This window comes from Lepisosteus oculatus, chromosome 6 (genome assembly GCF_040954835.1).
Source record: "Lepisosteus oculatus isolate fLepOcu1 chromosome 6, fLepOcu1.hap2, whole genome shotgun sequence".
NCBI classification, from domain to species: domain Eukaryota; kingdom Metazoa; phylum Chordata; class Actinopteri; order Semionotiformes; family Lepisosteidae; genus Lepisosteus; species Lepisosteus oculatus.
In genome coordinates this window covers 26,316,357-26,563,321 of record NC_090701.1, presented here as the reverse complement: position 1 = coordinate 26,563,321, position 246,965 = coordinate 26,316,357, and the positions used below count along the sequence as shown (strand labels likewise).

General features: G+C 41.1%; 5 protein-coding genes and 2 long non-coding RNA genes across 34 annotated transcripts; 5 read left to right on the top strand and 2 right to left on the bottom strand.

Moving 5' to 3' along the window:
• Positions 1 to 6,406: 6,406 nt before the first annotated feature.
• LOC102685868 (poly(U)-binding-splicing factor PUF60) lies at positions 6,407 to 32,819 on the top strand. 4 transcript variants are annotated; one of them, XM_015354414.2, is made up of 13 exons: positions 6,430 to 6,502; positions 8,242 to 8,332; positions 9,536 to 9,638; positions 11,547 to 11,642; positions 13,092 to 13,181; positions 14,596 to 14,646; positions 19,490 to 19,651; positions 20,763 to 20,855; positions 21,322 to 21,535; positions 21,927 to 22,117; positions 24,493 to 24,613; positions 31,062 to 31,303; positions 31,626 to 32,819. In XM_015354414.2, exons 4-13 carry the CDS (start codon positions 11,562 to 11,564, stop codon positions 31,923 to 31,925), a joined length of 1,545 nt encoding a protein of 514 aa, XP_015209900.1. In that variant the 5' UTR covers positions 6,430 to 6,502; positions 8,242 to 8,332; positions 9,536 to 9,638; positions 11,547 to 11,561; the 3' UTR covers positions 31,926 to 32,819. The 4 variants fall into 4 exon arrangements, with proteins under 4 accessions (XP_006634344.1, XP_015209902.1, XP_015209900.1 ...); XM_015354415.2 differs by lacking the exon at positions 9,536 to 9,638; XM_006634281.3 differs by lacking the exons at positions 8,242 to 8,332; positions 9,536 to 9,638 and having other exon boundaries at positions 6,407 to 6,502.
• Positions 32,820 to 35,353: 2,534 nt separating this feature from the next.
• scrib (scribble planar cell polarity protein) lies at positions 35,354 to 160,004 on the top strand. 22 transcript variants are annotated; one of them, XM_015354392.2, is made up of 47 exons: positions 35,354 to 36,615; positions 85,993 to 86,110; positions 86,519 to 86,597; positions 87,550 to 87,639; positions 89,079 to 89,135; positions 90,672 to 90,735; positions 91,125 to 91,199; positions 92,275 to 92,419; positions 93,574 to 93,692; positions 96,540 to 96,739; positions 96,913 to 97,079; positions 98,456 to 98,583; positions 98,700 to 98,825; positions 99,427 to 99,627; positions 101,472 to 101,825; positions 106,133 to 106,195; positions 111,605 to 111,694; positions 113,836 to 113,913; positions 114,415 to 114,732; positions 117,310 to 117,390; positions 123,409 to 123,690; positions 124,098 to 124,208; positions 124,768 to 124,944; positions 125,504 to 125,620; positions 125,730 to 125,918; positions 126,503 to 126,622; positions 128,144 to 128,200; positions 128,875 to 128,931; positions 129,706 to 129,786; positions 135,994 to 136,500; positions 138,887 to 138,958; positions 141,032 to 141,079; positions 142,062 to 142,187; positions 142,746 to 142,856; positions 143,472 to 143,555; positions 144,413 to 144,601; positions 145,169 to 145,331; positions 145,597 to 145,774; positions 146,234 to 146,326; positions 147,187 to 147,369; positions 148,443 to 148,568; positions 148,795 to 148,934; positions 149,313 to 149,350; positions 150,890 to 150,964; positions 153,990 to 154,044; positions 155,390 to 155,423; positions 157,919 to 158,008. In XM_015354392.2, exons 1-46 carry the CDS (start codon positions 36,457 to 36,459, stop codon positions 155,404 to 155,406), a joined length of 6,108 nt encoding a protein of 2,035 aa, XP_015209878.2. In that variant the 5' UTR covers positions 35,354 to 36,456; the 3' UTR covers positions 155,407 to 155,423; positions 157,919 to 158,008. The 22 variants fall into 22 exon arrangements, with proteins under 22 accessions (XP_015209878.2, XP_015209883.2, XP_015209879.2 ...); XM_015354397.2 differs by lacking the exon at positions 150,890 to 150,964; XM_015354384.2 differs by lacking the exon at positions 155,390 to 155,423 and having other exon boundaries at positions 35,355 to 36,615; positions 143,472 to 143,528; positions 157,919 to 160,004.
• A 423-nt stretch (positions 160,005 to 160,427) lies between these two features.
• kif9 (kinesin family member 9) lies at positions 160,428 to 184,180 on the bottom strand. Of its 2 annotated transcripts, XM_069191123.1 has the most exons (22): positions 184,073 to 184,180; positions 183,563 to 183,631; positions 183,157 to 183,258; positions 182,306 to 182,471; positions 181,537 to 181,643; positions 178,828 to 179,049; positions 176,680 to 176,763; positions 175,397 to 175,489; positions 174,866 to 175,013; positions 173,299 to 173,363; positions 172,851 to 172,928; positions 170,896 to 170,964; positions 170,464 to 170,568; positions 170,009 to 170,064; positions 168,047 to 168,137; positions 165,822 to 165,946; positions 164,543 to 164,725; positions 163,854 to 164,062; positions 163,214 to 163,393; positions 162,110 to 162,180; positions 161,423 to 161,527; positions 160,428 to 160,916 (listed from the first exon to the last, which is right to left on the bottom strand). In XM_069191123.1, the coding sequence occupies exons 3-22, from the start codon at positions 183,250 to 183,252 to the stop codon at positions 160,806 to 160,808; spliced, it is 2,364 nt and encodes a 787-aa protein (XP_069047224.1). In that variant the 5' UTR covers positions 183,253 to 183,258; positions 183,563 to 183,631; positions 184,073 to 184,180; the 3' UTR covers positions 160,428 to 160,805. The 2 variants fall into 2 exon arrangements, with proteins under 2 accessions (XP_069047224.1, XP_015209897.2); XM_015354411.2 differs by lacking the exon at positions 183,563 to 183,631.
• A 1,021-nt stretch (positions 184,181 to 185,201) lies between these two features.
• Positions 185,202 to 207,465, top strand: klhl18 (kelch-like family member 18). 2 transcript variants are annotated; one of them, XM_006634284.3, is made up of 10 exons: positions 185,202 to 185,389; positions 191,730 to 191,860; positions 193,852 to 193,992; positions 194,408 to 194,606; positions 197,658 to 197,818; positions 199,630 to 199,766; positions 201,053 to 201,275; positions 202,424 to 202,528; positions 203,150 to 203,261; positions 204,072 to 207,465. In XM_006634284.3, the coding sequence occupies exons 1-10, from the start codon at positions 185,255 to 185,257 to the stop codon at positions 204,456 to 204,458; spliced, it is 1,731 nt and encodes a 576-aa protein (XP_006634347.1). In that variant the 5' UTR covers positions 185,202 to 185,254; the 3' UTR covers positions 204,459 to 207,465. The 2 variants fall into 2 exon arrangements, with proteins under 2 accessions (XP_006634347.1, XP_015209898.1); XM_015354412.2 differs by having other exon boundaries at positions 201,038 to 201,275.
• Positions 186,652 to 187,775, top strand: LOC138239409 (uncharacterized). Its single transcript, XR_011189891.1, has 2 exons — positions 186,652 to 186,860; positions 187,437 to 187,775. It is a non-coding gene; the product is annotated as an uncharacterized lncRNA (long non-coding RNA).
• A 2,240-nt stretch (positions 207,466 to 209,705) lies between the features above and the next one.
• LOC107078252 (uncharacterized) lies at positions 209,706 to 238,485 on the top strand. 2 transcript variants are annotated; one of them, XM_069191121.1, is made up of 12 exons: positions 209,760 to 209,938; positions 218,094 to 218,189; positions 218,818 to 218,937; positions 221,518 to 221,571; positions 222,378 to 222,416; positions 223,106 to 223,153; positions 224,822 to 224,929; positions 232,365 to 232,418; positions 233,810 to 233,857; positions 235,565 to 235,666; positions 236,346 to 236,488; positions 237,608 to 238,485. In XM_069191121.1, the coding sequence occupies exons 1-11, from the start codon at positions 209,852 to 209,854 to the stop codon at positions 236,481 to 236,483; spliced, it is 894 nt and encodes a 297-aa protein (XP_069047222.1). In that variant the 5' UTR covers positions 209,760 to 209,851; the 3' UTR covers positions 236,484 to 236,488; positions 237,608 to 238,485. The 2 variants fall into 2 exon arrangements, with proteins under 2 accessions (XP_069047223.1, XP_069047222.1); XM_069191122.1 differs by lacking the exon at positions 236,346 to 236,488 and having other exon boundaries at positions 209,706 to 209,938.
• Positions 238,486 to 239,044: 559 nt separating this feature from the next.
• On the bottom strand, positions 239,045 to 245,615 carry LOC107078253 (uncharacterized). Its single transcript, XR_001479200.2, has 4 exons — positions 245,321 to 245,615; positions 240,610 to 240,714; positions 239,794 to 239,895; positions 239,045 to 239,611 (listed from the first exon to the last, which is right to left on the bottom strand). It is a non-coding gene; the product is annotated as an uncharacterized lncRNA (long non-coding RNA).
• Positions 245,616 to 246,965: the final 1,350 nt, after the last annotated feature.

Here is a 246,965-nt window from a genome sequence, read left to right as displayed (position 1 = left end):
AGATCTATTCTACAGACCCTCAACTAATAGTATATAACCAGATAGTAACGCCAGATAAACGTCTTTGCAAATGTTGCTCTAGTTTATAGGGGCACTTCTCGTTCCCGGTCTGGTGGTCTCACTCCCCTCCCAACCAAACAAAAATTTAAACAAACAGGAGAACAAAGGGCCCAATGCCTATTTGGGTTTGAAACTGTTAGAATTTTTTTTTTCAAATTTCTTGTCATCTATCCCAATATGGACAGACATACTAATGGGTAGATTACAGCAATAACCAAAAAACAGACCAAAAGCATATTGACAGGACTACATCAATTTCTGAGATTAATTTAAAAAATACTAAACAACTGTTTCTAAATTATGAAAAGGTTAGAATCGATGAATGTGTGGAAAGGTTAGGAATTCTTTACAAAGCACACGGAAGTGAATTCTGTGATAAAATAAGACTAAATCTGTCTAGAATAAGTAGGTTTCCTGCCCTTGTGGAAGAGGAGGAATGGAACAAGAAAAAGAAAATTCCACAACAGCTCAGGTGTTCATTCCAAAAACCCCCATCGGGACAATCTAAAATGTTTAGTCTAAATGATAAATGCAAAATCGATGGTCATCCAAATTATCACAACAAGCCATTTATCAATACATTCTCAGAAACGGGTCAGATTGGCAATCTTGATTGGGTCAATAAAACATGTAATGTAATCAATAATCCTGCTAGCTACTTTTCAATGTCCCAGATAGAAAAAAAAATATTATAATTTTTTACATGCAAAATTCATAGTTTGGAACACGGCCCATACAGTACATTAGACATCTACCTACCACTTTAATTATCATAAGTTACAATCCTCTCTGTCTAGTAGATTAATGTCTCACCATCTCCTCCATTGACAAAAAACAAATGTACAAAATTGCAGGTATTCTGCTTCATTTGAAAAACATCCCTTTTCTTTTAATGTTTAGGAGAAATGGGAATGACACTTGGTTCTCCAATGAAAATCATGATATAATCTACAGCTTTACAATGATCCAGAAAATCTAAGTGACTTGTCAGACAATTGTCACTACATATAATTTAATTGTATGTCTGTCTATATGAAAAGAGTATTTTATTTGGTGGAAATCACCTTGTTTGTGATACATTGACCATGCGACAGATTTTGACCAACAAATTGGCCACTGGTGTTGTTCTTAATATTTAGATCTTGCTTGTGTTCTTAATATTCCCTTATGTATTCCTTTACATTGTATGCCACAGATTTCGTTTTCATGTGCACTTTCAGAAAATGGCCTGATCTAAACAACAAACTGCTGGCGTTTACAGAGCACCCACCTCCAGACTGGGACCGTGCCGTGATGGTGCAGAGAGTGGTCTCACCCCCCTCCCGACCAAACCAATATTTGTACCTCTTCAAAAATACCTTTAATCTATTCTATAGACCCTCAGCTAATAGAAAATCATAATGTTTTTGTCAGATAGGTGTCTTTGCTAAAGTTACTGGGGTTTATAGAGCACCTCCCATTCCTAGACTGGGACCATGCAGGAATGGACAGAGAGCGGTCTCACCTCCCTCCCGACCAAACAAACATTTGTGCCTCTCCAAAAATACTTCAGATCTTCTCTACAGACCGTCAGCTAATAGTACTTAACCATGGTTTTGTCATATAAGTGTCTTTGCTAAAGTTGCTGGGGTTTATAAGACTACTTATAGGCCAGCAGCCATATCACCCTGCAACTCACAACTGGCAACCCACTGAAGCTAAGCAGGTGTGAGCCTGGTCAGTACCTGGATGGGAGACCTCCTGGGAAAACTTAGGTGTTAGTGGGGCCAGCAGGGGGCCACCGTGTGGGTCCTAATGCCCCAGTATAGTGACGGGGACACTATATTGTAAACAGGTGCCGTCCTTCGGATGAGACATAAAACTGAGGTCCTGACTCTCTGTGGTCATTAAAAATCCCAGGGTGTTTCTCGAAAAGAGTAGGGGTGTAACCCCGGCATCCTGGCCAAATTTCCCATTGGCCCTTACCAATCATGAATAATAATCCCCATCTATGAACTGGCTACATTACTCTGCTCTCCTCCCCACGGATGGCTGATGTGTGGTGAGCGTTCTGGCGCACTATGGCCGCTGTCGCATCATCCAGGTGGGTGCTGCACATTGGTGGTGGTGGAGGGGAGTCCCCATTACCTGTAAAGCACTTTGAGTGGAGTGTCCAGAAAAGTGCTATATAAGTGTAAGCAAGTATTATTAATTATTACTTGCTGTTCCCAGACTGGGACCGTCCAGTGATGGTGCAGGGAAAAGTGTAAACAACAACCGTGATCCCACCCAAAGTAATGCTGACACTGAAGATCAAAGTATTGCGACCAAAACCATTGCAAAACCAAATCTGTAAATTACCCAACAGACAAAAAAACAAAGGTGGAGTGTAATGCTTGCAATGAGAGGTTTAACTTTGTGTAGGTATTACACAGAATGACAAAGATATTGAATCTGTTGGGTTTCTGTGTTGCTCAGAAAAATGTGATGTTAAAGTCATGGCATTAAAAACTGGGTTTGGTTTCTTGAACAAATATGAAGCAATCAGCAGTGTAATACATAAGTCAGATGTAACAAAAAAAAGTAACATTGATGTATCACATGTCAGCATTGGTGTTCAAACAGCGCTGGATTATCTCATTTTTGGGGCTTATTGTGGTAAGTCAGACAATAAACAGATGTTTTCCCAGGATAGGGAGGTGAAGCTAAATGGTGACACAGAAGTGGAAAATAGTATTGCATATAGTGTATCCGTCACCCATGGAAATTGTTTCTCATGTTATTACTCCTGAAAGTAAAATGCACAGTATGGATGCCTGCAGAAGTGATGCCGATGGTATGAATCTAGATGGTAGCTGTTATGAGAACATGTGTTTGCAGCAAAAATCAATGAGACAAACCAATATTGTGTCATAATGTTTAAGTCATGCACTCAGGTTTAATACATCTGTATTATAAGTTGTTCTAGGAACCACTGTATCTGAAAATACATGGGTACTGTGGTCATAAGTCCTGTAAAATGAATTTTGTTATCACCCCTGAAACCCTGCAAAATCTACATTTTCAGGTAGTTTACAGAGGGCTGACAGAGCATCCTTGTGAGACTTTAAAACCAAGACCATCTAGTAAACATGAAAGACAGAAATTGGGAGAGGAAATGATAAATGTCAGGGTGTATAACTTATATAATGAGTTGCTAGGAAAGGTGCAAATTACGTCTGGGGTTGGGTGCAGCACATCCAGTCTGAGAAAAATTATATCTGAACATCAAGCCAATAAGCTACTTGATAGTGGCAAACCAGCTGCAGTTCGATTTTTGAAAGAGACACCTGAAAGTGGAGATAAAACTAGCAAATAAGTGAAAGGATTTATTCAAATTATACCATTCAGTCCTGTCCCACCATATATGACTGTGCCATCAATCAAACATTTTTAGTCTAAATGATAAATGCAAAATTGATGGTCGTCCAAATGATCACAACAAGCCATCTATCATTAAATTCTCAAAAACAGGTAAAAAAAGCCCTAAACAAGTGCTGGTCTAATTTTGTCATGTAGTGTGTTGCTAATATGAATGCAATACAGACGTAAATAAATATGGAATTCTATTCAAAAGATTTTAAGATTATGCCTGGCTGAATTTGGTCAAACCTGCCATCAACAATCCTAGCAGCCACTTTTCAAAGCCAGTGTCAGATGAGATATCTGAAGTGATATCTTCAATAGATTTCAAGAGAGAAATTGACCCAGCAGATTTAATAATTCCCCTTATGTCCTGGGTCGTTTGTGGCCAAGTAAACAGTACCTTTATTACTTTCCGTGTAGACTTTTGCTAGAACTGTAGTTTCTTGCATACCGAAATACGTGAAGTCAGTAATTTTTTGGTTGCACAGATAGCTAATTTTTAATGGGTTTATCTACCCTCATACATAAGTCTTTACTAGAAAACATAGTCATGCAGAATTGCTCAAAGTGTAAGCAAACAGTGGTCTGGAAGCAACAATTTAGCTCTTGTCCACAAACTATTGTGATTCAGATTTCCAGAGCACATTCCACTGCGAACTGCAGTTGAAATTGGAAGCTGTTGTTAAAGTGCAATGTACTATTAAATCAACAATATGCCATGAAGGAAAGTCTATAAGCAAAGGTGGACATTATTGGGCGGTACTTTCGTGCATTGAACAGAAATTTAGAATTAAAGCAAATGATCAAACCATCACAACACAGCCAACACATAGCATAGATTGTGTTTGTTTTCTAGAAATAAAGGAGGCATCGGACAGAGGCATATGTTGGTCAAACCATGTATTCACAGTTGTGAATGCCAATACTCATGAAACACAAAAAAACATGGAGCCACTGAACAGTTACATATCAATTCTACTGCATAGTAAAGAGGCACTGAAAGAGTCTTTGAATAGGTTGCAATCATTGACAAAGAAACAGACAGCGTTATCTGTAACAATACCCAAGACACTTATGGGATCTAAAGCCGTTCAGATTTCCAAAAACACCCATGATGCCGAACCAGGTCAAATTGACACAGAGTCCAATATTAGAGAATTTCTTGCAAAACATCTATGATCCAAAATTGGACTCCCAAGCCGTAGACTCCCTGAGGTTCATCACTCCACGGTCCTAGTCTGGGAATAGGAGGTGCTTTATAAACCCTAGCAGTTTTGACAGAGACACTTATGTGACAAAAACAAGGTGATTTTCTATTAGCTGTGGGTCTGAAGAATAGATTTAAGGTATATTTGAGTGGTAACAAATGTTTGATTGGTCGGGAGGGGAGTTAGACCACTACCTGCACCATCACTGCACGGTCCCAGTCTGGGATCAGCAAGTGGTCTTATAAACCTCAGCAACTTTAGCAAAGACACTTAAATGACAAAACCATAGTTATGTACTAGTAGCCGTGGGTCTGTAGAGAAGATTTGAGGTATTTTTGGAGAGGCACAAATGTTTGTTTGGTCAGGAGGGGGCTGAGACCGCTGAGACCGCTCCCTGCCCATCATCCCAATCTGGGAATGGGAGGTGCTCTATAAACCCCAGCAGTTTTGACATGGTTTTTGAGAAAACCATGGTGATTTTCTATTACCAGTGGGTGTGTAGAATACATTTGAACTACTTTTGGAGAGGCACAATTTTTGGGGGGTCAGGAATTAGACTTTTTCCTGTCTAGCAGTGCACAGCTGTGTCAATTTGGAAGGAGGAAGTGATATAAAAACACCAATAAGATTGCAAGAAAGCAAAAAATTAACGAAGAACGGCAATTTCCTATTACCTGTGGGTGTATTTATCACATTCCACCTGGTTTTGAGGATGTACAAATGTGTTGTTGTGCTATAAATGGGATTTTACCTGGTCCAGGATTATTTGTTCTGAGGTAAGTTTTAGGTGACTTTTATTTTGAAAGGTGCTGCCAAGCCAGCGTCGCTTAATGTCGCTTGCTTCACGCTACTGTACTGAGCCTAGTGAAGTTGTGGGGGGTGTTCTAGTTATGTGTAACCGGGTGGTTACGGAGTGGATATTTGAAATCTGACACTGAAATTGGTAGCTGCCGCTTTATGACACGCACTGTGAGTGACGTCAGTGCGCCAGTAATTGTGGGAGTGTACATCGTAAAATTGAGCGTGGTGTGTGGCTACGTGTGATGTGAATGCAGAGGGCGTGTTAAAAGAAGACTGACATTCTGTGCTTCTTGGATTAGACGATATTAAAGATGAAATTGCCACTACCGTATTTTTTTCTTTGTCTTTGTTATTTTAGTAGCACTTTGTGCATGGTGTGTATATCTCCATGTATATCTATGTGAATCTTTCGGGTTAAAGGTTATACTGCATCCAATCTTAGTTTTGTAACAGAAAATAATACAACCACTCATTTTTATAATTTCATGCAGATCCAGAATAAAAAAATCCCCATTTACGTTTATTGCAGTGCGGAGTTTTCTTTCCCGGGCTACATATGTATCTTGTATACCTCGGTGGTTATAGGTTATAGGACCAAAACCAAATGTAAATAATTTAACGTCTTTCAAAATAATACGGGGGGCTTGTTGAAGATTTGGATCTTCTGTATCCTCGCTTGAAATTCAATTCAGTCCAATAGTCTTAACGTCGGTATGAACTGTTTTGTTCTCTTTTTAAAATTTCGATGGTATTCTCATTGACATTTGGTTAAGATCATATTTTCTCTTCGTTATCAGTTCAAAATCAATCATATCTGTGGAAGTAGCTGTTACAGAGGAGTGGTATCTAACACTGAGCGTCCAGAACTATACATTGCGTCCAGTGTTCACGTATCGCGCAGGCGCAGGGAAGACTCCCGCGAGATGTCATCTAGAACGCATCCAGCGTGAAAGTAGACCCGCGAAGTCTCGCGAAATTTCGAGTTGCCATTCAAATCCTGTGTTGGCCTGCGAACGAAACTCCACTACATGGCGGTGGCAGTGACTGCGGTAAATATTGCAAATTATATTTGTATTTAGTTTTGGCTTAGGGTGTCTGCTTTAGTTTATTTTGGGTATTAATCGGAAAGGGTCATTAAAACTCACGAAATACTGTGAGGAAGGAAATCGGGAATGAGAAAATGAGTACTGCGGAAAAATTGCGTGACCCCGCTCTCCCTTTGTGTTGCATGTTGGTGAGAAGACGTGAAAATGCTTCGGATGAAGCGGCGAACTAACACATTTTGTCGTTGGCCGTCTTCAGCCACATGGCGGATTCCATTTAATTACATTTTCTTTTTAATTAGGTTTGTTATACCTTACTTTCGTTTTAGTGCAAAGACATGTAGTGTCACTCATGGTGGCCGATGTGTATGCTTGATTTTTGTTAGTCGTAACGGGAGATGTATAAATACACCTGTTATTTTATTTTCCACGTATGCACTTAAGTATTCCCTTTTTCTTTGTGGAATTGTTCGGTAAAATACTTAATCCAGTGTACTTGTGTACAACTGTGACGGAGGAGCTGTGTGGTACTAGGCCTCTGGTGTTCTGGGGTCTTCCTCATGAATGGTCTCGTCGGCTGTTCTGGAGCGTTTTTTTAAATTGCAAGGCGACTTAATAACCAGATTTAGTCCCCTCTCAGTTATATGTTTGGTTCTTTGATAAAACGGAACGAAAAAAACAAAGACTTGTGCTTGTAAAAAAGATCTGAGCTTTCGTCCGGCGCCTACTGAGAATGCTGCCGCTGGCGCTTTTCTGGAGTGATGAACTGGTGTCTGAAATTTAAATAAAGTCGGATAGGCTCGTGGTCTCCTGTTGATTCTTTAGTGTTCATTTTATTTATGCAATCGATGACACTCGTACACTGTCGCTAAGCTTAAATGAATGCGCTATAAAAAGATGGCTTTTAAAATCGAAATTGCTTTAGGAGTTGCAACACCCTTTTAGTGATTGAGGTCACTAATGAATATTTGTTGTAGCGTGCTTCTTTAATGTAACTGCGCTTAAAGCCAACAATCCCAGTCCTGGTAGCCCGGTGTGTCTGCAGGATTTCTAGTTCTTCAAAGCACCAGCTCCCTGAGAACTGGAAAAAGTAAAGAGGGTCCAGTTAGGGCCATAAGGAGCTGATTTCGATGGTTAAGAACCCAGCTGCACTGAACGCCTGCAGAGACACCAGCCCTCCAGCACCAAGACTGGGGACCCATAGACTTAAATAATTATCTAAGTCAAATAGCTTTCTTTACTTTCCACCTTTTGCCAACACCTGAGCACAAACAACAGTTTACAGAGAGGCTCAAGACCATACAGGTCTTAATGAAAGTGTGATGAATTGATACAGTTCAAACCCATGTTCCCAATTGGGGAGAAAAACCCACAGCAGTATCGTTGTGGGGAAACAAGGGAACTTCAGACCACAAAGTTTTGGTGATGGCTTTTGGAGTAATTCATGACATAATGATACATTCTTCTCAAAATACTGAGACTAGTGCTGTATAATGGACACAAGGAGGGATCTATAGACCGTCTAAACTGTTTAGCTTTAGTGTGCCATCTAGAGTTGAAATACAGAGTATGTAAGCTCCAATGATTGAAATCCACTTTATTTTTCTTCATATTCCCTATTTGAAATGCTGTAAGCAATTTGGGATTTCTTTTTAAAATCCATCATTGGAACTTTGGGGAAACTGTGCAGCCTGGATGATTTAACTGTTTTGACTCTGAATCTGAAAGGTTTCTCTTTCCCCTAGACTCTGTTTTGAACTGTAAAAGCTTCTCCCTATTAATTATCTTCCAACGGGTAACACATCTCAGGAGACTCAAGCGAAGATCAGGGAGTAGGTAAGGGACAAATTTTCCCCTCAAGCCCTTATCATTTGTATGTGAATAAAGCGGTGCATATATTTAGGAGGTTAAGGCTCTCCTTGAATGTCTGCTGTGCAACTTCTGCTCTTCCTTTTTTCTTTTTATTTAAGTGCGCTGTCCAACTAGAATGGAGCATTTCTGGTTACATAAAAGTGGCCAGCTCGTTTGACGGTAGGTTGAAACAGAAACAAGATTTAGATTGAGAACCTTTCCAGTCAGTGGTGGCATACCAGATCTTGGCCTAAGCCAAATATTAACTGAAGGGTCATTAAATCCCCACCTACTAAGCACCTCTCAGTTGCTGATTTAACACGGACAAGTCAGTGCATTTCAGAGCTTAGATGAGATGAAATCAGAACACAATCTGGAATGGTAGTACTGTATTTGTCAAGAAGTGGAGCTTGCTTTACTTTTTTCTTTCACCAAGATTTGCACTTCGGCAGCATTTGTGGATAATTTTTGAAGATGCCTTTCTGTCTGGCCTAACTGACCTTTATTTGCATTCCTGATGCTTTTACTTGCTAACATTCTTCAATGTCTGCTGTGTTTGAGTTTCTAAAGTGTTCACGCATTTTCTTTGTGGAAGCGACCGTATGATCTTGAAAGCCTGTGTATGAGTGTTGAAGGAGTCTAGTGAAATCTCTGTAAAACTGTTTGGTCTTATGCAAAGTCTCTGCACTGGGTTTTAAATTGACTGGTAATGGTGCCTTTTCTAAAACTTAGCATAACAGGTTTATATCACAATAGTATTACTCGGCTTAATCCTGACATGAGGAGACAGCTTCTAAGGGTTTTACAAGATGTGCCACACGATCATTCCCAAGCAAACTCTGTAGAATGTTTTATTGAAAATGCAAAAACTAGAGAATAGACAGTAGTAGGAAAAGTTATTCAATATGGGGTACTGTGGTAGGGCTCTGCATTATTCTTCTCCTGATAAGCATTTTGAGGCCAAAATGTCTTTTAGCACAAAAGTGCCTCCAGCTTCAGAAACTAGGTAGTCTGTCTGCTGAGGATATTTTTAAATATGCAGGCAGAGTATTTTTTCATCTTAAAAATTGTTGAACCCGCAAATCTGTGGGGATGTGTACAAATCTATTGTCTATCCAGTTTCTCTTTTGAATTCTTAAGTAGGTTTGTGTTTTTTTTTGTTTCTCTTTGTGCGTCTTTGTACTTTAGAGCGTATCTCTTGACTGTTCTAAATTTCCAAAGCCAATGGCAGAACTAATTGGCTTCAAACCTCTTTAAGGGGGGCAGTGCGTCATGGAGTTCATAACTAAAGGTACAAATGCTTTGCTTTGTCATAGTCTATAACATGACTATTATTTACTGTGGTTCCTTCTGTACACAGAGACCGATCATATGCTTAAGATTAAAATGTAAAAGTATTAAGACCCTTCCTAGAGTGTCCCATTTTGTGAAAATAGAAAATGATGCACACTGACCTTTTAAACTTAGTATTTTATTCAAAACCTGAATGCTGAAATTGAATACATGTAAGGGTAGGATAAATTATAGTAAAGGTAAGCATAAACTAAAGAGAAAAAATGGAAATGTTGATTGCATAAGTATTTCAGACATTGTGGAAATATCCTTTGCAGCAATTACAATTCTAAGAATTTTGCTGAAGCTCTCTCAATTTGCTTGAGAATTGCTTGTGAACAGGAGTTTACAGCAATTTTCCACAGATTCTTAATAGGGATCACATCAGTTTTTTGACTGGGACACTGAAGGAAATTTACTTTCTTATTCTGAAGCCACTGCAGGTAGCTTTACTTTTGTGCTTTTCATTTTTGTCCTTCTGAAAGGTTAATTTTTGTCCCAGTTTTAAGTCTGATGTAAGTTGTCCTTTAAGATGGTCTAGATAGCTTCATCTATATTGAAAAGCTTCCCAATCCCTGCTGATGAAAAGCAGAAATATCACATAATGTAAACACAGCCACTATGTTAGATTTGTCAGATTCAGTGATTATTTTGCATTTAAACCACAAAGGTTCAATTTAGTCTTTTCTGACCATAAAATATTTTATCACTTGTTTACTGTATCACTTAAATGCTTTGCTGCAAACTATGAGATTTGAGACATTTTTTCCATCCTGGGATACAGGCAAGTTTCGTGGAGTGAGTGGGATATTGATAAATTCTCAGCCATTGAACTCTTGAGTGTTTTAAGTCAAATGTGAGGCCCCATAGTGGTGTCTCTCACCAGTTTCCTCTGTGCCTGGCTGCTGAGTTACAGCTGCCAGATCTAAGCAGTCTGGGTTTTATAATTTATCACCCATTTTTTAATGATCCACTTCAAAGGAATATTTTTTTTTAATCTATACATCTTTTTTTCATCTATGCTTTTCTACAACTTGTATCTGAGTTTATACTTTAGGCTTTGTTTGAAATTCACTAAGAGGCTTTACAGAGACGGGTATATATATTATTGCATACAGAGGCCACTTAACTAATTGTACAGCTCATGAAGGTAAAGTTTATTTTGGTAAACCACAGCAAATGATTTGAATACTTCTGCAATCATTACTGTAAGTTACTAGACTTATGTTTTTTGTTTTTTGCTTTGACTTTATGGAGGAGATTGTGCATATAATAAATTAATGGATTTTTTAAAATGTCGTAAGTGCAAGTTTTAAAGCCAACAGAATGTGAAAATTTTGCATTGGTCTGAATACTTTTGTTAGGTAGTGTATTTTATGTTTGTGTGTGATCTATGTACAAATCACAGCCAAAGAATTGTCCATTTTCTTGTATTGAATTAGTTGATGTATATTTGTGTCATGTGCAAGAACTGCTCATCTCAATTTCTAGGAACGGGATCGCCAAGGAGCATTTTTGTATCTGCTAAAAATGCTCAAATGCTAATTGAAAACTGAAATGCTAAGAGTTTGTTACCTGACTATGAGTAGGACAAAAACTGCAGATGTGCACATATGTCTTGCATTGTACATTACATTTATCCAATTATATTGACTTGCATGCTTTTGGAGCAAGCTCAAAAATATTTTGGTAACAAGGTACATTCCTGGAAGCAAATAGGAAGGTGGAGTTGAAGGGTTATGCAATTCCAGGAAAAACAGTGACCTGAAACTTTCCTAGAGTTTTTTTCTATCATAGCGGAGTTCCCTGTTCTGTCCAGATGAAGGTAATCCTTGAAGGGGACTCATAGTGATGTCTGTGTTTGCAGGGAGCTGAAGCTCTGATGATGGAGAATGGACAGAGCACAGCCACAAAACTCGGCCTGCCTCCTCTCACCCCGGAGCAGCAGGAGGCACTGCAGAAGGTAAGGCTATTTTTATGGGCTGCTGTGCAAGACCATAGGCATCTCCGGGGCAGGAACACATTGCAGATTTTCACTGTCATTTTAAATCACACTCTGCTACTTTAGTTTAGCGTATAAATAGCATTTTGATTCAGCAAACCTTGAAAAGTAAATGCCTGTGCTGTATTTTTCCTAAAAACCAAATACAGCTCTGCTTTTGCTGGCAGCATTTTAAATACTCATTTTCTAAGGAGTTGAGTTAAAAGTAATTTGGGGCATAGATTATTAATAGTGGTGTATTTATACTGAAAATGATACAAACTCATACTGAAAATGATACAAAAGGCTATTAGCGTTTTTTTTGCAGGTCTGGTTTCTGGTTTTTGTTCCCCCTTCAGAGCTTAATGACTTGATAGGTCAACTGTTTTTCAGATGCTAATCGAAAGATGCAGCACATCTTTATTTTTTCCCACAAATCCCATGCTAGATGCAGTGGCACTTCCTATGGCTGAACATTATCAACATGTTCTTGCTACCTTCTTATAAAGTGAATCTTAATCTTTGTAGGCTATTTGTCCTTTATTGTTTGGTAGATAGGTTATCATATAGCTGTTTCTTGAAAGTCCCTGTACTTTAAACCTCCACAAAGCCTGTTCCAGATGCCCACAACTCTATGAATTAGCCTTCATTTCCTTATGGTGTATCTGGGAAAATGCCATGAGACCCTGGCAGTTTATTGGTGGTTAGCTGACCTATCCCTTTAAAATGTTAGTGTCAGTTCTGTTAATATAACAGTACTGATGAGGTTCCTTCATTAGAAGTTTCTTCTATTAAAATCTGTTAGAGATTTCTTTAGGATGTTTACTCTCTTGATGCTAATATGATTTTATCTACTAAACTTTCTTCCTGCCTTTGTAGTTTTTTTTTCTTTTTGGAGTACTGGAAAAAATGCTTTTGCATCCTTATTTGCCATTCGGGTTACCGTGTTGGTGAGAGAACTAGCCCTAATTAATCCCGTTTTACCATTAGTGGAGCCTCAGTCACTCGGTAATACTCATTTTCCTTTAACGAAGACTGAATTGTCAAAATGAGAACATTGTTTTTATGATCGTTAACTAGTCCACCTAAGTACAGTAACTAGCAGCATGTAATGTTGACGTTTTTTGCACATTTTAATGGTATGGAGAATTACTTTATTCTGTACATTTTGGACTATAGTGGGGCCTTTGTTGCACAAACGGTCTTTTTAGTGAAAATTCTGAAAAATCAATTGTTTGTATAGCGAATGTTGGGCATATTGCTTTTCTGCTTGGTCTTTACAACTTTTACAATGGCCTGTAGCTTGTCAAATTTAAAACTTATCATGTATTTACATTTAGAAAGGAGAAGACTTGAGCCTGGACTGGGAGATTTAGTGAGGCTTTCACAGTTTCTTTGATAATCAAGGTGTTTTTGGTATTTCCCTTGAAGGCGAAGAAGTATGCTATGGAGCAGAGCATCAAGAGTGTGCTGGTGAAACAGACTATCGCTCACCAGCAACAACAGCTCACCAACCTGCAGGTGAGAGAACGCAGTGTGAGGGAGAAACACCAGATCAACGCACTACAGCCTCATCCCACTGGCGTTCCCTAACGTCTCTCCTCATACTCTTAACTACAACCATGGGAACTCCTCCTGGACTCCTCCACAGGAATGAGAAGAAATTAATAGATAACTGGATGCACATTTCGTTTTGCACCTAAGATGTGCATTTTTTAATGGAATATGAAAGTGTTAAGCCTGATTTGAGAGCTAAACTCTTAATGCTGCCTCACAGTTTGAGTACATCGATTTACAGTTAATTCTGTAGGCACAGTTTAGATGCTAGATGAATGTGCATTACAGTGCTGTGTTAACATTTAATGTGCTTTGAAGAGGAGAAAGTGTCCATTTGACATTTCAGCACAATTTATCAGCGTTGATATATTTTTAAGCATTGGCTCTGTATGGTAGTTACAAAATTGTAGGTAGCAAAGGTATTCCTGGCTTTCAGATTATTTTGTTCCCGCTTAGTATATTTGTTCATTTATTCAAATTCTGTTTGAACTTCACCGTCCTACAAGTTAGCAGAACTAATTTATTCAAGTTTCAGAAATGGATATTGAATCATAAGTCAAGATATCTTTGGCTTTGATTTCCATATTTGTGATTTAGTAATGGGTTAAATGGTATTTATTTTATAGTTATAGAAATTTTAACATTCACAAAAACAGATGAGGTAGTTCACTTGATGCATATTCATGTAGAATCGAATGTGATTATCACATGCTGAATAAACAGCTTGAACAAAGTCAAGTTATTTTTTAAAACTAATACTTAAGGTTTCTGACTGCTTAAGGTAATAATTTGTGACAATGGATAGCATTCAAATTGACATGCAAGATAGTCTTCCTCATTATTCATGAGGAAAACTCAATAAAATCAAGGTCACAGTAATTGTATTTAAAGCGAGGTGGATTGACCTTTCTGGGTTGGTTAGTACAAGAAACACTGGACATTGACAAGCAGTGTGTTTTTTCATTACAAACCTCTTAGATTATTACAACTTTTGGCAGTAAAGCATGCCTCTTTTTCACAAGGCCTAGTCTGAATATTGTTTTCATTTTCAGTGTTATAGGCTTGCTTCTCTTATCTGTTTTTTTTTCAGCTGGAGAAGAACAGTCAGAAGACCATGAGAAATAAGGGCATTTGTATCTGTGCACCCAGAGAGCTTTTGATAATTTCAGTACTTGGGTTAGGAAGGGGAGGGGGCTCTGCAGTACTAATGGTATTGAGAACATTGATTCTGGGAGGGGGAATATAGCACCAGGTTTGAAGTTGTGTGTGTGTCTCTAGCTGATGTCTTCTAAGAACTTTCTTTAAAAAAACAGAAGAAAAAATATCTAACCTACTTTTCAGCTCCTGCAGACTGAATTCTATCTTTACTGTCTTTCAGATGGCAGCAGTGACAATGGGCTTTGGAGATCCTCTCTCACCTTTACAATCGGTCAATAGAAATATTAAATTTTTTTCTGTGCGCACTCCTGTTAAAGGGACTGTTACCCTCTTAAGTGGCCGGTGTGGCCCAAGTACCTACCTTACATACAAAAACAGAGTTAAAAACCCAAAATTTAAAAGTAGACATGGCGTTGTTTTTTGTGCTGCGAGCTCAGTTGGGTAACGAAAAACATGCAATCGAAACACGTTAAAATACATACAGCTGTATATGTCCAATGTGATCAATTTCTAAGTAAGACCATGCGAAATTGAGGTGTACTTGGTTACACTTGGTTAACCATTTCCCCCTCCTCTTGGAATCTGTTGCTGTTGTAAGAGCCCCCAGTCAGCCCCTCATATTTGACTTAGCTGTACTGTGAGCATAGTTTTATTTTATATTGCAAGCATGTATGCAGTAGTTCTGTAGTACGTGTTCCTGGGTACAGAAGGAAGGTGATGGTCTTCATCAGAGCTCTTAGACAATGTGTAATTAGGAATGTGCAAAGAACATTCAATGGCTACCTTTGGGGAATTGAAAAGTAGTGTTCTGCACTAAAATTGTTCAAGCATCCAGGTTTGTTTTCCAGAAACATTCCAGTATCTGTCTTCCCTAGATTTGCTTTGTAGATTTAACATCTGTGTCAGCATCTCCTGTTTTGCTTAAAGTGAAAGTTTGTCCTGTATATCTGGTGAATAATGAGCCTTGTGCTTCATTTTGTGCCAATTTATAAGATAGGAAGTTGTGTGCAAGTTTAGCATAATTGAAGGCCACTGAAGATGAGAAAGTGATCTGTGAATACTACCTGTGCCACACTCTTTGTCAATCAAATCCTGTGTCCTCTGACACTTTAATCTCGTTTCACATTTTTCTACTGTTGATGAAGCACTTCACACTGTTCAGAAAATTTGCTGGAGCTGAAATCTGTGCATTGTCTGATGAGTCTTCAAATTGTATAATAGTAAGATCATGTAAAACTATGACATCCATCACTTATTTTCTAATGGGAGTCTGAATGTGTGCTGTAATTGTCTTCTTGTTAAGCAGAGCTCAAGGAAAGCGTGATTGACAGGTGTGCACACTGTAAGCAAAACCTTTTTAGCGTGGAGCCATACGTACCACTGCCACAGTATATGGGGGATAACTTTTATGGTTACATCTTGGCTGTACTAAAGGCAGTAGCTGCTTAATTCAGTGACCAAAAAAGATTAGGCCTCTGGATCTGCGGATTAAGGTTCATTCTTGGCACCAGATCTAAGGCTGAGGTTCCCAGCCCTGGTCCTGGAAATCCCCATTCCAGTACATTTTATGGGATGCCCTAAACCACTTTTCTGTAAAAATTGTGAACACTTCCAATTTATTGTTTGGAGGTTATCGTACAAGAAATTTTGAATACTTTTCACTTCTGGTCCTGACGTTTTCCCTTTACCTTTGGTTGATCAAACTTTTTTGGTTCTGAGTCTATAGAGTTATTTCACTGACTAGTAAACCCTGCTGGATAAGGGTTCTCCAGAAGCATGGCTGACCTAAATTATAACATAAGATGTGTTTTGTAAAACTTCACCCTAGAGTTTCTGCCTGCCTTACTGGTTCTTTACTAAAGACGGCAGTAGGATTATTGAAAATGGTGCACCATACAAGGCAAAGCACTGGGCATTACAGGTAAACCAGGCTCTGGAGGTAGACTCCAATGAGCATGTTTGGCAATTTTGTACTATTCCCTGTGAAAGCATTCCAGTAAGAGGGTTAATACATTGACTTCTTGAAACAATCACTTGTCTTTAATTTCTAAGATTTAATGACAAGACTTCTAAGACAAGTTTAATTTGTACCAGCCTCATTGTTTTAAGTTGCTCTCAGACCACCCACCAAAGATCTTAATTGAATTGTCTGAAGTTTGCTGGTTTCTCTGCACACGCAAAAGCTATTGTATTTTCAGCACTGTGGCAAACATTTTGCCCTTTCTGCTCTGTATAAAACAGTGAAGCTTTGCACATCTGAGTTTTGCTGTTTGTGGTTTGGTTTTCGATGATTCCACTCTATGAGGTGATGTTGGCCTACTATAGGTAAGGAGGAAACGGTTAAACATGTGGAAAGTAGAATGACTTAAACAGAATTCAGTGTGTATCTCCAATGCCTGGACTTGAATAATTAAAATCACAGACACCTCTGCATTAAAGAGAGGCAGATTTCACAGCTGAATGTCAAAATATTTGTTTCGATTCCTTCAAAAGCTTTAACAGTGTTAATGTTTTGGAGGGGAGAGATGAGTGTTAAAGTACATAGAAACACACCATGTCTACTTTAAGTGCCAATCAGTTGGCAGAGTCTAGGTCAAAGCCAATCTGGGTTTGGGATTAAAGAGGGCCAGCAGTCACTTTACACAAACCTAAACAAGAAATTGATTCAGTCAGGGAAATTGTTAAAATGTGGTAGGAAGTCACCATTCTCCTTTTAAATTCTAGGACAGAAGACTTTTTGCACTGCAAATATTATAGGCTTAAACCAGAACAAAATGTCTGTACATTTAGTAAGAATGTTTAATTTTAATTTCAGAGTTTAACCATCCCTCCCCTTGGTATCAATTAACGTAAGCATAAAAGATAATGTTCTGATCAGGCTTTGCCTTGTTTTCCAACAGAAGTGTTGATTGGATTTGTGCTTTCAAGTTTGCAGTTGTGATTATTTCTGCGCTGATGGACTGTAGGTCATTTTCAGGAGCCAGATAAAATTATAAGGATGTGCAAGTTCACAATTTAGAATGTTTCACTTGGCACTTGGAAGCATTTGTAAATTGTAGCATTAATGGAAGCCCCATATACGCAAGGACACTTTTCTGTCTCTTTGTCTCTGTGTGCATATCTCTTTGATTGTTTAGAGATGCTTTTCAATTAGCTGCTGAGTTCATCCCCTTTGTATCTTGGATCTCGGGGACTGATCAAATGGAGTGAAAGCTTCACTATAAAATTGTATATTGCAAAAAATATTTTTGTGAGGTAGAGGTGTGCAGCTTAAACAAGTACTGTTTTTAAGCTTCTAACAAATTAGTTATCCAGTGGATTGCTGGCTTCATTATTGACATAGTCAAAGGATAATGTTGCTTTTAATTCATCTAGAAAGAAAGCCATGTGCTACAGTGCCGTGAAAAAGTATTTGCCCCGTTCCTGATTTTCCTCTATTATTGTAAATTTTTTACACTGAATATTTTCTGATTTTTTATCTTGAACCAAAATCTAATATGAGATAAAGGGAACCTGAGTGAACAAAACATTTATTTATTTCATGTATTTAATTAATAGTTAGCTGGCACTGTGGGGAAAAAGTAATTGTTAAATCAACCCAATTAAAGGGATGCTTAGAGTCAGATGATTGAACACAGCCAGGCTTGGGTACAGCCAGCCCTGCTCAATATAAACCTCACTTATTGTTTTGACCCTTACCATCAGAGTCAAGTTGCCAGCACAAAGATTCAACAAGCACATTATGTCACGATCAAAGGAAATTCTTGAAGAGATGAGAAATAAAGTTGTTGTTCCAGACTATCAGTCTGGAAAGGGTTACAGACCCATTCTAAGGCTCTGGGACTCCACTGAACAACAGTGAGAGCCATAATCCCCAAATGGAGAACACATGGATCAGTAGTGAATCTTCCCAGGAGTGGCCAGCCTACCAAAAGTTCTCCAAGGGCGCAGCATAAAATCATCCTGAAAGTCACAAAAGATGTTAAAGAAACATACAAAGACGTGCAGGCTTCTCTTGCCTCAGCTAACATCAGTGTTCATGACTCCACAGTCAGAAAGAGACTGGGCTAAAATGGGCTTCATGGGAGAGTAGCAAGGCGGAAACCACTGCTAACCAAGAAGAACATAAATGTTCGTCTCTCATTTGCCAAGAAGCACCTGGGTGATTCACAAACCTTTTGGGAGAATGTTCTATGGACAAATGAGTCAAAAGTGGTACTTCTTGTACGACATGGGTCCCATTATGTCTGGTGAAAAGCAAGCACATCATTCCACAGTAAAAACATCATACCAACAGTCATGTGATGGTGTGGGGATGCTTTGCCACCTCAGAACCTGGACGACTTGCCATAATTAAAGGAACCATGAATTCTGCTATGTATCAGAAAATTCTTAAGGAGAATGTCCGATCATCCATCTGTGAGCTGAAGCGTAGTTGGGTTATGCAGCAAGACAATGATCAAAAACATAAAAGCAAGTCCACATCTGAATGGCTGAAAAGAAGCAAAATTAAAGTTTTGGAGTGGCCTAGTTAAAGTCCAGCGCTAAACCCACTAGTGATGCTGTGGCAGGACCTGAAATGAGCAGTTTGTGCTCGAAAACCTCCCAGTGTTTCTGAATTGAAGCAGTTTTGCGAGGAAGAGTGGGCTAAAATTCCTCCACAGCGATGCAAAAGACTGACATTGAATTATAGGAAGCATTTGGTTGCAGTCATTGCAGCCAAAGGTGACACAACCTGCAATTACTTTTTCATACAGGGGATATGAGATAACCATTTATTAAATAAATGAAATAATAAAAAAGTGTTATTTGTTCACTCAGGATCCCTTTATCTAATATTAGATTTTGTCTAAAGATCTGAAAACACTCAGTGTGACAAATATGCAATAGAGGAAATCAGGATTTACTTTTTCACTGTACCTTTTTGTGATTTTTACTCAATCCATGGCCACCCCATGGTATATCTCTGAAATTGACCTTTAAGTCTGTTGTGGAAAAATGTATTAAAGTACTTAAAAGAGAAGATTTAAAAATAGAGGATGCATCCTGATTAAAAATAAGTGTTCTCTTTGATTAATTCCAGTAACCATCAGAGTGCGATTTCCTTGTTGCAGGTGGCAGCCCAGCGGCAGCGTGCGCTCGCCATCATGTGCCGGGTGTATGTGGGCTCCATCTACTACGAGCTGGGAGAGGACACTATCCGGCAAGCGTTTGCACCCTTTGGACCCATCAAGAGCATTGACATGTCCTGGGACTCCGTTACCATGAAGCACAAAGTGAGTTTTTTCTTCCCGTGTTTCTGGACTTATATACTGACTCTTGACTGAGTAATTCTTTACAGAAACATACTAGTGTGTAGTGCAATAGATTTTTTAAAACTTTTTTTTTACTTTAATTAAAAGTTTGCAGATTTGCAAAGGCCCCTCAACCTACCTGTCTCTTTTAGTTATTGGTATCTGATCTGAGGGTCTTGTCCAGCAATTTCTCAGAAAAAAGGACTGCTATTGGCTTTAACAGAACAGCTTAGTAGCCTGTTCCAGGCTCCCACTACCATTTGTGTAAAGATAATTTACACAAAGCCTCCAGTAATAAGATATTCTAACTGCTTTTCCCTTTATTTTTCACTTTTGACCTCTGGTTTGTTTTAATGTTGGCTTTTCATTTAGTTTGATTTTTGAAATGCAATTCATTTGAATTCAGTGGATTTTGAGTGTTTGAAGCAGGTCCTTGTATAATTTGTATAGTTTTGTACACAACAAAAAAGATTACATTTTTAGCATGCCAGAGTTGGACATTTCCTGGTAATGTATCTGTTCTTCTCTGGACTAATTCCAGACTAGCAACATCTTGTTTATATCTCTGTGCAATGTATATTTTAACAAAACTTCACCTAATTCCAATTCTACTCTTTTGACTATTAACATTTGTTTGCATTTTGGATTAATGAAATTCATTTTCTGTAGGTAAACAAAGTTAGTTTTAAATTTGGCTTCACGAAAGTTTTACACCTCCCACTCCTGGAGTTCCTGCTTTCTCAGCCAAGTTCATTATAAAGTGGCTCTCAAGCTTAGTCAGTGTTTTTACAGCTGGTTTCCTTATGGGTCTGTTTTCTATCTTGGCTACAGATATCCTTAAATATTTGTTCTTGGCCTTGTTTAATAAACTTTCGTCTCAAATATATTTCAAATTCCTCACATCTGCAATATACAGTTTTTAGCTTTTGTCTTTGGACAAGTTATGCTTTTGAAACTGCACTCCCCCTCCCTTGTCAGTAAATACAAATGTAGTTGTATTTTTAGCTTAAGTGAGAGCACCTTTGAGCAATTGAAAGGATGCTCTGTTATTGAGGACCAGCTCTTCAATGTTCTGTTGCCTGTTGCTTTGCAGGGCTTTGCCTTTGTGGAGTACGAAGTGCCTGAGGCAGCTCAGCTAGCTCTGGAACAGATGAACTCTGTCATGCTGGGTGGCCGGAACATCAAGGTAAGCTCCAGATAGATCATCCTAGCTGGGCTTCTGAAGAGTTTTGAAATGGCCAGTGTCTGCTGTGACAAGTAGACAGCAGGACGCACTCGCGATTTTTCGGGCTGACGCAAGCACATAGTCATTATGTCTGACTTAATTTTAAGCTCATGACAAATGATAGCTGGGGCCTGACTGAAAGAAAACTGTACATGTACATTCATTTAAATGCTTAAAAACATTGTGGTATAAAAATAATCGGTCTCGCTTTTCTGACATTTCTAAGCACATCCAAATGTTTTCTACCTAATCTTTGTGTAGAAAACTAAAAGCTTAGTGTTTCTGGTTTTCACTGAATGATTTGTTCCTTTATCGGATTACTGTTGTACGTTTACGTGTCATCCTGGCTTCCAAATATGTTCTTAAAAATGCAGATGCACATGTATGCTGATGAGCTGAATTTTTTCAAAATGGTTGTTTTTTCTAGGTTGGCCGGCCAAGCAACATTGGACAGGCACAGCCCATTATTGACCAGCTGGCAGAGGAAGCGCGATCTTTCAACAGGATTTATGTGGCATCTGTGCACCCCGACTTGTCTGATGAGGACATTAAAAGTGTCTTCGAGGCCTTTGGCAAAATCAAATCCTGTACACTAGCCAGAGACCCCACGACTGGCAAGCACAAAGGATATGGGTTTATTGGTATGGAAGAAATCCTTTCCATGACCTTTTCTGCAAATGTTACTTGGTAATTTTACTATAGAACAGTTTTAATGAAGTGTTTCTGTACATGAACTGCTGCAGGTCTCTTTGCCAAGTGAATTTACTACAGATTCCACCTTTTTTAGTTTTTGTGACATCAGAAGATGTTGATAGATTGTACACCCTTGGGCTTATTTCAAGACGATCAAACACCTCAGTTAAGTCATTGTTCTGGCTAAGGCAATCAGTTTTTCTATGATCTACGGGCATATGGCATCAAAACATTTTTGATAGTTAAACAACCTGATTACTTAGGTAGACAGTAATTTTTCACTGTTCAGTTAGTTTGGGTTCTCCCACCAACAGTTTGGACTTCTGTTTCTCTTGCCAGAATACGAGAAGGCTCAGTCGTCTCAGGATGCGGTTTCGTCCATGAACCTGTTTGACCTGGGTGGTCAGTACCTGCGGGTTGGGAAAGCTGTCACTCCTCCCATGCCTCTGCTGACGCCAGCGACCCCTGGAGGCTTACCCCCGGCTGCTGCAGTGGCTGCAGCAGCTGCAACCGCCAAGATCACTGCACAGGTATGCAAGCTTGTGGGCCAGGATTTCCCCTTCAAAGAAGTGAGGAGCACCAAGCTTCATATAAAGGTGTTCCTCGACAAACTCAGGTTCAATTTAACACGATCTTGGAAAACTCTGCATCTTGGAGCAAAAACTCAGTGTAATTCATAGGTGAGGGAGAAATGAGTGAATGTGATTGTCATTCTACCAGTATTAATTAATTATTAAAGGGTATTAATTAATGTACAGGTCTCAAAATTGGTGGTTAAAATTTATAATTGTGAGGTTCTTCTATGCCTAGTCATTTTTTCTTCCTGCTGTTTATACTTTTTCTTTTAGCACACATGCCCACATTTTAACTTTCCACTGTCAACATACACGTTGCATATATATAGCAAAAATAAAATCTTTATCAAAATTATCAAAAAGCAAAAAAAAAATTAATGTTGGGTTTTTTTAAAGTTGGGACTGGAATGCATTCTCCTTTTTAGATTGTTTTATGGGAAATTTGTCTGTTTGCTTTGACTTTTTTACACCACATCTATCCTGCTAGTCAAGTTACACCTGTACTTCAGAACATGCAAGACCCATGTTTTATTTAAAAGGGATTTAAAATACTATTTTCATATTTTGGGGTCAGAAAGAACCGGCATTGAGTACATGAAAGAAAACAATGAAAGTAAAATGTGCACAGTAACTTGTAAAGCCTCCAATCTACATCACAAAATGAAATGTCCAGGTACACGCAGCACCATATTCTGCCATTCAGAATGAGCCAACAAAGCTGCTGGTGATGTGAAGCTTCCCTATGAAATTATATACAAGCTGGCATATGAATGTATCTCTCTTAATCTATTCAAAGTCCAGAGCAATTTTTCTAGACAGTTTTGCCAACAATAACTACTTGTTAACTCGGCACACAGATCATTTTGGCATATTTCTGTGATAAAATGTCTGCTGCCCAACCTGTACTTATTGGCTCATCCACCACATTACATCAGTCATTATGGTGACTAGTGAGCAGGAAGGGCTGAATTCATGTTTCAGTTCGTGGGAACTCTCACTCACGCCTTTTGCAAGACCAGGGTTTGCAAAAACATTGTGACTTGCAGTACCTTCACAAGGTTAATGATTTTGTGCTTAATTCAAAATTTATAACTTTTTTCTATAGTGTAAATTTTTCTTGCCAAAACTTAATAACTGGTCTGAGAAATTGGGACTGCACTTCCCCTTTATGTTTCAGAATGTACATTCCTTAGGCATTTAAGTTTTGGGATTTTAATTATAAAAATTTCAACATCAAGGAGATTGCCAACACCATGTAATAACATCATAAACTTTGAAGTAATTGTTTCAAACTTGAATGGATCGGTTCTTGAGCATTTAATTTGCATTCCTTTAGTGCATCAAAAGGTTTGGATTGTCCACGACTCTTTGTTAGGATGTGAAGATGCCTTCCTCAGGGAAGCTAATAAGCCCTCTTACCTTCCAAAAGTAAATGTGAAAACATAGCTGAAATAATTCAGCTCAGAATTTGGGCAGACATAAACAAAATAAATTGTCTAACATGTGAAAAGCTAGAATGAACCCGACCTGCATATTAACTTGCCATCCTGTTGTGATTTGTACTGTAATGCTGATTCTTAGAATTGTTTTAAGTAGCTTTAATTGCCCTTTCCATTCTGTTTTGCTAACAGGATAACAGAGCTTAGCAAGCAATGTTTTTCCAGGTCCAAAATAACCACAAAGACAGCAATTGTTCTCTCTAGGCAGCTGTTACCACCGCTGCAGTTAAGCACTTAAATAATATGTCTCAAAGGAATAATTTTTCTAAAAAGCATGAGTAGCATCCTGGTCGGTAATGTGGTTTGCAGCAGCATTTTGAATGCAGGATTGAGAGCTAAAGAGCCACCCTCAACTTGATGAACATTGTAAAATCAATATGAAACAAAAACAAGATCTGCAAAATCTTTTTCAGTTTTGCATGCTAGGAACCTTACTGTTTTTTTGTGAGTGCTGCCTGTCTTCTAGGTTTTGTTCTTCTTGACCTCTGTTACTTAAGCGCTCTCTGTTGGAAATCTGGCTCTTTCCTCCAGACCCGAGTGTCTTATAGATCTTATAATCAATTGAATAAATTTTCTAAAACCTGCATTTTGTGCTGTTCATATAGTATCAATGTAAAACAGGTTGGAACGTAATATTATGTATTATTTGTTACTATATATTGGTTAATAGATAGACATCACTGCAAAGGAATCTAACATACATCTTCTATATACAAATGTGTTTCCAACCAATATATGATTCTATAATATTTGTGGCTTACTTTGGATATCATGGGCTTGCACACAATTATAGTTCCTTTCTTCTCATGTTGCTCCTTGATTTTATTTTAGGAGGCTGTAGCAGGAGCCACGGTGCTAGGTGCGCTAGCCTCGCCGGCACTCTCCCTGAGCCAACAGCTGGGAGGTCTGCCACAGGCGGTAATGGCGGCACAGGCACCTGGAGTTATCACAGGTATGGAGAGGGAATTTCATCCTGGGGGGTGGGCTGTGCATTCCTTCTTACTTACCTACTCTCGATGCATTAAGCGCTGCCCCTGGAGGGCATCTTGTCCAGTAGGGTTTACAAGATCACATTGTCATCAATTTCCAAAGCCCTAAAACAATCAAAATTATACTATGATCTGTTTCACATTTGATTTGTTTAAGTTAGAGATCATTTGGAACAAGAATCTGAAGATCCTTTAGCCCTCAAGGAACAGAACAGGACAAATTATCTGTTAACTTGATCAGTAATGTCCTTGTTTTTAAAGTGATGATAAGTAGGGTGATGTATTGGACTGGGGCTCTCCGGGAAACCCCTGCATTAAAAGCAAGCAATATTCAGTTTTGAGGCATTCTGTATGCCTCCATAAGGTACTCCTGCTTGGGGGGAATGTATTGTATTCCGAGGTATGGAAATGTTTGTCATCCATATCATATAGTTATTCTGCCTCCCAAGTTGTTTTTATACTGAATGTAAACCACAAGGGCTACCTGTTCCATTTGCTGAAAACTTTGTGCCATCAGTGACCTCTTGCAGTGTTCTGAATGATACCACAGCGGTAAACATTGTTACTTTATTTTTAGGGAGAACGTTATGGCAAGCCAAGCTCGTAATGACATTTTAAAGAAGAGTGGGGAAAAAAAACTTATCTTCCTGGACTACCCCCACTGTTTTCTCCATCTGGCCCATATGATGTGCAAATTAAATGTCATTTTTATAAGGTCCTTGTGACCTGGTTCGTTATACCTGTACTCAAACAAAGAGCATTACTGTCATAAATTATTATAGCATGCTGGACAAAAAATATGAAGGGTGGCAAAATCAGCAAAATCAGATTACAAGATCAATTTAGACATTTTTACTCGGCTTTTCCTCCATAAAACTGCTACAGAAAATTGGAAGGATATTTATATTAGTTTGAGTTTTGGTGCTAATCAGTAAGAGACAGTGTTTCTTCTGTTCGAGGTTTGGAGAATATTGGCCGTATACTGCTTCAGATTGTCAGGACACAAAACAATATCTTAATTTAACATTGACTCCTTGTATTATGGCATTTATCTTAATAAAGTATATCATATGGAGAAGTCATGCATTTAATGAACAACACATACTGTTACAATACTACATTTGTTTTGTTTTACTCATCAGATAACCCATATTAAAGAGACCATAATTCTGTGTTCTGTGCTTTTGTACTTAGTGTTGATAGCACATGTTTTACCAACACATTATTTTAAATCTGTGGGCAATTCAAGATGGTTGGTCTGATCTAAAATGTTGCTGTGGTAAGATCCATTTGAACAGTGTCATTGCAGAAATGACATTGTGGCTCTCTGTGCTATAGAGGCTCATCAGTGTATCACCTTGGCCATCTGCTCTTTGCACTGAGCCACAAGGAATTAGCAGAACTGAGTTCATTTGCATAGTATGTGCTGCTTATTCCATCAGATTACCTGTTAATCTGACAAAAGCACTATCCAAAATGCTTTGGTTGTTTTTTCCAAGGTTTGATGTTGGCAGCAGGATGCTAACACTTCTGTTCCCCTGTCATTTTTTTATACTGCTGAGAGATGCGCACCTCTCCTACCGTTTGTGCATGCTGTCAGAAGACGCGAGACTGCTCAGAATGCATGTGCTAGCATCATCTGCTTATGTCCCCTGTAGTGGTATAGTGAATGCTGTCTTTTATACACAGGGGAGCAGTGTGGCGACTGGGTAGGGTTCTGGGTTTGTAATTAGGGCTGGGCGATATGGCCAAAAACATTATCACGATAAAAATTTTCATATCAGTCTATATCGATAATTATCACAATAAATGTCAAATCATTATTTCTTTCAAGTTTAAAAGCAGATTTTTTCTCCTGGGTGAAAGTTAAAAAAACAGACAGTTTGGTAAATTAAACAACTTTTTATTTTAAGAACACAGCAAACACTTGTTAAACAGCAGAAACATTAAACTAATCTGTTACCTGCCCGGTCTGCAACATGCACGCGCACAAACGCACATGCGCATGCGCAGAGTATTTTGTGCGCATGCGCAAAGCATAAACATATATATCGAACATTTATAGAACTTTTGTTAAAATTATATCGCGATAATTATCGTTATCGAATTATCGCCCAGCTCTACATGTAATTAGAAGTTTTTTGTTCAAGTCCCAGTTGAGTCACTGTTGTTGTACCCTTGACCCTGCCTGAAATGTACCAGTAAAATCCCCAGCTGTTTAAATGGGTGCAAATGTACTTTTTTTTAAATAAGAGTCAGACAGATTAGTAGTAATATTGATCCTGAGGGTTAATATCTCTTGACATATTCATTTTTAATTATTTAGACAAAAGATATAATCCCATTATTGGAGGGGTTGTCTTTAGTTAAATTAACCTTTTTGCTGTGTGCACATTGAAGTGTTCCAGTAGTTATCTGGAGGAAAACCAATGGATGATAAGCAGCACTCCATGAGTGAAGTGCCCGGATTTCAAGTTTTATCCAAGCTTTTAAAATACCGCTTTGTTTTTAGATTGTGGCTTAAAGGCTATGAAGCATAGAACCCGATGTCTCTATTGTTTGTTTTTTTGGTGTTAAATCATTGTGCTTACACGTCCATTATTAATAACTCCTATTTCAGGACCTTTTTTGCAGGTTATCTTAGTTCATTTACAGTACGTTAAGATGACATTCGTTCCAGCACTACGTAACTAACAGCTTTCTTTTTTTGTCCTATTTTCTTTTCTCTCCTTGTCTCTCTCTCTCTGTCTCTCTACATTCCCCTCCCTTCTCTGATCTACAAATGCACCAACTGTGGCCACTAAATACCTTTCCCTTGCTGCACATTGACCTCCAAGTATGAAGAGGAGTTTCTCTCTCCAATTACTTATCCTTGCATAAATCTCAAATTCTGATTGGCCAGTGAGTTCTCCACCACTCATGTGTTTGTGCAGTTTAAACTCGAGATGTTGGTGTAAAATGGTACTGTGTGAAGAGATTAGCCCATGCTCTGTATTGAGACGTATTGGAGAGTTTCCTTCATTTTTACCTTTGTGCAGGGGAGAAGTTCAAAATCTTGACCAATTATCCAGGCTGTTTTCAAAATGTCTGATTCGATTACTATATTAAAAGTAAAACTTACCAGGAGATAGTGGTTAGTAGTATGCATATTGGATAACTGAACATTATCCAATTCAAGAATGCGTATAAATCTAGTGTAGATTTAAGCTCTGAGGATTCCTGTTGACTCAACCGATAAAGGCAATGTGGTATTTTATTTCAGACATTGCAAGCCAGTTTGTTTCAGGCCCTGACAGCCCTTTGGGGTTTCAGTTGCTCTGGATATCCTCGGTTTGCCTTCTGTGGCTTATTGAGTGCCCTTGAGCTTTCACTGTTACTCTTTTGTGTCTCTTCTGTGCAATATTAATTTTTTCATGTTTGAAAACTCCAAACCTACTTTAGTGTGAGCACGCAGTGCCTTCCAAAGGTACTGAAACAGCAAAGCCAAGCCTTATTCTCTTTACAGTTGGGAATTTGCATTTAAAATGATTAATATTAATATATTAATATGAATGATCTGTACAGAATGTCTTATTTGGGTAATTCCTTGGATACACGTGGTGATATCAGAATAGAAACACATGTTTGTGTTCAACATACAGTGCTGTGAAAAAGTAAGTGAAAAGGTGTGTGTTTTTCAACATAGTTGTATTCAAAGGTTTGGGCACCCCTGGCCAAATTACATGTTTTGTTTCGGCAAATAAAAAATTAAAATTTGCAGAAATATGTCAAGTTTGTTTGTTCGCTGCAGAGTGTTAACTTCTTTTCACTTAGAAAATCAGCAAAACGTAATTTGTCCAGGGGTGACCAAAATATTTGATCTTCATTTCAACAATATTGATAGATAAAGATTTAATTTAACAAATAACAATGAAAACAATTCTTTGCAATCATTTATTTAAAAAGTCAGAAATGCAATTGTCTGCTGTGGAAAAAATAAGTACACCTCCTAGCTGGTGTTGCCCCTTTAGCAGAAATCACTTCTTGTAGGCGTTTCTTGTAAATGTCTATCAGTCTCCTATATCGACTTGGAGAAATTTGAGAGCAGAGGCCTTTTCATTCCTGACCTTGCATGTTTGCAAAGTTGTGCAGTCTCTTTCAGATGGTTGTCTCATGCACTTTGACATTGACTGAGGCAAGACTTAACTGTAAATCCCTTGATGTTTTCCTGGGGTTCTTGGAGACTTCCTGCAGCAACCTTTGGGCAGCTCTTGGGCAGAATTTGGTGGGACGACCTGGCCTGGATAGATTGCCAGTGGTTTGAAATTGTCTCCTGTTTGTAGATCTTTCAGACAGTGGAGTGATTGATTACAAATTGCTTGGAAATGGCTTCCCACACTTAGGCATCAACAGTCTTTCTTCTGAGGGCCTCAGAGAGCTCTTTTGATCTTGGCATGATGTAGCCACACACCTTAATTGCTAAGACCAAACCACAGTTTTCTATGTATATATAAGGCAGTGCCCTCCCTCCAAAGTTACTCATTTGCAAACTCGTGTTCTAATCATTTGCACCTATTCTGGTGCACCTGATTCTAATTTGAGGCGTTTGATGCAGTGACAAAGGTAGGGGTGTACTATTTCCACACAAGGAAATTGCATTTCTGTTGATTTAAATAGTACAAATGAGTGTGAAGTGTGATTTTTTCAATATTATTTTTAAAAATTATATACCTTTATCAGTATTGTTGAAATGACGATCAAAAATCCTTTTGTCCAAAAATGTAAAAAAAAAAAGAAACCTTTTAATGGGGTGTAATTAGTTTTTCACACCACTGTAGTAGAGCATATACATTGGCAGAGTAAATGTTTCTGTTAATGTCAGTATTCGATGACTTATGAATGAAACGATGAGTGAACAAAATGTTTTTGTCCGTGGCCAGGCCATTGTCTCAGCCATGCTTCAGAATTTGCTAAGAATTGCATAGATGAACTTAAAAAGTACTGGAGCAGGGTTTTGTGGACATATGAGACTAAGATATCATATTCTTCACATTTAACCTACCTACCACTTTGAAAATGTGAAGAAAGAAAGGGACCACAGATTCAACCATAGGTAAAAAAAACACTTTTTGGGGGGCAGCATGGTAGAAGTAATGTCATGCATGGTTGCCTCTGGAACTGGCTTATTCATTATTGTCTTGGATAACAGAAAATGCTTCCATACTTGCTGGACAACACTTCACCAAGAAGAGTTAATTTAGTGAAAATAGAGGAAAATCTTAGACTGGACAATCCCCAAACTTTAAATCGAATTGAATAGAATTTTGTATGTTGAAAAAACTGAAGTTAGAAAAGCCTAGTAATAGAGAGTACTTGTGGCTCAGTGGATTGTAGACTTAATGCAATTATTGCTCCAAAGGGACATGCGACTATAGACTCCCACATTTACTGATTGTTTGCCAGTGGAACACAGGCAAGGATGCAGAAAAGAATTCAAATGATTACAAAAAGTTTCAGCTCAGATTTCATGCAGTTACTGCCTCAGTGAAATATGTAACCAAATACTTTTAGCCTCTGAAATGTACTTGAAATGAATCTAATTAATCCCAAAGCTTAAAACACAAAATCACTGAAGTGGACATAAATCTTTAGTTTTAATATGATTGTATGTATGAAATTACCTGAAAATAAAATGCATATTTTGATTTTTCAAATTAATGTCATGGTGGTGGATGTAAATTGCTTGACTGTGAAGGGAAGATAAGTTTTGGCTATGCTATACCACTACTTTTGGGTGTCACTATTGGGCACCTTGACCAAAAATATTTCTGGAAGTTTTTTGTTCAATTATCTCTTGTATATAGGTGCCCTTAAATGTCTGAATAGTCCCTTGGCATACCCCCCCCCCCCGCCTCCTCCCATTCATGCCTTGATGTGAACCGTATCTGAAACCTCCAGAAAGCTGACATTTCAGCTTTTTTCACACTTGAGTTAAACATGCCCTGGGTATCTTAACTTCTTAAGGACATTAGATTATCTCAATGATTTAAGTACAGTTTCTAAATGGATTTGTACTTGTGATAAGCAGTGAAATTTATTTAGCTTCTTCAGTCAAAGAAACATAAATAGAGGTCGAAAAGAAAACCCAAGCTCTTGCGATTCATATTTCTATATTTATAACTCAAACTGTTGCATCCTTGAAAGTTCCGTTAGGGCAGTTTTGGGCCGCAAGGTAGGAGCTGTGCTGGTAAAATGCCACTTCATCTCTGAACAGTGTTTGAAAGCATACTCAGTTTGCCACTATTGTTTGCTTATAGGGAAAAACCATACTCCTATGACCAAATCAACATGAAACTGCCTATAAGATCTCCCAAGTTATACAAGACAAATTCAAAACCTCTTTATCCACACAGCGTGCTTCTCTTTCCACAGGTGTGACCCCAGCCCGACCACCCCTCCCTGTGATCCCCCAGGTGGGCCTGGTGAACCCGGTGCTGGCCTCGCCACCTGTGCTTACCAGTGCTGCTGCGCAGGAGGCCAAGAAGGAGAAGGAGGAGGAAGAAGTGTCCCAGGACGGCGAGCGCACCGAGATGCTGAGCGAACAGGAGCACATGAGCATCTCGGGCAGTAGTGCTCGCCACATGGTCATGCAGAAGCTTCTGAGGAAACAGGAGGTGGGTACGCCCTGGAAAACAGGCGGGAAAGAGAGACCTTTAACATTCACTATGAGGTTTTCTTTTAAATCTGCACTGCAGTTATTTTTGGTTTAGGTGTTTGTGATGCATGTTCTGAGTAGGTGATTTGTATTTGCAAGAAAATTGCAGCCAGTTCATTCTTGCATGATTTTGCCAGCTGCAGATTTATTAAATAACGCAAGTGCTAGTTTGTCCTGTTATGTTTGTCAAGGTGCTGTTTAGCATTGAAGAGAATTTTGGAAGGAGTTTTATTTTAACAAAGCTAATCCTTGTCCCCCCACTTATCTGTGCGTGGATGCAGTCGACGGTGATGGTGCTGAGGAACATGGTGGGCCCCGAGGACATCGATGACGACCTGGAGGGCGAGGTGACGGAGGAGTGCGGGAAGTTCGGAGCCGTGAACCGAGTCATCATCTACCAGGAGAAGCAGGGCGAGGAGGAGGACGCTGAGGTCATAGTCAAGATCTTCGTGGAGTTCTCCATGGCTGCCGAGATGAACAAGGCCATTCAGGCGCTCAACAACCGCTGGTTCGGGGGGCGCAAGGTCATTGCCGAGGTGTACGACCAGGAGCGATTCGACAACAGTGACCTCTCTGCATAGACTTCTCCCCTTTCTCACATGTGCAGCTGGTGCCTATATTCTGGCGGCTCAAAGCGGCGCTTCTGTTTTTAACCTGTAATTATTTTTTATGTCAACAATATTAATATTATTGAAGATCCCTCTGAGCAATGCAGGAGAAAAAAGGAATTTATGTTCACCTCCTGTGAAGGACTGGACTGGATATACTATATATCTTGTGTATTGTTTTTCAAATGGGAAAAGTAGGTTATTATAAGTAATTTGTTTGCCCTTGTGTTTTATTTTTTTACTACCAGTGTCAGCTTTTCAGAGGACCTTCCAACAGCTCCAGAGCTGTTGATTCCAGTTCCCCAGAATAATAAAATCAAATGGAAAAAAAATTGTTTGTAATGAATGTTAACCATCAGTTCTGTTTAAAGAATAATAGGATTTTCCATCCATTTTGATAATATGGGATAAAGCCAGTTTTGGATTTCACTTTTAACTGCTGGATTGTATTGCAAGTTCTGTTGGTCTTTTTTTGCCTTGACCAAGTTATATTTGCATTTATTCCATAGTGGTGTGAGACAGTTGTTTACATTGAAGGATCAGACTTGTTGGCTGCTGTTAGGTTGAGCGCCAAAGATACTGATGCCTGGGCCATGAGTTAAACCAGATGGAGATGTACAACTGCATCAAGGATATCGGTTATGATTGTCGTGAAATGATTTTCCAGTCAGTGAAAGGTCATGGAAATTATCCAGTGGCAGGAGACCAAAATTAAGGGAAGAAAAACTCAAGTTCTGTTAATGCCTCTCTACATTTGCGTGTTGCTAATGCCACCCCACTGTTCTTAAACGGAAAAATGAGCTGGGAAGTTGAATTTCACCATAAACATATTAAATAGATTTCTATATATTTTTTACTCTTTAGAAATGTGTCCAGTTCCTTGGCTCCGTTTTCTCCATTTATATAAAGATAAAAGTAAAGTGGATAGATAAGTCAGCAGCTGGGTTGGTTTGGAATTTATGCGCCTTTAAAATGCAGGTTGGCATTATGTGCTTGTCTTTGGTTTCACAAGTCTTGAATGAGCGATGCCTGCAGATGTGATAAGATATGTGGTCTGTAATTTTTTCACTAGAGTTGAGGAATTTCATTTAGACCTTCTGCATCATGGTTATTTGAACTAGACTTGGGATATACCAGGGTTAACATAACTTTGTTCAAAATGTGACATCAGACCAGTGAGATACATCATGAATGTAAGATACATGAGTGCTCCATATTTGTATTGTAGAATTTAAGGGAGAATAGAAATGTTATACTCACTTTTTCAATTATCAGTTAGGGGTGTTCTCATTATCTATCAGTTTGTTTTTCTCAAATATCGAAACATCTTTAAAATAACTAAGTCTTTGGGCTTTCTCCATAAAACGAAATGTCTGGCAATTGTTACCAGTTATGCATCTTTCCTCTTGTGTAACCTTTCCAGTATGGGACAAAAACAGGACTCCTGTGCACTTCTTAGAATTTCCGTGTATTGATAAATTGGAAATAAGAGAATAAAATGGATAGGTACCTAGTTGCAAAACCAGTAATTTAAGAAAACTGTGGACTTGCAATCATTATACCGCTATTCAGACAGGTAGCATAAATTTAGATAGGATAGCTATTTATTCTGCATATCAGGCTAAAATGTAGGAATCTAGAGCATGTATACATGATGGTGGAGGGCAATGCAGAAAAAAGCCTGTAAAAAATTATTCATTGTATAGTCAATGTGGGGAAGTGACAAAAAGACATAATTGCTTGGATGAATAGTGAAAGATAAAATTAAATCAAGTGATGGTAAGTGTTATGGAACATTGATCATATTAATATCCCAATCAACACAGAGAAACTGGCACCTGATTCATTTCTAAATGAACTTTAGAGACCACTTATTGGGTCTCCCACATTCAACTGCTACACAGTTCTATATAGTAAATATAGAAGTGTAACTGCTGTGCAATGATCCCACTGAGTTCAATGAAGAGAGTTTCATAGGTTCCAGTCAAGTTCAGTCAAATATTTACATTAAGTTATGTTGATTCCCATTCCCCACCTGTCTATCCTACCATGATTAATAGATGTATGGTGGGAGGAGCACATCCTGCACAACTGAAGGATCATGGGACAATTTAAAGTTCCTTTGAGCTGTCAAACTCATTTAAGCTGGAAAGGAAAGCTGTATAGTTCATTTATGATTTTTGTCTATATAAATCAAATCATGGGTGACATATTTGCAGTTTAACAGGGTAATCTCAAAACAAGCTAATGCTGTTGGCTATCAATTCAGATTCAGTTAAGCTGCTGAAGGAGTACTTTTTTCTTGTTTCGTGTACTAAAAGGATTTTTAAAAGTTTGTTCATTTGTAGCATTTTTATTTCCCAAAGCACTTCTCAGGTAGGGACACGAAGTGCAGCACCAACTGGTGACACCGGACTACTATTGTGCACCAGCAACCCCATTACCTGAACCGATAAGGAGAACCTGTAGGAAAATAAGATTGTACAAGCCTGGACCCGTGTTTAACAAGGTTGCCAGCCCCAACACTCAAAATGCTGTGAGGACTTAAACGATCAGGTGGTTAGAACCTTAGTTTAACATTTCAATTGAGGGACTACACTTCCTTCAGCAGTGTTCCTGATCACTATACTCCTCTAGTACAGAGAAGAGTGCCACCTACTGATCCAGCAACACCTCTTGCAACATCAACCTGGTTTTCCTTGAGGGTTCCCCAACCCAGTATTAACCAGGCCAATCTCTTGCAGCTTCTGCTGTCTGATGGGATCAGGCTACACAAGGTAACACTGTACTTAGCTGCTAGTGGACAGCAGGCAAAAAGAAAACTACTGAGGAGCTTAAAAGTGTGCTATAAGATGTTCTTATAAAGCATTTTGAAAGAAGATACGATTTGTAAAGTCTAGAAATTGATTATTTTTCACTTTTAACCTTGGTGACACATAAAATACCAAATAACTTAGAAAAGAATGACCAACGTCAAAATATATGGATAGAGAGAGACAAAGGAGTTCCTTATTTCCTTTGTATTTATTTAAATAAGTCAACTGAGAACGAATTCGGATCTGCAAAGTTTATTTTACATTCTCGTTAGACCACATGGCATTTTGCTGTGTAATCTGAGCGACCTTGTGTATAACACTTTAATTCCGCCCTTGTTTTGAATCCACGATTAAATACCCTGTGGTTTAGAGGTGTTTGTAACGCAAATAAAGTGGATTTTTTTTTCCATTCTGTAGACTTTTTCGAGTCTCAACCTGGCAGAGCTGGACAGGTGGCGCTCTAGGCCGCCACAGTCAACCAGCCAGGCTCAGTGCTGTTAACCCTCCACTGCAGCAGGGCACGCTGTAGTTTGTGGTTTCTCGGCACTGAAAAGAAAGCAGTTCAGAGACAAGGGAGGAGGAGAGAGAGAGGGAGGTGAGCCATAGACAACAACAAGGCGGAGCTGAGCGGGCAAGCGAGAGCCGGGACAGAGTTGCGCTGTATACACCAAACGCAGACCCGGGCGAAACGACAGGAAACCCCGGTGGACTACCAGCGGACGTATCTATGTGGCTACCAGGAGTCGGAAGCAGAAATATTTTATCATATTAAAAGGGTCTTAAGCTGATCCCCTTTTTGGACTGTGGCCCGCACTTTCCTTTGAGTGGCAGCCCGGCAGAAAGAGACACACAACCGGCGACACCTTCTGCCCACTCCCCCACCCCCCCGGCCTGGCGCAAGGAAAGAAAGAAGCAAGCACCGTTGCAGATATTTTTCCCAGTTTGCGCCAAAACAGCTGTGTGGATTGCATTTTGTGGTGTATTGTTTTCTCAGATAGATGTTGGCTTGCTCTGTACATTTCTTCCTTTGGACGACACAATAGCTCAAGCAGAGGACCCGCTCGATCATTCCACCGCACGGTGAGCGCGACCAGTAGGTCTCTGCGTGGGGAGGCGTTGCGCTTGGAGCCCGTTGGGACAAGAGGAAGAAAAGCGGCGCCTGGGATTTGAATCGGATCTGGAATGAATCTGTCGCCTTTTGTTTTGATATTAGACCTTGTGGAAAGAGCTCAGACTTCACGAAAGACACTGAGCTTTGTCAGTAAGGTGTCCAAAGCTAACTAGTTTAACATTTTTGTAAGAATTTTTAGCTTTAAAAAATCTTTTAAATAGGAATTTTTATTTTACCGTGCTTTTCTTTAATTTGGTACATAACACAAGATCGATTGATAAGTTTTTCTTAATTCAAAAGCAAATTGCAAATTGAAATCCCTGGATAATTGCAACATTTTGTTCCGAGACAAGTGGAGACAATATCGTGCTTTTCTCCTTTGTTTTCTGGATCTCGGCATCTTTTCGGTGGATCGACATAGCAGATCTTGGATTTTGTGGATTCCCCCTCCTCCCCCTTTCTCGGTCGTGCTGGATACAGTTTTGGTTCTCCCTCCTCCTCCTCCCCCACACTCCCTCGCTCTCCGATGCGGAGTGCCTGATCAGCCCCGGTGTCCTCTACCCAGCGGCTGTCGGAGATGCTGAAGTGTATGCCGTTGTGGCGCTGCAATCGCCACGTCGAGTCGGTGGACAAACGGCACTGCTCTCTGCAGACGGTGCCCGAGGAGATATACCGCTACAACCGGAGTCTAGAGGAGCTGCTTCTGGATGCCAACCAACTAAGAGAACTGCCTAAGGTAAGTCAGGGGCTGGTTTGAATGCCGGGCACCAGTGAGCGCCCCCCTGGTGTACCTGAGACCCGCCAGTGTCCTCGCAGTCAGCCCGGAGCAGGATTTCACCCGACGCACACGAGTGGGAAGCCGTGACCGTGTCATCACCTTCTCAGACAGGAATGGAAATGGAAAGTTCGGTAGTGTGTGATGAGAGCGGAAGGGTGACTTTTAGTTGTGGGGGGAAATCAAATAGATTGAAGCGAAGCAGTGCCACGACCACTTGCACTGTAGTTTACTGTAGTGCATGAAATCTGGAGTCTGAGTTCGCACTTTCGACTGCTTTGGCAAGAAGTTTGAACCCTCTTAATCCAAGGATGACCTTCCTTTGTTTTAGTTAGATTTCCTTTCAACTTTTTTTTTTCATTCCTGAGTGACATAGGTTGCAAAGTCAAGATTTCTAATTTACAGAATAAATGGTGTTGCTGGTGTGGTCAGTGTGTTGGTGGACTCCACAAGCCGGGATATTCTGTACGTGACAGGCTGGTTTATCTGGTGCTCGAGCTTATTCAGATTAATACGTTAATGTGAGTGGTGCTTTCGCCTATTATCTGTAAAGTACAGCATGTCCCTTCCATTTCTTCGAAACGAATGGAAAATTTAGAGAAGGAAGCAAAGTCTTTTAGGGGTGTGAAGTATGGTTCGTGAGGTTCAGAGCGATTGGCGTAACGCGTTCCTGTTCTTCGTTATTTACAAAACCATGGGGAAGGACCCATGTACACTCCTAGCTCTTTAACAGCATTCCAGGTAGAGGAAAGAGATAAATTGAAAAGGGAATTTACTCTGGACAGATGTCTCTGATTTTAAATGCACATAGCAGCCTCTGCACTTTCAGGTGTTTGTAAAAATTATATTATCATTTCTCGACTTTTCCCTTTAATTCCCCTGGAGATTTTAGTTGACATACTATGACATAGTGGCATAGTGTATTTCCCTAGGTTGAAGCACCCTGGTGACTTAAATCCCCACAGAGTTGCAGTTATTGTGTTTTTAATCCCCTGTACCCTTCTAAAGGCTCTGGACTCTACGGAACCCTGAGAAAGACCTCCACATTTACTCCACATGTCAGAGCTTCTCAGTGCCCTCAGTAGTATTTGTGAACACTGACTCAAACATGCTGCAACGTGAGTTGTAATTGGCTCAAGAGCAAAGTGGCTGAGGAAAGTCACCAAACTAGACCGACATTGACCAGGAGGGCTGCAGTGAAGCAGAGAAGGCTATGTGAACCATCATAGAAGTGTAGTGGTTTGAGAGATCCCTCCTTTGGATGAGATATGAACAAGGAGTGGGTCTGTAACTCTTTGGCGGAGAGCTGGTAAGGAGTGGTCATCTGAATTGTCAGGTATCCATCTCTCTGTGTAAGGCTGAGCAAAGCTCCTAAGCTGTGTTTCACTTCGCCCATTGAATTTCCGCAGGATCTGGTTTTCCACCTGTAATCAGATCTGTACTCTGTAATGACAAGAGCATGAAGACTGAATTAGTAAGGTTCATCTTCATTGTGCCAAACCTTTGCCTTTATAGCGCTGCCTTCTTTTAGCCCTGTTTTTGTCAGTTGTAATTGTATTGTTGATGGCTCTCAGGCCCAGTGGCAGGTACACTTCATGCCCAGAATGTCAGTGGCATCCCTAACCCTGACGTTGCCAGGCTGAGAGGGTGTCGGTGTAAGCTGGGGTTTGGGGCATCAGTCTGCCATTGTGTGAGGGATGTGCCGTGTGCTGGAGAAGGGCAACTTGTTTGGGTTTTGAACATTTTCACTTCAGGCTCCTGTTTTTTTCCCCAAAAAAATAATTGTAGAGGGGCCAGGCTGAGAATAAGTCACACATTTTCCTTTAACTGAAGTGTAGTTTCCAAGTATCGGCCAGAGTTGTTTATCACGGCTTCAGAGAAGGTGGGGGACATTTTGTAGTGGCGTAAAAGGCTCCAGAAGGCTGTCCATTAACAAAAGCTGTCAGAGGTATAGCGTATGAGGTGAGAAATGAACCCTTTAGCATGAATACCAGAGGGTGAGCGATGGCTGGAGACACACCAGGTCAAACCTTCCCTGTCTGCGAACTGTTTTCCCATGGTTAGTTTGCTGCAGTTAAGGTCAGTTTCGTTTCATGCAACAGGTGCTTAGCATTTACAGAATCACATGATGGAAAGTCAATTGTTTTGATCTCAAATTCAAGCGGCCTTCTCTTTCAGCTCGCACCCATCCTTGGGAGGGTGTTCTGTCCCCACCTCAATAAGGGGTCTCTGCTAAACCTGTTCTCGCAGGGCTCACATAAAGGATCTAAGAGATGAAAATAAATAATGCACAATCCTTTGAAGTGCTGCTTTAAAATGGCCGTGTCTGTGTGGCACAGTGGGTGTGATTTGAACGGTATCGAATGCAGGAGATTAGCAGACTTGGCAGAGACACTTGGATAACCTAGAGTCTAAAGGGCACTTCAACAGTAACGTCCGCGGCGTGTTAATAGAATCATTTGCTTCTGCTATGCCTGGACCGAACAGCACTTCTGCCTCTTTTAAATTCCCCACCATGAGCTGAGTTTTGCAAGCTCCGCTCTTCATCTCACGGTGGCTAGCGAGTCTCACGGGTGTTGTTTGCAGGTGTGTTTCCCTGGCAGCCAGAGCAAGTCAGGGGAGCAAATGTTAGTTTAAGGAAGAGTGAGGCAGAGCTTTTTAAACAAGGATGTAACATGAAGCGCACTGCTGTGCTTGAGAAGATCTGGTGCAGAGTGGACAGTAGAGTTTGTCTGTGTGTGCATTGTAACAAAAGTGAATTTTAGAGAGGAGCTTAGTCAAGAGTGTGGAGTGAAGTTCTGGCCAGATGTGCTCATGAACGTTAAAGAGTTGTAAAACAAAATCCTTTCTTGTGCTTACTTAGTGTGCTGATCTAATTTTTTACCTTTTGTTTTAATTTGAGATTATTTACTAATCAGGTGGCCATACATTGATGCAATTGCAAAGGTGGTGAAATCTTTTCTTCAGTGACACTAGGGAATGAAAGTGCTACAAGGCTGTGCATTGGGCTGTAGCTGATGAAGACACAGAAGGTGACTTAGCTCCTCAAGCGGCTTCTCGCCTTGTCCTACATGATTATCCTTCAAGCCCTGGTAACAGTGCCGTTTGAGAGACATTGTAAAGCTTTGGGAGTAGTGGGGTCTCAGCCTCCCAGAAACGTTGACAACCACTGGACAGTTTGTCTCTCCTTATAAAAAGGCAACAGGACGCAGGCTGTACTCTGTAGAGTACAATGGAAGCATTTGTGTAATAATGTAAGTCTGGTCTACCTTGCTGGTAATTGATGGTCCCCCTGTATTGCAAGTTGAGTTCTGAACTGGTTTGGTTTATGATTATTTCCAGGTTTTCCACCTTTGTTAACACGGAAGTAATAGTCACTTCTGACCCCAGCTATGGAATTTCAGTATTTTATTGGTATCATTTGACTTCTCAGTGAAATTTAAAACCAGAAAAATTCTAGTCTTCATGATAAATTAAGTAATATTGACTGATAAAGTAATCAATTAATACTTTCAAGTGATAGGAGGTGCAGAAGTGGGAATACCCTCTGCCACTCCAGAGCTAGGTGTGAGCAGGGGCAGTGGTATAGAGCACACGGGCCCTAGGGAGAGGCTTTTCCTGTCTCCTGCTTCTGGGATGGGGGGCCTACAGTGTGTGCTCAGGTTGCCATGGAAACGTGTGGTGTAGAATTGATCATGGCGAAAAAGAACGGCATGAGAGATTGTGTATTGTTGGCATCCAAACTGGGTGTTAATTCAAGGGTGGTGTATCTTGAAATCTCCAGTTTCATTTCTGCAGTGAATGCAAAAAAAAAAATTTAACCACAAAACAGTCCTTTCAGGGCTAAATAAGGACTAGTGGAGAAGTATTTATATATACGTTTCCTGGAATAGTTAGCTGGCATCTACTGCCTCCGTAAAAAAAAGACAGACCAGGCACAGAGCACAGACAGGACATGTGATGTAGATGACACCGTAGCCAGGGAGGTACATCAGCAGTGAGGTGTATCAGTGGGAGGATCTCCCATCTGCTCAGACTGGCTGCCCAGGGCATTTATCGAAAAGAGTAGGGGTGTAACCCTGGCGTCCTGGCCAAATTTCCCATTGGCCCTTACCAATCATGGCCTCCTAATAATCTCCATCTATGAATTGGCTTCATTACTCTGCTCTCCTCCCCGCTGAAAGCTGATGTGTGGTGAGCGTTCTGGCGCACTATGGCTGCCGTCGCATCATCCAGGTGGATGTTGCACATTGGTGGTGGTGGAGGGGAGTCCCCATTACCTGTAAAGCACTTTGAGTGGAGTGTCCAGAAAAGCGCCATAAGTGTATGCAATTATTATTATTATTATTATTATTATTATTAGTATTATTACTGTCCTGCCCTTAAATCCATACAGCTCAAATTCAGAAAACCCACCACTGACTGAAGTCAGGAAAGTCCTATAATCACGGGCATGAAACAATACCATCAGATGGCAAGATTGGCTCACATGGAAAAAGAGGAAATGCAGTCATGAGTCAATAAGTTGCTCAGCCAATGGTTACAGTGTGGTCAGCATTCTATCACAACACAGCGCTGTGACTTTAAAAAGCATCATGACACCACAATACCCAGAAACACTTGTACACCCTCTGTGGCTAAGGATCTGCACTTGTGACTGGATGGTTGCCAGTTCAAATCCCACGGCTGGCAGAGGAATCCTACTCCCTGAGCAAGGCCCTTAACCCCAACTGCTCCAGGGGTGCTGTACAATGGCTGATCCTGCACTTGGACCCCAAGCTTCTCTCCCTGTCTGTGTGTCTCATGGACAGCAAATTGGGGTATGTGAAAAGACAAATTCCTAATTTGTATTGTATATGGCCAATAAAGTGATCCTACAACTTCTCCCTTCTCACAGTTCTCGCTGTCTCAGCTCTTGTCATGCCTCCAGGGCAACAGGGATAATACAACATTCACAATTAAAAACCAGCAAACACCTCTCACAAAAGCTGCCCCCAAGAGAGCCGCGTCGCCCTATCTGCCTTTGGCACAGACCACAGAGCCTGCAGGTCTGGCAGCACACAGGACCCTTCAGCACCATCACTCAAAACCACAGAGCAAGCAACTGGGACACAAGCTGCAGCTCTTCTCCAAGAGGCAATGCTGCTCTCCTTCTCAAGTCAAAATCTTTTCAAATGGAGACATTTTTCTGTCTTTGGGGGCTACACACATTTATTTGACCTTGAGTATGTACATAGGACATATGCCATACAAAAAACACCTGTGTATAGAAACAAAGACAGATTGGGCAAATGGACAGAAGGAATCCGAAAACACAATATATAGCTGGACAATGGAGGACACAGGTATTTAATTTACTTCCTGTCTTGTCATGACAATACCATACAAATGCATCTTCTAATGCTTTGAAACCACAGAAAGAGTTGACAGAGCCTCCTGATGCCAAGAGCCACACTACTACGTTACACTTCTGTTAAAGATGTTTAATCCAGGCGAGAAGGAAGCTGAAAGAGAAGGAATAAATTTGCAGTGTAGTATGGAAACAAAAAAATAAAAGGAAAGACTTGTGACTGACATTCTTCTCATTTCACAGGTACAAATGACCTTTTGTGGTATATAATTGTCAAACTGTGGTACATAATTGTTTTAAGAGACTGGGAAAAGGCAGAAGTTTGAGTGAGTGGGGCCCTGTCTACTCACCCTGTTTACTGAGAACTCTGCATTCTGGTTTAATATTTGATTAACTCATTTTCCTTCTCCTGCCAAATTGGTAATGGCTAAAGGACTGTGCCAATTTGAATGAACCACTTAGGAGTTAAACAAAGACCCTGTTTAGCAAACATGTTACAATGAGAAACGAGCAGGTGCTCCAGACCCTGCTCCTCTGCGTACGCTGTTAAGGATGAACTAGAGGTCTCCAACACCTGCCTTCAGTCTGATGACCTATAAAAAACATGTTTTACATAACTTGCATACACTTGTGATTCAGTTGCTCAGCTTTTTTTCTGATCTGGTTGTGGGTCCTTTGTGGAAAGTTTTTTGTTTAACGCTTAGATGAACTAATCTATTTCAATAAAACAACCAGACTGTGTGGTGGGATTCTAAACGCACTTGAACTCATGTTCCATCATGGTCTTTGTAGAGTTATTTATACACGATTTAGACCTTTTCACGTCTGAATAGTTTGGATTTATTGGGGATCGGAGGGTACGAGCTGACTGTTAGCAGATATCACTAGAGAGCTCAGGGGAGCATAATGAAATTTATCACCCTTCCCAACAATCTGTCAGAGGTACTTCCAGTCCTTTTGAAAAAGTCCAGAAGGGAAACGGTAAATAAGCAGTGAAGTGCTGTGCTGATAGTTATTCTGTCTGTATGGGTCCTATTCTCTTAACTCTTCAGCCTGCCAGTTTCTCTGCACTTCCAGTAAATGTCACTGAACAGGCAGCTCAGGAACCTTGAAGATTTTCTGAATCTTCTCCTTTCTAGTGGCATTTTAAAGACTCTAGGTGTGTCTGCATGTGTATTCTCAAAGGCTTTTTGATGGTTGCAGTGGTTCCCACTGAGCAGTTCACATTTGTTTAATCTCCTCCTGGAAAAGCAGGATTGTTCACTATTGGATCCTCTTACTCCTGGTGGTTGTACACTCCCTATCCAGGCTCTTATCCCTTAAGGCTGTCTTGCGTCCTGTAAGGAAATTCACTGGAACTGCCACTTTGAAGCTGCATCAACTTACAAATGAAAGAACGTGTAACAAATTGCCAAGATGAAAATGGATTACACGTAAACGGCAGCCTGAGTGAGCGGTTTTGGCCCTGTGGCCTGTGACAGGTCTGAAGGGGACAGGTATGAGCCAGGCTGATATCTGTGCAAAGGCCATGCAAGGTCTATGGGGATAGCCTTGCTTTTAAGGGTGTGTTTATTTTAATACGGCAGTGGGGGTATGAAGTGGTTACAGGATGTGGAAGAAAAACGTAGGGAGTAAAGAAGCAGAGAAATATCCGGTAGGAAAAGAAAGCTGTCAGGAATTATTTATTAGCGGAGAGGCTGGTAGTGGTTACTGGTAGTGTGCTCTCTGTTTGATGTGTACTAGTGCCATGGGGTCAAGAGGGAGGCTCCTTCTTTAGCAGGCCCGGGGGCCTGGGCATGAGAACAGGCTCCCATGGATTCATCCTCAGTTAGGAGAAACTGGAAGGTAAATAGAGAGTCCCGCAGCACAGGCTGGGAGCTTTGTTTCTAGGCAGAGGCTGCAGTGAAGACTGAGGGCAGAGCAGCTGGAGTGAAAGAGGGCAGTGATCCGCAGTGTTCATCTGTGCCCTCCGATGGGCCACACAGTCTGAGCAGGCCCTTCAGAGTAGAGGCTTCCTCCAGAGAAAACAGCATAGCGCTCTTTCAGCTTGTTGCATCGGGACGATTTGTATGTACATGCATTTGTGGGTAGCAGATTTCAGATGACAGAAAGATTGTTCAGGTTTTGAAAGTTGGAAAGAGGCTGTGGTGGGAGGAAAAGAAAGCTCTCGTGGAAATGCAGAGCTAAAATCCATTTAAAAAGTGCCCTGAAAAGTGTATGCAAGTAAAGACATTGGCAGGAGGTGGCTGAGTGCAGTCTGTTCGAGGAAGTTCTGGTACATCCAGCATGAACATAACCGTGTCAGGACAGTGCAACTTCTCACACAATGTCTCAGTGCCCTTTGCCACACAGCCCCAAAATAAATGGGGTGCAGTCAGTGCAGTACTGAATCCTCAGGGGTGGTAGAGGGTGCTGGGTTCATGTGGAGGTGACCCTGGAGTTGTGGTGATCCAGTTATCTAAATTCTCCAGAAGCAAGATGGCACGATGACTTGTCCGATACTTTCGTTTTGAAAATGGACAGTGTTGCTCCACTTAAGCTCCTTTTCATTCGTTTTCTGCATCAGTTCTTTTTTATAAAGAGGTCCTCTTTGCCCTTAGCAAAAACAAAAACATGCACTTCTATTGCGGAACATATACAGTTTCAAAATGCCCATGCGGTTATGTCTTCGCAGGATTTAAAATGGACACAATGGCTATATTCAGCGATTATATACTATATATTATATATACTGAAAGATCTGCATAATTTTCTATCACAGAATGGTTAGGGGTCGCTAAGGTCTTACGGCACTGCACATTACCAGGAGTTCTGAGCTATTTTAGCTTTGTTAAGCAGATTTGAGCCAGGTCCTGCAGTGCCATGTAACCAGAGGAACTTTCGATCTGGATGAAAAGAGATTGGATTGAGGTACTCATGCGGGACAAAGGATCCTATCAGCACTTAACAGAGAGTGTAAGTTGGAGCCTGTCAGCAAGGGGAATGATGTAGAACAGTGGTTCTAAAACCATGGTATGTGTACCACTGATGGTACGCAGAGCGCCTCCAGGTGTATCACCTGAAGTATTGAAAGTCCAGATAACCCTGGAAATTTGTTGTGTGCGCTGAAAAGTTGGGAATTCAAAATTGAATAATTAAAAATTATGTACATTTTTCATCTGTTATTTACTTAATCGATTTCAGAAAGATTGAGATGGGTTTCATATTTTCTAGTTTAACAAAATTAGTTTGTGTCAAATACACAGCCTATGTACTTAGCTACATTGATACAGCACGCTAATGAGTGTCCGTACTCCTCTTTCAGCTTTCAAAGACACAGCTTAGCGCCACATTTGCCAACAAAACAAGTGATCGAAAATAAATACCTCGCAAAAATCAAGTATTATGTCATGGCTGAAAGGAATAGATGCCAAGAATACTGATGCCAGCTCCGATAGATCACGCACACCCATTAAGAATGAGGAGGATTATACATCGGCCACTAGGATAACCCTATTTGAACATAAAAAAAAGAGGACACCCTGATTAACTTTCCTATTGCCTTATCTGGGAAGGGGGTGGGGATGGAGAGGCTTTTCAAAATGTCCCACGTTTTATGGTCATTGGTAAAGTAAGTGTGATGATGATTAAATGTGTGAAATGCATAAGTCCACTCTGCTGCAATAATAGCATTACAAAATCTGTTAATTTGGTTGACAAACCCTCACCTTGAATTGCCTTTTTGTGTTTGGGTCAACATGAGCTTGCAAGTCAAGTACATCTTTATTTGCCACGGAGATAAAAGTACCAGGCTTACATACCAAACATTCAGCTTCCCAGTCTTCTCTGCCACTTAGAAAATACGGAAATTAATTTTTTTGTTCTGCTGTGAATTTACACTTTTGCATTGGCATTGCGTTTGAGGGTAGGAAAATGATAAACAAAATAGGGAGCCTTTCGAGGAATGTTTCTGCACTGCAGTTTTGCTCTTTCATTACATAATCATACACGTACAGGACGAAAACTGAATGAGGACGTAGGTTGTGTGAAGCGAAAAAGAGAAGTTAAGAAATTCTCTCTCTCTTTCTAACTATCTTTAAAACTTTTGTTAATTATTCTTCATGGTGAAAATAATTGGGTCAAAATCCCAGACATTTTTGGATATTTGGAAATTCTCCCTGGACGGAGATATAAGGATCAAAATTGAGGACATGTCTGGGAAAATCCGGATGTATGGTAACCCTATTGGCCCCCTGACACTAGCTCTTCTTCTGTACCCAACACTGACAGCACTGCTAGTGTTAGCAAGCGTTGGAAAACGACTACGAGGCAATACGATCCAAATTAACTAAATCCTCAGTGGTATTTTTATTATATGTGTTTATGAGTGTGTGCTCCTGTTGGTCATTGAGATTTTCTGGGTTCCTATCAGAAGATGATTAGTACGTGGTACTTGGATGCTTTGGTTTGATCAGTGGTGGTACTTGGTCCACAAAGTTTGAGAACCACTGATATAGAACAACAGAAGGGTCGGTCGGTTTGGGTTTCTACATCCCCTTCCATCTGGGAAACCTGGAAAATGGCCCTCGGGTTTTTAGTGTTGAAAATTAGGGAAGACGTATGCATGGGAAAACTCACAGACTAGATCACTATTTTCAATACTGTGTACTCACACAGCTCTGACTCTTACCTCCCCACCTCCTTATTTCATTAAATTTTCCACATACAAGAGTGGACCCACGTCTTCCTCCGCTGAGGACGTCCACAGGGTTGACTTTCAGTGTTTCTGAGGATTGTGAATACGTGTATCAGGGCATTACCATTTTATTGTGCAGTATCATGTGCAAGTGTGTGCTTCCTCATGCCAGCTGTGATGGCTAGATGGTTCGATGTTCTTAATTGTGTGAGACTTTGCATGTCAGTTGCTTCGGAGTCTGGTCCGAGTACCAGACACATCGATGTGGAGAGGTGGGAGACACAGCTGTTCCAAGTCCCAGACACTTAAGGGCTCCCCAGTTTTCTTCACCCTTAGAACGTGAATTTTCCCTCCCTGTCCTTTTCAGTGATATGCAAGACTGCTTTCACTTACTCACTGCATCATTTATTGTTCTGTGTTTTCAAGCTCAGGCTGTTCTGCACAAACGTTCCCCTTCTTCCCTTTCATAAAGACAACGCAGCAAGCTTAAACTTAGAGTAATGTGTGTAACTGGAAGCTGAGCTACGTTATCAGCAGGGGAAACATTTTCGTTCTTGGGATGCTTGGGGAAACAGTGTTGTAGGCAGCTTTGGTTTGGAGGTCCACTGGGGTGTCTCAGATATCAGAGATGGGAGAATGTGGCCCCCTTGGCAGTAGAGGGGGGTGTGGGGGGCTAAAATAATGCTGAAGGAAACAAGAGGTACTCACTGAGAGGGGAAAAAAAGTTCACTTGTAGCAGCTTCTTTTAAATAAATAAAAACTTGTGCTGCTTTCATTAGTTAAAACTAGCTGTAATATTACCACAAGGAATCTTTGTGTAGGCCTAAACAGTAATGAAGTCCACCGTGATCAGGACATTGCAGCATTTATGCATTTTATCTAAGTTGTTGGTAAAAGGAAGAGTGACACAAACTGAAGAATACATTTGTATGAAAGATTGCGGGTAGTGTGTTGTGAACTGGTTGTGAACATGTAGTATGGTATTTGACGAGAACAGTGAGTGCACTGCTGAGGGGGTACCCACATTCTTGGAAGTCTTGCCTGCTGTCTTGGTTCGTTTTTCCAGTTGTCAAGCAGGCCAGTGTGCTCCATCGCCTATTTGTGCTGAGCAGAAATATAAAAAAAGCGTTCAGGAGCAGAATTGATGTGAATTAGTACAGATTACATTAAATAGAAGACTACACATAACACTCAATGTAACTTACACAAATGTAAAATATTTTGATAGCTTAAAGTTTTGCAAGTTTAAGGTATTTTGTATACTTTCGTTTATTTTGTAGTTCTCTTAATTTTGTAGTTTTGTTGATTTTCTGCAGATATTTATTATGCAGATATACAGATTTTTTGCAGATATTTATTATGATCCTATTATGTTAAATGCTGCAGGGTCCAGTGAAATAATCTGAATATGATAAATGCGTCTGTGCATAGCTGCTCTTTTATAACATCAGCTGCTAGTGATCTAGAGAAGGAAATGTTAAATAGGTCTGATTAACTCAATGATTAGTACTGTGAAGGTATCCTTAGGTCAGAGTGAACAAAAGTCAGACAACTGGAGTTGTGCAAAAGCTGAAGCTAGTAAAGCAGTTTGGATCTTCTGTTGGGTGTTGAGTTTCTTGATAGGCAAAAATTACATAAATCTCAGCATTATGTAAATCTGACAGAAGTGCAGCAGAGCAGAGCCTGTACTTGCAGCTTCTGTCTGTGCTTGCTGAAGTACACACAGTCTGTCTTTCCTTTAGATAAAGGAAGATCTATCCAAACTAACTGACAAAACTATCCTATTCTATCCTGTCCTATTCTCCTCCCCACATGTCCGGTTGCAGCCCGGGCTGGGCACCAATTCAATTCAATTCAAGGTGCTTTATTAGCATGACTGATGGGTACAATCATTGTTGCCAAAGGAAATAAAAATAATAAAATTAACATGGAACAAGACAAAAAATAGAAGTAAAATAAAATCTACAGACATGTTACAGACATTTACAACAAAGACATATTATAAAATATTGACATATACTGTAGGCGGCTGGCGCATTATTGGGAGACAGACTCACTGTTCCTCAGGCTGTGACAGGAGATCACATACTGGGCTGCCAGATCAACTGAGTTTCCTCTTCCCTCTCCCAGTAGGATTGGGACCTGTTGTGGTTTTGGCAGGTGTGGGAACTCTGGGATTAGATTTCTGAATTTCGGGAAGAATGTTTCTCTAATCCCAGAGTATCTGTCACAGTGCAGTAGGAAGTTCACCTCTGTCTCTATTTCTCCCCGCTGGCAGTGGGAGCACAGCCTGTCCTCTCTGGGCAGCCAGGTCTGCCTGTGTCGCCCAGTTTCTATGGCCAGGTTGTGGTCACTGAGCCTGTACTTCGTCAGGGTCTGTTTATGTTTGTTATTTTTTATTTTGGTCAAATATTCGGCTAGTGTGTATTGTCTGTTTAGGGTTCTGTAGCATTCCAGTTTATATTGTGTTTGTGTGTGTGTGTCCCAGTGTGTGAGATATTGCTGTTTGATCTGTGCTGTGATGTGCTTGGGTCTGAGTTGTGGTGCTCTAGCAGTGCTGTCCTGAGGCTGGTTAGTATCGGTGTGGCTCAGGTCAGTGAGCCTCAGGACCAGCTGGCTCAGGGGGCTCTGTTTTGGGCTCAGCTCTTGGCTCAGCAGGGCTTTGTGGTGGTAGGAATTTTGGTCGCTGTTTTTTAGGTGTAGCCAATACAATATTCTTTTCTGTATGTTTATCAATAGTGGGTACTGGCCTAATTCGGCCCTGCACCCGTTGTTAGGAGTTTTTCTCTGCACACGGAGGATGTTTCTGCAGATCTCCATGTGCAGAGTTTCTGTGGGGTGTTTGTCCCATTGGGTGTAATCCTGGTCTGTGAGGGGACCCCACACTTCACTGCCGTATAGGGCAATGGGTTGGATTACACTTTCAAATATTTGGAGCCAGATTCTTGTTGGTGGGTTGATGTTGAAGAGCCTCCTTCTTATTGTGTAGAAAGCCCTGAGTGCCTTCTCCCTCAGTGTCTTCACTGCCAGGTCAAAACTCCCGGAAAAGCTGATGGTGAGACCAAGATATGTGTAGCTGGATGTGTGCTCCAATGTGTTGTTGTTCAGTGTGAATTTGTACCTGTTTCCCTGAGGTCTGGCTTTCTTCTGGAAAACCATAAGTCTGGTCTTGTCCAGGTTGACTGTCAGTGCCCAGGTCTGACAGTACTGCTCCAGAAGTGCCAGGTTCTGCTGCAGCCCCTGTTCTGTGGGCGACAGCAGGACCAGGTCATCTGCGTAGAGCAGGAACTTGATTTCTGTGTCGTGTAGTGTGAGACCAGGAGCTGCAGACTGCTCCAACATTCCTGGTAATTCATTGATATAGATATTGAACAGTGTTGGGCTCAGGCTGCAGCCCTGTCTCACCCCACGGCCTTGGGTGAAGAATTTAGTCCTTTTGTTTCCAATTTTCACTGCACATTTGCTCTCTGAATACATTGATTTAATTATGTCGTACACTTTGCCCCCTCTGCCACTTTGGTGTAGTTTGGAGTAGTACACCATCTGAGTTGGATGCTGCATCACTGCCATGGATCCAAGAGGGACATCGTGGATATAGCTATTGTTTAGGAGGAATTTATTGGTCTACAGAGATCTGCATGGAGTACTAACACACAGAAGACATGATGGTTGGATGGATTAATACCCTCATCGTTTCCTTTTTTTAATTATATAATATTAGCATGCCCAAAGGGGTTGGGCAACCAGTTGACCTTGGACCCCTAGAGTTTTTTTCTCTCCTTACTAGGGAGTTTTTGGTTCCTCTCCTCCGTTGTCTTCTGGTCTTCTGTTCTATATTGACAAATTGTATCGGAAATTGCATTGTTAAGCACCTTGGTGCAACCTTGTTGTGAAAGGCGCTATATAAAAATAAATTGAATTGATCTCATCACTGCTTAAGTGGTATAAATACCTGTTACCTTCTGTGTTGAGCCAAGAAAATGCCTCTTTAAAAAACGCACTCCTTTGAAAACAGAGGAAGTTAGCGTTCAATCGAAACATCACCTTTCTGAGAAATACGGTTCTCAAGCCTAAATCTTCCTTTTGTAGCGAAGCAAAGTTCTGGTTTGCCTGGGAGGTGGTGACACTTTCCTTGTGGCCAGAGAGAAGAGTCGGGCTCAGTTCCAGCAGGTACACTGTGCATTGTTACCCAACATGCCCAGCTCAGACTGTGGATACCTGCCAGCTCTGTCAACCTGTGGGGATTTAATCATGATTAGCATGATTATTTTTCTTTGTGAGATTGTCTGGTTCAGTCCTTAAAAATCCAGTTTTGAATTTTTCAATCCTTGTGAAAAAATATTCAAACAGAAGCCATTTTAACCAGGGCAAAGCTGTATTTGTCGCACTTTTAATTCTGGTATAGCTGCTGAAAGATTAATACGATGCATGAATTTGCAAATATGTGTTCACTTTTATAAATGTCTTCCAGCACTGGTGACAACAGAACATTGTGAAGAGGGTTTTTTTTAAGCCTGTGGTGGTTTTAGTTTATAATTCGGGCTGTCTGCGTTAATCTTGTAGGCAAACGCCTTAGCTGATCGATTTATTGTTGTGGAGCTGTTTTTTAATTGTTATGATAGTGTGGAAAGAAAAATGATCCTCTTAATATCTGTGGTCCCACGGGTGCCTGCCTTGTGTCTCCCCATGTCTGAGTGATGGCAGGCGTTTCACACAGCACTGTGAACTCTTGTCCGACATCACATGCCTCATTCGCACAGACTGGAGAGAAATCTTAGAAACTAGCTATATCAGCTATATCAGTTTGCTTTCGTTAGATCTCTCCAACTGTGGAGTGTTGTGCACGGTCATTTTTTCTGTTTTAATTTTCGCTGAACAAACTCTAAATGTTCTATTAATCCCCAGTTTTCGAGAAAATATAACTACATGTGTTTTTTCTTTAACCATTTCCTAAAAGTAAAGATTGCGAAGTTTAAAGGTGTACATTTGATACAAACACATGTAGCAGCGACAAAGAGAAACACTTACAGAGTATCTATAGGATGGCACTGTACTGAGAAAGGGGGGAGCAGATTTACACCTGGAGGAAAATAAAAGCTCATGCTGTGCTGCTGGTGGTTAAGGGGGCCATAAGAAATCATGAAGAAATGTTGAGCGAGGAGAAGAAAGAGTGAGACTCTCGCATCTGTCTGGCTGCTGGGCTCTGCAGGCTGCTTCCTTTTTGGGCCCCATCTCCATTGTGTACCTGCTGAATGACGCACTGGGCAGACTGGAAGTGATGTACACAGCAGCTCTGCCAGGGACACAGCCCTACATGGAGCACTGAGGACACAAGGGAAGACAGCTGCTGTCTGTGCTTTAGAGAGAGCCAGAGGAGATCTGAGTCAAAGAGAAGACTTGTGTTCTTTAACTGTCGTTCTGTAGTGTTAGCATCCTGTCAAATGTCATAAAAAACTTCAGGAGTATTTGTTTGGTTCACTTCTAGCTCTCATTCGTTTCAAGAAGTACACTTGCACCTTAACACCTGTACTTTTCACCTGCAAAACCCTACCTGTTTCTTATCCTTCGCTGCCTCATGTAGGGTCACTCTAGGTCAGACTGAAGGACAGAGGAAGTGTACTTTCTGATGCTGGTAGCATTGAGTGTACCAAATATAAGCCCCTATGTATCAGTAGGAAGATAACTGAATGCCCCTCAAGAGTCCTGTACCTCTTGACTCATTATACACCCATTAGAAGCCTAAGCTCACATGATCTGGGGACTTTTTTTTCTCAAAGTATCCTTTGATGCCATCGATGCTTTGTAATCAGATATTCAGTGCGAACTGGCCAGAATGGAGTAGACAACTGTTTAGTGATTCTGCGTGATGACAGTGTAAACTGAACTAAATTGAACAAAAAGCTGTCAAATGTTTTTCAGAGTTTTTGAAGTTCGTCCTGTGGCTCTGATGGAGTAGTTACACACATAGGATGGTAGAGGCTCTGATGGGCTGAATGACTTGTTCCCTGCACCAAATATTTTTGTGTTCTTTGTTTGACATGAAAGGTTTTGCAGGAGCTCAGTAGGTCGGTTGTGTTGTGTGCTCTGGTTTTTCTCTGGCTCAGCAGTGAGGAAGTGTGCGTAGCAGTGTTATGTGTGAAAGGGCAGATCTAGGGCAAACTCGTACATGATGAGGTCGGGGGTTCTTTCGTCTCCAGCCGTGTTTCAGTCAGTGGTGTAACCTGAGGCTGGTAACTGGAGTAGCTGAGGCTATTGCTCCTGCCTTTTATACCTTCAGGTTGTGTGCTTTCTGTTGTCACTTTTGTTCCGCACGCTGACAGATTTGCAAAAACAGACTTCCATTTAGGAGTTACAAATGGGATGGCTCCTGCTGCACCTCAAAACATCTTATTAGAGGACTGAACATAGTAAATTATTTTAAAAGTGTTTCAGTCACATCTGTCTGGCCACTATTGCTCCTGCACTGCATTCCCTTGCCTGTCTCTGTGCTTAGCGTGTTGTCGAAAGCGCAGTGAAATGTTGAAGCCAGCCCTGGCCGCAACTGCCCTCTCGGGAGCAGCAGTTAAACCACTCTGCTCTCTGTACTAGCCCTCCCCGCAGGGCTTTTCCTCTGGGATCTGAGTGCGATTGTGACTCATTAAGTATCCTGAAGGGTACCAGCCAAGTCCAAAAAATAAATGAGGATGTGCCTTTCCTTAGCAGTTTTTAAAAATGACCACACTACGGTGTCCAGACCGAGATTCAGTATGGAAGACAGAGACGAGCGGTTATCCGTACATTGAGAACGTTGGGCCTACTAAATAAAGGTTGAAGGTCACAGCGCACCTTGTTCATACTGTTGTCAGTAATGGAACTTAACAATGTCAGTAGTACATTTCCTCTTCCCTGATTTAGAAACCTGCGTGTTTTAACAGTTGCAGTCAGAAACTTCTGCATAGGTCAGGTACTGTATGAACAGACGAGTAACTTCCTCCTTTTTTTTTGTTATCTTCCGAATTTTTGGCATCTGCACACTATAGAAGTATATTAAAGCTATAAAACACTATGCAACTAAACTACTGTTTTTTTTGTGAAGTTTAGTGTTTCCAGGGACGATGTTTGTCTTGAGGGAACCACAGAGGAAGAGAATTACAACATAAGAACACATTCTAGGTTCAAAGTTATTGAACGATTCTGCTAGCTATACCAGGCAGACTGTGGTAACTAGTGAGCAAGAGTGCTTTGTCCAGTGGTCCCCGTGAGGTTGACAGATTTTAAAGGTGCTCTCGCAAGAGAATGGATCAGGGGCAGTGTGCAGTAACGGACAGGTCAGGGTCCATGACCAGGAAGTTGATATAGCTGCTATTATGGACACTTGAGCAAAGTAACTTTGCAATGAATAATCCAGTCAGCCCAGGTTTATAAGTGAGTTTCAAGGTGTTCTTGGGGAGTAACCTAAGATGGACTAGTGACCCCTTAAGTAGCAGTCTTGTGATCTCTTTAATTTTGTAGGGAGCTTGAATTCCTGGAAAACCATACTGACTTAGCTTTAGTAGGTCTTATTGTTTGGTTTTCAGCAAATAAAGGATACCTTAAATCTTGCTTTGCACAGCAGTTTGAGCTCTTTGAGATTCTGGGAGCTAAAGGTACCTGTACAAATTTGTGTTATGTACAGGTAATACATGTGTGTTTCACTTCTCTCTCAGCGCAAATATTCTCACCATTGAAGCCTTCAGTCTCTGGAGTGTGTAGCAGCCTGCAGCCGGTAAGAGCACACAAGGATTGAGGAGGAGAAACAGGTGTTAGGTTTTCCTGGACAGAGGGTGCAGAGAACAGGATACCTGTGTGCTTCAAGTCTGGGAGAGCTGCCTTGAAGATATTTTTTGGTCTTGATTCTCACAGTTAACAGGAAGAGAAAATAATGAACTGAGTCATGGTATTGTTTTAGAACTGTTGCCAAATGTTTACCTCATCTTTACTGTAACGTCTTAGCTTTGAGTTAAGCAAAAAAGCAGCAGGGAGAAGTCCCTTCCTTCAACAAACTAATATTCACCTTGGTGGTATTTCACTATTAATAACATCTGTTGCTCAGAGTAGAAACTGGTTCTGCCCTCCCAAGAGAACTTTGTGGTGACCTGCAAAGAACTTCCTCCTTGGAGCATTTGTTGCGAGGTAACAACACTTTCACAGCAGGAAGTTTTCTTTATAATCTGTAACATTTTTATGGGAAGCAATTGTTTCTGTATAGGATAATATTGTTTCCCGCAGTTCTATTCAGTCCAGGCACACTGTCTAGCCAAACAAATGTGTGAATGCTGAGAAAATGTACAGAAGAATCCATATTGAAATACTCTCATTTGCCACTTTTGGTAAGTAAAGACATAGCTCTCAACTCTCACATCTGGGTCTGAAAAATCAATTCTTCTTGTCTGAGACAAGTTATATAAATGGGGTTTCTTATTTTCAGGGTAAAAATCAGACTATATTGATGCTTCCCAACTTTTTAATCTTTCATGCTGTACATTTGAACCTGAGTATGGTATGTCCTCATTGTAAAAAGCACCTTTCTAACTTGCAGTATGCACTAGTGGTAGTAAATGATACATGATGAAGTTGTGGTTGTATCAGTAAATGCAGACTGCACTATGTTGGGCTTGCTTGGACAGTCTTGTCTGTGGAGGCAACAGTCTTATAAGCGATCCTGTGGAACGACATGGTAGAGGAGAGATCGTGGACAATTGTTTTTCTCCCTCCCAGTTAGTGTTTCCATGCGGGTTCCCTTGTGGTTTGTGTTGCTGGCACAAGCAAGAAGCAGGGACAGGGCTAGGACTATGAAATCTCTACCTGTCTCTTGCCAGCTTGCCACTCCCAGGCTGTCAGCGCTGAAAGCAGTGTGGAGGTGACAAGAGCCACTGCAGGGACTTGATCCTGGGTGTTTGCAGGCTCTGAGCACACACAACGCCACTCCCTAGATGGTGGATAACTATGCTACCCCAGTAGAATTTCCGTGGGAGAGTTCTGCACTGTCTGACTTTCAGAGAGGGTGACATCACTCCTGTAACTGGCTCAAGACATGGAGTCAGAGGTGCGAGGTAGTAGAGTTTGAGGCCCAGGCCACCGGAGAGACGTACCCGAGGAAATCAAGGATGAATGTGGTTGAATCTAGCGAGAGGCAGGTGGAAGAGAATAAGGAGGACCAGGGCAGACTTGCATGAGGTGTTGGATTCTCTGCAGCCTTCTTGCTGTGTGCTGTTCTTGACCTTGGCATTATTTTGGATTTCGGAGCTGTTCTCTGTTTTGTAAGTCGTTTATATTTACTCGATCATTGATCACTAAATAAAATTCAGTTCCTTGGCAAGTTGCACAGTTCCCTGGTAAATAACTCCCTTTGTTGTCTTTGCAGAATTGCCTGTGGTAATCTTTTGTTTGCCCGGTCAAACCACTCTCTGCGGTCTCTGAATGTGATCTGTCCACCTCTTTCTGCCTTGATCCCCAGGTTTGGCACAGAGTTGAGAGACGGGCTAAAGGTTTTGTGCTAAGAGAATTACTTTTTCTTCATTTGTGCCGCCTCTTGGCCTTTTTCTCTCTCCTAAGTGCAGGCTAACCTAATCCCTGTCTCTGTGCTTATGAATGTAACTTTTGTGTTGAGCGATCATTGAGACTGCATATCACATTCGGCATAATTTTCTATTTTTCCAGCTGATTGTCCCCTGGGATTTAATTTTTGGTTTTCTTTTTTTGTCTGTTATTGTCATTAACACAGTGTATTGATTTTTTTATGTGTGGATAAATTAAGCTTATATAGCTAGGTATCGTTCACTGTATCTGTTACACAGCGGTGTGGTTTGGAGATGGTATACTTAGGCCTTGGTATTCCTCAGAGTATGATAGTAAGACAAAGTAAACAGGAAGATGCTGAGCTCACTGTAACACATTCCTCAAGTGAAACAGGCCTCTGCCATCTGTCAGTGTTTTGTTTTTCGTTAACTAGGATTAGATGCACAGCGTTTTGGTCATTTGAAATCGTGAACTTGGAGAGCTGACAAAGACAGTGAGAGACTGATAGGTAGAGAAAGGGGACCCAGAAGTACTTTGGTAGAACTACTGGTAACCGAAGTGATAGGAATTTACAGTATTTACCCATTTGGGATTGAATAACTGAATCAAATAACATACAATAAGACAATTCCACATATCCTTAGATTTGTGGTACTCAAATTCACAAGTGCTCTCTGTTTCAATTTACGTGAGAAAAACCTGAATGTGTTTTTTCTGGATGATATAAATGTCTGTTGAAATTATTATAGCCTTTCTGTTATCGGACATAGACTGTGAGGACACTATAGAGGAACTTGATTGCTAAAAACTTACACACAGCAGTGGTGGAGTGTGTGTGTTTGTGCATGGGTGACGGCTGTGTGTATTTGTAAGGCTGTGTGCATCTGAAAGATGAATGCGTGTGTGTGTGTTTTTCTGTATGAATGAAGGGTATCGTGCCTCTTTCTGACTTATAGCAGTGTGATCAGGGGAAACACAGGCATGCCGGGAATCTGACCCCCTCCTCCCCGACAAAAGTTCTTGGCCACAGACATTCCTGTCTGTCAGGAATGGCCACTCCTCTCCTGATCATACTACAGCATTGCACTGGGGGTGTGTGTGACAGTTTCCAATGGTAGAGACTTCAGATGCCCTGTCAGAATTTGGTCTGATTTCTACCACTGCAGCCTATGCACTAGTGAAGAGGGCTTAAAATTAGTGGTTCTTCCTCTGTTCTCAGAGGACTCTGCATCAGAGGACTTTGAAATGTCTGATGTTTCCCAGCTGCTGAAACCAGTGACAAGGATCTCCACTTTACCTGGTCTCTCTTGCCTTTTTTAAAATAGGGAAGGTGTGGCGAAGGGACCAGAATTGAACAAGTCTTTACAAATCCAGAACTTATTGCTCTCCACTTTTATTAATTATTTTGGTTTGTTCTGCTATTTTGTTTAGATCCTGAGAACAATGAAGTCCAACTGTGGTCTTCAGCACCAGTACTCTATCAGGAAACACAACTGGCTAAGACCTGGAGGACAAGGGTTAATGTGGTCCAGCTCAACAATTTAACGTAATGACTGGGAACTCATTAACAGCAGAGTGTCCACTCCATTTCAAAGGGCACTACGCCCTGCTGCAGATGGTGTAGTCAGTTCATGTTGCCCAGCCCAATCTGTGTGTTTAGCATGACTTGACCAAATCTCAGTAGATTTTGTAAGAAGTGTAAACTCTGGGTAGAGAACTGAAAGCAGATGACTTCAGATGATCAGTTAAGTTGACAACTAATGCAATTAGGTCTTTAAGAGTCGATGGAATGAAAACCAGAAGACTCTCTGACCACTGAGTGATGAGTACTTTAATAGTCCAGCTGTTGCCTAGTTGGCTCTATTAATCAGTATTCTGTACTACACTGAGGGCAGTACAGTCCAGCACCCAGCCCTGGACCTGAATTTACTGCAGTCACCTGTCAACAGACTAAAACAGGACATCTCTCATTACTTGAAGGATGTGGGGTTCTTTCATAGCAGCGAAGATCAAACTTCACAAAGTAGGCTTTCCAATCAGTGGTGTTTATTATGGGGGATATATGTACAGCAAAATCACATTTTATAAATAGTGAGTTTTACAACTGTTTACAATATAATTATTGTTGCTATTTATTATTATTAATTAACTATTGCTACTCTAAAGCATTATTGGCTTAGAGCAAAGATTGAAATAGGAAGAAATTCTCATCTTATTGCAGTTATAGTTTTTGTATTGAGTAGGAGCTATTAACATAGTGTAATATGCCTAGAGTGGTCTTCTCGCATTGCTTGGGGACCTCAATGGGTTACCAGCCACTCTGTAGCAGTGAAGGCCACCGAACAGAAGCCTCACTGGAAACTCCAAAGTGAAGAGCAGCTGATGAGAGCAAGCACAGCAGCCCGAGTGACTAGTAATCGCGGCTGGGCATTGGCTTAGGTTGGCGGCGTCTGTCTGTGCGGGAGATGTTGTAGCCAGTCTCACTGGTGATCTGCGTAGAGCAGGTGATTAACCAGTGTTGTAATTATGCTAACTTCATAATGGGAATGAACTGTTTTATCCCATAATCCTGATTAGTGGAATCCCGGGCTGGTGTTCTGCAGAATGCCGCTCTAATCCAGGAATTCTAACACTGAGCCGAAGTGGCAAGCTGGGCTCTCTGAGGTCTGTATTCTAGTATACTGGATTAGAACTAATGGGCCAGGAAAGATACTCGAAGGCACTGATTAGTAACAAAACCAGCCTACACTCATGTGGAGCATTTTTGTTTCCAAATGAAAGTATTTATGTAGTTGATTACTCAAAACAGTATCTACTTTAAAGGTATAAGTACCACTTCGACACCTCTCTACAAGTATTATGGTGGTTCAGGTAATTAAGAACATAATAGGTTACGAGCAAGAGGATACCATTCAGCCTGCCTAAGCCCTTTGAAGGTTAGGCGTTAATTGATCTGAGAATCTCATCCAGCCGTTTCTTGAATGAAGTCAAAGTATTGGCTTCAACCACATGGCTGGGTAGCTTGTTCCAAACTCCCACAACTCGTTTGGGTAAAGAACTGCCTCCTGTTTCCAGTTTTAAATGCACTTGTATGTTGTGTACAGTTTTTGTACAGTGTTTGTGTTTCACTGTTTGTTCTGAAGGAATCCCCTGTGTTAACTTTTGTCGTCGCCTTTGAGGATTTTAAATCTGTTCAGATTTGAATCAGAAGTTGTATCAGTTCCTCTTGTAATCCTCTCTGTTCAAAACTAAAAGGTTTAGTTCCTTCAGCCTGCTAATGTAAAAGACATTCCCATGAGACACTATATCTAGTTGCTCTTCTCTGGACAGATTCTAGAGCAGCAATATCTTTTCTGTAATGTGTGACCAAAATTGTATACAATATTCTTAAAGAAGCCTCACAGGTACTTTATACAATTTTAACATTGCTTGATTTAAATTCCAGGCTTTTTACTATTTTTCCTACAAATTAACAGATATGTAATTAAATAATTAGACCAAACATGTTCTGAGAACTCTGGTGGAATCACAGCAGAATATCCCAGGCCCAGCAGGAACATAGAGCCTCTGCTCTAATGATTGTTCATTAAATGATTGATCCCCCACTCAGGCAACACTCCAGTACAGTATGTCCCCCTCTCAGCAACTGCAGTGTCGGAAATCCTTCTGAGTGTCATCAGTTTAAGTGGATTTGTCAGCAATTGCACAGCCCTTACAGATTAAGTGAGCAGCTTTGATGCATAGATATTAATGTACTTGATACAACACCAAGCACAAAATTAAGTAGCTACTGCACCATATGTGATGTAGACCCATTTCAATATTATAGGGCTCCAGTAGATGTCTCTCATCTCTCATCAGATGTCTCGTCTGACGAGTGTTTGTTCCCCCTAGTGACTGGGGCAGCAGCTCAGACAGGCAGGGATGCGGACTGTTGCCTGGCAGCACAGCGGCTTACCTGTTTCCCATCGGTCCAGTGTTTGAGGTTCTCAGTGCAGACAGAGAAGGGGGTGCAGGGGTTTGGCATGTTTGAGCTGAGAGTGTTTACACAGGCTGACCCGCGGGCCAAACCATCTTCTGATCCCCCAGCCCGGACAGCCAGGCCTCTACAGTGGAGAGATGTGTACACAGGCCCAGCGTATTGCTCATCACTACGCTGCACATCTCCTAGGCAACAAGGCGCAGGCCCCAGCTCCTGTCTCCCTGGCACAGAGAGGTGAAAGCCTTTCCAGGGCTGTGTGCCTGTCACAGGAGTCTCTCTCACGCTTCCTGTTTGAATGTAAGGAAGTTAATCAAGCTTCTGCATTTTTCACCTTTGCTTGACCAGTTTTCTTTAATTCCTTTCTCAGGCTGTAACAGATACTTGTTGTGTGGTTTCTGTTTAATAATGAAAGAAGAACTATCTGTAAATGCCACGGCAGATTCCAGTTGCTCTCTTCCAGAGAGCTGTTACTCTTTTAGATAGATAAGACTTTATTGATCCTGAAGGGAAACTGATTAAATTGATTTTACTCATTCTGGAAGGATTTTATAGGTATAGGCAGAGTAGACATTGTGTTGCTGTCCTGCCTTTGGAATGTGTCAGTCAGATCTGGACTGAGAAGTGGGAGTGTTGGCCTGTTATTCTAAACTGAGGATGTAATCTGAAGAACAGTGTCTAGCACTGTCTTTTATGGTCCATGTTAGATTGGGTTGGTTCAGCCAGCTTTAAGGCCAAGTGGCTGAGAGGACCCTTCTGAGTTGAGCTTTTGGGTTTGATGGGCATTAAGCTAAAGCTGTACCTGCAAGATGAAGTTTCTGCAGACTGAGTGGACTCCAAAACCTAACTTCCATTTCGTGTATCAGGTTGGATAATGATCAAAGATTGTGGACCAAATTCTTATGAGTACTGTTTAATGTAGCTCTCATTTTAATGGTATAGCTCAGTGAGCTTTTCCTTTCACTGCAAGGTCACCAGATTGTCAGGTTGAGGCAGTTTAATTTGGGTTTCTCTTTAGGGTGGTATTAGCTTGCGGAAGACCTTGACTCCCTTGTAACTGTCTCCTCTATTTCATCGAAGCACAAACCACACACTCTGCTTCCCACTCCTGAGGAGGAGATTCAGTGAAGGCAATTTTGCTTTGTTGCTATTAAAAAAAAAACACTTAACACATGAATATTCTTATTACCTCTTATTGGTCAGAAACACTAGTGCTAACCAGATCGCTGCTGTGCGATGATTTTCATTTCAGCGCTGTGTTGATTATTGATCTTTCTCAATAAATGATGAAAGGGTTCAGTCCTGCTGAGGAATACCTTATAAGGTCTGTTAGTAGTCATACGAGCAGCATAACGTTGATTAATTCCCAGTCAGTAGAATGATATTGAAAATCCCTGCGGTTATTACAACAAAAATAATTCATAATAAGGTTGATCTTTTAGGAAAAGCCGGACATGGGGCGGACATCAGCGTCTGTTAGCAGTTTAAGATTTCCCACTTATTTCGTGATGGTGGAGGTGTTTTGCATGGGAGAGAACTTTGTAGGAAGAGTGAGAGTGCTAGTTAGGACATGCTTGACCAGTTGAGGAAGAGCACACCTCTCTTACAGCCTGTAGTTGTCTTCTAACTCACTGTTCTGTAATGTAGGTACACACTGCAGACACTGGATGAATTAATCAAAGCACTGCATTAAATTGTCTTGTGCTCTTGTGTGGTGTACTGTGTCAATGACAAAACTGAAGATTAAAGGTCATTTCTTGCCAGAGTGTTTTTCCCCCTACTTGAATGCTCATTTGTGTTAATGGAAAGCAGATATTTTACAGCAGCCATTAAAATCTATATATACATACCCTTGAAGGCCAAGGTTTAATTTCCTGCGTCAAGGGACGGAGGCAGCACAAGAAAGGTGCATTGTCAGCATTTGTGAAGCGAGATGGGCAGCTGTGTGCTGGGTTCTGTGGATGCTGGCTCAGCCTCAGGCCCCTGTCAGGAGCTGGCAAGGGAGGTCCTGTCCACTCCTATGCTTAGTATTTCACTGTCAGTATGGTGGGCTGTCTGGGAAGAAAGACAGTTTTCAGGCTGCATTAAAGTACAAATTCTGTAATGAAGACATTATCAAGTTCTCAGATCAGTTCGCTATTAAAAAGCTAGAGGGGACTGACTGACCTTCTCTTAATTAATTAATTTGTAAATTAATATATGAGGAGATAAGTGGCACTTCACTTCACTGTCCATTATTTTCCTTACTTTTGGGGAATAATGAGAGTGCTTTTGTGGGATCCATGGAAGGCCAGTGATCTGTCGCCTATCAGACGATGGTCTGAGAGTCATTAATTAAAGGATAGTGCTTGAACAATGCAGTGACACAAACAGGATTCAGAACATGAAAGAGAACAAGACGTTCCAGAGATTCCAAGCAAAACAAACTAAACAATCTTTTTGTAGCTTTATTTGTGAGAGTTTGTACTAGAGTGCTTGCAGCATGAGCCCTGTTCTCCTGAGAAAAACTCAAGTTACTTTGCAGTTACCCCCCTGCACACTTTTTAGCACCAAACTGATTAAGCTAGTCTGTCTCCCTCTGCCCTCTCTGTGTGTCAGTTCAATTCAAGGTGCTTTATTGGTATGATCGATGAGTACAATCAGTGTTGCCAAAGCAAAACAAATACAATTAACATAAAAAATCTACAGACATTTACAATAAAGACACAATCATAAAATATTTACATATAGAAATATGGAGCATTATTGGGAGATGGGCTCACTGCTCTTCAGGCTGTGACAGGAGAACACATACTGGGCTGCCAGTTCAGCCGAGTTCCCTCCTCTCTCCCCCAGTCGTATTGGGACCTATTGTGATTCTGGCAGGTTTGGGAATTCTGGGATTAGCTGTGTAAATTTGGGAAGAATGTTTCTCTAATCCCAGAATATTTGTCACAGTGAAGTAGGAAGTGTCTCCGTTTCTCTCTGCTGGCAGTGGGAGCACAGCCTGTCCTCTCTGAGCAGCCAGGTCTGCCTGTGTCTCCTAGTTTCTATGGCAAGGCTGTGGTCCTTGAGCCTGTACTTTGTGTGTCTGTTTTCCCTTTTTTGTTTGTCTCTCTCTAATTGTTCCTATCATCTTGCTCTGCTTTATTTTTCTCTCTCTATCCTTCCTGTCTGGATATCTTTTTAAACTGTTCAGCAATTCCAAGGACACTTCAGTCTACAAGTGCTGATGCTCAACCCAGGAAAGGAGAGAGTTATGCCTTCCCAGTTCAATTCCTAACTCTTAAGATTGCCGAGGTATATCAGACTGTCAAACAGGTGTGTGTGGAGTGCATCTGGCTGTTGAATCTCTCTTATTTGCATTGGATGTTGCTATGTGCAAATTCTGCTGATCTGAATAGGAAGTGCGCAGCCTTAGTAAAAGCCAGTCTGGCTGCGCAAAACAGGAGAAGAAAGAATGTGCTGACTTTGCTGTGTGATCTTGGTGCAGTAGCTACCTGTGAATAAGTGGTGTCCTATGCAGAAATTAATTTCTAACTTCATTGGGTTATGCTATGAATTTCTGTAAAATCCAGGATTTATCTCTGAATTAAGTTTGAGATGCAGATCAATTCAGTAGATAGTTCTGCCTTGCCTGAAAGGACTCGTCAAAGATATCTTCTATATTAACATTTCAAGGGCCTGAGGTGGGTCTGACACTGATGTCATTGCTGTACCAAATCCTACCGCATACCTCTTTGCCCTGCTGTGTTCCTGTATTTAACAAACAAACAAGTCATTAGTCTCTGAGGGGGAACACTGGTGGGATTAACACTATTTTTAAGAGTGTTGGAAGCTGTTTACATCATAATATGTTTTTCTTTTAATCACCAGCCCAGATCGCCTTGTTTCCTTAAACAGTACCTGTGACAATTTCCTCCCTCGCTGTAAACTTCAAAAACAAAATTTTCTTACGATAGGCTTTATTTGACTTCAGCTTTGCTGCCAAGCCCTAACTTTCTCTTCTTTCCTTATACAGTAGACACCCTGGACCTTGTACTTCATTTCTGGGTTATGATTCCTTCACCTTTAAATGTATTGGTCCTCGTACCAGGATTATTATAAAAAAAACAAATAAGAGAGTTGAGATTAATTTTCCATTTGCAACAAGTTTCATTTAACATGGAATTCTACTTGGGAAACCCAGGTGATCTGCCTTGAGGAAGGGTACAACAGCAGTGCCTCAGGAGTGCCAGGGCCCTGACCGCAATGCCCCACTGCTAGCCTAACCTAAATTCCAAAGTTAGGACATGTAGAGCTGACAGTGACCTTGTGCTGGGCGTGGGGACAGATGGTACATTGTCACTCATAACCCTGTGTCAAGAGCTCCCAGCATCACGTCTCCTGGCATGGCCACCTGAAAGGTGTCCGAAGAATCGCTTCTCGGTTTTTCTTAATGCCACGAGCTACGGAGACGAGCCCTGCTCCTGGCTTTGTGAGTGGGACCGCATTCTGCGGGTTTTCCGGTGTGAGAACCCCTGGCCTGAGCCTGCTTCTCCCGGTGAGCAGCAGGGCCAGCCTTGTACACATCACACTTCTGATCCTGCGCCATGCGCTTCCACCAAGTGTCACTTCTAATGACTCTGTTTTGCCTTTGATGATTCTGTGTGGTTTGACATGCTCTGGACCTGCACGAGGTCAGGAGCGATCTGTTGACGGAGGCAGGGAGAGAGCGCCTTTTTTATTACACTTGTGTGGAAGAATGCAAAACAAGCAGCACCACTCCCCTGTCAGATGGAAGTGTCCTCCCCCTGTACCCTTATCTCAAATATGCAAACTGAGGAAGCCTGATCCTTGCCTCCTGCCATTCTCTTAAAGGGGCAGGACCGGCGTTCCTGAGCGAGGAGTGCTGGGCGTGTGCTGCACGCTGCTTTTGCATGTGGCATCCTCCTGAGTGTGGCATCGAGTGTGGAGCCTTTCTGGTAACCAGTCCACATACCCCACAGTCTACATCGCACCCCATTTGGCCTTTTCCAGGGGAGTGCGATGCTGAGAAGGCTAGTGCAACCTATTTCACACATCTCGCAGGCAATGCGACTCTGTCATTCTGTGCCTTTGGTGAGAGTCTGCTTATCCCCACACTGGTCTGGACAGTGCTGGAAATGGCTGTTTATTTCGCCTCTGCTAATCCTCTTTCAGGATTTCCAATACTCAAAAAAGTGCATTACAGCGGGGAGGGAATGGGGGAAAGGGGGAGTAGCCAATGGGGATCTGTTGTGCTAGGACCCCCACAATCTCTAATATTGATATCAAAGTTCAAGAGGCCCCCAGTTTTAAGGTCACGGGGGTACACAGAGTTATGGCTTAAGTAGTACTGACTTCCAGTAATTGCCTGTAACTCATCAAGAAGATAGGAGAAAGCCATGTCAGATTCTCTTGGATGCCTGTCATCAGCATGTGTATTAGGCTCTTGAGGTTCCTATCCTGACTCTTAATCTTGCTGTTATTCTTTGGCTTTAGCCCTTGAACTGTAGAGTTGGGGTGAATGATTAGAGGTTGGGGGGTTCTATTGTGATCTGTGGGGCATTGTTTTGCCCTGGCTGGTTTTATTTTGTCCTTTGAAGTTGTGAGAGAGGCAGGCTAATAAACCAGGGAGCTGTGCACTCCACTGACCACATTAATTAACCTTGGGCTCTAACAGGCTTTGAGGTGTAATAAATAACTGCTGGTGCAGAGCAAGTGTCTTTTGTAATCTGGCGCTGATAGTATTCTCCTCTAAAAGTGGGCCTTCGTTGTTAACAGCCTTCTACCCATCGTTTGTATGTGACATGTCAGAAGGTTATTGTGAATTGTATTATAAAGCCATTCCCAATTACATATGTCTTGCGAACTGCATTTTGAGCTGCAGGAGAAGCAATTCTAGCTGTAAAAGTGCTTGAAATGTAACTTCTGCTCTGGCCCACATTGTTGCAACATGTGGCAAATTAAATTTGGCAAAATTAAATAAAAACACACTGCTTTGTGCAAAAGGTTGAACATTTGAAACTGCTGTCTTAAGTTCTGTACCAGTTTTATCAGAAGGAACCTTTAGGATTATGTTCTACTCTAAAGGCACAATTCATGATTCTGGTTTTGGGGAATAATATGTATTGGTAATGTTTAGGCTATAGTCTTCAGTATAAATCCCTTTAAGATATTGTAAACCAATAAGTTGTATAGGAAGTAATAAAGACTTCTTTCAAAAGGGGTACTTGTGTTTTCCTTTAGTTTCCATCTTAATATCTTTTCGGAAACAGCCAGTGATTAGGTTTGTGGAGATGTGCCCTATTGTTTTTACTAGTCGCCTGCAGTTTCACCCGTGAGACACAAACATGTTTTTTGTCTAATGGCCTTGATGAGATACTCTAATGTGGTTTTTGTTGATGGTTATTTCCTTGTGAAAGTTTTTTTTTTTGTCTTTTTAAAATGTCTGTTTTTAGTGCCTCTTAAAAATCAGTTATTTTGTTCTACAAAATAGGCAGCTTGTGTGTTAAATCCTATTAAAATAAATAACTGGGATAAAATAAATAACTCTTTCCAAAGTGTGCATGGAATTACTAACCTGTTCTGTTTTCTAACCCCAAAGTTGCCATTTTTGTGGAAGTTTTTTAAATGCCGCAAGTCAATTGTACATTTTCTGTGCTCTACCAAACCTGAATTTGCACCTCTCCACTGTTTGTGTCTGATATCTCCTGGAGAGCATGGCAAGGGTGCCAGTGACCAGAGCTGCACGTTTTCGTGGTGTAGTAATACAACTCGAGCCTTACGGACAGGGCCTCGGCGGGCATTTTGGCACGTACTCCTCCCACTGAGCGCTGCAGAGAAAAAGAGCACCTCCTCCTCCAATACTGTACAGACAGTGCTTTCCAGCGAGGCCGAGGGAGAGCAGGTTGCTAGCCAGCTGTCGCACTGACAGTGTGCTGTGTGCTGTCCTGCAGCTGGATGGTACAGTTCTCTGGGCTACACATTGAGGGTAGTTGTCATTTTTCTGCTATACTTGTGCGCAGTTCTCGCACTTCATCTGCTCTCATTAGAGCTCCCCACAGTAAATGTGACTGCAGCACATGGCTGTTGTTTTTGGGCTACGAGCACAGACAGAATGGCTATGTGATAGACAGACAGTTCATAGTGTAATGAGCACATCCGCTGGTGTGCCCGGCTTGTTTATTGAGAGGATTGTCTGCGTTTCCCACTGCCAACAGCACACTGCAGTCTCTTAACAGAAGTCTTCTTCAGCCGGGCTAAAAGAGATCTGTGTTGATGATCTGTGTCTTCAAAAGACAGATCTTATTGTGCTGCTCACAGCGGCATTGTTTCCTAATAGCCCTGGAGGGAGGGGGACTCTTGGTTGCTACTTGAGGGCAACAACTGAGATAGGCAGACCTGAGGCAGACCCAGATACGTGTGATAAGAAGGCCAGTGTGTTCCTTGTAACGTAGACACATTATTGTGGGTTTTGGGAGCTATCCAGCCATGTTGCTGAAGCTAATACTCTGGGTTTTTTTTTCAAGAAACAGCTGGACAAGATCCTTGTCTACTAACTACCAAATGGGCTTAATGGGCTGAATATTCTCCTCTCATTTGTAACTGTTCTTCTGCTCTTAAATACAGTGAACTAATGGCAGTCATTCTGGGAGTTGTTAGGACTTCCATGAGTCCCTTATTCCCTGTGAATGAACTGGAAGCTGTCAACCTTGTTACCCATCTTGAAGGAACAATTAAAGGTTTATTCAATGCTGAAAAGAAACACAATGTTTAGTCTGTGGACCCTTCTTCTGCTGTGTTTTTCTTTTCTTTTCAGCATGTAATAAACCTTTACTTGTTCCTTAGCAACCTACTCATGCTTACGCGGTTACTTACTTGAACTACTTGTTACCCATGTTGTTGACCTGTGATAGGATCTGACCCCAGTAGCTGAAATCCCACAAATATACAATGGTGAAACTTCATAACTGCCTTACATAACATAACATAACATAATTTTAGATACCAAATCATATAATACAAGATAATACAGTATATTGTTTTTTACTCTAGAACTAAATTCTAGAGCTGTCTCAATGAGATTATCTCAGTTACAATGAAAAGGGTTTGTTTCTATAAGGACAGGCACTGTGGAAAGATGTCACGAGGTCTGGGGTGACTTTGCATTTATTCCTGATTGTTTTATAGGTTCATTCTGTGATTACTTACATCACAGAGTTTGACTTTATTCTGATTTCAAAAAGGAAGTTGTGAAAACCCATAAGGGAGTTTGGGTTTTTGTTCGTTATATGGTTGTTGTTTTTTTTAAGTTGTTTGCTCTTTTTATATTTCTCTTTCATCCTTAGTTTTTGTTAGTCATGTTAAAATTTAAAACATTTCTTTAAAACACTTTTAAAAACCTACCTTTAAAGCATCAGCAATGTTAACATCTTCCATTTATAAAGAGTTCAGTATCAAAGAACAAAGATTATGGATCTCTGTTATTTCCAGGACATTCTTGTAAAAGAAATGGATGGATACCTGTCTTTTTTGTTCTGTGTTGCTTCTCATGGCTGCATCTAGAATGTGCCTGACAAACAGATTTCTGTGAGACTCAGTAAATGTAAGACAGTAGTTCAGGTGGGTAGCTGCGTCAGCAAGTGTAGGCTGCAAAGGAACAAGTAATAGATTTATTCTATGCTGAAAAGAGAAGAAAGAAGACAACGTTTTGGCTGTGGAGCCTTCTTCGGGTGTGAGAAGGACAGGGAAGACAACAAAGATTAAATAGCTTAGGAAAACAAAAGCTGGGAGAGTGGAGAAGGGAGCAAGGGTGAGACAGAGAGGCCACTCAGATGGTGCAAAGTGGGGAGGGGTGAAGAGAGATGTGAAGTCGAAATCTTCTTTATTCACATGCAGGTTTCGACTTCACAGTTGTGTTTTCTTTCTTCTCTTTTCAGCATGGAATAAACCTATTACTTGTTCCAAATGTAAGAAAGTGCAGTGTGTCGAATTGCACCAGGAATGAAAATAACCGGAAAACAAATGCTGTAATCTTTCAATGGCTTTAAACAAAGGACTCATTTTGATGCGTTTTAAATGTCAAGCATTATGGCAAAGTCCTAGTAAAATCTGCAGGAAGTTTTTAAAATCCAGGAGTTGGTTGTAGAATGATCCTGTTAGTGATGTGTGCTGTAAACGGATTTTTCTGATAAGCAAGAAACAGCTCAGTGAAGGGGGACTGTTGGTATGTTTTAAATTTCCATCTGGAGTGCTGTTGAAGCCAATGCGATCTTCCATAGGGTCTCCTGAAAAGGTTGTTGTTAATTATCGGGCACAGCTAAGACAAGGATCCCTCTTTTACAAGGGACTGAGCTTGATTAGCAGCGATTACTAGCAAATGGTTCCCTCTTTATTCATTAATGTAAAATTTCTTAATGTGTTACACGTTCTGCAACTCAGCCATTTTATGCTTTTTCACACCTTTTCATGGTGTGTGCCTCAAATAAATAGATTAGAAATTGACCATAAAGCTCAATAATTTCAGCTTTTTGTGATAGTTAAGGAGTAATGCAGAAACCAGGTGTTGGTTTTTCAGTATGACTGGAATGTCTGTTTTATTTTAAGTGACTGAAGAATTCTGGTCAAGAGCTTTACTGCAGTCAGGAGAACCCAGTGAAGACATTGAGTTTCACCTCAGTTAGGGGGACCTTGGAGGCATTGCCCTCACTTTAGAGGTGAACATGAAGTTCAGGGGTGCATTAAAGTTTTCTCCAGTACAGGAGCACATTGCAGGTATTCCCCCTTATTAGAAGGGTAAGTTTCCTGAGATAGAGACACTGTGAAGGCACCTCTTAAAATTAAACCCCCACCACTGAGTAAGGAGGCACTTTGGACTTTTCTGTATTGCAGAATTTGTAATTAAGCAATGAAGTTTTTCTTCTCTAAGATAGGTTAGCAATGCCACTGAAAGCTAATTCAAGCATCTCTACGCATGCATGTCCTTTCTGGTACACATATGTGCATCACACTAGTTGACACAGACTGCCGATGTGCACTGTCCACACACAGCCATGAGCCCTTGTACCCCCGTGGACAACAGCTGGAGTACTTCATGGATGGACATGATGAAGCCCACAGAACCCAGTTTATTCTCCTTGAATGCTTGTGTTTATCAGGAGTACTGACAGATACACACGTCCATTATGTAGTTTCCTGCTTGTTTGCAGGTGTGCCACCTGCTGTGCCGCACACTCGCACACTGAGTGCCAGCTGCCATCCGGGGGGAGTGTGAGCTCGGCCGAGCTGTCAGACGTGCCAATTATCCACGACTGCCCTCAAACCACAAGGAGAGCGGATGCGCTACCCTGTGCTCGGCTGTGATTAGGTCCTGTTTGGCTCATATAACAATTTATATCTCCTTTAGAACGACTTAAATAAACTAAAGGTGATATTTCAGAAGCTGTCACTGGCTGCCAGTTAGGACCTGCTGTCTTTTTTCATCCAAGTAGTCTGTGTTGCCGAAGCACTCTTCCCGAAGACAACTCTGACATTTCGACATCCCCGGCGTTTATTACTTCATGAGAAGAAGCTACGAGGTGAAAGATTCCTAAGGAGTGAATAACTCTGGGCTGCAGACCAGCCAAGCCTGTGGTTCTCGGGGAGTGTTGCAGCTGTGTGTGTGTGCACATGCGTGGGGGGTGCTCCTCCCAGGATAGTTGGACGTGTTTGTTCTCCGGACTGATCCAGCGTCCGCCTGCTCCCATCCCAGCTCTGCCCTGAACTCCCACCCCCCCCCCGTCTCCCGGCTTGTGGCCATGGCCGTGGCCATTGTACACTCTCTGTGACAAAGTGGAACAACTGGTTTCCAACTTCTGCCCACAGCTTCCGCTCTGCACTCAGTTGTTTTAATCTGGCACCAGTAAATTAAGCTCTCGTAGATGGGGAGGGGCAATTCCACAGGCGACGGCAAGTACTCATTGATGAGGAGCCCTGATGGCTGTCTTTGTGTATAAATAGAAAAGGTTTGACGGATTTAGTGCCGTTTGCAACACTTTTTTTATTCACAAGTTTCTGTCTGTAAATCTAGAGCTCGGTAAAAAAGGTGAGGGCTAGCAGTGTCACCTGCATCTGAGGGAAACAGGGCATGTGAATTTAGGACCAAATCTAGAAGGACAGTGCTAATCTGGACACCTGGTTGTCCCTGATGGAGTTTAATGGATTCGACCCTTTCAGAAATGAGTGAAAAGCACTCTACACTGCCTTGAAGAAGAATATCTTGTCTCTTGATCTTTTTCAAAAATAGGGATTATCAGTTTCTTTGCTTAATTGTGTAGTGAAGAAATCCTTCTTTTAAGATCAAGTTATGAAAAGATCAGAGTCCTTTACCTGTGTCCAATATAGAACTGTTTGAGTAAATGGAAACATTAGATTGTTTTAAGTCCTGGATGAAAATCTTTTAAAATATTTTTTTTTACACAAAATTAGTTTGAAACTAGTGCCCTAGGCTCTTGGGCTCTGAATTTGCTTTATAACAAAGTCATTTTCAGGAGTGTTCAAAGTGGAGGCGCCTGCCCAGATGTTTTACATGTCGTGTGATCTAAACCAGGCATCTGAATTGTGGCTTTAATCTGTATTGGCTGATCACTATTGATCAATTATGTTGCCTTATATGGCCTTTGTTTCCTTAATGTGCTACCAAAGAGAGCTCTGTCCTGCCCTGTCACCTACTCCAATTCCTTACAGATGCTGAGTGTCCTTAGGGCAGTACCCATGGTTTGCCAGACTGAGTTCCTGCAGGATGAGGGGATCTGTATCTGTGATTCTCTGGCTCGCTGTGGAGGCTGGTTCTCTGCCAGTGAGACTTCCCTTCGTTCTGGGCTTTAATTAGCCGCCGGACACTGAGAAACTGTCTGCCTGAGTGCGTCTTGGCTGAGCCGACTGGAGCTTTTCCCGTTCACTCCCTCTTTATTCCTCACCGTTTCTGTCCCTCAGCTCACCCTCAGCTTCTCAAAAGTCCCTGTCCCTCTCTTTAAGTTTGATTTCTAACTATTTCTAACTAAGCTTTTAACAGTCTGTTTGAATATAGAATTAAAAATAAGGAATAACATCCTCCAATATATCCCAACATTGTTTTCTGTTTTATTGTGTTCCCTCATTGTTTTTAAGATGTAAATGAGTGTAAAGTGAATAGAAGAACATAAAGAAGGATGCAAGTGAAGAAATGTATTTTTACCAGTTTCTTTAGGCTGTCCCTGTGTGCATAAGCAGGCAGTGCTGTAGCTTCAGGCCTGAGGCACAGATAGCATGGTGCTTGGAGGTGTGTAGAGCAAATGCCTGGGGGATTTTACTCCTCTGGGGAGATAGTCATTGTCTTCCATCCCAAACTTTAAAGACTAAGAGGCTTTTTAATAAGGATTTGAAAGGCGAGGGAAGTGAGTGAAACCAGTGAAAAGTGCAGTAATGCCAGAAGCAGTGTCTAGCGTAATCGCCTGTCGCTGGTAACCTTTGTTCTGCTCCTCAGGCCTCCTGAAAGATGTGAAAGCCTCCCGGTCACCTCATCCTCTCCCTCTGTGTCCCTCTCTCTGTGCTGGGTGATCCCCCAGCTTTGTTTGGGGGGCGGTTGTGCCCTGCTTCCTGATTGACAGGGCTTTGTGGGCCTGGGGACCGAGGGGCTCTTTTCTTTGTTGCCAGTGGGCCGGCCTGAAGGGGGTTGAGGGGTGATGCGGTGTGCTCGATGTGTCAATCTCTCTGTCTCGCTTTGGTGTGGGAGGGCGGGCCGGGCAGCGGGTTTGGCGGCAACAACAGAGAGAGCTAGAGCAGGACAATGTGTCCTTTCTTCGTGCTGGGAGGCGTTCAGTTTAGCATGAGACAGGGAGGCTGGAGAGCGGTCCACAGCTTTGCGAAATGGGGAAGCAGGGAAGAAGTGTTGCACTTTGTGGGTGCCCTACGCAACTGTACTCTGCATTTTGTGTCGACTCCCTCAGCAAGGTGCAGAGCTTTTTTACTAAGGGGTAAACAAAGAGAGGTGTGCGATTGTAGTAATAATGTTTTACTTTTTTCTTTCTCCCTCTGTGCTTCTCTAGGCTCCTTTTATCCCTCGTGGCTCTAATTGGCTGGGCCAGTGTGGCTGCTTCTCAGTCCTTGTTGCTCTGTGAGGAGCTGCGCCCGTTGTAGTGCTTTAAATGGGATCACTGTACCACTGTTCCTGTGCAGGCTGAATGTGACTTCTCTTGAATTCAGGCCTTTTTATTTTCTGAACTGTAGGCCCATGGCATTGTGTCTGGCCTATTTTTCCTCTGCTTCTGTCAGACCGAGACTGCTAAGGCTAGACATCCCCAATGGGTTTTCTTTAGTCTGGTGACACTGAAAAGAGAGGTGGCTGTCAAAGGAGGTTTGTTAGCAGTTTTAATGGTCGGGCTTGTTTGAAGCTGTGGATGAACAAGTCTTGAGTCAGTGAACTTGCACTGAGATGGGAGTGTGGAGGGGGGAATCAGGGACAGTTCAGGTCAATGGATGGGATTTCACTTGAGAGGGAGATGAACTGGCTTTGTACAGTGGGCTGTACAATGGTATACATTACCATGGATTGAATTTTTTTTCTGCAGTGCTGCGACTGACAAATTCACGGTTTACCAAGATTGCTACCCTTTTCAGTTGTTTTTTCTGGGAAAAAAAACACCATAATCAATACAAAATAGAAGTTAGGCTTAACTTTCGGTCTATGGCATTTTAAGATGAAAGCTACCTTATTATGTGTTTGTTCTCCTTTCTTTTGTTTAGCCATTACATGTCTTGCTGATAGTTGTCATGCTGACAAAGAATAATATCCCTGTATCCTGACTTGGAGAATGGAGGTAGAGAGAGCATGGAGGAGTGGAAAAGGGTCCCCACCCCCCTCTCCTGTTCTCCAGGGATGTGAGTGTGTCCTCACTGACCTGTCTGTGCAGCAGTCATCAGCGCTATGCTGAGGAAAGGCGTTGATCCAGCTACACTTTTACAGCATGTATCAATGCTCCCTCCTTCTCTTCCCTGATTCGGGTTCAAGCGTGATGACATACCCCAGCAAGCACAATATGGAATTCTGCTCCCTACAATCTTTCTCCGATCAGAAGGTGAATGACAGTATCACAGAGAGGGTTTACTCTGGTGATAGAAGCATCAGTCTTATTCCCCCTGGTATACCACTAAAGGTCAACATGAGCGTACGAAAAAAATTGATTTTGGAAGAAACACATTCACCTCTGTCTATTTGCTGTCAGTAGTAGGAAATATGATACCATTGTGCTTGAGGAATTTGGAACTGTAAATTCTTGTATAAGTTATACTGGTGAAGTAGAAACAAATTTTCATAACTTTTTATATTTGTTTTATACAAATATGCCCACAATAAGGTGCAGGCATGTTTATATACAAGTGCCTGTTTTGAAAAACTGTAGTGACTGTAACTGAAGTGCAGTGGGAGTCCTGTTCCTGGAATAAAAGGGATTGAATAAAGAAGAGGTGTGTAGAATGGTACATTGAGAGAAGGCAGACTATTGTTATGTTTTCCATGTGTCCTACAGAACTGCAAGAGCCATTTCTCTATAAAGCAATGTATAAAATAGAGAAATAAGAAAGAGATAGACCAGCAAAATTCATCAACAGATAGTGACAGAATTTGTGTTGAAGGAATGGCAGAGATTGCCTCGCTTTTAAAATAGCTGTTAAAAACATGCTCAAGAAAACATTTCCATGATGTGGAAAGCTGGGTTTTGGAGTCTTTGGGACAGCAGTCCCTTTCCTCGGTAACGTTCCATCAGGTTGAGTTGTAGGTGGTGATGTGTTTTATGTCCTGCTGGTATGGCAGCCCTGTCTGCAGACTAAGAGGCTTGATTGCCGAGCAGCTATGTGATAAAATAGTCACTTGAGTGGAACACAGAGCTCTCTCTGTCTGCCCACAGTGCGCTCCCCTAGGTCACCGTACTGCCAATCCCTTCCTCTGTCTTTCACTTTCTCCAGCTTAGGCTCCAGTTCTGTAAACTACTGGTTTGAGATGCTGCCTTGACTGCTCTGGGATCAGCAACAACATTGTCTTGTGACAATCTGCTGCTGCAAATAGCTTCATAGTTTCAGTGTGGTTTTCTCAATCTGAATTCATTCTTTATTTCAGCTCCTCATTGGTTTCTCTTTTCCACCACTATTGTCTCTCTCTCACTTTAGGTCTTGTCTAGTCTTACAGCCCAGCCTATTTCAGCATTCCACTCTCTGATATCTAATTGAGACAACAATGTAGCTAATTGTAGTCAGTATCAACACTATCCCCCCAAGTGGTTCCCACAGACATGGTGGTCTCTGCACCATGTTGGAACATTTGAACACTGAGTCAGAACCTTCCCAGGTCTGTAAGACCTGTGGTCCCGTGGCCCAGCATTGCACAGTCATTTGTACTACACATGCAGAATCCCGTGAGCAACATGAGGGTTCACTGCAGTCTGTAGCCAGGACTGGTTGCATGCACTCTTTTCATTGAATGGAGTTTTTTTCAGATTTCAAGATCAGTTTGGCAAAGTAGCTTGAGATTTTTTCTACCCTTGGGGTTTACCCCAGATCGCAGAAGGCGGATATTTTATGGCAGAAAAGCACCGTGGGTTTGATGGTAGGAACAGTTTGCCTCAGATGGTACACATTTAATCCAAGTATCTGCTACCAAGCAGAGGTAACAGCCCTTCCCCCCAAATTGGCCCGGTATTGTAAGGTTCCACAAAGTGATAAAAGGTTTGCCTGTGACAGTAGCGCCGTCTAACTGCGGGATTAGGGAATTGCCTTTTCTTTACTGCTTGCCAGTGAGCTGGTTACTCTTAAAATGCGTTTCTGCTGTGGGGGAGGTGTGCATTATACACAGTCCATTCCCCTCCCCCTGTTAATGAGCCTTACTCCTCCCCACCCCTGTCGCTCCTTTGTTCGGAGGTGACAGTTTTACTGGGGGGGTAGGCACGTGCGCCTCTCGTTAACAGAGTGATTACTTTTTTTCATCCTCACTGCTGCAGGGTATCTCCCGCTCTCATTTCCCTCTTTACAACAACAATAATAATAATAATAATAATAATAATAATAATAATAATAATAATAATAATAATAATGTTGCTTTATTAGCCCTATACAATTTCTTGCATTAGGAATTCGTCTTTTCTCATACCCCAGCTTGCTCTCCATGAGACACAGACACACAGACAGGGAGAGAAGCTTGGGGTCAGAGTGCAGCGTCAGCCATTGTACAACGCCCCTGGAGCAGTTGGAGTTAAGGGCCTTGCTCAGGGGCCCAACAGAGTAGGATTCCTCTGCCGGCTGCTGGATTTGATCTGGCAACCTTCCAGTCACAGGCACAGATCCTTAGCCACAGAGCCACCACTCCGCCCCACACACTCCATGTGCTATAAAACCTCCATCTTTGCTCCTGGGAAGAGTTTGCTGAGGAAGCCAGCAGGCACAGCTTTCTCCCCTCTTGGTCTGCTCTCCTGTGGTTTCTCTTTCAGCAGCGATGAAGACAGTAGCTACATGTATCTGAAGAACTGAAATAAAGTGGCAAAGAGCTAGTTCTTCCACTTTCAGTTTACAGCCATATTTCAAGTTATGTTTTGAAGATCACATGTATCAAAGATTGTTCCTTTCATTGGAAAAAAAACTCATTTAGAAGTCTTTGTGGTTTTATTGGAAATTTACAATTTTGAATTGAACATGCAGCATGCCTAATTTTCATTATGTAAATTATATGCCATATGTCAATACTGAATATACTCTACACTCATGTACACTGTATCGAACACTTGTGCAAAAATTTACATTGTGTAAAAATCACTTCTGTACATGACTTTATTGGCATTGGCATTAGCATTTGCCTCTTTTCTTTTTGATTTTCATGAGAAAGAACATGAGACATGTTCTAAACCTTTCAGTCCCTACAGCTTGTTTGGTAGGTAAGAGTTAATTGATCCAAGGCTCTTGACCAGCCGTTTCCTGAAAGAAGCCAGCTGGTATCAGCTTCAACACTTTGAGTTTCCACTTGTGTCCTGGTTCATGTTTCACTATTAAGAAGAAATACAGAATAAACCCTTATTGTTCCTTTACTGCATGCAACTCACTGCTCCACAGGTAAACCTCTTCTTTCACACTTGGAACAGTTTCAGTGGAAGCCTTTTAGTTAAGTGCAAGCTGGAGGCAAGTGAAAATCCTGGGCACTACAGGGTGATGAGAAAGTAGGAGGTGATTTCAGATGTTTGTACTGCCTGCTTAAGAGGACAGAAGAGCTGTATCAACTTCCACGCAATTGTAGACACAAGACACGGTTCAAACAGCATCTTCATTTCGGTTTGGGGAGATCTCTCTGCCTCTGACTGCTGCTGGCGTCTTGCCATTTGAATGTGAGGACACTTTCTCTTTTTATGAAGGAAATATGTGAAAATTTCTCCCTAAACACAAAAAAGTTAGAGGAGAACCCAGACACACAGCGAGGCCTCTGGTGCATCGGTGATAGCACTCCAAGCCGGTGCTGTCTCCTCACAGGCTCCACAGACATGACAGCGGACAGGCCCAGGTCCAGTGAGGCCAGGGAAGTGGAGACTCCACACAGTGCCAGCGGCTTTTTAGCTGCGGTCATGCTGTCAAGAGGACAGGTTGAAAATGGGGAATATCCTTTTTTGAAATCATGGCCAAAAAAGATGTGCTTCCAGACCTTAATCACCTCAGCATACCCCCAGAAAGACACTCTGTTCTCGAGGCAGAAGGGCAGAATACTCCTTACATTCAAACCTGAACTCGGATCTTTTGGTTTGTTTAATCATCTCTTTCAACTTGTGCATCATATTTTTGTATTATTTGGATTTATGTCTGCTTATTCTACTAAGTTAGTTGTTTTACACTGCTACACTGCTAAAGTAAATGACTTATCCCATTCCTCCTAACTGTTCTGATCATTCTTTACTCAGAATTGCACAGAGACATGAATTGGCACTGATAACAGCTCAGTTGTATTGTATTCTTACGATTTTCTAATAATATAATTTCAGTTTTGTCCTGCTAACATATATACTTGCAAGAACTCTATACGTATTTTGATTCAGCATTTTGCGGATGTGTTATAGATTGACTTTCTATCTGCAAATGACAGCAGTAAAACAAGTAAAGGTATATTCCATGCTGAAAAGAAAAGAAACAATGTTTTGGCTGTGGAGCCTTCTTTGGGTGTCAGAGTGCCATACTCAAAGAAGGCTCCACAGCCAAAACATTGTGTTTCTTTTCTTCGCTTTTCAGCATGAAATGAACCTTTACTTGTTCCTTTGCAGTCTACGCATGCTGACACAGCTACCTACTTTAAATTTATAATTTTCAGCAATTTTGTCCCCTACTCCCTCCCTCTTGGTATAAATGTATGGTGCTAAAGAATGTGCTTCTTTTCGTGTTGGGCTGGCCTATTTCTTTTCTCCCAGAATAGGTTATCCTTGTTTAAGGGCAAAAGAGAGAGTGGGATACAGTCACAAGAATTGTGTGACATTCTCATATGTTCTCATCTGAGTCCAGTTGAGTTACAGAGCTCATTGAGTCAAAGTGACAGTGTTGTCGAGCTTATTGCTTTGAACAGTTTCTCCCCAGGTTTAAGGAGGCACTGCGTTTTGGAGGAGGACATAGACCCTTGCAAAAACATGAGGTTAATCATAGGGCAGCTGGCACAGGAGCCAAGTCCACTAGCTGCACTGATAATCCGTGTGCCTAATGTTTTCTCTTTAAAGCAGCAGCTAATATCCCATATGCCTGGGATATGCCCATATGCCTCTCTCCTGTTATTTAATTTCATGTCCACAGACATTATTCTTCCATCTTTGTTGCGTGCCATTCAGGCTTAATGTAGGCATGGCTCAAAGTCCTGAGCCTAATATGGAAGTAAACAGCACAGATACAGTAGATTGTTACAGTTGCTGTTCATTGTCCGTGCTTAGTACACTCAGACAGCCAATTTGCAATATGTAGTATTGCTTTCTTCCTTATTTATGCTTTCTTTGTTATACGTATATCACATATGCTCAAGATAAATAGTTAATCTGTCAGTGTTTTATAATAGGTTTTTTACACCTATTGCTAAGAAACTGGATTGACTTCTGCACTGGAGCTGTAATATGTGTCTGCTGGATTTCACACCAAGAGTACAGCTAAAATGAAAGAACCAGAACTAGGAGGCCCGAGTATAGATTTGTTTTGAAAGCAAACACTGTTTTGAACACCATGCTGCTGAGTTGCGGCATCGAATGTCTAGAATACCCCTGAGAGTCAGACTGAGGGAGAATGAGTGCTTCTGTGCAGGTCTGCACCCAGAAACCCACAGCACACATCTCATTGCTTTCTTGTGAAACTGGAAAAGCTCCAGATATTGCCGGGCACATGCAAACGCACTTGAGGGTTTCCAGCCCTATGTAGACTTTGCACAATGAGAGAGGCATTAACAGTGCAACAAATGATATTGGCTCCATTGCTTGCGTTTAAGGTCCTTTCAGCGGAAATTAATTTCTTCCAGGTGTACCCCATAAACATGTTTAGAGAAGTCACTAGTGAAAATCTATTACTGTTTCCCTGATAATAATTTTGCCAATTTCCCTTTTATTTTTTGCTTCTTTCCTTTTAGAAAAGGATTTGGTGTGGCGTAGAATATTTTATATAGCAGTTTTCAAAGCTCATCGTTTCTCTGCACTTTCCAATACAACATAGCAAAAACATTAAAAATGCTTGAATACATATTTTAATACAGAAAACACAAGTTGGAGTATGAACGTACAAAGACTTGCAATAGCTAATATGGGCTGCAACATAGTATTTTGTATGTTGGACTTAGTGTTTTGGAACGGCACACTTATCAGTTGTCTAGAGTGCAGCTTCACTTGTCATACATGGTCTTCCAAGGTTTTGGGAACTGACAGAAGGCCATAGTGCACAAATGGCATGCACATGATTAGGGGGGTCGTGGGTCACAGATTGAAAGTGGGAAGCCATATTTCTGTAGCCTTTATCACTGGACCAGTTTCATTTTCTTGAAAGTACATTAATAGTGCTTGGAAATGAAATCACAAGGTTGTCTGACCCTCCTTCAGGAGTTGTTTTCTTCAAGGAATTGAAGAAATTCAAAATTGTAGAAAAGGGGGTCTAGGTTTGCTTTTTCCTTCTTTTGTAAGTTTTCAGTGCAGTTATTACAGGCTTTGTTGGGATTGTGTGAAGGCAGATAAGTGAACAGACAGGCCCATATCCCTTCATCTGCGTTCATTCTGATTCCTTTTTGAAATTTTCTGAAGTAAAGTTGGTTCTTGTATCAAGGGGATTGAGATGGAAAGGAGAAGGCTAGTTTTTCTCCAGAGCTCAACAAACTAAATTGTCACCTAGAGTGGATCTGTAAAGCATAATGGAGTCTTGAAGACTATTTAGCTGTGGGCCACATTTAGGAGAACTTAATCTATTGGGAAAACAAATCTGATTGAATCGACCTGTTGTTGTGAAATGTAATCATATACTTAGACATGTAAGTAAATCCTTCAACCTCCAGCACAAAACAAATGACTACATGATACGAAATGCTCAGTTCAAGGACATGCTGGCCAAACCACAAGGTCTAGTGTGTGACTTTTGTCATGATGGGGCATGAGAGGGCAAATTTTGTTGCTAGGTGAAGCAAAAACATATTCACATAATGCTATTCTAACAGTATTTACAGAGTTACTATGGAATGCAGTATTGGGAAGACAGTGCAAACAGTGTAAATGAATGCCATGATATCTATACGCTTAACTTACAGACAGCAGTATATAATACAGGAATACATTGTAGTGTGCTCTCATGAGGCACCAGTAATGTAGGGGTTTGGGCATTTACTGGGACAATTATTAATTGTGTCAGTAAATCACAAAATGATTCTTTTAATGATCTTAGAATACACGCACAGGTACTAATACACAAGAATACATTTATTAATACATAGAATATGCATGTAAACATAACAGATCTTATCGTGAGGGTTAAAATAATACAAAAGGTATATATTCAATCAGTTACGAAGAGTTACACATATCAAGAGGACATACGTTCAGTATATCATTCATTTAGACCGTTTCATAATTGAAGTTGGTTACAACTTCTACATTAGATACTGAAAACAAGTACATAACTCTTAGGAATTCAATTGATATCAACTGGTTGGGATAACAATTGAATTCTCGAGCGCTAATGCAGTGAAGTTGAATACTCATCCAATCTCTGGAGATTCAGATCTCCTGCAGGCACAAAGAGACAGTTGCAGGCTTGTTGCTGTCCAATCTGTGCTCTCTGGCTCGGTGCCAGGCTGTGCTGTTGCGGCTTGGTGGACACTCCTGAGGCACTGCTCTCTGAAGACCGGCTAGGTAGTGTTGGCTGAACTAGCAAAGTTTATGCACAGGAGAAAAGATGACTGTGGGTCCCAGCAGGTCAGGAAGAGGACCGGTTCATTCCTGATGAAGCTAGTTCTGAATACTGATTCAGCTGTCCACAGTTCCGTGCTGTTCACGAAGCTTGCTGCTGGTGGTAACCTTGGGTGGATCCTTTGGTTACTCGTGGCAACCTCCGCTCTCGACTCTTAGAACAAAGGAAAGTTCTGGCACTTGGACACACTGGCCGTTACGTGGTGGTCTGGGCTGAGTCTCAGGATGGTCAGGAGGCGCACTGGGTGAATGTCCTGCCCTTAGGAACTATTCTGGCCTGCGGGCCGTCCTGCCCTGGAATTGTCTCGCACCCTAGGAATTCTTCTAGGAGCTCTGTGTTGCCTGTTTTTACCTGGAGGAACTTCAGCTCGTTCATTGGCTGAAAGTTTCATGGGCATCAGAGACCCACATGGGTTACTCAGCCCTACCAGTCCCTGATTGGTTGATCAAGGTGAGATATGAGTCACTTACTCCTGACACTTAGGAATGCAGTCCAGATGTCCATCTGGCCCTCCCTAGACAGATAGGTGCCAATGGATGACCATTGATCATGATAGCCAGGCTTAGCTAAGTGCATCCCTATTTGGGGGCTGTCCCTTATCAAAAGAAAACCTTAAATCAGCCTGCATGAATAGTTTCTCTGTGGCTGCACCACAGAGATGAAGAGAGAGATGGGGCCTCACTGGCAAGGGAGCAGAAAACTTAATTCCTGTATTTAAATAAGCCTTGCCGCTACAACATTCTAGATTGAAAATACAACAATTAAACGGTTTAACACAGGTGTTTCAAATTCAGCAGCATCCAGTCACAAAAGTACAGGATTCCAAGGTAGCAGCCAGGCTCAAATCTTCCATGCCCAGACAGCACAGCCTGGATTTATGGCATTGGCTATCAGAGTGGCGGCAGAGAGCTGGTGTTGCTGGCATTGGGCACTGCGACACAGAGGTTGGGAGTGGATGGGGGTGGTTGAACTGCAGCATGTAGCGTACAGGTGGTGAAGTAAGCCGAGATCTGAACCAACAGTCCACCAGGGGATGAGGATGGGGCAGGGGCTTGCAGCAGACCTGTCAGAACTGGGGTTTGGGGTTTGAGTAGCTTGAGCTGTGTGCAGTAGATAGTGCTGAAATAAACCAGGTTAACAGCACTGGAAAAAAGATGATAAATAAATACTGCTTAAAAAACACTTAAAAACTATTGATAAAAAGCCATTAAAAAAAACAACTCTAAGAATGTTAGCATCCTCTATCAAATGGAATTTGAAAAGAAAATGAAAACTAATTACAGTGTGCCAATTTGTGTTATGTTTCTCGACCTGGAATGTTAACCAATGGAAATTTGTGTGCCCCCCCAGCATTCCAAGCTGAGAACAGTGTTTGTCCAATTATTTGAAAACTGTCGTGTTGCTCTAAGAGAAATGACAGAGGATAGGAGTGGGGGGTGCGGATTTGTCTGCTTGCAACAAACTGAGCTGGACAAAGGATTAAATCCCACTGCTGCTGTCTTTCTGCCGGAGCGCCTTTGTAATGCCATTGTAATGCCAGCTCAGGGTAGCTGTAGCCAAGGGGCGGGGCAGGTGGGGCCGTGGTGGGGGGGGGGGCAGTTGGCTGGCATCCAGAACCAGTCGAAAACATGATGGCAGGACCTCCCTTTCACTCTTCGACTTGCAGGCAGAGCGAGAAAATAAAAAATGCCTTCTTCATTAGAATGGCTCCCTTTGTCAAAGATCATAGTCAGCTGTTCAGCAGCCTGATTGCATTATACTGCCTCTCATCAGTATATACTGGTCTAGCCTTGGAAGAGAGAAAGGGCAAAGAAAGAAACATGAAAGGAATGAATGCAAGCTGCTTTGTACCAGCTTACAGTGGCTATTGACAGACCAGACTATGGCGGCTTGTGGAGAGACCTGTTGGGACTGCACTGCCAAGCCCTGCTTTCTCATGTTTCTCGCTGTCGTGTTTCTACGTTTCCCTCAAGCTAATTTATACTCTATGGGTGACGGGGCCTTCTTTTGCTATGGCCCAGAGCTCAGGAATTTTATCCCCAAGAATAAAAATAAGTCACTCACCCTCAGTGCATTTTAATATTAACTCAAAATCTTTCTGTTCAGAAAGACTTTTACTTAGTTAGTGTCTGTCTGCTCCATTTCCTAACTTCTGTTGTACTTCTAAAAGATTGAGTTTCTTATATAATAGTTATAATAATTGCTTACACTTATATAGCGCTTTTCTGGACACTCCACTCAAAGCGCTTTACAGGTAATGGGGAGTCCCCTCCACCACCACCAATGTGCAGCATCCACCTGGATGATGCGACGGTAGCCATAGTGCGCCAGAACGCTCACCATACATCAGCTATCAGTGGGAGGAGAGCAGAGTAATGAAGCCAATCCATAGATATGTAGGTAATTTGTCATTTGCTATCCTTATAACAGTTTTTCCCCCTTTTAAACCTGCTCTGAAGCTATTTTGAGTTTCTACTTTTAAAGGCACTTTTTAAAATAAAGTTTATTATTATAATTTCTCTTCCAAATTTATATCGTCTCCCACGTCATTGATAAATTGACAAAAAGGTCTGTGTAAGAACAAGTTGCTGATCCCTAGGACACTGGCGTTGCACTGGGTGACTAGTCAGCAAGAGCAGTAACCTGGGAGAATCTGTTGTTGTCTTGCAATAATCGTCATTATGTCAAGTGCTGTTTCCTGTGCAACAGTGCTGCTTCCTCTCTGCACTGTAGGTGAGACCTGGGCTGAATGTGAACAGGTGTGCTTCCCTAAGACTCTTGCCGCTGACGAGACTGCAGAGAAAGGCAGAGTGGAGTCAGAAACATGCACACCTTGACAATATTCAATAATCTAGTATTTGTGGGTTTTCTAGTTCCAGTCTTTTTTTTAAGAAATGAAGCTTCATTCAATTTATATACTTTAATCTTTGAGCAATTAAGCAATATCAATAATGGACGTCTTGGCGTGCCCTTCACCAGGCTGGTGCAGTTGTGAGAAGGCACCACTGTGCTTGTGAATAGAAATGTGTGTCTGCTTACAGCATATGCACATGAGTTCCTAAAATTCTAGAATACTTCTGCTTCAGTTTTTGGAAAGTTATGTGCTGTTCACCCAGGCCAAACTAATGGATTGTATTGCTGCACTACACTAATAAGCTTCCTTTTTTTTCCCAGTTCCGTGTTGATCTGCATCTTGTATTAGCTAGTACCTAATTTTATTAGAGCACTTCACAGGTGTCAGTTTAGAGTGCACTGGCCACTGTACACGGATCTTGGAGAATCTCCTAAAAATAGAAGCTCTTTACAGTGCGGAGTGATTCTTTGGTGATGAAATGTGCCTGCTTGCTCATAGTCTCCCAGCTGGGTCAAGAGCTGATCACCCATGTCCAGTTTCATGTCCACTATGTGCATGTGTAGCAACCAGAGAAATCCGACGTTTGGTGTCCAGTGTGTTATGAGTTAAGTACTTTTTGTTGTGGGGGTCATGTGAGTTCTGTCCCCTCTCATTGGGGAAGCTTGAGAAAAACACAGAAGTTTTAAAAAATGTGGTGCTCTTCGTGGACTTTGAAGAAACTGTTGTATGTCCCGATGTTCTCTGGGTGCCTAAATAAAAAGTTGTTGTATACAGTAATTAAAGGTGTTTGAGTAAGTGGGAGTAACACATTACAGAATACTTTCATCTGTAAGGGAGAGACTTTCCAAACACTAGATAAGGAGATTCTCATTCTGAGGCTGTGGAGAATAGAAAAAGAACTGTGCCAAGTCTACAGATGTTTGTTTGAGACTCAGGTCATTGCTCTCTTCAGAGTAATGAAACGAATGGACCCATTTGTTTCCATTAAGAATATGTTTTACTTTGAGTAGGCTATACAGACATTTTAGCCATTGGTGGTATGCATAGACAAGCTTCATTTCCAAAGATTCTTTTCACTAAACCCATACTGATATGCAATACAGTTTGCAATGTGATTGCTCATTTTAGACATACTTGTCAAATTCAGAGTTTCTTGGACTTATTTTAGAAAAACGTTAATGATATACCAAAAGGTAACTCTCACAGAGTGAAACATTTAGTTGCACTGCTCTGATGTGACATGACGTGTTCCAATCAGTGTGAGCTGAGATATTGTGTTGCTGTGACTGAAGCAGTTGTTTTGGGGGTAACAAGGCAGTGCTCGGATCCATAGGGTGTATTTCCAAAATTAGACCGGCAGAGGTATTGTTCAGTCCATTCTTACCCAGTTCAGACCCTCTGATACAGCCTGTCCTTTTTTTTGCTACTATGTTAAGTATTTAATGCAAAATGTTTTTTTTTTTAATTTCTCTTGTTTAGAAGTTCTCACAGTCTCTCTCCATCTCTCTCTACAGCCCTTCTTTCGGCTGTTGAACCTACGGAAGCTTGGCCTAAGCGACAATGAGATCCAGAGGCTGCCGCCTGAGGTGGCCAACTTCATGCAGCTGGTAGAGCTGGACATCTCCCGCAATGGTGAGGGCACTGAGTCAGCACTGCTGCTTACTGTGGTATCGTGGTACCGCTTCAGGACAACTGGGCTTCAGGCCACAGTGTTGGTCACTGGGCTTCAGGCCACAGTGTTGGTCACTGTTTTCGAAGTGGCAGAGTAGACTGGGACTTATGCATTTCACACAGTCGTAGGCTACGTATTTGACACATAAACAAATTTTATTAAAATAGAAAATATGAAAACCCGTCTCAAGCTTTCTGAAACCGATTGAGTAAATTACAGATGAAAAAGTTGCATAATTTTTGATTATTCAATTTTTAATTCCCAATTTTGTGCATGTTGTTAAAATGACAAACCTCTTTCCTCTCCCGCTTTCTGTGTCTCTGGTGGAATTGTTGACCATGCTGCTCGCTTCTCACTCTCCCCTGAAGACATTCCTGAGATCCCCGAGAGCATTAAGTTCTGCAAAGCACTAGAAATTGCAGACTTCAGTGGAAACCCCCTGTCAAGGTAAGCCAGTGGTTTAAACCATTTGTCCCTTTGCTGTAGGGAGGAAGATAGATGGACAGAACCACGTGTTGGGGGGGGATCAAAAGACAGCAAACAGGTTTAAAACAGGCTTACTCAATCTGTCGATATTGCTTTTCTCGAGGACAACTGCTTGAAATAAGTCATGTCAGGATTTATACATTCTTTTCTTTATTAAATTATACACAGGGTCAGCAGACTTGAAAAATAAAGTCTTGTGTGTTATTAAATGGTTGATGTGCTGTATTTGGAAAAATACTTTTTTATACAGAAAGGGTTTTTTTCAGGAAACTGAATTTCATAAGAATGTTGGTTCCTCTTCTCCACAATGTAGTACTGTAGACTACAAAGTTTATAACGTCAGCCACAGAGCAGGTTTCCCAGCCCTGTTTGCTGAGATAATACTCAGGAAGCTTTGTAAGCTCATAAGTCAACTTAAGATTTAGAAAAAAAATGTCTCTGTGAAGAAAAAATTTTATACTGAGTTTTCAAGTTATAGGCCATTGTTGTTTGTATGCTTATTACCGGGAAGAGAGCTTGTAAGGTCCTTAACATGGTTCCTATATTCATTCCTCCCCTGTGGTTAAGAGAATTAGAGAAGAGCTTAAAGTATATCTTAAAACCTTAAGTGAATGAATAGATCTTCAATTTTGGAAAGTACTAAATTTGTTTTAGAAGATTCAATGGCAGTGAATTCCATATATAAACAACTCTGGAAGCGCACCTTCTCTTTACCTTCTCTTTCCAGTAGAACCCTAGTGGGAAATCTCAGTTTATATGCACAAGCTCCATCTTGTCAGTGCCAGACAGTACAGTGAATCCTCAGGCAGACAGGGCTATGAGACTGTGCTTGAAGTCAGGAACAGGGGAAGAAAGCCGTTTTGTGAGAGGAGTCTTCTCTCTCGTTACACGTGTCCCTTGGTCTCTCTGCCAGGCTCCCTGACGGTTTCACCCAGTTGCGCAGTCTGGCACACCTGGCTCTCAATGACGTGTCTTTGCAAGCTCTGCCCAATGATATTGGCAAGTGAGTATACTACGCACTGTGGCCCCACCACCAATGCACAGGAGTGCAAGCAATCTGGAATCGGTCCAGAGAAGAGAAACCAGATACATTCCTGGGCTCAAAGGAATGTCCGAGACTCGCAGGCTAGAAGAATTGAACCTTTTAGTCTTGAACAGACAAGACTATTAGGGGACCTGACACAAAAATGGAAAAATCCTAAAAGACATCAACAAATTCAACACACTGGACTACTTCCCACTGTGAAACCTGAACCAGGCAACACAAGTAGGCATGCATTGAAAGAATAAAGATCATGCACAGCTTTACACAAAGGGTTGTGGGAGTATGGAACAGACTTTCTAACCAAGATGTCAAGTCAATGCTCTGGTATCTTCCAGGAAATGGATGGATGAGATTGTTAAAGCAGTTAGTGAACAACCAAATGAGCTAGATCAGTGGTTCTCAAACATTTTGGACCCAGTACCGCCCCTGATCAAACCAAAGCATCCAAGTACCACCTGCAAGTCATCTTCTCATAGGAACCACAGAAAATCTCAATGAGCAACATGAGCACGCGCACACACTTTAACACGCATACAATAAAAATAGCACTTAGTTAATTTGGATCATATCGCCTTGTAGCTGTTTTCCGACACTTGCTAACACTAGCAGTTTTGTCTGTGTCTGGTTCAGCAGAAGAGCTAGTGTCGGTGGCCAATAGGGTTACCATACATCCAGATTTTCCCGGCAATGTGTTTTCGAAGTGGCAGAGTAGACTGGGACTTATGCATTTCACACAGTCGTAGGCTACGTATTTGACACATAAACAAATTTTATTAAAATAGAAAATATGAAAACCCGTCTCAAGCTTTCTGAAACCGATTGAGTAAATTACAGATGAAAAAGTTGCATAATTTTTGATTATTCAATTTTTAATTCCCAATTTTTCAGTGCACACAACACATTTCCACGATCATCTGGCATACCACAGTTTGGCTCATTTGTAGCCCTTCTTGTGTTCTTAAATATAGATTGCACCACACAGTCACAAGGTACTGGCAAGGTTCAGTATTAAATAATTGACTCACATATGTTCAGACATGTAGACAGAGTCCCTATATCGTGCTCCCGTTGCCATCTTGCCAAAATATCTGTGGCTATAGGTCTGGCAGGGACAGAACTCGGCCAAGTGCTTGGATAACACTCATATGGCCCAGGTACTTGGGGCGCTGCCACACGCTGGAGCTTTCGTCACAAGACTGCAGATAGCCCCCTTCCAGCTGACTGACAGCCCTTTCTTCAGCCCTGCTCCGAAACTGCAGATCAACAGCAGCATCAACCTCATGACGTTACTGAAAGAGTTTTAATGGTGTGCCTCGTGCAGGACTGCTCCTGTCAGGAGGCTTATGTGGGAATGGAGGCCTTGGATCTGAAATTTTTTTTTTTCTTTTTCTGCACAGTTTAGCCAACCTGGTCACACTGGAACTGCGAGAGAACCTGCTCAAATCCCTGCCCACGTGAGTAGGATCTGCACTAGGAAATGAAGCGGAGCTCTTTCCCCAGCAGCCTGTGAACAGCAACAAAAACAGAAAAGCTGACATGTTTGTTACCCAGATTAACTAGTTTTAAAGCTTTCTGCTCCAGTGAGGAATGTGCTTGTGCAATTTTTCTTGTGGAAATTTAACTGTGTGGTGATGGCCATACGCATGCCATCATACACAGCTTGAGCCACTCAGAAGGCCAGCTTGCCATATCAAAACTGCAGATGCTTTTGGGGGAACACTGAGCTACCCCTCACCAGTGCATGAAAGATATGAGGTTTCCCAGCTTCCCTTGTAGCAATAAGCTTTGACATGTTTCTTTAGGTGCTCTTTGTTTGGGAGCTTTACAACTTCTAGTGGAATAAGGAATGAAAAAGAAAAAGTCTTAATGACTGTCAGTTTTCATTCTCATTCACCTGGCACCTCCCGCTGGATCAAGTTTCATTTCTCATTCTTGAAATGTAATTTGTGAAATCTTAGATAATGGTAGTTAGAAGCCTAGCCTGACAGAATCAATTTTCTCATTGTTTTCTTCATAGAATAATTAGTGTAAGTAATAAGTTTACTTTTTTACATTGTTAAGCTGGTTAAGAGTTACCACCCACCAGTAAGCTGGCACTGACAGATGTGCAGTGAGAGAATAATTCAGTTGTTTTTTCCTTCGGTGAATATTGTAGCGGGTGGAGAGCTGTCTTAGTACCAGGCTGTTGAATTTTCTGTGATTTGAGCGATATGGACTGTTTGTGCTCATGGTGCAAACAGTTGTGTTTTTAATATAGATGGGAATTTTATATTGGTTTTATATTATATTTTATATTGGTTTGTGTGCAGTGTAAGGGCTGATACAGTGCCTGATATTGTGCATATCGTGAAACATGTTTCAATTGTGGAACACTTGAGTATTGAGCTGTGAAGAGAAGAAAAGCTGAGGTGGAGTGGCTCTCACAGCAGGTGATGACAGGGTGCTGTTGTCTGGGGCTGAATACTCTCCACAGTTCCCACATATCTTTTCTTTTTTTTGTGTGAAGAGAATTAGAACCGCCAGATATTTTTGTCATACCGTCCCGAGTCGGAATAGTCAGTTCTGTTTTTAAGTCTCCTAACACATCACAGGCATCCTTGTTGTCATACCGGGGGAGCAGCACCTACTGGAGGAGAGGCAGGTCCCTCACTGACAACAGTACACCCAGGGGTGCTGTGTACCCGAGTTCTGAAAGCCACCAAAGAGAGCTGCCTGCCTAACATTGGACTGCTCTCAGCAGTGACACGAGCCAGGCTCGAACCTGCAGTTGTAGAGCTCAGCCTGAGCTCAGGAGAGCAGCTACACAGCTTGAGCCACTCAGAAGGTCAGCTTGCCATATTGGAACTGCAGACGTGTGCTTTTGGAGGAACACTGACTTGTTCTCACATATGTCTGAGTTCATGGTTTATGTGTCTGCAAGGCAGTTTGAATGTGAAATCCTTGTTGTGTATACAGTGTGTTAAATGCAAGCCTGTCCTGTGTCTTTCCAGGTCCCTGTCATTCCTAGTAAAGCTGGAACAGCTGGACCTGGGCAGCAATGAACTGGAAGTCTTGGTAAGAATCTCATCCTGCTCTGACCAGCTTATGCCCCATTCTCAACGGCATCTTCACTCCATCCACACACACTGAGGGTTAAAAAGAAGGTTACAAGTAAGAAGAGACATTCAGCTCCTCGTTGCCATTGTTACAGGACCTACAACATGAAATCATCTGCTTTAGGGCCTAGAACAAAAAACAGTTGTTCCTCTTAACCGCATAAGATCATTTGTACAGGGCAGTGAATAAACTTTAACACTGTAGAGAATGAGAAAATGTAATACCTGTGTTAAAGCATGATTGACGTTTCGAATATGCAATGAACATTTAAAATAACAAAGAGAGTCACAGACTCCTCCAGCGCTGGAAGAACGCCCATCACCACTTGTTCCCTTTCTCTTTCCTAGCCGGACACCCTGGGTGCTCTACCCAACCTGCGGGAGCTGTGGCTGGACCGCAATCACCTGTCCTCGCTGCCACCGGTAACTAAAGCCTCAGTGACTGCACGTTCACGAGAGAAGCACAGTTCTTTAGCGCCTGCGGTTTACCTCTGTTACACAGGAATGGGAGGCACAGGGCTGTGCTCAGCTCCGGAGGGGCAGAGCTCATCCCTGTCTGGCCTGGGCTGCTCTTGATCGGTGGTTTGCCTCCTGTGGTAGCTCGTCTCATCAAGTGGCAGGGGTTTGCATTCCACTTCCTGGAAGCCTGCTGTTTCTTCTGGTTTTCATTCCAGTTGAGCTCTCAATTGCTTAATTGAGCTAACAAATAAAAAGGCCTAATTAAGAAAATTGTTTTCAGGTTTTAAAAACTGTGGAGAGTGTTATTTTAAGGGTCAGTTTAAGTTGTCCAGGGGTCAGCTCTGATTAAAACCAGAAGAGGCAGTGGGGCTCCAGGAGCAGGACAGGCAGGAGCAGTAGAAGGTGAAGCCCAGACCAGAGACTCAGCGGGCCAGAGCTCATCCTCGCCTCTGTTGGACTACGGAGACTGCACACCAGCCCCTCTCTTGAAGTGGGACGCCAGAGGGACAGCCGTTTCTATCACCTCAGAAGGCATTTTATTTCTCGACTGGGTCATGGCAGACTATAATAAAGGAGGCCTGCACTCAGGACACATATCAGGATAGGACAGACATCACAGGGCACGTACACGCTCACATGAGGTCAGGTTAGAGGTAGTGAAGAACCTAGCCAGCAAGTCTTGGGAAGGTGGGAGCACCTGCCTTTTGTGTAGAAGGGCTTGTGTTCATTTTTTATAAGGACAGAAACATTTTTTTAAACCTTACCCTGGCATAGGTTTGTGTTGTTTTTACCGATGATATCTCTGTCCGTCCTGAGTTCATCTTTACTCCTGTTTTGCACTCCAGTGTTTTCATTTCTGAATGTCCAAAATTCGCATCTCTGCCTGTTTATTTTTTTGTGTGTTTGTGTTTTCTTGAAGTCTGTTTCTGTCTGCTGTGGCCATCCTACATTAGGTAAACCGGACTGTCTCTGAAATGGCTTATTAAACATTTGCACTTTGCCTCTTCCTCATGTTCCCTCCTGTTATTTCTCTGTCTAGGAGCTGGGTAACCTCCGCAGGCTGGTGTGTCTGGATGTGTCGGAAAACAGATTGGAGCAGCTGCCCTCAGAGCTGAGCGGTCTGTTGGCCCTCACTGACCTGTTACTGTCCCAGAACCTCCTGGAGACACTGCCGGACAGCATCGGTGAGAGAACTGAAGAAGATTTACAAACGAGAGGAGTATTTAATCAAGCAGTTCAGGAAATACAGTGGAGAAGTTCACAAGAGCCCCCAGTTATTCACCTCGCCCCCTCTGAGCAGCTGTTCCTATGAAACATGGTAGTTACCCATCCTAAGCAAGCACTGCTGATGATGATGACTTAAGAAGAGTTTCAGAAGAACATGGAGTTGTTTTGTCCTCTCTTAACTGTACAAAGACTACTCCCAGTGAAGACCCCATTAGGAGAGCCGCTGTTGTCCTGGAATGTGCCTGAAAGCTCCCCTTCATCTCTGTGATCAGCTCACAGTGCAGTACACCTGAAACCACCCCTGACCTGTAGAGGTGTCCTGGAGTCATCCTGCAACCCGCAGGCTCTGACTAAGGAGCTTCCCTGTGTGTCAGTAATATCCCAGTTTGCTCACTCAGGCAGCAGAAAGGGAGAGGACCTGGCTGCTTGGCTCTTGCTAAAGAGCCAGGCTTTTTATATAGTGTCCTCTAGCTGTTATGTCTGCTGCCCTCTTCTGGTGTCTTATTGTTCCTGCATCCAATTGTGACAGGTGAAGTCCCTGTTTATTAGTTATGCTGGAATTATAAAATAACATTGCTGACTTTTTTCTGTGAATTACAGCCCCACACGTTTATGCTTGCTGGGTAACTGGACAGTGTTGAAATCTGATAAGGAGATAATCCATCAGGACGCAGCAGGGTGAAATCTTCAGATCAGTGGCTAGATGGGCTCGAATGGCTTCCTCAGTTGTGACTCTTCTTATTTTGTGGTCTTTGAAAATCTAAGAGGGACAGCTTGCTGGGCAATGTGTTACAATATACAAATTATCTATGACGTGATGAAAAAAACAGACATAGTTTATTAGTACTTTTGATGAATTACAGATTTTCTAAATTGACAATATTTAATATGGGTTGTATTTTCATTCACCTTCTTATATCACAATATATAAAGGTACTAATAGCTATGAATGTGTGCATTTACTGCCAGAATACTCTGTGTAGCGTCTTGGAAAGCCTTCTAGTAACTAAAGAATTGCATTGACCTCTGTAATTGGCCAGACAGAAGCAGTTTGCTCAATGAAGACAACTGGCAGTTCTGTCTCATTTCCCTGTGTTGTTCATGTTGGCAGGATGCCTGAAGCAGCTGTCCATACTGAAGGTGGACCAGAACCGGCTCACCAGCCTGACGGATTCCATAGGGGAGTGTGAGAACCTCTCAGAACTGATGCTGACGGAGAACCTCCTACAGGTACGTCTGCCTGTGCCCATATCATCTTCCTGGGTCCTGGGTGACCTTCACAGTGCTCCTCCACTCCACCACCACCTGCATGAAGAGCAGCCCAGGCAGCTCAGTACAATGGTGTAATCTGCCACTTTGTGTCCTGCTGTGTGGCCTTGAATCCTGAGTTTACTGCAGACATCGGAAGAAGTTTGTGAAACCAGTGATTTTCCTGACCTGCCTGAGCACTGACCTGCTTCAATTGTTTCTCTTCTTCCTTCTTAACCTCTTCATGGAAGCTCCAGACACTCCTGTCTGTATGGGCTTTCAGCGCAGTTACAACAGCTAAATTTGCGCTGTGATAAAGACAGAATTTTTCAAACATTTTACAGAGCACTGCACATGCAAGTGATCTCCAGTATCCTTTAACTCCAACCCTTAAAATATTAACAGTAGTGATTAAAAAAAAAACTTACATATTAATAAAACTCCGGACAGACTGCAATAATAACATGGATCGCAAAAGAAACCACATTTCTATTACTGTCATTTTAACTAACTTTGAGAATCAAAATAAAAACACACAACACCAAACTACACATCATTAAAAATAAGATAAGCTCTCTTTTAACAGTGTATTTCAAATTCTAATTCACTGACACAATCATCTTATCTAAGAAAATCATATACATCATCTCTAAAGATCTAACCTGGACTGTGAACACTGACTCTATCATGAAGAAGGCTCAGCAGCACCTTTATTTCTTGAGGTGCCTCAAGCGATGGGGGATGCCAATACATGTGTTGGTGAACTTCTACCGCTGCACTATCGAGAGCGTCCTCACCAACGGGATCACCGTGTGGTATGGCAACACCTCTTCGCGAGAAAGAAAGGCAATGCAGAGAATGGTCAATATGACCCAGAAGATCATCGGCTGCGGTCTCACCGAGATTAAACAGCTCTATGAGGACCGCTGCCGTGGTAGAATTCTGGCCATCACAGAGGACAGTCACCACCCCGGGCATGAGCTCTTCACCCCACTGCCCTCAGGCAAGAGATATAAGAGCATACGAACACTTACCGCTAGATTCTTCAATAGCTTCTATCCACAAGCAGTGAGACTGGCGAACACATTTAGCCATCCCCCTTGGACCACACCTACACCATCACCATCTACCTCTTTATGATTTCTTATCTATTGCACATCTCCAGTCATTGTTTACACGTCTGTATTGTTTACATTCAAACTGTCTACATGTTTACTTGCACATTGTCTATTGTTTGTTTGTACATTGTCTTGATGCACTGTTTGCACTTTGTTTTGTTTTTTACACTTGTTTTACAATCGAGAGACTTTCTGTAAGTAAGAATTCCATTGTACCAGTACCGGTTACATATGGCAATCAAGTTCAAGTACTGCTAATTTAACATTATTACAGAAAACTATAATCATAAAAGCCAAGATTTGCCAAAATATAAGAAAACCCAACATCCTTACTGTGAAGTTGCAAAGAAATATGTCAAGTATTGCATCCAAACAAATATAGGAGCCATATCACACTGCAACCCACTGAAGCTAAGCAGGTGTGAGTCTGGTCAGTACCTGGATGGGAGACCTCCTGAGAAAAACTAAGGTTGCTGCCGGAAGAGGTGTTAGTGGGGCCAGCAGGGGGCTCCCACCCTGTGGTCCATGTGAGTCCTAATGCTCCAGTACAGTGATGGGAACTCTATACTGTAAACAGGCGCCGTCCTTCGGATGAGACGTAAAACCGAGGTCCTGACTCTCTGTGGTCATTAAAAATCCCGGGGCGTTTCTCGAAAAGAGTAGGGGTGTAACCCCGGCATCCTGGCCAAATTTCCCATTGGCTCTTACCTCCTAATAATCCCCCTCAATAAATTGGCTTCATTACTCTGCCCTCTTCCCCACTGATAGCTGATGTGTGGTGAGCGCTCTGGCGCACTATGGCTGCCGTTGCATCATCCAGGTGGCTGCTGCACATTGGTGGTGGTGGAGGGGAGTCCCCATTACCTGTAAAGCGCTTTGAGCAATTATTATTATGATTTTTTGTTTAAAAAATAAATTCACCTGGAATTCAACACAGAAGGACAAAAGAAACAGGGGTCCTCGTACTAAATTCAAACTGTGTGTTTAGCTTTTTGCCTCTGTGATACCTGAGATTAGCTGTCAATTAGTGAAATTTGATTTAGAGATTATGGGGAGGTTTATAGATGTTCAGAGTACATGCCACATTTCATTTGCTTTCATTTGTCTGTCTGCCTGTCAGTCACCTAAGGACCAAACAGACTCCAATGACTTTCTTATCTTTTTCAGTCCTGGAGTCACAATAGGCTCTTTTTTGTAGCCTAACCCACCATAAATAGTCTCACTAATATAGCTTTAATATTATTATTCATAATAATGGAACTTTTATTCCATTGAGAAAATTAAATCTTTGTTTTTTTCTTCTTTTTATTTTGCACATTTCTTTCTAGTGTACTGATTTAGAGATCTTAAAAATCTGATGTTTCATACTTGATGCCCAAGTGGCCTGTGCTGTTTATACTATATCCAAGATAATTCGGGTTTGTAAGTGTACACTCATTCCAGGCAGAAATGATTTTTGGGGGGCTTTCCCTTTCTCTCTTCCTTCTTTTCCTAGCCTCTTCAGGCCATCCCTCCCTTTCTCTCTGATCTTTTCTGGAACCATCTATTCCTATTTCGATTGACCTCCACCTCTCTCACCTACTGAATGCAATCAAGAGAGTTTTATTGGCAGTCTGTGCTAATTGTGTATTGCTACAGCACTGCATTGCAGGATATGATACAGTTAAGAGGTATAAGATACAGTACTCTCTTTCTCCCTCTCCCTCCTCAGACACTGCCTTGCTCTCTAGGGAAGCTGAAGAAGCTGACAAACCTCAATGTGGACAGGAACCGGCTCACCTGTCTGCCAGTGGAGCTGGGCGGCTGTACAGGCCTCAATGTCCTGTCTCTACGGGACAACCGTGTTGCCAAGCTGCCTGCTGAGCTTGCCAGTGCCACGGAGCTGCATGTGCTAGACGTGGCCGGGAACAGGTGCCTGAAACACTCTTATCTCGCTCACCATCGTACTCTTTGCTGCCCTTTCTGTGTTTTCCACTACTCTCCTGTAGCTCCCTCTGCTACTCTCGCTCTTCCACTCCTTGCCTGCACTTCTTTTTTACTTTTTCTCCACCTCTGTCTACCTACCAAATGTCAATCTCGCCCAGGCTGCAGAACCTGCCCTTCGCCCTGACCAACCTCAACCTGAAGGCCATGTGGCTGGCAGAGAACCAGTCCCAGCCCATGCTGAAGTTCCAGACAGAGGACGATGAGAAGACGGGGGAAAAGGTGCTGACCTGCTACCTGCTGCCTCAGCAGCCTTCGCCAAGCCTTGGTGAGCCTTGCTTTCCCCTCAGGGCACGTGATACTGTGGGCCGTGGGAAACTTCACACCCCTGAGGCTCAAGAGGAAGTCTTTACCCTGTCTGTAACCCCTACATCAGGGCCTGTGGAAGATTGTCATCTGTGCACTGCTAAGTAATTATAGTTCAAGAGCCCAGGTGAAGTTACACCCCATATTGCATATTGCCCAGTTAGCAATATACAGATGCGTTTGGCTTGCATACACAGGATAGCATTACGTGTGATGTTATAATCAAGGAAAATATAGATGTAAACTGCTTTTTTAATGAATGACGTTTTGACATACATCAGGCATTGTGCTATATTGTGGCTTCAGTGGTACATTACTAAGGTAAACTGGACTATAGAGAAGGTAGTTCAGCTGCCATGCTTATGGCCATATTAGTTCAAGAATCTAATGAAGATATATCTTTAAAGCATAACAGTTATTCAGCATCCATATACGAACCATAGCAGTTTGTAGCTAGTTTTAACCAGTAAAATCTCAGTGAGAATATGGTGTACAATATTAGTCATCGTGTTATAGATAGTGCTGCTCTGTTTACAGTAAATTCTAGGGCTTAAGAGAATATACGAATATAAGGGCTTTAAAAACTGAAAACAGGAAGCACATTTTTATTTTGAGTGGTGAGACTGTATGGAACTAGTTAACTAGCTATATTACCAAGCCAGGTTGCTGAATGGCCTCCTCTTGTTTATAACCTTTCTTATGTTCTTACCACCTGCACACTGAGGTTATCATCTTTGTACTCATCAGTTCACTCAGGTCAGCCCATTATGCTGTGATGCCTGCGATTATCCAAGTGGTACACTCTCTGCAAACGGGAACAGCTCAACGTTTAAAAGCTGCACACTGTTTCATATTTAGATTATTGTAGGATTCAAATCATGATCACGAATAACAGGAATCACGTTCTATTCAGCCAGTCAAAAACGTCAATCAGTTGCTCTTGTTAATTTTGTAGAAGGAGGTTATTGGAAAGTCTGGTACATGCTAAACTTTAACAGAGTTATCTGTTTGCACAGTGGCTCGGCCCATACAAATTACAGAAATTTCGAATAGGTCTGTCTACTCTATGTCTGTTTCTGTCACAACCTCTCCACTGTGGTGTCGTTGTCATAATATAAGTCTTTGAATATGAAATTACTGGACCATCACATTCAGGATAGCACAGGGATTCATAGCATCACATCCTGCTCTAGTGCTGCTGTGCCAGCTGTCTGCATGCCCATCCTCCTGGGACTTCAGAGCCAGGATCTGGGTGTGTGTTGTGACTGAGGAAGCCTGTTGTTACCCTGCTGTAGTGCTGTTGTGCCCTGAGACAGCTCGTCTGCTGTTGTCTTACAGAGAACCTCCTGCAGAACAGTGTGGACGACAGCTGGACTGACAGCAACCTGAACCGGGTGTCGGTCATCCAATTCCAGGAGGAGACCAAGCCAGAGGCAGAGGATGAGGACACCGCAGCTGAGCGCAGGGTAGGGGTGCTATTTCAGCACAGACGCATGAGGCTGCCCCATGCCGCACCTCTCTGGCGACCCGCTGAAGTGCCAACCTGAAGAGCAGTGTGTAACCCTGAGTGCTGGTGTTGCAGGGGCTGCAGCGCAGGGCCACTCCCCATCCCAGTGAGCTGAAGGTGATGAAGAAGGTGATCGAGGAGAGGAGGAATGAGGGCTTCACCGCCCGGCCAGATGGTGATGATGAGACTCCTGAAAGAGAGGTAGCTGCAGCACGAGAGGGCCAGCCTGATCTCCGGGCTTTCGTCCCCTTTGAGCACCCAGTTATTGACTGGAGCTGAAAGGGATCTGATAAGGCAGTAACAGCAGTGAGACCTTTAATGTTGACAAATGCAAAAACACTAAGCTGAAAGAAGCTAATAATGACAGAACACTTAAGTGGTTATAGTGACACGTTTACACCTAGGCAATGTGGTGATGTGATAAAAAGGTGAACTAAATCTTAGACTGTATAGTCAAATATATGTATGCAGACCCATGCACACAGTCACACCAGGGCCACATTTCCCAGAAGCCACTTATCCTACCAGTACGTTTTTGGGCTGTGGGAGGAAACTGGAGCACCCAGAAGAAACCCATGCAAATATGAGGAGAACATAGAAACTCCATGCAGAATGGCCCCAAGAAATGGAACCCAGGACCCCAGGGCTGTGCCACCGTGCCACCCTGTCAAATATATATAGATGTTAATCAAGGGATGTTATGTTAAAATTGTCAGTCAGGCCTCATTTAGAATATTGTGTACAAATGTGGTCATCACGAGGGATTGGGTTTTGCAGGTTTTTGACTCCTGACTGTTTTCAGGAGAAGCGTCTGAGCGGGCTATCCAGTCAGAGGAGCCAGGACTCCCAGGCTTCCAGTAGCACGGCCTCTGCCAGCTCCCAGGAGGAAAGGCAAGGACAGGCTGACGCTGTGGGGGTGCCAGGGGAGGAGTCTCCCAAGGGCCAGGCCGAGGAGCAGGAGGAGGAGGGCCTGGGCGACGAGATGGAGGTGGAGTATATTGAGGTGAGCAGGTGGTGGTCTCAGGATCTGGTGCTGGAGGGTATATGATTTTATTTAACTTTTTATTGATTAATCAAAACATTCACTTCATTAAAGGTACAGTTATGCAGAGTACACTTCAGAGCATGCTTACAAGTATTGCAACTTTTCCGTTAATTTGTTTATCTCTGTAATTGAAAGCTCAACAGAAGAAACACTAGAAGACATTCAACCCTCCATGAGTCTGACAGCCCTTCTCTAAAGTAAATTTGGAAGACCAATATATCAGTCCCATTTGGTAAAGGACATTTTTATACTTGGTCCTCTTTCAGCTTGCTTTGTAGGGAGTCATTTTACAATAAGTAACAAGCAAAACGTTATATAAAGGTTTTTCTTGATAAACGGCACGCTCCAGTTGTGTACAGACAGAATTAATTGAGTGTTTTTAAATGCAGTTAACAGGATGTTCAGAAATTCACGAACAGCAGAAACTCACAATGTTGTTCTGTCAGAACAGATGAAATGCTGTGGGTGGAAACATAATTCTCTTTGCAGAGCCTCACAGGAATTTAGAGACTAGACTGTAGTCTTTGAGCAAACTGCCTTTTCCTATAGAGAAGCTGGTTTATACTTTTTAACCTGATTATAGTGAAGAAAAAAGCTTTAGTATGCTGAATTATATTTTCATTCTGAGCTCATCTGTGCCGTTTTTTTGTACCAAAAAAGAGTTCTTGGGATGATTTAGTGAGCTTCCACTCAGAACCTATTGCTTTTGTAACTACCTGTGGTGCATTAAGGGCTCAATGCTCCTATTTCCCCTGATTCTTTCAGAATTCATTTCAGCAGCTATCACTCCAATAACAGTTGAGCAAGCATTTTTCCTTTACACCTCTCCCCAAGGATATATAAATCTCAATTTGCATGAATTCCACTTTATGTAAAAACGTCCCATGGGTCCTGAAATAAAATTTTCAAGCTGCAGAAAGGTTACGATAGATACATAAAGAGCACGTAGTGTGGCGAGTTCCTCCGTGGTTTATTAGTGTAGACTATGCATAATGCATTCATTACCAAGACTCACTTCCACTTTAAGTTTCACTTTGTTTTTACTTATGTCTGGCACCTTTTGTATCATTGTGCTTATTCAGTTAAAATTCAGAGAAACTCATGTTGAGATCAGGGAAGCACCCAAGTAATTTTATTTTATGATTTACTGAGTGTTTTAGTTTGTGTTTAATTACTGAACAGTTCGCAGTCGGTACAGTGCAGGTTAAGGAAATGTATAGAGTATAATTTATTTTTGTATTAATTTTCATGAAAAGGTAATTCTCTTTCTCCAATGTTTCATTTACCGTGGTGTACATATTTAAGGGTTGTTAATTATTGTAATTACAGATTTTTTAAATGCTTTTTTCATTCATTGTTATTTCGTTTCTCTCTTCATATATAAAGGGGAAAAGTTTTCTCTCTCAACCTCTTGCTCTCTTCATAATTTGCATACTCACACCTTAACTGTTTAAGAAACCCAAGGTAATAAACCCTGGCGGATCTGCAGTTCTGCTCTTCTGTCCCTCCTTCCTCGCTGGCCGGCACAACAAGGCAGATAAGGGATCTCTACAAGATCATGAGTGGTATTCCTCTATACTGCATGTGTTTACGCAGTGGCTGAGAAAGGGGCGCTTCTGACTTTTCTAAACTGGAGCCTAAGTTTAAGCGGGGGAGTGCGTGTACCTAATCAGACACATGTACTGTGTCGCACACTCTGGCAAAGCCATTGCCCACCACCCTTTCACAGAAATCCAGAGGAAGAGAGCTGGCCGCAGGGGCGCTCAACATGGCTCGCCCATCTTTTGGTTCTCTCTCTGCAGCCAACAGTGCACTTCGCCGAGGAGCCCATCATCCGGGGGGGCGAGGAGGAAGAGGAGGACGAGGAAGAGGATGGAGAGAGGAGCGGAGAGGAGGAGAGGCCGGCCTTCCCCATGGAGAAGCAGCGGCTGATTCGAAAGGACACACCACACTACAAGAAGCACTTCAAAATCACCAAGCTGCCCAAGCCCGAGGCTGTGGCTGCGCTGCTGCAGGGCCTGAGTGCTGAAGTGCTCCCTCCGGCTGAAGATGGCGAGGGGCCAGAAGTGGTTACGCAGCCCCTGCCAGGAGATGAGCTGGACTGGGGCGAGAGCAGGCTGAGTGACCGGGGCAGTGCATCCTTACAGCCTGTCAAGGTAAGGCACTGCGTCCGGGCTGGCGGCAGCTGGGGAAGACAGGAGGGCAAGAGGTTACAACTGTTCCATTCTCTCTCACTACCAGCCTAAACCTCGACTATGTTGGGCTCTTATAGGTTATGGCTTTTGTTTTTACATGCTGCTTATTTACAAGTCAATACACTGCGTATGTGCTGAAGACTCGGATCGCTCAACTCCCAAAATAAGATTCTAGATGTTGGAATTAGAGTGCTCTAGGAGAAGAAGAATTCACAAACTAGTTAAACTGCAGTGAAATTAATGTTTAGACTAGTTTTAGAGCTGATGTGTTCGTTTGGTGTTCATTAAAATGAGCATTAACAGCCTTCCTCTTCCTGTAGACAGATTAGCAATTTCTCTTGACTACAGTAGCTCATCCAGTTTTCTTCAGTGGTCATGAGGCTTCATCAGCAACATCCTCAGCAGACAGACAGCAGAGCACCATGATTGCCCACAATGTGGCTGTAACCCTTGTGAACCCTTGGTCTTCTGGCCAGCAATCAGATTTTAATGAAGGGTCCCAGTCATCACTATCCACTTCACAGCTCTAATCTGCATGCCTAGCTTGTGCACATTATCTGAAGTTGGTGTGATCAACACTGAAGGCTGTTTCCATATGGTCTCAAGTGGAATGGATAACCCCCCCCCGCTATCTGCTGCCTGCCTTACCTAGCGGCCTCCGAAGGAAGGAAAAATAAACAGAATATAATAAGTAAATCCCACATTAGTGTCAATCAACCCTTCGTCACCATTCTGAAGTCTGTCATTTTGTGCTGCTCATGGTCCACTAACCGTTTACAGGAGCCCAGAGGTATGGCAGGTGCAATCAGTTCCGGGTGCTTGTGGCCACATTTACAGATGAACATCTACTCTTCTTCTTCCTCTTACTCACACACTCACACACACGTGAGTGGACCTTACTCACACAGCCCGGCCAGGCGCAGGACACAGGATATCCATTATCGACAGTTCAACTTGGCACCAGGCTGTCTGGCTTTCTCCTGCCCCTCATCTGGAAGTGTGCTGCCCTGCTGGAGGGCCTGTCCTACCCAAGCCGTCAGCCTGCCACTGCTGCTAGTGCACCCCTGACCAAGCCATGCCCCTGTCTGCCACTGGGGCAGGTACAGCTGTCGAAATTGCTGTCAGACTGGTGCAGTGATGCTTCACACAGAAGAAGTTCATTACTTGTTCTGCTAGTTTCCCCACATAGTTTGGCGCCTGCACCCCTTTGACATCCACACTGGCACCAGACGCAGATTGGCTCTCAGTCTCTGGCCCTTGCCTGCGCACGCTGGGGGCCACATTTCTTCTTTCTGGTTGATGACATGTTGAGTAAATTTTTATTTTTTTCCACATTTTTGATCTACCTGCTCCCTCTCCCGTGGGCACAGCCTCTTGGGAATAATTCCTTGCTCGTAGGCTCAGTTGTCGAATGCGTTTTGCTTTTGCGTTATTTTTTTTTTGAGAATGTGTTGATTTTATTATTAATTAAATAAAAAGGCAATCTTTTTTTTTTATCTGAAGGATTCTTAACATGGGCTACAAACGCAGGCAAACCCCAGGATTCCCTGGTCTCACCCTCACTTCTCTTCTGTTCTGGCTCGGTTTAGCACTCGTTTGGCCATCGCTGATGCAACACCAGGGCTTCAGCTGGGTCCTCTCTGTACTCTGACTGAAGAATGCTCTCCTTAGCTCACGTGTGAATACATGATTCTTCATCAATGTATCAGCAGTCGTTTGCTGTCAGAAAGCAAAGTTGAGGCTTTGGTTATTAAAGGTAGTTGCAGCCAATGGTGTATAAGTTCATTTAATTTCCATTGAATAGTGATGAACTGTCCTAAGATGATTCATTGTCATTGAGCAATAGAGAATCCGTGTCATTGAGCAATAAGGTAAGGATAGGTCTTTGGCTTTAAGGTTAAGTCTTATCTGAATGGAAATCTAGCTGGAGAAATCATTCCCAATGTTTTTCTTTGCCAAAGGTAAAGGGATGTGCAGAGCAGAGTTAGTGATTTTATTACTATGGCACAATAAAAAAGTGAAATTACAAAAAGAACCATAGAATATAATTTTTATTTCTGCCAACACAAACAATCAGAGCAGACACGCAGAATTACTTTACAAAACAGTAATAACCTCACTTGTCTGGATTCAGAAAACTTTCATTTTAAACATGGAAGTTCAGAACATGTCAACATCTGTTTATTCCATAAGTTTAAATGGAAAGGTGTTTCACTCTGCCATGTTCCTAGGTTCCCCGATGCTGCAATGCATTCATCAAGCATGGGGCATTTCAAAATGATCACCAGGACCCCAGCAGCTGGCTTCACTTACTATTTAAAGCTGATTATTTTGTGATTGTACGGGAATCACAAACTGAATCATGTAATGGAAGTGAAAAGACCTGCCTAGATAATGGCCTTTGAGTTGAAACGTGAAGCATGCTGGCTCCCTGCTTTCAGGGGAGCAGCGTGGGAGGGAGTTCGGCGGCAGAGCTGTGTCTGAGCTGAGCCCTGCTGTTGCAGGGGGGGCGGTGTCTGAGCAGGGATGGCGAAGAAGGATTGAGCAGTGGTGGGCTGGGGACCCAGGGGCTGCTGCTCACCTGAGTGTGCAAGTGGCTGTGCTGGCTTCTGTGGGTTTGTGTCCCATTACATCGGTGTGTGATTGGACTGGGATGTGTGGCTTTACTGAGGAGTGTCTGTGTGGTGAGTAGGGGTGCACTGTGTGTGTGTTTGTGATATTGTGGTGAGGTGTGGCAGAGGTGGAAATGACCAAATGAGATATTCAGACCACTGCAAAGGACAGAGGAGGGGGGTAAAATTAGTCAGAAAAACCCATGTTGGTCATATGCAATAGAGTCTGGTTTCTAAAAGATTTTGTAGACAGGTTTTAAAAAGAAGAATTACAGTTTTTAGAAATGTGAATTCCCGTGTCCATCAAACAAGTAGATGAGGTGTGTTTTTCTTTCATTGTTGTTTTTTTCTCCTGTTAGTGCTGTGCTAAACATGGCTAATCCTGAAGATCTGCACTGGTGTTGCTTTTGATTTCTCCTGACCTCACGTTTATTTGTTGGAATTGATTATCTGGTAAATTGAGCATCAATTTAATGGTTGTTTCTGAGCAATAAGCAGATGGTGCTTTAAGCCTTCTGGTTCTTTGTCATCTAGGGCCAGAATTTGCTGATTGGAAGAAACTTACTCACTCACTCAGAAAACAAGGCAGGTGCCAATTAACAACGTAGACAGTTGTTCTTTTGTGAAGAGCCCACTGGTTACCCTGTTCTAGGTGTTTTTCCTGTGGTCATCAGAGGTGCTTTCAGCAACAGGCCAAGCCTAACCTGAGGGACACGATGCCTTCTGATCATTGTTTCATTGTAGTTGAAATAATCATCAGCCTGTATACCTACTGATCACAGTAATGTTTCAACTTATTGTATCTTTGTCCTTATTTGAGCAATTGAGGCATTTGTGCCACAGGGCACTGTAAATTAGTTTTGAAGACAAAAATGAAAATGTTTGTCCTGTTACTTTAGCAAATGGCATCTGTAATTTGTTAGTTTCTAAGAGTGCAAGTGATTAAGGATACTAGCTTATCACAGTTGGAGGAGGCTCTTAAAGACCCGAAGCACTGAGACCCTCTCGGTTAAATTGATTTTTTATCTTCAGTCTTCCTTTTTTAGGGAACAACTGATTTAACCCTGACACCTGTTTCCTGTGAGAGCAGGGTCAATGACTATTTTTTGAAGGCTGGAGGGAGCTTTAACATCTGAATTCCTTTCTGTGTTCTGCACCTCACCATCTTCTTTCTGGGAGTTTCTGACAGGGCAGCTCCGTTTAGCCAAACATTGTGTGGTCTGCCCTCTCTACGCCATGGGTCTGAAATTTCCGCCTCTGCCCCGGTTTGCATCTTCATCAGGAAGGCTGGGACACTGCTGGTGTGTGCTGGTGCTGTGCTCAGTTACAACTGCAGTGAGACACCTCTGGGAAAGTCTTTCATTTCAAGACGGTGCTACCAAAGCTTCTGGGAGTCACCAGCAACCTTTACTCTCACAGACTCACTCAAATGTCTTACAATTCCAAGCTGAAATGACTCGCTTTCCAGTGCCATGTGATTGTAATTGATTACACCACCCTCATGTGCTGTGCCCTGTGTGTCTGTCAGTTGTTCTGTATGCTTGTCTGTGTGGTGGGTTGGCAGTCTGTTGGTGTTTGGTGCGGTGAGCGTGTTGTTGGGGTTTTTTTTTTGGCTCCACTAATCCGCATGCTTCTCGCTGGTTCCTGTCCTAACAGGGGGTGTCATTTGATCAAGTCAATAATCTGCTGATTGAGCCTGCTCGAATTGAGGAGGAAGAGGTCTGTACCTACTCTCTTTCCCATTCGCTTTCCCTCAGTCTTGCTCTCTCTCACTCAACCTGTTCACTCACCTCTCTCACAAGAACACAGATCCACCATTAACCCAAGCCAATCGCCAGAAAAGCCAAGTTTGCAATGGTCAAAGCAGTGCAACCTGTCTGGAGGAAGAAACAAAAAGAGGAATCCAGTTTCAGTGCATTTTACATTACATCTTGTTTTTCCTATTAAGTCAGTCCTGTACACTCCAGGTATCTTATAAGTGCTTGAGCTTATCCCAGCTGTTAAAACTACAGTTTACTATAGTCTAACATGATTGGAGCCTGCAGTGTTCTGATAACATCTGTTGTAATTGCAACTGTCCAGCTATGATTATGGAACACAGGTTCCACCCAAATCTCCACAGAGGAAAATAATCAGTAGATCATGTAATTCCTCCAGGCGTTGAATCTCTGATTGTGGGGCTGGAGTTCCTATTGTTGCTCCTTTGCCAGTAGGTTCCACTGCACTCTTTCTTGTCCTCTCTCCTTCCTCTACCTCTCCATCCCCCTTTTCTTCGCTCAGGCTCTGTATGCTGTTCTGCTGGGGTCACTCAGTGTTGACCCTCAACACACAGTGCTGAGCACCAGTCATGTGACAGGGACTTGCAGCGCTGCCGCAGGAACTGAAAAGAGGCTGAGGCAGCAGAAAACTGGTTTATCTTTCAGATAAGAGAACAGCATCATTCTGAGGATCATAGGCTGTTGTATTTAGACTGTGGCAGGGAGAGGACTGGAAGAAACCTTCACTTAACCTTTGTGATTTGTACACTGAGCTATTTTGTCTCCCTTGTTTTCTCTAATTGCTCTAAATTAAACTGTAGCCTCTTCAAGTGAAGTTAAAACTTCTTGGATGGACATGGAGACCATCCTAAAGTGACAGAAGGTTCAGAGCATAGAGGAAGTAAAGATTATAGAGAAGTTTATAGCTCCAATTTAGTTTTATTATGCTCTTCTGAGTATTTGCTTTTGCTGATAATACAGTATTACGTTTGATGCAGTAAAGGTCTGGCCTTTTTAGTGCTAGAATATTTTGTTGCCAGATACTGTACCTTTATTTGAAATATATTTGCCTCACTTATGCTGAAAAATGTATTTCAATTCCAATAAATACAATTGGACAATTTTCTGATGGAACTGCACAGTATTCGGTTTCTAGTTTTTGCTTTTGCTAAACTGTTTGCATTCAATCTGTTCTTTCACGTTTTCTGATCCCAAAAACAGATATATCTGTAAGCCGCCTGCAATACATTCCTGTATTCCCTGGACACTGGACACAAGCCAAGAACTGAAATTTGTCTCATATGTGACAATTTGTATTACAGTTTGTGGTTTCTAGCAAACTTAGTTAAAAAGGTTTCTTTAGTCTTAACAGTGGTTTCTGGCAGTAGTCCTGCCTTTAAATAATTTGGTGTCCAGCATTACTCTTACAGTAGTAAACATTATTACTAGTATTAATGCCAGAACTGTGTATACTGTTAAACTGTGTTATGGAAAAGCATGGAGCTCTAAGTAACAGGCAAAAGAGGCCATTGCAATGCAGATTTAATGGAGATGAGTTCCCAATGATCCTAAGGATTGATATATGAAGGCAACATAGGGTTACCGGTAACAGCTCCAATACTATACTCCACAAATCATAACTGATTTAAAGCATTTTATAGAGAAAAACAGTAACAGTAGTTATTAGAAGCATTCACACTTACTCATTGCCTGGATATTTTTGGCACTATTATTGCACTCTTGTTTGAGACAAGTTGGATCCAAAGCGTTTTAAAAGTGCAAATAATATGGAAACAAAAAATCCAAACAAAGAACATTGGCAACTTTATACTCTAATTTTTTTGTGCTAAACATGCAAATATTAATCAATACATTTTCTCTCGGTTATTTCAACTTTAATATGGATTTTCTTTATTTTGCTTGCATTTTAAACATTTTGTAGATTTTTTCATTATTTGAACCAAATAATGCACCAAAACAATATGCCTTTAATGAGCAGCTTGAGATGGTGAAGAGGTGTTTTAGTTGTGTCTGCAGCACAGTAATGTGTTCAGATGTTCAGAGCGTGTCCTGTTAGACACAGGAGCCTAACTTCACTTGTTACCACTATTAACTCTGCTTAGTGTGATATGTCAGGAACCCGTGTTTAAAGATGTTAACTCATGCACTGCTGAAACATACATGGGAATCCTTATGTGTCTATTCTTTAAATAACATTTTATAGAGAGAAGAGTTTGAACTGGCTACTGCTTGTGCAAGGGCTAGGAGGCTGGGTGGTAACCATTGTTAGGATATTTATATAGTATTCTTTGTTCATCATTTCCAACTAATTCACCACGTTCATAGGCATATAAAGTTTTTTTTTTAGCCAAAGTAGAAACATCCTGAAGAACAGAACTTGCAAACCCTGGAGAAGATTGACAGTTTTAAAAAAAATGTCAGTTGAGTGGTTTTTATATCTCAGCTCAGAGCCCCAAACCCTGTGACCACACACGGGAGAATGAGGAAGTATAGGCAGAGTGTTCTGACCTGTCCACCATTGAGCCTCTTGTCTTTTAACACATCCAACAGAGTCCCCTGCTGGAAGCACAACTCCAACTGGAGGAGAGATGCATGCCTGCAAGAGCTAGGCATCTCTGAGAGAGACTGCTCAAATAATCCCACCCTGCACAGCTGTTTGATTGCCATCGCTTTAGGCATCCCAGTCCCAGTCAGTCCCAGGTGACATGACTCAGGCTCAAACGTGCGATCAGGCAAGCCACTTGGGAGGCTCTGGGATGCCTTTGTCCAAAGCACAGTCACCAGAAATGGAAGAAAATTGAGGGGCCCACCATTGGAGAAACAAGTTCTAGCCCAGTTTGCATGTGTTGAGAGAATTCCCATGTCACGCTGCTGATGCTCACTCACAACCCGTGGAAGGGCACGGATTATTACACGGGGCCACAGGGCTGTAAAGAAAAGGCTTTTTAAAGTTAATGAACGTCAGTCTCTAATATGTGGTAGATTTGATTGTCCTTTGTTACCTTTTATCCAGTGTGGAAGAAAGAGGTGTCTTATATATGTTCTCTGTGTAGATAACATCTTGTCTCTGAGAACAGGTTTCCTGTGACACCCATCACAGAACACCCCTCTGGTAATTTAAGGAAGGTCCACACAGGAATTGGACAGGTTTTTGCTTATAAAGCAGATTATTCAGTTTTAAGTCTTAATAGAAAAATGTGTACTTTTAGACTGAGTTGATGCCTAAACTTATATTAATTTCTTAATTCAGATGAATAAAATAATTGATGCTGCTTATGTGAGAGGCCTATCTACTGTTCATGCTCATTTTGCTAATTCTTCTTGATCTGATCTAGGGTTCTATCAAGCTGCTTTGACAAAAGTAAATAAGCATCTCCAGTATAGGCAGTCTAACTCACTAAATACAAATCAAAAGAAGTGCTACGAAGCAATTGCATCTTTTCTGCTTCCTTTATTTGTATCCCCCCTCTCCTGACACTGCTCTGTTTTTTAGGAGTTTCTTTCTAGTGTCATGCATACTAGGGACAATCTCTTGTTTAGGACTTCTGAAAGGGATCCACTCAGTAAAGCAGGTTGGATAGGGGGAGTTACTTTCTTCATTCATTCAGATTTTATTTCATTTTGCACACATTTGCACACACCCTGTTTATATTTGACTTTGTTTTTTTTGGTTTTTGACTTTGGTCAAAAGTTCAGGTACAAAAGTTCAGACTTTGGTTTTTCACTGACCTAATTGATAAGAGATCAGGGCACGGGTTCAATTCTGCAGCAGCAGCAGAGGAGTATGGCCTCTTGTAGTAGTTACACAGTGTCCTGAGGAAATGACAGGTTAAGCCTATTCAGGCAATCCTAATAATAGCCTGGAGTCACATGTCTGCAGCAGTAAAAGCTCCTAGCAGTAGGCTTTCTTGATAAATAAGCCATTTGACAGAGGAATCTTGTCACTTATATATTTAATTCCCAACTGGCTATGCAGTGTATTTTTGACGGCGTGTTTTGAAAACAAAGCAGGTACTGATGATTTGTGTATACAGACAGCTGAATTTGTACATAAATTAATTAAGGATCTTACCGTGACCTGTTTTCTTTCTCAATATGAAACGAAGCAGTATAGCAGTTTATTCAGACTGTATTCCTAGGAAAGGTGGTGCATGTCCCTTGTAAAGCTTTTAATTTGAGTCTGTAGGATTAAAGTCACATCTGGAGAGATCTTCTGCAAAGTGAACGGAATAGAATATTTGATTACTGTGACTGAACCAGGGGATAAAGAATTCAGCGAGCAGTTGAGCATCAAGAATTATGTCCTAAGTGCGATTATGTGCCATGTCACCCTGTGAAAGACATATATGTTCCTGATTTTGGAAGAGTAGATTAATTCTGGGAACAATCAACTTATTTCAGTCTGAGCTTTTACTCAATAGAAGAACAGTGTAAAGCCTGTGTAGTGATGTGTACCTCAGCTAGTTAGAGACCTGAGCGTCCCCAGCTTTTACTCTCCAACTAATACTAATCTTTCCCACTCATTTCCTTTCATGTCCATTATGCATGACCTGCTGGCAGTAACATTCAATCCAACTCAATCTGATTGTTTGGTAAAACAGGGGTGCAGTTAATTGGATTATTTTATTATATATCATAAGACAAACACAGCCCCAGTACTAGGTGTGTATTTTCCTTGTTATATATACAATATATATTTAAATTCTGCAAATCTGTGTTTTGTTGTTATTGTTGTTATTCTAGGTTCTCTTTTCATCTCCTCAAAATTGAAGGTGGTAAAACATCGCAAGCTGTTTGGCATCAGGGAAAAATGCTTTCTTGGCTGCAGGTCAATCAATATCGCAGGGTGTACATTAATTAAAAGACATTTTGAAAAATATACTAGGAGATGCAGCTTAGAGTTTTCTAAGTTGTTTTTTTATCAGAGCAGCATCAGAGGAGAATTGAAAGATGTGTTGCCAGTGGTCATTGTCCACATTGCCCCAGATTTGCTTTTCGCTCTGCATAGTGCTGATTGAATTGAGAACCTAGCCATGTAGCTGTCTGGCCATTACGGGCACAGCTTCGTTTTCTCTGGTGAATCTTTTAAGGAAGTTTCACAGACTAAACGCAACACAGCTTCTATAGTTTACTGTATATCAGTTAAACGCAGCAGCAGTTAGTACCAGAATGGATGTATTTTCATCATGTTGCTCATGAGTACTGTTTACTTCAGCTCTTATTTCTCGGCTTTGTTTTGTGGAGTTTTAGTGATGGGGATCTGTGATACTTCTTTCAGTTAAACCACCTCATTCTAACCCTGCGTCTTGTCCTTTTCCTGCTGCGTTTAACCCCTGTGTTCATCTTCCAGCTGACGCTAACTATCCTGCGGCAGACTGGGGGCTTGGGAATCAGTATTGCAGGGGGGAAAGGCTCCACACCCTACAAGGGGGATGACGAGGTAAGGGGAGCTCAGGGGGCTAGTGTCTACACCTTCTGGTCTAGCAGAGTACTTTTGTACTTTCGCCCAACGTGAGAGAGAATCCCATGGCCTTGTACTACTGATTGAGAGTCATGACTGCTGTGCTTTGAACACAGGTCATTCAGTATTTAAGCCAACAGTAAATTTTAAGAGTAAGACATTGAAGCATTAGCTGCTTTTGACATAATACAAACAGAATGTACAGGGGATGAAGATAACTGTGCAGGGTTATTTCATGCAAACGTCAGCTGCACTCAGGTTTATTTTCATTTTTTCCTGACTTGGCTCTGACTGAGCCTCTCTAACTGGCTGGAGTGCTCTTTCACTGCCAGGTGTGGTGGAGGCAGGAATCATCACATGGACAGGTTCCTAGTTTCAAGAACGTCTTTTTACAGGGTCCTCTCAGGGCTTTACACTTCCTAGTGCGCATTTCTTTTATTCACAGCTTCAAAACTTGACAGATTTTGTTCCCTTTCAGTTTCCTCTTGTGTTCTTGAACGCAAAGAAGCCAAACTATCGTGGCCTGGCAGTTTTTGGGCTAAGTTACAACAGCAGCAGTTCTTAGTCTGTCTCCTGTCGCAAGTATTTTTTGAATCACCCTGATGTTCAAAGCCCTCCAAAGGAGACCAATACACTGCACATGCACAAAAGTGTTTTGTTTAGCTGACAGTTGTTCACTACGCGACACCGGACCTGTGGGTTATTTAGAAAAGACTGACTCTACTGTTAACTGGTCATAATATGTCCAACTCCTGAACAGGTGAAACCCTAGTACTTTTCTCTTCCTGCCACTGGACTGATTTAGCAAGTTTATTTAATTCTGACAGCTCTGATACTAAAGGTGTACCTAATAGGCCACTATATGACACCAACAACCGCCATGTATCCATGTTAATCTACCATGTTCCAGTACACAGAGCACAGAGCTAAGTGCATTGCTGTCTGGGCAGAAGTTTCAATAAGCTAGAATGTAATGACTCCAAAATCCCTGAAACCTTTGACTCCAGAGGATTGGTAATTTAAGGATGTTGATTCAACTGGTTTTCATTAGCCTTGCCGTTAGGACTGTGACTTGTCATGCTATCCCAGTGAGCTCATTGTATGACAGTCTTTACTCTAAATTGGCAGTCTCAGTTTTTTCTAAGATTGGTATCTATGATGTCTGACCAAACAATTGCCACAAAGTGTTTATTCCTGTGACTAATGGAAAATAAGCGTCAGTACTATTGTTATAGTTGACGATTCTCCCACAGGGTGTAGCATTTCTGAGTTCACATTGTGATTAGAGAGAAACAGAAAATAAACTGTCTGTGCTAAGAGAAAGTGGAAACGCCTGCCTCATTTTACTTTTACAAACTTAAGAAATGCAGTCATTTTAATTTTTCAGCTATTCCCCCATGACTGCTGGATTTATAAAACATTTCAGTTAATCACACGTCTGCCAGCCTTTTGTACAGTGTCCTCTTATAGAGTGGTCAGACTATATCCCCCGTTTGGTATCACAGAGCCCAGTGAAAACTCCCAGGTGTACCTACTCATTCTGCCTGTTCTGGCTCATAAATCCATTAATGGTGCGTGAAAAGAAATGAGCTTTACTAAACACAGGCAGATCCCAATAAACAAAAATGACCAGCACTCAGCTGCTGTGAGTCCTCTCTGTGACCTCACTTGTTTCCAGCCCTATCACGCAAGCAGGTAGAACATTGCCGTGCCCTCAGGGTTTGTAGAGCTGTTCTTAGACCAGAGACATTCCGAATCAGGAGCTTCCTGATTTATTTTTATATTTGAACATCTAGGTAAGGTCAGGATTGAGTCATAGTGGAAGTAGTGACTGTCTTTAACAGATCACTGCCTGTCTTAAGGAAATCGGGTAGCAAAGAAATTGCTGAAAGAAATTACACTTCTAAGTTATCTTCAGTAACACCTACTATCTAGATGCTCAGAAATCAGATAAGAGATAGGTTAAGAAAAAAAAACGGACAGGGGTGGGATTTAGGTGTTTTATTTCAGCATTTTAGTACTGGGGCATCTGGTGTGGACAGCGTACCAGAGGTCCCCCTGGGGCTATATCGAAGGCGGCTGTGGTCACTGGACCAACGCCTGTGTATTTTTCTCTCCAGGGCATCTTCATCTCCAGGGTGTCTGAAGAGGGGCCTGCTGCTCGCGCTGGAGTCAAAGTGGGAGACAAGCTGTTAGAGGTACACACCTGCTTTAACCTAGCTTGTTTAGGCACTGTGGCCTAGAGGCTGGTGGAAGTGTGGCTGTATTTGTCTATATTTCTGCTTTTATCCTTCATTGAACACTTAGGAATCGGAATAGGACTTATCTCCAGTAAGATATGCCTGTGCAAATGCTTTTATTAATTTCAATATTAACTCTCAAGGTCTGTCCTCTAAATCGAAAAGCCATGTAGACATTCATTACATGCTTCAATAAATAGATTGAGAATAGAAAGTAATGGTCAATTTCCTACCAGTGTACCATTCTATCACAGAGTTTTTTTTTACAGACACAAGGAATTGTCTATTCCCTTACTGTATCCTATCTCCTTTCTCGGTCTTACATGTTTTCCGTGCCTGTCTGTTTCTCTCCGTTGTACTGCATGTACATCTCTCTACTCCTGCGCATCTCTGTACGCGTCACTCTGTCTGAGCCCGCGTCTCTGTACGTGTCACTCTGCGTGTCTCTGTCCACCCCAGGTGAATGGTGTTGACCTGCATGATGCCGAGCACCACAAGGCAGTGGAGGCATTGCGCAGCTCTGGCTCGGCGGTGTCCATGACGGTTCTTCGTGAGCGGATGGTGGAGCCCGAGAACGCCATCACCACGACGCCGCTGCGGCCCGAGGATGACTACTTCCCCCGCGAGCGCCGCAGTGGCCTGCCCTTCACCCCCAACAGCCCTGGCGCCTCAGGCCCCTGCCAGCGCCTCTCCACCTGCCTGGTGCGCAATGACAAGGGGCTGGGCTTCAGCATTGCCGGGGGCAAGGGCTCCACACCCTACCACACCGGAGACACGGTGAGTCTGACTGCAGGGTGTCTGTTCATGTTGTCCAACTTGAGATGAATATGAATATGCTAAACTAACAGAAATACTAACAGATTATATTACAGTACGCTGTTATTGAAAGATGACCCCTCAACTGCTCCTCTAGCTCAGATCTGGAGGAGCACAATTGGACTGTTACAATAGTTTGAGACAAAGATAATGGTATGGACAATGGTAGACTAATACTTTGTGATCAGGACAGGTTTGGGATGCCTTCTGAGTGGCTCAACGGTTACTGGAGTTCCTACGAGTGCACGCCCAGACAATGGCGCGCAATTGGATGAGCATGACTGAGTGGAATTAGTCGGCTAGGGCTGTCTTGACTCCCAGAGACACAGCAACCCCTGTTGCTTCCTTGGGCGCTGGCAAGCTTAGAGTGCTGTTGTTGAGGGACAGACCTCTCCTCTAATCAGCACGTTACAGGACTGTGGTGCTTGTGATTTGTTAAAAGACATTGACTCAGAGATGGGCTACTTTCTCATTATTAGATTTTCATAGCTGTAAGCTGAGATGTCAAAACCGTAAGGGTCAATTCCAAATTCCAAAAAACACTGGTGATTCTTGAAAGAAAAAAATCACAGGCTTATTGACTGCCAGCAAAATGACACTTTCAGTTCTGTGACAGGATGGAAGGTAGAGAGTGTTACTGCTGCAGTCAGCTTTGCACTCTGTCTTGTGCTGCTCACCTCCTTTTTCAGAGCCCAGGCCCCGTTTGGAAGGTTGCTATGGGGACAGGATTAAGTATAGAAGCTTGTGATACCTGATCGGTCCCACAATTTTGGGTGGTGTTGAGCTGAGGGGTATTTTTGAGCCACATAAACAGCACGCTGACCACATGTTAGCTGGAATACCGATCTCTCTCTCTCTCTCTCACTCACACACACACACACACACACACAGAGCTCTGGGGTTCAGTCAAGCGAGACACAGAGAACATTGAGTTTCTGCCTGTACTGTAAGTTCTTAGTTGTGTAGCTCTTCGACATGGAATTGATACAGTAATTTTGTTTACTTTTTCATTTAGGAATGCCTCTTATGCCTCTGTCACATAATTAAGAATGGTGTGTTTGTAAATAGCTGTATGTTGTTAAGATTAAAGGTTACCTTAACTGCAGCAAAACTGGTAAAGTGTGGGCACTCTTTTGTTTGTGTTTTGTTAATGTGCTATAGTTGGAACTCTCTAAAATATTGTTTGGCAGGGATAAGCTTGGAAACATGGAAGTTTGGTGGTCTTTGCTTGTGTTTCGTTCTGAACTGCAGGGCCGGTCAGGGATTTAGCAGAGCTGCATTCCTTCAGATGAGACTTATTGGGGTGATAGCGGTGTCATCTCATATGATCTGGAGAAGTGCTATGTCAGTGGGACTGGCTTGCTCTGGGAGTGCTCCCAGAGAAAGGATAGCCTTTCATTATTAATGTAAACATAATTATTTCTTAAATTAATAGCAATAATTTAGAAAAAGGAACAGAGCTTTATGTGTGCTTTTTAATGGTTTTGGAGTGTTTCTTATCTTTTGTGCACTACATTACTGAACTACGTGTGAATGGTTTATTTGTGGACCTAGAGCATGGGTACGTTTTTAACTCAACTGGAAAACAGGGCTGTGTAGTTGCTTTTTTTGTACAAACTGCACAGTCTTCAAGGGCAGTTCTATCAGCTGGGTCATCTGGTTTTGTGATATCTTTCCAATGTGAGGGCACATTGGTTTGTTATCAATACTGTCCTTCAATGATGGGATCACATGTTGCTGCACAAGCCTGTTATAGCAGTACATACCCCTATGTCAACACTTATCAATTGAGTTGTTTAAATTTATGAATGTTAAAGTAGTCTGTTCCCCGACCCCAGCTGGGCTGTTTTCTTAAACACTTAATGGAGTCTGAATTCGGATCTGAATTCCCATGTGTACAAAATCTGAGAGATTTCTTACTGATTTGTGGAATTCTTAAAAAGTTATTTTTACGAAAGTGCTCTTTTATGCTCTCCATTCTTCCCTGTATTTTTGAGGTTGGTCTGTAAAAAAGTTAGCACCACCCAAAAATATCATTTTTAAGACCTTGCATACATGCATGTCGGTATTGGTGAGAGACTTGAGCTAGTTGCCTGTAGCCTATCGATTTGAGAACCTGGTTCCAGTCCCAGGAAAGCTACAGCCAAGACTTCTCTTGCTGTCTGTTTCAATTCAACGTTGTACCCTAAGTACAGCATAATGGGAATATGATTGCTAACCAATACAGGAGGTCCTAATCAAGGTTTTGCAGAACGTAAGTCATCAATGTGTAAAAGCAAGTCATTTATTCTGTTAAGAAATTCAGCGATTGTTTGGATTGAAATCATAAACACCTCCTGCCAGCACCAGAGGTGCCCACTTCTAACTTAATTGAACAAATTACTGGCTGAACTGAACACACCCTTACATTTTTAAACATTTTTAACTAATGCCTCTTCAGAACCTTTATAACAGTTGTATATGTTATTTCTCTAAGAACCTGGTCAGGCTGTTTGCATTTGGGTTTGAATAACTGGTCTCCATGCTCTTTGATCGCAGGGAATCTTCATCTCTAGAATTGCGGAGGGAGGCGCTGCCCATCGAGACGGCACGCTGCATGTTGGCGACAGGGTGATCACTGTAAGTGCCACTGCTTTATTTCTTTCTGAAGATTTGTGTCTCCTATGTAATGAAGTGCTGTGCGTTCCTTCTTGCTCTCCCTTGACAGTGCCAGCTTTTTCAGAGGAGTCGTGAGCAACAGATCTAAGAGACTCTCCCATTTCTCTTTGCCTGCAGTCATCCCCTCACAATCATTCACCCAAGCACACTTTTCACTGTGAGAGTTTCCCTTCTATCTCCCTTTTTTTATTTAGAATCTCTCGTCATTTTATTATTCCCACCTAATTTGAAAGAGTCACTTGAGTGATTTTTTGGGCTCGCAGCTACGAACCCTGTAACCGCACACAGGGAAGAGTGAGAAAATGCGGGCGAACCACTCCAGCCCACCCACCTTCGAGCCTCTCATCTTTAGCACAGACTACACAGCTTTCTTTCATGGGAGGATCAATGCTGATTGGAGGAGAGGCACTCCCCCCCTCACCAGCAGCACCGCAGGCCTGCAAGCGCCCGGGTGGCAGCAGGAGAGCAAAGAGTATCTTTGAAAGTCCAATAATCCCATTTTACCCTAAATATCTAAAGTAAAGTATCTAAATACTGCCTAGGGAGACCCAGTCACAGCTGGCTGGCTATGTGACCCAACTCGAACATGCGATCACGGAGCTTAACATGCGCTCAGGCGGCTGCCTTAACCTGTTCAGCTACATAGCTATTATTTTTATTTTTCTCTCTCTTTACATATTTGGAATCTAGTTAATTCTGAAATTGATTACTACTCAATTTGTAATCAATTCATGATGCATTGGTTAACTGTAACCCTGCACTCCTGTGCTCACCTGTCAGAGTTGTTCAGAGCTTTTGATACAAGCTCCCCAGTGCCTTTATTAAAGTTAGCGCTCATCTCTTATTGACATCGCTGTAAGCTTGCAAGAGCCTGGCAGGTCCCAGGAGTCTGCTAACACTCACTCATGCCTGTTATTTTACTTCACCTCTTTTCTCATAATGTCATGAATTTCACACTTTTACCTAATGGTCTGGATCAGGCAAACTCGGGGTCTTTTTGATCCCATCTCTTAATTAATTAATACCCACTCTTAATTACTCTTAATTAATTTGATTTGACCCATCAGCTCAGTTTAACTCTTTTCTCTTTCTTGAGCCACTCACACATGGCATCACTTTACAGGTCATTTTTTGTCCAGTATACCATCGAGTACTCCCTGGCTGCTTTCTTCCTTTCCCTCTTAATGTTCCCTTCTCTCTTCTGTCTCACTCCCTGCTCCAACTCCATATGTCTGTCTTATTCCTGTCAATTAAAATGTATATACAGCTTATATATATATATGAAAGGATTATGAACAGGTGACCAATCTAAATGCAGAAAAGTTGAGATGATATGTAAAGATGAAGTGTAGATCTAAAAAAAATCCTTATGCTAGCAGCTGACCATCTTCTACTCTGGTTATTGTGCTGATATGCAGTGGCTTGTGGCTGTGTGCTGCTCACAGATTAACCCTCCTGTATGTTCTGTGTACCTGTTTCATTTCCTCGCACTGTGGAGACTCTGTTTTAAAGATGGTGATCTGTTCTTTTCGGAAGGTGGTGGTTGCTCCAGTCTTGCATGATCGGTTGCTGTATGTTCTCTCTCTCATGTCCTTTATCTGCACTGTGTGTGGTTGAGTAACATGGCAGTCTGACTGTGGCAACTCTGTTAATATTACTCCTGCTGATATTGAACAGTATATGCCAAACAACACTGCATCACCGGAGCCCTGGAGAGCCTCTCACTTTTTTGTTTGTTCAAAGTCTGCAAGGATTTCATATTAAATTTAATTTTAAATGTTTAATTTTCTTTTTTTAGCTCTTTTCTGCTATCATTATGATTTATATTTTTAAGTTTCCTTGGAAAACAACAGCAGCTTTGCTGTGGTGGTTCTAGGAAAGGAGAAATCATCTTGTCGATATGAGCTCCTGTTTGGTGTGATGGGAACAGCCCCCTTTGTGGCTGGACAGACCAGATCTGTTCTAGCACACCAGCTCCTCTGTATTCTGGATGCTAATCCATTGTCCCTCTCTCAACCCTCCATCCCCAAGGAGGGGTCTGGGGTTACTTTGGTGATTCCTCTGCCTCGGCCCTTCTTCCACTCTCTCCCCCCTCTGTTTCTTTTTTCTTTGGCCCTCTCTGCCTCACCCTCACTGTTTGGAATTTGCATGGCACAACTTTAATCCAGCCTCGTCTGTCTCCTTGCCTGCTGGTGGATGGTGGTGGTTTGGGGGAAGGGTGGGCAGCGCCTGAGAGCTAGCTGTCATGGTAACAGCATGCATTACCATAGCAGCTGCAACCTCAGCATATCAGCCAATGGTAAGAGCTGATACTGTGTGGTCAGTGCTGGCTTCTGTTTGTCTATATAAATTGACCTATGGAGCTCCAGTCTGTCAAACCTGTGTACAGGAGTGGTCTCCATGGGAAAGGTAAAAGCTTTCCCAACTGATAAACATTGTGATTAGTGAGTTATCCATTTATAATGTCATTATTGTGAAATTGTAAAGGCTTAAATTAAACTAAAATTATTTTAAAACTATTATTATAAATTAAAATGCACGAGGACAGTGGTTGTAATCTGTAACTTTCATATTATCTCATGCTAATGTGCTTCGTGAAGTAATATGGCTTTCCTGAACTTAACATTGTATAGTTTCCCCTAGGAAACCAGACAAAGTATAATTGTAATTGTAATGCTTCTTAATGAAAATTATAATCATGAATAAGAAAACTTATTTTCCAAGAACACTCTTCTGCAGGGCTCAGTGTTCATTGTAAATCAAACACAGGTTAGCAGATTCACATATTAGTCAGTATAAAACCCTAATAGACATCTCTTCTCTGTCAGATGTTTCAGTCTCGGGGAGAAATGCCCCTTTTTGTAGAATTTCAGCACTGACAAATAATAAAAGATAAAGATTCCCCTGAGTAGGACCTCATGGGTAGATGATCCTTGTGTAACAAGAAATAAACATGTTAGGTGCAAAAGTATAAATGTAAAATATAGGTCCTAGTTTTCAGAATGTTTTGTGTTCTGTGGGTTTTCTGATGATGTACTGTAGGGGGCAGCAGCTATCTGTCTGGGTTTGTGCAGTGTTTTGACATGAGGGGAGCAGCTGCCTCTGCAGCAGTCAGACATGGACTTCTCAACTCCACTGTGGGACAGACAGGTCTTCTAGAACAGTCAGAGGAGCACAGGCATGTGCAGTAGTCTGCATGCATAGACACAGGACTAGGCTTGATGGCGTCCTTTGGAACTGGTGTCTCTAGGATGTGGACAGGCAGATCTGAGGCAAATAAATACACACAAGAATAAACACGTGGAAGTCCTCTTAGCTTTCACTAACACAGAGAGTAGCAGAGCAGGAAGCCAAATGGAACACAGTCATATACCATTACAAAGCAGGAACTCTGTAGCACTTAGTATTTAATTTCTGTAACTGTCCCTTTGTGATTTAACATAAATGATTTTTAATTTTCTGAACATTCTTGCATAACAAAGAAGTGGTTAGGGCAAAAAATGAATTGTAGTGGAATATGCTAAGGCTGTCAATGCTGAGATAACTAATCACAGGTGTGTATTCATAGCGCACTAGAATATTTTGAATATATGACAGCCCTCATCAAATTGTACACACAAGAAGATAGCAACTGAAGTAGAGGCAGGCTATGTTTACAAAGAGAGGGTGTTATGTTAACAGTTTCTGTATTCTGCTGATCACAGCGTTTTGTTTGAAAAAGCCTTGCTGAGCTGAGCATTGGCACTGGCAGAACAGCCTGGAGATCAGAGCTGAGTTTTCTTAGAGTGACAGTGAGCAAAGCCCCAATAAAAGCTTTGCACCCAACCAAAAATATCAAGGAGACCAAGTGCCAGGTTAGACATTAACAAGACACAAGAGAGATCTTTATGAGCATCAGTGCAGCTGACTCTTCAGCTTTTGTATCTTAAAGCTGAGTTGAATGCATAGTCCTCCTGACACCTCCTGGTTTGTATTTCCTTGTGCTTAGATCTAAGGCACTGTCGTGTTTTACCCTCAAGGCTACTGGCTTTCCCACAAGCACAGAAATACATTTTATTTTGTAATGTTATATAGGCATCTATCACTGTGTCACACTGCTAAGTCACACATCACATCTGCCTTGTCCTCTTGCTATTCTGCTGTAGCAAAAGAAGCCTATGTCTGAGCTGGAAAGGGACGGTTTAATCTCCCTGCTTGCATTTGTGCATTGAAGATCAACCTTGAAGAGTGACTTGATCTTTTTCTTATTGTTAACAAGTGCAAGTATAACTCTGTTCTAGTGATTCCCAATAGAACACAATTGCTGTTTCTATATACTGCCTGGCAGAATGTGCAGCTTAATATAAATTTTAGAGAGCCAACTTCAGAAAACTGTCTGGTAAAGGTCTAGGAGGCTCAGAGACCTTGCAGTACCTATGCGAACTACACTTCCCATAAACCCGCTGGGTGACTTCCTGTAGTGTTTCTACGTCGCAGGTCGCCAAGATGCCTGTCAGTTCCGGGTCAGCATCTAAGTAGGTTCCTCAGTAATCACACTTGTCCCTGCATAATTATTTCTTCCTATTATTTGTTTCCCTGTTTGTCTGTCTTGGCTGAAGGCTTTTCTTCTTTGAACTTGAGCTCTTACTAACACTGTGACAGTCTGAATGTCTTGCTCTAAGTTTACCTAGCTGTGCACCAGGGTCACATTTTGCCTGCTGTTTTGCTAGAGAGAATTTGAATTTCCCAAGTTTGCATTTCCTCCAAGTATTGACGACTTGTCTGAATGTCTACATATCTATTTGTTATACTCACAAACATGGAAACCTTTTTTATTCATATTTATCTAGTAGGGAAATCTAAGCTATTACTTGGTTATTTAGTAAAAGGTAAAGGGTTGAAAAAACATTGTCACAGAAGGAGATGTCAGAAAAAGATAATGGAACTGTGAAAAACGTTCTTCACAAAAAACATCATGCTACATGATAAAAATATCTCAATTTGCTTTTTTGGGCAAAAAATATCTGTTTGCTTTTTTGGGCAAAAAAGATCTCAGTTTGCTTTTTTGAGTTTGCAGATAAAAGTGATTTTTTCTTTTTCTCTAAATCCATCTCACACTGTTAATGCTGTAAGGGCTTGTGTGAATATTGTGAATATGGGTTAAGGGTTTTGTGAGGTGTGACAGCAGTTCAGGAGGTTTGACACAGACAGACCCCAGACTCTCACACCAACCCTGCTGTTGTATCCTATGACCAGCCATATAAATGGCCGTATAGTGGAATTGCTATAGGAGCCAAATGAATTCTTATAAAGAAAAAGAGAGCCTTTTTATGGTAAATACAGTCATTTATTTTGAGAGACCATTGTATACCAAATTCTCTTAGTTAATATATATACTAAAGGAGCTCATATATATGGGTCTGTAGGTGCTTTCTCTCATATCCATTTTTTTGTGTTGTAATTCCAGTTCAGAATTATATTACAGCAATGCTTGGCTTTGGACTGCATTGAGCCTCATCTTACCAGGAAGTGGCAGCACTGACCTCACTAAGTTAGAAATACTTGTATGTATATAAACAAGACAAGATGTTGTGAAATTAACACAGCTCTGTCATTTTAACATCACTTTCAGATAGTGCCACTAACATCCCTCTGTCAGTAATTAAAACATTAATTGGGTTCTTAATAGAAATATAAGAGGGCCACCATACAGCAAAAGAAAACCCAACTTTCAGCTTCTGTCCTAATGAAAGGCAGACTCTCTGATGAGCTGGATTCCATATTATGAACAGGAGATGACGCTTCTGTTCATGATGCCTAATCCAGCTCATTTTGCAGACAAATGCTGGCTGTGTCAGAACCCCTGGTTGAGGGTTTTGTGCATAAACTGGAGCAGCTCTTGGGCAGTTTCTGGGAGAGGCCCCCTTCCACAGTGACAGAGGAACGCGGGTGGTCGGCAGGCATGGTGTGTCTGACAGCTGGCTTTGCGGGTTGTTTTAGATCAATGGTGTAGACATGACAGAGGCCAGGCATGATCAGGCAGTAACGCTCCTTACCGGCACCTCCCCCACCATCACCCTGCTGGTGGAGCGCGATGTGGGGGACCCTGCGGCAGACAGCGCCGGCCTTGGGGGCTCCCCGGCGCTGGCCCGCGCCCGGCCTCATTCCCCCCCACCCCCTGAGCCCTGCGACACCCCTGACCAGGAGGACATAAGCGAGGACAGGGCCTATCCACAGGACAACCACCTAAGCCGCCAGTTGGAAGACGAATACCCCATAGAGGTGAGAGAGGCCTGGGTTGTGACTGAGGCTGAGTGTGTTTGTGGGGTTGAGTGTGTTACTTCAGGGAAGTGAGCAGAGAGGGGGTGTGGGCTGTTGAAGTGTGTTCTGAGTTGTTTATTTGTGTATCTGAGGAAACAAGGGTCTGAGGAAGTTGTGGAGTGTCTGAACTGCTGTATGTTTGTGCTTCTTAGGAAGGATGCTATGGAAGTGAGCAGTTGTTGTAATGGTGGTTAATGATGTGCTAGAAGTATTGAGTAGACATGGGTAATATAAGTAACTCAAACAGGGCTGCAGCCAGCTCCTGAAGCTCTGGAGGTTTGATAAAGGAAATTGGAGGTAATGAAAAGTGGGTATGTGCCAAATTCGGCCCAGTCTGGCAAGTTAACATCCACATCCTGTCCTGACAGGAAGTAACGCTAATGAAGGCTGGTGGTCCCCTGGGGCTAAGTATTGTGGGAGGCAGTGACCATGCCAGCCACCCGTTTGGCATCAGTGAGCCAGGGGTCTTCATCTCCAAGGTAAGGCTGACTGGGAAACAAATAGTATCTGGGCAAACCTGGGTCTCAGTCTGCATTCTCTCAACCTTAATTACAAGATCTTTTTCTGCTTAGTGAATTAATTTAAGTATTTGGTTAAGCTTTACTCATAAAATGGGGTTAGACACACTTGCATCTCCACATAGGAGTAAGGAGTATGAATTTCTCCTGTTCGCTCTCGGAGGTGCCCCAGACAAGCTCCAGTTTACACAACTTTTAAAGTCAGATGCATAAAGGTAAATCTGTTGTTAATACAGTTATTTCAGTTTTGAAAAAAGTTGTTTTGCTGGGACAGTAGAAGTCTGTTTTTTTTATATCCTTCACATATAATAGGGATGAATAGTAGGTCTTAAATGTTTTTCCCCCAGCATGCTAATTTGATTCCATTCTCTAAAAACACTGTGTAATGTGTAAATAAACAGTAAGATGTACAGTAGCAGACATTTAAGTATCACCTGCACAGCTCTGGTGGTACTTCAGAAGGTGGTACATTGCCGAAGGGGTTGTATACAAATGCAAGACTCTGGCGCTGTGTGTCCAGGTGATTCCCCAGGGGCTGGCAGCTCAGAGTGGTCTTCGAGTGGGAGACAGGATCTTGGAGGTCAACTCCATCGACCTGCGGCATGCCACACACCAGGAGGCTGTCCGTGCCTTGCTCTCCAACAAGCAGGAAATCAGGATGCTAGTGCGCCGAGATCCTGCACCGCCTGGCATGCAGGTGAGCCCCCCCTCCCGTTTTCTGAGTCTCTAGCGCTTATCCGTCAAGCCAGTCCATGGAATTCTTGGGAGGAAGGTTGTATGGATTCCTGTGGTTATGGACCTCTTTTTAGTCTGTTAATGTTCGGCAAGGAATAATCCATATTCTGAGGCTGTTCCAAGGGTTCCAACCTTCTCTAACCTGCTTTTAAACATGCTGGGGTGTATGCAATAAAAACGCTTGTAGAAACAGAAATCCTTTCCAAAACACTTCTGAGTGAGGTCTCCTACACGTCCAGTGAATTCCCCATGATCTCCCTGTCAGGGCATGTGTTTTAAGAGCTGGAAGTGCGCTATATTTAGATCGGATGCTGCACATTGGTGGTGGTAGAGGGGAGTCCCCATTACCTGTAAACCGCTTTGAGTGGAGTGTCCAGAAAAGCGCTATATAAGTGTAAGCAATTATTATTATTATTATTATTATTATTATTATTATTATTATTATTATTATTATTATTATTATCCAGGATCCAGATGCCAGGACTTGTCGTGGAGTGACTGTGTGTCTGTTTCCTTGGCAGGACATTGTTATTGAGAAGCTGGCTGGTGAGAAGTTGGGCATCAGCATCCGGGGAGGAGCCAAAGGTCACGCGGGCAATCCCTTTGACCCTACTGATGAGGGCATCTTCATTTCCAAGGTACCCCTACGTCTCCCCCTCTCTCACACCCTTCACACCCTGTCGAAAGGGCTGGAGCGCGAGCAGATGTGTGGCTTGACCGCGAGGTGACAGCGCCCTCTCCCCTCAGGTGAGCTCCAGCGGCGCAGCGGCGCGGGATGGCCGCCTCCAGGTGGGCATGCGGATCTTGGAGGTGAATGGCCACAGCCTGCTGGGCATGACGCACACCGAGGCCGTCAGGACCCTGCGAGGCGTGGGCGACACGCTTGCCGTGCTGGTCTGCGATGGCTTCGACCCTAGAGATGCTGCCGCTGTAGAGGTGAGCTTCTGGGCTTCGTGATGCCATCCAGCTGCCTGAAAGGACAACCATCAACATGACCCATTTTAAAATGGGCTCAAAGGAATGTCCCACACAAACAGGATAAAAGATCTCCACCTTCTTAGTCTCGAGCAGAGCAGATTTCAAGGAGACCTGATTCAAATGTTGAGAGTCCTCAAAAGCTTTGACGGAGTCAACCCAGTGGTCATCTTCAGAATAGACAGCGAAACTCGAGTTCCCAAGAGGAAACCACAAAAAAGTGCAGTTGAAACTGCGAACAGGAGGCGCTTCTTTACACAGAAGGTTGTGGGAGTATGGATCAAGCCATGTTGAAGCTACATTATAAAAAATAAATGTTGCTAAATAATACATCACCAATATTAATGGACTTATGGTCAGAACCCATTTCTGTTTAGCAGTTCCAATTCTATGTCCAATTTCTTTTTTAAGTCATTTTCAGGTACAGGAACTAGAAAATGAGATAAATTTTCCTCAGTGGACTTGACTGCGTTCCTGTACTCTCTAAACGCAGGGTGGGTCTGGTCACTTGTCATCGTATTTTCATCCTCTGTTGTCTGTCTCAGGCCTCTCCAGGTGTCATTGCCAACCCCTTCGCTGCAGGCATCGGACGCAAGAACAGCATGGAGAGCATCTCCTCCATCGACAGGGAGCTGAGCCCAGAGGAGATGGACATCATCCAGAAGGTAGGTCTGGAAAGGAGAGGGAGTCCTGTGTGCTTTATTGCATTGCGAGGCGGTCCTCAACAACACATCTTGAGATCTCCTAGATGACGTCCTTCTGTGACTGAAGTTCAGATTTAGACTGATAAATTATCAATTCAGATAATTATGCTAATAAATACAGTTTAAAACCCGAATCATCTCCTGGAGTGGTAAATGATTCCACATAATTTTAAACAAAAGATGTGTACGTGGTTTCTATTTGCTGTCCCAAAGAAGTGTCTCTTTTTAATTGGACCAGGTTATTTCTGTTATACCCACCTCATGTGCAGTTGCCAGTAGTGTGTTTTTCACATCTTGGCTCACAGCTACAAACACCCTGGCTGCACATATACACGGGAATGAGGGGGTGTAGGCAGACTCCTACCACCCATACTGCTTCAGTCTGCTCATGTTTTAATACATCACAGACACACAACCCCCTTCCAGATATTCGGCACTGATCAGAAGAGAGCCACAAATGTGTACAGGCAGACCCCTAACTACAACCAGCCTGCCCACGTGATTCAATCTGCTTTTAGCAGGCACCACACCCCCATAAGGGATACACAGGCCTGCAAGCACGTGAGAAGCTGCAGGGGTTGCTGTGCCTCTTGGAGACAAGAGAGTCCTGGTTGACTAATCCTAACCTACCCCCAGGAGTCGGTGCTCAGCCGATTGTGTGCCGGGCTAGGCCAAAACCAATCACAGGTTGATAATGACATGACCCAGACTCGAACCCGTTATCATACAGTTCAACCTGTGATGGGGTTGAGCCACTATGTAGCAGTTCATAAGATTTTCTGGTTTTTGGGTCAAAAGATACAGTACGTACAATGGCTGTTTCTGTGTGTCCATCTTTCTGACCAATGTTTATGAAATTCAGTAGGAATAGGAGGCATTACTTGTGAGGACTATGCTGCTTCATGTGGGCCATGCAGGTCATTGGCCTTCTTGTTTTACACGCTCCAAATGTTTGGAACCATCAGTTGTTGTTTTTTATTTCTTGGCTTACAGTTTTAGACCCTATACCCGCATAGGAAGGAAGTACCATTTGTCTTTTGATATGCTACAGACTCTGTAGCAAAGCAACATCCAGCAAGCACATCACTGATACGATGAGAGGCATGCGGCTCACTTATATCACCACAAATTTGTGGCACCCATGAACTTGCAGAGTTTCCCCCTCCTTGCCGGGTGGCACTCTGTCGATTTGTATTGTCTCTTGGGTGTTCCCTGTCACAGTCAGGTAGTGACATGACATGATACAAATTCACAATTATGACAACAAGATCATAGAGCCAAATCCTTATTAGTAAATTTGGGAGCCCCATGTCTTTTGAGACAGTATTTTCCACCATTGTTATTTTTCTTTTTGCAAGAGGTATGAAAGAACTTTTTCACAAAAGGTGGGTCAAGAGTCACTGTAGTTCAGTTGTTCATATCAGCGCAGTGTGGCTATCTAACCTGTCTTCACAATCCCGTGTCCCGTCTCTCTGTGTCTAGGAGGTGGAGATGGTGCGTGAGGCCTCTCAGTGGGAGAGGGAGGAGATAGAGAAGGTGGTGAGTGGAACCTGTTTTCCTCATCTTGCCCAGAGAAGAGTCATCCAGTCAGAAGTCGGGCCTTGGGGAAACTTACTTTTGAGTACTGTGTTTGTTTTCGTATATTAGCTTGTATTTTGGGTATGTGTCAGCCAGACTTACTTAATTACCTGAACAAAGAGTCAGGACAGTGTGAGTAAACTTTTCAATATAACACTTTGAAAGCACCGTTTGAGCCTTCTGGAAGCTCTCGACAAAAAGGCAGCAGTGACATTCACTCCTTGTGGAGATGGCAGGGAAAGATGACCAGCTCAGAACCCGCTCCTAGTAACCGGAAGCTGCCTACTCTGTGTGCCTCACTCATTGCCTTGCTGGGCTTTTTTTTACTACAAAAACTGCCACAGCTAACCTCTCCCTTTCCTGCCATTGACTTGCTGTATTTCAAAAGGAATGAGCTCTTTTCTAACAGTGTGGAATCTGGTTCTCTCTCTCTCTCTCCCTCGTTCTCTCCTCTGGCTTCCTCTGGTGGGTGTCTGGGTTCTCTGTCTCATCTTCCTGTTCTTCCTCCAATACTTTAATCACACACACCCCTGCCCCCCACCTGTCTTCTTTCGCTCTTCCTGCCTGTGCTATGTGGCTGGTTGCCCCCCACTCCTCTCCGTGGTTGCTCTATCCGTGCTGCTGTGCTGCCGAAGGAGCGAATGCGCCTGGAGCGCGAGGAGGCAAACCGGTTGCTGGAGGAGGAGGCCGAGGTGAGGCGTTCATCTCTACACACTCCTCCCCCAGCCCCGTCACATAGGCTCAGCTAGCCTCCAGACATCTCAGGGGAATCTGTTTCTCACAGGAGCAGTTTTTATAAAGGGAGGCCAACCTAAATTGTCTGCATCTTGCCAGACAACAGTAGTCACATTCCATCGAAGGGAGACCGCTTTACTTTCTGTTTGAGTGGCGTTATAGTTGTGTGAAAAATGGCTGTCAAATTTGTAATTGGTTTGCCTTTATTTTAATTCTCACTTCCATAACCCTTTGTTTGAAGGTTTATAAAAATGACATTTAAAAAAATATATTTTTAAAGCAATGATGTGACTGCATAAATCATCCTAGAATTTCATTCTAGTGGTTTCTACATCTAGTGCGATGGGGACAATATACCTTGGTCTTGGTCTTGTACTAATTAATCCTACCAGTTCTTCAGGAACCCAGAGTACCAGGGAACTAAGGCAAACGTTTTTATGTAGCCAAAATGTATGCAGTAGTTGAAATCGTAGAAACACCCAGGCACACACTTTCTCTACTCCAAAATAACTTTTATGGGTTGCTAGAAGTACTTACTCCATTTTTCTCTTTTAGGTTGCCTTTTTGTAAGTAGTGGAAAAACAGTACCTGTGGGGTACCTTTAGTCAGGGTTCTGATTTCATGTTATTCTTTAAAATTGAAGCTTTGGTATTAAACGTACTGTAGAACGCCCAGTGCAAACAGTAATACCAGTCCAGCACAGTTGGTCACTGTTCTTTCTCTTGCTCCAGAACTTCAGCCCAGGACCTCTGAAACTGGACTACAAGACCCTAGCCGCTCTTCCCACCACAAGCCTGCAGAAAGTCACACGGGTGAGCAGAATCACAGGAACATTTTTTAGACTGGAATTTAGTGTTGGGTGATATTAACTATTCTAGATTGTCTGATTTCCAGAGAGCGCTGCCATTTAAAGTGGGTAATTCTGGTTTAGAGATCATATATAAGCAGCACTGCACCAGACATAGGGCTGACAAACACACCTGTATTTGGTTGCTTGATCTCATACATCGAGATACTTCTGTAGAAGGCACCTTTGTGACGGATGTGTTAAAGGAAAACTGTTATTCTACGTTTTAGGTTTGAGGGTAGTCATTCTAATCTATACCAGATTAGCTGCTAGCCACAACTAGTTTCACAAGAGATTGACTGGCTCATTGGTAAACAGACTCTTATGATTTCGCGAGAGAGCTGGTTTTCTTTTGTGGAAAGCACTTTTCTCTTTGACATTTATTTCTGTGACTGAAATAATAAGAGCAGAGCAGTAGCTCAAACTGGGAGTTAATAAACTACTTTGAAATCTGTAAAATTCCCGATCCTGTTAAATCAGTTCATGACTAAGGACACTGAAGTATTCTGCAGCAGATTACTGACTGAAATGATTATATGACAAATGATAGTGAGTGAACTAGTCTGTTGGCTAAAGAAAGTGTCTACAAACATAATTATATCAAATCTCACATGCTTGTTCTGTCTCTTTGGGACTCCTGCATGGTATCTATGACCTGACTTGTCGTTCATGAGAGAGTATACTGTATGTGCACCACAGTAACATCAGGCTCAAGTTCCAGCTTCCTGTTATTAGTTTTCAAACAAACTGGCTTATTTGAGTGAAATCTTCACTCTTTATGCTAGATTCTTAATTACTATTATTACAGCACAGCTAGTTACTAAGCACTTTGAGTTGGGGTTCAAAAGTGTGAAATGTTTATCACAAGCTGCATATTTTATTTTATTGTTGAAAACAAAAGAATACAATGCAGGTTCACGGACTTGTAGGCAGGATTTATGAAGGTTCTTCCTGTCTTGGAAGGCTTTGTTCTGTGCCAGCAGTGATTTCTAGTCCAGCTCAGAATAGCTGTCTCACCAGGGCAATGTGCTACATACGATTCCACCAGCCAGCCGTTCTGCGTTTATCCCTCAGGAATCTCCCACTTCAGCCTGTGAGCGCCACAGTCCTGACCTCTGACCCCGAGCAGGTGTTCTGAAAGGTGGAATTCCGCTTTCCTGGGTTCCACAGCGACAGTCGGTGTTCTGAATCCCAAGCCCTGTCATCTGGAATATAACGTTTCCTAAATCATTGTAGCCCATTCTCTGTTGCAAACATTCCTGTCCATCTCCATGACATTCCTGTTAAATTACCATTAAATCACAGACTTGAGCTTGTATGATGCAACTGTTGTGAAACCTGAACAAAATCAACTTGATTGAAAAGATTTAAATCAGTTCTAAAAAGGCAACTTAAACAGGACTGATAACAGTCAGAGCTGGGCACCCTGACTGCCCGAGCAATCGACTTGGCCTTTTCCATTGTTAGCCATTGCTGGAAAAGTATTTGGTGTTAGAAGAGGGTTGAAGTCATGACCTCTAGCCAGGAGCTGTACTGTCTGCTCTTGAAGAATGTGCCGAAAATAACTGGTCAGCTTACAATCGTTTGACTTTTAAGGCTATGCAATGCTGAAACTAGGAATAAAAAATGTTACAATGGTTCAGAGAAAGGGTTTTATAAAATATTTTCCTTTTTGTGCTTTTTTGTGTTTACAGATGTCTGTAAATATTGACTTTCCTTGGCCATCTTGTGCCCAGTGGGGCTCTGTCCTTTAAGGAAAAGTGTATCCAGTGCAGTGTCTGTATATGGCAGAGGCTGTCTTTGGTGAGCCACTGTCCTGCAGGAAGTTGAATGTTGTCTTTCCAGATAACATGCTAAGGCAGGAGTGGAAACCACAAGGCCCTCTGTAGATAAGAGTTTGCTGACACTGTAGGTTGATCTCTGTACCTAAACCTTGTTCCTGCAGGCTGGGTGTTTCTTTGGTAAGCTCAGTGTTATACTTTGGTATTAAACGTACAGTAGAACTACATCTTCTACAGTAAACATACATTTTCTACATCTTCAAGTAACCGTTGAAGAGCTGCGGGACGTAGGTAGATTGACCCATTTAAGTAACATGCTGTCTTAGGTCATTAGATGCTGAGTTGAAATGACAACCCGAGGAAACACCAGCCCCCCAGGACCAAGATTAGACTTTTCTGCTGCAGAACAGCCATTGCCAGGAGCAGTGACTAAGTCTTACATGATCGTGTTCTGCCTTAAAAGGTAAAGTCTGTAACTCTGATGGGAGTACTGGCCACTGGCCACAATATCACTGTAAAACTACCAGTTTCTCTTAAAAGAAATTAGTTCTGTGCCCTTTGGAGATTATACCTAAACTGTCTTTAGAAGTTGTATTGGAAATTAGTCCTGGTTAGACCTCATCCTAGACCTGGTGAAAAATAAAGTGCAGTTGTTTTGAATGACAACAATGTGGGAATATTTGAGGCGTGCCATGTCAAAAAAACTACCTAGTGTAGTATTGTGTTGGATGATTATAGTTTCAAGGGAGGTGTGGGCTCATTGAGCCTTTCAAGTTTCTTCATAGACACAACTTTGGACACATTTGCAGATAACAGGAAAATCATTAATGACAAAATTCTGATTCAAGCACAGTAAGAGGGCATAACGTTTTTGGCTCAAATCAACATCATTATATGTTTATATTCTTTCCCAAAATGACCAAGCGTTGCAGCTCCTTTCGGGCTGTTATTTGTGAAAATGAGGCAGACTTGTTTTTTTTTTTGTCTTTTCACTGTTGATCCTTTATCCCAGATCCTCATAAAGATGTGGTGCTTCCTCAGAGAGGATGAGGAGGCAGGAAAGGCAGTGTGTCAGATTCTGTTCAGGCTGTTCTGAGGGAGAGGGTATGAAGAATTTGGCAGGGGGGGGCGGGAACGCACAGCTGACGCCTCGAGGGGCACTTGTCAGGGGATATTTTTAGCGCTTGTGGGACAACGGGAGGGGACTGGAAGAGGGAGAAGGGAGGTGTGCGGGACAGAGCGAGGGAGTCAGAACGTGCGTAAATCAGGAGAGCCTCACCACTGCCTAATCCTGCTGCCGGCCACTGTGAGTCACCGGGACTGGGTTTCTACTGCCTTTCCACGATGGGGGTTTTTATAACTCGTCCCTTTCTTCTCTCTTTATCTTTTCTGTAGCTCTAGTTGCTGTAGTGAATGTGTGTTTTATTGAGTTTGCGTTTTGTGAATGTTTCTAGTCTCAGTTTCATAGTTGGGTCGTTCTGCTTGTCCAGGAATTTTATGGATATGACCGATGGTCCTGCTTTCTGGTCCTGCTTTCGACACAACTGTTTTCTCTCAGCCCCACTGCAGGCCGATAGGAGATGTTCTATACATGGAGAGTTAAAGTGCTGGAGTAATTCTGGCAGTTGTTTCAGAGATTCTGCTTCTAGAGGGCTGTCTGTGTGAACCTCCTAGCATCTTGACAAGCTACCCTTGGGTAGTGCTCTCAAATAGGAAATGCTTTTTGTGTCTGAGTAAGATATTAGAGAGTTCTGATGTGCTTCTGCTGAGAAATTGTAAAACAAGGACCTCCTCGATTCTCGGAGGAGCAGTCCTCTTTTTGGCCCTATTTGCTAGCCTGTCTAAAAAAACAGAATAGCAAACATAGCAAAGTCCCAGTAGAGTTTATGGCTGTAGATACTTGTATGTAATAGAAGAGGTTGAATGAAAGATTCTGAGATTTAAGTGTTTCAGTTCTTGAAAGTTTTTGTGATTCTGGCAAATGTTTTGATGATTCTGAGATTGTTAATGACATTTTTTCATTTTTAAATGTTGCACACTTTGCTTGTCGGGGCACTCTTGTAATGTTCAGTATACTAAGGTGCTCTGCATCACCATCTGTAGACCTGAGTATTCAAGAACTTTTGAATATGGGCATCAAACATGCTTTTATTTGTTATAGAATTCATACAAATTGCAAGGTCAACATAATGTGATGCTGTATTGCCTATACTAATATGCACTGAAGAGAGAGAAAGTGTGGTCTACTTTGTGTGAAGGATGTAACTGATTGTAAGGTTCACATGGTTGTGTTAGGTTGTGATTTGTAGAGTGCAGGTGAATTTGATTGTATAGGTTGTGTTGTAGTGCTGTGTATTTTTGTTTTGTTCAATAGAGAGAATGGTATGGTATGAGTATTTTTAATGTAATTTGTTATGTTTATTATTATAAGAAGTAGTGCAAACTTAGTTTTTTTTTTCCTGCAGTTAACCAACATGTTTCTGGAAGCCAAATTTAAGATTAGCAGCTGACTTTGGTCCCTTTTTAGTTCTGTCTAATGGTCAGAAGGACAGGGCCAGAGGAAGCTTTACAGAGGATAACTGTCACACCTCACCAGTTGATGATGTCAGGGTTGGCCAGCGTGCCACCTGTTCACACTTGTCACATAGAGTTCGGAGTCGTGGCTGGAGAACTGTAGGCTTCTTCCTCCTCCATACCTCTGAGCCTTCGTCTGTCTGTTGGAGTGAGGTGCAGGTCTGATCAATACACCAGCTCTAGCTAAATTTAGTGCGAATAAGTTTCGGAATGTAAATGTTTTAAATGGCCAGTCTTCTTGATAATCTTTGAGCAGATGCAGACAAAGTGCCATGACTTGGTGCACTTTCATGGTTTTTCTGCAAGGAGAATACAGGTCTCCTTTTGGCGAAGGTGAGACACAAGGACTTGTGCCCAAGTGATTGCTTTGAAACCCCATGAATAATAAAATCAGCAGTGACTTTAACAATGTGAGTTTGACTCACAGGCTCTCTCCACAAATGAAGCGCATTTAGCAGAAGAAGCCCTGCCTTTTAATCAGGGCTGTGGGCAGCTGTTGTGCTGTGCAATGCAAGTGTAATACATTTGGATGTCAGCAGCCAGCAGTACTGATGTTATGGTTATTTATGGTCATAGGCAGGGGATCTGGACAGTATCAGAATGAATCTAAGTGACACCGCTCACCACTGAGAGGATTAGCCTGTCAGGAGTTAAAATGGTCAAGGTCTTATCCTACAGAGTACTCCACCCACACTGGTTGCCATTTTAAGATGAAGCCAAGAAATAACTTGTACAGTGGTGATCCTTATGATGTGATGGTGGGTTATACGAGTGGGTTGGTGTAAGCTGTTGTGCAATCTGTTTATACTTAGTATTTATCAGTCTTATTATATTGTTCTGTTGTAAAAGTGGATGGATTTTCAAGCAGTGTAGGAGAGTTCCTCCGTCCAGCTCTTTACCAGGGAAGGATTGCAGAAAATGTCTGCATTACCCTAGTAATGTGGCAAGTAATGCCACATCACCCTAGCTAGTGATGAAGCCATACAGGCACAGTATCCCTAATCAAATGAGGCATTCGTTTTGAATATGAAAGTTGGCTTCATCCCTCTAAATTTGCTGTAATCTGTTATTGTGATGGGAGGGTATTTGGTGTGCTTTGTCCGTCTCACAGCTGGAGAGATACATCAGGCAAGAGAGGTTCTCTCTCCCAAGGCATTCGGGATACAGCTCCAGAAAGGATTTTCCTACCTTCACTGTAGGTTTCTTCCTCACTCTTCTGTCTCTGTCACTTTAGTGTAGCTCCTCTGGTGGCCTTTTAAAGGTATCAGATAAAGCAGAGTGATCTCTGAGTGTTTTCTTGGTTTGCTGTTTAAAATGGGGGTGTGGAGAGTTTAAGATGTGTGACTGGCTTGAAGAAGGTTAATGTCTCAGTATTTACTGTAAAGCTGAGAAGACAGATGTCTGAGGCCTAGATGATGTCCATCCCCTGTTGTGATTGAATATCTGATAAAGAGTGTGAAATGCCTACGCTTGCAGGCAGGGGTACAGAGTTTTTTGTTGATTTATGCTTTAAGAAGCACTCAAGACGTAAAAATCTTGAGAAATCAAAGTTAAATGGACCTCTTCAATTTTCAGCTTGATAAGGGAAGTCATCAAGGCATCTTCTTAAACTTTTGTTTTCTGTATGCTGTGCACTAGTGATGTTACCAGATTTGGCTTCTTCAGGTGGTCTTGTGGATGTCCAAAGCTACCATCTCTGATTCTTGCACCTCAGTCGTCCTCTAGCTTTGGGCAGACCTGTAGTGAGCCCAGCAGAGCTGTAATTCTGATCCCAGGTTCACTCTCTTTCTGTCTAACTCTCTCTTGCTTTCCTTCAGCTTGATCTCTGTGCCACTCACACTGATCTCATGGAGGCCTCCCTGCAGGTCCACGTTAACACACCCATTAAACCATTGGGGTTTAAGACTGGGGACCCCTCTGGAAGAGAGCGGAATCCTTTTCATATCGGGCCTGATGTCCTCATCACTGCTTCGCTCCCCTCTTGCCTGAGCGCGGAGAGTGATGCTAGGCCCATGCAGGCCAGACCACAGCCTGCTGAGAACAACCTTACAACCGTCCCATACGAGATGAGACCCCAGGCTCCCCAGGTTTCCCACAGTCCTTCACAGCAGATAATGCCGCCCGTTGTGAGACACGAAGCACCTCCTGCAGCAGAGGAAGCAGAGGAGAGCCTGGTGGACTCTCAGCCCATTTGTTTCAACGAGAATCCCTTCCTGGTGGCCAACCGAAACGGCAAGGGCAAGCCCCCAGGGGAGCGCGTCCTGTCGGGCCCACCAGTGGGCTACGGCAGGAAGGGCCAGCTCCAGACCAGCCTGTACTGCAAGGCAAGCCGGCACTTAGTGTCCTCTAGTGTGTGTGCACGTGTGGACCAATCTCAGCATGTTGTGGCCTGCTGCCCTGCTGACATGACACTGGTGCCTCCTCACAGCAGTCCTTGGCATGGTGTGTCTTTGTTGCCTGGTTGTATTGCTCGTGAGCTAATGTAGGTATTAAAGATCATTCCCCCATACGTACGTGTGCTCATGTATGTGTGTATGAGTCACTACATACACAAATATGTGTACATATACACAATCAGTGCAAATGGCTGTTTTTTCCTTGTATTGGTATAACACTCACAGTAGGACAGAATCCTCTTATGAAGACATTGTCATCGTGCAACTATTAATCACCCAAGATATGTTAATATTGTCCAAAATCTAATTTTTAGCTCTTACAAGCAGACAAGTCCCTCTTGAGGAAAAAAGTGTTAATGATAGAATGCAACATGAAAGAAGTATAAAAATGTAAGTGTTCCACATGTGGATAATTGGGATTATGTCCCAAATTTATTCTGGGCAAATAGTTGCCTCATTGTAAGATCTGCAGGGGGTTAACATCATTTTGATGCTTTATTTTCCCAAATTGTTTACAGTAGCACTGAAGCATGAACATGTAAGCATGTACCTTTTCATTGGAGTTGTATGCATTCCTGAAAGCTACAGCCTCTCCTGGATTTCTTCTTCACCTGATTTACAGCAGCAGGGTATCAGGTGGTTTAAGTATGAAACAGGTCAACTGTAGGTCAGAGGTTTTACCAGGAGAGCTTGGAGGAAAGGACAGCCAGCAGCCCTGAGGTCTGGGGTAAGCTTTGTGATTGGATGATGGGTGAGGTGGCAGGGCTGCTCAGCTCTCTCTTTCCACCCCCCCAAAGGTACAGGCCTCAGGATGTTGAGGAAGAGGACTTGTGATTGGATGGAGAGGGATCTGACTGTGTCCACATAGCTGTTTCAATGAATAATTCTTGACCTTAGCACTAGATTCAAGGTTCAAGGTTCTCGAAATGGTAAAATGATATAATCCCCTTCCCTAAGACTACATGTTTCCTGTGGATTGTTTAATTTGGAGGGGATGATATTTCTTCTTGAAACAGTGTAGGTGTAACTGTATTGGGCAGGCATATGATGTATTTTTAAATAATGTTAAAAGTGAATAAATAATTATACAGAAACTGACCAGCATGCTGGTATTGCGTACTTTCTGTGCTAGATTGTACTTAACGGTGGTTAAGTAGAGGTCTAACAGTTCATAATTTTCACAAAAATTGTTTTTTCAAATTTAGTGAACCATTGACTTCAAAATACTAAAAATGACATTTCTTTAACAATATTTGTATTGTGAAGTTCTACTACCCTACTATTCAGTTTGGTCCATGTTCATTGCAATTTTTGTGTCTGTCAAATTCCTGCCTGACACTGAGTTAAGAAGTAAAAGGTAGCTTTAATCTTAATTAAAACGCATTCCTGTGGAAAAACAAATATTTTGCGGAAATGTAGAGGATAACACTTGAAGGAACAGGACTTGTGCTTGGAAAACTGTGCGTTTTGCATCTAATCCAACACATATCCCACTGCCACAAATATCTGCTGAGGGCATGGAATTTATATGTTTTATTTTTTGCACTTGGGGCTAAGCTTGGGCACTAAATAGAGCATCTTGGTTCAAATGCCGGTCATGGCTGGCATTCCTCTGTGAAACGCCTTCTTCGGCAGCCGCTAATGTGGGACGATGTAAAGAACTCTGCCTTTCAGCAGGGTCTCCTTACATGGGAATCTCAGTGGGCCCTGATTAGACTGACGTGGCGCTCTCGATGTTGAGTTGCTAGTTAGCTGTGCTGCTTACAGTGACTCTTTGGAATATTAGCAAACTAGTTTTTATGCAACCTACGGGTTTAAATTGAGTGAAAAGGGAGATAAATGCAAAGACCGTAATTTAGTACGAAGCAGTTTGATGTTGACAAGCCTCTCATTGTTTTGTAATTTTTTGCTTGTCAGATGCCTTTATCTGGTCCTTCCTATCTCATTATAATAGATGCGACTCCGGGTAAGTGTGTGCTCAAAAAAGGCCTGTATAGGACTTGTTCTTATTATAACTAAGTAAAAAATTTAGTGTACAGTTATCCTCATTATCGTAATGCCTTGTTAAAAATATCAACGCCACAAGAATACATTGGCATCATGCAGTGTTGTAGGTCACATTTCTCCATTCAGGGATGTTTTAGAAGACTTGCACATCTAGGGAGATATATCGTATTTTGTCGCATGTCAGGGTGCTAACACTTTATCAGGTAGTGGATAGACAATTGTAATCTGGTTCGTGTACAGTCATCACCCAGAAAATCACCTCAGACTGGAGACGGTGGTTTTGATTCTATCCTTGTTTGATTTTCAGTCGTCCTCCTCTGAACCCATGGGGTTGAGCAGCCCCAGCAAAGATGCCCTGTACTCTCCGTCTTCACAGCCGGTGAGTGCAAACCTCACGCTCAACTCCGTGCTTCAGTACGGCATATGATGCACAGAGCTGCACTGACTTTACTACAACATGTTAAATCTCTGAGCGTTATTCACACACAGCTCTATTCCACTTTATAGCACTGCATATCGGCTAAGGGTTAGGGTCAGAAAAGATCAGTTTCCATTGGTCTGTTGGTATTTTCATTCCTAAACTGGAGTCCCATGTCTTCCTGTGTTATTCTTTATGTATTGTACATCTATTTGAGTATATGTTATATGTACAAGATTTAGTAGAGCCTCCGTTTACCTCAATACAAGAATTTCTTCGTCGTATCTATTGAGTTACAGTATTCTCTAATCTTCCTTGTATGTATCACTTACATTATGCCATGTCTGTTTTTTCCCTTCATTCCTAGCTTCAAACATTTAACATCATATAGCTTTAAAGAACAATTGGGCAACATTCATGGTTTAAAACATTTAAACTCTTTTAGAAGAGAGAAACCAAAACCTCTTTTTACACCTTTTATATACTCTTCCTTGATGCCTTGTCTTCTTTCCATTCCTTGTTCTTTCTCTCTTCCTCCCATGTCAGCGTGGCCCCCGGCAGGGAGACGCGCTTTGTAAGTGGCCTATGAGCCTGGTCTGACATGCCGGCCTGCAGCTTCTTACTGTACTGCCTGACGTGAACGGGCTAGGGGCAGTCTCTGGGGCACCCCTGGGGTTTCTGAGCAGTGAACTAGCAGGTCTAGTTGAAGGCCACCAATAATTTAGTTTAGTCAGAGTCATTGTGGCAGCATTCTAGCCTGTTTGGCCTACTTTTAAGGAACCTGGGCCAGAGAGAGGGTTTTCAGGAATCAGGCTGAGCAAAACTGCTCTAGGTCATGGGTGAAATCCATTCATACCCTCCACTCCAGTCTGAAAGAGATGGGTTTGCTTGTCATTCGGACTAAAACTGGTGTGAACCACAACACAGAAGTTGTGATTCACACCTGTTTTCATTTTCAACTAATTTTCATTTTTTGTGGTTTTAGTTGCTAGGAGAAATTCTAATGATGGGTTGTAGTTCATTGTGACTCGAAAAGTACTTCTAACTCCGTGTTCAGAGCTTAAACCTCCAGTTCCCCAAGTTCTTTCTGCAAGATCCCAACAACGTTAAACACCACCAGTGTCCATGACTGTCTCTTACACAGCTATTTATCCTTCTGCAGGGGTATTTCAGTTTTTATGAAGCCTTTCGTACCCGTAAGCGTTCTCAAACGTTCCCTGCTTTAAAATGAAATGAACTGTGTTTTTTAATATTAAAGACTGCAACAATGGTCATTACAGTTACAGATGTTGCAACAGCTTTTACACTTCAGTTGCAGCAGAAACTTTTAAACCTTGATCTGAGTCTCAGAGGAAATACTGGTCAGGTGATCTGTCTGACTTTGTCTGCCCACACTGTGACTTATTTCGAGTCATGTGAAAATATACTAGCAGTCTCCAGCCCAGCTTCATGTCTATTGTTTGGTATTGTAATACAGAAGATCCCAGTCCAGTCACCAGTTGTTCATTGCTCATTGTTTGCCCAGATACCTGCTCTGTATCTTGCAAGTCCTTTTTAGCTGGCAACTTCAAATAGAATTGGTTTGATGCAGATTGCACTTAACGAGTGGGAATTATTTTATATTTACCAGGACTTACACGTCTTATACTTCTCTGCTTTTACAGAAACATCCTTATTTATAATTTAATGATGCAAATGTGATGATTCAGACTGAATTAGAATGCAAAAAGTAGCAGAATCAACCCAGAATCCAGAGAAAACAGGTGTCTGTCTTGCTCAAGGTGTGTGCACCAGATGCCTTCATTGAGAGTGATGCAGAGAAGAGGAGCATTCTGTGGCCATAGTGTGCGCATAGACTAGTAACTTGTGACTAGTATCCCTGTTGTGTTCAACAGCCTCCTCTGGCCTTAAGGCCTCTGAGAGTAAGGTGTAGTCATCTATTTTGACTGTACTATTGGCTGTTCCTCATTACTTTTCCCTTCAGTCTTGATATCTCTGTATAAGAACACTTGTCTTTTTGTGTGTATGTTTCAGGCTAGTATTAATTTCCTCTCCAATGCAGCTCCCAAGGAAAACAAATCAGTGAGTATCTAGAAAACAGGCTGGGCTTTAGAAAAATGTCATCCTCTATAGGAGTGATTGCATTGGATAAGATCCTGATCCCTGTTTGCAAAGTCTGAGCTTATCAAGGCCTTTCTCAGTATGACTGATTCTAGTGCATTACAGTGATATAGTCTTCCATAGTAATTATTTCTGTGAACTGCTCCTGGTTTTATATCCCAACTCTGTACTTGATGAGTTAGTAACTGCATGGTGACAGACATGCACTGGAAAGACAGCTGAGCTAGTGTAGGATTTTCTAATGCACTGTTAGAGTTTGATATATTGCAATCATGTTGTCTTTCTGGTGCATGTCTGTCACCATGCAGTTACTAGCTCTGGATGTAACACCAGGGACAGTTCACACAAATCATGCCCCCAAGCTCTGGAACTCTCTCCCCAAGGATACCAGAGAGTCACCTTCTCTAAACTCCTTCAAATCCAGACTCAAAACCTTCTTCTTTAGAAAAGCCTTTACTTAACTGGTTCCATTCTTTACCCCTCTGCTGCTACAATACTTAGCAGCTTATCACCATCCACAGTCTCCTCTGTGTATTGTAATTGTGTTTTATCTTGTGTATTATTTTTATTTATTGTTGTCATTCTGTAAAGCTATTTGATAAGCCTCCTTTAAAGATGCTATATAAAATAAAGTTTATTGTTATATTATTATACAACAGACTGAAATATTAGACTTTATGTGATTCACATTTAATTCAGTTAATGTATTCATGATATAAGACTGCTTTCTCAATTTAGGGGCACCCCTGCTTCTTGAACTGGTGGCTTCCAGCTCTTCCTCTCAGCTTTCTCTTTTCTCCCTGCCTGATTGGTGCAGCTAAGGAATTTTATTTACAGATTCATTGTTGATAGATCTTAGCACTGACATTGGCAAAAAAGAAAAAGGAAAGATTGGGACTTTTCCTTCTCTTCTTGTTGTAATTTCTGCCTTTATGTTTTCCAGACCAAACCTGGCGTGATACAGCCTCTCTCTAGGCTGTGGCAGAACGCCCCGCCTGCCAGTCAAGATGGCCAAAGCAGTCCCAGCTCTTTCCAGCGTGGCCTCCCTCTCACAGAGTCCCACACTTCTGTAAGTGTGCCTCAGTACTGTAAAAATGACTAGTAAACCACAGTGTGACTCCTACTGAGCACCTGGAATATACACAGGGGAAAGGCATATTCAAATTCTCTATGGGAGTATTTCCTAACTACAGACCTGTCCAGGTTGATCAAATCACCAATTAATCGTTAAATGTTTTCAGTGCCGACCAGTGTAATTAAAACTTTTGTTTTGTGGAGCCTGAACAAACTTTTCATAGTGCACCTAATGTGCACAACGGTCTTTGTGCTGTAGACAAAATCAGACTGGACTGTTCACAGGTCTTGAATTCTCGGATTAGAGAATCCTGAAGGTTCAGAAGGACCACAGGCCCACGTGTGTGTTTTTGTGTTACTTGGCTGGTTGCACAGGGTTTTCTTTCTCTGCGTTGCCTTTGCCCTCACCTCTCTCCATAGGAAGAGGGGGACCCGCATGCTGTCCCTTTTCCTCCCGCACTCTTCTTCCCGAACTTTGTTTTCCTATCTGACTCATCCTGCCCCTTTCTATTTGTCTTCTCTCTCCTTCCTCCTGCCTTTCTCCTCCTTGCAGCCATGCGCCCCCACCCCCCTCTCGCCTGACGAGTTCCCCGTTAACGTCAAACAGGCCTACAAGGCCTTTGCGGCTGTGCCCAGTGCCCACGCGGTGCTGGAGCTGCGGCAGGTAGGCTGGATCGGCCTGCTGTCACAAGAGCCTGGTGTCCATGCTGGCAAGGGCACATACCTGTCGTGGGGTGCAGTTAGGGGAGCTGATAACTCACTGTGGTTGGTTTCACATTTATAGTGTGAACAAACTGCGCTTGGTTTATCAGGAAGGTTGTGCTTATGGCTGTGAAGAGCATATTTTGCTCATGATAGTAGCATCAAGGTATCTGCACTCCTGAGTTCTGTTTCTGATTCTAAGTGTAATATTGAAATGTCTCAAACTGGGTAGCTGTTGTTAAGTAAAATGTCAATATTAAATAGAAGGCTGTAGGAAATGGTTTTAAACTGAGTGCTACATGAGTGCTACATGAATATATTTTGCAAGGGAAACAAAATCTAGCATTTCTTCTGGGTGAAGAGATCTACAATCTCCCTTTATTTGCAGCACTTTTAAAATAAGTGTGTTTTGTTTAATTAGCTCTTTTCTTACCCTAGTTTGCTTCTATTTTGAGTTGATATTTTTTCTGCTTTTGGAAATTTTTAGCTGTGTGGGGAAATCTTGTCCCAGCAGGCCTGTCTCTCACTCTCCTGTATCCATTGCTCTTTCATCCTCTGTCTCTGTGTTTGTCTACAGGAGCCCTTTGTCCAGACCCGGAAGACCAATGCTCTGCCCCTCCAACCTTCCCCAGAGGTCAGACCCTTACCATCTCCTGCTCAGGTCTCATTTTCAATAAATATAGTGCCTTTTCATGGCGGGGGACACAAGGGTTCTCCGCTGTTGGACAGAAGCGTCTCTAGCAGGCCAGCTGCCACATGAGATCCAGAATCGGATCCGATTAAACCCTTTTGCCAGTTAGTAGTTATCCAAGGATCTCATCCAGACCTTTCTTGATAGAAGCCAGCATATCAACTTCAACAACATTTTTTAATGTTGATGTTTTTTATTGTTGTTACCAGTGTTTGCCATTTTTCATGATGGAACTTGATCTTTGTTCCTTCTGTAAAATCAGAGTAAAATGCATTAATTATTTTTCTGTGGAGTATTTCTAAGAGGTTTGAACTGAACATGAACTGGACATTACTAGTTTCTTTTCCAGAATAAAGCTTCTGCATTTGCACTGATTAGAATTGTCAAGATGCCCCTTCAAACACTTCTATGAAGAGGCAGCGCTGTGAACACATGGAATTTTACATATGGGAAATCTGATCTTTCTTTGTTTTTACTGAGAAAGAGATGTCTCTGCTGAAGTGTTTTGGCTACTAGGTCAATTTTAACATAACCTTGGTAACATCGTTAAGGTAGCCTGGACCAAAATATTTGAACAGCTAACAAGAACACATCGAGTGAGTGCGCATAGGCAGGAGACCAGCTGGCAGTGATATACCAGGACCATGCAGGTGGTCTGCACCAGTCTGGCCCTACTGTGAAGCCAGGGGTTCGAGCCAATGAACCAGTCTGGCCCTACTGTGAACCAAGGGGTTCGCAAAGGACAAGAGACAAGCTGGCAGTGGTCTGACCCAGTCTTGTCCTGCTGTCGAGGTGGGGGGCTGAGCCCTGTGTTGTGGTCCTTGCAGCCGGAGCTGGAAAATGAGGTGTTTGTGCCAGAGGAGGAGGGAAGGGGAGAGGGGGAGGGGGCGGCCGCAGCCCCCTCCACAGCCCAACGCCCCCTGGCCTCGGACAGCGGGGACCCTTCCTCTCACCGCCAGGACTATCTTAGCCTGGCCGCAGTGCCGCGCATCACCAGGCCCTCCCTGGAGCTGCAGGTACCCGCGCCCATGCCGCGCTGGCACCGAGCAGGATGAGTTGCTGGCCGGGAAGCTGCAGGCAGTATTTGTGGGGTTCTAGCCCTGGCTGTGATCTCTTGGCTTCTGGGCGCAGTGGTGATGTGGTGACGGGCAGGGAGCTTTCCTCGTTGTGGTGGTTGCCATGGTCCTGTGGCGCTGGGATTGGGACCCTCCCTCTCCGTGGTGCCACCCCATTTCAAAGCAGCACATTTTTTTCTTTGCTGGTGTGGCTTGATATAAACTAGCAGTGTAGAAGGAATTTGTAATGTACATGCTTCTGGAATACTAAAGAAATCCAACAATGTAACTATTTTCTCCCTTATCTTGCTCTAACACTGTTTCATTGGCTTCTTGGTTGAGTACATTTTGTCTGTTATTGTGTTATGTTGGGACAACAAAGTTTGAATTGAATAACAATGTAATGGACCCAGCAGTTACCAGCATTGATGGTACCCACATTGCTTTCCCTGAGCTCCTCCGCACACACAGGGTTGAATTGCAAATACAGGCTGTCCTGTCTGACCAGGGATCCCCAACCCTCCGCAGGTTCCCACCTCGAGTGGGTTGGAAAGCCCGGAGCAGCGCTCCTTCCGGGACAGACAAAAGTACTTCGAGATCGACATGAAGCAGCAGACGCTGGACAGCAAGCCCAAGCCACGCGTCTCACTGGTTGGAGAAGACGACCTGAAGAAGATGAAGGAGGAGGAAGGTGAGCCATCACTGCTAAAGCGATTCATTCAGATTTACCAGGAACATACTGGACCCATTATTCTTAATTGATATAAACATTTAAGTTTTCGATTAGATTAGTTTTAGGTTGTTAATTAATACAATCCTACTTTGGTCTTTGCACAGCACTTAGATAAACTCATAAGGTTTGTGTTCAGTACTGGAACACAGAACCAGACTGTCCTCCTTTCCCATGACAGAGAGTTACAGGCCTGTCTTTCTGTGTGTGTGTGTGTGTGTTCCAGTGAGGAAAATGGAACAGCGGGCCCAGGAGCTCCTTCTGGATGAGGAAGACGAGGAGGAGGAGGAGGACCTGGCCAAGCAGATGGCGGAGATGAAGGCCCAGGGGAAGGTGGTGATTGACGGGGTGGAGTACAAGATTGAGAGAGTGGATGGCCACAGCTCCACCTCCCCCACCACAGGGTACTGTACTGCAAGGGTCTCTGACTTAGCGGCCACCTGTGCACCAAGGCTGTAGGCCAAAGCCAGCTCCCTCAGAAGAATGCTCTGTGAATGTGTTGCAGTGCTGTTTCTCATTTAACGCTGTGGTTTTAGTTCTGTTCATCTATAAGCTGATGAAAATGTTGTATGTTTTGTTGAGTTAAACATTTCTGTTTGGGCCACCACCAGCTCATCACTGACAGCAACACGGTGCAGGAACAATTTCCATTAAAATAAATAATTTTAGTTATTTTATCTAAGAATGTAGCTTAGCATTTGTGGAGTGGCTCTGGACTGTAACGTCTGAACTATAGGAAGTGTTTATTTAGACCAACTGAGAATTCTGCAATGTTTTTGTCAGATTGATCCTTACTAATTCACTGCAGATGAGCGACCGTAGGCCAAGCCTGTTGAACCGTCTGTCCCCCTCTGTGTTCCCAGGCTCCCTCAGTCAGGAGACAGGAGAGGAGACTCACTGAGGAACTCTCTGGAGGATGACTTCAGGCCCGAGCAGAGACCCAACTCCATGACTGGGTAGAAAGACCTGGCTCCTCCTTCTCCCCTTGCTTCATTCCTGACACCAGCGCCTTTTACTTCTGGGGCTGGAGATCCACCAACCAGTAACAACAGGCTTTCACAGCAGTCATGTAGTTTTTATTTTCATAATAAGAGACTCATACATGTTCACAAAAGGGGAGTATTTTAGATGTGAAGTAAAGCAGAAACTATTTTAAAATAAAATTCTAGTTGGAGGTTGGATGGGATGACTGGACTGTTGTTGGAGCTTCAAGGTTGGAGTTGGAGGGTGATTATTATGCTTTACTGAAGACTCTGGATGATTTAAGATGTTTTTTCAGAATATGGAACAGCAGCATTTTCTCATTTCAATGAAGAAATTGCATTTAACAGAATTGGTACCTTTCAAACCCAGCCTTAGATAACCACATTTTATATCCCAGTCAAACTGTGATGTTATGTTTAACCTTTATACTAAATACTGATTGAAGTTAAGATTCTTTAGTGACAGGTTTTTTCCACCTATAAAACAGAACACAGGTTACAAGCAAGAGGCCATTCAGGCCATCTAGTCCACTTGGTAGTTAGTAGTTGATCCGGGGATCTTATCCAGATATTTTCTGAAAGAAGCCAGGGTTTCAACTTCAATAACATGGCTGCTTAGCTTGTCCATACCCCCACAACCCTTTGTGTAAAGGATTCCCCCTGACTAGAGTAGGACAGTAGAGTAGGACATCTCCTTAAGCCCCAGAATATACATGGGTGCTAATTGTAAGAGTTGAAACTTTGCAGGACTGGGAGCTGAGAGCACCTCTCTTGAATTCCCCCTGGTTCAGTGTGAGGTCTGTGGTCATTGGAGATTGTTTCTGTGTGCTCAGCCTCAGCCCAGTCTACCCCAGTGAGCCTAGCGCTCCGATCCGCACAGCCAAGGCGGAACGCCGGCACCAGGAGAGGTTGCGCATGCAGAGCCCGGAGCTGCTGGTTGGCCAGGACAAGGAGCTTTCGCCCGCAGAGAAACGCGCCTTGGAAGCCGAGAAGCGGGCCATGTGGAGAGCCGCACGGTATGCGCACAACCCACTGGGACTCTGACCGAAATATAAATTTCATTTACTTATGATGCTATTCTACTAGCTGGAAAAGATCCAGATGCCATTTAGTCTGACCCCAGCATTATACCTCTCCCGTTTTGCTGTGATTCTGTGGCCTTTTTCCCTTAGGTCATAGGTCATTGGTCAGCGAGGGCTCGAAGGGAGCTTTTGAAAGCATGCTTATAGAAAGCAGACTGGTGATTGTGGGGTTGACCATTGGGGAATTGTGGGTGGATGTGCGCTCACATGAATCATTTCCAACAGGCAAAGACATAAAGGCCCAGTAGCCCAATGAGTACATTTTTCCTCCTGGTCTGTCTGTTGCATCTGTCTTTTCCCATGTTTACTTTTGTGAGAAACCATTAGAGGCAAGCTGCATTTCCATTGAAGAGAGACTCTTTATGATATGCATATAAAAAAGTACAACAGGTATCTGGAGTAATCAGATTCATTTTTACCTCTAAAAAAACATTAAAGTACTTTACGAAGAGATGTTGCAATTGGGCAGTGCTGAAGAAGACTCTCTTCCTCTTAATGTGAGCACTGAGGTCAAATAACCTTTTCGGTAGCAGCTGACTGTCCCAGACAGATCTGTGAAGGATAGGCAGGTTGGTCTGTGTTCAGAACTGGTTTGAGCGGGGAGCTAAAAAATAAGTAGCGATTAGTTTCTAGCTGAAAGGTAGAAAGGCAAAAAAACTATGTTTTGGCAGTAAAATGTGAAGGAAGCCAAAATGTAGTTTTTCCATCTTGCTACTTTTCAGCACGGAATTAATTGTGTTCAGAATTGTGTGGACTAGAAGAGATTGTGAAGCTGTGATCCCTCGCTGTGCAATCTTCTGTCTTCCTCAGTTTTTGATTTCTGTTCCTGGTAGGTGTTGCATCCCCCCCCCACTTCCTGTACTTTTTGGTGTTTTACTTCCCATTTCTCTGTTTTTTCCAACCTTTCTCTTTCTCTGTGTCTTGTGTCTCTGTTCTTCTCTTCTGTTGGGCCTCTCTCTCCTATCTGTGCTTGAATGTGCCCCCTCTGCCCCTCCTGTCCTGCTCAGACCCCGGGGGCTGGAGGAAGATCTTAGGCAGTATGAACAGGACCTGGCCAAGAGGCTGTACCAGTCTCGACAGAGGGCATCGCAGGGCACTGCCGCCAGCCCCCTGCCCATCGCCTCCCAGCACAGGTCTGCCCACTGACCTGCATGGGTTCCGAGAGGTGGGGGGAGGGGACGGGGAGGTCTGGATTTGTGTATATTTGTACACGCGTACCCCTGATGTCAGTAAGGAGGCACTCTCTTTTCACCCTCTCCTCATATTTGTCTCCCTCTTTGGCACTCTTTCTCACTGGCTTCTCTCTCCTTGTCTCTCCAGTCCAACTCCCTCTTATTAGGGCCTCTCTATATCTTCCAGGATGAAATCTCTGGAGCAGGATGCTCTGAAGGCCCAGATGGTCATTGCCAAGTCAAAGGAGGGGAAGAAACGCAACACTCTGGACCAGCTGGCGGAGTCACCCTCTCCTGCCCCCACACCTTCGCCCACACCCCTGGAAGGTCAGGCCTGCAGCACAGTATCTGTAGCAGCCCCAGCAGTATGGTTCTGATCTTTATGTGACACTGGTTTCCTTTACTTGCTCCTCTCTTCTGCCGTGACAAATGAGCAGAATTCTGAACTGTTAGTGTAAATCATTTTTAATTTCGTAGCACTTATTTTCATTGTGTTATCTAGTGAAAAATGAAGCATAGATTAGTATCGGTTTGGGCATCAGTGACACCATGTATTTGGACAGTACACTTAAATTGCAGGACATATGGTTTATTAGTAGTTCTAAAACTACTGCCTTAATATTTATTGCTAGAAAATGTATTTGGTATATTGCTGTGTCTGTTCGAGAGCTCAGTGGCCTGTTGCTCTGTTCTTTTCCATTCTAGATTACAGCCCCAGAAGCGTGACGTCGCCGGGGAGACTGGTAAGATGCTCTAGAACCTTTGTGTGACAATGTAGCTGAGCCAGAGTGTCTCAGTTCTGTCAAGAAGATGGTCTTTTATATTATTTCCCTCTTCTGGCTTTACTGTATGCCATTATTTTTATACCTTATTGTTGATTTTGTTGATATAAAAAGTTAGCTCCACTTTAATCTGGGATTGCAGGAAGAGTTTATTTCCGAATGTTCCCATTCTTGACGTAGCAGAATTGGAGCGATCATATTAAACCATGTTTTCTCCTTAAGATATTCAAGTTGATATCAGATGACTTTAGTAAATTGTTTTCTTCCTTCAGTAGTAGCTTTCCTTTTTTCACAGGGCATCTGTTCTCTTCTCACTCCACTGTGAGTGTGCAGAGAGAGAGGGAAGGAGGGCGGGGCCTTTCGTAAAGTCAGCCCTAGTCATCCCCTTGGCCCCTGACCTTTGTTTATTACTATATCCCTGTCTGCAAGCGGCTTGCCTTATATCCATGAACTTCCCATCAGAATGAGCCAGACCTAGCTAAAGAGGAGAAGAAAATGAAAGTTACTGTTGCTCACCGCAACCTAGCAGTGCATGTTTTCCTGTGCCCTCATATAGATAATGTCTCAGTCTCGGCGATGCTGCTTCTGTAACCGAACAGCAACACAACAGGTCAGACCAACATCATCACTGCCATCAGACTCGCTCTAACAACAAGACCTCTGCTTCTCATCATCACTCCCATTTTCATTTCCACACAACACGTTTTGCCCTTGTCAAGTCTCTCTCAGGAACCTCAACACAAGACACACAGACACCAGGTAGCTTTAGCTCCATCTCAGTCTGTGGTTCCTGAGCTCAGAGTAAAATATATCTTTGTCACTTGAGACCTCTCCTACAGTCCGGTAGTACAATAGTCTTACACCTTTATGGGATAAATGATAATGCAACCCAAAGAACCATTGTTCTTTCTTGTTGTTTATATTAGAAAAAAGTAAATAATTTACTTTTTATTGAAAAGTAATCTACATACTCCTAAGCTACAAAAGACCATCTCTATCAATGTTTGTAAAAACAAAAAAAAATAATCGACCTGTTTGAGCATGGCCATGGTGGTCACCACTGCCTTGCACCCCTGGCCCTGCGTTCCACCCAGGTGCACCTTTCTGTGTGGAGTTAACATGTTCTCCCCATATTCAGATGGGCTTCGGTTTCTTCCAACTTCTCAAAGCCGTGCGTGTTTGATTTGACTATGCTAAATTGTCCCAGAGGGTGCCTGGGCTCCCCATTTCTTTACCCCAGGAGATGCCTCAGACTCTGAAAGAATTCAGTGTTGAGCAAGTGTATGTAATATTATCCTAACATTTTAAAATAAGGAGCAGTAGACACTATATTTCACACTAGCCCATGTAAAGCCATGTATATGAAAACCAGTCTCTCAAACCCATCCCAACCGGTGACACACTCCAGGGCCATTGACAAGTCCAGGAAAAACACACACCTTCACTGTGGTAGCATTCTATCCCTCCTCCTCTCTCACTCCTCTCTGCTGTCCCTTCTAGTCCCTGTCGGAAAAGAAGTTTGACTACCGACAGTTTGCTGCAATTCCTTCTTCCAAACCTGTATACGACATCCAGGTATCACCTGCATGATAAGCTCCCAGAGCTCAACACCCCTTCTTCTCTGCAAAACCCCCACCTATTATTTCTTGTTACATCTCAACCCTCTACCCCAAACCTACTAATGCCTACACCCCAACATGCTGTGTGTCTAGGTAAAGAAATCCGGGCAACAGCACCAGATTGAATCACCTCCTCACTTGTGCCCTGTCAGCTCTCATTATTAAGGTGATGAGCTGAGTATATCAAGGTCATCATGAATGATCAATTAATGAAAATTCCACAAAAAAACATTTAACTAATATCCAAAGTCTGCATATTATTCTAAAACCACCCATTTGTATGGATGTAAATAAATAACCCTGGGTTTAAAAACCTTTTGTTGGAGCACATTTGCTGTCTGAGATGATTTACACATTACTAGATCTTGGGGTGAATTGGCTTTAATTTCTGGGGACCCCGTGGACAGAGTCTGCTTCCCCAGATGAAAACTATTGCTCTGAAGTATAGCTTTGAACTGAGATGCTCAAAGAAGGTGCTTCTGGGTTGACATCAGTTTCATCTTGTATTTAGATTACTTTCAATTTGATATTTTGCTTAATTTCTTGGTAATGATAAAGGTTTACAACCCAGATTTGAGGACCAGACTATAAAGACTGCTGATGTCTTCGAAGCCACCAAAACAACTGTGCTATATTTTGACCTGGTATTTAAATATAGAACATTCTGCTGATTAGAACAGCTGCAGAAGCTTTAAAAAGCAGAGTTACATGACATGACATGACATGACATGACATTCAGTAGTGATACAACTTAAATATTTACCCAAGAAAAGAAACTTCATAATGATCTCACAATGGAAGAAGGTCCTGGGACATTGTTTACATTTGTTCTGGATCAGCATCTGATATTCATTACCTGATTTCCCATTACACATAAATGGAAAAATCTTCGTAACAATCACTAGGAAAGAAACCTCCACTAACTACCACACTCTCCCCTTTCCTGAGACCAGGTAAAAGTTGGACCCCTTCCACTCCACCCTCACCATTCTCTACCACTCAGCTCTCTCACCAAGTGCAAAGGCTCATGGGACTGATTTCAGACTCTTCAGTCACTCCACTAACCAGTTGTCTTCAGTAACAACTCCACTGTCTCCTCCTCTACTTTGTTCACCCTGTGTGTCCTCTAAAGGGACCAGCGTCGTTAAACAAGGGGGTTTTGAGATGCTGAGAGAGCAGGAGAAGCCTGCTGTTCTGTTTCAGCTGCTGATGGATTGTCTGTGCTCCCGTCTCTGTGTCTTAACCCTGTGGGACTGGGGGTTGGGGGGCAGTATTGAGTTTCCTAATTGTTATTGTGTATTTTGAGTTCATTAAAGACTGTCATTCCACACTAATAGGCCACCAGATGGATTCAAATCTATATGCAGCTAAGCATCAAAATAATTTCCCCTCATCTTCAGTACCACAAGATTGTCTGTGAAGAATGTGGTTTTGAAAAATATACATAGTTGTGTGTTCATTCATCTTTTGGTATGAAAATTCAACTCTCCAAATTAAAAAAATAACCAGACCTAAATAACCCTTAAGTAAGTTACATTCAAAAGATAAATGATGTTTTGAGTGTATTTCCCCTACATTTTTATCTATACAGTGCAGTATTGATTGAGGGCTTTTTTGGCTCTTTTGGCTCTTTGATTACGTTCTGAAAAACACACTTGGAGGGGAAACCACTGTACATGGTTCTTTGAAAAGCTCTTACTTTGGGGGACTGGTGGACCTCTGAGAGGGGAATGAAGTGACAGTGTTTGTGTGTATTAATCTGCGTGAGTAACACACGGGCGGCACTCTTGGCCTTCTCCTGGAGCCCTGGGATGAGCTCTTGCTCTCGCAGGAGGAGAGCTCTGGGCGCCGTGTGAGCCTCAGCGGAGAGCAGGTGCCTCTGTTCTCCCATGGGCGCTTTCCATAGATGGGACATCCTGACATGGGCTCGGGGAAGCGTGGAGAGTGCTGCCGCTGGAACACAAGGCTGGACTCTGTTTCGTGTCAACTTGAGGGAAGCATGTCCACAGTAGAGTTGGGGGGGGCTTGTTGTCTTGTACGCTGTGGATTAAGGATGTGTCTGGTAATATGAAGTGTGTGGAGTGAGCGCTCTCGTCCAATGGTGTCTGTACTGGAGTCTGGTCTGCACTGTGTTGTATTTCTGCATGGGTGACAGAATGCCACGCATGATATGCTGACCCCCCCAGTGCATGTGACCCCCACCCCCAAGACTTTCCAGGCCTTACAGTTACACAGATACCCAAAAATCCCTGAACCAACTTCTCACCCTTTCCTGCCCCCATGACATCACTGTGCCACATTTACTGTTAGTAGGGCCCCTAGAAGTCCAGCAGTCCTCCATTCTCTGGGACCTTGAATTGCTTGTCCTGTTTGGATGCAAGTGGTGTCCACCATAGTGCCTGTATCTCTGCAGGCTGGTTTGCAGATACAGTTGTATCTTTTGTGCTATGGACTGTATACTGATTGATCTGACTCAGGGGGCACAGCCTCTTGTTCTTCTGCAGAATCAGTACAGGATCAAGAACCTTTCCTGTTAAGTTCTTTATCCTCTAAACTCTGTCACTCTGTCTTTCTGTGGTGACGTGAATATTTTCTACACAGAAAATAGTGGATTTAGCAGAATGAGCGATGAAGATATTTGAGTGCCTTTTGCTCGTAAAAATACTTTTTTATGGTTTTTACATTAATGGAGTTAATGAATTGGCAGTGGCCAACACCCTGAAACAGATTAGGAAACCATAATGATAAAGAAACAAAGCGTGACCCAGTGAAGTGTTCTGTCCTCTGTGCTTCATGCCAAGTTATTTTTTATCTGATGTCTGAGAGGTAGACAGAAGTTCAGCCAACCCCCAACCCACCTTCCTGTGAATCCTGCCCTGGTGAGATGGTGGTGGTTCAGGGATGAGGGATTTTCTCAGTGGAGGGTCTGTTATTCCTGTCTTGTCTGTCTTCTGTTCTCACCCTCTGTTCTTCTCTTTTAGTCTCCGGACATCAGCGGAGACATTCATTTCATAGACGACAATTCTAACAGTCCAGGTGAGTTTGTGTGCTCTCTTGCCTCTGTTGCACAGAGGTCTGAGTTAACCAGGGGTTTTAGGACCATGCTGGTCTGTTACGTGACTGGTAAAAGTACTTGGAAAAAATATTTTTTTATATTTTCTATGCCTTGCGCACTGGACATGCGACTGAAAAAGGACATTTAGAAATAATTAATACTCTCCAATAAAACTTCATTTAGCACCAGTTGTCAGACAAATCTTTTATGGGGACATAGTGTAGTTTAATTAAATAACTAACTTGCTGTTTTATTGCCATATTGTTTATCAAGTGTTTACAATACAATGTCTACTTGACAAAACAAAGTCTTGATTTTGATAACAAGCACTATTTACCTTAAATACAACCACTATAAGAGTCAGTTTTTCTCTTGGAGATGGTTTCTCCCTCAAAGTCAGGTGTCAACTAATGTTAATGCTGTTTATAAACACAAGAGAAACAAGCATTCACTTGCATATACAGTATCCTAGAGAAAAGTTTGTCAACATAACACAGCTACAGTACATATAACTGGAAGGCTTTGGGTTAAACTCCTAGACCAAGCACTGCTCTTGTATCCTTGAGCAGTGTACTTCGATATAGATGTTATTCAATTTGGATAACAGCAGCAGCTCAACAAATTAATAGTAGTTTGTTCAGTAGACTGCAGTACAGGGATGCAGGAGGTAGTGCTTCTTCAAGTAGAACCCATGCCAAGCACACAGCATGTTTCCCTTTGTTGCAACAATACCAAAATTCGTTTGATTGTATGGGGTCTTCTGAGGAGTTTTATCATACAAGTGCGATAGGAATGTTGTATAAGAAGTGCAGTATTCCACTTTTCTAGCTGTCTAGTTATTTTTCCTTTTAGAGTCAGCTGAATTGCCATTTCAGTTTCAGGTTCCTATCTAAAGGCTTGAAAGCTGTGCGCACAGCTGGCAGTATTCAGCTACCTGGAGCTGGAAACTGCCAGTTTAACTATTTATCTTTGTGCCTTTCAACAGTGGCATAAACAGCATATTTAAGCATATCCTGGGTTCAGAGTTGATTGTTTTAGCAAACATAATATACTTTTCAAAGAGATTGTGGAAGTGGGATTTTTGGTGAAATGTGCTCATGGTCTTGAATTGCTTTTCAAATTTTAATTTAGCTCACAGAGAGCCCTTGGCTGAGGCGAAATGGAGAACCTCAAACAGCATAGGAAAAAGAGCATTACTGAACATTCACTGTCTCTCTTAAGACTAGGAAGCATAAACTATACTGGATTTTATCAGACATTTTTTGATTTGTGCTTTTCTTCAGTTTCTCGTTTACTGATGGCAGCCTAATTATTCCCCTGATTCAGGTGGATTCCTGGGATAAGCGGCTGTGAGATTTTGGTAGGATTTGAGTCTCTCTCTGTCACGATGATGATTTTATTCCTCCTTTCTGTTTGCTTCTCTTCATGTCAGTCTGCTGCTGCCGGCATGAAATCCTGGAAGGAGGGTGGGAGGGGTTTTACTATCAGGGCCCATTAACACCTTCCACAATGTTTTCAGCACAAAAGATGTTTTGCAGTGGTGCTTTATTCCTCCCTTTTTCTACTCTGCTTCAGGTGTGCAGTGTAATGGCAGTGCTGTTGATTTAAAAGATATATTAATGCATCCCTTGACACTGTGACATCCTTAACGTCATCTGATGGGATGATTTTTAGAATGAGTTGCTTGTGATGTTCGTGTTCTTCAGTATTGTTTAGTTCCCAACTCTGTTATCTCAGCATTTCATGGAGTATCACTGTGTGACAGCTGGGCCCTGACTCACCAAACCAGCAAGTGCTTCTCCTAAGTAGGGATTATATTTCTTTTTCATTGCCGTTTATTTTCCTTTAATTTCACTGGGAAGCCTTGGATTACCTAAACGTGAAGTCAGTGGTCTCAAAAAAGAAGTTAGCTGGACCAACACTATTGTAATTGAAGAGCTGACAAACTGTGCTGATTAAGCAGAAAAGCTGTTATTTTAGCTTCGTGTCTGTCTGTAAAATCTGACATGGCTAAACCTGCTAGGCACTGAACATCCTGTTTTTTCTCCAGTGGCAGGAAAGCTTCAGTTGTTATACGAGTATAAATATCCATACAATTCCAAAAAAAATTAAATTGAGCATCACTGTGCAGAAGTGGTACTGTGCTGAAGACTAGCGAGATATGGCAGGCTCAGTTTAAATTTGAAACTGTGAGTGTAAGATGCTTTGCACTGTAACTGCCCTGTCTTTGGTTGTAATTTCACTACTGTAATTTTCAACCATCAGTGTCAATAAGCACAGGAAATTCACCACATCTCTTGACTGATTTGAAATGTACTGCAAGAGGGGTTTCACTTACCAGTTTCAAAAAGAAAAATGGCACTTGCAGGTTTCCACAGGGACATGCAATAACAGACTGTAGTGTCTTGCATCGGTGTCACTGGTTTTGGTTTTCAGGTTCTGTTGTGCTATACTAATAAATCTCTGAGAGGATCAGCTGCATGTGTTATCAGCCTCCTGGGCAGCAGAAAGCAAGTGCTGACACACAGTGTTTGCTCAGGGATGGAACTTAGAGGCGCTGACATTTTTGTATTAGCTAGAAAAGATTTGGCCCACTTCTATGCACTATGTGGCTTTATTGTTATATTTGCCAACTTTAATTTTTAATATACTCAGACTCCTTTGCTTTTGATATTCATTATCTTGCTATTTGATATTTTTACTGAACCTAAAATGTGTTTTAATTATTTGCAAAAATTCATCTTTGACCGAAGTATAGACAATGCTGGAGCTGAGCTGACACTGTGAGGTGGCACTAGAACTACTTCTGCTCCCGAGGCACTGATGGTCTTCACATTCTTTAACCTGTCCCTCCAATCTGCAGCATCCTCAGACTAGCTCTGCCCTGCCCACAGCCCCACGCAGACAGGCCAGAGCAGTGAAGGAGCAAAGGGACAAATGAATCATCTAACCTGCTTTGCACAGGCGTCTTCCTCAGACTACTCATGTCAGCAGGCTTCTATAGCATGATGAAACTACTTAACATGTTGAAATCCATTGTGACCAAAAGGAAGCCCTGTGTCTCTTGCTGCTCACACTGAGCAGCGGGTAGAGAGGGATCTGGCACTGGTGGAGCTGTGAGGCAGCAGGCACTCTGGGGATGGCACTCCCTCAAGTAACAAATCGCATGGCATTGCAGTGGCAGCAGCTCTGGGCTCTCATTACCAGAGGGAGAGGAAGGAAGGGGATGACTTTCACAGGAGAGAACCTCCTTTTTGCAGGCTGTCCTGCCAGTCCAGGTTACAGCGGTATAGTGTGTGATGATTTTCTCTGGTTGCTCGTTTTGGCTCCAGGGTAAACTGACTGGCCGACTCGCAAGCTGGGAGGAATTTTTGGGAATCCTGGAAGCAGTGGATAGTAGTTTGATCTGTACCTAGATTGGGTCTTTCCACAGACCATACCTGAATGTATTTCTCAGTTAGCCCAGATAAAACACATTGCCACCAAAACGTGGTACAAATCAGTAGTTTTAAACCCTGACATAAGGGCTTGTTAATGGCTATCAGTCAATCACTTTCATGCTATCTTGGTCAAAACCAGACAGGTGGTGACCCTATTTATATAAAATACAAGCTCTAGATCCATCTATGCCTGTGTTCTTAATGTGAAGGTGAAGTTCAGTGGACGTTCAGGGCATTGGAGGTTGAATAAATCTGAATGGAGTCCTTTTGCTGGGATATGGGAGTTTCTGTATCCCTGTTTCCATTCCTCTTCCACACCGTGTCTGTTAATCATTGTACAGTGTCTGAATTCACTGCTGCTCTGTCCACTGACCATGGAATTCTCTCTCTCTTCCCCTCACGTCTTTCTTCCCAGCACCCCCTGTGGACACAGAGGCAGAAGTGCACATCCCCCTGCCCACCACCTCTGCCATAGAGGAGATGGCGCTCTACAGCAACAGGAGGAAACTGCGACACGGGCGGAGGAGCCTGGAGACAGCGGTGCCCACATAACACTAATGCAGATAGACAGTGAGAGTAACAACGCAGTCAGACTGACAGATAGGGACACACACAGCTGGGCAACACATGGACCGATAGACTCCCAACACTAAAGCTGCTGTCTGCCGACTATCTCAGCTCTGTCTTTGGAGGGAGGTGTCTGGGGGGTGTTGCCTTTGGATGCAGAACCTTTAATAGACGCTAAGGGTGTAAAGGCAGGGGGGTTAGCCTTTCTGTAAAAAAGGCCACAAGTCATTTCTTTCTTTTTCAGTTTGCGTTTTAGAAGCTGAATTATTTTAAATGGTGACTAATCATCTTTTTGTTTTTTATTTTCCCCTTTTTTGTGACCAGCTTTGTTTTTAATTTGTGTTACTTTTAATGTTGTGGAGATTTAAAAAAAAAGATGGCTGCGTTTACTAACTATGTAAACCTCAATTGGTTGTAAAAATGCAGGCTTTGGGGGTTTTTTGTTTGGGGGTGAGAGGGCATGATGTGGAAGGGTGTAAATATCCAGGGGCTCAGACAGCTTGTCAGCTGGTGGGAATTGTGGACACTTCGCTACCTTCACTGCTAACTGAATACAGGGCCTTTCAAACACTACATTTACTTCCTGCTCAGCACAGTGGTATGGCTTAGAAAAAATAACAAAATTAAACAGCCCCAGTTATTTGTTTTAGAGTAATTTATTGTTTTAGCAACTTGTTTTTCATTAAAACTTTTTATCTAGATGTAATAGTAATAATGCTGCGATACTGAGAATTTTACACTACAGTAAACCCAGGTATTGTTCAGCAAGCAATACCAGTAGGCTGTTCATGAAGGTGGTTTATAAATTAGAGAAGCAATAACGCTAGAGTTGGATGCACCAGCAACTGCAGATCAATATGTCCAGCAATTAATAAACTGGCTTGCCTCTCGACTTGAGCCCCTTCTGCAGTTTCTTTTCAGGATCTTGAAAGATTCTTGTTCAAGAATAATTGCATGACTGTAAAAACAGCCTAATGTGTTATGTTGTTAGGTGGCATTCATAAGGATGAAGGAATGTCATGAATTATTCCCACCATTCCTGCATTCTGTATGCCTCCAAAAACTTGGAATAAGGACTGAGGTGGGCATTCAAAGGCACAAACCACACTATTTGCACATATAGGTTTTTGCAGCTACACAGTGCAAAAAAAGCTTGAAATGAAACAGGCAATCATGTTTAAAAGTAAGAGCTATTTCTGTATGCCCTATTTGCAATATCACTCTTTTCATGGACCACGTTTTAACCCTTTTAAAAGTGTAAAAAGGCTGTTTAAACTTTTTTCTCAGTTTTGCAGATTTTCTTCCTTCGTTTTGCGAAGGTTGCAGCTGTTTTTTGAATTAGAAGCCACTGATTCCCTCTGATGGTGTGTTAATAATGTACAGATAATGAAGAGAAAATCTGAGCCAATAACCACACACTGCCTGGCACTCCCTGCATGTACATTGTCAGAATGATGGGATGCTTTTTTTGTAGAGACTTAATTTCTTTAGACATACATATAGCTTTGTAATTTTTTCTCCTAATTCTTATTTTGTACTAAATTCAGAATTATTTTTTTCACATCTACTGTTAATCAGAACTGATGGCTATGTTAAACAGGCAGAAAAGAAAAAGTGCTACATTGATTTTAATTTACTAATTGTTACTATTTTCTTGCTAACTGAAATTCAGTTTGGGTCATTAATCTGTGAACTGATTTTTTATTAGGTAACAGTCTTTGGGGTGGGGGGTTTTCTGGCAACTGGGATTTATCATTTGTACACAAAGCTATTTAATTTAGTTTTTCTTTAAATTCTCTTGGGGGGCTTTTTCCAAATGGGAGGTGTGGGGGGCAGTAGCTCATCCAAGACTGTAACTAGTGAATTTGTACAACCAAAGAAGTCTATTTTGTGGTTCAGGAATAATAAAGTTTACTTTTCATTTTACAGACTGATTCTGTCTCCACCTCTACTGTTTTCAAAGAAGCTGTTTTCCTCTGCTAAGATTGTTGTGGAGAGAATAAGCTTGTAAACACTTTTTATCAGTTTTGCTCTTTTCAATGCCATGGTGTTCAGTACAGTGAATACAGAGCCAACCATACCCATAATAAAATGAGCAGAATTGTTATATATGTAAAATGGAGCAGACACAGTCATGTAGCTTTGGTTTGTAACCCCTTCAACACATGGTGGCCACTCTTTTGCCAATGTGATATCTACAGTACAGGTACAGACATGCATTGGAAAAATTGGGCAATTCAACTATATTTGTCCATATTAATTAACACCATGGAGTGGTTTGCATTCAAAAATACACAAGCATATTCTGAAGCTATGCAAAGCTATATATTCTATATATATTAAAGGCTTGGCTCAGATTTCACACAGACTAGGTTTTTAATGGTATCTTGAAATTTTCCAAGTAGTTCTTGATTTGCCTCATGTATGTTCGATAATACAAATACATGACAGATTGTTTCTGTTCGACACCTGCCATTACATTTTGATATCCATTTGACATAATGCATTCAAATTATTCAGACATGATACCAACTCAAGTTTTACAACAAGCATTATTGTATTCCTAACTGTGAATTGCTAAGAAAATCTAATTCCTACTTTTTCACTTTGTATGCTCTTAAATATTCAAGTTCAGAACCCAATTGTTAAAAAGGTGCAGCTCTTCCAAATAGATGAAGTCTGTTTTGCCCACGGCTGGCTGATTTATTGCAGTAGCCTGTGGTGGCAGGCTTGTCTCAAGAGAGGCTGAGGATAGCAGGCAACTTGCTCCTGGTGTTCTGCTGTGGTGTGCTGACTGCACCTGTCCCCCTGTGCGGTTGGGGCCGAGGCGTGGCTTTGGCACGGTTCTGTGAGGACAAAGTGGGAGACTGCTACAGCTTCTTACACTGGCGGCTAGGGTTTCTTCTCTGACTGAAACTCTTCGAGTGTGTATTCGGTCATTTGAAAATGCTGAGATTTAAATTTTCACTTTTGGTGATTTAACTGATGATACAGTAGTTGAACCAGGGTACATAATGTGAAAAACTTTGAGGTTCAGTGATGTTAATTTATTCTAGTTCAGATTTCTTAGCCACCTTGTGAGAGTCCATATATGACAGCGAATCTAGCAGAAAAACTTAAAAAATATTTTAGTTGTATAGAAAGATTAGATAAATATATATATAAAGACTAAATTGTTCTGTTGCTTGTTGTGAAAGCTGAAAGTCTATTGAATTGACTCCTATTGAGGTACCATGTAGGCCCCTCGGCAGCTGTTTTTAAAGTCCTATCTCACAGTAGCATCAGGAATGTAGTCTTGATCAGGTCCCTGTCAGCGTGTGTAGGGGAGACTTGACTGAACACTGTGACCCACCCGCTTCTGAGCCTTCATGTGCGCGTTGTAGAAGGAGATGGCGCGAGGGCTGGCGGCCAGCAGCTTGTGCCGGAGATGGCTGAATTGTTCCTGCTCGTCCTTGTCCTGTTGGGACAGTAAAGAACACTGACTTTCCGTGTTGGAAATGTATCACATCTTCAACTGACAAAATTATAAAACTGTAACCAGAGAAATGCGCCGTTTTCCTTTATGTACAACTTTCCATTCTATTCCTGTTCAAAATCTAAGCAAAAATGTACATGAACAATACTGGAGAGGAGACCATTCCAAAAATACAAATTTATGGTTAACCAGACTGTTAATAATGAGATCCATCAAACAAATGTAAAATACGAAGGTCTACAGATATCACAATAAGTGGTCTGGAAACTAGTTGTTTTTTAATGCTGTAGCTGAAAGAAATTCAGGTGCTGTCCAAATTCTTCACAACTTTTACATAACATTATTCTAGGTGAGAACTTAAATTATATTTCACTTTCATCGCATATTTGTTGAACACCTGTTAAACAATTGAGGAATAAGAAATTCCAATGGAATGGAAAGGATAAAAGGCAATAACTTCAGCATTACTATAATTCTCCAGAACACAACCAACAGAAAGGGAACAGGGGGAATCTTGATTTGAACTTTGATTTGACCAGCAGTCTGAAGACATTCAGGACTTACCAGTGCTGTGGCCTTGCTGATGGGGATAAGCCCTGGGCGGATCGGACCCCCAGCTCTCAGGACACTCTGGACTTCCTCCGGAATGACAAACGACTCATTGTACCAGACCCAAACTCTGTTGTCACACATGACACAGGCCTTAATGCAGGAGTAAGCACTTCAGTTGCTTCAGTCATCTATTTTTTTTTTAGTTTGTGTGTACTTAAATGTTTTACAAATAAACAAACACAGTGGCTTATGTTGCCATCTAGAAGCTGTGTGGTCCAGTCCAGGTCTGGAATCAGAAAATGGGGCTGTGAAAAACGTGTGATTTTTTAAGCAACTTAAACTGCTGTTTGCAAATCCCAAGTAATATCTGGGCCAGCAGCCATATCACCCTGCAACTCACAACTAGCAACCCACTGAAGCTAAGCAGGTGTGAGTCTGGTCAGTACCTGGATAAGAAACCTCTGGGGAAAAACTGGGGTTGCTGCTGGAAGAGGTGTTCGTGGGGCCAGCAGGGGGCACTCACCATGTGGTCCATGTGGGTCTTAATGCCCCAGTATAGTGATGGGGACACTATACTGTAAACAGGCGCTGTCCTTCTGATGAGATGTAAAACTGAGGTCCTGACTCGGTATTGTCATTAAAAATCCCAGAGCGTTTCTCGAAAAGAGTAGGGTGTAACCCTGGCCAAATTTCCCATTTGCCCTTACCAATCATGGCCTCCTAATAATCTCAATCTATGAATTGGCTTCATTACTCTGCTCTCCTCCCCACTAATAGCTGATGTGTGGTGAGCGCTCTGGCACACTATGGCTGCTGTCGCATCATCCAGGTGGATGCTGCACATTGGTAGTGGTGGAGGGGAGTCCCCATTACCTGTAAAGTGCTTTGAGTGGAGTGTCCAGAAAAGCGCTATATACGTGTTAGTAATTATTATTATTATCTGTGAATGGCAGACTCCTTAAATTAAATTTAGTGTCAGTACTTGATATGAGTAAAACACTAGTTTAGCTAATTTAGAAACCCTTGACCCATACAGAAATTCTGCACAACCTAAAGGCTAAAATTGGGTATTTTTAAGAAGCCTGTTCTTGTAAGGGAAGCACAGTGCAGCATTACCGGAGAGCAGCCTGATCCTGCACTGCTCCACCAGGTGCTGGCAGTATTGCACCTCAGCCCTGGTGTTGCACAGCTCCTTGTACTGAGAGCGGTACAGCCCCTTCAACTCCTGCAGGCGCAGCAGGGCAGCCAGCTCATCCTCCTCAATCACGGGCTCCCCCTCCGAAGTCAGAAACTCCCCTGGACAGACGGGAAACATTCAAAGATAAGCAAACTCTGTTCTCAGACACAGAAAAGACCATCCTAAAAAGGAAGACACATTTACATTGTAAACATAGACAAAACCTCATGTGGCAAAGCTAGTCACATTTAGCTACAGAAAAACTAAATATTCCCGCTGGGAGATGGAGGGGAATGCAACCAAAAATGTGGTACTGGAACCCAAAAGATCACACGCAAAGACTATCAGACCAGCACTCAGTAAGGCAAGCCAGGGGTACAGAATGTAAGCCAGTTAATTAGAATTACAATTGATGCTATCTTGCTTACATTTTAGCTGCTTTCTCTTGTTCATAAGATTTTATCTGACATATAATGGCATACAAATGCTCGACTTTAATCACATGCAATTGTGCTTTTGGTTTGTAAACTGATGCATCACATTAACAGAGTGCCAACCTCTATCAGTTTTGGTGCTTACCTTGCTGCTGGCGAGTCTCCCTTCTCTCCTGCAGTGCATTCTTAGCTTCATCGATCTCCTTCTTTGCCTGATTGACACTATCTGTCAACTCCCTGAGCCACTGCTTCCTCTCCAGAAGGATTTCTTTGTTCTCCTTCAGGATGCGGTTAATCTCACTCCCTCGCTCTGATTTGAACTCCTCAAAGGCCTCTGCCCTAGGGGGAGGGGAGCTAAGGGAGAGGGTTATAGAAAATGGCTATGTTTGGGGATTGTCATGTAAATGTACAGTACATGGGTGAGGGTATGAGTAGGATGTGAAGGACATAGTTGGAGTCACTGGATGGTTAGAACTGGTGGGCTACATGATGTAACATCTTTCGGATGCCCTAGGATTCTTCAGGAAGAAATTCTGCCTGTCTAGGCCAGAGGTCATATTTCTAAAGAGGTTATGGAATTATGGAAAATGTGGACAAGTTCAAATATGCATCCTATATTTCTGCATTGCATAAACCCATATGCATTGTAAAAAATTGAAAGTCCTTCATCTTTGGCTCAGGGCAACATTTGTCAAAAAGATTTAAGAAACTTCTTACATTGTGCTGGATGAAGTCTCCTCCATCATCTATCAAATTATCTAATTTAACCTACTTCCATTCCCACTGTAGCTCTTGAGTAAGCCTATATGTAGATGAGTGAATGCGTTGTCTTACTCTGGGCGGCTGTGCCGCTCCTTGTCTGCAGGATGGAGGCACTGGCTATCTAGGTTCTGTGGCTCCTGCTCCCGGCTCTCCAGCTCCTTCAGAGATACACTGAAGTGGTTCGTTCTGGACAAGGAGTTCATCTCTCCTTCCTTGCACAATCCTGGACTCCCTGCATTCTCCATCCTGATTGGGCTGGTAAGAAAGCATCAGGAATATACTATAAATGCACTACAGAACACTACTAAAGACTCTTTGGGCATGTAATACTGCATCAAACCAGAGCATCCTTTCATTAGATGTTACCATGATATCCATAGGCATAGACTGCTAATGCCAGTTTCCATGCAATCACTCAGGACAGGGGAACATCAAAAAACCTGAAAATTGCTAATGTACAGTAGCACCTGGCCATAAAAAAGGGTGGCAACCATACCACGTCATTATAGACCATTGAACCTTACTTCTATACATGTAGTTAAGGAAATTATAATTACAACTAAACTAGACAATCATTAGTATGGCAACGGAATTCTAGGGAATAGGAAACACGGATTGAAAAAATGTAGGCATAGATCTTTGTTTAACTTAGATTTTAGACTTCATTGAACTGGCTTCTGCAAGATGCTAACAGAGCATATGATACTGAATATATACTATCTATAGAAGGCTTCCGATAAAGTTCCTCACAAAATATTATTAATTCAAAGACAGGCTTGTGTTTGGACTCTGAAGTCATTATTGGAGAGAAAACAGATAAAGGGTGCATTTTTATTGGGACCCCTGCTCTTCCTAATTTATATATATGATTTAGACTCTGGTATAGCTGGTAAACGAGCCCTATTCACACGATACCAAATTAGGAGGACTTAGTAAACACTTTAGAAACTGCCAAACAAATTCATAATGATACAAAATTAAAAACTCCTGGTGAATAATCAGCATAATTCTTTTATAATGCACTCCTTGAAATTAAATCTGCTTTTTCTTTGCCTGTATTGAACTCAAAATTGCAGGGCTAACATCACAGTGTTTATGCAAAAAACATTTGAATGTGTAAAATGTATAATTTAGTTCTTCTGTAGTGTCATTTTTGCTTATACAGTACACAAAATGGTGTAAAATAAAGCTAAATGTAGAATATAAAACTGTGATTTTTGATATGCAGATAAAGTGAACAGTGAAGTGTCTGTTTTAGTAATTTGTCTGTGAATGTGAGGTGAATGCCTGTACAGCATCATGCATTGTGCATCGCAGGCAGCCCCGAATTTGTGTAAGGAGCTGAGCTCACCTGTCTCTCTTTGGCTTTGGCCTCCTGGGGCTGAGAGGCAGGACAGGCTTTGTTGATGGGGGGGCGACTCCAACCCCAAATCCACGCCCATCCACTTCTCCCACAGTTTCCCTCAGTGCTTCAGCCTGAAACACAGGTTGGGCTGAGCCAGACACTCAATAATCAGAGAAATGAAGTGCAAGATGGGAAGATGGAAGATTCCCGTTAGAGATGTGTAGGCTCTAACAGGAAGGTAGTGTTAAGTAAGACAATCTGCAACTGAAGTAAGAGGGAAACCATATACAGTGATTTACAGATTCTTAACCATCCTGTTACTTAATTTAAAAAAACACTTCACCAGGTCTTATTAAAATAACCCTTGTGCAAGTGTGGGAAGGATAATGGCGGTGAGCATGCACTATCAGAAAGGTGCAGTTTCAAGCTACTTGTCAAATGGAAGACTCATGTATCTCTCACTTTTAGAACTGCAGTCTCAAGGGCTTCCAGCAAGCCACTGGGATCACAGCTAATCATGGATACCTTGATGGACTGTCAAACAGCACTGGCAACTGGAGACATCTGATCGCATATACAGTAAGTAATGAATGATGTATAGGATTCAACTTGTGCTCCAAATAAATGCCTTAGTTGATTGAGAATTCCCCTAAAGCCCTGCAATGGACTGATATCCCAACCAGGGTGTACCCTGCCTTGCGCCCATTGCTGGCCAGAACTGGCATTCAAGAAGTAGTTAGAAAATGCATGAATGGACCCCCTTCATTTAATTTTTAAACTATGCCTATGTATAGGATATAGATGATGTTTATGTATTTCTTGCAGCTTTCCAGCATAAAGTATCCAAAAATTGTATGTATACTGTATATATAGTCATAAACTATACAGTTTTATAAAACTCTTGATTGGTAAATACTTTTGCTTATGCTTCTTTATGTACTGTATTTCCAACCATTTGGAGTTTGTTTCTGGGTTAACATGCCCTCCATCTTCTGAAGCATAAACACCTGTGACAATTTGAAATAGAAAAGTGAAAAAGCTGCAGCTCCTTATGAGAAATAACCAAGAAAATTGAAACTTTACTTTAAATGGTTACCATTATTTCTCAGTTATTTCTTCTCTGGTGTGTAGATGATATGCAAATAAAACACCCAAAGAAGGCTCCACAACTGACTATTACTAATCTGAAAAATAAACCCTTATACACAGCAGATGAGATTACAAAGAAGAAGTGCTGTGCAACGTATTGTCTATTTAAGATGTATCTACAAGTTCAAGAATCTCCTTAGATCAAAATAACACAATAGAGCACAACTGCAACAGTATATAGTAACACGTAATAGGTTTATTCCATGCTGAAAAAAAGAAGAAAGAGAACACAACGTTTCGGCCGTGGAGCCTTCTTCAGGTGTGAGAAATAACTGAGCACCTGAAGAAGGCTCCACGGCCGAAACATTGTGTTCTCTTTCTTCTTTTTTTCAGCATGGAATAAACCTATTACTTGTTCCTTTGCAGCCTACGCATGCTGACGCAGCTACCCACCTGAACTACAACAGTATATAGTAGCCCACTGGACTATAAATACCCACTTGCCATGCTCAAGCATGGGCTTAAATAATTTGAACATCTGAGTGAATACAGAAATGATTTAAAACAGACATGTGCAAATCATATTCACTTGGTAAAACTGCAACCCCTTTGGTTTCCGCAGCTGAGGGGTTTGTGTTTCTTAAAAAGAAAATCAATAAGCTTTGCTTTAATGCTTTATGTTCTAGCTACAAGTTCACTCTAGCCAAGTCTCCAAAACAATGCATATAACAAAATCCCTTTCTTGCACCACCATTGTCTTTTTTGAAACATAGCCTTGCTCTAACTCTTTATACCCTTTTACTTTAGGAGAAAAGTGTCTTGATAATTTATCATCTCATAAAATTCATTTCTGAGCTGTTTGACTACATTGATTTTCTTATGCAAGATTATCATTTAACCCTTTCACTTAAAAAACAAGGGAAACCAGGGGCTTGCACATAAATATTAATCAAAAACAGACTGGGTCTGTTCACAAGCTGAGGATTGGAAAAACCTCGTAAATTTGTACAGCGACTGTAGGGAAATCAGTTCAGTTAAGTAACTATAAAACTTACTATAGAACCATAACCATAAACCTCAGCACCTTCATTCACAAGAAGACAAAGTGTGAGCCCCTCCCTGCCCACTGCAGTCACACCCACCTTGGCAGCAGCACAGCTGCCGGTGCTCTGGGGACGCTCAGCCAGGGTGAACTTCTGGCACAGCCGCACCTCCACTTCCTGCTCCTGCTGCCTGCAAAAGGCACAGCTGATGTCAGACACAAGCAGCATTTCCTGACAGTCCATGCAGGCTGGTAACGCACAGAAGCATGAAGGGATCAGCCCAAATTCTGCCTTAGACAGCAGTATAACAAAATGTGCCTTTTTTTTAACACGGTGGGAGTATGAATAAATTAAGCTGAGTGATAAAATATGGCACTAATATTCCTACAAATAGTGAATAGTGAGTACAGGTAACACAACTGTACAATAACAATCGATGATCTGCAATCATAATCCAATTATATCACTGAAATAAAGGCACTAAACTTATTTTTCCAACATGCTGAGCTACAGTACTTGTATTATTTTCATTAATTCACGCACATATTCTTGACATGACATTTAGTAATTTGGGGGTATTAAGGATAGCTCCTCTGACAATTAAACCAGAAACAAGGTCAGACTGCTGGCATTTCTTGAATACAGGAAGAGCAGTGCTTGAAAAAAGTTACATACTGGCATGTATAAAAAAATACTATGGTAATGAATTTGAGTATTTGCAGGATATTTGTTGCTTATGGTTAATAATTGCAAAATTAGTAACAGGCAGAATGTTTTGCTCTGTCAGAGCTCAACACATATTAGTCAATCTAAATTAATGTTAATGGGAAATTCAAATGCTGAGTGCAGGAGGTCTGAAAAACATGTTCACATCACAAAGCACAACTCTTCACAGTGTCCGCGCTGTGGTTATAGTTAAAAATAGATGGGTGATCACATGGTCTCACAATCTAAAAACACACAGGGACAGGTTAGAACATTACAGCTGCACTTCAAATAAGTTAAGTGTTATACCTTTGTTAACATATCTTTGGTTCAACATCAAGCACAGCAAACAATAACACTGATCAGCTACTCCTTGCACTGAATGAAGTTGAGCACAGTGATATTAATCTGATATGGATAAACACCAATTTTTACTTACAGGTAACTGCAAAAAAAATACAAAATTAAATTAAAATATCAAGAAAAAATGAAAAGGAAATGTATTTTTTAAAATAATTTCCTAAAAGAGTATTAATGTTCAGCTATGCACAGTAATTAAGCACCAATATTCAATTAATTAATGTCAAAATCTTTACAAATAATTTACATTTCAATTTCCTTTCATTTAATGGCAACTTTAAAATCCTGTCCTGTCTGATTATGGGACCACACAGTCATCCCAGTTCTATTTGTTAATAAGGTTGATGGAGGTATTGATGTAATTATTAGGGATATATAACCAAAGGGATTAATTGCCAGGTTTTAGGTGAGTGAATTTGGAAGAAAAGACTTGAAAAGGGTACAGATGAAAAAAAATAAACATGAGTTTATAATATTAATATATTGTATATTACAGCATTCTTGCAAATTAACTACTGTTTATTTTTTGCAAGTCATGTATAGCATGAAATTTTAAATACATAATCTAATTCAACTGCAGTGTGAATTTGAGTGAACATTTTTACATGTCTGGGAGGATATTAGCAGAATGTGGTCCTGTTATATGGTTTAAATATTCAAATGTCATTTTCATAAATAAGCGATTTCTAGTTAGTCAAGCCAATCACAAGAAATCTTTCAATTAAACCATAATAAACACACATTCAGTATATGAAGCCCTGTGTGTCCCTGAGATGGAATCGAATACTCAGACACATTACCATCTATGATTGCAAACACCCTCATAAAATTTAGTTCTAAAGATTGTCAAAAACCTGAACATACAGTTTATAGATTGTACTCAGATGGTGAGTACCATCTTTCCAAGCTCAGCACTGAGGCACTGATATAACATTTTACACTGAAATGATTAGACATAAAGTCGAAGGTATTTCTGAATGAGAAACTATCACTTACTGTAGAATCACTTTAAACTGGGCAAACACCTCCTGTATCTGTCTAATATTAACAATCTGAAAAATAAATTAGAGAACAAACACAGTACACAGAAACTTTACATTTCTTCATAGTTTATATTCTCTTTAAATGCAGGAAGAAGATTGTTCTACAGTATAAATTAAATTAAATTTTACATACACTATTGAAGTATTTTAGCTTTTTTCTTTCCAGGTGCTATTGTAGGAAGAATTGGTACATTAGTACATACTGGCTCACATCTACACTGCCAATGAAATTGGTCAATTTTAAAACTAGTTAAATGCCAGCATGACAACAGGTCCTCACAGACTGGAATCTGGCATCTCTGCTGTGGCTGTCTCAGAAATACTAGTGGATTTGCCATCTTGGGTACTACAGTTGGACACTGCTGATCCAGAGGCTGTACAGATTGGAGGCAGTGATGTTTCTCTCACATCTATCTCCTCCACTGTTCCCTCCAGGTACTTCCTGACCTGACCATGGATCTCAGCGATCTGATTCTCGGTCAGAGCATCATACAACCCCGAAGTCCGGTTAGCCTGACAGAAGAGGAAGAAAATAAATCACATGTGATCAGTACCCATGCTTCCAGATATGAAAGCAAAGAGGGCTTCACTATAAACATGAGCATTATAATATCAACCCATGCCATACAAATTATGGTTGTAATTTTAACTACACATCTCAAAAACATGTATAATGTATAGATCTTTAATAAGCACATTATACAGTATGTTTAAAAGACATCAGTATATGCAACAGATATGCAGATTACATAAACAGAACACATGAATCATATGCAGGGCTGATGCTCTGTACAGTATTGCCTCTGGTCAAAGGGTAGAAGTTAACTGTTGTCTCCTCACCAGTATGTCATGAATGGCCAGCTCCTGTTTCAAAAGCTGGATCTCCTTCTCCAGTATCTTCACCTGCAGCTGGAGAATAAGTAAAAGATACAATTTTAACACCAAATACACAAACCCATGCATGATGTAATCTAAATAACCCCTGAAAATGAAGTATACAAAGCTCTACTTTGAACTTCGGTGTATACAATATGCAAGCTGTAATATTCAAATGATAGTTATAAAAGCAGAGAAAGTTTAGGATGTGAAAGTTCACAATTTTGAAAACCATGAAAGACACTGAATGTCACTAAGTAATCAGTAGCGTTTAGTGATAGGAGAGGTTTGACCCGATGCGGTGTTGTGAAGGTAGACGTCAGGAATCCAAAAGGGCAAGAGAGAGTGATGCGAGGTCGGGTTGTCAGCCAGGGTCGGGTACAGGTGTCCGGTCGAAAGGTATCCAAATCCGTGGTCCGTAAGAGAGAGTGACGAAGGTAGCCGAGGACGAAGCAGGGTCGGTAACCAGAAGTCAAGCCAGTAGGTGTCCAAATCCGAAATCCGCGCGAGAGAGAAATGAACGTAATCCGGGGACGAAGCAGGGTCAGTAAACAGTAGTCAAGCCAAAAGGTGTCCAAGTCCGAAATCCATGAGAGAAAGAGAGGTGAAGCCGAAGAGGATCAGGGTCGAAATCCAGAAGTCAGTAGAAGAAAACGCGCACAAGATAAGGTTTAAGACAATCTCAACAGTGAGTGAGGAGTGACCGGAGTGAAGGGGTTTATATGTGAAAGCGGTGAGAGACGACTAATTGCTAAAAGCAGCGCAGGTGTGTATGCCGGGAGGTGCATGCGGGAGCATGATTCGTGACACTTAAATAGTGAAGAAATACAAATAATTTATATGTGTATTAAGACTCGGGACACAAATGCAACAATTATTGCTGTGTTATGATCACAATTTTAAAACCTTGGAATTATTTCCCCCCTTCATTCACAGAAAGGGGAAAATATTTTTATTGCATAAGAAATGTATTAAAGATGAAAAAAAATCGTATTTACTGAAGTATTCAACCTACTGATTCGGTACTTTGAAGAAGCATCTTTTGCAGCACACTCCTTTGAGTCTTGGTTATGTCTGCATATAAGCTTTGCCAGGAGCCCTGCAACTCACAACTGGTAACCCACTGAACCTAAGCAGGTATGAACTTGCTCAGTACCTGGATGGGGAACCTTATGGAGAAAATATTCCTTATGAACTTCCATATTCTTTCCGTTACCCAATAATGGACCAGACTGTGCTCCTGGGAATTTTCAACAGATATGTTTTTACACCACCCCCAAATTTATGCTTCCTCACAATCCTTCATGGTAGAGTTTCGGTTCTGAAATGCACTTTCAAGTGCCAGCTGAGGTATCTTATATAGACAGGTATACATCTTCTGAAATCATGTCAATGAACTGAAGTGACCATAGGTGGACTCCATTTCAAGTTTTAGACTGATCTCATAAGCAAATTAGATGCACAAGTGAGATTTGGAGTGTCTTAGGAAGTGAATCCTTAGTTTTTCTTTTAAATTCTATGTAAAAAAATACAGAACTTTCATTCCACTTTGACATTGGAAATGTGACAGAAAATACAGTACCATTAAAATGTATTATGATTTGAGTTTGCAATATACAGTACAGGAATTGTTAAAAAATCCATGGAGGGTTAAATCATTCTGAATGCTCTATACTGTATACACGATATGTGACTCTGGAGTCTTCTTCAGGTATGACATACATCAGTGACTTTTCTTTGAAAACACTATAACCAATACACTGAGGAAACGATAATGCAATGCATGGTATTTTTATATCCAAATATGCCCGTACATTGCCTCATAAAAAAGGTCTGCAAACTGAATAAATAACATTCCTAAGAATAATAACATGTCCTTGTCTCTCCTAACATTTCAACTGTATCAATACATTTCTTACCACAGGATCAATGTGCTCATTTACAACTGGCACGGTCTGCATACACTTCATTCTGCTGGCAAAACGCAGAGTGGAGAGCTGAAAAACAGACAAGTACTAAATTAACCACCATGATATCATAATACCACCACAGTAACACAACATGCTGCCTAGGCACTATATTAGACTTTGTAAATAAAATATGTTTCATCAGCTGGCATGGAAGGCAAAAAATCATTGTAATTTCAGCTTCAGAAGGAGCCATAGCTTCATTTTCCCACTGCAGTCAGGGATTGCCAGAACTGTGAAGCTAGAGGAGCCACATAAGTATCAGTGATCGTTCTTCACTTGAAAAATCAAAGTAACAATAATGAAAAAGAGTAATGAAAAAAAAGAAAATGCAGAGGAAGGAAATGAAGCAAAAGAAGAGGAGGAAGAAAACAATTTTACACTCAGCTGTACCACTTACAGTTTCCTCTATGTGGGCTGCTTCACCATAGATATTAGCCACAAGCACAGTGTTGCAGTTTCCACCTGTAGTAAGAAGAAGTTATACAAACAATGGTTCAAGTGGATGGTTCATTTTTTACTGATTTAATACAACTCAAGGCACAATTCAAAGTATGTACATATGACAAACTTCAGCTGACAACACAAACCTGATGTCGTTTTTTTTAAGTTAACACAAACTGAATACTTTTTTGCAGTGCATTTGAGTCCCACCTGGTTTTACTCTGTACAGGCTCCTGCAAGGCCAGTGATCAATTTCATTATTATTATTATAATAAAAGTATTAACTTTTCAGCTTTTCTTCTGGTTGCTATTGACCAGGCATCCACCAGATTCCTTAGATCCTGTTATTGTCCGATGATCAGGACTTTGTGGAATATGTTATTCTAAAACATAGTTTTTTATTATTATTATTATTATTATTATTATTATTATTATTATTGTTATTATATTGAGGTAACATTCATTATGAATCACAATTTGTACAATAAGATAAAACAATTTCATGCTACCAAAAGCTACTGTTCTCAGCTTTTGAATTATATACTCAGTCAGAAGCACTTTCAGCAAACATAAACAATTTACACATGAGATGATAAGGTTTGGCCCATCCAGCCTGTTTTGTAGTTATAAGCTTATTAAGTTGTCCTCAACAAAAATTGTTTGTTTGCAATGGTTCAAACATGTTACTGTATTTTTTGCTGAAATTATTCATTAGGATTATAAGGAATAAGGAAGTGTGTAAGGGTGACAACAGAGAACCGTATAGAAGTTTTAATTACAAAATTAAGCTAAAGACAAGGTTGGAAAAGATAATTAAGAGTTAATTAGCATGGGTATGGAAAAGTATATTTGAATATATAAAAAACAAGAGGGTTGCACAGGAAAAAACTCTTATGGCACTCAGCGTATACTAGAGGTTATGGAAGCGCATTACTGTCACTAAGGGAAAAAAAATCCTCGGCCTTATCTTGTAATTACAACAAAGTTATCTTGTAATTTCGAGATAGTTATTCTTGCATACTTTATGTGATCACGCGATAGCAAAATTGTCATAGAATACCTATATCACTACATGGGGATCTACAGTTTTGAGCAGTGGAACTGATTCCATCTATAATTGCTTATAATGGACCATCATTGATTTGATCTCTAAATCTCACAAAACTGGTCATCATGCTTATAATGATTCTGTTTATATTTGCTAAAAATGGCAAGATTTTATTATGACTAAACCCCAGTCAAAAGTAAATCCATACAAATTCTGCAGAGCTAGACATTGACACGATCAATAAATTGAAAGTGCCAGCCAAGTTCTTGGTAACTTCTAGATGTGTTCAGTGCACAACGTAACAGGTTGTACATACACTGAAGTAATCATTGCTATCTCATAATTACAAGATAATTTGTTATCTCATAATTACAAGATACTTTTCTCGTAATTGTGAGATAAGGGGGCGATTTTTTTTTTCCCCTTGGTGGCAGCAATGTGCTTCCGTAGGAGGTACATGAATATCACATCTCACCCAGGGAGTCCTTCAGGGCATGAGTGAGCTTGCTCTGCCGAAAGGGAACATGGTCTCGGCGAGAGTCAGCCAGTGCAATGATGGCCTGCTCCAGGAAGGACAGGGACTTGTTGATGTGCAAGGCCTCTTTGAGTACCTGTCCCTCGGACTGTGGAAAGACAGCAAGAGTGTAAATAAGGAAAAGAGAGGGTGCAGGAAAAAGGGTATGAGGGTGTTATGGGGGTTTTATGAGGGTGTTCGAGTAGATGACAGGTGTGGTGAAAGGGAAATAAACATACAGAAAGCAAAGAGAAAGATGAAGAAAAGAGCTGGGAAAAGAGGAAGAGAAATAAATAAGAGTGGGAGGAAGAGGGAGGACTGAGAGGGGAAGGATTAAGATGGATCTTAGCATCACGCACATATTATAAAGAAAATAAAAATGTTTTCTGTTTTTTACTATCACAATCACTCACACAAGTCATTGCTTGTGTTTTCCAACACATTGGTCTCAGAGAGAGACAAACAAAGAAGGGTCGATATGTGAAGACTCACTCCAGTTTTGCTCAGTCTCTCAGAGCCAGCCAGGTCTACTAGGTTCAGTTTGGAGGTGATGTACTTCGCATCTGACAGGGTCCGTGAGCGGGACTGAAGACACGCGACAAAAACAAGGACAGAGATTGCAAGAAGGGCTGTGAACAGGCAGGTCTCTTGGACCTACTGTACTATTCTCAGCAAACAGATACTGGTGTGAAAGAAAATGTAAATAATGCTTACAGAATAATTAACCATCAATAATTGCCAACTACACATATACATAAATATGTCATTATTACTATTAATGAAGAACTGTACTATTAAAGAAGTCATGTAGATCTTGAGAAAAAATGAAAAACTGTAATGGTTAAGGAATCTGAGGCTGAGATAATCTTGTATAGTCTGTACATTCGGGGAGTAGAACCCTTTATGACTCATACAGTACAGTAATGCTCTTCAATATGACACTCTTTGCTCTTTTTGATCCATCCACATTAATGTTAATAAGCAGATTCCTGTATAGGAAACAAGGTAACATATATAATTCAGCCTTTAAATTATACCCATAGGAGCACTTTCAGTAAAATCAGAAAGGCTAAACATAAGAGGAAGCTGCTTGGTCTATTTAGATTGTCTGTTTGCTAGCAGCTTATTGATTGAGGAGTGACAGACTGAATAAAATGTTTCACTAATTGCTTAGAATTAGTGTGCAAAGGCACCTAGTCACTAGTGGTGTGAGCTGTACATCTGATGTTAAAGAAACAACATACTGATACTTTGCTCATTGTCAGTCTGTCACCCAGCACATTGTGCCTGAAACTGCTAGGAAGGAAATGCAGTGATACCTATGTTTGACATTTTCAACATCTGTAGATGCAGCATATGACTCTTTGTTCATCTGCTTGCATATGATTCAAAATAGGAAAACATTTTATGGGTGTTCTCCCTCTAAATGATGATGATCTCTGTTTCTATATGTCTCTCTCTTTATATTAGATACACAGCATGTACAAAAGATTCCATGTTAATTTTACACCTCAGTAAAAAATCACCTTCTGTAATAAAAGAATCCAGTTGGATGTTATAAAATCTGATGGGTTTTCAGAACAAGTGGTATAAGTGTTGTTATATGGAAATTGTATTCATACTTGCACGTTAAAATATTGTATCCGCTAGACATGCATTATTTGTATAAAGAAATAACCCCCCAGAACCAGAAGAAGCTCAGATGTTAAAAAAGCAATGTTAGTGAGTATGCAGCACCAGGTGGAAGCTCAGAGCAGGAATCTGAGGCCACTTACCTCAATATGGACAGTCAGAATACAATGAGACCTGGAGGAGTTCTTGTTCAATGCATGAGAAGCAATCATTCGGTTCATCTCCCCCTGAGGAAAAAAATACAAAACTTAAATACTGTATTTAAGTAAGAGTAATATTATACTCTAAAGAAGCCCTCACCAGCCCTTTCATCATTTTCCTGCATTATGAGACTGGATTACTATCCTGCATTATTAAAGTGACAGAACACATATTTACTAAATTTCTTTTACATATTTGACTAAATTGCTTATAAAAATGTCTTCCTTTTTGAAGGACGAGAACAGATGTTTATGTCTTATAGGTCACTTTGCTAAAATAAAAAAATGGGAGAACTGTTTTACTTTGTAGAGTGATCTGTGGATCACCATAACTCTTCACCATAACCACCAGATTTCTTCATGCAACACTACATTCAAGTGGCTTAAGGTCATTTTAAGGAATGATTTAGTTAGTTGAGGTATTATGTAGATTTTAAAAGCTTAAGAGCAGGATTTTATTATTGTTGTGAATAAATTTGTTTTGCTTTTATTATGCTCAAAGCCCTTTGTGTCTACGTAGGACACATGTATCAATTACAGTTAATTGATTTACATTCATTTTTATAGATGTTTTTATATTGATTACCTGTTTATTCTTAATGATTGCTGTTTGTTACTTCTTTAATCCTATCGATTGCCGTTCATTTATATTGAGGGTTGATTTTTTTTCTTCTCTTACTGTAGTGTGAGTGTAAATAAGAAGATACTGTGTCTTGATTTTAATACTTCTAGTAAGGAATCATGTTACTGATTGTGATCCGACCCTTAAAATTAGATTGCTCACTAACTGTACAAAACTGTCTGCTTGGGTACTGACTGAAAATATTGTTTAAACTCAAAGCATAAAATATCCTTTTCATGGAAGGCACTGATTGTTTTAACAGTATCGGGTTAATTGTTCCTTTTAAGGATATTTGAAAATATATTTACAGTAATTATCCAAACATGGTTTTATTTTCTAACTAAACATCTAAATATCTAGTGGTGTAAGCAGTACATCTGATTTTATAGACACAATTTACTGATCATTTCTTCATTGCAAGCTTGACAAATACTAACTGGTAACTAGCTTCCAACTTAAAAACCTCTAACTAAATCCTAAACAGTTTTTCAAGCTCATGCTGAACTAATTCAACCACACAATATAGGCTTATTACAAAAACTTGAAGACACAACTGGAAACTACTGTATGAGAAAATTGCATTTAAAACCAGGAACAGGTCATATTGTTGAAGCCGATGCAGTCTTTTTTTAAGAAGTGGTTGGATCAAATGGGCCGGATGTTTACAAACGAGATATCATTGTTCTTCTTATGTTTTTGTGAAGACTTCTGGGAAGATATGCGCTCTATAAAGATAGCCTGCTGTTGGTTTTGTATTATTGTATTTAATTTTACAGTAATTAAATTGTGCAGTAATTTGTTTTCTAATATTTTTTACCATCTTATATGTAAGCACACCATCCATGATATGTTCTGCTTTTGTTTAATTTGAGATTTTTCCATTATGTTCTTGAGGACTGCTGTCTCTCCCTTTCTCTAAAACACATTGTTCCTTGCTCCTTAACACCAATGTAAAACTGCGCTAGTAACTATTGACCTTTCATTCGATTGAAACTAAACTGTCTGCAAGGAAACATATAATTTGATAAATATTTAAAGGTAATCATCCTTTATACAAACTGGAGGTGGTGTTGTTTTATTGGGGACAACTAAAAAAGATTTATATATCTTTTAATTAAGGATTCCTTTCTTCTGCTTTTGCAAATCTACTTTATTTTTAAGGTTTATTGGAAATTCTGAAGAACCTATAATTAACTTATAAATGATTTATAAATAAACATTATCCCATTATAATTAGTGGCTGTAGAAGAGGAGGCAATGGCAACTTTGACTAAATAATTTAAGAATTGATTTAAACTAACTAAAACCACTCAAACTGTATCTCCTCCACCTCATAACCACCTCTCTTACCTCAAAGTCCCTCTCTCTTTTTGAATTATCTCTAATTCCTCACCCCATCCTTCTTTAACATTCTTTCTCCCACTTCTCAGTCTCCATTGTCTCATACATTCTCCCCTCCTCTCTCGCACCTCGAACAACAGATTAAGGGCCTCTTCCTCTGTGTGGATGAGGTGCACTGACAGGCCCTTAACGTAGACACTTCCTCCTTCCTCCACCACAGCCATCTGGCTCTCTGAAGGGCCATCTCGTAAGGAGGACAGCAGGTCCAGCAGCGTCTCATTATAGATCTCCAGGAAGGACAGACGCACAGTGTTGGCCTGGTCTGGACGTTCCTCAATCTCTCGAAAGACCTGGACACAGAGCAGATGCATCCTTTAACTGGCTGCTGTTGTGCTGCTAAGGTTTGACCTATAGAATGTGACCAAATTCTAGTAATTATTTTTCCCTTCTTTTTTAACTTTTTAACAGGAGTAAAACTTTAAATTAGAGTTGCAGCTTTTTCATATTTTCATTTCACTATACTGTATAATAATGGACTGCATACTGTAACTCTTAACATATTGCTTAAATTAACAGAAATGTAATCACATGACAGCTGGTATTTGTCACAAGATGAAAGCAAGTAAACAAAAAAAAATCCATCCATCCATCCACTTTCAAATTGCTTCTTCCAACTGACAGTCACAGGGGAGCTGGAGTCTATCCCAGCAAGCAACGGGTACACCCTGGACAGGACGCCAATCCATGTCAGGGCACACACACACACTTAGGACCAATTTTCCCATAAGCCAATTAACCTACCACTATGTCTTTGAACTATTGGAGGAAACTAGAGCACCTGCCAAAAACCCACAAGAACATGGGGAGAACATAAAAACTGCACACAGAGAGTACTCCAGGTCTGGAACTGAACCCAGACCCACAGTGCTGATAACCATTGCACCACCATGCCACCCTCAACATGAAAATGTTATTATACATTTTATTATTTATTTTTTCACATATTTAGGGCTCCTGATATTTTGTGACATCTCTTTAAACACACTAGGAACCAAACTGTTTTTTCAAGCAGCCAGACATAGGCAAGGATAACTTCTAGAGTCTGCATAGCTCACTTTTTAGTCCTACAATTTCCCCAGTTAATTCTAGAGGAGATGTGTTGCTGTCAGCAACGTGTTTTTTTTCCCCATTAATAATCATGATCATAAAATCAAAATAATAAATTAGACGTCATCCAAAACTTAAAGAGTTTAGACAATGAATATTTCTGAAAACATTGGGATCAAATGAAGATTCAATGACTGATAATTGCTGTTAATGGGTGGGGGATTAGCTGTTGGAAATTTTAAGTACTTATTAAATTCAACTCTTGATGCTCTTGGACACTTTATCAGTGATGTAAACAGGATCAAAATAAATTTTGGGTGTTATAACTCTAGACACTCTCACTCTGGAGGCAAGCTGAGGCTGCTCAAAAAGAAACACAACCTTTGGAATGAGAATACTATAGTTATAGCTTATTTACTTTCACAAAAAGTTGTCAATTTGTTTTAAGCCCTCTGACAAGCAATACAGCTTGCGCAGTGAAGCATTGCAACTTGCCAATCACAGGAAAGCTCGTTAGGTGCACTTTTACCCAACGAGGTCCAGGTAGAACAATGCCTGATCAGGTCACCTTTAAAAAGGCCTTGATTCAAAGCATTCCATAAGTTTCTGTGCATTCCATAAGATAAGATCACTTTATTGGCCATATACAATTACTTGCATTAGGAATTTTTATTTTCGCTTACCGCAGCTTGCTCTCCATGAGTCACACAGACACAGACAGGGGGAGAAGCTTAGGGTCAGAGTGCAGGGTCAGTCATTGTACAGCGCCCGGAGCAGTTGGGGTTAAGGGCCTTGCTCAGGGGCCCAACGGAGTAGGATTCCTCTGCCTGCCGCGGGATTGGAACTGGCAACCTTCCAGGCTCAGATCCTTACCACAGAGCCACCACTCCGCCCCATAATGCCTCGAATGTCATCAGAAGCAAGGGAGAGGGCTATTGGCATGCTGCAGGCAGACATGCCAAGTGCCAGCGTTGCCAGAAACTATGGAGTAAGCAACTGTGTCCTGACGGCAGAGATGGTTTCAGCAGACCAACAGGACAGGTGACGGTCCAAGATCTGGTCGCCCTCAAGTGACCACACCAGAACAGGACTGACACATCAGACTGATGCATTACAGAGATCGTTTCAGATCTGCCACCCTTACTGCTGCAGAAACTGCTGGCAGACACAATTCCCGCATCACTGACAGGACAGTGAGGCTCCATGCTGCTGGCCTTAGAGCAAGGCAACCTGTCAAGGGCCCTCTGTTCACACCTCCTAGACGTCACACCCGACTGGCTTGGGCCAGACAGAGGCTGTGATGTACTTGTCAGCAGTGGCATCAGGTCCTCTTCATGGATGAGTCACTCTTCAGCCTGTTCCATGCAGACAGGAGGGCCTGAGCGTGGAGGGGGAGTTGTTGCGTTTCTTTTCTCCATTAGTATATTTACAAATATTCAACAAGATAATGTGGTGTACTGTACAAATTGACTTTATAATGGTAGATGATAAATTATTCCAATTTGTTGTTTGAAATCTTCAGAATTCGGAGTTTACTACCATAAAAAACTAATTTCAACCTCTTGGGCCATTAAATAGAATAGATGATGGTGCATGCTGCAAGTCCTGAAAACAATCCTGACCTCACACATGTGTAGTTTAATAATAACTTTTTGATTTCATATTGCGCCTTTCATCTCAAAGAATTCCAGCGTCTCATCCACTGCTGTAATCACCACAGTATTTTGTACCTCCTGCAGAGCTCTGGGAATGATTCCTCTCTGTTTGTAGCTCTCTGTGGCTCCAGTCATAGTGTGTGTCTTTCCAGCACCTGTCTGTCCAAAACACATCACTGTACCTGTTAAATAAGAAGAAATAGAAGAAGCATAAAAACCACACCCAATAAATGACAAGGAATGAAAGTCTCTGAAGAAGAATATTAACTAAATAAAGTATTGTGATGAACCAGGGGAAAACATACCTCAGACAAATTATTAGAAATTTTGTTTTAAATGTATAATTTTAAATAAACTGCAGTTATACTTTTGGGTAATGCTTAACTTGGTTAAATTATTTAAAACAAGTATTTAACAATTAGCAATTAAGCAATTAACACAAAGAAGACAACAACTAACATACAAAAAGTAAATAAAAGTTCATAGAGTTTATACATTCTTAAATAAGCATAAAGAAGAGGTAATATTCACTGATTCACAGCCAAAAGAAGAACATTAAGTTATGAGCTGATGAAAAACAACCAGAAGAACAGTTTTTAAATTGCCTGATGCTCTAGGTAATTAAAGAAGAAAATCTCACAGGTATTATGAACTCCTTATTAAAGTCCATTACAGTAAACTCTAGTAAAAGCATGTACAGTATTAGTGTATTAACGTACAGTGACATCATAATAAAAGCATAGAGATGCATGCTAAATACACAATGCAAGTCATAGAAAACAATAGCAAATCAAATACCAGTAATATCAAGACTTCCAAGACTAATGTTGAAAATTCAATTTACCATTGTAACCGTCCAGTGCTCCCAACACCACTCTTTTGGCTACAATGTCATACACATTCTCTTGGGACACGTCATGGAGGACACCATCAAGACGGAATGACCAGTCAGACAGCTGGTTATTCACCAGCCCTTTCTGGCCTGTCTTTCTCATGTGAATGTTAATAGTCTGAAATAAGGATGGGGGGGGGAGATGACAGGTGTAGAAAGGATGTTAAGAGGTAAATAACCAGAAAGGAACAAAGGACAAATCGATACATAGGCGCTATATTGTTTCTCTATATTGTATATTGACTGCTCCAGAGAGTCCTTCTGTAACGTTTAATCTAAAGTAACAAAACCACATGCTGTCAGCTAACCTAAAAGGAGGATGGTGTCAAGCCATGCTTACTGTGACTTGACATGGCTTGATCATCCTCTAGCGCACATATAGCAGTGGTCACCCATGAAGCCAATACGTCGTTGTAAGTGCTGCTGGTCTCTGGGTATCGCATATAATTCCCTTCCATCTTTGCTTGTCAGTAGCCGCTACTTTAGCATCGGTGAGACTGAGTCAGCAATTTTTGAGATCACCTTTGACTTGTTTCACCCAGATTTTTTTAGGGGCTGCACGTATTAAAAAATATGCTTACTGTATTTCTAATATGTAGTACCCAATACATTGGTATTGTACAAAAGTGTGACTTTAACAATCATTCTCAGTTAGAAACAGAAATGCAATCTCTCAATAGCTCTAAAGGAAAAATAACTTTTTTATTGAAAAAGTTATTGTTCTGTTGCTGCTAATGGTGTCAAGTAAATGATGTTGATTGTGAATGTGATGAGTCTTGAAATGATGTATCACAGCAGAATACCTTGCCATCTGGTAAATACTGGATGAGGTCCTGGGCAAAGTTGGCAGTCGGCCTGGTGCGGACAAATACCGTCACCCCACTGCCCCTGGAGCTCATGTCCAGCTGGGAGATCAGGGGAAGAACATTGTTAAAAACAGAGTTCAATCCAGTATATTAGCATCACAGTCCATGCTTCGAATTTGGTCATTGGAGGTTGCCATAGTGATGTATGATGTAGTGATGTGTATCTGCAAAAGGTGTGTGCAACAATTTTTTATTGCTGTTCTTCATCATTTAATTTCTATTTTTGAAAGAGTTACAAGAGCTTCCGAGTTTCACTGTGTCAGATGCTTTTTCTTTTACATCACAGCTCAGTTCATAAAACACTGCGCTAACACAGAAATGCCAAGCTCAGTTTACCACTCACCCCAAATTAACTAGCCAACGTGGTGAGTCAGGACACCTTCAATGTTTCTAATACAAGGACTGAGTAATCCTGAAATTACAAATGTTTTGCTTTTTATTGATTCATTATAGCTGATACAGTATATAGCTAATGCTGCTAATGTTCCAATCGATATTGAAGTTGCATTCATCTGTCATTGTTTGAGCACAACAATGATGTTTTTGCTATTTTACTTGATTAGGCTGTTCTTTGTGATTATAAATAATCCACTTCATAGCAGTCGTAGTGTAATAAATTACACTGTAGTACAGTACGTGCAGATTGTGTCTGTTGTCAGACGATAAAATGTAATAGCATTATAGGAAGAAGTACAGGATCATTTCAGGCTGAAAATATTTATGCGTTGTGGAAACAGAAACTATTTTATTTTCAGTTCAGGATTGTTAAAATGATAAATAACATTTATAATTTATTAGAAGCCATTTCGTCTTATAAAAAAAAAAACGATTTGATTACTAGCATCCCACATACCTGTGTTATTAATCAGCTAATTCGGAAATAGTCTCGTGTCTAAACGCCCCAGATCCTCCAGTCTCATTCACCAAGACATAATGTTTACATCATCACCATGGAAACCGTGCCCGGATGCGTGCGGAAGACCTAATTTCCGTACGGAAAATCATTGACATGTCCTTTTACGGCAAGTAATGTATACAATAATTGTATCATATATCAGAGAATTATATAAAAATAAATATATATTATACAATTTCACATTATATTTGTAATGTGTGTGTCTACAAGGTTCCACAAGGATCAGTCTTTTAAACTGACCAGCGACGCCTTTAGTATGGTCTATTCATATTTTAACATTTATATTCGGCTATTTCATATTCCATATTTGTGTATTAGGTGCTGCATGTATACAGAAGTTATATATTCTTTATATACAGAATTATATACAGAATTATCAAAAGGACTGTAAATTTTAACACTTGCCTGATTTCTGTACCCCTCATTGTAAGAACACTTGTGTATTCTATTTTGTAGGTTTATTGTAGTTTGTGATAGGATGCTAATAAACCATTCCACCAAAAACAGAGGATTATGAATACTATTATTTTTTACTGGATATTGCCTTGATTTGTCCAAATCAACATTTTATTATAAATGAAATAATAACTATAAACAATATAGTATTGTAATCACATAAAAATGAAATACATAAATTATGTAGATAAATTGTTAGTAGAGTTATCTATCAAAGTGTAAAAATTAGTACAAGCCCACCACATACTCTTTCAAGCAATGAAAAAGACAAAGTACAGAAGTGCGACGAACAGAAAAAGGTAACTTTTTAAATTTTTGATTACAATTTGACAACTCGAATGGTAAGCGTTAATAACAAAACCAATTGAATGATTTCATATAAACATTCTAAATGTATTTTAAATTGGTGTGGAAACTCGATTTTTATATACTATGTTTTATTGCCCATCTAGGTTCCTGGTGTTCAATGTAATCCCTAAAATTAATCCCAATTTTAAGATTATTCTCTCCAGGACAAATCAAACCACCATTTAATCCGTCTCAACTCTACTGCCCAATGATATCGCAACCCCTGACGCGCAACAGCAGTAATATTAAACCCTACGGCAGCTACTCAGGCTCAATCCGCGTTTCCGATTTTTTTCTGTCGTTTTTATTTTCTCAATGAAGATGGAAGATCTAATATTCGAGGAACTAGATGATTTGATGCATTTCTCTGTTAGCGACCTTCCGAATCGGGGCTACGCGGTGATGGAAGAGATCCGGAGGCAGGGGAAACTGTGCGACGTCACCCTCAAGGTACAAATCAACCCGACGCGTGTTGTTCAGCAGGTTCACCGAGAGGCACCGTGCCTTTCGCTGCCACTGCCTTTAAAGAGGGAGTATTGTCTTGGTTGAGGTGCTGGGGTGGATGAGGGTTTCTATCCTATATTCTTCGATTTAAAAGGGCCTCCGATGCTCTTCGTCCTTGTTCCAAACTAAGATGCCCTTTTCCAGGTTGGACACAGGCTAAATTAATTGGTTGTCATTGTAGACGAAAGCCCGGAAGAGATCCCCAAAATGTAAATATAACCGGGGTGGTTAAAGCCAACCGGGAAACAGCTGTTACAGCGGAAAATATGTCCTGCATTGTTACTGTTTTCCTGTCTGATTGATTTGTTTCTTTGTGAACACAAATAGAGAAATTAAATACATTACGAATATCTCTGAAACGAAAAGCGCTGGTATCTAACAGCCCTAAACATTCATTGACCTGAGGTTTTGCTACGCTACTAGGGTTGGGACTGTAATAAAAAAGTAAATTTAGAATATTTCACCATTTCCATTAATATTATTTCATTCTAAACATAATTTTCATAATTATGGAAAATTACTATTTAAATCGTATTAAACTCCAAAAATGGCCATTGTGCGCCAGATGGTAGCTAACTGTAAGAAAGGTAAAGGCAAATGTTGCACATTGATAAGAGATACGAAGGAAATACTGTTCAGATGCAACTGTTATGTTATTTTATTTTATTAAAAGCGTATCTAAGACATTTACTCATTAGATTAATGATAGCCCAAAAATCAGCCGATCTTAAAAAGCAGAACCTGCATTCTGTTAAATCCCCATAGGTCTAAAAATATCCTACTGTAGTTGTACAAGTAGCTCCTGTTATAACTCCTATTATCTAAATATATATTAAGTAAAATAAAATCCAGTAAACATGTGATAGGAAATAAAAACCATTAAGGAACTCTTAAGGTTTATCCATCAATTTTATAAATATTTTTGTTGTGGGATTGAAATACACTGAAGGCAGCAATTTAAAATAATGTATTAGTAGGACTTAAACATCTCCCCAGATTTTGATATAGCTGTGTCTTTGTCAGTGGAAATATTTTATTTCTGTCATTAAATTCTGCACCATATTTTTAGTTCATCATTGTTAAAAGACGTGAAGCACCTTTAGTGGGCTTGAACAACAGGTCAGTGACTGGTGGTGAAGAGGGGATCATACCCTACACCTGGCAGCACAAGGCCCTGTGTGTTCCCTCCCCGCAAGTCTTGTGCAGCTGAGCACTGTAGAGACACAGTAAACTACAGTATGGTGTGAAGTGTTGTGGGGGGGGTGGGTAATACTTGACAATTCTTTCTTGCACTAGTTAGCAGGCCTGCAGGACCGAGCCTAGCCTCCGCCATGACAGTTGTTAGAGGTGTACTGTGATCCACCCTCTGTAAAGAGCACTGAAGCTGCACGGGCGATAGCCTTGCAGGGGCCTTGCAGTGAGTGAAAGTGTTTTGTAATGTCATGTTTACCTCTTAGGGTGCTTCACAGGTTACCAGGCGTCCAGATAGAAGCGACTTGCGTCGCCTGACGTCTGTGTTAGCATTCTCTGTTTATCCCGATTACTACAGCAAGAGCAGCGATGTGCTGAAACCGCAGTGCTCCAATTAACCTGAGCTCTTTAAGTTGGAGAGAGCCTTTGCTATCTTATCCAAGCTAAATGCACTTTTGTGTTATTATGTTTGTAAATGGACACTGGATATGTCAGTGGCCTTGGCTCCTGCTTCTTAAAGACCAGGCAGAAGCAATCCTCTTTCTCACAAAGTTTGGTCTACATTCACAACTAACTACTGACCATCAGGCTGCTGCACTTAAGCCTTTTCTAATACTACTCAGCAACCTAATGTCCCTTCTCCTAGAATCTCTGCAGCCAGTGATACAGTAACAATCATGAGAGGGATTTCTATTTCACAAGTTCCTTCTATCCATGCTTTGTGTGTTAATTTTAAATTATCATTTAAGTATGTTTATTGGAATATATGGTAAAAAAAACAACAAAAACTATTTGCTTGCAGGGCCTACCTTCCATTGCGGAGCTGCGGCAGGTCCATTCTCTTCAAGTCTTTTACTCCAGCACAGCCTATGTTAACTATATGGACTTATATCAGTTCCAGTCAATCAGATAAGAACCCTGGTATGTGATATGGCAGATGAGAAAATACGGTACCTAAATTACGCCTGTTGAACTTAACGGACCTCAACCTAATATCTGAAATCACTGATACCTTTCTCACTTAAAAAAAAACAAAGGCATTTTCTGGCTGTGGGAATATGCAAAAAGAAAACAGACCCCGAGATTCAAGTCATCTACGCCCATGCTGAGCCCTCTAATAAAAGGAATTACAATACAAGAATGTTTCGTTTATACCATTTATTTTTGGTTTAAATTTTTCTGGATTAAACAAGGTTGAAATGCCTTCTGGAATCACAGTTCATACAGTGTATACAGGTGGCTGACACTGTTGAGAGAGATATGGCATCCTCTGTAAAGCCAGCTCACCGATGAATAAAAAAAGTACAAGTTTCAGTGTCCTTGGAGGGTACTGTATCTAGGATCTTTATAAAGTCCTTGGCTGCAGTTTGAAATACAAGATTCACATAAGCGGTCTGCATTGTATGGAGTCACTATTTTAGTTCCTTCTTTTTGAATATCTTTACCTACCTATTCATTAGGTCTCCTTGGGATTTCAGCACAAGTATACTGTATTTACTGCGCTGCAGTAACCGTGCAGGACAGGATTCCAGATTTTTCAACACTGCATAAGACAAAATGTCAAGAGAGAGAATATCACGGTTGACCATTTTATTTAAAATATTGCCAATGTAAATGCTGTTCCATACTGTAAATGGGCAGGAAAGTTTATTGTTTTTCTACCTATTGTTTGTGCTTTGGTTAATGACTTTAAGGATGTTACTCAAGTAATTAACCAGGAATGTTATAGTTTTCATTCTTATGCACTGTTCTGTGCTGTATTAAAGTGATGTTTGGGTTTTTGAGGTAATTTTAAGTTCTGGAACCAATTGGAAATTATAACATGGGGAGTCATGACAACTTAGTTTAGGTTATACAAGTTTTTAGTTGACAGTTTTTGAGGAATGATTTATTCTAGTATAACATTCGAGGATTGTAATATCTGAGTTTCCCTGTTTAGCATATCCCGTAATGCTGTTGTTCCCTGGTGTGCAGTTTTGACTATGTCATAAATATGCACATGCTTGCTATAGAGAAGGGTGTCTGCAGAGACATAAGTAGCACTCTTAAAATCACTTCAACTTTAGCCTGTGCTGTCTAAGACTGAAAAGTAAGTAATAATGTTTCAGTTTCAAATGAGATAAGAATCTCATGTCCACTGTTATTGTTATTTGGTCTTTGTCCTGTACACTATCATCTTTTCTGTACTCCTCCATCTTAAAAAAAAAACAAATTTTCATTCCTCAAATTCTTTCAGTCTGAAATAACTAGAGGCTCAACAATGGAGCCCACACAAGTCATGATCGTGTATCTGCAGGATGCACAATGCAAATGCAAGTCTGACAAAATCAGTGGTCTCTTATATCAGTAGAATATTATTTACATTTTAGTGAGCAGGTTTGCTAACTGATCCTTAAGATAAGAGAGTACTGATGTTGTGTGATTTCAGAATAATGCTGTGTATTGAGTGTTTGTTGTCACCTGAATTACACTTGCCAAAATGAGCTGATTAAAAATCTACTGTATATAAACATCCATTATAAAAAGATGTTTTAAATTAGCCTAATGCATGAAAAGTTAAATATAAAATCATGCCTCGCTATAGCAATGAGCATTGAAGTCTCTTTGCGAGTTTTAATTCCAATTTAACTGTAAATCTCTGCTACTGTTTGATGACTTAATTGATCTGCTTTCTTGTTTAGACTTTTATTTAACTTGTTTCTATGTTAAGGCTATATTTTCAAACAACTTCAGCATGAACTTTAAACTTTCAACCTGCATTCCAATATTTTTTACTATGAGCTCTTACTAGCTAAATTGATGATGAACAGATGCAGGTGGGAATGACACTGCAATGTTTGCTTCGGCATATGTCTAGTATGTTACATTTTTGGCAACACCTGAATGAGGGCAGTTATGAAACTTAGAAATTGGAACAGAGCTGATACAAATCCCAAATCCCTTTTGACTTTATAAGAGCTGAAGGCAATTTTACAAATATTTCCCAATCAGAAAGCGGAAATCAATTTACCTGTGATTAGGAACTTTGCTGGCGCAATAGCTGAGAAGGCAGAGTGTATCTGTGGGACCAGGGGTTGGAAAAACTGGTTTATCTAGACTAGAGGCTAATCAACTTTATGCACTGATGCTGCCATGGTTGTGTTAATGCTCATACTTGTTCGAAGCTTTACAATGTTTTCATTCTGAGATTGCCTCATTTTTCATACTGAAAACCATGATCTGTTTTTATTCACATAGGAGGCATGTTTTGATATCCTTGTTAAAGATATTGGCATATTTTAAAGTGGTGTTGTTTGTTTTGTGTATTAGAATCTAAGCTCTCCCCAAGATATTCTCGAAATAGATATTTTACTAATGGTGGGGAACAGCAGGTGTAAGGCAGGAACACCGTGGATGGGGAGCCAGTCCATCATAGGGCAGGCAGACACAGACACAAACATGCACACGCTCATGCGCACTCACCCAAGGGCAAATTTTTCCAGAAGCCAGTTAACCTACCAGTGGACTGTGGGAGGAAACCCACATGAACAAGGGGAGAACATACAAACTCCACACAGATAGCACCCCAGATTTGCAATCAAAGCAGGACCCCTGTGAGACTGCAATGCTAACCACTGTGTCATTGCACACTGTGTCATTTCTTGTTAATTCTGTGGCTGGGGATATACTGCACACAAACTGCTTTCTCACTGGTTGTGTGACCATCGTGCTTCCGCGCGGACTCATGCCCTCACCGCTCCTCCCTGCTGATTCGTCTGGCAACACCTTGGCGCGAACGTGGGTCTCCGGCATAACACGACAGGGAACCAGCCGAATAAGCTAAAGGAGACCTCCCTCAGCCCAGGTGCGCAGGGAGGGCAATGACATCACCGTGTCCAAACTAGCTCCACTACATCTGCTCACCACTGGCCTTGCCAGTATGATTGACATTTCAGAGGAGGTTATTGGCATATTGTCATTCCTCTGCATCTCTGATCATGAAGCTTCTTGTATTGACTCTTCATCTCGGAGGTAAAGCTACTTTCCTATGCAAAACTGTTAATAGTTAGCCAGACTGTTGCACTGCATCAATAATAATCTGGCTATTCTAACATTCATACATTTTATTTATACATTTACCATGCAAATGTAAAGTCATACAGTACATGAGAGTTTTGAGTCCTTTGAATCAACTCCCGTTTCATACATTCAAAGTAGAATAATATCTGTTGGGATCTTTTTTTTATTACACTTGTTTCAGATTGAACTGCTGTTAAAATATGATGTACTTTGCCCTAATTCAGTTTGGACTGAAGGCCATGACAGAGATGGTCCAATTTTAAAGCAGATGCTCTGTCAACAAACCTCAAAGTTTCAAGGTCTTCCAAGCCAGTTGATTTTTTTAATTCAGGTACCCATAGCTAATTTTGGGTCTCCTCTTGGTTTAAATTTTGGTTTGAGGTCATTCTTGCACAACAGAATGACATTAACCCCAGATAATCCCTTTCTCTGCAGTGCCAGTACTGAATTTCTCGTCATTTTGTGTTAATTTATAACCCATGTCTGCTGTCAGTTCCTAAAGCAAAGTAGAACACATGGCTCACTGCACATATGACCTATTAAACTGTTTAAGCCTGGTGTACTGCTGTTAGATCCACAGAATATAATTAAACAGAATAGACAGAGTTCAAATAAATTGTTGCTTACCCGGGATAGGCTCCAGCTCCCCTGCGACCCTAAATTGGATGAAGAGGTTAGAAAATGGATAGATGGATGGATCATGTTATAAGTGTAGAGCATTCTAAGTGCTGCCTTTTTAAAAAAGTGTTCTGAATTGTATTGTCCACAGATGGAAGCACTCTGACCATAGTACATGACACACAGCTGTAGTCTAGCCTAACATCTGTAACAGCAGGACTTGCAATACAAGCTGCAAATACAGAGCAAACACCAAATATGTGTCCTACTGACCAAGAACATCATTACATTAAGAAATGGGACATTACAGAAATGCAGTTTGCATCTCGGAGGACAGCTTTATGCCCTTTTGTCCAAAGCTAGGACACGAATAACGCTCCTGGACTGACACTCACTCTCTCTTTCCCTCTATGTTCAGGTTGGGGATAACAAGTTCAGTGCTCACAGGATTGTACTGGCCGCCTCCATCCCCTACTTCCATGCCATGTTCACCAATGACATGATGGAATGCAAGCAGGATGAGATTGTGATGCAGGGCATGGACCCCAGGTAGGGCTGGCACTGCCAACTCCTCCCTTCATGAACATATGTCCCAGGTTCATATCCACTCAGGAGAAGAACATTCAGTTAGTACAGGGACATACAGTAAGATCTGCTATTGCACAGTAGTCTGAGACACTGTGAGTTTCACAATTAGTAGAGGCTGTTGTGTGTGAGACAACAGGAGGGCCTTGTTATCTTCTTGGTCTATGCACAGACCTCAGTGTGAAATTAATAAAATACAGAACTAAAATACAATTCTATACTTATGAAGCATTGAAATTAATATATTGGTTTTGTGTTTTGATGGATCAGTCTCCTGTTATACTGAGTATAGACCTAAACAATGCTCTCTAACACATTCCCAGAGGGTGAGGCTGATTTTCACGCTTATTTAATGCAATATTTAGAGATGCGTGTTCTGAGATCATAAATACAGCACCTTGCTGAACAATTCACTCTCTTCCAGTGATATCCCATGTTGAATTTCAAATGAAATATCCCTTTTAAAAAATTTTAATGTTTGTATCGAAACTTAAATGCTCAAACCTAAACCTTTAATGAGAGAAAAGTTAAATGTCTACAAGAACAGCAAAATAAAAATCAAAACATAAAATATGTCAATGGAATGCTGTATGCATTCATTCCTTTGCAGTGAATTCAGGTCCTTATTAAAAATAATCAACACAATGGGAAAGGTCCCCTTTTGATGAGGAGGTTTGGTCCTTCTGTATACAACCTCTGAAATGACAGGTTCACTTTTACTAGTAGGAGTCATTAAAATTTGTTCTTCAGAATGCAAATTGTGATAAAAGATCAAATCAAACCAAAATATATGTGATATTATATTGATAAGTGTATATGAACTCTTTACACAAATTAGGTCAGTGACTAAATCTGTTATTAACAGATCAAGTTGACTGGACTCCCAGAATGAAAGCATCATGATTGTAGACTTTATAAATGGGATCCAAGACATTACTATAGTCATGGACTTTTTTATGCATTATCTTAATATATTATCCATTATATAACCATACATTATATAAGAATTTAATATTAATATATTAATAACTATGAATATGTGTTACAAAGCCTTATTGAGAAATGCTTCACTAAACCATACTTCTGTTAATAAATTATTTTCTGTAAAGAATTATTTTAGTGCTAAAATGTTCCCACTTCGAGCAAAAAATTATTCACAAGTCCAGGCCAGTCTCGCTTTATACCACTCATAGAGCCATAGGACTTCTGAGTCAGTCATGGAAATAATCATGCAGCTGCTCTCATTTAAAAAACACAAAAACTAGCATTTTTTATATTGGACACAGCTTCATAGTAATATTTTGAAACAATTTTAAAAAATCCAAATATGTTCTCTCATGTGTGGCCTGAGTAAAGGAGTTACTTTAGTGCTCTGTGTGAGGGGTCTGGTTTCACTGTCATATCTGCCTCAGGAATGTGACAGTGCATCCCCCACACTCCAGAGTCGATACAGCAAACACAGCTGCTTATTTTTTCACCTCAGTGATGATTGTACTGAAGTTTCTTACATGGTCTGAAAAAACTATTTTTATAGTAACTCAGCAATGAGACTGGTGATCCTCTTTAAACTAGGGGGTTTCCAGTCCTGGTCCTAGAGAATTGGTGTTTCTGCAGGTTTTAATTCCAACCTAGCTCTTAATGAACTGAACCAGCAGGTTACTTATTTACTAGGTCCACTTTAACACCTTCACTGGGCCCTGTTGCTGTTGCTTTAAAGACATCTTAAAAAAACCTGAAGACCAAGCTTCCAGGACCAGGATTGGACAATCTTGGTTTTTGAGCCCTCCAATAAAAATGTATATGGAACATCATGGTAGTTCATTATACATCTTGTGAAATAGTATGACACAAAAACATGAATAGCTCTATTAAATAGGAAGAGTAGAGTAATTGGAAAAACTGTGAACTTTGCTGTGATGTTTCCCCTCTTCCCCTTCTTTCTCTGTCTCTCACAGTGCTCTGGAAGCCCTAATAAACTTTGCCTATAATGGTCATGTGGCAATAGATCAGCAGAACGTCCAGTCTCTGCTCATTGGGGCCAGCTTCCTGCAGCTCCAGAATGTCAAGGATGCTTGCTGCTCTTTCTTGAGAGAAAGGTGAGCTTCCACTCAGGAGAGAACATGCCTTTCCACACCTCACCCCACGGCATCATAAGTCACCTCTCACTCATACTGCGCCACACCCTTTCTCTCTTGCAGTTACACACCTCACACACTGACTTCCAAACCTTAATTTGTAGCAGTGGTTGCCAGTATGCACAAGGTGCTCCTGTTCTTTTTCCAGCTGAGCCATGTTCTGCCCTGCCCACCACTTCCTCTTGAACACCCTCATTTTCCACTTCCACTTTCCATGCAAATAAACCTAATCTCTGTCTAACCCCCAATGTCACTCTTCCCTTTCTATTTATATCTGTAAACCCCTCACAACCTCCCCCACTCATCTCTTCGCAAACCCCCAACTCCTACACACCCCCTGAACTACCACTCCCTAATTGCAACCGTCTCATTCCAGACTGCACCCGAAGAACTGTCTGGGTGTGCGGCAGTTTGCGGAGACGATGATGTGCACCACGCTGTACGATGCTGCCAACAGCTTCATCCATCAGCACTTTGTGGAGGTGTCCATGTCCGAGGAGTTCCTCGCGCTGGGAGCGGAGGAGGTGCTGGAGCTGGTGAGCCGAGACGAGCTCAACGTGAAGGAAGAGGAGCAGGTCAGTCATTCTGCTGCTGGACTGGGAAAGTTTCAAGAAGGAGGAGGACAAACACTCATTCGTTTACTTTGGTACATGCAGAACCCTGCCATACTAACATTGGCTGCCACCAGCAAAACCTCATCAGGCAGCTCAGCCTTGTATATCATGGTGGACATTAATGAAATTTGCAAGGGAAAGTGCCTGGTGTGGATGGTTGTTGAGGGCGGTCAAGGGAGCTGTGAACAAGGATGTTCTGCAGATTAGGTGGTATGAGATATGAGATGATAGGGCGATCAGAAAAGAGGGCCCCAATGGAGGGATCATCCTGTAGGATGGAAAAGTTGTGGTTAATGGTCCTGGGGATAGGAAGTGTGTTAGGGTGGTAAGGAAGCACCAAAGGAATGCGGTTGTTACGGCGGGAGTTCCTGATCGGGTTGATGGTCCGGGGGGTGTTTTTGGCTCGGGCAAGGGCCCTGTCAATCACACTGCTGGGGTAACCTCTGTTGATGAAAAATGAGTACATTTCGAGGGCTTGGTTCTCGAAGTCGATGTCGTAAGTATATGTATATTGCTCTGTTTTTACCAGTGCTCATTTTAATGTTACAGAGTTCCTGCTTTGGCTGATAAATGTTAGACCATTAAGGATTATCTCATAACCAAAGAGAGACAAGTTTAGACCACCCTGGAAAACCCCAGACTGCTGCCAAGTATTTAACTGTTGAATCATGCCTACAGAGGCCAAAAGAAGAGATAAGCTGCCTTCTAAACTAAAAAGATTACAACCTACGATTAATCTCTCTCTCTGAAAACCCGAATGCCACAAAGTGAATGAGACCCTCTCTTCCTATTGTAAATGTATTCACTAAGCAGAACAGGCTGTTTTAAACTGAGGGACTCTTCATTCAGGAACTCCAAGTTACAGAATATCAAGATCTCTTAACAAGGTTCAAGTATTTAGCTCCAATCGGGTCTTTGTGGATCTCGAACAAGGACCTCTCACCTGGCACATGTTTTTTTCTCTGTGTCCTCCTGTTTCCACTCTCTCTTGTGGTCTCTTTTTCTCTCTTGATCTGATCTTATATGATGTCTTTCTGAACTGTTGATGGGCATTCAGTAATCTACCCAGAACTTAATTAACTAAGGTAAACTTTATGATTGCTTTGATCACAGACTCTGGACCCCTTATACTGTATCTCAGCAAACACCCCCTCTGCTTTAAAGTTGTAAATGTTTGCACTGCCAGGTGCTGCAGTTTATCTAGACTCTTAGAGACAGTTTCTAGTCGCCTATAGCTGTAACATTATTAATAATCTGACATTGTTTAAAGAAGACAGAGCATCAGCTTTGACAACATGGCTGGGTAGCTTGTTTCATACTTCCACAGCCCTTGTGTAAGCATGAGCTTCCATGCAACGCTTCATGATTCTAGTACCTATTCCTGAATTAGCCTTGGTTGTTTTCCAGTCCTGCAGGAGAACTCCATGAAATCCATTCCATCTTTATTGAAAACCTGAAATCCCTTATTCCCAAGAAATTGATTGGTAAGCTGAAGCAATTAAAAGATTTTACCTCATCACCCATGCACAGTCTGCATTACAGCATGAGACTGGAAACGGAAACAGCTGGAGAACAATTTGGTGTATATAGTGGAACAAGAAGTATGCATTGCACAAACTGTCCAACCTGACCGAATAAGCTGTAAAATGCGTCCAAAAATCTCTATACATTGACTGACCGAACCGAAGGACAGTTACAAATGAGTTGAGGCCCTTTATTTTTCTATCCCATTTGGTAGTTACAGTAGTAACTTCCAAAGATTACATACAGCTATTTCTTCAAAGAAGCAACGGTATCAGTTTCAGCAACATGGCTGGTAAGCTCGTTCTATGTTCTGACATCCCTTTGTGTAACGAAGTGCCTCCTGTTCTCAGGTTTAATGTATTTAATGTAGTTTCCATTTCTGTCCCTTTCTTTGAGTTTCATTGTTCATTCTGAAGAAACTCACCTGGCTTTCAGGTTATACATATACTTGAATCATATCCCCTCGTAATCTTCTCTAAAAAGGTTGAGTTTCTTTGGCCTGTCAGTGTGGGACATTCCCTTATGTCCTGGAATTTACAGTAGTATCTTGTTGCTATTTTCTGGACTGATTCCAGAGCAACAGTATCTTTCTATTGCAATATTCTATAACATGCAGACCAATATTCTACACAATATTATACAAGAGGCAAGATTAGTGCATTGTACAATTTTAACACAACATCCCTTGTTTTAAGTTCCACACTTTCAACTATGTGTCCTAACATTTCTTTGTCTTTTTGTTGCTTGCCCTTGTTGTCTGGAGGATGTAAAAGATGAGACCTTGACAGTGCTCTGAGCTCTGTGTGAGGGCAGACACACAGACACACACTGACTCTTAGGCCAGTTTTCCCAAAACCCAATATGTCTTTGGACGGTGGGAAGAAGCCAGATCCCCCAGAAAAGCCCACACAAACATGAGGAGAACATAGAATCTCCACACACCCCAGGTCTGGAAATGAACCCAGATTTCATGCCACGTTTCAATGCTAATCACTGCTCCACCATTACACCCCTTTTTAAGTAATTGTTAACAGTAAATGTATAAAAAGCAATTTTAAAGTTGATGAGCTGTTAAGATCACTGGCTGGACCAGCTTATGATGTAACACCAGAGCTCAGCTTTTAAGATATAGTTAAAAAGTAATGACTAAACCATGCAAGATTTTAAAACATTACTGCACAGGCTCCTTCACAGTTAGTCATAGCACTCCATTATATGTAATGGATTTTGTCAAGATAACCAGATAACCAAACCCAACCTTTAGTAAAACACTAACAAACTGTAAGGTTTAGAATAAGCCTGTAACTCAATGCAGCAACTGCAGCATGAAAGCTTCAGGATTAAGGGGAATCTACACTTTTCTGACCCATTTTCCTTGGTTTTCATTTGTAATTACTATTCAGAATGTCTTTCCCTTGGAGTTTGTCTGTTACAAGGTGTAAGTAAATTGGCCAGTGGCCCAGTGCTGACCTCCTGCTGTCACACCAGGTGTTTGAGGCGGTACTGGCCTGGGTGCGACACCAGCGCGAGGAGAGAGTGTCGCAGCTGCCTGAGCTCCTGTCCAAAACCCGGCTCCCGCTTTGCCGGCCGCAATTCCTGTCAGACCGGGTGCAGCAGGACGAGCTGGTGCGCTGCAGCCACAAGTGCAGGTGAGGTGGGGCAGAAGGGTAATTACAGGAACTGTCAGCCTGTGAGCGATTAGATAGACAGTTCAGAAAAATTCTGATCCAAAAATGTTATGGTGATATACTTAATATTATTTTTTTCTTTTAACTACGCAGCAAGTCTGATAATTTATTAGCAAGGTACATATCTCCATATGCATGACAGTAACAAAACTGCAGCAGAAACTCTTGCCCAAATTATTTTGCCATTTAACCTAAGAAATGTCTCCCCATCTTCAAAACCCAAAATGGAATAGTGGCTTGCCTTACCTTGTAATGCATGGTGTGTGTTTCAAACTGTTCTCTAAAACACGGGTTCGCACACCTGATGCTCCTTGTTTGAAGCCAAGATCAATTACCTAATTGAAGCCTTAGCTGAACTAACAAGTTGCTTGATTTGCAAGATTTTTTGACAGCAATGTTTGAGATTTTATTTTACTTATGAACTGCAGTAGTAAAAAGGCAGCCTCTAACATGTTTAACAGTCAAAGTATTTAAATCAGTACTATTATTAAGTCAATTAATGGTTCAACTGTGGAACTGAGACCTTGACAGGCACACAAAACAGCAGGAGTGTACAGGTATGCTCTGGGGGATGGGGATTCTTACCTTTTCTGTACACAGGATAACTGAGGTGAAAGTGTGTGTCAGTGTGTGTTTGGGTGTCGGTTGTCTCTGGTGCAAGCGTGTGTCAGTGTGTGTTTCGGTGTCAGGCTGACTGTGGTGAAAGCGTGTGTCAGTGTGTATTTTGATGTCAGGCCGACTCTGGTGAAAGCATGTGTCAGTGTGTGTTTTAATAATAATAATAATAATAATAATAATAATAATAATAATTGCTTACACTTATATAGCGCTTTTCTGGACACTCCACGCAAAGCGCTTTACAGGTAATGGGGACTCCCCTCCACCACCACCAATGTGCAGCATTAACCTGGATGATGCAACAGCAGCCATAGTGCTCACTACACATCAGCTATCAGTGGGGAGGAGAGCAGAGTACTGTAGCCAATTCATAGAGAGAGATTATTAGGAGGCCATGATTGGTAAGGGCCAATGGGAAATTTGGCCAGGACGCCAGGGTTACACCCCTACTCTTTTCGAGAAATGCCCTGGGATTATTAATGACCACAGAGAGTCAGGATCTCGGTTTTATGTCTAATCCGAAGGACGGCGCCTGTTTACAGTATAGTGTCCCTGTCACTATACTGGGGTATTAGGACCCACATGGACCGCAGGGTGGGCGCCCCCTGCTGGCCCCACTAACACCTCTTCCAGCAGCAATCTTAGTTTTTCCCAGGAGTTCTCCCATCCAGGTACTGACCAGGCTCACACCTACTTAGCTTCAGGGGGTTGCCAGTTGTGAGTTGCAGGGTTTTGGTGTCAGTCTGTTTCGGTGTCAGGCTGTCTATGGTGAAAGCGTGTGTCAGGCTGACTGTGGTGAAAGCGTGTGTCAGTGTGTGTTTCGGTGTCAGGCTGACTGTGGTGAAAGTGTGTGTCAGTGTGTGTTTTGGTGTCAGGCCGACAGTGGTGAAAGCGTGTTTCATTGTGTGTTTTGGTGTCACGCTTTCACCACCGCCAGCCTGACACTGAAACTGGTGAAAGCGTGTGTCGGTGTGTGTTCTGTCTTGCTGTCTGTGGTGAATGTTTCTGTGTCGGGTGTCTGTGGTGAATGTTTCTGTGTTGGGTGTCTGTGGTGAAAGCATGTTTTGGTGTCAGGCTGTCTGTGGTGTAGTGTCAGGCTGTTGCAGAGTCACTATGTGTACCTCTCTGAGCCTTGCATCCTGCTTTCCTGTCAGGGATCTGGTTGATGAAGCAAAGGACTATCATCTGATGCCTGAGCGAAGACCACACCTCCCAGCCTTCAAAACCCGCCAGCGCTGCTGCACCACCATCGCAGGGCTCATCTATGCAGTAGGGGGACTAAACTCTGCAGGTACCTTGCCTTGCTAGTCCACCTTCAACCTCGGCATGCACTGTAGATACAGACTACATTTACATCCAGCTGCAGCTGGTTTTTCTGTGCACATTGATTAATATTAATTGACCCAGTGAAAAGCTGAAAAGCATTGGTCTGGCAAGATCTTGTAACTGTTTGACTCTGCAACATTGGTGTCGAATTGGTGTTGTTTCATACATCCATTTTGTAATTGCTTTATTCAGCTGAGAGTTGTGAGGGAGCCTGATCCTACCCTGACAAACAACCGGCACATGGCAGGATACAGCCTAGACAGGGCACACACGAACACACACTCACTCCTGGGCCAGTTTTCTCAGAAGCCAGTGTGTCTTTGGATTGTGGGAGGAAACCAGAGCACCCCGGGAAAACCCACACAAACATGAGGAGAACATACAAATCTCCACGCACCCCAGGTCAGGAATTGAACCCAGCCCCAGCACTGCGAGGCAGCAATGCTAACCATTTTAATTCACCATTACACTCCTTTTTAAGTAATTGTTAACAGTAAATGTATACAGAAATATTTTAAAGTTGATGAGCTGTTAAGATCACTAGGTGGACCAGCTACTGATGTTATACCAGAGCTCAGCTTCTAAGATATGAAAAGTAATGACTAAACCAAGCGATAAAAAACATTACTGCACAGCTCCTTTAAAGTTAGTCATAGCACTCCATGTATATATATAATGGAACATAGTAAATTCTCAGATAACTAAACTAAATCTGTAGTAAACTGCTAATAAACTTCAAGGTACAGAACAAGCCTGTTACACAATGCTGCAAAAGATTCATGAAAGCTTCAGGATTAAGGGGTCTGTATACTTTTCCAGCCTATTTTTCTTGTTTTTCATTTGTATTTACTTTTCAGAATAATTGAACACTTGTTTCACTTAGAGGTTGTGTGTTAAAATGTGTAAATAAAAGTAAAATAAATTCTCATTTTATGTTTTTTTTATTTCAGACGGTATAAGGCCACATAATGTGTTACTCTGGAAAAGTGTGTGTAGACTTATAAGCACTGTATGTATCCAACTCATGGGTGTTGCATTTTAGAAGTGGCAATAGTGTGTTCCTTCTCACATGCAAAGCATTTCTGGATTCTTGTGGATGAAGAATGCAACATGATATCACAGAATTAAATCATTATTTAGAATGACTGAGACTTGTGTTTTACGGTGACCTAGCAGTACAGTTGTAGACCCAGATTCTTGATCAGATTTTGGCTTTTTGCGTACTAAGAGAAGCAGCAAATTTCTATGCAGGTGACTCCCTGAACGTGGTGGAAATGTTTGACCCCATTGGCAACTGCTGGGAGCGATGTCAGCCAATGACGACCGCACGCAGCCGGGTGGGCGTGGCTGTGGTGAACGGGCTTCTCTACGCAATTGGAGGGTATGATGGGCAATCCCGGCTCAGCACGGTAGAGGTGTACAACCCAGAGACTGACATCTGGACACAGGTGGCCAGCATGAACAGCAAGCGCAGGTAAGGGCAAGTGAGAATGTGAGACAAGAGGGAAAATTCTAGACTGTAAACTGAGGCTTCTGAATTCCTCCCAGGTGTTCATCAAACGAGGAATATAGAACAAACCAACCACTCTATACCAATTTGGGAAAACAAATAAGAATTTACTGCAGTTCTGTTTTGCTGAGGACAAAGGAAAACTGTTTAATATTTCACTTTTACAGATCTGTCTTTGAAACAGCAGAGCCGTCTATGTCTTTGAAAAGCGAAAGATGCAGAAGCATTTTTGGAAAGTGGCTGACTATAGATGTGCTGTACTCTTTATGTAGCACTTGTTTGATAAAAACATAAAACACCGAAATGTTATTTGAAAAATCCGTTGAGGTACAAAAAGTATTTATCCTGCTTTTGTTAAATAGCTTTGGTTATAATAATTGGCTAATTTAGTTCAGATTTCTTTTTAACGTATATTTTTAAAATTTGCTCTCACCTCTTAAAAAAGTTGAAGAGGATTTGTTATCAGCATCAGATCTGTACCAGTTAATGCATTTCAGAAATTACATGTTTAAGTGAGTTAACTGAGATGGAAGCAATTGGAACTCCACAGAAGGAAATAACAGCTAACTGTGGGAGTGTTTAATACATTATCATTCCCATTTGTGTCTCTGCGTCATAAACTGAACACCTTTCAAGGGCTGTTCAGACAGATATAAAAGAGCAGGCTCTGTGCTGAACGAACTGGAACATTACACATGAAGGAAAGTGTTTTTGAGTGCAAGAACTAAGCGCAGAAACAGGTAAATATAATAGAAACATAAACCTAGACTAGCAAATCCGTGAATTAATGCAATCAGTTTGTACCAGTAATTTACTGATATTAGATGGGTTCTTATATTGTTGAACATGTAAGATAGTTTTAGATAATCAGAGATGTCTAAATTATTTTATATTTAGACTCGAGAAATAACTCAGTGACTGAGTAAGGGATGTTGTAACTGCTGGACATAAATACCCACAGGGAATGGCTTAATAGTGGTCTGATGGTTTCAGTAACTGTCTGGCTTTCATTACCATGGTGACTGGTAGCAGTGTAGTGCTGTGTGAGGGGACATTCCTACACTATAATAGCGTGCAGTTTGCATCAGCTGTCCCATCCCCTCTCTCCCCAGTGCGATGGGCACAGTGGTAGTGGATGGGCAGATCTATGTATGTGGAGGCTACGATGGCAAATCTTCCCTCAACTCCGTTGAGTGCTACTCTCCAGAGGCAGACAAGTATGGACATTCCATGTCATTACCCTTATATTTTTTTAACTTTTTACTTTTTTTTATTCCTGTTCTCCTGTTTAAGTATAACTGGCAGCACGTACTTCACAATCATAGTGAAGCTATGGATCTTAGTTTTATTTTTAATGATAATAGTTATAAATGCACAAAGAATGACAAAATAGACATTTGTGTATAATTAACCATTTTTAGGAAGTAGTATCTCTAATTCTTTTATGTAAAAACAGAAGTAAGTCACATGACTGAAAAGTATTGTGTTTAATATGATAGCATCATTACTCCTATGTGTAATCTGTTAAATTCAGATTAATGAGTTAAGTGCCCCTGTGTTGCTGTCATCTGTGTCTTGTAGGTGTAGGTATTGGTGTCATACAACGTGTTTTAAATTGTGGAGTTCTGATCATAACCATACAGGTGAAATACTGGATACAACCTAGAGGGTTGTCATCATTCCTGATCTGATAGATGATCAGAGGATCAAATAATAATAGGACTTAGGGTAGGTCAGGGATGTGTGAGCCATTTACTGTCACACTAAAGTTTACATCTTTTATAATCACATAACAACAGGTTCTAATTTACCATCACCATACCATTGTGTGCCTGCAGGTGGACAATGGCGACCCCCATGAACGCTAGTCGTAGTGCAGCAGGGGTCACAGTGTTTGAGGGCCGGATCTTTGTCTCTGGGGGACATGACGGGCTGCAGATCTTCAACTCGGTTAGTATTACTCTGAAGAGTTGGTCTTCTGCAGCAGAATCACAGGTGTTCAACAAGCATGTAGCGCTCCGCTTAATGCTATTTACTCGATGCATTATAGTTCCCCTTTAATGCTATTAAAAAATAGTCTTAACATCATATTTAGTTCTAGCCTTAATTCCAACCATACATGGTAACCCTGCACCTAATACTGAGGCTAGACCTAACCCTTACTAGCTTAACCATTGGCTTGTAACGTCACTCTAACCCTAGCTTTTACCACAAACATTACTGTACCTAACATTAATCCTACCCACAACTAAAGCCGCAACACAAACCAAAGTCTTAGCAGCAAAACTAACCCAAACAGTAACCTCTCAGCCTATTAGTTTAACCTCTCACCTTTTTACTTTAGTTTAAATTCAGGTTTAAGATTAATACACAAGCTAGGCTAATTTTAGATCTTGGACTGTGACTGGGTTAGGGGCTAGTGCTTATCTTAATCCTAATTTTTACTCTAAACCTCGTTTTAAACCCTCACCTTAAGTCTACCCTTAACTAACTGTATCTGTAGTACTATTTGTAACCCTAAATTTAACCTTGCCAATTACTATCCCCATTTCTTGTGGTTCTCATCCCTGACCTTATGGAAAATGTAGTGAAATCCTTGGTAAAACTTAGATAAAGGAGGTTGAGACAAAATCTTGTGACGATCGGGAATTTCTATTTTGAAAAAGTTAAGATAGCCAAATGAAAGTAAGATAAGACAGTAGACAGATTGTCTCTGTTTCAGTATAACTCCTTCTCATAATTCCCTTTTGTTGCCTGTAGGTGGAATACTACAACCAGCACACAGCCTCCTGGCACCCGGTGTCAGGGATGATGAATAAGAGGTGTCGCCACGGCGCAGCAGCTCTCGGGAGCAAGCTCTATGTTGCTGGGGGGTATGACGGCTCAGGGTTCCTTAGTGTGGCAGAGGTGTACAGCTCAATCGCAGACCAGTGGAGCCATCTGGTGGCCATGAACACACGACGGAGCAGGGTCTCATTGGTGGCGAACTGTGGGCGGCTGTACGCAGTGGGCGGCTATGATGGTCAGTCCAACTTGAACTCTGTGGAGATGTATGACCCTGAAACCAACCGCTGGACCTTCATGGCACCCATGGTATGCCATGAGGGGGGTGTAGGGGTAGGCTGTGTCCCACTTCTGCCTGCCTAGCCCCTGTTCAATTACCCACTCTTTTAGCAACGGGTGAAGCGACTTCCAAAAAGATAATTCCACAACCAGTTGTGTTTCTTGGAGAGGATATGGGGAAGAAGAACAATGGAGTATTTAGTAAGGTTTTCCTTTTTGTTTTTCTTGGAGTTCGCAGACTCAAAGGTGTGTGTCTGGAAACGATGCAACACAAAACAGACACTGAGGATGGCACAAAGCACAACTCCTCGTCCGTCCTCCTCCGCTGTGGGGTGGGAGAGGGGATGGAGTCTGGACCGTGATCTGGGAATTGTAGGTCTTTCAGTTTGTTTGTCCTCCAATACTTCAGTCCAGATAACTGCTGGGCGATGGCAGAGATCACTGGCACAAAGCCTCTTTACAAGTGGCTATGAACCAGAGGTTTTGAGTTCATTCTTTGTTGGAGAGCCTGAAGTTGGAAACTAGACACTCCTCTCAAGGAGAAAGATGGATCATGGCCAAACTGACCTGATTTAGGATGTTCAAGTGTATTAATAATGAGCTAAAACCTTCCTGTCTTTTTCCACATCCTTGCTTTCGTAAAAAAAGAGTTAAAATTCCCTTGTTAGATGGCTTTTAATCTTTTTATTTATTTTACAAGGTGCTTGAATTGTTTTGTAGCCTTGAAACTGCTCATTTCCATCTTCCATTCATTCAGCATGGGCAAATATTCTCAGTGTATAAAGTACATGTAACAAGGGCAATCAAATCTCTGTCTTCTATTCAGTGACAGTTCTTTAGTAAGAATTTAATTCTAAATGAGTGACTGACCAGAGGAAATGATTAGAGAAAATTGAAATCTGTACACATTCTATGTTCTTCTTGTAATGGAAGAGTGCAGTTCATTTACACAAGTAGTGTTTTTTTTTAGAATATTTACAGCTCTTCAAACAAATGACCCCTTGATTTTAAGTTGAGTTTCAATCCATTCATGGTGTAAAAGCCTCCACTGACAGTTCAGAATGAGTTATAGTCTACCATGTTCTTGTTCATATCCAGGCTATGTTATTGTCCAATTGTGATCCCATAGGACTTGACCTGCAAATGATGAGCTGCTATATTTGAATGGGATGGAATCATCTGAAGGATCTGCTGTTCATTCTGTGGCGATGAATCCTGTCCTTTTGCATTTGTCTTGCTGCTGACACGCAAGCCCTGTTGTTGCTTCAGACTCAGTAGAAAAAGATGTACAGTAGATGCATTGATGCTAAAGGTATGTAAAGCTTTGTCTCTGTTCAGACTGCCTCAGTGTTTGGAGTGTAATGCTTAAATTGTAATACTTAAATACTTAAATTGCTGGGTCTAAAAGGGTAAATACATTATTGACAGTTCCTATTTAAATTAATGTAAAACATTACTTTTCAGGGCTGACGTCTGCTAACATGACATTAATTTTTTAAGTGTGTCATTCATCTGCAGTTACTTTGCAATTCAAGTTGATTGTAAATGGAGCAAAACATTAAGTCCAGTCTCAAGTGTCCAGTAGCCATATCAGCCTGCAACTCACATCTGGCAACCCACTGAAGCTATGCAAGTGTGAGCCTGGTCAGTACCTGGATGGGAGACCTCCTGGAAAAAACTAAGGTTGCTGCTGGAAGAGGTGTTAGTGGGGCCAGCAGCAGGTGTTCACCCTGCAGTCCACATGGGTCCTAATGCCCCTAAATAGTGACGGGGACACTATACTGTAAACGGGCACCATCCTTTGGATGAGACGTAAAACCGAGGTCCTGACTCTCTGTGGTCATTAAAAATCCCAGGGCATTTCTCGAAAAGAGTAGGGGTGTAACCCCGGCGTCCTGGCCAAATTTCCCATTGGCCCTTACCAATCATGGCCTCCTAATAAGCCCCCTCTATGAATTGGCTTCATTACTCTGCTCTCCTCCCCACTGATAGCTATTGTGTGGTACACAATGGCACACAATGGCTGCCGTCGCATCATCCAGGTGGATGCTGCACATTGCTGGTGGTGGAGGGGAGACCCCATTACCTGTAAAGTGCTTTGAGTGGAGTGTCCAGAAAAGCGCTATATAAGTGTAAGCAATTATTATTATATGACCAGGTCTTCTGAATTGCCTCACATCTGCGTGTGGTAGTGGAAAAGCTGTCAATTTCTCTGTGAACTTAGTGCCCAACCGTTGCAGGGGTTGTTTCCCTGATATATAAAAAATACAAGCAAAATTGATGGGTTAATGGGAACTAAGTGAAAATTCATGAGGATAAATAAATAAATGTAATAAATGTAAAATTTCTGCTGTGTTATTTAAGAGACAATGTGTCCTAGCGTGTTATGGGTTATGTATTGACTGAATATTGAAAGAACAGTGATTTTGTGGAACAGGGAACTGCACACAATGGAATTCTAATGAGAAAATAACTACTGTGAAGTTCTTACAATTGTTATGATTAGCATTGTTGTTTCAATCTATACATGTATTATGTGCTGTTATGATAATTACTCATGCTAATATTGTTAATGATTTATTTTAATTTACTACAATTCCTGATTTTTACTACTCTTGTTTTTGGTACTGTACCTCATATTTCTTTATTTATTTTCTGTTGTACAAAATGGTTTTGAATTACCATCATCTTGTTATAACGTATTATTATCATATTCTTACTACGGATGTTATTTAAGTGGTTTATCATGTATCTGCTTCCCCCAGTCCTGTGGCCTGCACCTACCTCCTGGAGACAGGATTGTACAAAGGTGATAGCTGAAAATTAAACCAAAAAAAAGTTCGGCATTCAAGCACTTATTTCAGTGAATGGTTCCAAATCACCAACTTTCCGTTGTAGAAATAATTAACTTGTAAATCTGAGCCACACTGCTGTAGTGCTTTCCTGAAAACAACTGATGTTATCATAAAAAACAAAGATCGTAACAAAAGTAACCAACGTATTTACATTCTAACTTGTATGTGCTTTCTAACCTCTAAGATTTGGCATAATACCAGAAAGCAAATAAATGATCAAAACAGCTTCTTCTCTACTGGATTGTATCATCAGTTTTTCAATTCACTCCATTCCTCCAGCTCTTCTCCATTGTCTGGCTGTCATGTCTTATCCCACATACTGTAGTTATTGGGTTGAAATTATGGAGAAATGTTGGGCCAGTATGTATCACTATAATGTTTTTAATCTCTTTCTTTTTGCCTAATATTTATTAATGTTTTAAGACCAGCATCTGAACTAGTTTATTTGCTATCAAGATGCTCTCTAAACTGATGTCCTGTTTCATGTCACATGCTAGTCCTTTTTTAAGCATGCCCCCCCAGCCAGTCCCAAAAGATTCACAGAACCATCTACCCTTCTTTCTGATAAAACAGTTTCTGACAAATAATTTGGCCATTTTCAATTTGTTCCAACTGCCACACTTTCTTTTTTCAACAGTTTGCTGACCAGTTGAATTGATTGCTAATAAAGGCCAAAAGGTCCAACACATACTGTACTATGTATCTGGTAAAGGGAAATGTTGTAGTTCCACTAAGCAGGGTTGACAAATACTGGGCCAGGATGCCATGTAAGCTTACATAAACCGTATTTTCCAAATCAGAAGGTTTTTTATCATCTTGAAGAGAGGAAAAAAACTTCAATACAACTGGTCACAGAACTAAGGATGGTGAATTTTATAGTTCTGGTTTTATTGGCTTAAAATTAGAAGTAGAATTGCACAATTACAGAAAAATACTTAATGCTGACAGGCTTTAGAAACACAAAATGAAAATTGTAACCATTAGCATTTGTTGCATTTTTAATCCATCTCCATTCACAAACAGTAACTAGTAACCAAAAACCTTGGAAAGTGGTCCACCCATCCATTATCTTAACTGCTTTATCCAACACAGGGTTGTGGGGGAGCTGGAGCCTGGCATGCAAGGGGCACAAGGCAGGATACACCCTGGACAGGATGCCAGTCCAACACACTCACACCAGAGCCAGTTTTTCCAGAAGCCCATTATTCTACCAGTATGTCTTTTCACAGTGGAGCACCTGAAGAAATCCCATGTAAACGTGGGGAGATCAAGCAGACAGCATGGACCCACTGTACCACCACGCCGGCCCCATTTTCGAACTGCTTCATCCAATTCAGGGTCGCTAGGGAGCCGGAGCCTATCCTAGTAAGTCAGGATACACCCTGGACAAGATGACAGTCCCATCACAGGGCACACACCTACTGTATACCAGGGCCAGTTTTCCCAGAAGTTAATTAACCTGTCGTTGGACTGTGGCAAGAAACAGGAAGCATGGTGAAATAGAATGTGAATATGGGGAATATATATTATAGATGCATAATATATATTCATTGGGGAAACAGGAAGAAGACTTGGACACTGCTGCAGAGAACATGTTAGAGCTGTGAAGATTAAAGATTTCTCCAAGCCAATTGTTTCTCATTTCACTTCTGACAGCCATGATCACAGTAATCTCTCTGTCTGTGTTCTCAAAGATGGTTTTCCTAACTCCTACATCAGAAAGACTATAGAAACTAAAATTATCCTGCAGCTAGGATCACACCTTTCCCCTTCTCTCAACGATAGACTAATGTTCTTCTACATTCTCTCTACTCATTGTAGGTTTCATTTCAAACCTCTCTACACCTGTCCTGACTTCACACTACCTGATTGGCCACTGTGTTTGTCCCCTGCTCCCGCCTCCCACTCCTCCTCTCTCCCAGCCTTTGTTCTCCTGCTACATTACCTTTGCTTACTGCTCTGTCCATCTAATAATGTTAATAATAATAATAATAATCTCACACCTGAAGAAGGCTCCACAGCCGAAACGTTGTGTTTTCATTTTCTCTTTTCAGCATGGAATAAACCTATTACTTTTTGTTCTATGTTATAGATGTAAATCTAAGAATTTTTTATCAACAGAGGATACCCCACCCATGTTATTGACAGGACTCTCACCCAAGCCAAAAACAGCCCCTGGACCATTAATTCCATCAGGAACCCTTGGCCTAACAACTGCATGCCTATGGTGCTTCCCTTTCACCCTAACACACTTTCTATCCCCAGGACCATTAATGACAACTTTTCTCTTCCTACAGACTGATCCCTCCTCTGGGGCCCTCTTTTCTGACCGCCCCTTCATCTCATATCGCCGACAAAACATTTTCTCATACTTTTTATTCTTTAAATGCAGTATGATAGCACAGCATTAGGTCATAAAAGGTTAAAGGTCTCTTCAACGCTGAAGGCCTTCCTGCTTGAAATAAATATATAAACTAAATCACGTCCGCGTAAAAGATTATGTCGCTGAAACACCCTCTACGTTTTGCATTCTGTGTGTAGTTGCGAGAGGATTCCTAAGCCTTGAATACAACTGTTCTGCTCAACAGTGTCTCAGAACAGCCGCAGTGGAGGTCCGCGAACATGAAATCTGCGCTTTTTATCTGTTTGCTGGGCATCGCAATAACCTTGGCTTTTGGTGCTTCCGCCACCGATGGGAGATCAAAAAAGGTAAAGGCTTAAACAATATTTAAAACAAAATAAAAATATTTTAGACCTTGACAGAAAATACTAAGTAGCTTCCTTCACTAAAAAAAACTTCTGGTTGTTTTTTTTACAATGCTGATACGTGATGTCAGGAAAAGAGCTGTTTATTCCCAGTTGTGAAAAGCAAGCGTACTGCAAATAAAGTTAAAAAAGTAAATATTTAATATATAAATATATGAAGTCTGTACTGAAAACGGTAGGATAATCAGAGTATCTTTCAGTGCGTAATTGATCTGTTTACTTTCTTACTGTGAAGCCTTTTGCAGCACAGTACAGATCGTTTTCACATTGTTCATTTCAAAATATATTTATAGGTGAAGGAGGAAATAAAGCAAACCTGCTAGCTGTAAGTTTGCATACAGTACTGGCATTAGCCAGAAGTAAGAACCAAAAATCAGACATAACCATAGGTTAGCTACAAGATTACATTGTCTGGGTGAAATATTCCACAAAAAATGATACAATGTAATGACACCCTACGTTTACAAGGATTTTGTGGTGGTTATCATTCTACAACGCTGGGAAGTCAGTTTTGAGTCAGTTTTTTTATCATTTGAAAGCTAACCAGGGCTGGAAGTTTTTTTTTATTTTTAAAAACACCCTAGAAGTTACATGACCTTTTGGTTCAAAGTAACAGAAAATTAATAATTGTTGTGGGCAAAATTAATTTCAAATTACATTAACATACTGGGGGTGGTACCTGCCTGCACTATTTCTCTGTTTCTTGTTAATTCTTTCTTAAATCAAATGCAATATTGTGCATGAAGTTGCATTCATTAGCAAACCCATTTCATACTGATCAGACAGACAACGTGAAGTAACATTTTTTTAGATATACCTGGCACTAATGTACAATTTGTGATAGAATAATCTGACTTGCATTATATGTGCTCAGAATTATTTTTTGCATTATCAGTTTTCCCATTTGTTATTTGAATTCAGTCTACCTATGCTTGTTTTTGCCAGCAGTAGCCTTGGTTTTATGAACACATTTAATTGTGTTCTTGATATTTGTTAACATTGATATGCAGCTGTGTTCGCAAGTTCAGTCACCCTGTTCCATTTGGAAAACATCAGTGCATCCAGAGATCTTGCAGAGCAAAGTCTTTCCTTAATCACTCACTGTTCTCCTCTCTTCCTCTCCTCTCTCTCGAGTTCAGTGTCTAGCACTATATGTTTTCTTTCTGTTTTTCTTCAGCTGTCAATTGCATAACATCTTGGCTTTAGCTTCTGGTGTTTTCTTGGAACTTACTGTATTACTCAAGCTTTCAGATCTCAGGTTTATTCACCACAGTTGAATCACATAGCATTTATTGTGTAATACTAGCAGAAATTCCTTGACTCTCCATTCTTTTTTAGGACCCGTATTTTAGACAGTAATAAGAAGACAGTCAACAACCCAGGTAGAGATGTACAATGTTTGTATACTTAAATGGGATTTCAAAGATTTATGCTCCAAAGTAACATGTTTTAACAGTTTTCCAAATGTAGCTTTAAAGACGCAAATGTAGAAAACATCCAGCTCCTTGCTTGCCTGTCTGGACTCCGGTTCCCTCACAACCCTGATCCAGATAAAGGACTTAGAAAAAGGATGGATGTAGAAACCAACTGCACATAAATAGAGAACATGAACAGTTGAAGCTAAATGAATATGCTGCATGTGCAAAAAGCCAGGAGAGTTTTTTTTTACTTTCATTTAGTTCAAATGTTGGATTTATGAGTTCAAAATTACTTATCAATCTTTATCTTTACACATCTTTAAAAAATGTCTCTCCCCTGTTATATATCCCCTTATTCATTTATTCCTTTTTTTAATCGTATAGTGTTAGCATGCCCAAAGGGGTTAGGCAGCCAGTTGACCTTTGACCCCTAGAGGTTTTATTTCTCCTTACTAAGGAGCTTTTGGTTCCTCTCCTCCTTTGTTTTCTGGTCTTTTCTGTTCTGTATGGTCATTTTGCTTTGCTAAGCGCCTTGGGGCACCCTTTGTGAAAGGCAATATATAAAAATAAATTGAATTGAATATACTGTATATGGTATATACAATATATTATATACAGTGGGTATAGAAAGTCACCACCCCCTTTCAAAATGTTCACCCAAAAAGATAAATAAAATCAGAATTTTCCAGTTTTATTAACAAATTGTAGCTTGCAACATCCAAGTGAAAACAATTAATAAATAAAGAAGTAGAATAACTGTGTTGGATAAGACAACACCCCCCTGAGTTAATACTTGGTGGAAGCAAGCTTTAAATACAGCCTTGTGTGTGTTTGGATACATCTCTACCAAATTTTCACACTTAGAGGGAGGAATACTCCTTACAGAATTGTACAAGCTCAGTGAAACTGACTAGGCCACTCAAGGACATTCACCTTCCTGTCCTTCAAACACTGTATGGTTGCTTTGGCTCATTGTCATGTTAAAATATGAACCATCTTCCCATTTTCAACTTCCTGGCTGAGGGCTGCAGGTTTTCTACAAGAAGTTGCCTGTATTTTGCACCATCCACCTTCCCTTCCATCCTGACAGGTGTCCCAGTCCCAGTTGAAGAGAAACACCCCCACATGTTCTTTGGATAGTAAGATGTATTGGGTTTTCGCCAGACTTATCGTTTTGCATTCCGCCCAAAAGGTTCAATTTTGGTCTCATCTGACAACAGCAGCTTTTGCCACTTGGCCACAATCCTTAAGGTGCTTTTAAAGAGGGGGGAACTTGATTTACCGAAGGAAGTGGAACTGGTAATTGAAAGGGCGCACAGAGCGTTAGCGCCGAGACTTAAAGGCCCGGACGCCAAACCGCGTTCCATTGTCGCCACATTTTTAAGCTACAAGATGAAAGAGGAAGTGTTGTGTAAAGCTTGGCAAAAGAAAGAACTCTTCCACAATAACAAACGATTTTATGTGGATCATGATTACCCGCCGAGCAGTACTAAAAAACGTATGGAATATTCTGAAGTAAAAAAGGCTGAAATCGCAGAAAATAAAATTTTCCAGCGAGGTTGCGGGTGTTTTACGAAGACAGCACCTGCCTATACCATTCGGCAGCAGAAGCCACAAAGGATATGGCAGAGCGGGGTCTTAAAGTACAAGTTATACAGCCAGCGCCTACACTGGAAGAAGAAAACGAGCGACTGTTTACTTGGCAGAAGGCTGGAAGACGGGGTGGTCCTGGGAAAGACCAGTCCTTGAAACACCAATATCATGAGAAATTACAGAGTTTCAGGAGAAGACCCCCCTCGCAAGATTGAAGAAATTTGATACAGTGAGTTGTTAAAAGTTGGTCGTGATTTTATAGTTAAGGGTTTTTTAAAAAAAATAAGTTTCCTGCGATGTTTTAAGAGAATTTGTAAATGTCGGGACAGATACTGTACTTGGTGATTACGACCAGAGTGACTTTTTATTTTTCTGGTTACACTCCTTTTTTTTTCTCTTTATAATATAAGTTTGGATTTGCCACCACGCCACCTGCTTAAGGGTCCTCCTCCAGAGGAGAAGGAGGATTTCTCTAACGGATTTCTCTAACAGAAAAAAAGGAGAGAAGCCCACATAGGGTCATTTGAAAAGAACCCCACAGTTGGAAGAAAGTACTGTGAAAGAGACAGAGATGGGTACAGTTTTGTTTAAGATTGTTTGGTTAATGTTTTTGTTTATTGTGTTTTTTGATTGTGGTGCATTATTAGAAAAAAATGATAGGAAGAGGATGTTTAACAATATGAAACATATGTTGTATGGGACCCTGATCCCGTTTTACCATTTACATAAAATATGTCCAAGCAAGACCTTAAAATAGTTACATTTAATGTTAATGGAGTACTTAACCCTATTAAGAGAAGTAAGATTTTGTCTAAAATGAAGAAAAAAGGGGCTCATATTGTTTTTTTTACAAGAAACACATTCGAGTGTATTGGAACATGAGAAATTAAGGAGAATGGGTTTCTCAAAAATCTTTTTCTCCTCATATAAATCTGGCCATAGAAGAGGTGTGGCTATACTGATATCTCAAAAGGTTCAATTTGAGTTGCTTACAGAAGTTAAAGATAAGAAGGGGAGATATGTATTAGTATTGGGAAAAATTGAAGGGGAATTACTAACATTACTTAATGTATATGCTCCACCTGGTAGTGATTTTAATTTTTATTAAAAAATAGTCGATTTGATGGTTAATGCACAAGGGATACTGATTTGTGGAGGTGATTGGAATGTGCGTCTTAACCCCAGGCTTGATTCTACAAATATATCTTCTCAGAGAGATAAGTCACTGTATAAAAAGATTAATGTACTGATGGGGGAAATGGGAATAATAGATCTTTGGAGAGATTTCTATCCAAGTGGGCGGGATTACACTCACTATTCCTTCCCTCATTTGGTATATTCAAGGATTGATTATTTTTTTATACACAAGAGAGATAGACATGGGATCCAAGATTGTGATATTTATAGAATTGATTTTTCAGACCATACTCCTATGCCATTGTCCATACGATTAAGTAATAATCGGGGAGATACAACATGGAGGATGAACTCAAGTCTGTTAAACGATCCACAATGTAAAGAACAGATAAAACAAGAAATAAAACTATTTTTGGAGGAGAATGATAATGGGGAAGTGAGACCAGAATGATATGGGATACATTAAAGGCATTAAAGGTTATAAGGGGGGAAATTATTGCTTTGAGCAGTCATAAGAAGAAGGTAAAGCAACTACAGTTATCTAATCTGAATATAAAGTTAAAAGAGTTGGAGAAAAAACATCAAGAAAAACAGGATTCAAAAATCATGCAAGAAATAAAGAAGCTTAGAAACAAAATAGATGTCTTATATACACAGGAAATTGAAAAAAATATATATTTACTAGACAAAAATATTATGAATCGGGGTCAAAATCACTAAAGCTGTTGGCAAGAAAATTAAAAAACAACAGACCGATAATACAATATATAAAATAAGGGACCAGAACTGTAATGGTGTATTATATAAATGGGAAAAAATTCAAAACACTTTTACAAATTATTACAGAAAATTATATACGCAACCCCATTCAGAAAGTGAAGAAAAGATGGATACGTTTCTGGAATCTCTCAGTTTACCAAATCTTACGGAAGATCAAAATAATATATTAAAAACGACTATAACACTAGAAGAATTGAATTCAGTGATTACGAGCCTCAGAGCTAATAAATCACCTGGAACTGATGGTTTTAATTCAGAATGGTATAAAACCTTCCGAGCTGAATTGATACCAAATCTTCTTTCTGCTTGTAATTCGCCATTAATTGATGGGAAAGTGCCCCCATCATGGAGAGAGGCTATCATCCCTAAGAAGGGGAAAGATAGATTCGATTGTGGATTGTTCAGACCAATCTCAGTCCTTAATGTGGATTATAAAATTTATACAGCAATACTGGCTAAAAGAATTGAAAAGATTCTCCCTCATTTGATACACTATGATCAAACAGGGTTTATTCAAAATAGACAAACCCATGATAACATTTGACGCACATTGCATATAATGAACCATATTCAGCAACATAATTTAGAAGCTTCTTTGATGAGCCTAGATGCTGAGAAAGCTTTTGACTCTGTTAGTTGGGAATACCTCTATAGGGTTTAAGGTAGGTTTGGGTTTTGTGAAAATATTATTAAAGGTATTCAAACTTTATATGATAGACCAACAGCACGAATTAAAATAAATGATTATTTATTGAATAACTTTAGAACGAGGGACTAGACAAGGCTGCCCTTTATCTCCATTGCTTTTTGCTCTATATATAGAGCCACTAGCCCAGTGGATACGACAAAATAACAAAATAAAAGGTAATGAGCACAAGATAGCACTGTACGCAGATGACGTTTTATTATATCTGGAGGATCCCACTAGTTCATTTCTAAAAGTAATGAAACTCTTAGATAGCTTTGGCTTGCTGGCAGGCTATAAGTTAAATGTTCAAAAAACACAAATTCTAACTTTTAATTACAACCCTCCTGATTTATTAAAAGGCAAATACCACCTTAAGTGGGACCAAAGTTCAGTGAGATATTTAGGAGTCTAAAGCCTAATCCCCTTTATTTAGCTTTAGTTCTAGAATTGAATCTGTAAAAATGAATCTACTGCCTCGATTACTCTTTCTATTTCAAGCTCTCCCTGTAGAAGTCTCTGCAAAACAATTTTCGGAATGGGATAAGATAATTTCTAGGTTTATTTGGCAGGAGAGAAAACCTAGAATTAGATTCAAAACATTGCAACTTTCAAAAGATAAAGGGGGTATGGCTTTACCAAATTTAAAAAATTATTATTATGTATCTCAGGTTAAACCTCTCATTAATTCCTGTAATCCAGAATATCAAGCCAGATGGAAAGATATTGAATTGTCCCTTGTAAATAGCCCCCCAATTCAGGCACTATTAGGTAATAGAAATTTAGACAAAATTGCTGAAAAAATATTTAATCCATGGTTAAAGGTTCAATTAAGGACATGGAATATGATCACAAAAGAGTATAATTTAGGTGAGGCAGTAAAGATACTCAGATGGTGCGCCTATGATATGGAGTTTAAACCAAATAAGTTGGATAATAGATTTAAATTTTGGATTACAAAAGGAATAACTGCATTTTGTAATATAACGGATAAGACTCAGCTACAAAGTTTTCAGTATTTGAATGAGAAACATAATTTGGAGAATTCAGATTTTTATAGATATCTTCAAATGCGCTATTATTTTAATAAGGGAAGATTTAGATATTGTTAATGATGGAGTAGTGAAAATAGTTGAAGAAGCCTACAAATCAGAATTAGGTAAAGGTATTATATCTAGATTATGTAAAAGTTTTATGGAAAAGAAATCATATTCTACAGAGTATATAAAAGATAAATGGGTGAAAGAAAGTGAAGTTAGAATTTCGAATGAAGAGTGGCTTAAAATTTGTGAATTTCAACGGAGATGTACTAACTCGCATTTATAGAGAGAATTTTGCTGGAAAAACATTGTTCGATTTTTCATTTCTCCGAGTCAGAAGGCGCATACTGAGGAAAACTCTTAAGTGTTGGACACAGTGCGGAAACCAAGGTAATCATTGGCATATATTCTGGAACTGCCCTAAAATAAGGCTTTTCTGGAAGGAATTACATTAGGCCCTGGAAACTAAATTTGAAAGGAATGTACCCTTTACATTTGAGGCTTTATATTTTGGTAAACTGGATTTTGATTGGAGGGGAATGGATGAATATATATCCTTATATCAGCAGGGAAGAAAGCTATAACAAGAAAGTGGCTTCTCACAGATCTACCAACAATGAAAGATTGGATTGAATTAATAAAAGAAATATATATAATGGAAGAAATAACATTTTCACTAAAATTACAAATGAAAAAAATTGTCAAATATTTGTCTAGATTGGTTCAGTACATTAATCCTTTAAGGTCAGATTTTGTTGAGATACAGAATAACTGAAATTATACTGAAAACTGAAAAAAGAGACATTTATATAGTCTACTCCCTTTTCATATTCATAAATGTATACATCTTCCTTCTTTTGAATGTATATAGTTTTGTTAAAAAGTTATATAATTGTAAAAAACTAGGGGAACCAACAGGAATTTGTGCCTGCAATGTAAGGCTGAATAATGGATGTTCATATGTAAAATGGTTTTGTTTTGTTCTCTACTATGGATACTGTGTGTAAATAAAAATGGAACAAGCCTAATTTAATTTGTTTTTTATTTTCAGAGTGTCATACCGAAAGGTACAAATTGTGAAAGGGGGTGGTGACTTTCTGTACCCACTGTATGTACTGTATAGACATCAGTAAAGAATAAATAATGACCATAATGACAAATCTAAGGAAACTCTATTGTATACCCTTGGTACCACACAAGGTTCCAATAATGTCTGTATCACAGGACTCAGTACTCTCCTCTGATATCAGTGTTAGGTTCTGCCGCAACAGAGGGCCAGTCATTTGGTTTCTGTGATGATGTACGTGCTCAGAGCTCATGAATAACCACCAGAAATGAATACCTGCAGGGGGCAGAGACAGTTACCTTTCTCACTGATGCAGTGAAATATGTACGTACATGTTTGTATTTAAATACTTTTGCGTTCTCCTCCCCTTCTATTAAAGAGAAGACTGCCTGGAGCCAGGATACCACTAGAGAACAGTGGGGGCCTTGCAGAGGCTGTACTGGACAGTATTCAGGCTCAGAATGTGCAGGAGCAGGTGGAGTATCTCACTCTCTCTTTACTCATTTAGAGCTGAGTGACGGAGTCGTCCATTGTTCAGTCTGGGATTGCTAGGAGATGTTCAAAGAATGGACTGGATAGAGCTATTTTGTTGTTTTTTTATTATTTCTGTGTGTCGATTTTGTGTAGTCCTATTACATTGTATGTGCTGTAAGCAAGTGAATATATTTAGCTCCTAACTTAAAAGCAGGTTTCAAATCTCAATTGGGTACTCTTGCTGTTGGTTCTGATTTGGTGAAAGACTCACTTGAGTTTTAATATTTTAGCCATGATACATAAGGGACTTTTTTAATACGTCAGGGATCTCAGACTCAGTTCCTGGAAGTGCCTGCTTCAGGGTTCCAAGTCCTGGTCCTAGAGGCTGCTGTGTCTATTTAAGGGAGCAGCACCTGAAGGGCTGGAAGAAGCTCTTAAACTTGTCCAATCAGCCTTCAGGCCATTAAGAGCCCATCTGGGCTTACAACCTATAGAAACACCAGCCCTAGAGTCCAGGATTGAAGACCACTGGTCTAGCATCTACTACTGAATCTTTAATATAAAAAGTGCCCATTATGTTGTCCTGTAATTTCTCAATACTGTCTGTATTTTTGCTTGTATTTTCACAGTTACATCATACCAAACGTTGGTGTAGAGGATGTACCTATCCTTTGGAAGGTGATGGTAACCAAGCAGAAATGGTGCAGAAGAGAATCGAGAAAGTCCAAAAAGAGGAATCTGCTCAAACGGTACTGCACACACCCTTGAACTCAGAGACAGAGAACTGGATGCAACATTATATTCATAATAAATGTAACTGCAAAACAACATTTTTTTAGATCCAGACATGTTTTCAATTTTTTCTGAAGTTGAAACATCCTTTGGTTGCCAAAGGATAATTGGTCATTTTTCCCAATATAAATCCAAAATTTTAATTTCTCTACTCCATGGGTCTCCAGTCCTGTGTCTGCAGGTTTTCATTCTCACTCGGCTCTTAACAAGCTTAACTACGTGGTTACTGTATTTTCACAGCTTTACAAGTGCTTAAAAAAGGTCTTAAAAAAGACCTTTAAAACCTGCAGTCTCTCTGGCCTTCCAGGATTGGACATTCATGTGCGAATCTAAGTACCTGTACTAACTGCCCTTTAAAGCTTGAGGCTGCCACTTGAGCAGGTAATTGGCTGATTGTTCAGCCAGTGAGAAGAAGGCATTTGCCTGCATTCTGAGTCCAGTCAACCAGCCAGGTGAGCTGTCCAAGGAAGCCAGCATTCCGCCCACAATATGTAAGGCTATGCAAGGCCTGACAGTACAGTATATTGGCAGTACAGTTTTCCAAGAAAATCTTTCAAGATTATGGAAAACATTTTTTGTGAACTCTGCAACTGCTTTGATAGTAACTGGCGAGCATTTAAAATAGAATTAAATACATTCTTCAAATTTTTTATTAACTTGTTATTTGAGGGATGTTTCTGTCAATTGTGGACAATGGCTTAGTTTTCTTTTCAGAATTAAGCTGTATATATTGTATTGTGTCATCTGGTTAATCATCTTTCACATCTGTGATTAGTGTCCTTGGGACCTTTGTACCCATAAGTAAAAGCAGGGTTGTGTGCTTTTTAGCCATCATTCTGTGACGATGGGTATTTCTCCCAGTTACTCCCTCACCCCATGAGGCAAGGTGTCTCCAGTGTTTATCCCTTCGCCTTATGAGGCAGGGTGTTTCAAGGGTTTTCCAAACTCTGAGTGGCTTGGTTGAATCCAGAAAGGAGACTGAGCTCATTGTCACTTTGTCCACGCAGTTGAGACTCAGATGACTTGTAATGAAAGGAGCAATGTGCCTTGTAGTGAGCTCACCACTAGAGTGCAGTGTTTACCGCAGTATATTACTTTGTTGAAATATAATGGTAATATGGCATTATCCTCATTACCTTGTGAGTCTCTTGAGCATCCTGAGAAACAGAAACCAGTTTTTCTGAGAAAGAAAGATCAAATGAAAGCAGCAGTACAGTATGTAGAAATAAGAATTTCTGTCCAGAAACAGTTATCAGTAACAGAGTGACAGTACAGAAACGGATGTCTATTTGCTAGCCCAGTTTTAGGGGATGTTTTCTTTGCTTAACACCACTGGTCTCTTGGCATATGTCAATAACATAAGTTATTAGTTGTTTATTTGATTTTTTTGACAAGCTAGATTTTGTTTTAACTTGACAGAAGAATTCTGGTATTATAACCTTATATAACCTTCTCTATATAACCTCCATACAGTATATGCAGATAGAAAAATCTGCATATCCATGTAATAATTTCTTTTATTACTTAGGTTTACCCCCCACCCATCTCAAACATTTTAAGTGTAGCAAGAATAAAAATTTTAAAATGCACTTTAAGTAGTCTGATATTTTGAAATGGGGGGGTTTTGCAAGACAAACCCATATAAAGCTTTTTTCTCCTCAGTGGTTACTGGCTGACTTTGTGGAAACATACAATACAGTCTGAAGCATAAACTTTGGAACCATTCATCTCCTAAAATGTTATCGTCTAATTTATGAGTGGATATTGTTGTAAACTATCCTTTTGTGACATAGTTATTTAATATATTTTCAGAAAGCAAACTCTTCCTAACATGTACCAATACTCATAGTTTATGACATACATTTACTATACTTGTATACATATTTATGTCCATTTCTCTATAAGCTTAATTGGAAATTTTCTTTTAAATTAACTAAAGATTTGCAGTAAAGTAGAAAAACAAGTATCCAAATTGGTAGAATGCTCTACCAATAATCCTACAATTCAGGTTATTTTTAATAATCTCTCTGTTGCCTTGAAGCCTGGAGGTCAGGAGAGGTTTCTGTGTTTATTTTTGCAACTTTGTCTCATTGTCCTATTGTTCATGTCCACGATGGTGGTGGATAGGGTCCAGACCACTCCACAGCCATCCAGAAAAGGTCTGAGAGAAATGGACAACACTAACACAAACTGTTTAGACAGCAGGTACATGGGTGTGCAAGATATTAGAAAATATAAATAAATGAGATACTCCATGAAAATTCCTAACATTTACCAACCTTACATCTTAACATTGTCTTGAGGTCAATGGTTTCCATATATCTATGGTTATAAGACTTCATTAACACTAGTGTTAAGGCCCAATGATGATACAGAGCACACTAAAGCCTGTAGATCACAGAAACACTTCTCCATCTCTGGAGAGGACTCCAGAGGACTGTTCAGGAAACCTGTAGTCTCTAGGTGTGAGGTTTTCACTAGAGAAGTGTCCCAGGAGCCCAGTGTCTGTTGTTCACAGCTGTGTTTCTGTTCATCAGGTGACTCCAGACGTACAGGACGCAGACAGTAAGCAGAGAAGGAAGAGAGAAACGGTAAGAAGCTCTCAGCATGGCAGCTTCAAAGATCAGAAAATAACTAAAAATCATTAGGTCTGTGGCATTTGAATCTCTTCACATCACCCAGTTTGTTTCTTTTATTTCTATGTTATCTTATTTTCTCATTTGTGTTCAGTACAGTGTAAATGACATTGGCAGTTCCGCTTCCCTGCTAACACTAGACCTGTGGTGTGAGGCTCTTTAGATTAGTAATGTGGAGAAATATTGCATATAACTACAGCAGTGAAGTGAATTACTGTACATGAACAAGGAAATGTCAGGTCAGTAATGGTTTTTTCTTTAAAAAATCTTTTGATCTGTAAAGATCATTGTTCATTTCTGTTGATGGGCAGTGTAGCACTGATTGGCGATTGTCAAAGGATTAGGAGAGGGAGCCCCAGGATGGTGTTTAGATTCCCTGCCAGGGATTAAGCTGATGGTGTGGAGTCTTAGATGTCTTATATACAGTACTGCTCTCATTTGTAACTGTTCTTAGTATCATCACAAACTGGGATACATTTTAAACCTAAGGCACAGATTGCTGCTGGAGTAGTCAGCAATTTAATCATATTTCAGTTTTTACCACAGAGAGGAAAAACTGAAAAAAATGAAGATTTAATTTTATTTTATAAAAAGCACACGTGTCTCCTATTCTTTAGTAACTTCAATTTAAGGGTAAATAAATTTGATCTGAAATAAAAAGTAATCTTAAAAGGTTTCCTTAGTACATGATTTCTTCTATAAAGGTATGAAGGTACATACTGTATACTGTACAATTAAGCAAATGTTTCCCTCTTTTCCAGGGTACCCCATCCCTGCTGCCCAGCCCCTCAAACCCCCCGGTAGGTAACATTCGCACATGATGCTTTTCTGTTCTCTCAGTCTCTATTTGCACTTTAACTGGAGGTTCCTTGAAAATAACACAGATCTGGTAACTGGAATGAAGACAGCATGGCAGTAGAACTGGTCAGGCTCCACAATCCAGACGTCGATAGTTTGTTTGCAGGAGTGGAGAACAAGCTGCGCAGCTGTGTTATTGAAGCTTGTACCCTGGCCTCTTTCAAGAAACAGTTGGATGAGATTCTGGATCAAGTAGTGCATGGCTTTGGGAAAGCTTGTAACAGGTGTTTTGAACAGTGACTCTTAATTTATCATGTTCTTATTTTTAGATGACATTCAGTTATATCATCAGTTCATCCTCGGTCTTGATTTTTTATAACTTCTTATGAGTGATCCAGCCTGGGCTCAAAAGTTCCACCCAGCCCTTCAGGGTTATACATTGATTTAGTTGATCTGATTTTTTGGACAAAAGTTTAAAATAGCCAAACATACTGTAGTTTCTGGGTGTGCGGCCCCAATAGCATGGAGATGAAGCCCATATCTTATCCCTCTTGGCTCGTATTTATCTGAGGTACTTCTTATTTGGCTCAGGGTCTTCTCCTGTTCCTTTTTGTGTAGCAGTCTACATGTAGACACACTTCTACACAAGTGATTCCTTTTGCTTTGTCATCACTGCGTTTCTGTTTCTCAGGACTCCCGTGATGCCCAGAAGAAAGGGAGAGGGAAGCTAAAGGAGAGGGTAAGCAGCTTTCATGATCTTCGCACAGAAAAGTACACACTTCAGCCTGCTAGGCCTCCATCTGAAGAGAATTACATCTGCTCTAAAAGCACTGTGCACAGCACAAAGGATTACATTGTCCTCGAACAGAAGGACGTAAAATATATTTTTTACTTTCAGTACTTTTCTGACTTACAGTATTTACAGCCTGTAGAGGTTTAAAAGGAAGTTTTTTAGTGCCATAGGATGGGGTGTCTCTCAGTGAAAACACACTGCTGCCTAGATCACAGGCAGGACTGTCTTGGATAAACTGCTGTGGTCACCTGCCTCGGGACATGAGGAGACAATTCTTTCACTGACATTAGTATTAACAACCAGACATTACTAGGGGTGCAATTAGAATTTTGCTAAGGGGGAATGAGGCTTTGTATCATGTACTGTAACAGCAGTTCTGGGTGTAAAATGAGCTCTTGTATTTATTTATTTTTTCAACTGTAATGTTGTGCTATGTGACATGCTAATGAAAATTAGTAAATTGTAATTTAGTGACCATTTAGTGAGTGAGAAATACAGTTTTAGTTTTACTATATGTTAATATACAGGTAATATGGTATTATTGTGCTCTTTTTGTATTAGTCCATGAATCAAGTACATAATGTCTAAAAGAGTCCAGACACATCCACACACATGATTTGGAGAAACATTTCTTCAAATATCTTTGTGGTAAATGATATAGATGGGTTTCCACATAAAGTATTTTTCCCACAAGCTTCAAGAAAAACAGCAAACAACAAACAAGAGTGATTCAGCCCATTTTTCTAACCCCTGTATGATTATCCTGTTGTGGGGAGAAACTGCATTATACACTGTACATACAGTACACTATGAAGCTTATTGCTTATTACTGACACAAATTCACTTAGTTAACTGGAAAAGTAGCAATCTATTTTTGTAGAAGGTGCACTGAGACATTATAAAACAGACATGACAACATTTGTCATTGACAGGGTAAACAACAGGGGGTCAATAGTGAAAGCCACAGGCTAGTTGTGTGTGTGCCCAATATTGGAAGCAATCTGTTCTGCATGCTTTACACTAGATTGCAGATGCTGTTTTGTGGAATTCTGACCTGTTCCTCTTAGACAGCCTGGACAAACATTTACCTGTTCACTGATTTTTGAGCTCCTGATGCCACATGTCATGCCAGCTTTGCAAAGTGAGGTCCTAGGATTTGATCAATGTAATGCTGTGCTAATGAGCATGTATTTTTTAATTTAAAGGAGGACTTCAATATGATTTACACAAAAATGATAGATGCTCCAACAGCAGTGGATTGACAGTGATTTGCAAAGGGTCATTTGTGTGGCCCAGGTCAGGCTTATAGGCCTTCTTGAGTGAAAAAGGGGGAAAAAAGGGGGTGTACCTAGTCCCATTTTTACACTTTTTGGGAGTATCCATATGTGGGTCTGTTTTACTGTTGTGGTTCTATACTGATTTTGTTCTCTTGAGGGAACCATAGAAAGGAATTGCCACTGAGGCTTTCAAAGTCTTTGGTTTTATCCAGGTTTTGAATAAAATATTATGTTGACAAAACCAAGAAGGATCTGGCTGCGTTTGCAATGCACTCTATGTACAGTAGGTGCAAGTTTCTTTTTAATCAATTGTATACCTTCCCCTACTCCATCAAAGGCAAAGGGGTGGAAAACACTGCGTGGAGACAGGGTACCACTAGAGAACAGCAGGGGCCTTGCAGAGACAGTACTGGAAATGATTCAGGCTCGGAAACAGCAGCAGCAGGTGCAGTATCTCACTCTTTCTTTTTACACATTTACAGCTGAATGAAGTATTAATCCATTGTTCAATCATGGTTTACTACAAGACATGATTGACAGTCTTGTTTTGAAGACTTTTGAATGTGGGGCTGCATTAGCTCCATTGCCAATTAAATATACTTTTCAATCTCTCTCCTGGCCTCTCTGATATTCTTTTTTACCTGTGATTACAATGCATTGTGTTTTCTTTATCTGGATCCTTTTATTTTTAAATAAGATTATAAAATGCTCCCATTTTTTTCTTTTCTTTCTTAAACCATTTGGAAAATTGTTGTTTAAATTACTTTTGGGATTAATTTGTTCTTTCCATTAAGAAGAATCTATTTAACCTGTTGCCATTTTCCACTGATTTCATATCAATCCCATTCCATTTTACTTCTTTTAACAGTGTCCCAGTCCCTCAAAAGCTTTCCAAAAATTAACAGACAAACTCTTCTAAGGGGGCCTTTGTCTGTAAAAGGGAGGTTCATGGTATTGAAATACAATCTTTAGCCAAACATATAATACTGAATTTGAAATGCAGTTTCAGATGGTTTTGGCCATTTTGTAAACACCCACCACCAAAGAGATAGAACCATTCCGTAAGCAATTGAATAAATTATTTCAAGTTGAAGGCATAATATTATCCCACCTGTATTATGCTGAAGAGACTGGTCTCTTCAGGCATTCACTCCCAGAAAATATAAAAGCATACCAAACATCTACGCCAGGATGTAAAATTGGGAAGGAGAGGACCTCAACTTTACTGTGTGAAAGTGCTGATGGCTTACACAGATTGACACCTATAGATGCCGGCTAGTCTCAGAGATAGAGGGTTCTCAAGGATACAGTGAATGAGCTTCAAGTAGTCTATTACCATTCCACAAAATGTTGGTTTAGTTTTTACATATTGTTTGCTCAAAATGCAAAGTATGACTCATTGGTAATTTAAAGCCAGCAATACTTGACACATAATTCTTCCTTTGCAGTAAAGTGAGTGCACACTGTACTGTAATACAACACAGTGTTCAATACGGTGTATTTATATAGACAGTACAGTGCAGTAATATATTAATAAATGGTACAGTTATGTATTTACATATACTGAAAGGAGATATATAGTACATACAACATACAGATGCAGCCATTCAAAATGCGCGGGGGATACCGCATTATTTTCCGGTGCGCTTTACGCAGTCTACCGCGAGTTACCGGTAAATACCGCTAGTTACCGTAAATTCTCCTATAATACCGCAAGAAAATAATAGTATCCAGAATTTCCGCAAGGTGGAGCTAATAAAGCTCAACCTCTCATGTTTGAGCTGTCGCCATCAAAGTCTTTAACGAATATATTACTAATAGTATTAATAATGAATGACCTTGGACAAGCTGTAAACTCAAAGTATTGCCCTGGTCCACATTATTTTTTTCATTAACCGTCTTTGTAAAAGTAACACCACAGCATTTTGCAATCACGCATTTGTTTCCAATCATGCAAAGTACAGTGATTCCCCATGCCTTTCACATGCTCATTAAAGAGATTGATTTAGGAACATAAACATATTACTGTATGCAAACTGTACTGTATACAGTATTTATATGTATATTTAATGTCTTAACTGTGCCCGTTTAAGTATTGAATATTTATGGAATTTTACCACTGAAGGGAAATCTTAGTACCTAAGCATGAATAGGAGCAAAATTTTGGACCACGCAAAAAAATTTAATATAGTCTTCTTTAGGTGTGAGGGCAGGAGTGGATCGCAGAAGGCATAATCAGCAAATTAGGAAAACAAAGAACAGGACAGGTGAGACGTTTATCCAGAGAGCGAGTGATCAGAAAAAGGAACAGCTGTTACGCCCAGGTTTTAGCTCTCTCTCTCTGCTGAATGAATAAAAGCATTTTATTAAAAACGCTTTTGCGTTTGTTTGGGTATTTACTTTGTAATCTGTGGTTTACATCTACTGTATTGCTTTGAGATGCCACTTTTAAAGGTGATATGTAAAATGAAGTTTTTTATTATTGTTATAGAGAAACATGATCAGATTTTCCCTGGTTCAGAAAAAAAACGATTAAAATCTGTAATTTTCCCACTTGTATGTCATCGGAAAATACAAGAAGTTTCTGCTTTGTGTAAGGATGGTATCAAAAAGTAATCTTAGTGGTGAGAAAGCTGTGTTCCTCAAAGCGCTTTACAGGATAAAAACAACAGCAATAGTGTTAAGCTGGGCAAACGATTTTTTTATAGAAATACAAAATGAGATATAATGATGTGTTCCGGCTAAGACATTAACGAGTACAAACCCCCTCTCTGCGGGAGTGCAGGCTGTGACGAATTAAACCGGTTTCACAGGTATTTTCAAAGTAGAAGGGGGGCGAGATTTCCAGCGAAAGACACCTCCCCCCCTCAAAAACCAGTAAGTAAAGTACTTACTAGTTAAGAAAGCTAGGCTCCTCAATGAAATCGCTTTAACATGCTAATGCGTTGTTGTAACAGTCCGGGCGTGGCAAGCTTCTAATGTCAACTCGACTCGATTGGAAGATTTTATGATAATACGATCTATAGTTGAAATCTGAGCCTAAATTTTAAAAAAAATCATTTTCAGAGAGCAATCATGCTGTGTTTATGTAGAAAAAGCGATTAGGTTTATGAGCAATCTAATTACTTATTCGTTTAAAACGCTATATAAAATAAAGTTTATTATTAATTTGGACAGAGCGGTGAACATTATTATGGATAAGACAAAGATAACGATCCTGATCAGTTTAGAAATCTGTGTATGCTGTAAGGTTTTTACTTCTTAAACTTTTAAAATACACGTTTCGAATAGAAATAAATAATCTTCCTGGTACAGTATGTACAGTATAGCAAACAGTACGTCTTTTTTCTCCAATCAGAGGGGTTAGACGCTGGGGTTAGATCCCCGGCGAAACACATTCCATAAGATTCAGCGCTTTTATATATGGCCTTTAAAGGTGGTTCTCAAAACGCTTTACAGGATAAAAACAACAATAATAGCAACAACAACAATATTGTATTTCATTGCACTTTGAAAACCAAGTAATAACTTAACTATATGTGCAAACGTTTTATGATATGTCGCTGTTGTGAATGTCTGTGGAGTGTATCTTATTTGCCTGTCTGTCCTGGCTCTCTCACTCGCCCTCCCCCCTCTCTCCCTCAATTCAATTCAATTCAAGGTGCTTTATTAGCATGACAGATGGGTACAATCAGTGTTGGGTATTTACTTTGCTTTGAGATTCCACTTTTAAAGGTGATATATGAAATCAAGGCTTTAACTTGCTTTAACTCCGCAATGTATTTAAAAAATAAAAAACGATTACAATCTAATCTTTCCACGTTTGATCCCAAGATCCCAAGAAAAATAAATCTAAATTGGGAGAAAGCTATGCTGAAAGTTTATTAAGATACTTAGAAGACAAAGATATCAATTTATGTTGCATTTGTCTAATTGTGAATCAAAAAACACATATATTTAAACCCGCGTTTGCGATTTAAATCAAAACGCGATTTAAATCAATATAAATGTTTATATTGTAACGCCTAGGTGACTATTCATTGTTATTAAAATGACTTAAATTCGATCATGTTGTGATATTTACAAATATAAATTTGTTTGGTGCGAGTGAGGTTTTATTTAATCTCTGACCAAGGGAAACGTTTTATTTTTTCAAATAAATGTTTGTTAAGAAAAGAGTCATGGTTCCACAGTGGGATTTGATCACAGACCATGTGACATGGGAGTCAGGAACCTAACCCACAGCGCCACCGGCAAGGTCACATGCAGAGTGCTGAAAAAGCACTACAGAAACATTATCAACAGACAATGTACAGCGTGTACTATTCTTGTGTTGCGGTACATGAATATAATTATATCGTTATTAATTTCTTTAGATATGCGATTCCATATTATATTCCCTTTTAATCAAATTCTAAAAGTATGCTTGTTGACTCCAGTATCTCGTTAGTTAAAGACTTCGATGCTTAAAATGTTTAGGGAGAAATGGAATACTGCTGTGTATGTTTTCTTTAAAGTACCGAGACCAGCCATATACTGTATGTTTAAGTTCCAAAATTAATATCATTTATGGCCTTCACACAAGCTACAGTATGCTCCTATTCTTTTTATGCTCATGTACTAAGATTTCCCTTCAGTGGTAAAATTCCATATAAATATTCAATACTACAACGGGCACAGTAAAGACGTTTACTGTTAATCTTTCTTCGACAGACCAACGGACCACGAGTGCCCCTGTCAGTCAACCAATCAAGTACCACGGTATCAGGCGTCATCGTGCGTCACAATGCGCGACGCCGTAGCCAATTACCTCCGGTACATGTGTGTACCGTGCACTTTGAATGGCTGCATCTGTACATATATTCTCATATAATAATGTGTTTGCGGAGTGGTGGCTAAGGATCTGTGCCTATGGCTGGAAGGTTGCCAGTTCAAATCCTGCAGCTGACAGAGGAATCCTACTCCATTGGGCCCCTGAGCAAGGCCCTTAGCTCCAGGGGTGCTGTACAATGGCTGACCCTGCACTCTGACCCCAGGCTCTCTCTGTGTCTGTGTGTTTCATGGAGAGCAAGCTGGGGTATGTGAAAAAGACAAATTCCTAATGCAAGAAATTGTATAGGGTTAATAAGTGATGCTATGTTATTAGATGAAAAAAACATCATTTGTGATTGTGCTGTAATGGGCACCCCATCTGTCTTATTAGACTGTTAAACTGAGGGTTTAATATCCTTCGAAGCATACCAAATTCTGAGCACAAGACCAGAGCAGGTGAGAAAGTGTCCAAACAAAGGGACAGCTTGGGCATTGGCATGAAAAGCTGTATAGATTGAGTTTAATAAGAGAAGAGGGCAAGAGGCCTAATCTGATTGAATTGGCCTACCCTATCCCTGTGCTCACAGAGGAGTGGAATAGTTTGCCTTAAAATAGCAGATGCTAGTGAACAGTGTATAGCCTCAATGTCAGGATGTTACTGATGTTTATAGTGGTATTACCAGATTACTCAACAGATTTTTTCAATTATAGGGACATGTATTTGCTGAATGGCTCATTAAAAATATAACTACAATTGTTATCTCCTTTGTCATATTATAGAAAATATGATAAAGTTTTACAGTGCCTTGCGAAAGTATTCGGCCCCCTTGAACTTTTCAACCTTTTGCCACATTTCAGGCTTCAAACATCAAGATATAAATTTTTTATTTTATGTGAAGAATCACCAACAAGTGGGACACAATTGTGAAGTGGAACGAAATCTATTGGATTTTTGAAACTTTTTTAACTAATAAAAAAATGAAAAGTGGGGCGTGCAAAATTATTCGGCCCCTTTACTTTCAGTGCAGCAAACTCACTCCAGAAGTTCAGCGAGGATCTCTGAATGATCCAATGTTGTCCTAAATGACTGATGGTGATAAATAGAATCCACCTGTGTGTAATCAAGTCTCTGTATAAATGCACCTGCTCTGTGATAGTCTCAAGGTTCTGTTGAAAGCGCAGAGAGCATCATGAAGACCAAGGAACACACCAGGCAGGTCCGTAATACTGTTGTGGAGAAGTTTAAAGCCGGATTTGGATACAAAAAGATTTCCCAAGCTTCAAACATCCCAAGGAGCACTGTGCAAGCGATCATCTTGAAATGGAAGGAGTATCAGACCACTGCAAATCTACCAAGACCTGGCCGTCCCTCTAAACTTTCAGCTCAGACAAGGAGAAGACTGATCAGAGATGCAGCCAAGAGGCCCATGATCACTCTGGATGAACTGCAGAGAACTACAGCTGAGGTGGGAGAGTCTGTCCATAGGACAACAATCAGTCTTACACTGCACAAATCTGGCCTTTATGGAAGAGTGGCAAGAAGAAAGCCATTTCTCAAAGATATCCATAAAAAGTCTCGTCTAAAGTTTGCCACAAGCCACCTGGGAGACACCCCAAACATGTGGAAGAAGGTGCTCTGGTCAGATGAAACCAAAATCGAACTTTTTGGCCACAATGCAAAACGATATGTTTGGCGTAAAAGCAACACAGCGCATCGCCCTCAACACACCATGCCCACTGTCAAACATGGTGGTGGCAGCATCATGGTTTGGGCCTGCTTTTCTTCAGCAGGGACAGGGAAGATGGTTAAAATTGAGGGGAAGATGGATGCAGCCAAATACAGGACCATTCTGGATGAAAACCTGTTGGAGTCTGCAAAAGACCTGAAACTGGGACGGAGATTTATCTTCCAACAAGACAATGATCCCAAACATACAGCAAAATCTACAAAGGAATGGTTCACAAATAAACGTATCCAGGTGTTTGAATGGCCAAGTCAAAGTCCAGACCTGAATCCAATCGAGTCTGTGGAAAGAGCTGAAAACTGCTGTTCACAAACGCTCTCCATCCAACCTCACTGGGCTCGAGCTGTTTTGCAAGGAAGAATGGGCAAGAATTTCAGTCTCTCGATGTGCAAAACTGATAGAGACATACCCCAAGCGACTTGCAGCTGTAATCGCAGCAAAACGTGGCTCAACAAAGTATTAACGCAAGGGGGCCGAATAATTTTGCACGCCCCACTTTTCATTTTTTTATTAGTTAAAAAAGTTTCAAAAATCCAATAGATTTCGTTCCACTTCACAATTGTGTCCCACTTGTTGGTGATTCTTCACATAAAATAAAAAATTTATATCTTTATGTTTGAAGCCTGAAATGTGGCAAAAGGTTGAAAAGTTCAAGGGGGCCGAATACTTTCGCAAGGCACTGTACATGTTGTACACATTGTTGGAAACAGTGCAAAATATTTCAGTATTGTTTAATTTCTTTGAGTAGCATATCTGGGTACTTGGCTTATTTCCTCCTCTTGATGGTAATCAAGAACTATAGAAAATAGAAGATAGAATCAACAGAGGACTGCAGGAGATGTTCGGCCCACATTATCTAGGCAATTTGTCCACATGATTATACATTTGGTCAAGGGGGCCTAAAGAAAAATTGGAAAACATTATCTCGTTTTTCATTGCCTTACAATTTTAAAGATGAGCATACATTTAATTTTTCATACAGTTTTGACAGACTTTCATAGCTAAAAAGGCTGCTACTATGAAGCAGTGACTCACTGCTAATGCTTTTTTGATGACTTGCTGACAACATGAAATTTCATAGTTAAAAATGACCATCAAAACTTCAGAGCAGATTATAGAAACACTTCTCCATCTCTCTTCCTCCCTGTCAGCCTAGAGGAGTCTGGTTTCTAATCATTTGCCTTTGAGGATGGCACAGTTCGGACTGAAACCTGCAGTCTCTAGGTGTGAGGGCTCATCCTGATCATCACACTAAAGTTTTCACTAGAGAAGTGTCCCAGCAGCCCAGTGTCTGTTGCCCACAGCTGTGTTTCTGTTCATCAGGTGACCCCAGACGCACCAGACACAGACAGTAAGCAGAGAAGGAAGAGAGAAACGGTAAGCAGTTCTCAGTATGGCAGCTTAAATGGTCAGAAAATAACTAAAAATCATTAGGTCTGTGTCATTTCCATCTCTTCACATCACCCAATTTGTTTCTTTTATTTCTACATGTTATTATATTTTCTCATTTTATATTCCGTACAGTGTACAGTAAATGATGTTGGCAGCTGTTTCCCTGCAAACACTTGACAAGCCACGCTGGGGCCTGTGCTGTGAGACTCTTCAAAGATTTTAGATTACAGATTTCTGCTGTAGTAGTCAGCAATTTAATAGTTCAGTTTTTAAAACAGAGATGAAAAAATTGAGTTTTTAATGAAAGTTCGGGAGGAATGAAAGTAGCCGAGCTCATTCGAGACAGCTGCTGCAATTCCCACTAATCCTGACGTAAGCAACCGGTCTCCATATATATCAAACGTCACTCGTTCGTTTTCTGCATCCCTCCTCCACCCCCTCTCCACCTTTGCAGCTACCCCATTGGTTGCATGGAGGTCCTATCCTCCCCGTCCAACGGCCGGGAGGTTGGCCCTTAGCCAAGCGAGTTACGCCAAATCTCCACATCTCAATAAATGATTCTAATTTCTCCCAAGCTTTCGGCTGCCTTCATTCCTCGTGAAATACAGATTTAAGGTCATTTTCTAAAAGGTAGAAAATGTTGCATGGTGAGTATTCTATAACCAAAGATTAAAGTTGGTCAAAATTACCATTAAGAACTAAATGTTATCACTAAATGCATTTTCTTATTATTTTTGGCAGTTTAGCTGAACACAGCGCTTCCTCTAACAGTAGCAAAGATCTAGTAGCTGAAATGAAGACTTTAGGGCAGGAGAACTAATTGGGCTCCACAATCCAGATGTCAGTTCCCTGGCTTCTTTCAAGAAGCAGTTTGTTAAGATCCTGGATCCATTAGCTACTAGGCTAGATGGGCTGAATGGCTCTTTCTTTAGTTTTTGCGTTACCTTTAGTTTTTGCTTTGATTCAGGGGTAATGTGCCTTTTGACCCTGAAAAGTAGTGCAAGGCTTTGAGAAAGCTTGTTACAGGTGTTTTGAACAGTGACTGTTTCCACTTATAACTTACCATGCTTTCATTTATTTAATCTCATCTTGGGTTGTGATTTTTTATAACACTGATTGTAATATTTAATCAATGTTGCTGCTTTCACCAAGTAGCACAAATTAAATTAGATCTTCCTTTTCTAAATCCACACTTGCTGTCCCAAATAAAATGATGTGTCTCTTTGTTTCAAAGATTTTTCTTTAGCTCCAAATCTTCTCACGTTTTCTTTTGTGCCTTAGTCAGGCTTTGAACACAGCTGCCACTCCAGATGGGGTCTTTTAAGAGGAACGCCAATCCCTCTGCTTTCTGTCTTAGTCGTGTCTCTGTTTTTTAGGGTTACCGTGATGCACCCAAGAAAGTGAAAGGGAAGGGAAAGGGGAGGGTAAGTAGTTTTTAATGATCTTCACACTCCAGCATACCAGGGCTCAGTGTGAGGAGGATTTTACCAGCCCTAATAATATTGAGTGTGCACAACATTCAAGTTCCCCCCACAGTCCTTCTAGTTACTGAAGGTGGGGAAGGAGAGATGTGTAAAATAAACTGATCTTTACAATTGAATTTTCCATACAATCTGTTTAATTTCATGCAGGACATGCATGAGAAATCCTGATAGCCTGCTGCATTTTATTTTATATATATTTTATTTTAGTGCCACATTTCTCTGTGTCAAACAGTATAGAACACACTGACCAGTGTTAGTCATTTTACAGATGCACCCCAGCTAGGATCAGCTCACACAAGTACTCATTCTCTAGCCGAGCCCGTGAAAACGAAAATGGGCTGCTTTCTGTTTGCCCTGCTGCTTTTTAGTCTAGCCTCTAATTAACACCTGCATGAAGGGCTTAATTTACGACTTATTCAGGGCTCTGACACTGAGATTCTGACAGCCAAAGCCAATTGGCTCCAACTCCATCCAGAAAAAGAAGACATCTCTGTCAAGCACAGCTTAAGCTGTCAGTCTCCTACACTGGGAACCCGGGCAGTTGAGCTTGCCAGCCTCAAGACTGCAGGCTGCCAGGAGTGTGTAGTCGGCTAGCAAGGCTGCTGAGCTCAGTCTCTGCCTGCCAGGGAAGCAGGCAGCCTCGCTAGCCCACCACATGCGAAAAGACGAATTCCTAATGCAAGAAATTGTATATGGTCAATAAAGTGATCTTATCTTATCTCCCTGAGGAGCCTGGCTGCTTGGAAGTCCTGGGCACATCTGCTGCAGCCCTGACTGTATAAAACGGATCTGAGCAGCAGCTCTCAGCAGATCTGACAGACAGTCTGCCTGAAAACACCCTACAACCTGCAAAACCCTTTTTTTCTCCAGAGCTTCCTGCACTCAGGAGAAAAACAAAACCCTGCGCTTGGATCTTGACTTGCTATTCCGCCCACAGCATTGCGCTGCACTACCTCCTGCAGTCATCCTGTATTAGTTATGGTTGACTCACAGAAAGATAAAGTAAAATTAAAACCTAACATTTCACCTTTGTCTTCATTCCTTAAGCCCCATGTCATTAAGATTGACATACTAATAAAAAATGAAACATATTTGCATTGCTCCAGTTCAGTTCATGATATAAAATATAAAGCTGTAACATAACAAAATCTGGAGATTTTGTTTTTATAATAAACATAAAGTTCAGATGCATTTAAAACTGTTAGATTAATGTGAAAAGATGCTGTTAAATGTACATGAAGCTCTGTATTTAACTCTTCCAGCAGTGGAGGTGTATACTCATCTAGAGTAGACAGATGTACGGCATGATCAGAAATCTACAGGAGTGTAACAATTACGAAATCTCAGAAGAAAGATTTCAGACAAGAACAGGCCATTCAGCCCATCTGGCCTGTTTGATAAATAATCCATGGAGTCCATAAAGTAATTTCTTGAAAGGGTTTTGGTTTCAACAACATGCCTGAGTACCTTTATCAGACTCCATAACTCTTTGCATAAAGACGTTCCTCCTGTTCTCTGGAGGTGGCTGAAGGCAGCTGCTCATTCCCCACAGCTGTCAGGGTGATGGGGTCCTGTCATCTTGTCTGAACCTGCTGTGCCATCACAATATGCTTTGACACTCAGTTTTGTTTTTTTCCTGATCAAAAGAAGAGAAAACCGAACACTACCAGCATTTATCATCCATTCTCTGGCACCGGAGACCAAGCCTCAGCAGTGCAACAAAGACTCAACAGTAAGCTTCAGGAGCAGGTATGGTGGTTCTCGTCTTTCTATCAGAGTTTCATTATATCAGAATTAATGCTATTCTGTCTCAACCAAACTAAATTCTAAAGAGAAATAAAATAGGTAATAGTCACAGGAGTGAAGGAGTTCCAGATTTCTAGTCTGACTCTACAAATGTTGTTCCCATCTGTCAAATTTCCCAGACCGGTTTTGGTGGGTGATTTTCAGGTGGCATGTGACGGGCAACACAGCCCTGCACCAGAGGTGCAGTGCCAGTCAGAGGACAAATGTGTTCATCTCTTAGAGCAATACAAGCCTGCAAGCACTCGGGAGGCTGCAGGTGCCAGCATTTTACAGATTTTTGTTCATTTACTAATCTTTTTTACTAATTTTGGTACTAACCTAGCTGTTCAGTACCATGAGGGACAGCTTCCTTAGTCCTCTGTCCGTTCTTGTATTTATCTCCCACCTTGCTCACCGCTAGTAGCATCACCACTACACAGCAAATGTAGCTATGATGCCTGAAGCTTTGAAACAGATCTCAAAAGAGTGGTATTGCTGTGACAGAGCTGTTTTTTAATAAAAAAACAGCTGTGTTGTAGGGTTGTAAACTGAATTAGGGGAGAATCTTCTGCGGACTTGGAGAGCCACACATGCCTGGCACAATTTTGCTGAAGTTCTGGAACCTCCTCTTTGTTCTTTGCAGAATGAAAACCTCCCCGCTGACACTCAGAACCGTAAGAGGAGGGCAATCCAGCCCCTGACAAAGAAGCCCCCCAGGCCATGTCCTGGCTGCTTTGCTGTCATAGGTGATGCTAATAGGAACCTGGATCAGCAGGGCTAGTAATTGTAAGTACCAATTCTCAAAGCCATCAGAAGTCACACAGCTCAGTGCCTAGGGATTTACCTGGTCTATGAGACCGATGGATGGTCAGAGGTGCCTGAGTGGTAAGATAGGCTCTGTGTAGGCTAGAACAGTAAAGAGGTCACAAATGAAGTGGGTGTTGTCGTGTTGTCGTAAGACCTGTGCTCCAAGTGCTGTTTGTTCAGCAACCTGGATATGGAAATTGTAAAAAAAAATGGTGTTTGGTAACAGGCCAGACACCTGTACTTCTTACAGTATGCTCAGGAATATCTCCTCTTCCTACCTGGAGATAGAGGGAAAGGAACTGAACTATTCTCAATTGTGGGCAAATGAGGAAGGCTTATAGTGTTGTAGAGTGATTGTTATCACATGATATTGTTGTTATATAAAAAATGTAGAAAAAAGATTTTATCAAATGCCAAAGAGTTAAACAATCATTCACAACATTTGACAGATTGTAGGTGAGTATGATTTAGAAGTTTCTGCTGTGTACAGTATATGCAGTGTGTATACTTTGCTAATGTACTTTTTGAAGTTGGCTTGGCATCCTCAGGGTGTATAGAGAGCCTAAGCATGGATCTTTCAGATTAGATAAAAAATATGATTTCCATGTTATTTTGCACATTTCAAGATTTCTGTTTTAATGGTATATTTTACAGTTGCAAATATCTGCTCCATGAATAAAAGGCTCCTTGGCCAGGCCGGGCAGTGGGATGGGGTCCATTGTAAAATAGGGCACAGAATGAGCTCACAAAGCATTCTGACTGAACCTCAGACTACTGTGCTACACTAATGTACTTCCCCACCCTACATTCCCACTTGGAGAAATGCTTTACAGGTGATTTTGTTGTATTTAACTGCTGTTCTGATAAACAATGTAAATAAAAGCAACAGCTGTGAATTGTGTAGAATGCAACTGTGAAGTACAATAGGAATTAATGATAAAATGCTAATTTAGCTTTCATGAGGAGACTGTTAAATTGTTACTGAAGGATCACAGACCATGTGCCTGTCACCAGTGGCTGTACAAAGCAGTGGTAATGTTTTGGGTCTTTTAAAGAAATTTAAAGAGTTTTAAAGAAACTTCTTTGTCTTTTCCCTAGCCTTCTTTCCTGCTCCTGTGATGGAAAGTGTATGGCTACCAACACCCAGTCAATCACATCAGATGGAGAAGCATGACAAAAAATATGCAAAGAATATAAACGCCAACTAAATAGCAACATGCACTTACAAATTTATATATAGCTATGCAAAATCCTTAGGCTACTAGAAGGCACTGATAGCATAAATAACTTTAAAGTCTTTGAAACACATAGAGCAATTTTAGGCAGTGTAGTGCTAGTATGGAACAAGATACTAAGCCATGTTAGAGAAGCTGACACCTTGTGTTCTTCTAAGAAATGGCTGGAGGAGACCCTTGGATCAATTAGATAATAACTACCCAATGGGCTCCTCATGTGTGTAAAGTGTCTTGTGTCATTATTTTGAACCAATCTGAACTACCCAGCATAAATATTACAGTATAATTCTGAAATAGAAAATACTTATAAAAGAAAGTGACTTCTAAGAAATAACAGGGGATCGTTTTTGGAGAGATCACTTATTGTTTAAAATAATTTTTAGATCTGGCCTAGGTTCAGGCCTAGGTGGATGATAGCTGCAGTATGAATGTTGCAACCTACAGTATGGGAGTTAGTCACCTGGAGTCTGGTTTTAATTATTCTTTTGCCCCAGTCTTACAGTCTGTAGATTCTCATTAAAATCCACTTTAATATGTGTAACAGTTCATACAGTATAATCCCAAAAAGCTTACTCACTTACTGTAACATTCAAGATTTGTTTAAGTATTTGTGGTATCAGTACTTTCAAACATAAAGTACATGTAAATGACGATACTGCTTTGCATGACTACCTTCTATGTTTTTGCTCATGTAAACTTTGCAAATGTTTGTACCATAAATAAAATCTAAGTTTGTTGAAACCTGTAGTCATGTACTTTTCTTTTAGGAACATATTTACATGAAATTGCATATAACAGATTTTATCTGTAACTGGAACATTCCCCAGAAGTAGAGCTTTTCTTCATTTTTGCTTCCTCAAATGTTATTTGCTAGTATTGTAATATCGTGTCAAGATATGGAAGTGTTCTAATTCAAATGTTCACTTGTTTGAATCTATTACATTAATCCTTAGATTCAATCTCCTGTTAACGTCACTTGCGCATCATAAATAAAAGGAGCCAGTTTTGGAAGCAACCATGCCTGCCATTGCCTCACATCGGATGTGGTGTTGCTCTTTGGAGTATATGTAGTTCATTTCTTTCTTCAGACTTGAAGCTTTCCATTGCTTATGTAAAGGTTTATTTCAGTCATACAATACAGAATGATCCCATAGAACTTAATTGCAACTTGAGGTGTCCAGCCTTCACCTTCATCTTCTATCTCCTTTGTATTATTTTTGTTCCAAAGTATTGAGAATGACATATATATATATACATACTTTCTGACGTATGAGAAATAAATAAATTTCAATATTAAGGATTCTTACATTTAATTATCTTTAATCAATGCCACAGTTTATATTGCATGATTAATTTATATTCAGTTATTATATAACAAACATATTTTCCCCCTCAACAATTTAACTAACAATCATTCAGTCAGTAAATGTATCACGTATAAATGCTGTGTACTCTAAACTGCTGTAAAATAAGGCGAATAATGACATTATTTCATTTAATTAGAAAAAGACAATCAAATGAATCCAGCATTCTTAATACAGAATGCTTCATATTTATATAGTTACATTGAAAGTCAAAATTACTGTTAATGCTGTAGGTAAGTGGTTGTTGAATCTATCGTGTGATGGTATCAGACAGAGACTTGGGTTCGACAGTGAAGCAGCAGCAGGAGCTTTGCTCTTGTAGTACTGTGCTGATTGGGAGTTGTGACTACATTACAGTATCACTGCTGAAAGATGAACAATCTTTATGTTGATACTCGGGGTGCTTCTTGAAGAGCGGAAAATACTCCATTAAAATATGATACGATAGGCCTCGTATGATGCTGAAGTCTTGCACATGCCTCATCTATATGACCTCGACGACTCTAAAAAACAGAAGTCATTAAATCATCTGTCTACAAGTACAATGAACACTACTACTACTATTAATTATGATATTTTTACTAAAAAAAATAATAGCCAACTTTATTCATGTGGTCACTTAGTTCTCAGCACTGTATTTTATCCATTATACTTGTTGGTGATCAAAATTCACTTGATTTCTTACCTTTTGCATGGAGCTTAAACGGGCGCAATCAATGTACTTCTGGGCCTCATCAAAGCTGTCATCATGGAGGACTGAAAAGCATCCCTTACATATCCTCACATTCTTAAAACACAAATATGAATCACTGAATCACACATGGCCAACTGCTGCAACAGCAATAAATAACCTGGAAGTCCTTTGATTGTTTAGTACAGTAAAACTGAGACACTGGGTTTAGAGACTCATTGGGAGTCCAACGGTCATTTATATATACTCATGTCACTCACGTGCAGTAAAAAAGGACAGAGGAGATCTTTAGGTGGCTGCACATACATGGGAAAGTAATATTCCACAGGAGAAGAAGGAAAGGAGTGTGTCTGTAGTTATGTGTGCATATGGAGATGGGTGTTGACTGGCAGGAGCCAGATTCTGAATAAAGCAGCACTACTATCTTACAAAACTGGATGTGCTGAAGTGTGTCAGACAAAATATTGAACTGAGGTCAATATAAATGATGTATATTTATCTTATATAGTTTATATATGATATGAACAAAAGCAATGAAAATGTTAATGAATTTCATATTGCCTCCAAATGTATTGGAAGATTTTTTGCATCTCATGGAAAAAGAGCCATCGTTTCTTTGTTAGTCCTGGGCTGGAGCACCTTCCATTTGGATTAAATTATGGTTTCTGCATTTTGTTGTACAGTAAGTGATTCAGGTGGCTGTTCTGCAAGCAGCAGCATCTATGAAATGTGCAGTATGACTGTGAACTGTTGATGCTGGATAAACTGGGTTTAACCGCTGGGCTCAGCTGTGAAGGTTGTGTTACTCACCCCAGTAGGCTGGATGTTACACTGCTGTGTTAATGGGGCTGTATGAGGACAGTCCGTTTCCTTCACATGGAACTCAAATGTATGGAGGGTCCCAGAGGATTCGCTCTTAAACAAAAGGAAGAAGTTTATTAGAACTGAATCAGTAAATATTTTATATATGATCTTGTCAGATCTCAGAATTCAAGGTTTGACTTGAATGGGGGTCTTCAATGACAGTCAGGCTACTGTGGTAAATGGCAGGCACTCTTCCTGCTGGACCAAGTGCCACACCAATGTCCAATGTGACATGGGACTATGTGTTGTAGGAGGTTCTGTTCTCCGTTTAAGAGCTTAAACTGCAGTCTTGATTAATTTTGAGATTCTGGTTACAATACTTTCTGTGTTTCTACAAACAGACAAGCTTGTACGTTGTAAATGACATACCTAAATGCAATTTTAAATGGAAGTTCTTTACTGAAGTCCAGGAGGGTTAACAACAAACAAACGCACTCGGCTGTTTTAAATCACAATTGTTACCAATTTAAACTAAGTAGCTTGCAAACACCTCTTCTCACATTTATCCCACCTCCACCCCCATCTCCAGCTCTGCAGCTGCCCCTTGGTTAACACCTCTCTCTGAATGGGGTTCTCTTGTCCAATGGCCAGAAGACTACCTCTTAACCAAGCAGGTGAAGACACAACTTAAAATGAATATAAAAATGTATACTTAATAAACATTTGCAAAGCATCTGATTATTGGATGTCATTGTTTCACAGGAAAGTAAATTATATTACACATAAGTAACACATGTGTTTATCACTTGTTTTGTACTTCGCTTGAAGTAAAGGCCTTTTCACCATCCCCTTTGACCTTTATGATCAAAAACTCACCTTGTCATTAGCACAGTTTGATGAAAATGGGAAAGACAGCAATACCCTGTATGCGGATTATAGTCTCTTACAGCCTCTTGGGGAACTAGAGATGGAGCTCTGCCAGTTGTCAGATGAAAAACCTATCACCTACACGACAAAGGTTTGCTTGGGAGCCACAAACGTTTCCGAGATTTAGGACGTGTTTGCATGTATAATCGTCATCGATAACATCCATAGCTGTTGCCAAGCTGACACCAAGATGCCCCAATCTGCCCCACTGCTCTGGTATTATGTCAAGAACCTACATGCAGTGAAAAGTCAGCAAGTGGAGTTCTGTCACATGGTGCTGGTTGAAATTGGGGCTAATCTTCTCCTGTAGGTTTTGTCTGTAGCCCATAAGGAAAAATTCTGTGCTCTTCTGACCAAAAACAAGGAAAACGAGGTCCAACTCCACAGCCTATGTATCTTGTCCAAAGATGTGTCCTCATCAGATTACTAGAGTAGAGACCAGCCTATCCCATGACTTCCAAACTGATCTTGGCAAGATACTGTACAGTATATAGTCCTTTTTGCACTTGGCCTCCCCTAGCCTCAGGAGGACTATATGTCAGTGATGACAAGGGGTGCACTTGCCTCATTGCCTTTTTAATAACTGTATCAGCTACGTTATTTGTGCTTTCAAGACCTCCCACTGTACTGGTGGAATCGATGGTGAGTGCTAGCTTTCATTGTGCTAGAGTAGATACTGTATACCCAGTGGGTGATGATGAATGCAATGGCGAAGAGTTCCACTGGGGAGAGACCAAGATAGATGACCAAGATGGTCAAAGATTCCAGATAGCTTAGAAGTGTATCATTTCCAGACATACTCTCAAAAGACCACACAGGTCAGATAAGACTCCACTGCATTGTCTGCAGGATTTCCTCAGTCACAGTTAACCCCCCAGCCCTCCACAGGCCATTTCTGCCTAGAATAGATGTGTCATTAAGAATCTTGCATTATCTTATGGCCAGCAGCCATATCACCCTGCAACTCACAACTGGCAACCCACTGAAGCTAAGCAGGTGTGAGCCTGGTCAGTACTTGGATGGAGACCTCCTGGGAAAAACTAAGGTTGCTGCTGGAAGAGGTGTTAGTGGGGCCAGCAGGGGGCGCTAACCCTGCGGTCTGTTTGGGTCCTAATGCCCCAGTATAGTGACGGGGACACTATACTGTAAACAGGCGCTGTCCTTCATATGAGATGTAAAACTGAGGTCCTGACTCTCTGTGATCATTAAAAATCGCAGGGCGTTTCTCGAAAAGAGTAGGGGTGTAACCCTTGTCTCCTGGCCAAATTTCCCATTGGTCCTTACCAATCATGGCCTCCTAATAATCCCCCTCTATGAATTGGCTACAGTACTCTGCTCTCCTCCCCACTGATAATGATGTGTGGTGAGCGTTCTGGCGCACTATGGCTGCTGTCGCATCATCCAGGTGGATGCTGCACATTGGTGGTGGTGGAGGGGAGTCCCCATTACCTGTAAAGCACTTTGAGTGGAGTGTCCAGAAAAGCGCTATATAAGTGTAAGCAATTATTATTATTATCTTGAAAAGTATACAGCAGACTTTTATGTCTTACTCAGGACGCACACTAAAAAGAAAAATCCAAAATGAAATAAAAAGATAGAACAACAAATGCTTTTCCTTTTTTCAAGAGTTAATTTTTCACGTTGTAACACATTAAAAGACCCAGATTCTTCTCCAGTGCGTCTCCAGTATGTCTACTACTTTGGGTAAAGATTTGAAATTGAGGGAGCAAAGACATACATTGTTTTATAAATCCAGGTCCTGACAAGGTTTTCTTGCATAAAAAATATGAAAAGAAGAATTAAATTTCCACAATTATTAGCTGTTAGCTACAGACAACGACACTGAAACTGTTTACACAGATAATAGATTGTATACCAAATTTCTCTAGGCTCCGACTGACTGATAACAGTTTATTTGATCTCCACTTGATTGACAGACAGCCAAAAACGCCTTCTTTAAATTTGCTTTTTAAATAACATTTTCAGTAAATACTGTAAGTAAAAAACACAGTAACTTATGTTGACAAAATTATGTATATTGCACCAACAGGCTGACGATCTTATAAGTAAATATTGTGTTGCCAGATTGGGATTTGAAATACAGTTTTGAAGTAGAGCTTATCTTGTTTCTTATGAAATATAGTTTGCTGTGTTGTGTTTTCATTTGGCTGCTAAATTTTAATGAAAGAGACTGGTAAGGCAGCATATTTTTGCATTCCTGTGGCCAGGCTGTCTCAGTTTTATGTTTGTTTTTGTAAATATTAATTTCACTTGTGTGAAAACAGATTCAGTAGCTGGAATTAGATGATTAGATGATATGGGATGATATTGGCACATGCAATTCTTTGTACACCAATAACAAAATACATTGTTTATGATTGATGTAAAGCTTAACTTTCCAGCACTGTCCTGGCATTGTCCCATGGGTGTCCATGCATGGGTGTCATGTCAATCTTGTAGTAGCAGCATGTCAAAGTCACCCACACAAAAGTCACACAGCAGTGGTGATGCAGTGTGCAGGTGGTCATTCTTCTGGATTATGTGCTGATGTACTAGGACACACAATTGTCACCAGTAACATTACCAAAGGTGACACCAATGGTGCTAAAGGGACAGAAATCACTGAGACACAAACTACTATACTCACCTAGATAATTATAGCTACTAATAAATAGCTACTAATTATAGCTCTCTCGGTTGGAAAAAATGAAAATCCGCATGTAATGACACAGTTTGTACCTGAGTTAAGTGTCCCAGGGCCTGGAGAAGAACCCCAATGCAGGCAGACTAGCAAGATAGCGAGCAAGCAAGCAGACAAGATGGCGGATTAGCAAGCAAACAGCCTGGCATAAAGAGCTAGCAAGCAGAAAAGCGCAATCCAAAACAAAAGAAAAAAAGAGATCCACAGATGAAAACACAAAGGGAATGTCAAAGAGAAGCTAAGTCAAAGTCCAAAATCAGAACGAAATAGAGAATGGCAAGTCTCAGGGGACAAAAACTCTAAGACTGAAACCTGGAATGATCCAAAGCCTTATCTTTAATAGCCATTCCCCCATGTGACAGGAGAGGAGATTCATAATGCACAGTTGGAACAGATTTCCTACCAGAACATGTAGTCATAGAAAACTGCTGACTGACAGGGTTTACCAGTTGTGGTAGCATGTTCTCCAGCACTCCAGTTGGAGAGAGTATGACACCCCCACGAGGTACAAAATATGTGGCTAGTAGAAGCTTTCATTTTATATTGCTTGTTGAAAAGTACTGTTGAAAAGTGTGAATAGCAATATTTCACAAGCTAAGAGGCCAGAGTGTCAAATACCTTCACTCCTTTGTCCAGGACATTTTATGTCAGATTGCTGTGGGATTCGCTGCTTCTCTGGGGTATCTTGTGTTTAATATAAAATGAAACATGTCTGCAAAAATATACAGTAAATTATGACTTGCGAAAACAAAGAAGAAACGATTGATTCATACGATCATTTAATTTCAGTAGTGATGTATTGAAACATGGTGTGTTTCATATAAGACATTAAAAGCCCAACAAGGCTGATATAACAACAATGAACATGTAGAAGAATGTGTTTATGAATCACTTTGAATATTGTAATATCATTTTTAAAAACAGATATGTTTGAGTGCCATTTTAATGAGATGTTTCCCTGAAGTCAGTACACAGTTCTATCTACAGTTAGGTTGGAGTTGACCATAAGTGCTGACTCGTCCTAACACCTATTTTATTGCAGTTCCCACATTATTAGAATATTTTGTGTCCTGAACCTTCATTTATTACCTCAGTAATTCTGGCTCCAAATCCTGATCGTTGGGTATCCAGGCGAAAGGCTTTTTTCAGTCGGTTATTCCCATTGAAGTGATTTAAAACAATGTCCACAGCTCTGGGATCCAGCTGGTCAAGACTGAGACTGACACTGACTGTCTCTCCCTCAGCTGGAGCCAGCAGGGCTCCTACAGTGATCAGCAGCACTGATAGCAGGCGGCTCATGTTCCTCTCAGCACTGGTGCAGCAGCAGGACTGAGGACTGAGTACTGTGGCCCCTCAGGTCTCCACAGCCTGCAGAACATTAACTCACCCTCTACACTGACCTCCCTGCCACTGACATCGAGTGCAACTACCAAAGCCAAGAGCTAAAAATAAAAACACCACTATGTTGCTCTAAAGTGCATTTGCATAGCATCAACATAATCACCAATATAATCTTGTACTACAACATCAAGCTGTACATGGTCTGTGAGAAAATGCAATTTACAGATTAAGAATGTTTATGTCCTTAATATTGTCTGGGATGAAATGTTTCTAATCTCTCCCTGGAGTCTTTTTAGAAATACAGAGTCCAACTTTAATTTTACTACCATCATTTTATTTAGGAACTTCGTAAGACTTCATGAACTTTATCTACAAAGGTAAAAATTGAGGTGAGTGGAGCTGTTGGTTTTAAATATTTTACACACACAAGGAGAGATCAACAGCTATCATAATCAGACAAAATAAAAAACACCTTGGATGAATTACTGTACATTTTAATAACAGACAGCAGGAAGTTACTCAATTATTGTCCAAATTCCAGAGGAAAACATTTAAGAATAACAGAATGGGTACAAAAGTGAGGAGGCAATTTGTCCCTGTAGCCCATTTGGTAATTAAAAATTAATAGATCCAAGATTCTCATTTAGCTATTTCATAATTGAATGTGGATATCTTATTCCGTACTCCCATAAAACTGTGTGAAAAAAGAATCTAATCTACGTTTAAAAAGCTCTTTTAAAACTTTAATTTACTAATTTACGGTTTAAGTTAAATTAATGGTTTTCCACGTACTGTTTATCAAAACATTTGCAACAGCTCATTATGACTAATTACAGTGAAAGGTGGATGACAATATCAGAATATGCTCAGACTCATTCAGAAAAGCAGCACCAAGACAGCAGTGTTGTCATCTTTGGTCTATCTTCTGGCTCTAATTGAGAAGTGATCAGTGGTTTATATAGGCCTATGGCACTGTAAGTGTAGACCTAGAGCTAGAGCACTCTGTAAAGGATTAGGAGAGACAGGAGAATGACCCAGATATTGTCCGTCATTATGAAACCAAACCATCACTGCCATTTAAGAAATATGCAGTCAATATTACATCCTTTTTTTGGTGAAAATGCATTAAACTGTGTAAGTTACTGTACATTCAATTAAATACTGTACATATTTTCAACCATTATAATTTATTGACTAAGAAATGCAATCACAGGGAAATGTATAAGCCTATTAAAGGCACATAAACAATCATGTGAATCATTAAAAGCATCAGATAACTCTTAATGCAAATGCTCCATATTTGTGTCAGCTGTAATTCAAAATCCCTGCTCATATTGCACTAAAATAATTGCTTATTCAATTTGTCAAGAAACTGAAGTTGGTGGTACTGAAT

Coding starts and splice junctions, on each gene's coding strand:
- LOC102685868 (XM_006634281.3), top strand. CDS start 6,482: ATGGCGGTGGCAGTGACTGCG. Junction 6,503..11,546: donor TGGCGGTGGCAGTGACTGCG/GTAAATATTGCA, acceptor CTGTGTTTGCAG/GGAGCTGAAGCTCTGATGAT. Junction 13,182..14,595: donor AACAGCTCACCAACCTGCAG/GTGAGAGAACGC, acceptor ACTGTCTTTCAG/ATGGCAGCAGTGACAATGGG.
- scrib (XM_015354383.2), top strand. CDS start 36,457: ATGCTGAAGTGTATGCCGTTGTGGCGCTGCAATCGCCACGTCGAGTCG. Junction 141,080..142,061: donor CTCCCAAGGAAAACAAATCA/GTGAGTATCTAG, acceptor TATGTTTTCCAG/ACCAAACCTGGCGTGATACA. Junction 145,775..146,233: donor TCCACCTCCCCCACCACAGG/GTACTGTACTGC, acceptor CTGTGTTCCCAG/GCTCCCTCAGTCAGGAGACA.
- kif9 (XM_069191123.1), bottom strand. CDS start 183,252: ATGAGCTCCAGGGGCAGTGGGGTGACGGTATTTGTCCGCACCAGGCCG. Junction 182,472..183,156: donor AGTATTTACCAGATGGCAAG/GTATTCTGCTGT, acceptor TCCTTATTTCAG/ACTATTAACATTCACATGAG. Junction 162,181..163,213: donor CAGGATCAGGCTGCTCTCCG/GTAATGCTGCAC, acceptor TTCCGGAGGAAG/TCCAGAGTGTCCTGAGAGCT.
- klhl18 (XM_015354412.2), top strand. CDS start 185,255: ATGAAGATGGAAGATCTAATATTCGAGGAACTAGATGATTTGATGCAT. Junction 194,607..197,657: donor ACGTGAAGGAAGAGGAGCAG/GTCAGTCATTCT, acceptor CTGTCACACCAG/GTGTTTGAGGCGGTACTGGC. Junction 199,767..201,037: donor AGGGGGACTAAACTCTGCAG/GTACCTTGCCTT, acceptor TAAGAGAAGCAG/CAAATTTCTATGCAGGTGAC.
- LOC107078252 (XM_069191121.1), top strand. CDS start 209,852: ATGAAATCTGCGCTTTTTATCTGTTTGCTGGGCATCGCAATAACCTTG. Junction 218,190..218,817: donor CTCAGAATGTGCAGGAGCAG/GTGGAGTATCTC, acceptor GTATTTTCACAG/TTACATCATACCAAACGTTG. Junction 233,858..235,564: donor AAGGGAAGGGAAAGGGGAGG/GTAAGTAGTTTT, acceptor CCTGATCAAAAG/AAGAGAAAACCGAACACTAC.